This window comes from Bos indicus, chromosome 14 (genome assembly GCF_029378745.1).
Source record: "Bos indicus isolate NIAB-ARS_2022 breed Sahiwal x Tharparkar chromosome 14, NIAB-ARS_B.indTharparkar_mat_pri_1.0, whole genome shotgun sequence".
NCBI lineage: Eukaryota > Metazoa > Chordata > Mammalia > Artiodactyla > Bovidae > Bos > Bos indicus.
In genome coordinates, this window is record NC_091773.1 from 22,559,820 (window position 1) to 22,848,177 (window position 288,358).

Sequence of the window (288,358 nt, forward strand, 5' to 3'; positions counted from 1 at the left end):
ATGTTGTAAATCAACTATACTCCAATAAAAATTAATTTAAAAAAGAAAGAAGTAAGAACGTTTAACTAGTAGGGTTATTTTAAAGATTAAATTGAAGTATGTATATAAAATACTTTTGAAGTAATGTATAAACATTAATTATTATATTTTGTAAGCCAGTGAATCACTTTTCCATATTCATATCCTTTAAGAAACAATATCAACTATTTTTTTAAAGGAACCAACATACCACTGCAAATTTATTATGCAAATCCATTATATCTGAAAATAAATCTACAAAAGAAACAACTTTTCTTTTTGGTGTATTACTCCAGGTTGTGGCAGTTTTTATATTGTCACAATTTTAGGTATTCTCCTTACAGAAAGTTCTTGCTCTAAAAGACTTGAAGATATTTGCAGATGCCTGGTTTAGAGAAAACCTACAGATATATGAAATAGTAAAGTAAGAGAATTTGAAGATCATTTGAATTCAAGAAAGCTATTTATGAAAAAATTTAAAACTGAGGGAATATGACTAGACAATTTGAGCACTTTTGAGAGTCCAGTTAATTGTAATTTAGAATGGAAAGAATCTTAGAAACAGTGTCTGCCTGGATTAACACAAATTCACATCAATTAACGATTTAAAACCCTCTCTCTGAACAAAGGCCTTAGTATGGTGATAATATACAAATGGTACCAAACAAGTCAATATTTTATTATATGTAAATAAGTTCCACAGATGGAAACTTGCAGTCAGCCTTTTGTTGATGGTGATGGGGACAAAAGGAAGATGGAAAAGGAAGGGATTTGTGGCAGCCAGAATTTCAAGGGAACTCATCAAGTTAGAAGTCAGAATGAGTTGGGGGATGGGATGAGCAGAACTTGGCCAAAAAGCCTTATCCCATTAAAAGACAAAGGGTCCCCACAAGTCAGGGAGTTAGCCTGGGCTACCTAGAGGAAGAGCACACTGTGGCTTCTGTGTTGTCACAGCCACAAACACTTCAGGTGATGGACTGCATTCTCTAGCTTTGGCTTCCGGTTCCAGATCCCCTAGACTGATTATGTGAAACTTCAGTTTCCCCACCGCTAAAACAAACACAAATGTGTATATATATATATATATATATATATATACACACACATATATATATACATATACACACACACATTTTATACATTCATACACATTTCTGTTTTTATTATACATACATAATTGTATGCAAGATATACAATAATTGTATATAATAAATTGTGTGCAATATAGTTTCTATATTTTATATATATTTCTATATTTTATATAAAATATAGAAATTATATTGAATCACCAATATTATATCCCATATATTAGATACATGCTGCCTAGGAATAGTTACAGCTAACAATGTAGCTTTAACTATTTGGCAGCAGATGAAAGAATTTACTTCGATGACAGAAGCAGATCACTGAAGGGTTAGTGAACCTGAGCGATCCGTCTGCCGGCTCTCTCCTCTTCGCCCCCACCTCACTGGCCAGGCGCCCCCTCCCGCCCCAACACGAGACCCCCAGCAGCGAAGCTGAATGCGTTCAGGGAGTTCCCACCCCTACCCCACTCAGAGCCACTGCCCAGACCCAGCTGTCAAGGTAAACAACCCCGGTGTTTAACAGTGAATAATGTCAATAAACCGCTTATTGTTGAGTTGATGCTTATCTGTGACAGAAGTTCTCATCTAATATCACTCGTAATATCCATTAGTATATCCTTTTAAAAAATTAAATAAGGAAGTAGGGACCTAAAACTGCAAAGTGAGGAGAGGACTGCAGGTTTAAGGCCAGTCTTCCGTCGAGGGCAGGGGGCTGAGGTCTGACCCACCCGGGTCTGGGGTGGGATTCCGGGATCCGGTTGCGGTGGAAACAGCCCTCGAACTGGGGGGCTGAGGTCTGGGGCGGGATGCGGAAAGCAGCTCGGAGCTTTGGGAGCAATTGAGAGCAGGTTGATGTCTGAGGATCCTCCTAATAAAAAGTGTGAGCTTGTATCAATACTTTGCTTGACTTCGTTATTTTACTTTTCTAGGTGTTTTTCTTTTCTTTTGTATTTTAAAAGTGTCAGTGGGTGACAGATTTGGAATAAAGGGGAAACCTGATCCTTCTGCGCGGCTACTTTCAGAAGGTCCGTTTCGGACCACCCTTCATTCCCATCAGCCTTTCAAGCCCGGAGGAGTCATTTTCCCTCCAGAAATAGTGACCCGGGCGCGGAGGGAGCGGGTGGGGCTGGGCTCGGGTCTTCAGATCTCCAGGCTGTTTGCGGTGGGTGGTGGGATCTCGCTTAGTCAACCCGTAGGTGGTTGGGCCGACATGCCTTCCTCCAGCTCCTGGCTCCAGGTGAGCGCTGCGGTCCCACCTCCTCGGCAAACACCTTCAAAGAGCCCGCTGCAGATACCGAGATGGGCCTTCTCCAAACACGGCGAGATTGTGGAGGGGGACTAGGTGAAAATCATATTCTTGATCACAAACAAACACAATTAACTGGCAACTGGATTAAGATACCTAATCAGTCCAAATTATTTAGAGGCTCTTGTAACCATCACCCTTCTTTTGAAAGTGCTTAGTTACTCTGGGAGATAATACTCTGTTAATGAAATACGTGTCCAGAGTGGGCATTCCTCTTCTTAAAGTGACAGGATGAGGCTTTAGCTAGGAGCAATACAAGCTCTCAGGGAAAAGGGTTTTTTCAAGAAAAATGCATGACTGTGCAAAAGACCAACTAGTAGTCAAAGCCTCTGCAGTTTTGGCAGGGGGAAATCCTCTGATGAGCTGTCTTGGGCTGTGTTTCAACCATTCAGCAAATCTTGTTGATGTATCCCTGGGTTCAGGGATGCGGCAGTGCACAGCACCCATAGTATCTCAGGGAGTTAGCATTTTAATGGGGAAAGAGAGACAATAAACAGATTTAAAAACATGATGACTGCCAGGAACAGGTACTTTAGGAAATTATAAACCAAGTGGGAGAAGAGAGTCTGACAAGTTTGTGGGGGCAGTGGCAGACATTGGCTATTTTAGGTAGGATGGTCTCCTGGAGTTTGTGTCTTTGGAGGAGGGGGCTAACCATAGTAGAATCTGGGGGACCTTGGTTCCACACAGATGGAAGAGATTGTAGGCTTCAAGGAGGAAAGAACTTGGCATGTTGTAGAAGCAGCCAGAGGCCAGTTGGCAGGAATATAGCGAAGGAGGCAGAGAGCAGTAAGAGAGGGGTAGACAGAAAGGAGAGAGCCCCTGAATGTGAGGTGTATGTGGCTGGACAGGCTGTTGTAATGGACAGGGTATCTATGTTATGCACGTGTATAGGAAATGTTCACTAGTAAAATGTACCCAACTCAAAGGCTAAGTGGAGGTGTTGGAAAGTATTTACTAATTTTCTTCATAAATATACTATTATAATTCGTTTGTTGCATACAATAAGTATTGGCAAAATCAAATTAGCAGAGGTCCTTGAACTACTGAAGACTTAACCTGCTGTTAAGAATTAAAGCTTCAGTATGAACGACCACCCTAAAACTGAACTGGTATATTAGATATGTTTGGTAAGTCTCACTACATATAATGCCCAAACCAGTTAATACATACCCATATGATTAAATATTTGTTCAAGCATTCATGCTTCTAGTCTTTGCTTAACTAGAGCCTGCCCTTTCTAGCCCTGGGATGTTTTATCATCATCCTTTCTGTAGAAAGGACCCAGTAACATTTTCCGCCTTTAGCTTTGGAAAAAGAGGAAAGATGCATCAAGGAGAGAGGTGCTTGTTAGGTGTCCATGGCTGTCCATTGCAGCTGCACTTGGACTCACTCACCTTTAGGGTTGTCCTGAGCTCTGCAAGGAGAAACAGCCATGGAAGGGGCGGGGAGGGGGGCTGCTGAGCCTCATCTGAAGGCTCAGGGGATTGGTCTTCATGTTAACATGGTTCCACAGAACTCTCTCTCTGAAGATGAAAATGACTCATGGGAATTCAGTCATGCATAGAAGCAGTATAAATTAGATTGGCCAACCTCTGAACTTGGGACAACTCATGAAATCTGACTTGGTATGCATTATTTTATTCATTTAAGATCATGGAGAGTAATGTATGTGTGGGTGTGGCTGACGAGAGGGGAGAGGCAGCGTATTTACGAAGTATTTCCTCAAAACTGCCACAAATTCTGTGAACGCTTCTGAAAAAAATATTGTTTAATTCTTACTGCCCTTTCTTATCATTTTTAGTAAAAAAAAAGCCTACTAGGTCAAGTCAATTTCTAGTTTTTGTTCTGGCCATGACTGAAAAGAAACATTTTTTTGGTTTTTGAGATTCAATCTTACATTCTCAAAACTGTGACCCCACTCCAAACAGACAAAAATAATTCCTTGTAATTTTGTTTTTAATTGAATCCTGAGGAATTTGCCACCAAGGAAAGGCAGTAAAGAAGGAACTTTTGTTATTATAGTTTATGGTCACATTTTATACTTAAAATAATTGAAAAATGGCTTCCCTAGTGGCTCAGCAGTAAAGAACCTGCCTGCCAATGCAGGAAACTCAGGAGACTTGGGTCAATCCCTGGGTCAGGAAGACCCCCTGAAGGAGGAAATGGCAATCCACTCCAGTGTTCTTGCCTGGGAAATCCCATGGACAGAGGAACCTGGCTGGCTACAGTCCATGGGGTCGCAGAGAGTCAGACATGACTGAGCACACATGCACAATTTAAAGATAAATTTAAACAAGTAATTATTATGTTTTTGCCTTGCTTTTGAACATGGCAACAGTGGAGTGCTGCAGGAGACCTACACAGAGGTGCTGGCCTGGAAGTCAAGAGCAGGCAGGTGGGGTGGCCGGGATTACAGCAGGCAGATAGCAGGTATAAGGGTAGTGGGAGCTAGGTTCTTTACATTCAGAAAAGGCATTTAGAAATACAGAGAGGCAGCAGGCTAGCAAGAACCCTGATATGTTGGACTGGAATTGGAGGAATCTTCAAGTAACTCAGTGTTTTAATAATTTGGGGAGGAAGATAAGAAATAGCTACAGAGATATGCAAGATGCATATATATATATCCGGCTGAGAGTATCTAGAAATGATGATAGCCCAGTACTCATGAGAACCCAGATCCTGGTTTTAAACACCCTATTTCATTAAAAGATGCTCTCAACTCCTTGCAGAAATGACTGAATCAAGGTTAAGGCAGAAAAATACAAGATGAACCTGGAATATCTTTCTTTTTTTTTTTTTTAACTTTTTGGATGCCCCATGTGGCATGTGGGATCTTAGTTCCCAGATCAAGGATCAAACCCACTCCCCTTGCACTGGAAGTATGGCGTCTTAACCACTGGACTGCCAGGGATGTCCAAAGCCTGGAATATTTTGTTATGCTAAAATATAAAGAAATACTCAAAGGATGATTAGGACAAATCGAAAGGATACAGGAGCTAGCTTAACAGGTGCCCCACATGCCAAATCGGTGACAACCTGAGCATCCAAACAAATAATATTAATTAAGGACGATAAAGCACTGAGTGAAGAAGGAATCTATGGCCCATACTAATATAAAGGAAAGGAAAACTTTCTTACAGTAGAAGGAACATATAAATACAGAGGAATGATGGGAATTCAAAACCACCCCTTGTCACCCATCTTAGCAGATGCTAAGGCAGGTGGGTGAAGGCTTGATGAGGATATTGGTATAATATAGGGCACAGTTCCCCCTACAGAAAATAGTTATCCATTGCACTGGGGGGAAATGATCATTTGAAGCTAGAGAAACTGGGCAGACAGCAACTGGTCAGGTGGTCAAGGTTAACTCAGCAGTATGATGAGGCTTCAGGCAGCCTCCCTTGTCTTGCTCTGGGAGGGGCACACCACCGTCTCTAGTTTTCTTGCCAGGAACGCAGGAGCCCAGACCAGACAGACTGCATGTGAGACCCTTATGGAATGAAAGACCCGCACTCTGGAAAACCAGAAAGAACTATTAGAAAAGACGGAAGTCTAAAGAGACATGGTACCTAGGGGCAACGTGTGATCCTGATAGAATGTTGGGCCAAAAGAAAGGGACTGTTTGCAAAATGTGAATTGGGCAAGCAGCTTAGGTAGGAATGCTATTTCCAAATAACCAATTTGTTGGCTATTTGATGGCTGGTTATATGGGAGAATGTTCTCTGGAGTATTTAGACTGAGTGAGACATTATGTCTCAGCCTGCTCTCAGGTGGTTCAGAAAAAAGGCTAACCATACACACATTCAGACATACATACATAGGTATTAACATATAACATGCTATATAGATGTAGTATATATTTAGGTAGTATCTACAATGTATCAGTATATGTCAGTATGCTCTATGATAAATATGACTACATATTTATATTGTTATATCCATTTACTTACTTTTAAAAAAAAAGCACAAGAGAGACAGCAAATGTAGGGAAATTTTTGTTGTTATAAATCGAGATGAAGCCAAAAGAGGTAAAATGCTAAGAAATTAGAGAGTCTTCTTTATACTATTCTTGCAACTTCTCTGTAAGTTTGAGGTTATTTTAAAATAAGTGATTTAAAAAGAATGCTGTGTACCAGCATAGCTGTATGAGTAACAAGTGCATTCATATATTAGCATTTAATATATGTTATTTCCTATGTAAGGCATTCCCTTGTGTCCAGTCTCTCACTGGGGTAATTTTGCTGCTGCTGCTGCTGCTAGGTCACTTCAGTCGGGTCCGACTCTGTGCGACCCCATAGACGGCAGCCCACCAGGCTCCGCCGTCCCTGGGATTCTCCAGGCAAGAACACTGGAGTGGGTTGCCATTTCCTTCTCCAATGCATGAAAGTGAAAAATGAAAGTGAAGTCACTCAGTCGTGTCCGACTCTTAGTGACCCCATGGACTGCAGCCCACCAGGCTCCTCCATCCATGGGATTTTCCAGGCAAGAGTACTGGAGTGGGGTGCCATTGCCTTCTCTGGGGGTAATTTTACAGAACCTGAAAAGCAAGGGTGGGTTATGCAGTTCTCTTCAGCCCTAGGACTCCCTGTATTACGTCAGATGAGTTCCAAGGAAGTGTTACATATTAATAATAAGAAAGTGTAAAAAAAGAACCAGTTGTCTGTTTGTCTCCAAATTTCAGTTTTAAATTAGCCACTGGGGAGAAAGAAGAAAAAAACAACAACAAAGTAACCACTGAAATAATAGATATTTACTAAAATAATGGCTGTTCAGTAAATCCAGAGCCTTAGTTCACAAAAACAGAACCTGGTTTGTCCTGGACCAAAGGTGGGACCTGTTGTGCAGTAACTTTTAAAACATTTTTGCTTTCAAAACAGCAGCATTCCATTATTACCCAAAGCAGTACAGTCTTCTTTACAATCTCTATTTCCATTTTATCTCAATTTGCTACTTTTTTTTAATGTACAGAGAACCCTCTCTGAATGTCCATAGACGCATATATCTGCAGACACACGAGCCCTGTCTCACTGAGCACTCTTATTCTGCAAAACTGGGTGATTATTTGTTCTCTTTTTTACCTGGAACAGTGGGCAAGAGATTGGATATTTTCTCCTTTCTTATCTCAGAACGCTGAAAACGAGGCAGTTTGAAGTGACTCGCAATTACCTGGCAGAAAGTTACTGAACAATAAAGACAAGAATTTGGGATATTTTCACACTGAAAGAGCTAGGCAGGGTATGTACATTCATGGGTCTTTTTTCCTTTAAACACATGAGTCCCAGGCATAGTTCTCAAAATTGAACTTTTCTCTGTGCCTTTAAGGAAAGGAATTTAACCCAGGTTAAATGCTCACTGCAAGGTGTCTTTGCATTTCAAAGATCTTTTAGTGGAGTACTGAATGTTTTACAATTCTGTGTATTTTTTTTTTCCTGGCCAGTCTTTACAGAGTTTTAGAAGGCTGACGTGCATAAAACAAAGACTCTTTACCACCAAAGTAAAAATGTTGTCATTTCAACTGTAATTAGAAAATGCACAATAGTTAATAGACCTCTAGAAAAGCTTTTGCCAGCATAACAAATACTTTTGATTAAAACATGATAATGTTAGTTATTACTCGTTATCAGAGATACAATATTTTTTCCTTGAAAACATTTGTTTTAGCTGTTACAGTGTACATACATTCAGTATCATGGTCACCTTTTCTTATTTATTCTCCCAATATGTCTTCATGTGCACACATTCATTAATTTACATTTTATTTTATTATGAAATACCTGTGTAACACTATGTGTCAGGTTGTAGGCTAAGCAGTTAGTGAACAATTAGCTCATTTAATCCACATAAAATTCTCTGAGACCATTACTATAATTCTTCATTTTACAGAAAGATTCAGCAATATGTCCAAGGATGCACAGCTGGTGAGCTGCAGAACTAGGGTTCAATCTCAAGGAGTTTGACTCCCAAACCTGTGGTCGTAACCAATATACCATGCTGTACTGAGCCTTAGATTTACAGGTACTGGGGGAATTATTGGTTGATTAAATGAACAGATGATTCTCTCGTCTCTTAGACTGGTTTGAAAACAAGGAAATCACCCAATTGCTCCGTGCCTTAATTTCCCACATCATAAAATAGAATTGATAATATTTGCCATCCATTTCTCTCCCAAACAAAAGTATACATGAAGGGAATTTACTTAGCTGCTACATGTATGTTTTTATGCTCTAAAGGTTTGGTCAGCTACAGGTGTAGAGGAGACCAGCAGCTTAGACTTTAAACATGAGACAATGCCACACAACTCGGTATAGTTAACTATGTCTCTTTCAGTCTGAATGAAGTACAAGAGCAGAGCTTCAGAGAGCTCAACTTCTTTATATCTGAACTTTATCCCCATATAACTTTGAACTGTTTTCATTTTTCCAGCTGAATTAGAATTTGTTTGTATAAAATGATACTCAAATGAGATGTCATCTCGGGCTTTGATTATATAATCTAATAAAATACCTAATTATAAATCTTCTAAATGAAAATGTTTTCTTTACAGCTCTGCAGCTATGATATTTAAACAAAACAAAACAAAACAAAATGATCGTGTGATCGTGACCTGATTAGGAACCACACTGGAAGTTTCTGTGCCAAAGTCCTTAACCCATGCCTTCCTACTTTCTGGTTTTATTGAGTTTCTACAAATCCCATCAGGTCTTTCACTGGCACAGACAGGGCATGGAAAGAAACTCAAAACAAGACCCACCACTGTTAACAGCAAGGGCAAATAGCTGGTCCGAGAATCCTTGTCATGGGACCTCGAACAGGTCCCCAGGCCTCAGTCCCAGTCTCCTTCTCTGTTGCCCTGCCTCCCTCCAAGGCTCTCCTGACACTCAGATGAGTTAACCTACAAGAAACTGCTTTGTAAACTGTAATCTATGACTACAAAGAAATTAACATGAAAGGTTTGGGTTTTGAAAAGTCCCCAAAAGACTGAAATTTATGTATGCATATATCCACATGCAAAATTTTCCAAGTACACTCAGCCTGGACTTACATGCTGAGTGGGTTCAGAAAAGCCAGAGGACTTGAGTTAAACCTCAGAAAAGGTGAGATTTCAGGTGTTTAATGCCTGCAGATTGAGCCTCTGGCGAAGAAGAGGGTGAGAGAGGATGTTGCAGGCCTTAAGTCTGACTGTGTCTACACAGATGTGTCTCAGATGAAAACAGAGGTTTACAGAGGTAATTCTTAGTGCCTTGCCTCCAAAGAAGATGACTCCAGGATCTAATCAAGAACAACTGTGGCAGTCTGGATGGCAGGGGATTTTGGGGGAGAATGGATACATGTATGTTTGGCTGAGTCCCTTTGCTGTCCACCTGAGACTATCATAATATTGTTAATTGGTTGTACTCCAATACAAAATAAAAAGTTTTTTTAAAAAAACAATTGTTACAGTATCCCTGAGCATTTATTACACACCAATGGACTGGGTATACTCGAGGGATATAAACAGGCTGTTGAGGGAAGGGATAAACTGGGAGACGGGGATTGACGTAAGCATACACTATATATGAAATAGATAGCTAAGGACCTATGGTTTAGCACAGGGAACTCTACTCAATGCTCTGTAATGACCTATATGGGTAGGGAATCTTTTAAGAAAATGGATATATGTATAACTGATTCACTTTGCAGTACACCTGAAACTAGCACAGCATTGTAAATCAACTATGTTCCAGTAAAAAAAAAAAAAAAAAGAGGCCGTTAAAGAGTGCTGATAAAGCTGTTGGCAGGGTCTAGAAACGGGCAGAGAAGAAAATTCATGTAACCAAGGTCAACCAAACACTGACTGCAGAGGAATCCAAAGGATTCAGGTTCTCTGCTATTTAGAAACACTGGAGCCGACTCTGGCTCCATTTCCAAATCTGATAGGCTTGTGGTTGTGGTTCAAGTTGCACGGGAGGGTGGGTAATGAGTGTGTCAGGAGTGGCCTGTCCTGTAGCCTATTCACTTTGATCACTCCCATGATCACAGGATGCACACCTTGCCCTAACCAACCACCTGGCAAAATCCAGCCCTGCTGACTACGGAAGGTTGGCAAGCCAGTTTGCAGGGCAGAAAGGCCACCAATTGCAGGACCTCTACTAGAGGAAAAAAAAAAAAAAAAAATTCAGAGCGCTTGGCCTAGAGATGTCAGCATCACCTTTCCATGCCAGGAACAAGTGATTGAGGTAGAGAGGGCCTAGATTCTACCTGGGCTGCACGCGAATCAATCAGAGGGGAAGACTAATGGTACCACACTGGGCATTTCTAAGATGCAGGGGCCTTGTCTGCTCCCCCGCTGTGGGAAGAGCCGGGAGGGGGGTGTGGGGCGGGGGGGGGGGGGGGGGCCGATGTGCAGGTGTCTGCTGCTGCTGCTAAGCCTGTCTGCGCAGCTGACGACACAGCTCCACCAGGAAAGCCCGGACCTTTGCTGGGTGCGAGGAAGGTGGGCCTGGGGAGTCGGCAGAAGTGGGCGCACAGGAACCGCTACTGAGATTGCAGTTAGAGCTCAGAGAGGCCAAAGATGAAGCGGGTGGTGAGCAGACTAGCGTGTGGCCGCAATCCGCCCTGGGTATGAGCTGGTGCCTTGCCTTCACCCCTGATGCCGTCTCCCTGCGGAGTCTGAGGTTCTCCAAGCCGGGGAGTAAGGGGAAGATGTCAGCACTCCCACCAGAGGACCCGAGCTGGGGCGGGAGGCGGAGTGGGGAATACAAGGAACACCCCCCGCGGACCAGTTTCTGAGCAGGGAAACGGACCGGGAACAGCGCATTTCCTGCTTCTCCTGTGCAAACCCCGGGCGCGGCCGAGCGGGAACTGGGTGACGGTCGGGGAGTCGCCGGCTGCTGGGGCGGGGTTCGTGGAGGCCTCGAGGGGTCCGCGGACCAGGCGGGATGCTGGGGAGGGATGCTGGCGGAGGGCGTGGGGGAGGGTGTAGGAGCAGAACGCACGTCTCCTGTCCTGGTGCGGAGCGAGAGTCCCCAGAGCCCTCTCGGCCCCGTGGGAGAGGCGGGCGCCCCAAAGGCAGGGTAGGGCGCCAGGTGAGAGGCAGCGGGGCTCTGACCCTCGGGAGCCTCGGGGTGGGAGCTGGTGGCCGTGATCTCCCGGGCCCTCCTTCTTCCCCACCCCTCCCATCTCACCCGCGACTTTGAACCGCGCTTCGCGGACCCGCTGGGCACCCGCCGGAGGACCGGGAATAGACGCGAGAGGTACGCAGAGCCGGCGCGCGGCCCTACCTGGGCAGTGCGGAGCCCCGGGCGCGCTCCGTTCGGCGCGCCGCCTTCCGCTCGGCTCCCGGAGGCCGCCGCGGGCATGCGACTTATAAACGCGAAGACCTGATTGTTGTTCTTTGTTCCGGGGATACCATTGTCTGTCGGTTCCCGGTGCCCGCGGTGCGCCCCCCCTTTCCCTCCGCCCTCGAGCCTAGCGGGACTGTCCCGGTGCCCACGGCCTTCCTCGGAGGCCGAAGCGTCCTTCGTCCGGCTCCTGCTTCCCAAGCATCGAAACACAAAAGCCTGCAGGAAACCCACGGCCGGTGCCTGGTCACGCAGGGCTCCGAACCGCGGCTCACCACCTACCCGGATTCAACGCTGCGCCCGCCGGCCACGGGCCCGGCGGGGTACCGGGCAGGGCTTCGCGCCGCGCTAGTCGCGTCCTTGCCCAGACTTTCCAGCCTTGGGCCCAGCCTGGGGACTGGGCATGGATTAGCAGCCAGAAGTCAGAGGTCCCAGTCCCCGCGCGCTCCGGCAACGCGGGCGGGTGGACAGGGCTCCTCCTCGCCAATTTGTCTGGCCCCCTCCCCCCGCGTAAATCTCTCGTGATGAGAAAAGCAAGGCTCGCAGGAAGCCACTCCGGATGTTTGCTGCTTTTCATGTGGCATTTGTGGCTGGCTCTGATAACATCCAGAGCTCGACTTCCAACGCCGCGTTTAGTTAAGAGACTGAAATAGAAGAGTCCACACAAACCTCGTGGACGTCTGCGGCGCCGCCACCCCCCACCCCAACACGGTCCCCTCAAATCTATGATAAAAGCAGGATCAGAAGCCTGGATGAGCACAGGTAACCGCCTGCTGGAGGGACTCGTCTTGGAAAGGCACCACAATTCCTTTAAGTAAATAACATAAGTAAATCGTTATGTTATAACTCCTAGGGAGAGTGTTAAAATAAGTAGGGGGTGGAGAGACACCAAAATCTGAAGCTACATCTCCATCCTATGCATCCTGTGCTCTCACCTAATTTCTCAATATCTTAAAAAAAAAAAAAAGAAAAAGCAGTAGTTAGACTCCAAGAACAAGTGCAGATAATAAAAAGAACCCCCCATCAGTTTCTCGACTTTCTTGGCACCTCTTCCTGTAATGAGGTGGCAAAGAGGCACCTAAGGATGAATAAAATGTACAGGGTAAACCTGTGCATATATATATTTTGAACTTACACCTGGATTGCATTTCCTGTACCCTATGTTATTTTTTTTATGAAATTCATCAAATAGATTCATCTAGAGAGATAAATGTAGTCTGGAACAGGCATTATTTTTGTTTGGTTTTTCAATCGCTATTTTAAGAAAACTATTAGTTCACAAAACTTTTGCCCTAACAGAAATCCTGCTTTGAGATCTTTGGAAAATATTTATTACTTTGCAATAAAGAAACGATCGCCAAGAAAACATCAAGGAACAAGGCCCTACAGGATTAATTTGTTCTCTCTTTACTCCTATAGTTTCCTTACTTAGATAACCAGTTGCAAAGCAATCATGCTTAATTTTCAAGCCCATATTTTTCTCTTACAGAAAAATAAGCTCTTAAAGGAGAAGTGCATAATCAGTTAAATGTGTTTAAGATTATCAGTTGTTTCAAAACCATCTATTAAAAATAACACTTCTCCATTATTTCCTTAAGCAGATTAACTTTTTTTCTTCTCTGAATCTCAGAGACCCAGGAACTACAACCACTTTTTGGCCACTGAAGGTGGGGGTGGGGGGCAGCCTATGTCACAGATACTCAAGGAATTAAGTTGGCTTAAAACAAGTGCAGAAGTTCTTTGGAGAAATAGCAAACTCAGAGAAACTGAAGGCCAATTGCTTTCAAAGGCTGTTTCTTTGTTTTTATGAATGCCCCCAGTAAGCAGTCTTGATAGACTACTTGTCAAGCAATGGCACACTGCAAGCTTCAGGCCTTACCTCCCAGATCCCGGTAAGCCCTAGTTTTCATGTCTCTTCACAGTAAACAAAGCAAATCTGTTGTGGGGATTGATAAAAGTTGTCTATTTATGCAGGAGCGGCTGTGTTCACTGCTTTAGCAAACAACACAACACATAAACAAATACACAAATGCAACAGCTTGGGTTAGTAGTTAATAGTGCCAAGTCTGAGGGCAGACTTCTGGAGGTGATTCCACTCCCCAGTGCTGTGCTAGTGGGCAAGGTCCTTAACGTCTCTGGGCCTCAGCTTCCTCTCCTGTAAGACAGAATGGGCTCTACCTCACAGGGTTATAAGGATAAACTTGTTGGCTGATGTTTGGTGTGCTGTATGTAAGTTTGACAGAAGGGTTTGTTTACAAACCCACAAAAAAGGCCTCTCGAATTTAAACATAAGTTTAAATCTTAAAAGTTTTCATTCCAGTCTTGAGAAACACTGAAGAACCCCCCAATACCATAAACTGACCCCAAGGGGTACAGGTATTTTGTTCCTCAAAGGTTGCTTTATTTTCTCCATTCGACAGGCGTTTAGATGAATATCGCTATCTTTACCACATTTAAGAAATCAAAACTAAATCTTGCTTTTTTTCCTGAACACATAGGAGGACATTTTGTTAAGTTTATTAAACATTTCCTGTACACATTTTCAAGGGTGGGTTAGTCTCTTTGGATAAAGCTTAAAAAAAAAAAAAATTCTTCAGGATGACATTTGTAATCTTGTTTCGAAAGTAGAATTTACCTCGGACATAGCATTTTGAATATAATACAGGTACGTCGAGTCCTTGGGGAGAGAAAGTGTTTTCCAGTTCGGAGACATGTCCGTGGGACTCTGGGAAGGCGAGCCCCCCACCGCTGAAAGCTCCTCAGCTCCAGGTTGAGTGGGTGCTTCCTGCTTCGATCCAGACTGCAGTGGCCAAGTACTTCTAGGCAGCAGGGCGATCAGCACCCTAGAAGGTTGATCAGGGGTCCCTCTTGGAGGGTGGGAGCCGACGCGGCGCCAAAGCCCGGCTCCAACCCGTTTTCTCAGGGGCAGGTGTCGCCCTGGGCGCGGGGCCGGGGAGGGGGGAAGGGCGGGCGTGGGGTTGAGCTGAAACTTGGGACCTGGGCGGCGGGCTGGGCGTGGGCCTAACGTAGCCGGCCGGCCCGCCCCCGCCGCTCCATTGGCCGGGTCTGTGCAGAAAAGGCCCGGCGGCCGGGGGGCGCCCGCAGTGGCACTGGGCTGGTGGGGGCGCGGGTAGCGCCAGTTACTGCGATCGATCTGCCAGGAACGCGGGCGGCGGGGTCCGGTCGGGGGACGCGACCGGCCCGCCGGGCATCTCCTCTCTCGCTCCCCACCCCCTCCCCCCGGCAGGGGGAGGCGGCGTGTCCGGCGGAGGGTTCGGGGCGCAGGGCCGGGCTGGAGCGCCATGAGCAGCCCGGATGCGGGGTACGCCAGTGACGAGCAGAGCCAGCCCCGGAGCGCGCTGCCCGCCGTGATGGCCGGCCTGGGCCCCTGTCCCTGGGCCGAGTCGCTGAGTCCCCTCGGGGACATGAAGATGAAGGGCGAGGCGGCGGCGAGCGCCGGTGCGCCGGCCGGGCCGGCGGGCCGAGCGAAGGGCGAGTCTCGCATCCGGCGGCCGATGAACGCCTTCATGGTGTGGGCGAAGGACGAGCGCAAGCGCCTGGCGCAGCAGAACCCAGATCTGCACAACGCCGAGTTGAGCAAGATGCTGGGTGAGTCCGCGCCGGGGCCCAGGCCCGGCGAACCTTGAGGGTCAGACGGTGAGGACCTTGCGACCGAGGCTGCGGGTGCGCGGCCCCCACGTCCTTCCCTGGGGTCCCTCTTCCTTCCCGCTGTCCTATCTCCTACTCTCCAAGCGGCTTTGGGCCTCGGTCCCCGGGTTCACCGTCGGCCGGGACTCCGGGGAGGCGGCTTCCCGCGCATCCGAACGGCGGCGAGGGCACCCTGGCGCGGGGCTGGGTGGGTCGCCCGTTCCCCCGACTCCTGGCCAGTTCCTCGAACGAGCGCGGGTGGTGAGCGGGAAGCCGCTTCCAGGAGCGACAGAAAGGCGGCGGGGGGATGGGGGGAATGTCTTGGAGGGCCCGAGATCTCGCGTCTTCCCCCAGTGCCCAGCCTGCTCTCGGCCTCCACAGCCCCAGCCTTCAACCTTTCCCTTAATCCCTTCCCCCGCCCCGGGAGTGGCACCAGCCGAGGTCGCAGGGGGGCGGTAGGGCCTGGTTGGGCCTGGGAGCGGGGGCGCAAATGCTAAACCCGCGGCCCGGTCCATCCCACGCCCCGCAGGCAAGTCGTGGAAGGCACTGACGCTGGCAGAGAAGCGGCCGTTCGTGGAGGAGGCCGAGCGGCTGCGCGTCCAGCACATGCAGGACCATCCCAACTACAAGTACCGGCCGCGGCGGCGCAAGCAGGTGAAGCGGCTAAAGCGGGTGGAGGGCGGCTTCCTGCATGGCCTGGCCGAGCCGCCGGCGGCCGCGCTGGGCCCCGAGGGCGGCCGCGTGGCCATGGACGGCCTGGGCCTGCCCTTCCCGGAGCAGGGCTTCCCCGCGGGCCCGCCGCTGCTGCCCCCGCACCTGGGCGGCCACTACCGCGACTGCCCGGGCCTGGGCGCACCCCAGCTCGACGGCTACCCTCTGCCCACGCCCGACACGTCCCCGCTGGACGGCGTGGAACCCGACCCGGCCTTCTTCGCCGCGCCGCTGCCAGCGGACTGTCCGGCCCCTGGGCCTTACAGCTACGCCCCGGCCGCGGACTACGCTGGGCCCCCGGAGCCGCCCGGCGCGGGGCCCCTGCACCCGCGGCTGGGCCCGGAGCCTGCGGGCCCCGCGATGCCGGGCCTCCTCGCGCCCCCCAGCGCCCTGCACATGTACTACGGCCCCGTGGGCTCACAGGCGGCGGCGGCGGGGGGCGGGGGACGCGGCTTCCAGATGCCGCCGCAGCCGCCCCCGCACGGCCCGGGGCAGCCGTCGCCCCCGCCAGAGGCGCTGCACTGCCGGGACAGCGCAGAACCGGGCGCCCCGGCCGAGCTACTCGGGGAGGTGGAGCGCACGGAGTTCGAACAGTACCTGCACTTCGTGTGCAAGCCGGAGATGGGGCTCCCCTACCCGGGACACGACGCCGGCGTGACCCTGCCCGACGGCCACGGGGCCCTGTCCTCGGTGGTGTCCGACGCCAGCTCCGCGGTGTATTACTGCAACTATCCCGACGTGTGAGCCGTCCCAGCCCGCCGGGCCTGCGGCCAGAAGCGCGCACAGTGTTACACACCTCCCCAAGGATCGAGGGACACAGCCTCGCGTCGCATTGTGTTGTTTTTAAGTTGCCTTGGCGTATAATTTATGGTAATTTATTTTGTCTGCCACTTGAACACTTGGGGGTGGGGTGGGGAGTAAAACGGGGGGAGGTGATGTCTGAAGATTGGTTCAGACCCTTGTTTCCCACAGTGGCCCTTGTCAAAACCCCATTTCCAAGTTCAAGTTCACCAGTGGGTCAGGGAACAACTCGCTCCGTTTCTCAAAGCTTTATTGATCAACGAAATTTTTATCCCGGGTGTGTTTTTTTTTCAATCTTTAAAAATAAAATAAAATCTGGAATTCCACTTTTCTCACTCTGCTAGCTCCTCTGTCACAAAAGCAAGTTTTTGAGATCCCTGTTAAGTATTTAATAGAATTAGAAATGCTTTAACTATAACACTAAACATACAGTCACAGTGAATTTCTCATTCTCTTGTAATAGTAAACCTGAATGACTTGAAGGGGAAGCCCTCAAATAAACATTTGGGCATCCCTAGTTGGTTTTGCCTAGGGGAAAGGAAACTCACAGAATGAGCCTAACTTATGCATTTCAGGTGACCCTAGTCTCTACATAGTACAGGTTAATCATAATTCTCTAAATATTTTTCAGTTTTGGTATATCACTTTCAAACTCAGGAGAATATCCAGGTAACTTTGGTTGAATCTTGAGACCTGCATAAAGAGGCTTTTGGATATATTTTTTCTTTTCTAAATTTCACCATGAGTCGTTAAAACTCCCTCTCAATACTGAAATCGCCAGTCATCACAGGTCTACACCTTGGAAAGCAGTGTTCCTGGGTTAAAAATAATTGGAAAAAGTCATAGGAACTAATCAAAATAAAATGTGCATTGTGACCTCAACTGTTAGTGAAACTTAGCACCTATCATTTCAGTGGGATATTTTGCTATAAGTTGCATATGGGGCCTGCTGCAGTTCCTGATAACCTGCAGTTCTTAGCTTGGGAGGGATCCAAGGAGGATATGTACGCAACATGCTTTGCAAATGCAACCACAGCTGCAGTCCTGGGGCATCACTGTCCTGCCCTGTCAGGGAAGAAACTGAGTCACAGGTTGTGAAGCTGATCAGCCTTTCTCTGTTTGTGTTTGTGGCCCTTCCCATCACACTTAGCAGATGGGACATAAATGGATGGATACAGGTGATTTACAATGGGCATTTCCTGTACCAGGTGTTTCGTCAATGCTGTCTTGCACTGATTTTGAGCCTGATGAAGCCTGGGAGTTTAGGTGCAATTCTCCCCGTTTTGCAAGTGACATGTGGAGGCACAGATCCCTTACTTGCTGTGTACATGGTGAAAGCCTGGTGTTGCAAGTTCTGACAACGTATTTGTTCACTTTTGTTTTTCCTTTGTGCACAGTATATCCTTGGGCACTGGGAGAACTTGCATTCTGGTTGTGAGAAGCTACCATTCTGTATACTGATAAATGCTATAGAGAAAAGGAAGGAGTAGGAAGGCGGCTTAAAGCATTTATCTTGAGGGTTGTCTGAACTGAGGTGGTTGGCTGGATTCTCTGGAGAAATAGGGCATGTCTTTTTTAATATAAAGAGTTCCTATTTTTTTTTAATATAAAAGAGTTCCTGGGTGTTAGGAGTGTTCAAGATAGGAATTTCAGTGAGGAAAATAAGTCTATTTTGTTAGGCATAACAGTTTACCTTAAACATTTGATGTGCAAACCTTCACTTCAGTGTTCTAGCTATCGTCCAATCCACTTATTTGCCTCTAGTACCCTACACTATCGGAGAAGGCAATGGCACCCCACTCCAGTACTCTTGCATGGAAAATCCCACAGACGGAGGAGCCTGGTAGGCTGCAGTCCATGGGGTCGCTGAGAGTCGGACATGACTGAGCGACTTCACTTTCACTTTTCACTTTCATGCATTGGAGAAGGAAATGGCAACCCACTCTAGTGTTCTTGCCTGGAGAATCCCAGGGACGGGGGAGCCTGGTGGGCTGCTGTCTATGGGGTCGCAGGGAGTCGGACATGACTGAAGTGACTTAGCAGTAGCAGCAGCAGTACCCTACACTATTCTTTCTTCCTCTGACCCCAGACAGGTTCTGTTTCCTGCATTCCTGGTGGATGAAGTGAGCAGAGGTACCTCACCTGCTGAGGGTCAAGGCCGGGTCACCAGTTCAGATCCCACCAAGCATTTTTAGGGCACAAGGAGAGTCAGTTGTACCCTTTGCTGCTGCCTCAAAAAAAATTAAGAAGATGTGGCCTTCTCTGGTGGTCCAGTGGTTAAGATTCTGCTTCCACTGCAGGGGGCACAGGTACCATCCCTGGTAGGAGAGTTCTGCATGCTGTTGCCATATGGCCAAAAAAATAAGTAAATAAATAAATAGGGAAAGGAGAAACGAAAATGTTTCAAAGAACCAAAAGTCCATGAAGTCACATTCTTAACTACTCACCAGGGAAAGGTCAAATAATGAGAGGGAAAATAAGAACCAAAACGGTTCAGCATTTCTAATGCCTTTAACTCCAAATGGAAGGAAATTAGTTCTCACAATAACTCTTAGGGGCAGAAGCTCTTGCCTATTCCTTGTCTGTCCTCAAGTGGACTCAGAGGGAGTGACCTCAAGTGCCAGCTAGTGACTGCTTTTTGTTTTACTTTGAAAAATACCTAAATGATCTAAGTATTCCCCACCCCACCCCCATCTGTACTTCTGAGATACTTTAGAAGTTGGTCAGGAGTTAGAAATCAAAATTGGTGTCCTGAGCTCCAGGCACCCTGGGTCATGCTTATTTGCATTCGTCTAAGATTATAGTCTACGAAAGCGAGGAATGGCCTCCCCGGATGCAGGCACACATGCACCTGTGGAATATTTTGGACATAGTTTTAGGCACGACTTCTCATAACTCCTCCAGAGGTTGTAGGGATGTGAAAACCTCAGATTTAGAAGCCCTGATGATCAAGGTTCGTTGGGAAGCATAGGGCCCAAGCATTGAACCAAAAAGGTAGTTTCCTTTTATTTGAGAAGACAGGGACATCTCAATAACTCTCCTATAACTGAGTTTTGAATCAAGAAGCAGGAGAGCAGTACATCTCTCAAAGCAAAAAGCGATGCCCTACCCCGGTGAAGATGTGGGTCTTTTCCTTTGTGCGGTGTTGTGGGCGATAGCTTTGCTCCCTACCTTGGGTGCTTACATCCTTGTATCAACCCCTCCCACCTGTAATCTGGGTTGGACTTGCTACTCTAACCCAATAGAATGCAGCGCAGGCAAGGCTGTGCCAGCCCTCGGCCAAGGCTTGGCAGTCATTCTTGTGCTCCTGAGTGACTGTGTAGGAAAGCTGGTTATCAAGGTGGTGAGACCACGTGCAGAGGCTGTGTGGAGAGGAGAGGCTGCGTGGCTGACTCCCATCTCTGGCCACCATCCTTCCAACTGGAATGCAAGAGAGGTAGAAGAACAACGTCAGAATGAGCTCGATCAATTCACAGGTAGGAGAGATTTAAAAGAAAGAAAAAAGATGGTGGTTGTAAACTATGAAGTATTGGGGAGCTTGGTTACTTAGCAACAGATTATCCAGCAGTCTTTTTTCCTTAAATGACCCTTTCTTATTTTGAAGTGTAAGAATGTGGGTCCTCATGGAAAAATCAGGAAAAGAGTTTTGGGTCCTGTCAAAGACACCAATGCAATTTTAAAGTGAAGGGCAGAATGTAGAACTTGACTCGAGTTAGAGGTCTTTGGTGTCACCACATGTTCAGAGTCCTCTTTCCTTAAACAGACTCAGATGAAGTGACTATAAGGACCAGCTCATGACTGTTTTGTTTTTTTATTTTTTAATTGGAGCATAATTGCTTTATAATGTTGTGCTAATTTCTGCTGTACAATGAAGTGAATCAACTATATGTATGCATATATCACCTCCCTCTTAAGCCTCCCTGCCACTCCCCCCATCCCACCCCTCTAGGTCATCACAGAGCACGGAGCTGAACTCCCTGTGCTTTACATCGGCTTCCCACTAGTTATGTTTTACACATGGTAATGTATATATATATATATATGTCATGACTTTTTTCAAATATTAAATTTGTCTCAATTTTAATGGTTTTATTTGGGAACAAATACATAAAGGACACACTGCTTCACCTGCTCCTTCTTGCCTCGTCTTTACCTTGGAAGTATTTTAGAATTATGTCAGGAGGTAGGAATCCAACCATTTCATGGGCTGAGGTACCCAGACTGGAAGCCAGCAGAGTCTACACACCTTTGAAGGACTCAGAAAAGAAGAGAATATTTTTTTTTCCCACTGAGACACTGCCTTCATCTGTATTAAAGCTGCAAGGGCAGGCCTGATAAATTACAAATAAATGTGTAAGCTCCTTATACAAGCAACTATGAGACAATATCCCAATGAAGCTATTTCTTTCACTTACTGTTCTTATGTCAGAAGATGATTGTACCTTTAATCTGAATTATACTGCAGAAGAGTTCAGATTTTTATATAAATTTCTGCTGATGTCAAGAAAAGCACATATAAACAAAAGAATTTAAGAGAAAATGGAATAGGTGCTACGAACCAAAATATATCATTGTGGTCTAACTTTCTTAAGTGTCCCATTTCATTTTGTTTTTATTTTTTTATTAATTTTGTTTTGTTTTGTTTTCTTACTTGTTACTCCCCGCCCCGCCCCCCCTGCTTTGGGCACACATCATGCGGGATCTTTCATTGCAGGGAGCCTTCGCTCCATTCCATGTGGGATCTTATTTCCCCACTCAGGGATCAAACTTGCCTCCCCTGCATTATAAGGCAGATTCTTAACCATTGGATCATGAGGGAAGTACCCATTTTGTTTTTAATACTCAGAACTGCCTGGTCACAAAATAGATGTTCAACACTGCCTTCCTCCTCCTATTCTCCTTTGATTATTTTTGACAGCACTGGCTTGGGGAGAGAGATATCACATTTATTATTTCAGCATTGATTTATTCTTCCTGCTTACAAGGTGCTTCCTTCTGAATCCTGAGTATTCATCTGAGAAAAAGTGGTTTTAGTGTCCCTGTTCATCCTTGTCTGGAATAGGATGAGGCATGTCTTGCTCTTTCTTCAACATGATCAACCTGAGACTCACAGAACATTCCTTGAGGTTCCCTGATCTGGGATCAGCTGCATCCCCTTAATTTTTCACTGTAACACCTTCCTCAACCTTCCCTCCAGCGAGGAAGCTCTGTGCTTTCTCTTGAATCGTTAGGCAGCTTCCTGTAAGTCAGTTTGCACCATGCGCCTCACATGAACACCAAACCTCACCACTGGCAATTCTCCCAGCTTTATTCAAAATTCTGGATATTAAAAATTCTCAGTGTGGTACAAAATAGTATTTATATCATAAAACAGTACTTAGCAAAATATAAAATTTCTTAGCACTGACAGCAAGCGTTAAATAAGTTGTTGCTACAATAATAATAATGTTCTTTAAACATTCTCTGCAGCTTAGGCCCAAACAGTTTGATTAAATAAAAGAAAAAACTTTTCATCGTATTCTTACAGAAGACAATTAGCTTCGAGGGTCTTCTTTCCACTTGAGCCAAAGTCTCAAACACTTTGTCAGAGTCAAATCCATAAATCCCCAAACTGATGTTGCTCAGAAGGATGGTTTGTGAAATTCCACTCTGTGTGGTGATTCGGATGAGGATCAACATGCTGCAGCAGCCATGCGGTGGACCCAGATTCCTCCAGGGTCATGGTCAGCGCCCTCTCACATACTTGATCTCTTGTAAGGCAAGGAAAAGAATGGTTAGCAATATTCTGGTTTGTCTGATTCCTGGGGGGTTTCAAGGAGCACTGGGGCACAACGACTGTGCGTTCACTTTGTGTCTCCTAACCGGGCACCTTCTAAGTGCTCAGAAATGGACTGAGTGACTGGCTTGTACTTGGTACCTCCCTCAGTTTTCCATTGGACATTCCTGAAGGAATGGGGAGTTCCTGTTTGGCCTCTCTTCTATTTGAGACAGTCGCCAGTGGCTAGAACTCCTTTCTGCTGAATACGTGTCAGGACTGCAAACCTAGCAACACAAAGCCTAAGCTTTTGGAGCAGAGCAGAGAATGGCTGAATAAGCGGAAGTGTTTGGAAAGGAGAAAACTCTTAGGCTTTGAGTCAGAAGTCCTCTCTGGCTTAGCATCGTAGCTTTGTAAGTTTGGTAAAGGCACTAACCTTTCCTGGTCTCTGCTCATCTGTAAAAAAGTAGGGAGGACAATACAAGCCATATCTGTCTCCCTTACTGGCTTGTTGTAGGGACGAATTAGATGGTGTTTAAAGGATTGTTTCTGCACCACAGGAATCTCTTCCTCTTCTCTCTCCCCTTCTCAACCTTTTGATTCCACGTGTCTCCATCTTTCCCAGTAGACTCGAGGGATTTGATTTTGTTATTCCAATGGGAAAGAGAAACAGCAGTAACTCCCCTCCCCTGGTGCTTTGTCTGGTGGATTGAGAATTTCCCAGCCTCGAAAGCTTGCCGGTGTGAGCTGGGAATCCAGATTGTGTGTTTCAGTCTGTGCTTTGGGCAGCTTAGCCTCTCTGGTTTTAAAATGGAAATGATTGTCATTTGAAGAAGAACTTCACATAGAATGCCTCAATTCATATCAACTCATTTTGTATGAAAATCTCAAGGTCTTTATAAAAGGGACAGTTCACCTAGACACACTGCTCAGTGTCAAGACTGCTAGTATTCACCTTTTAGTCAGCACTTTCCCCCACCAGTCGTAGTTTCTCAAGTCCTGAACTACATGGCCAAGCCATTTATTTTTTTAAGGGCATAAAAGAGTTGAAATTCTTGAGGATGAGTAAATAGAGTGAAATGAAGAAAGAAAGTGCATGAAGAAAAAAGTCTGGCTTCCAGGAATTCCAAGCAACTCCAGCAGGTTTAAGTTATGTTGGAACTACATAGAAGGGATTCTGAACCACCAAAGTCCTTGGAAGTTATTTCTTCAAGGGTAGTAGTTGGTGCGGTGAAGACAAGAAAACTCTGACCCAACCATGAAACAAAGGGACAATTTTAGAGTTGTTCCCTACATATTGGGTTCTGCTAAGTTTTGTATGTGCACGTTTTCTACTAAATATATTCTTAAAAATTTTTAATTTTTAATTGGAGGATAATTACAATATTGTGTTGGTTTCTACCATACATCAGCATGAATCAGCCACAGGAATACATATGTCTGACTCTTGCAATTCCAGGGACTGTAGCCCTCCAGGCCTCTCTCTCCGTGGGATTTTCCAGGCAAGAATACTGGAGCAGGTTGCCATTTCCTTCTGCAGTACATAGGTCTGGATTCTGCTTATTTTAACAAATCTGTTTGGGTGTCTGAAAAAAAGACTTCAGATTGTAGATGCACACAGACACACATACCAAAAATATTAAACTGAAATGGGAGATTACAGAAGGGAGAAATAAAATAGAAATTCAAGTTTGCAATTTCAGTAAAGAGGTTGTGGGTACGGAAAGTGTATAGCTTTTTAAATTCATTAAATATGATTTAAAATTTTTTCCTATTTAATTCATCTTTTTTACTTTATGTATTGGTTATAAGAAATGATTCTTGCCTGACAACCATTATTTCATGTCAGCTTTCAGAAAAATTAAGGCATCCAAAATCTAGTCAGTTCCCCTGTCTCCCCTTTTGGTCCTATGGGTCTTTACCTACATTAGTAACTGTTCCTCTGGCGATTAATTTATTAATGTGCCGGAGAGGCTAGTTCCAGTCCATCAGTTTAGACACTGACTTCCAAGCTGGTCGTCCCGGGCTTCCATTCACCGAACAGCCGTATTTCCATTTGTTCTATTGATTATCTTTGCTTCTGGGTAAACCCCTCCCTCCAAGTTGTTGTTGTTATTGTTGTTGTTTGTTTCATTCCAAAGGCAGGAAGTCCTCTCTCCCCTCTGCGAAGTAAGATTATCAGTGCCCCCTATTTTCCCCTGCGGCTCTCCTCTGTCCGGCGAAAGGGGATGTTTTGGGATAAATTTTCTGTGTCTGAGGTGAGGGGAGGAAGCAGACGGGATAGTGATGGTGATGCATGTGTTATAAGCAAAGGCATCTGTGTTCACAGCGTTTCAATCAATCCCAGACCGTCGGGACTGCTTCCCACCGAGGTTGTGATTTTAGATCCAGTCCCTTCTTCCTCCCAGTAGGAAGGAGTAGTGTCGCTGAAGTTTTGCACAAAGAAAATGAAAATCATGTTCAGGGGCGAAGCCTGCGCACGACAGTCAGTTTCCACGCCCACCCCCACCCTCCGCCACGCGCGGGCCCAGGTCCCGGGAGGCGGCGGAGAGTCCCTCCCGCGCGGTAGTCTCCGGGCGCAGAAGGCATTGGAAGCCCAGGGCGCCGCGCTCCGCTTGCGCGGAACCGCGCTCCGGCTGCTCCTAATTCAGAGGGCATTTCAACCAGACCCCGAAGTGACTCAACCTAGAAGGTAAAAGCTCTTAGGTTTGGTGAAGGTCGAGGAAGAGTACAGCCCCCTGGTGACCCGGACGGAACGACCGCAACGTCGTACTCTCGCTTCAAGGCGTTTCGCTCGCTCCGGTGGCTCTGCGCCCTCGGGAGGGCTGGTCGGAGCCGGTGTGCGCGGTCCGGAGCGAATCGGCCTTGAAGGGTTTCCCTTACGAATCTTTCAGGAGGGGGTCTGCCACGCGGGGACCTCAGAGGTCCCAACGGGACATCCGGGTCTGACTCTCCCCCGAGGAGGGGAGGGGATTGGGGTCTCGGCCTGTGACTTTCTGCCGAACAAGAAGATAAACCCAGACTGTACGCCGCGCCGTAGGGAGCGGGTGGCCGTGTTCGCGGTGCTCGGGCCCGGGTTCTCGGCCGCTCGGGTGCGGCCAGCGCCGGGAGCAGGGCTCTCGAAGGGTCAGGAGGTCTGTGCAGGAACGACCCCAGGGCCGGGAGGCGCCCGCAGCGTCCCTGAGCCGGCGGGGTCGCCGACTGAGCCTTGGGCTGGAACTGGGGCCGGTGCCGGGCCGGGGGCGCGGGCATCTCCCCCTCTTGTTCCCCACCCCTTTCCTCCGGACGGGCGAGGCGGCAGGTCCCGCGAGGGGTTGCGGGGCGCGGGGCCGAGCTGGATGGCCGAGAGCAGCCCGAAGGCGGGGTACGCCAGTGACCTCCGAGCCAGCCCCGGAGCGCGCGGCGTGCCGGCACCGCCGGGCTGGGCCCCCTGGGGATGCGAAACTGAAGACAAGGCGGCAGCGAGCGGCGGGGCACCGGCCGGGACCGCGGGCCGACTGAGGGCGAGTCTCCACCTTGCGCCTTCGAGGAGCAGCGCCGGCGTCCCACAGGACGCCCGGGCCGGCAGGACACGGTGCTGCGCCGGACTCCCTCCCGGAGAACGCAGGAGGGAGAAAGGGGTGGGGGCGTCTGCAGGGCTGGATGCGGTGGGGTGGAGGGGACGCTGGCTTGGGGAAGTGTGCATGCGTTTACCCCTGAGAACTCGCTCCTACCTGGAGCTTTACCAGCAGGAAAGCGGTGATCAGGCAGGTGCAGAATCGTCTTGGGAGCAGGGGATGAAATCAGGTTCACCCTCTCTAGGGGTAAATGGTAAAGAATATATTTTTGCGGTCTTCGGAATGGTTCTAAAGGTGACCTCTAATCCGGCAAGTTTCTGTAAAAAAGAAAACTCGAGTGCTTTTTTTTTTTTAAGTTTTTTTTAAAAAGACCTGATTCCTTCTTTATTTATCAGGTAGAAATTGAGAGATTTACGGCAGACAAAACTGCTGGTCGTTAATAAAGCTGGAAATGAATTAAGGGCACCTTTCGGAAAACGGGCGGAGCTTTAGAATTTCGAGTAATATAAGCTGCTCATCTTGAGCTCTGTTTTTTTGATGCTGAAGTTGGTGTTAGAAAGGCGGGCGCCATGGCCTCTGGTTGTGAGGAGTTCAAGCTCCTTTTACTTTCGGTCTTTCCGACTTGGGGGAGAGTTAGCGCTTTTTTTTTTTTAAAGGAAAAAAAATGACCAGGCTTTATTTTCATCTTACCAATGCAAAATCATTTGTGTTCTGCATAAATAGCTTCATTAACACGTATAACTTTTCCTATTTTTTCGATAGTCATATAAGCAGAACATCAAGGGAAAAACTAGCGGTCTCTACCTGTCCTGTAGGATTCTCCCCTCTTCCTGCCCTCACAAATGGGATGTATTCTCCCTATTATTCTGCAGCTTGCCTTTTCAGTTAAATATATATATTTTATAGATACATATATAATATGAGCATATATATATAAATCCATATATAATATATACTTTGTTGCTGTTCAGTCATCCAGTCGTGTCTGACTCTTTGAAACCTCATGGACTGCAGAACACCAGGCCTCTATGTCTCTTACCATCTCCTGAAGTTTGCCCAAGTTCATGTCCATTACATCGGTGATGCCATCCAGCCATCTCTTCTTCTGATGCTCTCTTCTCCTGGCTTCAATCTTTTCCAGCAGGAAACTTATCCAGTGAGTCAGCTGTTCGCATCAGATGACCAAAATACTGGAGTTTCAGCCTCAGCATCAGTCCTTCCAACGAGTATTCAGGGTTCATCTCCCTTAAGACTGAGTGGTTTGAACATGTATGGTACATAAATACATATATAATATAGAAATACTTATATACATAAAATATATAAACATATATAAATGCATATATACTATATGAAATATATAAATATATATGCAATATATAAACACACACACACACACACACGTGTGTGTGTGAGATTTGGCGTTCCTGTATTCCTATAGGCTGAATCTCTGTTTGCCTGGTTGGTGGTCTTCCCCACTCTCCCCTGGGGTCAGACTCACTTTTCCCATCTCCAGTCCCACGTAAGTTTGTATACTAATCCTTTCGTGCACAATTACAGTCCTAAGACTGTCTCCCACTCATGCAAAGACAGCCTGTGCACATGAATGGAGAGGCCCTGCATTTAAGCAGTATGGGACCCCTGGGGGAGCGCCTTTCACCGAGAGGAAGAGGCTGGGACTGTGCGTGTCCTCTTCGGTCTCGGTCTGGGTCTCAAGGATGCTGGCAGCCCGGCGGTGGGCCTGGGTCCTGGTCACCGTTCCCCATCGGTCTGCCTCACTGGGGCCGGGGTCGGGCTGCGGGGGAGTGGGGCTTCGTGGGCACTTCTAGGACCCTAGTAACTCAGGACTGAGCGGCCACCCGAGTGACTCTTTCGGTCGCGGTGGGTGAAAACGGCCGGAGTACCCCTCGGGGGACCGAGTTCTGGTCTGACAGATGGCTCATATTAATCTCCGCGCCGTCTTCACTCTCATGGGGAAGATGTGGGGCACCCCTCTGCGGGCCACCCCTCTGCGGGCCTCCCTCCAGTGGGACTCAGGCCGGCGCTGCGAGATCCGATCTGGGAGCGACTCGGTCTACAGGGAGGCGGGGTGGGCGGTGCGGTGGGCTTCCTGGAGGAGGTGGCGCTGCGCTGGGGCTTTGCTGAACCCACGGGACAACCGGACCGACTCCCCCCCGCTCCTGCCAGGGCCTGGGCGCGCCCCCCGCTCTACGGATCCCCTCTGCCCACGGCGAAAGAGACCCCCTCCCCCGGGACCGCGTGGAGCCAGACCCGACCTTCTTCACCGTGCGGATGCCCAGACACTGTGGGCCGTCGGGTCCCGGCATCCCCGGCTGGGCCTGGAGCCCCCAGCGCACGGAACTCACCCCTCACTCCTTCGCGGAGGCGCCGTCCGGGGACCGCGACATCCCCCACCTGCCTGCTCGCCGTCACGATGCTGGCTTAGACCCGGCGCTCTGTCCTCGGAGGTCGGCTGAATTACAACCGCCGGCCTATGAAACTTTGCTGTTTGTCCCCGAATGAAGGTTATAATAAGAACAACGTTGAACACTGTTACCATCTCAGAGGAGGCGATGCAAAGCGTCCACGGCTTCAGTGAAAAATTGATGAACCGCGGTAGAAAGCGCTTTTTTTCCCCCTGGAAAGCTCTCTTACCCCAGTTGGTTTTAAACTTTTAACATTGACTGTGTATCTTTTGCATTTCAAGCCACTGTTTCTAGACTTCTTGATTATGGACACCTGTAAATTTGTAAATAAAGCTTTCAAAAAGTATCTGCATGTGGAGATTTTATATTCTTTGGCAAAATTATTTAGTAAGTTGTGTCTGTGTCAGTCAGGGTCTTAATTAAAATGGTGAAAGAAGGAAGAGTAAGGGGCAAAGAGAGTGTTTATATAGGGGGCTCTTCGGAGGGACCATTGGCTTCCTGAGCCTGGCAGTGGCTCAGAGCGTCACCCATCACTGGTGTGTGGAAGAGGGAGAGGCCTTACCGGAGCCCAAGGTAGTGGTAGGCATAGGGATCCCGCTAGCCAGGCAGGACCTCTGGCCAGGGGAGGAGGAGTGAAACTGTGTCATTCAGAGCCCACCAGGATGGGGCCAGAAAATAGACCCTGGAAGAAACTCCTGTCACTCTCCTGACTTTCTGAGACTGCTCCTCCTTGGCCAGACCTACCTACAGACCTAGAGGACAGCGGGGCGTGGATGCTGCCCCAGGGAGGGGGTGGGGACCCCGTCTCCTGTGGTAGAAAAAGTCCAGGCTTTCCTGGAATCGGCTGGATGGGAGGGAGCTCAGCACAGAACTCCAGACCAAAGTAGCTGCTGGGCTCTGTGTCTGACCTGTAAGGGATACCAGGAAGGACCCTCAGCTAGTTGCTGCTCTTCTCAGCCTCGGGATCCTTGGGTGGAGCAGGAGTGAAGCCATTTCTGCAGAGGTAGACTGGGCCACCACAGAACCTGCATTCCAGGTGACAATACTGAGCTGGCAAATCCAGGCTCCTGGGAGGAAGGAGGTCCAGACTTCTGAACTCTTCAGGTGTGCGTGTACAGTTTAAAAGCCTCAGTGTTGGTGTTCTTGTTTAAAAGACAGGGATTCCTAACAGATGCCCAGGGAGCAAGCAGGCTGTAGATTTAATGACAAATTCCTCCAGTTGTCAGGTGTGGGGGTCCCGGGGCAGCAGCGTTTACCCCGCCTGAGAGATGGTTAGCAGTGCCGAGTTCCAGGCCAGGGCAGCATTTCTGTGTCCAATCCTGAGTTAAAACAGTGCTTCTCAGACTCAGATTGTGTCTTGTTCAGTCGCGGAGTCCTGTCCAACTCTTTGCGACCCCATGGACTGCAGCACGCTAAGCTTCCCTGTCCTTCACTATCAGAGTGTCTGCCTCTTGCTTAATACAACGCAAATTCTGACTGAATAGGGCCCAGATGCTACATTTCCAACAAATTCCCAGACGAGGCTGACAGCCCACTCTTGCAGTGTCAGACCCTAGATCCCTTAGCCACACTGACTTCTTAGGGACCATTCATGACCTAACACATGCCGTGTTCAGGAACAAACACAAAGTCATTTCAGAAGAGCCACTGGACAGTTCTGGGTCATTTTTGCCCACTGGCCATGTGTGCCCTGCCCTTCCCTGCTCCCCCACCCTCCCAGCCCTCCCTTCCACCTTGCTATGGTGATCTCGCTTTCATCCAAAGTCCTGTGAATGACCAGCTCAAGTTGGTCAGGTCCCCTCTTCATGGCCCTGGCGCAGCTCTGCTGTTGGTGTCACGCCCACACCCAGTGCGCATTTCCATTGGTCTCACCCCAAATTAGCTATTGTTTAACACTTCACGAATCTCTTTTGTATTTGCTTGTTTTTTCCTAGGTTACATCCAGGCATTTCCGGTAGTATGACATCGGAGAATTCACAGCCTTCTAAATCTTTTGAGTCCCTCAACCTTCCATAAGCCAGTAATTATCAAAGCAAGGTGCACAGTACATTCAGTCTTTGAGAAAGAAGATCTCCCTCTAAGAGATTCTCACCAAATGGTTTGGCCTAAAAATTCCCACTGAATAAAGTATAACTCTCAACTTTGAGGTTGTGACTATTTTTTAAATTGACAGCTTGTTTCGTACTATATTACAGCCAGGTATTTCTGGTAGCACAACATCTGAGAATTTAGTACCTTCTAAATCTTCTGAGTGATTATCAAAGCAAGCTGCACAGTGTGATCTATCCTTTAGAAAGAAGACTGAGGCTCAATCTCCTTCTAAGAGATTTTGACCAAATGGCTTTGGCCTACACGTGGACAGAGGAGTCCTGCCGGCTACAGTCCATAAGGTCACACGGAGTCAGACATGACTTAAGTAACTCAGCTCGTGCACATACACACCATCAGGGTGTTTCAAATTTTAAAAATCTCATGAGGTGATTGTGATTGTGGCTGTTAAATAGATGAAAATATTGATATCAGAACTACTCAAGAAGTCAGCTGTTTGAATATTTATTTCATCAAATGTTTATTGAGCATCTATTAAATGCGAGGCACTATATTGTTTCCAAAGATAAACAAAGGCATATTCTGTGTTCTCAAGGAACTTAAGGTTTTTTTACATGCAGGAAAGGCATGTAGACAAACAATGGTTAATGGTGGTCAGGGCAGTAAAGAGTTGTTCTGACAGAAAGCAGAGTGATGGATTCTGTGTGAAGGGGCCTGGATTAAAAATAATAATAGCTGACCTGGACTTCCCTGGTGGCTCAGACAGTTAAAGAATCTGCCTGCAATGCAGGAGACCCTGGTTCAATCCCTGGGTCAGGAAGATCCCCTGGAGAAGGGAATGGCAACCCACTCTAGTATTCTTTCCTGGAGAATTCCATGGACAGAGGAGCCTGGTGGGCTTGCAGAGAGTTACGACTGAGCAAGAGTCAGACATGACTGAGGGCTATTTCTTTCTTTCTGTTCTGAGCACTTCCTCTGGATGGGGACGCCCCAAGGAAGCACTGTGCTCACCTGAGGCCTTGAAGGAGGACAGAGCCAAGTGGGGAAGGAATTTCTGAGCTGAGGCTGGGAGGACGGTGAGAGGGTGAGGAAACTAGGGGAGGTTACTCCTATTCGTAAAATCAGGGTGAAGCCTCTCAGCTCCAGGTGTACTCTGTGTACAACGAAGGCCCAGAGGAGACAGTTTCGCAGACTGCATTCCCTCTTCAGGGCGATGTGCTCAGAGCTCCAGATTAACATCTAAGAAGTGGGACTGGAGGAGGCTTTTGAAGTTGGGGTTTTAGAATCACCTCGAGATTTTAAAATTTGAAACATTCTGACTGCAGGCCAAAGTGATTTGATCAGAATCTCTTAGGGAGAGGTCTTCTTTCTAAAAGATAGATCGCACTGTGCAGCTTGCTTTGATAATCACTGGCTTATGGATAGTCCCTCAGAAGATTTAGAAGGTACAAGAGGGTCAAGGGAGTGTTGGTCAGATTTCAGCTCAAGGGTTTAATGAAGTTGGGTATGGAGGGAAGTTGGTTATGGAGAGAGCTGTTAGGCTGGAGGCAGAAAAAAAGGAAAGAAAATTTTTTTAAAGGGGGGAAAAAAAAACCCCGAGGGAGAAGCCAGAATGCTAAGAGAATGCATCAGAGGGGACTTCCGTGATGACCTGGGTCAGGATGCTGATAGTGAGCCAGGTGGGGCTGGGGTGGGGCTGCTGGGGGTGGGGGAGGTGAAGGGTGCAGCCAGGGGACATGGACCCCGTGTGGTCCCTGGAGCCCCGCAGGGGCAGTAGAGGAGCGGGGGGTGCGGACTGTAATTCTCTCCGTGCAGATTTCAAGAACCTCTTGCCAGGGGGAGCGGATTTAATCAAGTCATCCAGGATATGAGGAGGGAAGTTAGAACAGAAGGCCAGGAGCTGGCCATTGAAATGCAAAATGGAGCGATGGTGAAACAGGAAAATCCACTCACACTGGATCACAGGGAGGAAGAAGTAGCAGAAACTCTTAGTGATAAAGGAAGTTTTCCACATGTCTCTGGAAACCAGGAGATGGATGTTTTTAACTCAGGGGCATGAGATCTAGAGTTGGGACTGTTGCTGATAGACGTGCTGCTGACAGCAGCAGCAGCTCAAGGCTAAGCAAGCCCACGGCTCTTATCACCTTTGTAATCAGTGGTGGGGTTTACAGATAAGTGTGATTAGCAATGCCCTTCTAAGAATTTCCTGTTTGAAATAATTGTTCTTGATCACTAAGGTGCTAAACTTGAAAAATCATTATTAACAAAACCATTTTTTTTCCCCTTCCAACCAGCTCAATATTGATTCCTGAGCCAAAGCCTCAGGCTTTGGTTAGGGTTCTGCTCAGCCCGGATGGCCTGACTTCCCACACTTGGCCTCCAGGGAGACCCTCTCATTCCTAATATTGAGCAGCCCTGACCAGGCTCCCTCACTGTCCGACAGGCACAGGGACGATGCCCTGTGTTAAGATGGGCCCTGCTGCCCTGAGGCCTGACTGCAGGTACAGAAGCTGGTGGCTTCTGCAGAGTTGCCCAGGAGGGAGGAGAGCACACAGGGACATGGAACCCTGGGTTCTCCCCAGTGTCTCCAAAAAGGCCACTCTGGAGACCCTAAGAGGCGCACCCCTAGGGAGAGAGACAGCTGCCCAAGGACCTTCAAATTCAAAACCAGAGACAAGCTCCACTCATATCCTAACAGAAGCATCACCCGACCCCTGACCCCTGGCGGCCAGTACCAGGCCTCACCAGGGCTGCTCATGCCTTTCGGGAGAAAGGTTCAGGAGGTGAGTTCTCGGGTGTCCCCAGGCGTTTTCTGGGCTCGACCCCTGCGGAGTGGCCAGCCTCTCCAGCCCAAAACCCAGTGAGGTGTGAGGGAGCCTCAGGCTGCCAGCCTCTGGCGTTACTCATCCCGCTTGGCCCGGCTTGAAAGCATGAACAATCCCTTCCAGGCAGTCTCCGTTCTCACTTCCCTCTTCCCAGAGGGCCCCTCCTCGGTCTGGTCTGACCCTTGGGGGTCAACATCCTCTCCAGTGGACCACCCCTCCTCCCCCCGCCCACTTCCTCCCTGGAGCTGTGCTCCAGCCTGTTTTTCTTTTTTGGTTCAGGAGCGCCCAGAGAAGGGATTCCTCTGCTTGACTGGTGATCCTGTCTAACATTCTGGGTTCAGGGTCTTGGGTTACTGGGGATTTAAAAGCAGAAAGACTGGGGAGCCGTGGAAAGAGACATTCTTGGAGGATAGACAAGTCCACCTGGGAGGCAGGCAGAGGGTCCCCCAGGGGAGGAAACAGCCAGAGGAGCTGCGGGGGCTGGGGGGGTGCCTTGTGAGGGGCTCTGAGGACAGTCACTGGCAGGTCAGGGCACAGGCACAGAGAGAGGGCCACATTGCAGCCGGGTTGCTGTCGCCTGACCACTCAGAACTCTGTTTCTTCTTCTACACAGTGTGGGTCATAGCAACTACCTGCGGAGTCACTGAAAGGGCTAGAGACGTGTGTGGTGTGCTGAACAGAGGGACGCGGCCAGTAGGACCTCTGCATTCTCATGACCAGGTGTATCCTTGCAGGTTGGGCGGGGGGAGTGGGTGGCATCTGCACCTCACCCTGCCTGAGCCTGTAGTGACCAGGTAACTGACCAATCTCAATTCACCGGGATATAAACACAGGATGGTTTTGTTTCTTTCCGAGTATGGCTTCTGTGCTGCTCTCCTAATTCTCCCTGACTTGCTTTTTAGTGAATTCTTGGGAAGAATTTATTACTTTCTAGTTACTTTTAGTTGTTAAAATCTAACCCATTTTATTTATTTGGAAAACGAAGAATGTGAAAGGTCAGTTCACTGTCAAGCCTCAGTCTTAGTTGAAATCTTATCCTTTCCATTCTCCTCCAGAGGGCGTAAGCAGGGACCTATCTCTCGGTCCTGGAGGAGGGTCTTGCTTGTCTCACAGATACGACCTCCCCAAGGCCAGCACCTGCTGTGTGTGCTGGTGGTGGAGTGTGGGGCAAGGAGGGGAGGAGGACAAATGCCTTTTTACTTACCTGGCCACTGCCGTAGTTCTCTTTCTAATGCGCCTGTGGAAATCATTCACCAGTTTTAAAGCCCCACCGTGACAGGGCTTACAGGGCTTGGCTCTCTCGTGGCCACAGTGAGAGCCCTGAGGGGCCTCCACCCTGCCCCCTTCTCTGATGGGAGATGGATTGTGGCTGGACGCATCCACATCCACTCTCCTCTCAACCCCTGCCCTGGGCAGTGAGCCCACAGCTTCCTGGGAAGGTTGCTTCTTTGTGGTGCACCAACAAGAGGGCTGACGCCTGGCCACTTTGCATGGTGCCCTCCATCATGACTCAGATGGTAAAGAATCTGCCTGCAATGCAGGAGGTTCCATCCCTGGATCAGGAAGATTCCCTGGAGAAGGAAATGGCAACTCACTCCAGTATTCTTGCCTGGACCCATGGACAGAGGACACTGGCAGGCTAAACAGTCCGTGGGGTCACAGAGTCAGACACAACTGAATGACTAACACACAGACACACCTGGCCCCAGGGAGATGCGTGTGTCTATGGAGGTCATGAGATTACCTGGGGTCACCCCTGCTGTCCCCTGTCCCTGCCACTTCCTGCCACTTCACCTCTGTTCAGGCAAGATCTCAAGTCTGATTCTAAGCTCACAATAAAATAGAGCAATTATAACAATATACTGTAATAAAAGTTACGTGAATGTAGTCTCTCTCAAAATATCTTACTGTCTTACAGTCACCGTTCTTGTGATGATAAAATGTCTATATGATGGGATAAGGGAAGGGAATGAGGTAGGTTTTGTGACACCATGTTGGCCACCACTGACCTTCTGACAATGTGTGAAGAGGAGGATCCTTGCTCCAGCTGATGTTGGATCTTCGATTGCGATGATGTCGATGATTGGATGTCAGGAGCAGATGATGCTCATGGTTGGGCATCTGGGACAGGATGGAGCTGGATGACTTGCGATTTCATCATGCTGCTCAGAATGGCACACAATTTAAAACTTGGGAATTGCTTATTTCTAGAATTTTCCATTTAATATTTTCAGACCTCAGTTGACCATGGGCAGCACAAACTGCAGAAAGCAAAACTACGAATCAGATCAGATCAGATCAGTCACTCAGTCGTGTCCGACTCTTTGTGACCCCATGAATCGAAGCACGCCAGTCCTCCCTGTCCATCACCAACTCCCGGAGTTCACTCAGACTCACATCCATCGAGTCAGTGATGCCATCCAGCCATCTCATCCTCTGTCGTCCCCTTCTCCTCCTGCCCCCAATCCCTCCCAGCATCAGAGTCTTTTCCGATGAGTCAACTCTTGGAATGAGGTGGCCAAAGTACTGGAGTTTCAGCTTTAGCATCATTCCTTCCAAAGAAATCCCAGGGCTGATCTTCAGAATGGACTGGTCGGATCTCCTTGCAGTCCAAGGGACTCTCAAGAGTCTTCTCCTAGCTAATTTGCATCTTCTGTCTTTCTTTGTCAGTCTTGCTGGAAGTGTGTTAATCTTACCCATCTTTTCAAAGGACCAGCTCTTTGCTTCATTGATGTTCTTTATTGTTTTTCTGATTTCAGTTTTATTGATTTCTTATCCCCCCTCCCCCCCTCCCCTAGTAAGGTATTCTTTTTCTCTGGCTTTAATGCTGCTTTCAAGAATTTTACTTTGTCTTCAATTAATTATGATGTGTCTTTGACCAAATTTCTTTGAGTTTATCCTGTTTGGATTTGCTCAGGTGGCTTTAATCTGTAGATTTATGTTTTTGACAAATTTGAAAGGTTTTGGTTACTATTTCTTCAAGTAATTTTTCAGCTCTGTTGTCTCTCTTTCTGGGACTCTTGATAGCTCTTATGTTAAGAGCCCCAAAGGTCCCTGAAAATCTATCCATTGTATTTTTAAAATCTGTTTTCTCTGTTGTTCAGACTGAGTAATTTCTATTTTTCTCTCTTCCATCACTGATTCTTTCCTGTATCCCTTTTATTCTGTTGTTGACCCTTTTTTGTTTTGTTTTGTTATTTATCCTTGGTAGTGGATGCCCAGGGGATCTCTTTTGGGACTCTGTAAAGCTAGGATGACCCAGATATGGATGAGAGAGACTCCTAAGAGTTGAATTGGACTTCCTGTTACTCACACACACATGGGGCGTCAAATTAGTTTTAATTTAATTGAAGGAAGTGAAATAAATAAACAGTAGTTGAACTCCAAGTGTTTAGCATTTGTTTATGTTGATTACCATGAATTGATAAGAGACATCACTTTGCCGACAAAGGTCCATACAGTTAAAACTATAGTTTTTCCAGCAGTCATGTATGGATGTGAGAATGTGAACATGAACATGAAGTCGCTCAGTCGTGTCCGACTCTTTGCGACCCCATGGACTGTAGCCTACCAGGCTCCTCTGTCCATGGGATTTTCCAGGCAATAGTACTGGAGTGGATTGCCATTTCCTTCTCCAAGGGATCTTGCCAACCCAGGGATGGAACCCAGGTCTCCCGCATTGTAGACAGATGGTTTACCATCTGAGCCACCAGGGAAGTCAATGGATGTGAGAGCTGGACTATAAAGAAGGCTGAGCGCCGAAGAATTGATGCTTTTGAACTGTGGTATTGGAGAAAACTCTTGAGAGTCCCTTGGACTGCAAGGAGATCCAACCAGTCCATCCTAAAGGAAATCAACTCTAAATATTCATTGGAAGGACTGATGCAGAAAATGAAGCTTCAATACTTTGGCCACTTGATGCAAAGAGCGAACTCATTGGAAAAGACCCAGATGCTGGGAAAGATTGGAGGCAGGAGGAGAAGGGGGCAACAGAAGATGAGATAGTTGGATGGCATCACTGACTTAATGGACATGAGCAAACTCCGGGAGATAGTGAGGGACAGGGGGGCCTGGCATGCTGCAGTCCATAGGGTTGCAAAGAGTTGGACACAGCTTAGTGACTGAGCAACAACCACCACCATGAGTTGAGGTCAGACTATAGAAGCTTTTGAAAATCAGGCAGATGTGTTTGAATTTTAATTCTATAGGCAAGCAGAATCATTAGATGTTTGTGAAAGGACATGTGAAATATCCCACGGGCAACTATATGCTAGGGGCATAGTATGCTCACAGGGTACAAAACTTGTAATGTGTGCAGAAGCCTGTGGGGTCAAGCAAACAAGCCAACCAGCCTGTCTGGAGTGGAGGAGAAGTTATAAACCATCAGGCAAGAAAAAGCCCTGAGTGACGCTTCTTAAAAAGGGGTTTCCCACAAGGAGTTAAAAACAATTCCAAGATCTGAACTTATTTCCACTCTCTTTCTTATCAGAGTAAAATGCATTTCAGTGGATATTTCTTGGAGTTATCAAGGGAATAGGTTTATTGTTCATGCAGAGGGTGGCAGCACCATTTACCAGGGAGAACGTATTTAAGAGTCTTGGGCTCTTTCCAAGGCATTGTAAAAGTACTTTACAGTGTCGGATTTACTTTAAAGCTCCTTGTTATTGCAGTTGAGAAACAAAATGTATCCTGCACACATCCTATTCAAAACAGAAATTTTCTCCTCTGTTGAACATAGATAAAGAATGCAAGAATATGCATTTCATAGTGTGAGTTCACCTTGATATTAGATGAAAATGGGACCTGGTGCTTTTCATGACCAGGTTCATGGTAGAAGGGGGCACAAATCAAACATACATTTGGAAATGTGATTTGGTTATGTCTTCAGTAGTTTAATGAGAGTGGCAGTCAGTTCTTAAGAAAGTAAAATGAAGGAAAATCCATGTCTCTTCCTCCACCACTCCTCTCCCTCCTCCATCCCCTTCTTCTTTAGAAATGCTGCCTGTGAAAGTATTTATGTGTAGCATCATGACACTTCTTAGACACGTAGAAACTGTTTTCCCTTAGAAGAAACCTGTTCACTCCCCAGGCTACACTTCCCTGTCTGATAGAGAGACTAGTGCCTGCCTTTGGGAGCAGCTCGGTGCCATGGGGACCCCTGTGGGCAGCACATTTTTTTTTTTTTCTCAGCTTGCAGCAGACTGACCTCAGTAGTTGCAGTGCTTGGGCTTGGTTGCTGCTAGTCATGTGAGATCTTCCCAACCCAGGGATTGAACCTGAGTCTCTTATGTCTCATGCATTGGCAGGTGGGTTCTTTACCACTAGCGCCGCCTGGCAAGCTCATAGAAGAGTACTTGAATGAAAAACATACTAAAAGCTGCTGCTGCTTGCCAAGTTTTATAAACAGTGAGAACCTAGGAGAAAATTTCCAACAAGTTTCTTGTTCAGCCTTTCTGGTTCTGAAGCTTCAGTTCACTCATGAGAAGTGGCCCCTCCTGAGCCCTGCCTGGGGAGGGCAGCTGGGGTAAGAGTGTCAATCAGCAGACCTTTGAGCTTCACTCAACCCTCAGACATTTTGCATCTGGGTCCTTAGAACCACACTGGGCTTTGCATCTGCTGTGTCTAACTAGACTCAGTCACTGAAAGGCAGTGAGATAAAAAGAGAGAAATCTGATAATCTTATTTTGAGAGCAAGAGATTAGGAGATTCTTAGCTGTTTCTAGACTTGGCTGCTTATTCACAATACCTGATGAGCTTGCTAAAGAAAATACAACTTTTTTTGTGTTTTTTAATTTTACTGGAGTGTAACTGATGGACAATGATGAAAATATACAGATGCTGGAGAGGTACCCTCCTCCTGTTCTTTCCACCTCAAATCCCAAGCTCCTACATGGGGTATGTGTACATGTATGTGTGTGCACATGTGTGCATGCATTTGTACTACTGGTGTACAACAATCCTTCATTAATATTACTGTTACTGTCATTACTAGTATCTTTTTACAGTTCTGGGAGCAGACTGAGCCCAGCTTGGCAGGTCCTGCTCTGGGTCTCCTGTGCAGGGCCGTAGGAAGTGGCTGATGCTGGAGCCATCCTGGGGGCTTCCTTTCTCACACCTCTGGACTGTGGCTCACTGGACACCCACACTCAGCTTCTCCAGGTGGCCAGCAAGGAACCTAAAATTTTTACCAGTGCCCCTCTCCACCGCCTTTCCCCCCAGGGTGACTCTTGATGAGCTAGGCGGTGATTTATGAGTACTTTTAGGAGCTACTGGACTCCTCCTGCACTCTCTGTAAAGTCTCTCTGTCCTTTACTCCTGCCAATGCAGGAGACTTGGATTTGATCCCTAGGTCAGGAAGATCCCCTAGAGAAAGAAATGGAGACCCATTCCAGTATTCTTGCCTGGGAAATCTCAGGGATAGAGGAGCCTGGTAGACTGCAGTCTATGGGATTGCAAAGAGTTGGACATGCTAAACTACTGGACAAGCATGCATTTTTTAGTCCCTTGTTGCTCAGTCGACCAGTGGTGTCTGACTCCTTACAACTCCACAGACTGCAGCACGCCAGGCCTCCTGTCCCTCACCATCTCCCTGAGTTTGCCCAAGTTCACGTTCATTGCATCGGTGATGCCATCCAGCCATCTCATCCTCTGACGCCCTCTTCTTCTGTTCTCAATCTTTTCCAGCATCAGGGAATTTTCCAATGAGTCGTCTGTTCACATCAGATGACCAAAATACTGGAGCTTCAGCTTTAGGATCAGCCTTTCCAGTGAATATTCAGGGTTGATCTCCCTTAAGATTGACTGGTTTGATCTCCTTGTTTTCCAGGGGACTTCCAGGAATCTTCTCCAGGACCGCAGTTCGAAGATATCATCAATTTTTTGGCATTCTACCTTCTTTACAGTCCAACCCTCACAACCGTACATGACCACTGGGAAGACCATAGCCTTCACTATATGGACCTTTGTTGGCAGAGTAATGTCTCTGCTTTTCAACACACTGTCTAGATTTGTCAGTGCTTTCCTGCCAAGAAGCAATCGTCTTCTGATTTTATGGCTACAGTCACCATCCACGGTGATTTTGGAGCCCAAGAAGAGGAAATATGTCACTACTTCCACCTTTTCCCCTTCTATTTGCCATGATCTTAATTTTTAAAATATTTAGTCTTAAACTGGCTCTTTTACTCTCCTCCTTCACCCTCATCAAGAGGCTCTTTAGTTCCTCTTTGCTTTTAGTCCCTTAAAATTGTAAAATTCTAGAATTAAGCCATCACTTTCCTTTTGGCCTAAAGATCATCTTCTAAGAGAAGACAGGTGTTTCTCAAAGCAAACTGTCTTGTTAAGACAAAATTTCCAAATATAGGATTATCAGAAATCCTAATAAAAAGCTGAGAATGCTGCCCACTGGAATCCTGTTTACTCAGTTGGACTCGCCTTTATTGAGTCATCCCCATGACAGACACTCTCCTAGGAAAGGGTGTAGTCTTGTATTCATTTTATGGCTGCTAACAAAGGTTACATGTTATCCAGAGAAGTAGCTGAACAGATGGCTGAAGCTGAAGCTCCAACACTTTGGCCACCTGATTCAAAGAGCTGAATCATTGGAAAAGACCCTGATCCTGGGAAAGACTGAGGGCAAGAGGAGAAGCGGGTGACGGAGGATGAGTTGGTTGGATGGCATCAACAACTCAATGAACATGAATAAGAGCAAACTCTGGGAGATGGTGAAGGACACTGAAGCCTGGTGTGCTGCAGTCTGTGGGGTCACAAAGAGTCAGACACAACCGAGCAGCTGAACAACAACAACAAAGGGTACATGTTATCCAGAGAGGCAGGACATTGCAGCCAGGTCTGTGTTTCCTGGGGACTCACACTCCTCCTGCTGCCTGTGGGATTGTAAATGTGGGCAGGAGAGGAAATGAGAGCCTTTACGGAGAGTAGAATTTCCTGTGAGGCTACCTGCTGGGTCTGGCTCTGGATTGCCTCATATGTTGGGCCAGGACTGGAGGCAGCCATGGGAGCATCAAGTCCCAGGGATGTTTTACTTTCCAGCGTTGTAGAGTGGGGTCCGTATGACCAGTGCATTGGCAAGCTTGGGTCACCCACCTCACAGACATCTCCTCACTGTAACATGATGCTACCTGATTTTAGCCTTTGGGCCCAGTTGATATCTTCACTAGACTTCCCAGGTGGCTTATTGGTAAGCCACCACCTCCTCTTGCCCCCCGGTAATGCAGAAGATGCAGGAGATGAGGGTTTGATCCCTGGGTGGGGAAGATCCCTTGGAGGAGGAAATGGCAACCCACTCCATTATTCTTGCCTGGGAAATCCTATGGACAGAGAAACCTGGTGGGCTACAGTCCATGGGGTTGGAAAGAGTTGGACATGACTGAGCGACTGAGCATGTATGTATGGTATCTTCACTGGGTAGACATTTTGGGACCTTTCTAGAAATCATTGCTAACTAGTCCCTTAGTAACATATACGGCAAAATCTGGTTTTTCTTTGAACCAGATTTTGGTCATTTCTAGCATTAAAAGGAAAATGTAGCTAACACATAGCAGTCAGTTGTTACTTCTCATTCATCTACAAACGTAAGTTGATGGTAGATGTCATCACGTTTTTAAAAAAGATGGACAGCCCCCACATTGATTCTTACTGAAATGAGTTTTTAAAAAGAGAAACTAGAAGCTTCCTCATATTAAATGAAAATGGACCAATTTAATAATTTAAGCAAGACTGAATGATGAATAACAATATTGTAATATTTTGTGTAAATGAGCCACCACTCTGTTTTCTAATGATTCTTATTTTCTAATTTAGAATTGCCACCATATCTACGAATTCTCACTCTCTGGTGTAGAATGAGAACATTTTATGGGTTTCTGTAAGTCTGTTTAAAACAGAAGGAAATGTATAATAGACTTTTTCCTTGAACACTCTCCTTCTGGGCAGGAAGTGGATAATGTCAACCAAGAAAGGGATCCTTGGAGGGAGGAAAACCTGCCAGTGTGACAAACATCTCCCTCCCGCCTTGCTGTGCTTTCTTCTTTAATATTTCTTACTTAAAACTCAACTGAAGATCAGCAGCCCTTTGATATCAGGGAGAAAGGGGTCAGACCACGGCTTAAAGTGATTAGGGGGGACAAGGCAGCCTAAGCCCATCTTACTGTGATAAGAACTTCTGGAGTGTTTTCTTTTCAAAACAAAAGCAAGTCCCGTCTACAGGAGTGAAGGTTAGATAACTAACAGCCAAGCTCTGGGGCTCACTCGTTGGGTGTCTATAGGTCAATTTCATCTGAATTTCTCCATCTTTATAATAACAACATTGAAATCTCTATTGTGCTAACTTGAGATAATTTATTGAAAATTTTCTTAAATTCTCAAAAAGTACTATCCACATCTAAGACAATGGTACTCAAACCATCTTGATAAAAGTGCATTTCTGTTTTATCTGGTAACAATATGCATATTTGCAAAGCATTCTATATAAATTCGGGTCACTGAAAGCAGTGCCATATGGGAGGAGACGTTTGAGTATTTAGTTTGCATTTCTGTGCATTCTTAATTTTCATAAGTTTCTGTTCTTTTGTTGTTAAAAATATAACTCTTCTGGGACTTCCCTGGCTGTCCAGTGGTTAAGACTTTGCCACCCAATGCAGGGAATAGGAGTTCGATACCTGGTCAGGGAACTAAGATCCCACATGCCTTGGGGCAAAAAAAAAACAACCCCAAAACATAAAACAGACTAAGTATTGTAACAAATTCAATAAAGACTTTAAAAATGGTCCACATAAAAAATATTTTAAAAACCCCAACTATTCATTAAATAAATAATTATTGATTACTTATCATGTGGAGGGCTCTGTTATACAATTCATTGTGGGGCACATAAAAGTGATAAAACACTGTTTTTGTCTTCCCAGAACTGTGTACATTATCTGGAACCTTCCAATGTGAATCATTAAACTTATCTGTAGATGGCACAGGTGTCTTTCTTGAAATCATTCCTTGTGTGGTGAACAGAATTGATCATCACTAGGATGTGGACAGATTTGCAATGTAACAGCTTTCATCAGATAATGTGTTTCTTAGAAAGGAAGTTCAAAAGAACCAATTCTGTTAGATTGCTGACCTTGACCTCCTGTGGCCAAAAATCCTGTTTCCCTGTGTTTTGAAAGGAAACACGTTTTGAGCAAAGCTCCCAATCCCAGATTCAGTGGTTTTCCTTAAAGAGAGACAACAATGGAATTCTGGGAGAGACCTGACCGAAGCGGATCCATCTGATCCCTCTCCGGAGAGAGCAGTGTTTGTTTACTCTGCTCAGAGAGCTATATTTCTATGCATGTTCTATTATTAGAGTCCTTTGAAGTAGAAAAGTCATATGTCATGGACCTCCTTGGGATTAAATACGCTAAGGCTGTTTATCTGATGTGTACGTAGAGTACATAGGAAAGGAGAAACACCTGTTTGTTGAAAATGGACTCTGAGGAATTAGGGAGCAAATGTTTGTAAGTTTTGATTCTCTGTATAGTGTCACACTTGTTTATCTTACATCACAGGCTGCTTTGCAGACAGATGGTTTTAAAGGGGAATAAAAACCAAGAAATGTAGATAGAAAGTTATGTGGTATCTAGAAATCGTGTTGGACTGGAAGGTAACCCAGGGGTAATTCCTGCCCTGATTATGTATGTTGTGAACTTCCAATGAGAGAAACCATAAGAAGTTGCTTTTGGAACATAGCTATTAACAAACTAAAACATTTCTTATTTCTTTGTTTTGATCATCACTTATTTATTTTCAAAGCTCTTGTAAAAATTAAAAACAGGAAAGCTTGAAATATTTTCTAATTGTTTTAGTCTTATCACAATATATCTTAAACTTTAAAACAATATTTACTTATTTATTTGGCTGTGCTGGGTCCTTGCGGCTTGCAGGGTTTTCAGTCGTGGCTTGTGTGATCTAGTTCCCTGACCAGGGATTGAACCTGGACCCCCTGCATTGGGAGTGCAGAGTCTTAGCCACTGGACCACCAATGAAGTCCCTGTCTTAAACTTTTTTACACATAAATTTGTATCTCATTTTTAAAGGGCCTATGTACTATTTCCCTGTGTGAAAGTAAAAATCCATGTCCTTTATTGATAGATATTTAAATTATTTGGTTAAACTACAAAAAAGTCAAAGCCACAGTGAGCACTTGTGTTACATATACTTTTATTCATTCACAAACATCTTACTGAAAGGAAAGTGCATGAAAAGAGAGGAAAGATGATATTTGTTCAAAATGATATTCTATTGAAGATTTGGGCTAATATTGTTTATAGTTATGGAATAAAACTTTGTATCAGGTAATGAGAGCCGACTGTACGGGTAAGTGCATTTTGGAACTGGTGAAGACAATCCATCTTGACTTCTGTCTACAGGAAGATGGCGTTGACAGTCTCTTCCCTGTTCCTCTTGCTAACTAAAAGCACTGAACATTTTATATAACATTAATGTTAGAAGACTCTGAAAGATGAAAAACAGAAACTAGACTGGCTAGGGACCTTAGGACCTGGGCTTTATTTTTTTCTCATGTATCCTAGATCAGGCATTAAGGATACTGGCAACCTGGAAATACAAATGGACCCAGACTAAAAAACCCTCAAGAAAAGTCTGCCATCTCTACACAAAGGACCAAGAAAAAGGAACCCTAACAAGAAAACTTTTAGCGAATATCTGCTCTACTGCAGCCAACACCCCAGAAAAAACTGTGGTCTTATCTCTCCCCCTGCAGCCCCCGCATCACCTCCATTGCCTTAACAGCAAAAGCCTGGACTTCCATCCTTGCCCTGCTATAACAAGGTGCCCTCACCCACCAGTGGGGCTTTAATGAGGGCTGAGTGGGGAGTTGGAATGTCTACATGTAATTAGACATCCCCCTGTAATGTCAGTGGAGACAGCATGGAGTGACTGGACTCACACCTCCTCTGCTGTTGGACTGGTGTCAGAGGAAGTTACAGAGAGTCAGGGCTCTCACTGCTGCTAAGTTTAAAGAGGCTGCTCTCCACATGCGAATGCAGACCATGGTGGGAGCAGTCATGAAGAGCCTTCCCCCAGCATCAAAAGAAGACAAATAGAAAACCCTGTATTAATGAGTAGCACTTTCCTTCCTCCACCAGAATGGTTTCAGAAGAGATCTTCCAAAGCATAAGATTTAAATAAGATCCATTCTATAACATAATACCCCATATGTCCAAAGTTCAACTGACTATTGCTCATTATAGCAAGGATCAGGAAAATCTCAACTAGAATTAAAAAAAGGCTGCCAAGGAAAGCCAAAGATGAGATGTTACACATATTAGATTTATCTAACAAAATTTCTAAAGCAGCCATAACATAATACATTTCAGTAAGCAATTACAAAGATACTTGAAATAAGTGGGGAAAAAAGGAGAAAGTCTCAGCAAAGAAATATGAAGTCTCAGAAAAGAAAGAGAAGATATAAAAGAGAACCAAATGTGAATTTTGAAACTGAGAAACATAATAACCAAACAATGAGAAAAACGACCAACCAACCAAATAAACCAAAATCCAACTGAATGGATGGGCTCAACAGCAGAATGGGGAATACAGGTGAAGGAATATATAAATCTGAAGAGGGACTGATAGAAATTATTTCATCTTAATAACAAAATGCTGAAAAATGAGTAGTGCTTCAGTGGCATGTGGATCTGTTATAAAAACCTAATATTCATGTCATCAAAGTCCCAAAGGGAGAGGAGAAACCAGGTGGGGTTGAAACAGTGAAATAATGGCTGAAAAGCCCCCAAATTTGGCAAGGGACATAAACCTACAATTAGAGGGGCTGAGAAATCCGCAAATAGGATAAAGTGAAACATTTCTGTGCCAAGACGGATCGTAGTCAAACTTCTGAAAATTAAAGAAAGAAAACTTGAAAGCAGGCAGACAGAAAACTGTACTACCTATAGGGGAAAAAGCAAGCCAAATGGGTTCCTCATGAGAAATAATGAAGGCCAAAAAGAAGTATCAGCATTCTCAAGAGCTGAGAGAAAAGAACTCCTAACCCAGAATACTACCTCCAGGGAAAATATTCTTCAGGAATGAAGAGAAGAATACAGAAAAAACCACTGTGCCCCAGACTGGAGAGACAGACATATGAATACAGCGTGTTCTGGCTTCTTGGAGCAGAGACTTCAGAGATGGGGAGAGAACTGCTGATTTGTAATTGACAAATTGCAAGAGGCTCTAGCTGATCATTCTGAGGGTCAAAAACTTCAAGGAGACCCGCAATTCTGTGAGATTTACCTTTAGGAGCTTGATTCCTACGGTACCAGAGAAAAATCCTCTCATGCCTCCAGCAAGGAAAGGGGAAGAGGAACTATTCTGAAACAGAGCAAAGCATTCTGATTTCTTTCTTTCTTTCTGTAGATGGTATGGCAATATTATTAAGGATCCGATAAATTCAACAGAAATTGTTAAACTATTGAGAGAATAAGTTGGCTATATGTAAGATAAAATACAGAATAAATATTATTTTCCTTTTTATTTGTGTTGAACAATTAGAAACTGAAATGAGAAAAATCATATTCAAGATACTATCAAAATTAGTCTGTAAAACACCTGAGAAGTATTTAATAAAAGAATTATATATTTTTATTAAAGAAATAAAATAGGACTAAAATAAGTAGACATATCATAATTTCTAAGAGTATGCAGATGCTGTTTCTCCTCAAATCAATGTAAAATTATAACACAAATCGTAATAATCTGAGGAATTATTCTGGGAAATAAATTGATTCTAAAATTTATGTGGAAGAATAAGTTTGAAAAAGAAGAATTGTGAGGAGGAACTTGCTAAGATATTAAAATACACTTGTAATTATTTAAATGAAAAGAGTTAGGCAATCATACAAAAGTGGATAAATATATCACATTCCAGCTAAAGCAGGAACAGACACGTTTGTACAGGTGGGTTTAACACTATGAAAATGAAAGCATTTTGAAGAAAATAAAGTCGCTCCCACACTGCACACTTATAAATGTTTTAGGGACTTCCCTGGTGGTCCAGTGGTTATGACTCTGCACGCTCAGTGGAGGGGGCCCAGTTCGATCCCAGGTCAGGGAACTAGCTGCTGCACACTGCAGCTAAAGACCCCACATGCCACACTTAAGACCTGGTGTAGTGCCTGCCCCCCACCAAAAAAAGGGTGTAGTATGAATTGAGCCTCTAAATGTAGAAGAAAAATTTATACTGTACTGTTACGTTGAGGTAACTGTATTTCGTAGCAAAAATATCTTAGGGTTACAGTAGCCTAATGCTCTACTGTTAATACAGGAGAGCATCTTGATTGTGCAGAGTCTGAGTTTGGGATTCTTCAGGGCACCCCTTCCAGGTGACAATTCAGCTACTGAAGTTGAGGCTGCTCCATCTTCTAAGCAATTTGAAATATGTGGTTTTCAGCTCTGCTACTGGAGGAGAAGAGAGAGCTGGAGGGTCGAACAGAGGTGCCCATGGTCAGGGATCACAATGACAAAGAAATGAGTCGCTTCTGCCCACTTCCTATTGGCTAGAACTAGTCATATACCAAGAACCTAATTCTAAAATGTGCTGAAGCCCATGGAAATGTAGTCAGTATTAAATATGTCCATCCATAAATACAGATACATATATTAATACCTCAGGGCTGGGAGAACATTTCTTTTGACTGTCTGGAAAAGAAAAAGCAATAAAAGAAAAAATCAATTTGACTCCAAACAAGTTTTAAGGCATTAAACAGTGAAAGATGCCAAAAACAAGCTCAAAAGGCAAGCAACAGATTGAGAGAAGATATTTGCCACACATATAAATGACAACATGTTAAAATTCCTGCTGTGCAGTTTCTATGAAGAAAAAATGACAAACCAATTAGAGAAGATAGCAAAGGATATTAAAAATTAAAAAATGCACATGGTCGGACACATATGTACAAAGAAGTACACTGTGGTATTGTTGGAAATGGCATAAAAATGAAAATAATTTAATTTTCAGTTGGAATCTGACTGAACTACATATGGCGTGTCTATATATTAGAATACCATGTGGTCATTAAAAAAGAACAGAGTTGATCTCTATGTTGATATGAACAGCCCTTGATAAATAAGGAGAAAAAAAGAGATCTAGATCACTATGGGAAATATGATTATAATTTGAGGAAAGTTAAATTTAATTGAAATGTTAATAATATAGATGATTGATAAATAATATAGATAAATAGATAATAATGCAATGCGTGTTAGTCACTCAGTCATGTCTAACCTTTGCGATCCCATGACTCTAGCCCACCAGGCTCCTCTGTCCATGGAATTCTCCAGGCAAGAATACTGGAGTGGGTTGCCATCCCCTTCTCCAGGGGATCTTCCTGACTGGATCTCCTCCACTGAAGGCAGATTCTTTACTGTTTGAAGCTCCAGGGAATCCCAATAATATAATATAACAAAAGAATATGATAAAAATAAGCGCCAAACTGTTAACTTTTTTTTCTAAAAAGCAAAGGAGAGGACATTCCCTCTAATTCATATAGTTTTCTAAGTGGTAGCTGATTTTTTGAGTCTTTCTGCATTGTTTAAATAAAAATCCATCAGTAATATTAATTCATTCATTTATTCCTCCACTCATGTACCTGTTCATCCATCTGTCCCTATACCCATCACTCCATTCATTTGTTTTATGGTAGCCAAGCAACAGGTAATAAGGACCAATTCTTAGACGTTGTGTTTGCCATGAGTATTGCAATTAACACTGGGTTGAGCTCAGCCCGGAATGAGGAGGATGCCCAAATGTTGTTTCCTCTTTCTTGATGGTTGATGTAAAAACAATCCAAGAAAACAAGAAGAGTCTGGCCCTGGTCTTCTTGAGCACACCATCTGGAATGGCTTCCCTCCTCTCTAACCTTTGTCTGCCCTGTGGATGACACATTGGTGGGGAACATCCTTTATAGTAGGAAATGGAGGTCAATAAAATTTGCACCAGGCTTTCCAATTTAGTATCATCCCAGTCAGGACATCCCAAAATAAAGTGTGTTTCAAAAATAGATCTAGGAGGAGAAAAAGCCAGGATTGAAAACAAACAATTAATCCTCTTCTGTCACTGATTCTGTGAGAAAACCAGATTCCAAAAAAAAAAAAAAATCAGTTTCTTGTTCAGGTGCAATGATTTTGCTTGTTAGAAAAAAAGCGTAAGAACAAAAATAGTGCAGTGAGTTTAGCGTTGTAAACCATCCTATAGAAGAAAACAGGAAGTTGTTTAACGGAAGAGAGTAACTGACCTCAGAACCTGAGACGTAAATGGCCCCTTTGTATCTGCAAAGTGTACTGATGCTTTATTGATCAAAGTTGAATTGTACACCATATGTTCTTTTGTGGTGACCCGTCAGTTTATCAACAAAGTGAAGAGGTGGAGCATCCACAGCGTGGAATGATAAGGCATTCCAGCTGTTACACAGGAGAGGGAAACTCACCTGTCTCTATTCCAATATGTGTACTTCCACATACACATATTTTTGTGAGTGTATGCATGTGTGCATGAGATTTTGTACTCTATGGATCTTTTTTATAAATTGAAGTATAGTTGATTTATAATGCTGTGTTAGTCTCAGGTGTACAACAAAGTGATTCAGTTATTTATATATATACATTTATATATAATATATTATTTATATATAAGTACATATATTTTATATATTTTTATTATATATAAAAATTATATAGATATGCACATGCTTCCCTGGTAGCTCAGCTGGTAAAGAACCCACTTGCAGTGCAGGATTGATTCCTGGGTCGGGAAGATCCCCTGGAGAAGAGATAGGCTACCCATTCCAGTATTTATGGGCTTCCCTGGTGGATCAGACAGTAAAGAGTCTGCCTGCAATGAGAGAGATCTGGGTTCGATTTCCTGGGTTGGGAAGATCCCCTGGAGGAGGGTATGGCAACCCATTCCAGTATGCTTGCCTGGAGAATCCCCATGGACAGAGGAGCCTGGAGGGCTACTGTCCATGGGGTTGCAAAGAGTTGGACATGACTGAATGACTAAACACAACACAGCACACACACATATATATAACATACACATATATGTGTGTTCAGTTGCTCAGTTGTGTCTGACTCTGTGACCCCATGGACTGTAACCCACAAGTTTCCTCTGTCCCTGTAATTTTTTAGGCAAGAATACTGGAGTGGGTTGCCATTTCCTACTCTAGGGGATCTTCCTGACCCAGGGATTGAACCTGTGTCACTTATGTCTCCTGCACTGGCAGGCAGGTTCTTTACCACCAGCACCACCCGGGAAGCCTGTATACATACATATATATGTAATACACAGATACACTTTTACAGATTCTTTTCCCTTATAGGTTATTACAAAAGAGTGAGTATAGTTTCCTGTGTTGTTAGTGCGAGGACTGTTAGTCCTCGATTTGACATACAGTAGGAGAAGGCAGTGGCAACCCACTCTAGGACTCTTGCCTGGAAAATGCCATGGATGAAGGAGCCTGGTGGGCTGCAGTCCATGGGGTTGCGAAGAGTGGGACACGACTGATTGACTTCACTTTCATTTTTCACTTTCATGCACTGGAGAAGGAAATGGCAACCCACTCCAGTGTTCTTGCCTGGAGAATCCCAGGGACGGGGAAGACTGGTGGGCTGCCTGCCGTCTATGGGGTCACACAGAGTCGGACATGACTGAAGCGACTTAGCAGCAGCAGCAGCAGCAGTAGCAGCAGCAGTGTGTATATATGTTAATCCTAAACTCTTAATTTATCCCTCCTTTCCCTTTCCCTTTTGGTAACCATAAGTTGTTTCCCAGTTTGTGGGTCTATTTTTGTATTGTAAATAAGTTCAATAGTATCTTAAAAAAAAAAAAAAAGATTCCACATATAAGTGGTATCATATGGCTTTTGTCTTTTTCTCTTTGACTTACTTCACTTGGTATAAACATCTCTAGCCCTTCCATATTGTTGCAAATAGCATTATTTCATTCTTTTTTATGGCTGAGTAATATTCTATTGTGTGTATGTGTATATGTATACATATATATACACAAACACACACACACACACGTAGATACCACACCTTCTTTATCCATTCCCCTGTCAGTGGACATTTAGTTTGCTTTCATGTCTTGACTATTGTAAATAGTCCGACTCTTCGCAACCCCATGGACTGCAGCCTATTGTAAATAGTGTGGCAGTGAACATTGGGGTGTATTGTCCTGTAGGGATCTTTAATAGATTTTATATGAAATAGGACAGACATCCCAAACCAACTTGAATTTTTTCCCTTGTTATAATCTTTAAAAGAATAGCTTCATTTTAGAAATAAATGTTTTTTTTTTCTATTTTTCAGACTATTGGGGAATAGTCTGAAAAATAGCCTTGAAAGGGAGAGAAGTATTCCTTCCTAATATTCCATACAGTTGGTTCTTCTTATAGTGCTAATGTGGGAAAATATCCACCTAGAGCAGTTTCCTGTCCAAGAGCTTGTCTCGATGCCAAGAAAAACTGTCACTCTTAAACATTCTCCCCATGTAACAAAGAGAATTGGATTATCTTAAGACCATACCCTGAAAATGCAGGCAAAATTTCTCCTTACATGAAGCAAAGGTGAGTCTCCGGGAAGTAGGTAGGAGAGGTTTTATTTTTACTCATTTTCCAGGAGAAGAAAGGAATACTCCCTGAGATTTTGAAACTCATTCAAGATAGCGCTGGTCAGTAGCAAAGCTGATCTCAAACCAGATAACACCAGTCCTCAAACTCTGGCCAAATGCGCTCTTGATGTATGATCCAAAAAGTTTATTTATAAGATCTGCTGACCTCTGTCCTTTGTGATCTTGGCTGTCTGGAGTAACAGACTCAGCCTGAGCTCACATAGACTGCAGGACAGTGATTCCAGGATTGAGGAGGCAGGATCCTTGGAAGAGAAGAGGCTGTTTTTGTTAGTTGTTGTTTTCCTGGGGTCGACCCCTGTCATCACTTTCAAATACACAGAGGCTATTTCCTCTAAGCTGGTCCCTGAGAAGGACCTTTTTTTCTTTCCACCCTGTTTCTCGGAGGCTGTAGGCAAAGCCTCAGCCGGAGGGGAAAGGGAGCGAGCATCCCAGAGGACCTGCCCTGTCCAAGGAGAGAAAGCCGAGCAGATGGCAGCTGACACGTAGAGGGCACGTTGGAGGAACCCTGGCCCTGAGCAGGCTTCCTGAGCCACGATCTGGGGTCCCTCCCTTGCAGAGCAGCCCAGAGGAGTCTGATGAGTTGGCTGAGAACCAGTGGGCTGGTCGCCAAAGGGCAGTAAATCAAAGTGAAAAAGAGGTGATACTTTAAAAGCAAATAACACTTTTGTTTGTTTGTTTTAAAGAGCAGAGAAATAAGTTTTTCTAATGGTCAAAGGGTAGGAGATATAAAACAACACTGCCGTGGAATAATTCAAAGTGATTTCTTTGTAAAAGTCCTTTTCTGTAATGAGCATGTGCTAGGATTATGAAACAAGATTCTCAACATTTCTCTAGACCAGGATGTGATTTTTACCTGGAAACTGGTGATCCAGTGTTCATGAGGTTTTCCCCACATTAAAATAAACAGAATACTATAGTTCATAATGTCCACACAGGTGTTAAAATCTCTGTGTAAAATTACTAGAGCCAAAAATCTTTCTTTTTTAATCTTCATTCAAGTTCTGTTTCTTCTGTCCTTGATGAGTTTTTTTCACTTGGACACTCAAACTTGGAAAAATGCTTCTAAATTCTCACCTCCTGCCATCAGCTGAGGATGGATTTGCAATCAGAAGAAGACTCTAGGGGAAATTAAAACTGGGTCTCAAGAAATAAGATCTCAGGACTGTGGATCTGGGGGTGTGATTCCACAGAACCTAGGTGACACCTAGGTATTGACTTGTTTATTGTGATCGTTCCTTTAATAGATTTTATTTATAAGTAGAAAATGTTTCCAGAATATAAAAAATATGTATAAAGAATAATATCATGAATACTCAGACACTGGTCACCTTGACTAAGAAATAAGTCAACTCTAATTATAAGGGAACGATTTGCTGTGTTTTTCAGTCGCTAAGTCATGTCTGACTATCTGAGACCTCCTTGTCTCTCACTTTTCCTCCAAGGAGCAAAGGTCTTTTAATTTCATAGCTGCAGTCACCATCTGCAGTGATTCTGGAGCCCAAAACAATAAAGTCTACCACTGTTTCCATTATTTCCCCGTCTATTTGCCATGAAGTGATTGGACCAGATGCATGATCTTCGTTTTCTGAATGTTGAGCTTTAAGCCAACTTTTTCACTCTCCTCTTTCACTTTCATCAAGAGGCTCTTTAGTTCCTCTTCACTTTCTGCCATAAGGGTGGTGTCATCTGCATATCTGAGGTTATTAATATCTCTCCTGGCAATCTTGATTCCAGCTTGTGCTTCATGCAGCCTGGCATTTTGCCTGATTTACTCTGCACATAAGTTAAATAAGCAGGGTGACAATATACAGCCTTGACGTACTCCTTTTTCTATTAGGAACAAGTCTGTTGTTCCATGTCCAGTTTTAACTGTTGCTTCTTGACCTGCATACAGATTTCTCAGGAGTGAGGTAAGGTGGTCTGGTATTCCCATCTCTTGAAGAATTTTCTACAGTTTGTTGTGTCAAAGGCAGAAGTAGATTTTTTTCTGGAATTCTCTTGCTTTTTCAGTGATCCCTCAGATGTTGGCAATTTGATATCTGATTCCTCTGCTTTTTCTAAATCCAGCTTGAACATGTGGAAGTTCACGGTTAATGTACTGTTGAAAACTGGCTTGGAGAATTTTGAGCATTACTTTGCTAGGGTGTGAGATAAGTACAATTGTGCAATAGTTTGAGCATTCTTTGGCATTGCCTTTCTTTGGGATTGGAATGAAAACTGACCTTTTCCAGTCCTTTGATCACTGCTGAGTTTTCCAAATTTGCTGGCATATTGAGTGCAGCACTTTCACAGCATCATCTTTTAGGATCTGAAATAGCTCAGGTGGAATTTCATCACCTCCACTAGCTTTGTTCATAGTGATGCTTCCTAAGGCCCACTTGTCTTCACATTCCAGGATGTCTGGCTGTAGGTGAGTGATCACACCATCGTGGTTATCTGGGTCATGAAGATCTTTTTTGTATAGTTCTTCTGTGTATTCTTGCCACCTCTTCTTAATATCTTTTGCTTCTGTTAGGTCCATATCATTTCTGTCCTTTATTGTGCCCATCTTTGTATGAAATGTTCCCTTGGTATCTCTAATGTTTCTGAAAAGATCTCTAGTCCTTCACATTCTATTCTCATTCTGTTCTTCCAAGAATCCTTGGAAGAAAAATTATGACCAACCTAGACAGCATATTAAAAAGCAGAGACATTACTTTGCCAACAAAGGTCCATCTAGTCAATGCTATGGTTTTTTCCAGTGGTCATGTATGGATGTGAGAGTTGGACTATAAAGAAAGCTGAGTGCCGAAGAATTGATGCTTTTGAACTGGGGTTGGAGAAGACTCTTGAGAGTCCCTTGGACTGCAAGGACATCCAACCAGTCCATCCTAAAGGAAATCAGTCCTGAATATTCACTGGAAGGACTGATGCTGAAGCTGAAACTCCAATACATTGGCCACCTGATATGAAGAACTGACTCATTTGAAAAGACCTTGATGCTAGGAAAGATTGAAGGCAGGAGGAAACAGGGACAAGAGAGGATGAGATGGTTGGATGGCATCACTGACTCAATGGACATGAGTTTGAGTAAGCTCTGGGAGTTGGTGATGGACAGGGAAGCCTGGAGTCCTGCAGTCCATGGGGTCGCAAAGAATTGGACATGACTGAGCAACTGAACTGAACTGTCTCTTGCTATCTACAGGAGTTTGCCCAAATTCATGTCCATTGAGTCAGTGATGATGCCATCCAAGCAAGGGAAAGATGCAAAGTCATCAAAGCATAAATTGAAAACAATATACGATGGAGTGAAAAGAACACTAATTTTACTGTTCTTTAAAATTTACCATGAATCAAGGTAAACTGGAAGTGGCCAAATAGGAGATGGCAAGAATGAACACTTATATTTTAGTAATCAGTGAACTAAAATGAACTGGAATGGGCGAATTTAATTCAGATGACCATTATATCTATTATTGTGGGCAAGAATCCCTTAGAAGAAATGGAGTAGCCCTCAGTCAACAAAAGACTCAGAAATGTAGTACTTGGGCTCAATCTCAAAAACGAAAGAATGATCTCTGTTCATTTCCAAGGCAAACCGTTCAGTATTACAGTAATCCATGTCTATGCCCCAACTACTAATCCTGAAGAAGCTGAAGTTGAATGGTTCTATGAAGACCTACAAGACCTTAAGAACTGACACCAAAAAAAGATGTCCTTTTCATCATAGGGAACTGGAACGCAGAAGTAGGAAGTCAAGAGATACCTGGAGTAACAGGCCAGTTTGGCTTTGGAATACAAAATGAAGCAGGGCAAAGGCTAAGAGAGTTTTGCCAGGAGAACACACTCGTCATAGCAAACACCTTCTTCCAACAACACAAGAGACGACTCTACACATGGACATCACCAGATGGTCAATACTTAAATCAGATTGATTATATTCTTTGCGGCTGAAGATGGAGAAGCCTATGCAGTCAGCAAAAGCAAGACCAGGAGCTGACTGTGGCTCAGATCATGAACTCCTAATTGCAAAATTCAGGCTCAAATTGAATAAAGTAGGGAAAACCACTAGATCATTCAGGTATGACCTAAATCAAATCCCTTATGAATATACAGTGAAAGTGACAAATAGATTCAAGGGATTAGATCTGTAGATAGAATGCCTGAAGAACTATGGATGGAGATTCATAAAATTGTACAGGAGCCAGTGATCAAAACCATCCCCAAGAAGAAGAAATGCATGCAAAAAGGCAAAATGGTTATCTGAGGAGGCCTTACAAATAGCTGAGAAAAGAGGAGAAGCAAAAGGCAGAGGAGAAGCAAAAGGCAAAGGAGAAAAGGAAAGATATATCCATCTGAATGCAAAGTTCCAAAAAATAGCAAGGAGAGATAAGAAAGCCTTCCTCAGCAATCAATGCAAAGAAATAGAGGAAAACAATAGAATGGGAAAGACTAGAGATCTCTTCAGAAACCTTAGAGATACCAAGGGAAAATTTCATGCAAAGATGGGCTCGATAAAGGACAGAATCGGTATGGACCTAACAGAAGCAGAAGATATTAAGAAGAGGTGGCAAGAATACACAGAACTATACAAAAAAGATCTTCATGACCCAGATAACCACGATGGTGTGATCACTCACCTACAGCCAGACATCCTGGAGTGCAAAGTCAAGTGGGCCTTAGGAAGCATCACTATGAACAAAGCTAGTGGAGGTGATGAAATTCCATCTGAGCTATTTCAAATCCTAAAACATGATGGTGTGAAAGTGCTGCACTCAGTATGCCAGCAAATTTGGAAAACTCAGCAGTGGCCAAAGGACTGGAAAAGGTCAGTTTTCATTCCAATCCCAAAGAAAGGCAATGCCAAAGACTGTTCAAACTATCACACAGTTACAACTTATCTCACACCCTAGCAAAGTAATGCTCAAAATTGCAAAGTAATGCTCAAACTAATGCTCAGAATTGCAAAGTAATGCTCAAAGTTCTCCAAGCTAGGCTTCAACAGTATATGAACTGAGAACTTCCAGATTTTCAAGTTGGATTTAGAAAAGGCAGAGGAACCAGAGATCCAATTGCCAACATCCTTTGGATCATAGAAAAAGTAAGAGAATTCCACAAAAATATCTACTTCTGCTTCGCTGACTACGCAGAAGCCTTTGACTGTGCAGATCACAACAAACTGGAAAATTCTTCAAGAGATGGGAATTACCTGCCTCCTGAGAAATCTGTATGCAGGTCAAGAAGCAACAGTTAGAACCAGACATGGAACAGCAACTGGTTCCGTTTTGGGAAAGGAGTATTTTAAGGCTGTATATTGTCACTCTGCTTATTTAACTTCATGCAGAGTACATCATGCAAAATCCTGGCCTGGATGAAACACAAGCTGGAATCGTGATTGCCGGGAGAAATGTCAATAACCTCAGATGTGCAGATGACACCACCCTTATGGCAGAAAGTGAAGAGGGACTAAACAGCTTCTTGATGAAGGTGAAAGAGGAGAGTGAAAAGCTGGCTTAAAACTCAACATTCAGGAAACTAAGATCATGGCATCTGGTCCCATCACTTCATGGCAAATAGATGGGGAAACAATGGAAACAGTGAGAGACTTTATTTTCTTGAATCCCAAAATCACTGCAGTTGGCGACTGCAGCCATAAAATTAAAAGACGCTTGCTCCTTGGAAGAAAAGTTATGACCAACCTAGACAGTATATTAAAAAGCAGAGACATTACTTTGCCAACAAAGGTCCATCTAGACAAAGCTACGGTTTTTCCAGTAGTTACGTGTGGATGTGAGAGTTGGACCATAAAGAAAGCTGAGTACCAAAGAACTGATGCTTTTGAACTGTGGTGTTGGAGAAGATTCTTGAGAGTTGCTTGGACTGCAAGGAGATCCAATCAGAAAATCCTCAAGGAAATTAGTCCTAAATATTCATTGGAAGGACTGATGCTGAAGCTGAAGCTCCAATATCTTGGCCACCTGATGCAAAGACCTGATTCATCGGAAAGACCCTGATACTGGGAAAGACTGAAGGCAGGAGGAGACAGGAGGACAGAAGATGAGATGGTTGGATGGCATCACTGACTTGATGGACGTGAGTTTGAGCAAGCTCTGGGAATTGGTGACAGACAGGGAAACCTGGCATGCTGCAGTCCATGGAGTTGCAAAGAGTTGGACACGACTGAATGAATGAATTGAACTGAACTGACTAAAACTCACTAGCAACATTTATTGAGCTCCTGTTTGTGCCAGACACGGAGGTTTCAGAGATGAAGGATTCCCTTGCTGATCCAGATATGATGGGAGACTCATACGAATGAAAGAAAAATATCACAACATAATAAAGTCCAGGAAGGGCTCTGGCAGGTATGTGCTCTGAGAACTAAGGGACCACAGGGAAAGAGACTTACTGAGAGCAAAGGTGGGGATGGGGCTGAGTGGTCAGTAAAGTTGGCCCAGGAGAGTGATTCTGGAGCTGAGTCTGGATGGGGAGAGTTGAGCCCGTACCCAGGAGGAAAGGTGTGCCTGGCGGGGAAGCAGCACCTGCAGGCTCTGAGGTTCCTGGGAGCACTTGCTGGTATGCAGAGCAACTTCTGGGACCAAAGTGGGCTGGAGTGGGCAGTGCTAAGAGCTGGACTTTTCAGGAGGGGCTTCAGACCATCCCAGCTGCATGCTAGTTCACATCCCCTGTTCAGAGATAAGGTGGGGCTCTTACTTGGGAGTGTCCAAGGAGGGCTTCACAGCTTCTGTGAACCCTTCGAAATTATATGCAATGTGGTTTCCAGGTGGCTCAGATGGTAAAGATTCTGCCTGCAGCACAAGAGACCGGGTTCGATCCCTGGGTCAGGAAAATCCTCTGGAGAAGGGAATGGCTACCCATGCCAGTATTCTTGCCTGAGAAATCCCATGGACAGAGGATCCTCGTGGGCTGCAGTCCCTGTGGTCGCAAAGAGTCGGACATGACTGAGTGGCTAACACTTTCTCCTACTTAGCAGCATCATCAGCCTCTGGCTGCTAGATGACAGTATCACTCCCAGTGGAAAGCTCCAAATACCCCAGCATCACTAAACAGGGGTGGGGGTGGGGTGGGGCACTGTTCCAGTGGTTTGCAGCCCTGATAGGTACATATTAAAATTGTCTGGGGAGCTTCAGAAGCTATCAATGCCTGGTCTCACCCTGAATGATTGCATTCTAATCTCTGGTGGGGCTGGGGAGGATGTCCACAGCTTTTGGAAAAAACCCGATGTTCAACCAGCCCTTAGGTTTGAGGCTGCCACACCTGGCCAGGTGTAGGGCTCTTCCTTGTGTGAAGAGCGAGGAGGTGGAGGGAGGGGTCAAGATAAGATTCCAGATTTAAATGCTGATGAACTTGACATGCCTGGAGGTCATTTAGATGAAGATGTTCACTTCCATTTCTTGGTCACTGACAAACCGTGTGTCCTTGGACCAATTACATATATTTCCCAGTTTTTATTTTCCTTATCCATCAACTCTGATGATATCTACTCTAAAGAGTCTATGAAAGGCAGAATACATTAATGGATGTGGAAGAAAGTAAAAACCATCTCATGCATACACATCCTGTCAGTTTGGGATGTGCTTAGTCGCTCAGTTGTGTCTACTCTTTTTGACCCCGTGTAGCCCGCCAGGCTCCCTTGCCCATGCGATTCTCCAGGTAAGAATACTAGAGTGGGTTGCCATTCCCTTCTCCAGGGGATCTTCACAACCCAAGGATCAAACCTAGGTCTCCCATGTTGCAGGTGAATTCTTTACCATCTGAGCCACCAGGGAAGCCCCCCAGATTGGGATATACCTTCAGAATTCTATTTGGAAAAAATATGGGACATTTTATAAGAGCAAGGAGTGATTTTGGGGGGGGTGCTGAGTGGGAAAAGAACAACAAATACAAAAAGCACAAATTGTAATAGACAAATTCAAGTAAATTAAAATTTAAAATTTCAGGACATCAAAAGGCTTCATCAGCAATGTTAAAAGACAAACTAAAAACTGGAAAAATATTTGCACAAATTGATAGATTAAAAAAATATGCAATAAATTCCTAAAAATCAAAAGGCTTCATCAGCAATGTTAAAAGACAAACTAAAAACTGGAAAAATATTTGTACAAATTGACAGATTAAAAAAATATGCAATAAATTCCTAAAAATCAAAAAAAAAGAAAGACAAAACAACCCAAGAGAAAATAGGCAGCAGATGTAAATAAGAAAGACAAGAAAAAGGAGTTGGAATGGCTAATAAAACCTAATACAAGAGTCTCACCCCCGCCCCCCGCAACACTACCAGTTTTTAGGCAATAAATGCCATTGCAAGTGTAGTGTATACTATTTCTCATCTACCAGATGGGCAAACTGAATTATAAGGCAAAAGAGACTCAGGCTGCTGCTGGGGGTATCAACTGGTACTACTACTTTCTGGGCAACTTGATAATATTTAATAAAATTTAGAATGTCCAATAATCTATAGGTATACTGTTATGAAAATGAACTCTAGCTCTAAGTATTAACATGGGTAGATACCAAAAGTGATGTTAGGCAAGATGGTAAGTCACAGAAACATGCAGTCTCCTGTTTATTTAAAGTGTAGAAAATACAAAACAATTATATTTTACTGCCAATCATCTACATTCTTGCTTTAAAAGAAATGCATGCAGGGGAGTATTTAAAACCAAACTGAGGATATTGGCTCTCTGCAGGGTGGGAGAGGAATGAGATTGGGAGTGACACAGGCTGGAGAAATTGAATAATTTCCTGCAGTGTGGGCCAGCGCATGTGCTCTTAAGCTCTGCATCCCTTTGTGCATCCTATTTTTAAGCTCTGTATCTCTTTGTTGCAGCCTTCTTTTAAGCTCTTATCCCCATATTTGAAAGAAGAACTTTTTCTGAAGGAGCTGTTGTGCTCAATCAGTTTACAAAGATTTAATTGGGGGAAACGATTGGTTTTGCCAAATAATCTTTTCAATTTCCTGACTTAATTTTTAAATATTTAAATATTAAAAATATTTCAGGCACAGCATATCAGTGGGCTTCCCTGATAGTTCAGTTGGTAAAGAATCCACCTACAATGCTGCTGCTGCTGCTGCTAAGTCGCTTCAGTCGTGTCCGACTCTGTGCAACCCCATAGACGGAAGCCCACCAGGCTCCCCCGTCCCTGGGATTCTCCAGGCAAGAACACTGGAGTGGGTTGCCATTTCCTTCTCCAAACCTACAATGCAGGAGACGCCAGTTTGATTCCTGGGTCAGGAAGATCCACTGGAGAAGGGATAGGCTACTCACTGCAGTATTTTTGGGCTTCCCTTGTGGCTCCAAAATCACTACAGATGGTGACTGCAGCCATGAAATTAAAAGACGCTTACTCCTTGGAAGGAAAGTTATGACCAACCTAGATAGCATATTCAAAAGCAGAGACATTACTTTGCCAACAAAGGTTCATCTAGTCAAGGCTATGGTTTTTCCTGTGGTCATGTATGGATGTGAGAGTTGGACTGTGAAGAAGGCTGAGCGCTGAAGAATTGATGCTTTTGAACTGTGGTGTGGGAGAAGACTCTTGAGAGTCCCTTGGACTGCAAGGAGATCCAACCAGTCCACTCTGAAGGAGATCAGCCCTGGGATTTCTTCAGAAGGAATGATGCTAAAGCTGAAACTCCAGTACTTTGGCCACCTCATGTGAAGAGTTGACTCATTGGAAAAGACTCTGATGCTGGGAGGGATTGGGGGCAGGAGGAGAAGGGGATGACAGAGGATGAGATGGCTGGATGGCATTACTGACTCGATGGACGTGACTCTGAGTGAACTCCGGGAGTTGGTGATGGACAGGGAGGCCTGGCGTGCTGGGATTCATGGGGTCACAAAGAGTCAGACACGACTGAGCGACTGATCTGATCTGATCTGTGGCTTAGCTGGTAAAGAATCTGCCAGCAATGCGGCAGACCTGGGTTCGATCCCTGGGTTGGGAAAATCCCCTGGAGAAGGGAAAGGCTACCTACTCCCGTATTCTGGCCTGGAGAATTCCACGGACTGTATGGGGTGGCATACATGGGGTGGTAAAGAGTCGGACACGACTGAGCGACTTTTACTTTCAGCCTATCAGTACCAGCACAGGTTATAACTGTGTAACTACTACATTTTTTAAACCTGTATTTAATGTATAACATATTGACAAAGACATAATTTCTCTGTCATTGAAGATCAAAGAGTTAGTTCAATTATATTTCTTAATTCTTAAAAAATCATCTATTCTTTTTTTATACCCAGTTTTTTCCCTCTATTCTTACAAAACTCTAATTATAGACTGCATTCTGTAAGCTTTGCAAACATTTCTTTATACTGGAGGGAGTATAATCTTCAGTCTGAGCCCATGGTATTTTTTTTTTTTTTTGGTTCCCAAAGTGTTGGAAACAGGAACCAACATTGACGTGGAGCTTCACTATTTTGAAAATCTTCTTACATGTGTTCTAGTCCTGGAGCCCAAAGACTCTTTAGGGTCGACTGGTGCATAGAGTTACTTTCATCAGTTTGCAGAGACCATAATGCAGGGGTTTTAAGCGATTTACTCTGAGACCCATTGATCCTGTCGGTCAGAATTCCATGTTCAAACAGATGCACTGAAATAGCAACTTTAGGACAGATCTCACAGGAGAACCCAGGGAGCTGGGACATAATATTACATTGTTGTGCTCAGCCACTAAATTGGGGGCCCGATAAATTGGGGGTATTCAGTTACAAAGAACAGAAATGGCAAACTGGGGTTTGCTGACCTGAGCAATCTCAGTGGACCAGCTGGGATGGAACAGAATGAGGTGTGGATGCAATGGGTAAGGGAGGAAGCCAGGACTGTGGACCACTCTCTAAAGAGCCAAGGTATGGGGGGAAGAGCTGAAGCTGGACTTGGGGAGAAAGGAGGGGTTTTTATTTCCTTATTAAAGATAGGGAATTCCAGAGCATGTCTGATGTAGTAGAGGAGGAGAGTGGATGATCTAGGTTGTAAATGGAATTCAAATGTGAAAAAGCACAGAGCCTCTGATGGGAGTGTTTCACTGAGAGCAAGAGATGGAGCGCAGGATGGTACCAGAGCAAAGAGCATCGCTCTCTGGTGGATGGAAAGTGGGCACCCCCACGATGGTCCCTGTTTTCTCCCTGACTCAATGTTAGCATCTGATGCGGAAGGGATGTGCATTTTTATAAGGAGTTTGAACCAGGAGGGACAACAAAAGGAAGGAAAACTCTCCCTATTTTGTTTTTATTATATAAGCTGCTCAGACTCCAAAAATATTAGTGGGTATTTAAAATATCAATAAAAGTATTAAAATTTGGATTAGAGCTCAAATATTTTTTTCTGACACTTTCATTAAGCTAGATTTTTCAATTTACTTTCTTGTTAAGACTCAAGCCTTTTCAAAGTTTTATGCTTAATGAGAATTGCAAATCATAGTATTCTGAATTTTTAAAAATGTAGTTAATTAAGAAATTATCACATGGAAGGGCTTGACATTTCTGTCTAGTAACTAGAATCTCAGCCTCTACTAATCTCCATTTTGGGTAGAGAAGTGAAAACTATTTTAATGGGGTTTAGAGTGAGATTTTCATGTGAGCCAGTGTGGTGTTCATACTTGTTTGAAGTGTCTAAAGGAAATATTCATGGATCACAGGATTTTAAAAAATTATGTGTATTGGAATACTACCACCGAGTCAGCGAAGATATCCGAAAGGCCATTAAGTGTGTCTTAGAGTATGGTTCCTCCCTTCCTTTTTCTTTGTGGGATTTGAGATGTACAATTTTGTCGGATCACTTGCTGTCAGAGTATGAACATGTCACGGTAGGTAAGAAAAACTCATGAAACAGAATACACTCACGTCCTTGCAACATTCTTTGAAGATAAGGTGGTTAATAGATATGAGGAACTGAACATGCTTTATCTTGGAAGGAGGAAAAGCAGAACAACTCACTTTTGGTTTGCATTAGTGCTCATGGTGAGGGAGAGGGCTCTGTGTGCAGCTCCACACTTCTGGTCCCCAAATAAGATCCCCAGGGACGGGCTGCTGCAGCAGCTGTGAGTGGAGAGCATCCTGTTGTTTTCATTCTTTCAGGGACATCGGCACGGAGCAGGCGTGGCGCGGAGCGAGCAGGCGTGGCGAACCCAGGCTGGACACAAGGGTTCTGGATGGCTTTTACTGCTACAACGTCTCCGTGTTTTCAAGCTTGTTTTCCTTAGGGTTAATTTTTTTGGGGGAAACTGGGGTAGGGTTCTAGTTTTGACCCTGAATATGACAGTGAAGAAGCTACTTTGTATCTGCGGGGGGCTGGGTCTCTTCCAGTTCTGTGATTCCAGCCCTGTATAAATCAAACTCTATGTATCACCCTGATACTGGAATGAACCGCCAAAAGCATTCTGCATCTGCAAATGTGAGTTTGAATAGAGTCACGCTAAAATATTAGAACCCAAAGGTTATTGAGCACATAAAATATTTGAAATAAATCTTTGGAATGAAAAGAGGGAGAACATGTTGGCTAGTTTCATTAGAGGAGTTCCAGGATTCCATTTTTGAGGGGTATACGTGCGTACTCAGTCACTTCAGTCTTGTTTGTTTGTGACCCCAAGGACTGTAGCTTGCCAGGCTTCTCTGTCCATTGGATTTCTCAGGCAAGAATGCTGGAGTGAGTTGCCACGACCCTTCTTCAGGGGATCGTCCAGACCCAGGGATCAAGCTGAGTCTCTTGCATCTCCTGCATTGCAGGCAGATTCTTTACCATCTGAGCCACCAGGGAAGCCTGTGAAGGGTATAAAAGGGCATAAAGTGATATCTCATTGACACTGTCTCACGTTATCATGAACTAGCAAAGTCAAAGAATGACCCATGTGTCTGCCAGCCTGTGTGCCAACCATGGCATCTAATAAGGCTTCTTTTTGTGATAAGCCAGGGCCATGGAGGCCCAGGTCTCACCAGGCACATGAGCCGCTTGTTCAGAATTTAGACCTTACAGATTCAAAAAGCCGAGAAGACACTGATGCTTTCTTGTCCCTGTCTCAACATCGCAACTAGGAGGATTTCCTAGTATGTTGCTTAATTATGCCTCAGTTTTCTCATCTGAAATAGTATAATGTTTGTAATGTAAATATTGGCTTCCCAGGTGGCGCCACTGGTAAAAAGTCCACCTACCAATGCAGGAGACGCAAGACATGTGTGTTAGATCCCTGGGCTGGGAAGATCCTCTGGAGGAGGAAATGGCAAACAATCCAGTATTCTTGCCTGAAAAATTCCATGCGCAGAGGAGCCTGGTGGGCTACAGTCCGTGGGGTCACAGAGTCAGACACAGCTGAGTGACTAACTGTACATACGATAATATTGAGCAGAGTTCCCTGTGCTGTAGAGGTCCTTCTTGGTTAAAACTTCCTTTCTCATGCTTTTCCGTTTTTGGTATCAAGGTTTGTAAATGGCACAACATGAGTTTAGTTTTCATTCTCTTTCTGTTTTCTTGAGTTGGTTAATGTAAAAATAGTAATTATCTATTCCTCAAAGTTTTGGTAAAATTCACCTTTAAAACTGGTTAGGCCTGGAGATTTTCTGATATTGATGACTGATTCAGTTTCTTTAGAGATTTTCTGATATTGATGACTCATTCAGTTTCTTTAATATTTTATGTCTATTCATATTTTCAGTTTCTTTTCAAGTTAATTTTGGCAGTTCATATTTTTTTTAAGACAACTTTGATTTTCTATTCCTTTTTATTATTAATTTTAAGGATTTTCTTGTTAAAGTTATGAGACTTTCTATTAGTAGTAAGAGGGCTGTCTCAAATACTGAGGATTCTACACAATGTATTTTTGAAAACTAAAGTGGATTTGATTGCCTTCAGCCTCCAGTGAACAGTCCTGCTTATTAGCATTGAATTATGTGGATCTACTCTTAACTTTGCGGAGAAGGCAATGGCAACCCACTCCAGTACTCTTGCCTGGAAAATCCCATGGATGGAGGGGCCTGGTAGGCTGCAGTCCATGGGGTCGCTAAGAGTCAGACACGACTGAGAGACTTCACTTTCACTTTTCACTTTCATGCATTGGAGAAGGAAATGGCAACCCACTCCAGTGTTCTTGCCTGGAGAATCCCAGGGACAGGGAGCCTGGTGGGCTGCCGTCTACGGGGTCGCACAGAGTCGGATATGACTGAAGCGACTTAGCAGCAGCAGCAGGACTCTTAACTTTGAGTGGTAGAAATACATTTACAGTATTCCTTGGGTTGGAGGGGGTGGGGTGGGAACATAGAATAACTAATTCAGATTAAACTTTATAAGAGATGCACCATATGTTACTTGGTCTGAAAATTCATAAAAGGAATAGAATGCACAGCTTTAGCAATAGTATTTTTGTGTAGTCTTAACAAATCATGGAAATATGACCTGCAATAACAGATGTATCTTAGGTAATAAGTCTCAAAATGGGATTTGAAAATTCATATGCTACGCAGTCCACTTTAGTCTTTATTGAATGAAGCTAGGCTGTTTTTTTTTTTTCTTTTAACTATCAAATTCTTTACATCGTTTCCTTTTTTCTGTTTAGAAATTATTTAATATAGGCAATTTAAAAAATGATGAAAAGCATTCATGTTCCCACTAACTTAAGATAATCATTTTTAAATGTTTTTGTTATCTTCCAGTCCTTATCTGTGTGTGTGTGAACAGTTTAAGCCATAGCATAGTGTTTAAGAACTTGGATTCTGTACTGCACACTCTGGTTTGAAATCCTTACCTTGTCATTGCCTAGCTCTTTGATCCTGGACAAGTTATTTATCCTGGTGTATCTGTATAACAGGGTGAACATATTATCTACTGCATGAGGACAGCTTGACAAGCTAATGGAATAATATTTGTAAAGTACTTAAAACAGAGGCAGGCATGTAATACACAGTTAGTGCTGCAATTGTTACAGATATGTGTTTCTATAGACTTTTCATAATGATTTATATTTTTACTGCATTCTAACATCTTTTTTAATAAATTTATTTATTTTAATTGGAGGCTAATTACTTCACAATATTGTATTGGTTTTGCCATACATCAACATGAATCCGCCACGGGTGTACATGTGTTCCCCAACCTGAACCCCTCTCCCACCTCCCTCTGGGTCATCCCAGTGCACCAGCCCCGAGCATCCTGTCTCATGCATCGAACCTGGACTGGCGATTCGTTTCACATATGATATTATACATGTTTCAATGCCATTCTCCCAAATCATCCCCCCCTCCCTCTCCCACAGAGTCCACAAGACTGTTCTATACATTTGTGTCTCTTTTGCTATCTCGCATACAGGGTTATTGTTACCATCTTTCTAAATTCCATATATATGCGTTAGTATACTGTATTGGTGTTTTTCTTTCTGGCTTACTTCACTCCGTATAATAGGCTCCAGTTTCATCCACCTCATTAGAACTGATTCAAATGTATTCTTTTCAAAGGCTGAGTAATACTCCATTGTGTATAGTACCACAGCTTTCTTATCCATTTGTCTGCTGATGGACATCTAGGTTGCTTCCATGTCCTGGCTGTTATAAACAGTGCTGCAATGAACATTGGGGTACACGTGTCTCTTTCAATTCCGGTTTCCTTGGTGTGTATGCCCAGCAGTGGGATTGCTGGGTTGTATGGCAGTTCTGGAGAAGGCAGTGGCACCTCACTCCAGTATTCTTGCCAGGAAAATCCCATGGACGGAGGAGCCTGGAAAGCTGCAGTCCATAGGGTCGCTGAGGGTCGGACACAACTGAGCGACTTCACTTTGACTTTTCACTTTCACACATTGGAGGAGGAAATGGCAACCCACTCCAGTGTTCTTGCCTGGAGAATCCCAGGGATGGGGGAGCCTGGTGGGCTGCCGTCTATGGGGTCGCGCAGAGTCGGACACGACTGAAGCTACTTAGCGGCACACTGTTCTCCACAGTGGCTGTACTAGTTTGCATTCCCACCAACAGTGTAAGAGGGCTCCCTTTTCTCTACACCCTCTTCAACATTTATTGCTTGTAGACTTTTGGATAGCAGCCATTCTGACTGGCGTGAAATGGTACTTCATTGTGGTTTTGATTTGCATTTCTCTGATAATGAGTGATGTTGAGCATCTTTTCATGTGTTTGTTAGCCGTCTGTATGTCTTCTTTGGAGAAATGTCTGTTTAGTTCTTTGGCCCATTTTTTGATTGGGTCATTTATTTTTCTGGAATTGAGCTGCAGGAGTTGCTTCTATATTTTTGAGATTAATTCTTTGTCAGTTGATTTGTTTGCTATTATTTTCTCCCATTCTGAAGGCTGTCTTTTCACCTTGCTTAGAGTTTCCTTTGTTGTGCAGAAGCTTTTAATTTTAATTAGGTCCCATTTGTTTATTTTTGCTTTTATTTTCAATATTCTGGGAGGTGGGTCATAGAGGATCCTGCTGCGATGTATGTCGGATAGTGTTTTGCCTATGTTCTCCTCTAGGAGTTTTATAGTTTCTGGTCTTACGTTTAGATCTTTAATCCATTTTGAGTTTATTTTTGTGTATGGTGTTAGAAAGTGTTCTAGTCTCATTCTTGGCAGTTCATATTTTCCATTCCATTTAAGTTGTCAAGTTTATTAGCATATAGTTGTTTGGGGTATTCTTTTATGATGTCTTAAAGTTTTGCTGTATCTTTTATGACCTATTTTTTTTATGTATTGCTGTTGTTGTGAAGTCACTAAGTCATATTTGACTCTTTGCGACCCCACAGACTGTAACCCACCAGGCTCCTCTGTCCATGGGATTTCCCATGCAAGAATCCTAGAGTGGGTTGCCATTTCCTTCTCCAGGGGAACTTACCATCCCAGGGATATGATCTGAGTCTCCTGCATTGGCAGGCAGATTCTTTACCACCGAGCCACGAGGGAAGCCCCACATGTTTTATTGGTTTGTTTCAAAGATTCAGCCTTTTCCTTTATCTATCCTTCTCTTATTTCTTTAATTTCCTCTTAGTTCATTATTTTCTTCACTTTACTTTCTTTGGGTTAACTGTGTTCTTTTACAAACTCCTAGAGTTGTATGTTTAGCTCTTTAATTTCAATTTGTCCTAGTATTAACACTTAAGCTTATACACATTCTCTCTAAATATTGATTTTGCGGTAGTCCACAGAGAACCACATGTATTTAGCTCTCAAGTATCACCAAGAATTTTAAAGAAGTAATCCCTCCCTACCATCCGCACCATTAATTCACAGTCCACAAGGGGCAAAAAGCTTTTAATTTTTCAGTTTCTTTAGAGTTTTTATCTCTTTATTTCTATTTTTTTCAGAATTCTCCTTGATTAATATAACATGCATACATGTTTGCACCTATATATATATTTTTTGTAATAAAATTTATTTATTTTTAATTGTAGGATAATTGCTTTACAATATTGTGCTGGTTTCTGCCAAACATCAACATGAAGCCATCATAGGTATGTGTATGTCTTTATTTCTAATCACCATGATGTATTCTCATTGGTCAGTGTTTCAGTTTATCTGCTGACTTCCTGCTGCAGAAGATAAGGGGTGCTCCCACATCCGTCTTCTGCCTCCATCCTAGGAGAGCCGGGGTCACCGTTTTACATTAAATCAATACTCAGGCTCTGCACTATTGTATGGATGTATAAGTAGTATTCGCAGAAGAGCTGTACATTACAGCGTGATTACGTTTCCTGTTTCACAATCCTTTCCCTCCCTCAAGTTAATAATAGGCTTTTAGATTTTGTTTTCCTGGTTTTTCTGCTTTCCTGTCCTCTTCGGCTTCCCAAGGTCTCCTCTGTAGGTTTCAACCTCTTCTCACTGTTGGCCACACTCATCAGGTATTTGATTGGTATTCTTTCTTTCTCAGAGACCAGCCTTGGAGAATTCTCTGCTCTTTCTGATCTAGACTTGTGCTCTGGGACTGCTCCAGGAGCCCCTCCAGCGGTTTCTCTTCACTGTTATGCTGGGAATCAGAGGCTTGAACAAGGAAAGGAAAAGGGACTTTCTCCGAAATTCTCCCACTGGTTCATGCATCTGGTTCTCCCCCTGTGTTTATGCCACTGTTCTGGTGGACCACACTCTTCAGGGGCTTCCTGAGAAGAGGTGCATATTGTTCCTGATCATGTCACATAATTCTTATTAGTTGCTGAAATACTTGTGATTACCCTCTGTCTCTCGTACCTGTCTCTCACTCTCTGTCATGTACCTCGGTGTGGGTCATTTTCTTTTATTACCCTAGGAACTTAGTAAGCCCAGTCTGTTTGGGAGCTCATTTGGTTCAGTAGTAGGGAGATTTCTATAATTATTTCTAGAATAAAACTGTCATTTTTTGTGTATGTGTGTCTTTATGGAAAAACTGTTATCAACTGTTAGCACTCTTGAACCTATCCTGTTTTTTCTACATTTCTTATCCTTTGTCTTTTTTCCATCATCCTATTTGTGTACATATATATTTGTACAAATATATATGTATTTACAAGTATGTACATAGGCTTCTCTGGTGCCGCTAGTCATAAAGAACCTGCCTGCCAATGCAAGAGACTAAGAGACGTGAGTTCTACCCCTGAGTTGGGAAGATATCCTGGAGGAGGACAGGGCAAGCCACTCCAATATTCTTGCCTAGAGAATCCCATGGACAGAGGAGCCTGGTGGGCTACTGTCCATAGGGTTGCAAAGAGTCGGACATGACTGAAACGACTTAGCACGCACATGTATATTTACATGGCACACATTTATGTGTGTGTGTATATATACAAATAGGATGATGGAAAAATATGTATCAGTTTTATCTTCACTTAAATTTGAATATTTAGTCATTTTACTTATGATTTCTCCTTTTGTCCATGAATTATTTATAAGTGTGCTTTGTATTTTCTAAAGCGGTGTGTGTGTTGAGGGGAGAATTGGAAATCTTTTTGTCCTTGATTTTTAGTATTACTGAATTTTGATCTGATAATTGGTCAGCATATAACTTTAAAGATATTAATATGTGTTGAATTTCCCTTTGACTTAATGATTGTTTATGTTTAAGTTTCCTACTATCTCACATGTGCTTGAACCGGAGGAATATTTCCTGTTTGCTGGATGTAGTATTTTACATGTACTTCCCTTACATCAAGCCTACCAATGGGAAAACATTTATTCACACTTTATCATCTTATCTGTCGTTTTCCAGGAGATTTATGTTCACTGGTCTCTGAACAGCCCCTGAGTTGTCCCCTCAGTTACTCCCCTCAGTTAATCCTGGAAACCTCTGATTTGACTTCTGTCTTCACTGTTTTGCCAGAAGGTCACATACATGGAAAAAAAGTAAGAAATCTTTTAGCTCTGGCTTCTTTCATTTAGAAAAATTCACTTAAGGCTTATCCTGGTTGTTGTGTGAGTCAACAGGTTGTCCTTTGTTTGGCCAAGTCATGTTCTGCTGTGTGCTTGGACACAGTGTGTATATCCAGATCCCTGTGGAAGCTCATTTGGGTTGTTTCCAGTTTGGGGAATAAAGCTGTTACATTTGCACAGAGGCTTTTAGGGGAACATGTATCTTCAGTTTGCTTAGGAGTAGGGTTTCTTAGTCATGTGGTAAGCCTGTGTCCAACCCTGTTCCCTCCTCCAGGGGATCTTCCTGACTCAGGGATTGAACCTGTATCTCCTGCAGTCCAGGCAGATTTTATTTATTTATTTTTTTTTACCATCTGAGCCACCAGGGAAGCTCCCTTAACCCTGCAGGAAATTGTCAGATGGTTTTGCAAAATGTCCGTGTCATTTGTGTTCCCACTAATGGTGAATGAGCATTCCTGTCGCTCTGTACCTTCACCAGTCTTGCATGGTTAGTTCTTAACTTTTAGCCATCTGAGGCATGTAGTGGTCCCAGTGCGTGGTTTTAATTTAGTTTGCTTTCTTTTTTTCCTCCAGCTATACAGCAAGTAGGATCTTAGTTCCCTGACCAGAGATCGAACCTGAGCCCTTGGCAGTGAGAGCTCAGGGAGTACTAACCACTGGACCACCAGGGAATTCTCTAATTTAGCTTTCTTAATGTTTCATTTCACATGCTTATTTGCCATCTGTTTATTATCTTTGGAGAAGTATCTTTTCATATATTTCACTCATTTTTAAAGAGTAGGATGGTTCAAACATTGTTGCACTCTAAGAGTTCTTTATATATGCCACATAGATATGAGATTTTTTATCAGATATAGGATATATAAATATTTATCTCAAAGTTTGGGGCTTGACTTTTCATCCTCTTAACAGTGTATTTTACAGAGCAAAAGTTTTAAGTTTTTTAAGGGTATGATTTATCAAATTTTCTATTATGACTCATATTTTTAGGCTTATATCTAAACGCTACTCACCATACCCAAGTTCACAGGGATTTTCCTCTCTGTTTCTTCTAGAATTTTTAAAGTTTCAGATTTAGAATTAGGCCAGTGATTTATTCTGAGTTAATTTTTGTACACAGTATGAGGCATGGGTGAAGGTTCTTTTTTTCTTTTTTTTTTTTCCTTTTTTGCACATGGATACTCCACTGTTCCAGAAACATTTGTTGAAAATATAAAATTTCCTTTACTAAGTTGCCTTTGTGAATACTTTTGCCAAAAATGAACTGTGTTTGTGTGTGTCTATTTCCGGGTTTTTTATTTCTGTTTCATTGTTAAATGGACATACCTGTCCATCCAGCATCTTTCCATTCAGCATCTCTGCAGTCCGAGTGCACTGTCACCTGTCTACCACTAGATGGAGCCCTCACAGCAGCTCATTTCCTAGGGCTTCTTCTCCATTCATGTTTCAATGCTTATGTTATATTTATTTTTTTTAATTACTTGCTTTAATTGGAGGCTAATTACTTTAAAATATTGTAGTGATTTTTGCCATACATTGACATGATTCAGCCATGGGTGTACATGTGTCCCCCATCCTGAACCCCCTTCCACCTCCCTCCCCATCCCATCCCTCAGGGTTGTCTCAGTGCACCGGCTATGAGTGCCCTGTTTCATGCATTGAACTTGGACTAGTGATATATTTCCCATATGGCAATATACATGTTTCAATGCTATTCTCTCAAATCATCCCACCCTTGCCTTCTCCCACAGGGTCCAAAAGTCTGTTCTTTATATCTCTTTGTGTATATCTCTGTTCTTTGTGTCTCTTTTGCTGTCTTGCATATAGGGTCATCGTTACCATTTTTAAAATTCCATACATATGCGTTAATGTACTGTATTGGTGTTTTTCTTTCTAATTTACTTCACTCTATAATAGACTCCAGTTTCATCCACTTCACTAGAACTGATTCAAATGCATTCTTTTTAATAGCTGAGTAATATTCCATTGTGTATATGTACCACAGCTTTCTTATCCATTCATCTGCCGATGGGCATCTAGGTTGCTTCCATGTCCTAGCTATAGTAAACAGTGCTGTGATGAACACTGGGGTACACGTGTCTCTTTCAATTCTGGTTTCCTTAGTGTGTATGCCCAACAGTGGGATTGCTGGGTCATATGGCAGTTCTCAGTCATGTCTGACTCTTTGCCACCCCATGGACTAGTCCATGGAATTCTCCAGGCCAGAATACTGGAGTGGGTAGCCTTTCCCTTCTCCAGGGGATCTTCCAAACCCAGGGATTGAACCCAGGTCTTCTGCATTGTGGGCAGATTCTTTACCAACTGAGCTATCAGGGAAGCACCAATCCCAAAGAAAGGCAATGCCAAAGAATGTTCAAACTACTACACAATTTCACTCATCTCATATGCTAGTAAAATAATGCTCAAAATTCTCCAAGCCAGGCTTCAACAATATGTGAACCATGAAATTCTAGATGGTCAAGCTGGTTTAGAAAAGGCAGAGGAATCAGGGATCAAATTGTCAACATCTGCTGGATCACTGAAAAAGCAAGACAGTTCCAGAAAAACATCTATTTCTGCTTTATTGACTATGCCAAAGCCTTTGACTGTGTGGATCACAACAAACTATGGAAAATTCTTCAAGAGATGGGAATACCAGACCACCTGACCTGCCTCTTGAGAAATCTGTATGCAGGTCAAGAAGCAACAGTTAGAACCAGACGTGGAACAACAGACTGGTTCCAAATAGAAAAGGAGTACGTCAGTGCTGTAAATTGTCTCTGCTTATTTAACTTATATGCAGAGTACATAATGAGAAACGCTGGGCTGAAAGAAGCACAAGCTGGAATCAATATTGCTGGGAGAAATATTAATAACCTCAGATATGCAGATGATACCAATCTTATGGCAGAAAGTGGAGATCTAAAGAGCCTCTTGATGAAAGTGAAAGTGGAGAGTGAAAAAGTTGGCTTAAAACTCAACATTCAGGAAACTAAGATCACGGCATCTGGTCCATCACTTCATGGCAAATAGATGGGGAAACAGTGGAAACAGTGGGAAACTTTATTTGGGGGCTCCAAAATCACTGCAGATGGTGACTGCAGCCATGAAATTAAAAGACGCTTACTCCTTGGCAGGAAAGTTATTACCAGCCTAGACAGCATATTAAAAAGCAGAGATATTACTTTGTCAACAAAGGTCTGTCTAGTCAAGGCTATGGTTTTTCCAGTAGTCGTGTATGGATGTGAGAGTTGGACTATAAAGAAAGCTGAGTGCCGAAGAATCGATGCTTTTGAACTGTGGTGTTGGAGAAGACTTTTGAGAGTCCCTTGGACTGCAAGGAGATGGAACCAGTCCATCTTATGGGAGATCAGTCCTAAGTGTTCATTGGAAGGACCAGTGTTGAAGCTGAAACTCCAATACTTTGGCCACCTGATGCAAAGAACTCACTGATTAGAAAAGATCGTGATGCTGGGAAAGATTGAGGAGGAGAAGGGGATGACAGAGGATGAGATGGCTGGATGGCATCACCGACTCGATGGACATGAGTTTGGATAAACTCCGGGAGTAGGTGATGGACAGGGAGGCCTGGTGTGCTGCAGTCCATGGACTCTTTGCCTGGGTCGCAAAGAGTCAGACACAACTGAGTGATTGAACTGAACTGAACTGAATGGCAGTTCTATTTCCAGTTTTTTAAGGAATCTCCACACTGTTCTCCATAGTGGCTGTACTAGTTTGCATCCCCACCAACAATGTAAGAGGGTTCCCTTTTCTCCACACCCTCTCCTCTGTGTTATATTTAAAACAGATAACCAGCAAGGTCCCACTGTATAGCACAGAGAACTCTGCTCAATATTTTGAACAATCTAAATGGGAAAATAATTTGAAAAAGAATAGATACGTGTATATGTAGAGCGATTGCTGTAGACCTGAAACTATCACAACACTGTTAATCAACTATATGCCAATATAAAATAACAAGTTAAAAAAATAAACCACCACAAAAAAAGAAAGTGAAGCAAACCCGGCAGTGCAGAGGCACATGGGCCTTGAGTGGACTAGAGATTGTTCTAGTTGTTGTTCCTGAGAGCAGATCTGTCTTTGGCCTAATCTCCTTCAATGTCATTATCAGCATCTTCCATGAAGATACAGAAGGCAAGGTCAGCAGATGTGTGGGTGACAGAAAGCCAGGGAGGAGCATGGCTGCCATTGTATGCGTCATAAAGATTCCAAGAGCTTTCAGTGGACTGCAAGCAGACAAGTGGATGGATGCACGCATTTCCTGCCTTTGATGGAGCAGCAAAAAGAGCTTTGGACAATGAAAGGGGAGATCCGAGTATGTGTGTCGTGATAGCTGTGATGCAGTAACCATGACATTTCACGCAGTGCTGCTCAGAGCGTAGGCCGTGGACCACCCAGTCAGAAATGGCATGTTGCTCTTCCTGGACGCGGCAGGAGCTCCTGCCAGGTGTCACTGAAATTCATCATGAAGCACATTGCGTAGTGGAGCCAAATAGGCACAACTTCCCAGGCGAAGGAAGCAGGGAGACAACCTGTGGTCCAGAAGCCCCTCTTCATCTCACGGAGAGCCTGCCTTTGAGTATCGCTGAATTGCAAAGGCTCCTTGGTGTCAGGACTAAGTACTTAGTACTAACAGTGCTACATACAGTATTTGTGTCCTCACGTTTGGACAGAGGCACAGTGGACCTGAGGGCTGCCCAGGTGGTTCAGTGGCAAAGAACCCACCTGCCAATGCAGGAGACCCAAGAGACGTGAATTTGACCCCTGGGTTGGGAAGATGCCCTGGAGTAAGAAGTGGCAACCCCCTTCAGTATTCTTGCCTGGAAAATTTCATGGACAGAGGAGTTCTGGTGGGCTACAGTCTATGGGGGTTGCGAAGAGTTGGGTACAGTGGAGCAACTGATCACAGCAGACTGAGGGCCAGTGTCCTGGAAGGAGTAGGTTCACAGGCTGGACCAGACTGCCTCACTTTCCTCATCGGACAGATGGCAGCAGAAATATCTAACACAAAGGGCTGTTTGCTGACGGTCAGAAATATAATGGCAAAATTCACTGCATGTTTCTTGGCACGTGGTAGAAATGTGCTCAGTCCATGGAAGTAAGAATTAGTGTGTTTCTCCTTCATGCCTCTTGGAGGAAAGTACTGTTGTTTTCCCTGTTTCATAGATGAGCAACTGAGCTGAGTTCCGATGCAGTTTAACAGCTTCCCCTGGTCATGCGGTTCCCACATGTCGGGCCCAGGCGTAAAGCCAGGCATTCTCTGACTTTACGTTTTGGACCGGTGCTTATTGATCATAGTGCACTGCCCATCCCCGGCTGGGCCAGACCAGTGACTTTTAATTCTTTTGACCAAAATGCAATTGTCATAACCTAGTACACTCCTTGTCCTTCCACAGGCACATGGACACAGAATCTGATACAGAAGTTTCATGAACTAACTCTTCCCCTTCATAAATACAATGCACTCTGAATTCTTCTCCATTTTTTAAAGAAAAAGCTGGTGATGACCTTTTGAAATTGATTTCATGGCTCACACATGTGCTGGAACCCACAAAATGAAAGCACTGTAATAGCAATTTCTATGAACTCTTCAGTTCTGATTTTCTGATTTTCCTAGAGAAACAAAACAGAAAATCACACACACACACACACACACACCTTCCAACCCAATTCCCTTTGTCCAGAGCAGAAGGCCTGAACTTGGGAGTAGTTTATGTGGAAGAGAATAAGGATTTTAGGCTAGAATGACAGAAGGCTTGCCTTCCAGGCCACCTCAGGAATCCTGTGTTCCCTGTGGGGTGCCAAGTTTAAAAGAAATCAACCACCCAAACACGTTCATCGAAGGACAGTCAAGGTGGAACAGAATCTGAAATTGTTCAAGGAGCTGGACATGTTTAATCTGATTTTAATGGAAAGAGCCTCGAAACATTAAAAAATAAAGTATATTATGATACTAGGTCTGATGCGTTATCTCACATCAAGCTTATTTTTATTGGTTTTTTAGATTTTGGTGTCTAAAGTGAAGATCATGCAAAATGATTGTTACTGCACTTCCATCCTGGGAAAGGCAGACAGGAAACCGCCCCTCCCAGGCTGAGCGGAGGAGCTCTCGAGCTTGCCCTTGGCCAGACGTCTGCCCAACTTCAAAGGGGTTTCAAAGGGCGGTGACCGACTCCAGCCCAGGCCATGCTTTGGAAGTCAGACCTTTGTCCGCCAGGAGCCGGCCCGCCTGGGAAAGCCCCCTGCTCCCCAGGCTCTGGGCTTGTGGGAATCTCTTGCCCGGCTGTTTCCCTCCCTCTGGACTCCCAGTGAATCAGGAAAGGAGGGAGTGAGAGCTGAGTGGTCCCTCCCCAGGTTTCAGTGGCCTCGGGAACGCCTGGGGCTGGAATTCCCCCCCTCCCCACTCCGAAAGGTGGCTCCAACAATAGAGGTTTGCGCTGTGTGGCTGGGCAGAACATTCTATTGGAAGAAGAAGCAGATCTGGTGGTAGTTTATTAAATTCAGGAAGGAAAGGGGAGAGAGGAGTCATGAGTGACTCAAAGGCTACAAGGTTGGGAAATCTTGAAGCCAAATCTGGCCCCTGAACACAGTGGGAAAACTCAAATGGTACCCATGTCGGGGATGGGGGAAGAGGATGGAACTTGTGCGGAACTTCCTTTGTGGCTTAGAGTCGGAGCTGTGTTCATGAAAATCCATGTTCATGAAAGCTGGAATGGTTAAAATATATAGCTCTTGCTGCTTAACTGTTTGCCCACCAGTGTTAAGTCCTGATCCTTTGGATGAAACGTGGTCACAATTAGGAGGAAAGTAGGTCTTAGGGATGTTAGTATTGGTCTGTTGTCTCGGACGACAAACCATTCGTTCGTTCATCCATCCATTCATTCTCTCTCAGTGGGGAGATGGCCTCACCTTCTCCCTCCCCATCCCTGGCAGCTATCCAAGGTCCCAAATGACTGAGTGGAAAAGGGACACCTTTGATGTAACCAACTGGAAAAGGTTTCAGTGGCCTTGGGAATGCCTGGGGCTGGAATTCCACCCCTCCCGCCCCTAAGACAACTTGAGCTTGTCTTCGAGCTCAAGTTAAATTAGTCTGGAAGTGACCCAAGGGGGATTCTTTAAAAAAAAAAAAAAAAAAAAAAAAAAAAAAAAAAAAATTGTGCTAGAATATGTGTGGCATAAACTGCTTCCTTGAAACCACTTTTTAATGTGCAGTACAGTTGTATTAAGTTCATTCACATGGTCATGCCACCATGACCACTGTCCACCCGCAAATTTCATCTTGCAAAACTGAAACACTGCCCAAAGAAGCCTTTGGTATTCCTCTCTCTTAAACTTTTTTTTTTTAAATAACAAACTTCGCTACCTTTTGCTTGCAAATTTCTAACAAGATAGTAAGGTAGCAATAGGAAATGTACCAGTTGTCATAGATACAGTTGCCATCTTTGGAATGAATGTATCTGTTTTAAGCCTGGCCACTTACAGATGGAGTGTGACCTCTAAAAAAGTCTCAAGGACACTCTTAGTAAGAGCCATTCAAAACCAACCTTGGCCTTGTGGGTAAAGGCGATGCGAATACACCTTTTCCTGTGAAAAGAACTGTGATGTAAAAGACAGTTTGTCTGGTCCAGACCTGAGTTTCTGACTGATAGGAGTGCCTTTGCTATGCTAGTGAGGTGGTGCTTCCCAGGCTCCTAGGTGGCCTCAGGTTGGGGGCTGGTTTACCAAGGAGACTTGCCACGTGATTAGAGGGTTGGGACTCTCAGCTTCCTGACCTTGAGGAGGGGGCAGGGGCTGGAGACTGGGTTCGTTCTCTCGGCCAATAAGTTAATCAGTCATGCCAACGTACTGAGACACCAATAAATACTCTGGATGCCGAGCTCGCAGAGTTCCCTGGTTGGTGAATGTGGACAGGCCTGGAGGGTGAGGTGCCCGGACTTACAGGGAGGGGGCAGGGAGGCTGTCTCCCCCTCCCTCACTCACCCTATGGGTCTCTTCCTTTGGCTGTTCCTCTTGATTTGTATCTTTTCATAGTAAAACTGGACTTCCCTGGTGTCTCAGATGGTAAAGAATCTGCCTGCAATGCAGGAGAGCTAGGTGTGATCCCTGGGTTGGGAAGATTTCCTGGAGGAGGAAATAGCAAGCCACTCCAGTATTCTTGCCTGGAGAATCCCAGGGACAGAGGAGTCTGGTGGGCTATAGTCCATGGGGGTCTCAAAGAGTCAGGTATGACTGAGTGTCTAACATTTTCACTTTCATAGTAAAACCACAGCTTCCCTAGGTTCTGTGAGTTTTTCTAGAAAATTATTGAGACCAGTGGGTCATCAGAACCTCTGAGTTTATCACCAGTTGGTCAGAAGTTGGGGGAGGACTTCGGAATCCTTGAAGTGCAGCTGACCCCGGCGTGAGGGCAGCCTTGTTTGGCACTGTTCGCTTTGCAGTGTAGTGTCTGTTCAGACTCCAGCTGGTGAGTGCCAGGATGAACTGCAGGACAAAACAGAATTTGTTGTTGTTGCTCATTCATGTCTGACTCTTTTCAACCCCATTAACTGTAGCACTCCAGGCTTCCCTGTCCTTCACTATCTCCTGGAGTTTTCTCACTCATGTCCGTGAGTCTGTGATGCCATCCAACCATCTCATCCTCTGTCGCTACCTTCTCCTTTTGTCTTTGATCCTTCCCACCATCAGGGTCTTTTCCAGTGAGTCAGCTCTTTGCATCAGGTGGCCAGAGTATTGGAGCTTCAGCTTCAGCATCAGAACAGAATGGACCTCTGCTGGAGAAAGGGCAGAACAGCTCTGAATCCAGCCGTGGCTGTTGGGAGACAGTTCTTTGGAGATCTGCTGGTAACACATCTTGCCATCAAGACACTGGCTGCTGTTTGTTCTCTTTCCGAGGATGTGTGTTTAGCAGACAGCCCAGGAGGACAGAGATGTGTCTTTCTTCAGAGTAAAAGACAGATATGCTTACTGTCCTTTAACAAGAATCGAGTTTCATGAACCCAGGGTTCCTCTTATATGACCCAACACATTGCACATCCAGGTGTCATCTGGCCCTCTTAGCATCACTCCATGGGGTTGGGGCCAAGGGGACTGGCACAAAAATGCTCACTCTTAGGCTACTTCTTTTGCTGTGAAGAGTAACCTGTTCTTTGTGTCCAACTCAAGAGTGTTATGAATTCTAGCAGCGTCTGTGAACGGGGGCAGCTGGCTTGTGACTGGGAGAAGCTCAGACCCTCCGCAGTTCTGGACAGTGCCCCCTATTAGTTTCAGGACCTTGGGAAAGTGAGCATTGTGGACCTGAATTTTAACACCTGTATTGTGCTAGGTCTTCACAAAGGTCCATATAGTCAAAGCCATGGTTTTCCCAGTAGTCAGGTATGAATGTGAGTTGGACCATAAAGACGGCTGAGTGCTGAAGAATTGATGCTTTTGAGCTGTGTTGTTGGAGAAGACTCTTGAGAGTCCCTTGGACAGCAAGAAGATCAAACCAGTCAATCCTAAAGGAAATCAGTCCTGAATATTCATTGGAAGGACTGATGCTGAAGCTGAAGCTCCAATACTTTGGCCACTTGATGCAAAGAACTGACTCATTTGAAAAGACCCGGATGCTTGGAAAGATTGAAGGCAGGAGGAGAAGGGGACGACAGAGGATGAAATGGTTAGCTAGTATCACTGACTCAATGGACATGAGTTTGAGTGAACTCCAGGAGATTGTGAAGGACAGGGAAGCCTGGTGTGGTGCAGTCCTTGGGGTTGCAAAACTGTGGACACGACCTAGGGAATGAACAACGACAAACTCTAAGAGTCAAAGATTCACTGCAGTTTACCAGTTCCTTTAGTCTATGGTGCTTACCAAGGCTCTATATAGAGTTTTCCTTCCTGTGTATGACTCACAGAACTAGGTAGGAGAAGGAAGGAGGAAGGGGGAAGGAGGATGTGAAATGAGAGAGCAGAGGATGGAGGAAGGTGAGAAAACTCACACTCTTTATCCAAGGGTTTGAAGATTGTTTCCAAAGCACTGAGTGCCTGATGTCTGGGAATCTTCTTTCCAGGGTGTTTCTCATGAGAAAAGAGGAGCATCTTACAGACAAAATTTATCTTTAGCAAATAGTTAATCTCTAGATTAATTAGAAATTTTTTCAAGTGATGTAAATTATTTTGACTAATTAAATTTATGTGTAAATTTATAAATTGTTTCTTTTTCCAGATGAAGTTGGTGATCCCACCATCGCCAAGGTAGAAGCCAGGAGGGGTGTCCTGAGACTCTCCCCTTCTCCACCCAGCAGACCTGGTCTATTGATTACATCTCCACCACACCTTCAGTTTCTCCCTCTTTATTCATTCCCACTGCTTTCCTTAGTTCGAGCCTTTCTTACTTCTTTCCCAGAGCTTAGCAAAATGCTTCATTTGTGATAGGTATATTAGTCTGCGTTTTCTAGAGACGCAGAACCAGTACGATGTACTTGCGTCTTTGTATCTATGCATGTGCGCATGAGTGTTAGGTCACTTTAGTTGTGTGCAACTCTCTAAGATGCTATGGACCATAGCCCACCAGTTTCCTCTGTTCATGGGATTCTCCAGGCAAGAACACTGGAGTGGGTTGCCATTCCCTCTTCCAGGGGATCCTCCCAACCCAGGGATGGAACCTGGGTCTCCCGCACTGCAGGCAGATTCTTTACTGACTGAGCCCTCAGGGGAGCCCATCTATATCTATATCTGTATCTTAATCATGTTTGCAAAGTCCCTTTTGCCTGTAACATGACACATTCATAAGTCTCATGTTAGAATGTGGACATCTTTGAGGAGCCATCTTTCTCTCCCTCAGTCAATAAATACTGCAACTAATAAATACTGATGAGTTAATGAACTATTGGTATAGTCACTTAACTGGTTTTTTTAAATCCAGTTTCATTGCCTTCAAGCTTAGCCACATTATGAGAATGGTAATTACGAAGTAAATGTCACGTCTCTCCTCTGAAATTCTTGAGTGGCTTGTCACAGACTGTAGCATAAAATCCAAACTCCCATCACAGGGTACACCACCCACCTTCCCCACAGCTTCTTTCATAGCCTCACTGTTATATAGTAGGTTAAATGATACAAAATTACTGATAATTGACCCATTTTGAATTAGAAAAATTGCAATTTATACAGTTCAACTTAACATCATCATTAACCATACTCATACGCTGTCTCAACATAATGTATGGTTGTCTCAGTGTAGCAAGATTTCTCCCATTTCCCCTGTTCTTGTTGAAGCTCTTCACTTCTGTGTGTAAATATAGCCTGCCAAGTTCCTCTGTCCATTGAATTTCCCAGATAAGAATACTGGAGAATGTTGCCATTTCCTTCTCCAGGACATCTTCCCGATCCAGGGATCGAACCTGTGTCTCCTGATTGCCAGGGGGATTCTTAACCACTGAAGCACTAGGAAAGCCGTTGTACAAATTATGAAGTACTTATTGTGATAAGGTTGTGTGTGTTTTTTATATGAACTTTAGCACAAGATGCAGTCTGAACAGGGATTTATCTCTGCTAACTGTCTCCCTCTAGATGTTATAATTCTGTATCCTACGGTGATCCTTCCCTCTGGCAAAGACTGAGGCCAGGCTGGCATATAATAAGTGTGCAGAGAACAGGGTGAGGCTGACAGTATTTTCAAGCATCTGTAGATCTGCTTAGGGGCTTGCTGAATTTCCTCAAAATGTTTGTTTCCAAATAGGTCCTCAACAAATGCTTGTTGGGTGAAGAAATGAAAATAATTGCCTTTGCTGCACTGTTTTGTTGTTGTTTAGTAGCTAAGTTTTGTCCGACTCTTTGCAACCCCATGGACTATAGCCCACCAGGCTCCTCTGTCCATGGGATTTCCCAGGCAAGAACGCTGGAGTGGGTTGTCATTTCCTCCTCCAAGGGATCTTCCTGACCCAGGAATCGAACCCAAGTATCCTGCATTGCAGGCAGATTCTTTACCACTGAGCCACTGAGTAGATAGGCAATAATATTACTCAATGAAAGAAAAAAATGCTAGTGTGTCAGGTCTATCCAACCAGGTCCTTTCTTTGCAGAGCAGTTAGATGCTCAGCAGAGGTGAGGAGACTTCATGAGGATAAGACCTGCCCTGGCCTCTGATTGTCCACTGCGCCATCCTGCACCCTGCTGCTAGCTCATCCCCCCCAGAAAAAGTTCAGTGTTTCTTGAAGGCACAGGTACCTCTGGACAGAATTTCTCACTCTCTCAAATTGATATTTGGAGTCACATTTGAAGGAACTTGGTTTCTTATGTGTTGCTGCTGCTGCTAAGTCGCTTCAGTCGTGTCCGATTCTGTGTGACCCCATAGATGGCAGCCCACCAGTCTCCCCCGTCCCTGGGATTCTCCAGGCAAGAACACTGGAGTGGGTTGCCATTTCCTCCTCCAATGCATGAAGGTGAAAAGTAAGAGTGAAGTCGCTCAGTTGTGTCTGACTCTTCTCGACCCCATGGACTGCAGCCCACCAGGCTCCTCTGTCCATGGGATTTTCCAGGCAAGAGTACCGGAGTGGTGTGCCATTGCCTTCTCCTATGTGTTACACTCACAAAAATTATATCTTCTGTGTCTAGGAGAAAGGCAAACAGATTGTGCCTTTTTCTGAGTATTAAAACCAATATGAGACCACAACTTAATAGCAAAACACCCCAAATAAGCAAATGATTAAATGGGTAACAGGCTTCCCAAGTGGCTCTAGTGGTAAAGAATCTGCCTGCCAATATAGGGGACATGGGTTCAATACCTGTGTTGGGAAGATCTCCTGGAGAAGGGAATGGCAACCCACTCCAGTATTCTTGCCTGGAAAATGCCATGGACAGAGGAGCCTGGTGGGTTATAGTCCATGGGGTCACAAAGAGTTGGACACGACTGTGTGTGCACTTTAGAATGTGTGCAGAGGACGGGTAAGTATTTTTACCATAAAAACAAACAAGCAAAAACAAAGGGAGGCAAGGAGACTCTGGGAGGTAATGGATCAGTCTATTTCCTTGACTGTGGTGATGGTGTCATGGCTGTTTTGCAGATGTCCAACCTCATAAAAATGTACATATCAAATACATGTAGCTCCTCGTAGTCAATACATCTCAATAAAGTTGTTAAAAAAACATGAAACAATATGAGACCTTCAGCCAGGGGTTCTGGTGACCAAAAGGAAGGTGATATTGATGACAATGATTCATCATCCTCTGGGCCCCCCACTCCCACCCCCCACCTGCCTGGGCTTCTGGCAGTACTCGGAGCTCCTCTCTGCCTGGGCTGAAGAGGTATGCACATGAGTATTGAGAGAGTAAGCGAAGAGTGAAGGTAATACTTGCATGTTGATGGTCTAGTATGAAAGATTGCTGGCTTGTTAATTGCTAGAAGTCAGAGGTTTTTTTTGTTTTTTTTTTAAGCAGGCCTATCTTTTCAATGGAGCAGCACTTAACAAATACAGTTGAACTGAATCAACCTGCCTGTTAATGGGGACTTGACCATCACATCATGGTGTCTTACCAAACGGAAACATACTCTTCAAGATGAATATTCAAAACATCAACTTCAGAATAAGGTAAAAAGCTCACAGGGTCACATGCCACCTTCTATTTGTATGCCAGAGAGGATCCATTAAACAAACAGGTTATTTTATTGGTCGTTTAGTAAAAAGTTTCATTTAAAGTAAATGATTTGGTTGGGTATTATAGGCAACTGGGATGGCAGGGAAAAAGCAGCTGTTGGTGCTCTAGTCTGGACATTTCTGTATTGGAATGAGAGGAGTGCTCTCACTGACACTCACTAGTAGTTGTGAATGTGAGACTAGCTCTGTTCGTGGCCAGCCTGTGGTCTGTGAGTTACCTGCAGTGCTCGCCGTTGCTACAGGTAATCCAGGTGACAACACAAACATTGCCGCTCCCTCTGGCCAGCACAGACAGAAGCCCAGTTCACTCCCAAGCAGTGTCTGGAGCCACAGGCCGCCCAGGTTGCCAGGCCCTGGGCTCTGACTCTTCCTGACTCCAGCCCTTCTGATAAGACATTCTGGAAGCAACTGAGGAATTTCGTCTTGGAAATTACAGGTAAAATATATGCTTTTTTTTTTTCCCTCCTTACCCTTTTTAAAAACAAGAATTGGTAATTAAAATGTTAAGCTTTATAATTAGGTCTTTAAAAGGGAGGACAGCTTAAACTTTTACTGAAACATTGAAGATCGCTCAGTGGTTTTGGAAACTATGCCAACGATGGTAGAGAAAGCAGGAAAGGCTGGAGCGCATTGTTTTTAGTCCTGGTTGCTATGGGGAAGGTGAGGGAACTTATTTTTCTTGTGGGGCATCTTGGCAGATATTTCTAAGGAGGTTTAGCTTTCAGAGGTTGTTTGGACAACTCTTCTCTAGCTCAAGAACCCGTGGGCCGTGCACAGGAGTTAAGACCAATCCCACGCATCACAGCATGGTCCAGGATGCCTGCTCTAGCCCTTACCATGGGGAGCTTATTACTCCCCCTCCTCCTGTTTACACATCTGTCAATGGGGACAACACTGGTAGGGCTGTGTGGGCACCATGTACAGTACATTGTGGGCACCTGGTTCATAAACAGAGATCTTGTTTGTCTGGGTCTGATATGTCTACATCATTTGGTTGGGGAGCCCCACGTGGCCCAGGGGACATTTGGTGTCGTTGCTGGGTAGTGGCATTCAGTGACTTCAGGTGAGCTAACTCGGAACCTCCCTGTGGACACTCAGACTCCATCCCCATCTCTCCAGCATTGGGAACGGGGCCACTCTGCAGCCTCAGGAGGTGTGACACAGGCTCTGGAGGCTGAGCAACCACAGCTGATTGTGGGTGGGGGGTGCCAGGCAGGAAACAGGAAACTGTTAGGGCCCCGTTAGCCTGGGGGCCAGGGATCCTCAGGAGAGGGTTCTGTCAGGCTGGCCCCACCGAACTGAACAGAAGCTCCTACTACTAAACTTGGGAATAAATCCTCAATCTCTTTATTTGTTTTTTTTCTTCTTTAGTTGCTCAGTCATTTCCAACTCTTTGAGACCCCATGGACTGTAGCCTGCCAGGCTCTTCTGTCTATGGATAGGAATACCAGAGCCATTTTCTTTTCCATTATTTCCTTTGGCATGCTTGAAATTAATGGCATAATACTTTCACAAGAGTATACCATGGATGTCTTTCTTCCTTTTGGCCAACTAGAATTTACATATTTACATTGCACCCTGTGTTCTGATAACTTGGATGACTGTTCAGGTTCCTTGCTGGATCAGTATTATAGAAATGGGTGCTCAGTGTCTGCTTACATTTACTGTAGTTAACCTCTTAAACAAATCTAATAGCAACATAACACAGAAGCCAGACAGCACCCTTAGAAACTTCTAAACACAGCGAAGACCTGGGCATTACCAGGGTGAAAGGGCTCCTCAGCACCAGGAAATGCTAGACAAGTTTGGGGAACATGACCTAACTGGACAAGCCATGTAGAAAGGGAACATCGAAGTCAGCTTTTAAAACATATGCTGTGACTTTTCAGGTGGTTAACTGACAAAATGTATAGACTCTGGCCATTGGGTTATCTTACTCCAGGTTAACTTATTAATCACAAAGTAATTTTAGCAATTATAAAACAGAAAAAAAAAATCAGTAAATACCATTGCTAGAACATTCTATGAGGAAATTGCTTTCTATGCATGGCAGGTGAATCCCATTATTTATATATCCTTATTATATATGAATTAGTGCCATGGTATTGTCATAACTATACTCAAATAATGAATACACCCTCAAATATAAATGAAAATAGTTTTTCCTTTGAGAAGATATTTCAAATTTGTGTGGCATTTCTGGGACATTAACATAAATATCACTTATCATGATAAAGTACTAGTGGAGGACAAAGAAACCTGGTGGGCTACTGTCCTTGGAGCTAGAAAGAGACAGACACGATTAGGTGACTGAAAAACAAGCTACAGGAGGCATATGAGATTGGCTGTGGACGAGTAGGGGGGCTTCCCTGGTGGCTCAGCTGGTAAAGAATCTGCCTGCAACGCAGGAGACCTGAGTTCCATCTCTGCCTCAGGAAGAACCCCTGGAGAAGGGAATGGCAATCTACTCTAGTACTTCTTGCCCCTAAGTTACTTAGAGAAATGTGTGATCCTAATGGTAATAAGTAATTTAAAATGAAGTTTTCTAAAATATCAGCAGCTTTTCTATTACTTAAATGGTTTGAAACTCAGAGTCTCAAACTTCATGTCTTAATCATGTTCATCTATGAAACTAGGGAATATAGGTGTAGCATTTTTAGAGCCATTAAGAAAATGAAGACTGACTGACAGTTGCTTTTTATTAAACAATTGTGTTATTCATATCTGAAGCTATGTGACATTTCAGAGAAGGCATCTTTGAATGTTGAAATTATAACATTGGTATATGATATAAAAGCCAGTCTCTGAACTAAAAGAAAGATCTTTAGTAATTAGGGCGGGTGGAGTGTCGTTATACATTAAGAATTGTCATCTAAGACTTCAATATTAATTGATCAGAAAAGCATTTTCATGGCAGGTGCTAGACAAATGGCATCTGTTTTAACATGGAAGAGAAAAGCAGGTTGTGAAAGGTTCTTGAAGGTCCCTGGGGGAGTTCTGTGCAAAGAACACAGAGATAGGCAAACGCTTCCTATTTCTACAGATTTTGCCCCCAATGGTGATATAGGCTCTGGTCAACAGGTAGGCCAGATGGACATCCCCTTTCTTGGAGATTCCTGCAGCTCCAAACCTAACCGTACAACACTAAAGACATCCCAGCCGTGACTGTGAACTATTTCCCTTATGTCTACATCCTGTTATCTGCCCCTTGGTCTCACCACTCTGATAAGGAAGGAAACCAAATGCCAAGAAAGGAAGAGGAAAACCTAACTGGCTTCCCTTTAAGCCCAGAACAGAAGGGTCAGTGCTCGGGTTGGCGCAGGCTGCCGGGGGGAGCTTCCTAAGGAAGATGGGAAGTGGGAACAGGCCGAGAGGGATGCGCACCAGGGCCTCCTGCTCCTTCCCAACACCACGCCCCACTCCCCCCAGTCATCCTGGGGAGCTGCATCCTGAGACAGGCTTGCTTGTTGGGGTCGAACTTTGAGAACCCCTGGGTCGGGGCCTGTCTTTTCCCTCTTTGGTCTCCATTTCCACCTGTGTGATGCAGAAAAAGGACCACTCTTGTAGGCTTGTTTGATATTTAAGAGCACAGCACATTTTCCCCCCAGTCTTTAAACTTTTTATTTTGTATTGGAGTATAGCTGATTATACTACAGGAAATGGCAATTATGGAGTAAGAAATGGCAACCCACTCCAGTACTCTTGCCTGGAGAATCCCATGGCCAGAGGAGCCTGGCAGATTACGGCCATGGGATCACAAAGAGTTGGACATGACTGAGTGACTAAGCATGCATGCATGCATGCATAGCTGATTAACAATATTGTGATAATTTCAGGTGAACCCCGAAGGGATTCAGCCATACATACACATGTATCCATTCTCCTCCCAGCCCCCATTGCATCTAGGCTGCCACATAACATTGAGCAGAGTTCCATGCGCTACACAGTAGGTCCTTGATGTTTATCCATTTTAAATATAGCAGTGGGTACATGTCTATCCCAAACTCCCTAACTATCCCTTTCCCCTGGCAACCGTAAGTTCATTCTCTTAAGTCTGTGAGTCTCTTTCTGTTTTGTAGGTTAGTTTGTTTGTATCACTTCTTTTTAGATTCCACATATAAGGGATGTCATAGGATGTTTCTCCTTAAGAGCCCAGCACATTTTAAATGCTTTATGCATGTTAACTACTGTTATATTTTTTGACACCCCAAGGCCCCTATATTTGTCTAAAGAGTGGAAGTAGCTGGAAAGGGCTGACCTTGAGCAGCAGTGTTGGCTGTTTCTTTAGAAATGTGCATGAGCTCACCCAGGAGATGCTTCCTCGGGTTACTCTGGTGTCAGACCTGGTGGCTCTGACTGTTCCTACGAAGTGATGACTGTTCCTAGAACCTTCCCGTCCCCATCTTCCACTGGTAGGGCCTGAGGCTTCCATCCTGGCCTGTGTTCCTGATGCCAGGACTGTTGGGGCCAAGAGCATGGGGAGCACGCCGTGCTCTGTTTACAGACGTACACCCGTGGTCTTCACCTCTGGAGGCCGCTTTCTGAATGTAGACTTTTTTTACTGGGAGGATTTCTCTCATTTGGTCATTACAGGGTCTGATGACCACCCTCAAATGGCTGCCACCATTCTGGGAGGCCTGGGGGTGCCAAGCACCTGGCCTGTTTCCCAGTAGAGGAGTGGAGTGTCAGGTCTGGAGCCTGGCCTGGCCTGGGGCTGAGACTCCCGACCCGTGACTCCCTAGTTCGGGCTGGGCGAGTGGCTCAGGCTCTCAGAGCTGCAGTCTCCTTTCTGGTACAGCAAGGAGAAGAGCAGACCTGACCTCAGGGGGGCGTGTGAGGGAAAGGGGCCTGGCCAGAGTCAGCCATGGCCATGGTGTCACATAGCCTCTGCGAGACCTTTTCCATTGCAACCCCCTGGGGTCAGGTGCCTGGCACCCCCAGGCCCCCAGAAATGGTGGTGTCCAATTAGTGGCATCTCTAGACTTGTAATGGCAGGGCCCTAGGACTCTAACATGGGGGCTTCCCAGTGACTCAGTGGTAAAGAATCCACCTGCCAATGCAGGAGATGCAGGTACGATCCCTGGGTCAGAAAGATTCCATGGAGTAGTAAAGGGCAACCCACTCCAGTGTTCTTGCCTGGAGAATCCCATGAACAGAGGAGCCTGGTGGGCTACAGTCCACTGAGTTGCAAAGAGTCAGACACGACTGAGCTCACACACACACACACAGTGCTGTCCTGTAGGTCCGTACTAGTTGTCTGTTCTATACACAGTGTTGTGTATGTGTGTGTGTCAATCCCAACCTCCCACTTGTAGCACCTCCTCTTGGTGGCTGCCATTCATTCCTTCCTAAGAGCTGTCTTTGTTCAGTTGGTATTCATTCATGCTTTCTCCCGGTCGGAGCTGTGGCTTTGTTACCTAAGCTGGCCCAGGAGAGCTGCGGTTGGTGGTGGCTGAGCTGTAGAAAGGATCACCGCTGAGCTCAGCGCCCCTACCCCCTCCCCAGACCCCAGGCTCTCACCCCCTGATTCCAGAGTGAAAGGGAAAAGATAAGAGATTAGATGCTGATGAGTTATTTACAGGGGGTCAGCCACAAAGCAATCTGATACAACCAGGGAAGTGCTGACATGGATGAAACTAACAGAGGGAAGGGTTCTTGGGCCTGAGGACCCTGGGGGTGCCTGGCAGAGAAGGTGGTGGGGCTCGGAGGCTCACCTGGTTCCACCCCAGGGTGGGTGGAGCGGGGACAGAGCTGACTGGTCCCCTTGAAAGTCCTAGATGCAGTTCTGAGCCCTTCCTTTGGCCTGGGTGTTCCCTCATTTTCTTAAAGTTGATCTGAACACTTAAAACCTTGTAGTGCAAAAGGCAACCTGACTTCTGCTTCTCCAGAGACAAATCTCAAAGGAAAGCTCTTCAATATAGGCAATTATTCTGTCTCCTTACATTTAAGTGCCTATTTGACATATTTTGTCAAACTTCTCTGTAGTCACAGGATGTACTATTGTTATTCATCAGTTAAGGTCTTAAACAGAGGGAAGCCTACACTTGGCAACAAGAGTAGAGAACTTCCATTATATTCTGGTAAAAGGGCCAATTTGACATGGGCATCGGTATCTGAGCAATTTTTTTTTTTACAGTCTCAGATCCAAATACCTTTCAGGAAACTACAAAGAGAATTATTTCTACAGCTTAATTCAAAGCTTATTAAAGTCATGGGCATTTCACTTATTACCAGGAGGCTTCCTGAGGAAAAGTAGAGTAAAAATGTAAGCACACACAGTCTAGACTGTTACTTTTTAACAGGTGGGATGGAGAAGAAAAAATGTTCCTACTGGTTCAAGGTAATTGTTTTCAGTGTTATGGTCTCTGAACGAAGTAAGAAATGGGAAGCAAAATGACTTCACTTTATAGATTCAGGGGAAAAAAAATCACTCTGTGTAGGAGAAGAATCTATTATAAAGTCATGAACTTGAGAATGTTTCACAAAATTTCAGGGTCCTCTGAAGCGTTTCTGTAAAACCTTTAAGAGTAATGTTTGTGGTTGGTGTGATGTATTTGTGATTGCTGCACTAGATCACGCATTGCCCAGACACTCAAACTATTTATTATACTGTCTGAATGTGGGTCTTGGGGGTGGGGGAAATGGCGGGAATTTGTTTCAAGCTCAAAGCCTGGTACACAGTAATGCTTCTGTTGGATAATTCTTGCAGAGCATAACTGAAACATGAAAAATAGACATATATGTTTTTTCTTAGAAAAATATGAATCCAAAATGCAGGTCTGGTTTGGTGGGGTCTACAGTGTGAGACAGAAGATTCTTCTATCTTTTCTCTCTGCTGTTATTGGCTACCATTCCCAGGGTTACCTTCTAGTCCAAGGTGGCTGCTGGAGCTCCAACAATTGAATCAAATTCCAGGACAGAAAGAAAAAGAAAGAAAACAAAAAGGGAATCCCTCCCTATTTAGGAGTCTTACTTAAAGAACCATACCACACTACTGCTTCCAACTCTGGTTAGACCTGGTAGCAGATGGCCTTGACAGACACTGAGAAATGCGCTTAACTTACAAAAAAAGTCAGAATCCTTTCATTAAAAAGGAGGGAAGAATGGACTTTGACATACAGCTAGCAATCCCTGCTATACAGCTCAGAAAATACTTGTTGCAGGCAGCTGGACCCATTGGCCAGAACTGGTGCACATGAGACCGTTTGTGGATTGATCTTCTCTCCTGAGAAACTGGGCAGCTCCTAAACCTCACAGTGTTAACACCCAGGACTCGGGAAAGACAATACTGGCCCTGCACACATCACAGCTGACCTGACCTCTGTGGTCAAGGACAGGACAGCCCTGGTGGTTGTCTGCCCTTCAGGAAGCTGGGTGTGAGCCTGAAAGTGTGAAACAATTGCTGTCAAGTTCCATCAGCTGGAAATCCAGTGCCCTGACAATAGACGAGGTGGCCTGAGAATGAATTGCTCCAGTTTGCTCCGCACACCCACACATGGGATGAAATCTAGGCTGGACTCCGGTGTCCTCATGAATTAAAAAACCACTGACTTTTAAGTGGCTCTACCACTTAGTTTCTGCGTGTCTGAAGATCAGTTGGTTAACATTGTGAAGCCTCAGTTTCCACCTCTTTAAAATGGAGGAAATCTTGATAAAAGTCTGTTCTTTCATGGACTGGAGTATTAAGAAAGAAAGGGGGGACTTCCCTGGTGGTCCAGGGAGTAAGACTCCATGATGCCAATGCAGGAGATCTGGGTTCGATCTCTGGTCAGGGAACTAGATCCCACATGCCACAACGAATCTTTCACAAACTGAAAGTAAAGATCCTGAGTGCTGTAACTAAGACAGGATGCAGCCAAATAAATAAATTTTAAAAAGAAAAAAAAGAATGTGGGGAGCTCTGCTCAATGCTTGGCACGTACTAAGTACTCAATAATTGTTAATGGTAATTAATAATGCAAACAGCAGAACAAAAATCTTAAAAGTGATGTGGGAAATCCAGCAGCTATTATAGCCTTTATTCCTAGCTTGTCTTGAGGGCAGGAAGAGTGCAACTGTGTCACAGTATTAATCCTTGCAGAGCATGGTCTTCCTTTTCCAGAAACCAGTTTAATTGCATTTAATGGCCAGTGTCTCTTCCCTTTTGTATGTTCGTGCTAAGTCACTTCCCTCGTGTTCTACTCTTTGCGACCCCCCTGGGCTATAGCCTGCCAGGCTCCTCTGTCCATGGGATTCTCCAGGTGAGAATACTAGAGTGGGTTGCTATGGCCTTCTCCATCCTTTTGTATAGTTTACAGTATATGTCAAACTGTTCTTAGCTGTTTTCAAACAAATAAGCAAACACACAGAGCACGCCTTCTTGCAGGAGTCTAATGGCCGAACATGTTGACAAGGAAGGCTGGCTTGTGGTCCAGATGAAATCCTTTGCTCTGTCACCATTCCTGCTCTTGGCCTGCTAGACTCCATGTTTAAATATGAAACAGAAAGGATACTATGAGGCAACAGAGATCCAAATATAACTTGGTTTGGAAGTGACTCACTGCTGCTACAGACACTGCCTCTTCACCCCGAGTGGCCCTGACAGGCTGTGTCACCGGGAGCCCTCTGTCTCCCTCTCTGCCCCGTAGGCTGGCCCCACCCCTGGACTCCCTCCGAGCTGGTCCTGCTGGACATGACCCCACCCTCCCCCACCTGCTTTGCTGGGATGTTGACACCTTCCCCTTACTCCTGTCCCTCCCAAATCTCCCCTGGCCCACAGATCAGCCCAGTTTCTCCAGGTTAGCCTCTGTGTCTCTGCAGCTTGCACCATGCTTGTCTTCACTCGCTTAGAGCTCACCTTGCCTGGGAGGCGTGAATTCCGGCCCTAGGGACCGTGTCTTATTATTCTTGGCTGTATATCATGTCTGGTGTCTCCTCCCATGACAGCAGACAGGATCCAGGGCCAGGCGTGGACTCAGGGCCCCTGTACAGTCCTACACACCCACATGGAACTGGGGCAGTGCGGGGAGGGGAGATGGTTAGGACAGAAGGGCCAGTGAAATCAGTCACTTCAGTCACTGTTTGTCAGATGCGGTAATGGTACCGGTTTGCTGGATCTGCCAAACAGAGTACCATAAGCTGGATGGTTTGGACAAACTATTGTCTCTTAGTTCTGGACCTAGAAGGCCAAGATCAGAGTGTCCGTGGCTCTGGTTCCTAGCCAGGCCATGAGGGGAGGGTCTGTTCCTTGCCTCTCTCCCAGCTTCTGGGATTTGTGGGCAGTCTTTGGCTTGTAGACACATCTCCTGATCTCTGCCTTCATCTTCATGTGGTGCTCTCTATGAGGGCCCAGTACTGTCCAAATTTCCCTCTTATAAGGTCACCAGTCATAATTGGGTTAGGACCCACCCTAGCACAGGTTAGGACCCACCCTAACTTGATCATGTGCAAAGGCCCTGCTCTTACAGAAGGGACCGTCCACAGGTACTAGTGCTTGTGAGGACACCCATCAGTCCACAAGGACGGCTAAGATCATCACCTACTGCCCTCTCTGTTGAAGGGTGATGCTCCTTACACACCATTCTTAGAATCTGGGGCGCTTGCATTATTTTCCTGGGTTTAGCCTTAATTGGTGTCTTTTGTGAGAAAGAATCATAAGTCAGGAAAATTCAGGATATAAACTAGGAGGCTGGTTTGCTTGGATAATGGAGCTTGTTTGGAAAATTGTCTTAACATGGTGCTCTCAACAGACGTTAGACCTTTTGGCTGCATATTTACCAAGAAGGGCAGCCACGGAGCTCCCTTTAGTCTCATGGATCAATAAACAGTTATTTAGAGAAAGTGACCTTGCCCATGATTTAATGAAAGTCACCCAACCTTTGAAATCAGAAGCAATGCAAGTTTTGCCACATCTTTGCTGTGTGGCCCCTGGCAAGTAACTTCATTGTCTGGACATCAGTGAGTCATCTGGAAAGTTCTGGCTTTAAGGACCCCTCTGACTGGAAGCTTCTTTGGAAGATATGATTCTTTTAGAGTGGAAAGCAGAAACGTTCTGTGAGGAATTGGAACTGTGACCTTGATGCTTTTGAACTGTGGTGTTGGGACTCTTGAGAGTCCCTTGGACTACAAGGAGATCAAACCAGTCAATCCTAAAGGAAATCAACCCAAAATATTCATTGGAAGGACTGATGCTGAAGCTGAAGCTCCAATACTTTGACCACCTGATGTGGAGAGCTAACTCACTGGAAAAGACCCTGATACTGGGAAAGATTGAGGGCAGGAGGAGAAGGGGACAACAGAGGATGAGATAGTTGGATGACATCACTGACTCAATAGACATGAGTTTGAGCCAACTCCAAGAGATAGTGAAGGACAGGGGAGCCTGGCGTGCCGCAGTCCATGGGGTCACAAAGAGTTGGACACGACTGAGTGACTGAACATCAACAACAATAAAGTATAAGAAGGGATCAACCAAGCACTTTCCTGTCCATTATCAGCAGTGGACACGAGGTGGTTCTGGCCTCAGCACAGAGGGACGAGACTGGTCCCTGCCTTCGTCTGTTTTAATGTGCTTAGCATCTGCTCCTTGCATGGGACAGCCCAGCACAAAGGACGCATGCCCTTCTCTAGGGCCACTGCCCCCTCACCCATCCCAGGGGTCACTCTCTGCTGGGTCTGTGGTGTCAGAATTCTCAGGGGTTGAATGTGTCATTTTCGTCTTCACAATGACCAGTTTTTCCAAAGAGTTATTTCTGTAAGTATCTGATAACATGATCAACAGCCAGATCCGAGTTTTTACTTGTATTACGGAGCCTTCAGTGTGTCTTGATAATCTTGGCATTAAAAAGTCCTGCTAATAATAGCATCATTACTATAAATAGAGATTTAAGATGCCCTCTCCTTCTATTGTACTGCCTCTTACAATGCTCAATGCATCTTAACCTTTTTTCTTTATTTTGTCATAAAACCGTGACCCTTGATGCTTGGGAGCATACACAATAGACCAGATGTCTTAACCATATTTAGATAAATCAGTCATCACCTTCTTTTTCCAAGAAGAATGAGGCAGAGCAGCTTGAGTGAGGCGTAGACTCTGCTTTCCATTTGGTCTTTCCAAAGCAAACAGAAAAAAGACGTAACCGTCCACTAGCTATGCTGGGTCAGTGGTAGGGAATCTGGGTTAAGGATGCGACCGTCGTTACCATGAAAAGAGAGGGAGGTCAGTGTTTCGTCTCACTTAAAGTTGAGGCTGAAAATAACTAACTCAGGAGAAAGAGGATTGATTAATGGATTGTGTTCTAGTTTAACGTTTGGGGGGAATATAAATTTTATATGAAGCTAGAGAGACAAACTCTCAATACAGTAGCTTTTCCTTCAAATTGAAGAATGCTTAGATTTGCATTTATTTTTATTAAAAATTTTATTTATTTATTCATTTTTGACTGCTCCAGGTCTTCATTGCTGCGTACGGGCTTTCTCTAGTTATGGTGATCAGGGGTTACTCTTTGTTGCAGTTCACGGATTTCTCACTGCAGTGGCTTCTCTTGTGGAACACAGGCTCTAGGGCGTGTGGGCTTGGTACTTGTGTGGTATGGGCTTAGTTGCTCTACAGTGTGTGGGATCTTCCTGGACCAGGGATCAAATCCGTGTCCCCTGCATTGGTAAGCGGATTCTTAACCACTGGACCACCAGGGAAGTCCAGTGTGTGTGTTAGTCGATTAGTCATGTTCAACTCTTTTCGACCCTATGGACTTTAGCCCACCAGGCTCCTCTGTCCATGGGATTCTCCAGGCAAGAATACTGGAGTGGGTTGCCATTCTCTTTCCAGGGGATCTTTCTGGACTGAAGGATGGTTAGGGGTCTGGTAAGAAGAAATTCTGGTGGGAGATGGCTTTCCAAGCAGGGGGAATAAGCAAGAGGCATAAAAATTGAAACCTTTTGGGAATTCCCTAGTAGTCCAGTGGTTAGGCCTCAGTACATTCACTGCTGAGGGCCCAGGTTTGATCTCTGTTTGGGCAAATAGGATCCTACAAACTTTGAGGTGTGGCCAAGTTATAAAAGATGCAGCCCTGAGCTCATAGATTGGGGCCTGGGAGCATTGCCATCCAGGGATTTCAGACTTGGGTGCACAACTCTGAGAAGCCTGGGAATGGGCTTCACTTAGTCTGTGACATTTTGTTGAAATTTTGAGTGTATGTCCATGTTTCAGATATTTACTGCTACATAACTACTCCAACGCTAAGACACTAACTGGCCTAAAACAGCAGCAACTTACTGTTTCCCATGATTCTGCAGTCTGGGATTGATCAGCCAAGGAGTAGAAATTTGCCCTGGATCCCCAGCCTGGGGTTTGGGACCTGGTTGTCCATTTTGGGGCCTCCTTTATGTTTAGTGTCCACCCTTCTGCTGAGAGTTTGAAGCAACATCTACCCCATCAAGGGGTTCCTCATCAAAGGCCACCTCTGGGGATGTTTCCACAATTCACACGTAAGTCCCTGTTGCTGTCAAGCACAGACTTTTTGGAAAAAAGTGATCATCTTGAGCAGTAGTTTGATTCAATATCAGTAAGAACTTTCTTATATATGAAGTGAAAGTCGCTCAGTCGTGTCCAACTCTTTGCGACCTTATGGACTATACAGTCCTTGGAATTCTCCAGGCAAGAATACTGGAGTGGGTAGCCTTTCCCTTCTCCAGGGGAGCTTCCCAACTCAGGGATCGAACCCAGGTCTCCCGCATTGTAGGTGGATTCTTTACTAGCTGAGCCACAGGGGAGCCTTTCTTATATATAGAGCTGTCTAATCACGGGCTTTGTCCTAAGCCAATGCACCTCCACTCTTAGATGAAGTGAAGCAGTGGATGCCCGACCCTGGCTCCTGGATTCCGCAGGATCAGTTCCACCATTCCAGAACTCTATTCCACTGGATGGTGTCTTATGATGACTTGGAATTAGGGGTCCTGAGGTAGTTGTTCCCTAAAGTACCAAAGGGGTTTCCCAGGTGGCACTTGTGGTAAAGAACCTGCCTGCCAATGCAGGAGACATAAGAGACCAGGTTTGATCTGGGTTGGGAAGATCCCCTGGAGGAGGGCATGACAACCCACTCTGGTATTCTTGCCTGGAGAATCCCATGGACAGAGGAGCTTGGCGGGCTACAGTCCATGGGGTGACAAAAAAGTCAGACACGACTATAGCAACTTAACATACAGAACACAGTGTACCAAAACCATGATGATGGAGAAAAGCCGATGAGGGGTCTGGAAAGTGAAGTGCAGTTGACAATTGGAAGCACAGAAAATGTCTGTTTCCATAGCACTGTGATTAACTGGAGGGAGGGGAGTTCTTTCTCACCCGAGGGTGTGAACACACAGAAGGAATACTCCAGTTTTTCAATCGCTCTTTGCTGCATTAGGAAGTTCTCAGCTTATGTGCTGTGTGTGTGTCCTAAGGGGAAAATGAATGATTGAGTGTCAGCCTCTTACCACTGATCAATGCTAGTGATCAACCTGCAATAGCCACTGTCCTGACAACTTCATTAGCAGCCACGGAAGTACGTTCCTGCCTCTCTTACATGACTAAGTGGCAATCTGATTGACACCAGGGCTTCTTCAGTAGCTCAGTGGTAAATAATCAGCCTGCTAATGCAAGAGACGCAGTTTTGATCCCTGGGATAGGAAGATCTCCTGGAGAAAGAAATGGCAACCCACTCCAATATTCTTGGCTGGGAAATCCCATGGACAGAGGAGCCTGGTGGGCTACTGTCCATGAGATCACAAAAGAGTTGGACATGACTCGGTGACTAAACAACAGTAACAACAAATTGACGCTGAACCTCTTCTCATGCTTTAAAAACATTCTTCAAAGGTATATTCGATACCACAAAAGTCATTGTCAGCTATGTTAAAAAAAAATGATGCCACATGGGTGACAGTGACAAGATCCTACAGGCTCCCATTTTTACTTGGGATCAGAGTATAATTGCTCATCTTTGTGATGGATGTGTGACACTTCTGGTCATATCCAAAACTGCAGGGAAAATGTTAGGAGTCTGGAAGTGAAAACATAGGGAAGTGATTTATTCCAGGGCCAGAGTTAATCTCTTTCCACTTTGGGTCCGGAAATTCACAGGCTTTGTTTCCTTGATAAGACTTGGGGCATCATGGGCCAGTTAGGGATGTGGTCATGAGGCAATTGAAGGTGTGTGGACGGTGTTATCAACGGTCCCAGGTTAAATGTGACAGAGATTTCTGAAAACCCGAGTTGATTTAACTGATCAGAATATGTTTTAGATTTATTTGCAATGCTGCTACTTCTAGAAGTTCTATTTACTCCTCTATAATTTTAAGTATGAAATGAAAACTTTTTAAATAAGAGAAAGCTATCTGAGAGGATGGGAAAATACTGCCTATTTTTGGTATAAAAATTGTCCATCATTTACTTGTGATTTCCACGTAAGAGGGAAAATGTTATTGTCATTGTATTGACTAAAATATAAATGCTAGAAATAATGAATCTGCACTCAAAATTTATAGCCTGTGTGATTTTCTTTATATGAAAAAATATATATATATTTTTTTGCTTATGCAATGGTGAGAAAGAAGTATTATTAAATTCACATTCCCTTCTTACTTGGTTCATATGTTACCAAGCAGTCACAAATGTTGTAAGTTGCTTATTAATAATAATTTTGGCTAACATGATTTCTTAGTAGGTATTGTGACCGAGGGTTTCCCAGGTGGCACTAGTGTTAAAGAATCCACCAGCAATGCAGGAACTGCAGGAGACCTGGGTTCGATCCCTGGGTCTGGAAGATCCCCTGGAGGAAGGCATGGTAACCCACTCCAGTATTCTTGCATGGAGAATCTCATGGACAGAGGAGCCTGGTGGGCTACAGTCTATAGGGTCCCAAAGAGTCAGACGTGACTGAGCATGCAAGCTGGTTTATCTCATTTAATCTTAAAATAGTACTGTAAGACATATACCACAATGACCTCCCCAGACTGTGTAATTAGCCAGGTCCCACAGCTGGAAGATGTACAGCGGCAGTAGATCACGTGCAAGTGAGTCCATGTCCGTGTCAGGTGTGTCCAGGGCGTTTAGTCAGTGTCCCCCACCAGCCTGGATGACCTCAGACTTGGATAAATTCCATCAATGAGAAGCTTCTTAGACATTTCCGGAAAGGAGAAGATGGCAGAATTTTCTAATTATAGAGAGAGGATTGGCTCCAAGTAATCGACTAATTTCTTAAAGCATCTTAGCAGCCACAGATTAGTGGGAACTGTACCAAAGCAATTCTGTATTGCATTTCTTTTGACCTCCGACTTTTGCTCTGGAAGCGAACTATTTTAGAATTTCTAACCAGCATCCCAAGATGCTGCTGTACTTTTCAAGTAAAAACACCCCCTATTACAGCTTCACAAAATGAGCTGCTGAGTTCTTGTGTCCTGTTAATCAAAGGAAGGACTCTGGTTTGTTAAGCATAAGACACGGGGTTGTAGGCAAGCTACTTCATTGAAGTCTTGCGTGCACCATGTGAGCTGGTGTGAGTGTCTATATTTTGCTGGGAAAACAGCCTCAGGGTGAGTGGGATTCCAACTCTGCAACATGCTCTTCTTAGAAATAGACTTATTGTCCCTTGAATAGTGAGGGAAAGACAATGATTTCCTCAAATAAGCAGATTCTTAATTAACTTTCCAATTCTGTCTCAGTGCTTCCTCTCAATGGTTGGGTTGTAAGTCCATGTGAGTTCCAACTCAGAATCTGTTGCATCTTGGAAAAGCTGCCTGGTGTGTTGTTTCAGGAACTCTTGATGTAATCAGCATAGCTTTGTCAGGGAGGCTGGAATCTGGGCCCAAATTGTCCAGATTTCCACCTTGTGTTATCTTGGTAGACATGCAGCTGTGAATCAGTAGTTCCAGGCAGGTTCCTTTGATGGTTATTGATGTTTTTAAATGAGGCGGGGCATGATGCAAGCTGCCGATGAATCAAGTTAGCGCATTTCACTCACAAAGATTCCAGAAGCTAAAACGTAGGCTGAAGTCTGCAGGCTAGAGATCCAGGGGGAATCAATTACTCGCCCTCCTCCCAGGCTGGCACCTGCCCTGTCACTGTGGTTAACAGTGGGTTGGGTGTTGGGGAATTCCACCTCCCACGTTGTTAAGTCTGGGGCATTTGGGATTATTGATTCAACTGTAGGAAGGAGTCCTAACATTCCTCTCAGGGCTTCCCAAGTGGCGCTAGTGGTAAAGAACCCGTCAGCCAATGCAAGAGACGCAGATTTGATCCCTGGGTCGGGAAGATCCCTGGAGGAGGAAATGGCAACGCACTCCAGTATCTTTGCCTGGAGAATCCCATGGACAGAAGAGCCTGATAGAGTCTATAGGGTTGCACAGAACTGGACATAACTAAAGCGAGTTGGCATGCAGGCACACAGTGCCCGGGTCAGGGAGAAGTTCTGGGCCAGGTTCTTTAAAACCCCAGTCCATAGTCAGGACCCATGTTTGGTTCCTGATTCAAAGCCCTGGAGGGCCCCAGGGTCCATGAAGCCACCGTGAAGGGGTCGGCAGGCTGCATGTGGTTGCTGAGTATCAAGTACACTGCTTCTTCATTCTGCTTACTCTGCAGTTAGGGCAGCCGGGCTCTCTTTCCCCAGCTTCATACCCCGGTGTCCACTGAGACTGTGTCTGGGTTCCTCATTCCTGTGAGTTAATGCCAGGCACCAATGTCTTCAAAATCGGTCTGCAAGACTGCCTCCTTGAATCCACAGAGCAGCACATCTCCTGGGGAGCGTGGAGCTCTGTTGCCTCCTAACCTCACATTCTGCCTGGTTCCAGAGGCACCTGCTGTTTGGACCAGACCAGGTGCTGACCACTGCTGTCGTGATCACACAGTGCGATAAGGAAAGCCAGGGTCCCAGCCAGATGGACTTGACCGAGATATTGGCTCCAACCTGCCCTGAGCTCCCTGTTGGACCCTAGAGGAGGCTGTTTCCCCAGGGTTGTTTTAAGGTCAGAGTTGAAGTGTACAAAGCCCCTGGTGTGATGTCTGGCTTGTGCTAGCTACTGCTAGCTGATAGTGTTGATTGTGTCTTTCAATGAACTCTGTGCACAGTTACAAATACAACTTAGGCCTTCTTTTTTGTTTCAGGTCTTAGTTGCATCATGCGGCCCTTTGGACTTTCTAATTGCGGTTCAGTAGTTGTGGCACATGGGCTTAGTTGCTCTGCCACATGTGGAATCTTTCCAGACCAGGGATTGAACCTCATCCCCTGCATTGGCAGGCATATTCTCAACCACTGGACCACAAGGGGAGCCCCTAACTTAGACCTTTTAAGCCTCTGGGATGGTTGGTAACATTGGAAACACAGAAGTTGGGACTCACATTCCGTACCAGCCCAGTGATCTTTAGAGAACGCCTATCCTGGTTTTGATGAGGTTCAGGCTTCCCTGGTGGCTCAGATAGTAAAAAATCTGCCAGCAATGTGGGAGATCCAGGTTCAATCCCTGGGTCAGGAAGATCCCCTGGAGAAGAGAACAGCAACCCACTCCAGTCTTCTTCCCTGGAGAATTCCATGGACAGAGGAGCCTGGTGGGTTACAGTCCCTGGGCTGGACATGACTGAGCACACACAGACAAGGGGCTGAAAGGCTTGTCAGCTTGTGAAGGTACATTAGATAACAGAAAGGTTTTACAAGCAAAGGGCCTGGAGTCAAGACTCTTGGATCATTGAAAATGAGACCATCAAACATTCATGAATGAATTCTACTTGCTGCAAAAAGAACACGGAGACTAGAGAATTTTCCCTTTCTAGTTTCTGTGAGTCTGTGGAGAGGTCTCTTTCTTTTTTGTATTTTCTAATGTATGTATATTTTTTCTTTTAGCCTTCTTGGCATTTTTTTTTTCCTTCTTGGCATTTTTTGCCCCTCAGATATATTTATAGATTCTACTTACAAAGCTTAAAATTACAACAGAAGTGCCATTTCATACACCAAGTTTAGTTCGTTTTAAATCCTGTCTTGCAAATTTCTCCTCCTACAAAGCAAAGCTGTCCCCTCCTGTTGCCTTATGTCTGTGTCTATTTTTGAATTACATTTACAGAAGAGCTCGTCCACCTTTGATAAGGAAGTTAATACCATCGACTGGCCAGCTTGTGGCCTTTATCTCATGACTCTAACTGCAAATGATGGAGCATCTTTCCATTTTGGTTATTTCTGGGAACGGAAAGCTGATCCAAAGGCAGAAGAAGTGATTAAAGAAGCAATTTTACAGAAACAAGGTTCACACAGTAGATGGTGCTTTCAGGATGGCATGTTGCAGAAGATTGAGATGGGTCATGACATATGGTTGCTGTTGTTGTTTAATTGCCCAGTTGTCTGACTCTTTTGGCATCCCAGGGACTGTAACCCATCAGGCTCCTCTGTCCAAGGGATTTCCCAGTCAAGAACACTGGAGTGGGTTGCCATTCCTTTCTCCAGGGGATCTTCCCCAGCCAGGAATTGAACTCATGTCTCCTGCATTGGCAGGCAGATTCTTTACCTGTGAGCCACCAGGGGAGCCCCTGTGACATAGTGAGTTGGGCATATTGAGCAAAAGAGAGGCTGGAGAAGCAAAGAGCCAGGGGATTGAGGGGGTTCCAAGGAAGCCAATCGCAGCCCTGAGGTCAGAGTCAGGCTTAGAACCTGGGCTGCTGCAGGAGGCACATTTTGAAGGGAGTTTAGAAGACAAGTTGCAATATTCTGATCTCACCAAGGTAGGAAGCAGGACCAAAGAAGGAGCTGGACAACAGGCTTTGGCAACCAAAACTGCTTTGGCCACGAAACTGACATTTCAGTTTAGCTTTAAGTTTTTTATTGTTATGTATTTTACTGAAATATGGTTGATTTATGATGCTGTGCTCATTTCTGCTGTACAGCAAAGTGATTCAGTTACACATATTCTTTTCACATTCAAACCATTATGGTTTATCATGAGATATCCAGTATGGTTCCCTGTGCTGTAGAGTAGGTCTTTGTTGTTTATCTATTCTATATGGATTAGTTTGCATCTGCTAATCCCAAACTCCCAGTCCACGCCTCCCCAAGCCCCCTACCCATTTAGCCTGAAGTTGTGTACCCACCATGTTAGGTCAGAAGCTGCTGTCAGTAGTGGGAAGGTGCGTTCAGGTAGGTGAGACTGTCGGGGGAGCGTCCTGAAGGGGCATTCACGGGAAGAAAGGCAGTTGCTTATTTTATAGCAGCTGCAGCTGTAGGTCTACCTTGATTTTAGTACCCCTGGGTCTTCAGCTTTTATTCTGGATACCGGGTCTTCTGTCCGGAAAGGAAGGTGAAAGACAGTGAGACCAACCCTCATGAAATGTCTTCCATTTAAAAAGGACTCGGCTCGGCACTTTACACACGCTCCTCATGTGCTGTTGCCCAGCCTATGAGAAGCTTGTCTTTCCCTGTATTTCACAGCAGACAAGTTAGGTAAGTTCACCCTGGGGCACATGAACAGCTAGTGGTGGGCTCTAGACTCACTGTAGGGTTTGCCTGATTCTCATGGCCTCCTCTGTTTGGACAGCAAGGAGATTCAACCAATCCATCTTAGAGGAAATCAGTCCTGAATATTCATTGGAAGGACTGATGCTGAAGCTAAAACTCCAATACTTTGGCCACTGACTCATTTGAAAAGACCCTGATACTGGGAAAGATTAAAGGCAGGAGGATAAGGGGATGACAGAGGATGAAATGGTTAGATAGTATCACTGACTCAATGGACATGAGCTTGAGCAAACTCTGGGAGGAGAAGAGGGTGACAGAGGATGAGATGGTTGGATGGCATCACCGACTCAATGGACATGAGTTTGAGTAAACTCTGGGAGTTGCTGATGGACAGGGAGGCCTGGTGTGCTGGAGTCCATGTGGTTGCAAAGAGTTGGACACGACTGAGTGAACTGAACTGAACTGAACCTTGCTCTGCTGGCTACAAAATAGGTCAATAAATTTGAGACACAGTGTTGAGGCAAGGAAGACGACTTTATCTGGGGAGCCAGCTGCCTGAGAAGATGACAACCTAGCACCTCAAAATAACTCTCTTGTGGGGTCTGAAAGCTGTGTTTTTTGTAGAGTCAGAGGGAAAGAAGCAATGAGGAGCTACAAAGGCAAAAGGCAGAAAGAAAGGAAGAGGCAGTGGGGAAGTAAAGTGAAAGGATCTTCAGTCTTGCAAAATATCTCCAAGGAAGTGGCCAGCCTTTGGAAGAGGTGTGTTAATCTGTTCACAGGTGGGCAGAGTCAGATTCTCTGTCTCTGAGCTGAACAAAGGCACTTTAGTTTATGGTCAGGCAGGGCCCAGGGCCCTCTGAGGCAGGCCATCAGATATGACTGTAATAACAAAAGCAATGAAAAGCAAGTCAAAGAAAACAGTTCCAATATGGAGTCACCATTGGCTTCTCCCTGTAACATGCTTGTCAACTATAGGCTGTTTCCCTGAGTGCCCGGTGGCTCTGGCCATGAGTCTCGCACACAGCACCTCTCAGTATCACTACCTGGCTTCCAGTACCTCTTTCTCCTTCTACCAGTCTCTTAAAATCCTTCCCCCTTCCCCCTACTTTTCTGATATTTTAAAATAGACTTTACTTTTTAGAGGACTTCCCTGGTGGCTCAGATGGTAAAGCATCTGTCTACAATGTGGGAGACCTGGGTTCAATCCCTGGGTTGGGAAGATACCCTGGAGAAGGAAATGGCAATCCACTTCAGTACTATTGCCTGGAAGATCCCATGGACAGAGGAGCCTGGTAGGCTACAGTCCATGGGGTCGCAAAGAGTCAGACATGACTGAGCGACTTCACTTCGCTTTACTTTTTAGAATAGTTTCATGTCCACAGCACTGATGAGCAGAAGGCCCAGAGGTTTCTTATTCCTGCCCAGTATCTGTCAGCCAAGGCCCTGGCTTCTGCTCCTGCAGTTATCAGGGCGGTCTCTCTATGGGGTAACCCTGAGTTCCTCACCAGAATAGCCGCAAGCCCCTCACCACCGCCTGGGGGCCTAAACAGCCTGGGTGCCTCCTCTTCTTCCTCTGATGTTGCCTTCATTCTCCACTTGGCTCGTATCTTTCAGCTTCTCTGTCCCCATTTCTGTCCCAGGGCCTTTGCTCATGCTACCCCTTCTGTTTGGGATACGTTTCTACTACATCTTAAAATAGTTTGTTCTCCTTCAGATTTAGTTTCATCTTAAACATCCCCTTCTCAGAGAGGACTTCCCCAAGAAACTGACTGGCTTTTATCACTTTTCTGCCAAATTACTGTACTTTGTGTGTGTGCTCAGTCATCAGTCATGTCCAACTCTTTTTGACCCCATGGACTATAGTTCGCCAGGCTCCTTTGCTCATGGAATTCTCCAAACCAGAATACTGGAGTAGGTAGTTATTCCCTCTCCAGGGGATCTTCCCAACCCAGGGATGGAACTTGAGTCTCCTGCATCTCCCACATTGATGGGTGGATTCTTTACCATTGCACCACAAGGGAAGCCCTACCCTACGTTATATTTTTCAGATCACTTCTGTACCTGAAACTATTTCATTTACTAATTTTCTTTTTCTTTTCTTTTTTTTTTTTTGTTGTATATAATTCCATCAGTTAGCTTTTACCACATAAAAATGTCCCCCAAACTTAGTGGTTAAAACAAGTGTTTTAATTGAGCTTACAACTCTTGGCTTGGACTAGGCTCAGAGTGCCCCAACCAGTAATGCTGAAGAAGCTGAAGTTGAACGGTTCTATGAAGACCTACAAGACCTTTTAGAACTAACACCCAAAAAAGAGGTCCTCTTCATTATAGGGAACTGGAATGCAAAAGTAGGAAGTCAAGAAACACCTGGAGTAACAGGCAAATTTGGCCTGGGAATATGAAATGAACCATGGCAAAGGCTAATAGAGTTCTGCCAAGAGAATGCACTGGTCATAGCAAATACCCTCTTCCAACAACACAAGAGAAGACTCTACACATGGACATCACCAGATGGTCAACACCAAAATCAGATTGATTATATTCTTTGCAGCAAAAGATGGAGAAGCTCTATACAGTCAGCAAAAACAAGACCGGGAACTGACTGTGGCTCAGATCATGAACTCCTTATTGCCAAATTCAGACTTAAATTGAAGAAAGTAGGGAAAACCACTAGACCATTCAGGTATGACCTAAATCAAATCCCTTATGATTATACAGTGGCAGTGAGAAATAGATTTAAGGGACTAGATCTGATAGATAGAGGGCCTGATGAACTATGGACTGAGGTTCGTGACATTGTACAGGAGACAGGAATCAAGACCATCCCCATGGAAAAGAAATGCAAAAAAGCAAAATGGCTGTCTGGGGAGGCCTTACAAATAGCTGTGAAAAGAAGAGAAGTGAAAAGCAAAGGAGAAAAGGAAAGACATACGCATCTGAATGCAGAGTTCCAAAGAATAGCAAGAAGAGATAAGAAAGCCTTCCTCAGCGATCAATGCAAAGAAATAGAGGAAAACAACAGAATGAGGAAGACTAGAGATCTCTTCAAGAAAATTAGAGATATCAAGGGAATATTTCATGCAAAGATGGGCTTGATAAAGGACAGAAATGGTATGGACCTAACAGAAGCAGAAGATATTAAGAAGAGGTGGCAAGAATACACAGAAGAACTGTACAAAAAAGATCTTCATGACCCAGATAATCATGATGGTGTGATCCCTGACCTACAGCCAGACATCCTGGAATGTGAAGTCAAGTGGGCCTTAGAAAGCATCACTACGAACAAAGCTAGTGGAGGTGATGGAATTCCAGTTGAGCTATTCCAAATCCTGAAAGATGATGCTGTGAAAGTGCTGCACTCAATATGCCAGCAAATTTGGAAAACTCAGCAGTGGCCCCAGGACTGGAAAAGGTCAGTTTTCATTCCAATCCCAAAGAAAGGCAATGCCAAAGAATGTTCAAACTATCGCACAATTGCACTCATCTCACATGCTAGTAAAGTAATGCTCTAAATTCTCCAAGCCAGGCTTCAGCAATATGTGAACCGTGAACTTCCAGATGTTCAAGCTGGCTTTAGAAAAGGCAGAAGAACTAGAGATCAAATTGCCAACATCCACTGGATCACCTAAAAAGCAAGAGAGTTCCAGAAAAACATCTATTTCTGCTTTATTGACTATGTCAAAGCCTTTGACTGTGTGGTTCACAATAAACTGTGGAAAATTCTTCAAGAGATGGGAATATCAGACCACCTGACCTGCCTCTTGAGAAACCTATATGCAGGTCAGGAAGCAACAGTTAGAACTGGACATGGAACAACAGACTGGTTCCAAATAGGAAAAGAAGTACATCAAGGCTGTATATTGTCACCCTGCTTATTTAACTTATATGCAGAGTACATCATGAGAAACGCTGGACTGGAAGAAGCACAAGCTGGAATCAAGATTGCCGGGAGAAATATCAGTAACCTCAGATATGCAGATGACACCACCCTTATGGCAGAAAGTGAAGAGGAACTAAAAAGCCTCTTGATGAAAGTGAAAGAGGAGAGTGAAAAAGCTGGCTTAAAGCTCAACATTCAGAAAACGAAGATCATGGCATCTGGTCCTATCACTTCATGGGAAATAGATGGGGAAACAGTGGAAACAGTGTCAGACTTTTTCTGGGCTCCAAAATCACTGCAGATGGTGACTGCAGCCATGAAATTAAAAGACGTTTACTCCTTGGAAGAAAAGTTATGACTAACCTAGATAGCATATTCAAAAGCAGAGACATTACTTTGCCAACAAAGGTCCGTCTAGTCAAGGCTATGGTTTTTCCAGTGGTCATGTATGGATGTGAGAGTTGGACTGTGAAGAAAGCTGAGCACTGAAGAATTGATGCTTTTGAATTGTGGTGTTGGAGGAGACTCCTGAGAGTCCCTTGGACTGCAAGGAGATCCAACCAGTCCATTCTGAAGGAGATCAGCCCTGGGGTTTCTTTGGAGGGAATGATGCTAAAGCTGAAGCTCCAGTACTTTGGCCACCTCATGTGAAGAGTTGACTCATTGGAAAAGACTCTGATGCTGGGAGGGATTGGGGGCAGGAGGAGAAGGGTACTACAGAGGATGAGATGGCTGGATGGCATCACCGATTCGATAGACGTGAGTTTGAGTGAACTCCGGGAGTTTGTGATGGACAGGGAGGCCTGGCGTGCTGCGATTCATGGGGTCGCAAAGATTCGGACATGACTGAGCAACTGAACTGAACTGAAGCTCAGAGGGGCAGGTCTTCTGGGCTAGGCTAGGTTGCTTCTGTGTCTTTGGTCAGGGAGGTGGCTCCGTTTCTGAGGGTCAGCTGGCTGTTGACTGCAGTGACTGGGCGCCTGGCCTAGGTTTCTCGCATCATGTGTCAGGCCAGCCTGGCTTATTCAAATGAGGTTTCATGGGAGGACTGAGTGTGCCCATTCTCTTGAGGTTCAGTTTTGGTACTGCTGTAATGTCCCGCCACTTCATTCTATCATGCAAAGCTGCTTAGATTCAAGCGGTGAAGAAACAGACACCACCTGCTTTGGGAGGTGCTACAGATGACACATTCCTTACGGAATGTGAACATAGGGAAGGAGTCAATTTACTCATTTTTGTAAACCATCTACCATAACAGTATATATTTGCAATGTATATTTGCAGTGTATATTTGACTTTAGATTATGTGCATCTGAGAGTTCTTTTGAGTTTGGGAGATTACCCACCTTATGAATCTTTGTAGGCCAAAAACAGTATTTCTTCCTGTAGAAGTCAAACAAGCTACTTATTTTCCATTTTTATTATGTGTAATATAATACACTACAGCACCATCATTTTATTTCAGGCTGATTATTAAAGATTTGTTACCATGCTGACCTGTTTCTGTGCTATATTTCTCTTTCTGGTCTTTCCCATCCTTGTGTACATTACCTTCTGCCACTAGAATATCATCTTGAATACCATTTTTGTCTTGTCCTTTTTCCTTCTCAAAAATCTGTATTAGTTCTGTTGTAGTAAACTCAAGCTCCCAGCCTGGGATGCAGCTCCTTGCACTAGCTGTTTGTTACCTCCCCACATCAGCACCTTAACTGGTAATCACTCCCCAATCGGCTAATCTCACGGCCACCTGGTGTCTGCGGCCATATCTGGGGTGTGCAGAGGACAGGCAGCAGGGATCCCTGGGATAAGGGCGGAAGTCTGCACTGGGAAGGGAGTAAGCCAGACCTGATTCAGGGAAGACCCCCAGCTTTAGAATTTCTATCAGGCAGGAAGTCTGGTTGGGCTGCAGCAGGCAAAGGCCATCTTAGTCCAATTAGTGGGGTCCATGGCAGTCTTTTCACCCCAGAGAAGTGGAGCATGAACCAAGGTCAAGAACTGCAGACTGAAATACAGACTGGCCCACAGGGAAGGCTGAAGTTCAGGGCCATGCAGCTGAGTAGGCACTCATCCATACTTAATCCTCTGGAAAGGATGAGGCACTGGGCGGTCAGACCGGGGAGGCTGAGTCTGCACTTTGCAGACTTTGGTGGCCAGACCGTGTCAGGTCAGGCGGGGGACTGGCAGCCCCATCTGCTGGCCTTCTTCTCTCTACTTTGACGCGTGTTCCACTTTTTGCTAGAAACGTATTCTTTGCTGCTGTGTTTAGAGGGAGACTTTGAAAAGCCATGGTGGACAATTCTGATACCTCTCAATTTATTTGATGAAAAATAACTTGAACCATTTTTACAATAAAACATTACAGTTATAATATAAAATTGTCATGCTGTTTTTCAGGCAAAATTAAAATTTCAACTTCATACTGTGATTCCAGTTCCAGTCTGTGATTATATATTCATTTCCCCCTCTCCTTAGAGGTACTAGGATGAAAAGAATTCAGAAACACAGAATTTTAAGGCAAATAAAGGGCCATTAGAGGCACTGCAATTATTGTGAAAGTTAATTAAAGACATAGGTTTTCTGCACCCCAATGTTCACTGAAGCACTGTTTACAGTAGCCTAGACATGGCAGCACTCTAAATGTCCATGGACAGAGGAATGAATGAACAGAAGATATGGTGTGTGTGTGTGTGTATATATATACACACACAATGGAATATTAGCCATAAAAAAGAATGAAATAATAGCCATTTGTAGCAACATGGATGAACCCAGACATTATCATACTAAGTGAAGTAAGTCAGAGAAGGATAAATATCATATGATATCACTTATACCTGGAATCTTAAAAAAAAGATACAAATGAACTTACTTACAAAACAGAAATAGATTCACAGACATAGAAAATAAATCTGTGGTTACCAAAAGGGGAGGGGAAAAAGGATAAGTTAAGAATTTGAGATTCTTTACCATCAGAGCCACCAGGGAAGCCCAATATACACACACTACTATATATAAAATACGTAGCCAACGAGGACCTACTGCATAGCACAGGGGACTATATTCAATGTTTTGAAATAACCTATAAGGGAAAAGAATCTGAAAATGTATGTATATATATATAAAACTTATTCACTTTGCTGTATACCCGAAACTAACACAGCATTGTAAATCAATTATATTTCAATACAAGTTTTATTCTAAATTCATAAAAATTATGTTTTCACTTATATGTGGAATTTTAAAAAAGCAAACATGAATCAACAAATATAATAAAATAAACTCACAGATACAGGGAACATTTTAGTAATTGTCAAAGGAGAGAGGGGTGGAGGGAGGGATGTAAGTGAAGGTGACAAGCTACCAGTTATAAGAGAAATAAGTCACAGGGATGGAATGTACAGAACAGAAAATGGTGGCAGTATTTTATAATAACTTTGCATGGTGTGCAATCCCTGAAATACCAAATCACTATATCGTACATCTGAAACTAGTATAAGATTGTGAGTCAACTATAGTTCAATAAAAAATACATGTGCTAACATTTTTCAGAAATTTCCATTTTTAGAATGAGTTAAAAAGACTATGTTTGTGACTTTTAAAAATATTCTTTAACAGGAAAGGAAAGCTCTTGATGACAGGATTAGTGGTAAGGATTAGAATAAAACTACTATCTGGAGAGAATATCCAAATGTCTCCTTTTTAAAGGCAAAAGTGTCATCAGTCTAAAAGAATTTCAAGGTGTTTTTCTCACTTTAAAAAAATAGCCAACATCTATCTTAAAATAAGTAAATCCTTTTGCATAGTATGATTTTATTCAAGAAAGCTTATTTCCTCTAAGCAAATAAAGATCTTCCAAACATTTTAAAATAATCTGATCACACAGATGAAATGAAATTTTCCACTGTCATCTCTTCATAGAAAGTTGGAACCTTTGAGCAGCTAAATATTTCCCCATGGCAGCGTGCTAAGAACATACCATGGGAGACTTAACCCCAAATCACTTTTTAGATTGGCTAAAAAATTATTGGCTGTTTCCAATAATTGATGTAAAATCCAAGAGCTGCTTATGAATGGAGAGAGAAAAGTATAAACTGAGAGTCTACTTTCCTGATTTTTCTAAGCAGAAATATTGTTTTATTTTGTTAAGAAGTTTAGGAATACTTTTTTTGGATTGACTTGTTTCTGACCTTAGCATGTGAAGTGAAAGTCGCTCAGTAGTGTCTGACTCTTTTCGACCCCATGGACTATACAGCCCATGGAATTCTCCCAGCCAGAATACTGGAGTGGGCAGCCTTTCCCTTCTCCAGGGGATCTTCCCAACCCAGGGATTGAACCTAGGTCTCCCTCATTGCAGGTGAATTCTTTTCCAGCTGAGCCACAGGGAAGCCCAAGAATACTGGAGTGGGTAGCCTATCCCTTCTTCAGTGAATCTTCCCAACTCGGGAAGCAAGCCAGGGTCTTCTGCATTGCAGGCGGATTCTTTACCAGCTGGGCTACCAGGGAAGCAACCTTAGCATGATTATGCATATTTTGAAGATAGCTGCATTTTCTTTGACTAATAGTGAAGTTATTTCTTTTTTGGTAGAGTAAAACATATCTCTTTATAGTGTTTTGCACTCTTTAAGACATTATACAAAAGATGATTTATCCCTGACAGATACATTTTTTAGGGCAACTCATTTTTTTTCCAGTTTTTCATTTAGTAAATAGTATTTATCAGATTCTGACCAAGTGATTATAACTAATTAATTTGTCCTGAATTAAAAACTATTAGTCACAGAAATGATGAATTTCATCTTGGTATAGTTTAAGAAATTCTTGGAACATATAGCCTTCTGTTTTAGTAATACTATTTCTCTATAAGGCTATAATAGACTTGAAGATATTTTAATCTGGATCATTTTGGATTTTAATTTTTGATATATCTAGGTCAGTTTCATCTGATCAGCCAATGATGGAAACGTGAAATTCCGTTGTGAATTTGGGGATTGTGAATTTTTGTGAATTTCTGTTATTTCACCATAATTCTGACTATCATGTTGATTATAGAGATCTGTTCACATCACAACTGTAAATACTACATAACTTCCAGAGTCTGCCCATTTCATAATGTGAATAATAATATTCACTGCTTTCACAATTCTTTCTCTTGGTGATCCCAACACAAAAATTATAGCCCCTCCTTGAATGCCTCTAAAATCTCTCTTTTATTCTGACCTCTCTCCCAATGTTCAGTGTTATATTAATAACTGCTTTTTGCACACCACTACCTGGACGTCCTTCTATGACCTCAAACTAAGTATTTAAAAATGGAATGGATTAGGACAATTCCTGACTTCACAGTCTCTCCTCTTATGTAGCTTGAAAAACTCAAGTTATTCATTTAAATGAGGACACAGCAAGTATAGTTGATAAAAGCCAATTCCTGTTGTCATCTTTGTTCAGCTGCTTCATGCAATTTTGCTGAACTATGCTCTGCACTGGCTTCTTTAGTTATAGTAGATTATTCGTTTAAAGGATTAAATAAATTACCTACCTCCTTGCCTTCCACAGTCGACCTATTGTTGTGTTATTTCGGGTTTACCTCTGAAACTTTTGGAAATAATTTCCTTCCTTTCTATTTCTATTCTCATTACTCTAAGTCAGGCCCTCAGGAGCTCTTGATTTAACTATTTTTAGGGCCACCTCCCCAGTTTCTGTCACCACAGTCTCCTCCCCGCAAGTCATCTGACATACAAAGTCAGTGAAAAGTTCAGTTCTGATGTCATTTCTGCTCAAAAATTTTCAGTGCATTTCCATGTTCTACAGAATAGAATCAGAACTCCCTAGCCAGGCATTTAAAAAATTCTTTTATTCAAGTATAGTTGATTTACAATGTTGTGTTAATTTCTGTTATACAGCAAAGTAACTCAGTCATATATATATATATATATGACTTGTCTGTCACTACTCTGAAAATATACATTTCTTTATTGCTTCAGTTGCCATGTCTGTGTGGATGGTGATGTTATAAATGGAGGTTTATAACTATCATTTCTCATATCTACCCTCCCTCCTTTCTTTCCTCCCTCCCTTTCTTACTCCTTTTTACATTTTTAAAAATTTTAATTGGAGGATAATTACTTTACAATATTGTGTTGGTTTCTGCCATACATCAACATGAATCAGCCATAAGTATACCTAGGCCCTCTCCCTTGCACATCCCACTCCATTCCACCCCTCTAGGTGGTCACAGAGCACAGGACTGGAGTTCCCTGTGTCTTACAGCAAGTTCCGACTTGCTATCTATTTTATGTATGGTAATGTGTTTCAACGCTGCTCTCTCAATTCCTTCCACTCTCTCCTTCCCTCACTGTGTCCACACTCTGTTCTCTGTGGCTGCCTCTCCTTTGCTTCCCTTGCAGTATAGGTTCATCAGTACCGTCTTTCTAGATCTCATATATATGTATTAATACGTGATATTTGTTTTTTCCTTTTTCCTTTTTAATCGGTCACTTGTTATAAAGTCAGTATTTACTAGGCAAACTGTGCCATGTCATCACCTTGTTCCTTTAGTGATGTGTTTGGAGGCGACACTCGGGAGCACAGGTTTGAACCAGGTCCTTCTTTCCCAGAGCACCCCTCCCGTTGTTTTTGAGGTTCAAAGCTGAGGTGAGAAGCCCGGTAAATCTGATTAGGTGGGAGGCATCTTCAAATCAGATTAGACTGCAGGTAGCTGTTGGAGGCAGTATGTGTCATTTGGGGACTGCGTGTGTGACACAGTCCTGAAACACATTCAAACCCCCGATGATTAAGCAGAGCGGTGGGAGGCAGGGTGTGTGGAGGCGCAACACCCCTTCTGCGGGGCGCCTCTAGCACTTGTCCTATGCTGAGGAGCTGGACTGTTACACTTACAGCCCTTTTTATAGAACTACATCGATGCCACAATACTCAGGAGCGCTTGCATGAAAAACAAAGGGCTTAGGTCCTTTTCTTTTTAATGACTACCATGAGTAAATACTGGCTCAGAACTACTTATCAAAAAATGACAAAAATGTCATTTTTAGCAGCATAACAACTTTTTCTCTTTAATACGAATAAGTGAGGACTTGAGGCTGTCTGGGAGGAAAATGCTCATGAATTGGGGAAGTACTTTCCCCTGACAATGATACTAGGGAAGCAGAAAGTAACACAAGAGACACTAATTAGGAAGACTCAGGATTCTGGAGCATGATGGGAACTGGCTTGTCTCTGGCTGTGGTTCCCCTAAGGTGCAGTCTGCCCGGTGATTAGCATTGCCTCGGATTAAATTAATTGGCTGCCCTCAATCTCTGAGCAGCCCCCACTCAGAATACACCCAAGGACACTAGTTTCTTTGCACGAAATGAACAGGTTACATATCCAGTGACATTTGTGAGGATTATTGAACTTGAGCCATCTTTTTAAGGGAAGTTTCAAGTTCTGGTAAGTACAAACCTATTTAAAAAATCTTTATTGTGAAAATAATCTATTTTAGCCAGCTGTACTTTATTTTATATTTTATATCTAGACTACATATTTGTGTTCTATCTATAACCATTACAAAAACAATAACTATTGCTAATATTATTTTTACCCAGATAAGCATGAAACCTCAATATGCTGATATTGAAGTAGGAGGGAATTTTAATATCAGGAAATCAAGAAATTCAAGTGTATTCAAATATGAGGAAAGGTTTTTTCCTGATTTAAAAGGTCTATTTACTCATTAGAGATATCTGTGCAATACATTCTCCCAGCTTCGGAAGAGCTGGGACTGCCACCAGGAGTGTGCATGTGTGCTAAGCCCTGTAGTCATGTCTGACTCTTTGCGACCCCATGGACTATAGCCCACCAGGCTCCTCTGTCCATGGGGTTCTCCAGGCAAGAATACTGGAGTGGGTTGCCATTTCCTCCTCTGGGGATCTTCCCCACCTAGGGATTGAACCTGTGTCTCTTACACCTCCTACATTGGTAGGCAGGTTCTTTACCATTAGCGCCTTCTGGGAAGCCATAAAGAATAAGTCCCATATTTCCTTTCTGAACCCTAACCCCTAGTCCCATAGAGTTATGACCTGTGGAATGAAATATTTTTTCTTGCAGCATCAGATCTCTGAATCACTACAGAACATAATGAATATACCAGCTTTATATTTTGTTTTTGACTTCATGTTTCTTTCTGAATTGCTTGCATTCTTAATATGTGCCAGAAAATTAAATTAAAATATAATTAAGAAATGACGTGCCTGCACCTTATAAACCTGTCATCTGTTGTCAAGTGAGTGGGGGAGAGAAGGAAGGTACAGCCCTCTTGGGAAAGGCAACTATTTAGCTCTGAGCTGCACACATGACTCAGACCAGTGACAGCACAGAGCAGTGTAACAATAGTCGCACCTAAGGAAACCAAGGGTGCTAAATCGAGTTAATCTTAAAAAGCTATGCAAGTATTCACAGCTTCATGGTCTGATTCAGCTATGAAGAGCATTCAAAGAAGAGGGGATGATATTGGTAGCAAGCTGTCATTAGAAGCAGATTTCAATATAATTTGGGGTTGGAGGCAAGAGATTTTGTGTACTGGATGCTTTGCTACCTCTAGGGCAGTCAGTGGTGAGGACAGTGGAGGCCCTCAAGATCCTAGCTTCCTTGCGACCCCATGGACTGTAGTTCGCCAGGCTCTTCTGTCCTTGGAGTTCTCCAGGCAAGAATTCTGGAGTGGGTAGCCATTCCCTTCTCCAGGGGATCTTCCTGACCCAGGGATTGAACCGAGGTCTTCCACATTGTTGGCAGATTCTTTACTGTCTGAGCCACCAGGGAAGTCCCACTGTATGCACAGAGATCCTTTTATTTGATAATAGTGGAATCTTCATTACACTCTGCTGTGCTTGCCCACCTCACCATGGGCTCTTAAATCCCAGCCACATGTATGCAAAATATCAACACTCTCTCCAAAACTTCCTCCAGTTACTTCCAGGAGTTCTCAGAGATCCTGTAACAGCAGTGAGGACCAGAGGAACTTGTATATATATATATATATATTTTTTTTTGCCGTGGCCTCCTCTTTAAGGTGCCTGGCAACTACTCTGCTGCAGGTAATTGCTCTGCAGATGGTCCTCCTCTGCTGGGCATATGGCTTTTTCCCAGGACATGGTAACTCCAGTTTCTTCCTTCATGCATTAGATTCAAAACCAATGATCAAGACTGGGCAGCAGTCAGAGTGGGACCATGGGGGCCATGTCTTCCCTCCCATGGACCCTATTTTCCATGGTCTCCTTTCTGATCCCAGCACAAAATCTTCTTTCTCTTTTTTCAGCATAAAAACTGAGACACCTCCCCCCATCCCCCACCACCAAACAAAACCCAAAGTGTATCAGCTCACATAACTGTGTTCCCAACATGACCAGCAGGTGAGTGGCTCTCCAAATAGTGAGATCCAGGCAGGGTGCTACTGGAATTAAAAGCCTCACCAGGAACTTGGTGGCTTAAGTGGTAAAGAATCTGTGTGCCAATGCAAGAGCCCCATGTTCGATCCCTGGGTCAAGAAGATCCCTTGGAGAAGGGAGTGGCAATCCCCTCCAGTATTCTTGCCTGGGAAATTCCACGGACAGAGGAGCCTGGCAGGCTACAGTCCATGGGGTCTCAAAGAGTCGGAAATGACTGAGCACGCACACATGAACTTACGTATAGATGAATAAGCTATTCAAATTTAGGTGAAAAATGTGTCTTAAACACTATTCATGTAAAATAACTTCAAATAAATATTAAGTGCTACTGCTAAGTCACTTCAGTCGTGTCCGACTCTGTGCGATCTCATAGATGGCAGCCCACCAGGCTCCCCCGTCCCTGGGATTCTCCAGGCAAGAACACTGGAGTGGGTTGCCATTGCCTTCTCCAGTGCACGAAAGCAAAAAGTCAAAGTGAAGTCGCTCAGTGGAGCCCTACCAGGCTCCTCCGTCCATGGGATTTTCCAGGCAAGAGTACTAAACAAGCCTAAAAAGTGGTTGGAGGCAAAGACTTCTGAAGTCTTTTGTTCAGATAATGAAGGAATTCTTCCTCCATCACAGCACAGTTTGTCAGGTCAGACCAGAGTTTATCAGCCGAGGATGAGCAGAGATTGAGGTTTTGCTGACACCGCAAAGCTGGATTCCCCAGCTCCTGCTACACTGCCTTTCGTGTCTTAAGTATTATAATTACTGTAAACTGCTTGAGAAGAGAGAAGGGGAGACACATCTCATTTCTCAGTTGATCTTTGAACGCATTAAATTACGTTACATATAAATAATATTGACAAGCCATATTGGAGATAAATGAAGAGTCTTAGATAACAGCTTGCAAACATTTAAGTGATTTGGCCCAGATTTATAACTGATTTACAGTGCTGGACATGCCTTATTCATCTGTATGATACTGATCATATTTATTTAGTTTGTTCAATTTGTCTTCAAGGCTGCAGGGCATTCTTACTCTGTCAAAAGACACTAATAATTACATTGATTTAGAACAACAGAAAGTAGCCGCAGTGTGCTACCAATGAAAAACAAGCCAAGCCTCAGATAAACCCTCCCACAAGCTGCTCACTTGTCAGTCAGACTCTTGGAATGTGGACAAGGAAAACCTCAGTGATTGGCTGAAACGGCTCTTAAATTACGACCGAAAGTTTCACTTTCCAGGCTCTACTGGGACCAGTAACCAGACTGCATCATTTGTAGCAGCCCATAGTAATGCCATCATTCATTCTAAAAATATTTGTTTAGTGCAGCATTTTCCAACGTACAATTAGTTGTGTGTAATTTAACTGCATTTTCTACAATCTGTAATGAAAACATCTTAGACTACCTTAATATGGCCCTTTTTTAAAGGGTCTTCCAGAATTTAATGTCAGGAAACAACTTCCTCCAAATGAGTTCATTTGATTCCATCTAATAGACAATTTGAACTTTATAAACTTTTCCTGTGTTCTCCCTTTTCCTTGACTGCCGGGACATGAAGAACTAAACTGATCAGTTGCAAAGCTCTTCTCATTGGATGGTTTCTGATTTGTGTTTCTTTTATTTTTAAAATTGTTCAATAATACTTGCTAATTTTAAAGAGTCACAAAATTTGGCAATGTATAAAAAACACAAATATTATCCACAGCTCTGCCATCAGAGATAACCACCATCAGCACTAGGCTGTATATACATTTTCGTCTTCTAGTATAATAAATGTTATACACATTGGCAATGGCCTAGCGTGTGTATTCTACAAGCTGCTTTTTCACTTAGTAATAAATGTCATGATCATTTCTCTGTGCCAATAAATACAGGCCAATAAAGCCCTCTTTAATGATTGTGCAGTTTTCCATGGATGTATACCTCATGATTTATCTGCTGCTGCTAAGTCACTTCAGTCGTGTCCGATTCTGTGCGACCCCATAGATAGCAGCCCACCAGGCTCCCCCATCCCTGGGATTCTCCAGACAAGAACACTGGAGTGGGTTGCCATTTCCTTCTCCAATGCATGAAAGTGAAAAGTGAAAGTGAAGTCGCTTAGTCGTGTCCGACCCTCATTGACCCCATGGACTGCAGCCTTCCAGGCTCCTCCGTCCATGGGATTTTCCAGGCAAGAGTACTGGAGTGGGGTGCCATTGCCTTCTCCACCTGTGCCCAATTCATTGGTGTCTTTAGGTTTTTTTACTTTTTATTTATTTAGCTATGCCGGGTCTCAGTTGCAGCATGTCGGATTTCTAATTGTGGCATGTGGGATCTAGTTCCCCCAAGAGGGATGGAACCCAGGCTCCCTGCATGGGGAGAGCAGAGTCTTAAGTCACTAGAGGACCATAGATGTTCCTTTAGGCTGCTTTTAATCTTTCAATTATAAACACCCTTACTTAACTGCTGCTTTTATATCTTCTTATTTTAAGCCCTGAAAGTTATCTTTCAAAACAGGAAGGTATAAGAAAGAATAAGTGAATGAATGAAATCCTAGGAACAGCTATCAGTAACTGTGTTAGCATCAGCATGTATTCCTCTTGGTGCTGTTACCACGAGATGAATAATTTCCTTCCCTCCCCAGGTCTCAACCAAAATGAGCGAAACTCCTTCCACCAGTTTCTCCATGGTTCGCCGGATCTCCTCTGAAGGTCAGCTTCCTTCTCCTCGCCAGTTGGGCATCACCCAGCCTGTCGTGGCCAAAAGGATCAGTTTCTACAAGAGCGGAGACCCTCAGTTCGGCGGGGTCCGGGTGGTGCTGAACCCTCGTTCCTTCAAAACATTCGATGCTCTGCTGGACAACCTGTCGGGCAAGGTCCCCCTGCCCTTTGGGGTGCGGAACATCAGCACCCCCCGGGGGAGGCACAGCATCACGCGCCTGGAGGAGCTGGAGGACGGTCAGTCGTACCTGTGCTCCCACGGCAGGAAGGTGCAGCCAGTGGATCTGGACAAGGCCCGGCGTCGCCCGCGGCCCTGGCTCAGCAGCCGAGCTCTCAGCACCCATGTGCAGCGAGGCCCCGCCCCTGCTGCTCCTGGCATGCTGCGCGCGCCGCGACGGCTCGTGGTCTTCAGGAATGGCGACCCCAAAACGAGGCGTGCAATCGTGCTCAACAGGAGGGTCACGCAGAGCTTTGAGGTCTTCCTGCAGTACCTGACACAGGTCATGCAGCGCCCGGTAACCAAGCTGTACGCCACAGACGGAAGGAAGGTGAGCGTTTGAGGGGATGGGGGCTCTTCACATCTGAGCTCGAGTAGTGAGTGATGTGATGGTGTTCCCCTCCCGCAAGAAGGTTTTTCCCACGTGCGCGCATGCATGTGTGAAAGCATGCGTGCAGGCTCACAGTTGCATGCTAACATGCTTCAGTGTGCATGGGAGGGCACTGGCTCATCTGGGTGGATGTTCTTCCTTTTGAGGTCAGATTCGGATGAGGCATGGTCCAGGAGGACCTCTTTTTTCTCCTCCACTCTTTCCCCTGAGCCTTGACTTATAGAAGGTGTTGGCACATAATCTGTTACTGTAGGATAGGCCAATAAATTGTGAGATGAGGTGTTGAGGCAAGGAATAGGACTTGATTCAAAAGCTAGCAGACTGAGAGGATGGAAGACTAGTGTCCCCCTAAACCATCTTTTTGGAATCTGTACGCCAGTTTTTTTTTATAGAACAGAGAAGGGGAGGAGGTGAGGAAATAAAGTAAAATAGCCATTATTTTTGCAAAATATTTCCAGCCTGGGCCAGCCTGGGGTGGGGACGTGTTAATTTCTTCTTTTTTGCAGCCATCCACAGGTGGGCAAGGTCAGATTGTCTCCCCATGAGCTGAACAAAGGCACTTTAGGTGAGCATTCAGGCAGACCAGCTGGGTTCCCTGAGGCCAACCATTATGTAATAACGGCTGATAATGTGATGATAATAACAAAAGCAACTGGAAAGCAAAGGTTAAAATCAAGGAAACGGATCCAAAATAGAGTCAGATTTTCTGTTCCCTGTTACATAATCTCAATGATATTTCTTAAAAAAGAGTGGCCTAGAGTGCTATTCTGTTGGGGACAGAAAGCATTTTTCTGGGACCTGCGTATCCACAATCACTCAATGTCGTGGTCCTGGAGTGACTGTCAGGCTCTTTCCCAGGTGGGTGCTTGGGTGGGTAGGACAGGGGCGGTACTGCATACCTTTTGAAGATTTGTTTAGTTATGAGGGCAGAACTCTGATCTGTTCCAGGCAGCTGTGGGCTGAATAAGGATTCTAACACCCCCTTCTCCCCCCATCCCCGTTTGGTACTCCATTAGTTTGTATACATCATTGGTGCCCAACAGATGGTTGGTGAGTATCTCTTTCAAACCGTGGAGGTTGTTAAATTAATTCAATCTGTCATAAACTCAGTGTATGGAAAGAACAGAACTTCATGTTGCTCATGTCAGGACCACAAATCTTTGATTTTTTCCCTAGGTTCCCAGTCTGCAGGCTGTGATCCTGAGCTCTGGAGCTGTGGTGGCAGCAGGAAGGGAACCGTTTAAACCAGGAAATTATGACATCCAAAAGTACTTGCTTCCTGCTAGATTACCAGGCATCTCTCGTCGTGTGTACCCCAAGGGAAATGCTAGGTCAGAAAGCAGAAAAAGTAAGTCACTTAAATATATAGCCCTTATTTTTAGCCCTAAGTTTTTTTTTTTTTTTTTTAACCTCAAAAACAACAACAACAGCAATTCATCTTAAATGACCAATTTCCTTCATCACAGAAAAAGAGAGGATCAAAACATTTTAAACTGAAATTGGTTCTAGTTATAGCTGCAAAGAGTCAGAGAGATTAATAATTTTAAAAAGATTGTTTTTCAGATCAATCAACGATATATCTATTTAAATTGATGAGTTTCTTTTTCTTTCTTTGTTTTGCACCTAATACCTAGATAAAAGATCAAAGTGCCATCATTTCTTGATTTAGAGAGGAATTCTAAATTCTATGGGATATGAGTAAGTGACGCACCAGTAGTTTGGGAGTTTTCTATAGATAATAAATACCATGTAGCACAGCTGAGCTCAGATTAATTGATTGACTTTAAAAAATTCTCTTAACTACATATATGCTCCACTTTCTGAAGTTATTCCAGTAAAAGCCATAGGCCCTTAGATTCACTTTTTATTATAATGAGTGAAACATTTTCATTTATAATTTTGGTAAATGTGTTCTCAAAATAAGAGAAAGTATCTCTAGCCTTATACCCTGAATTGATGGTAAGTATATGCAAAGGGCTTCCCAAGTGACTCAGTGGTAAAGAATCCACCTGCCAGTACAGGAGACGACAGAGACCTGGCTTCAATCCCTGAGTCAAGAAGATTCCCTGGAGGAGTGCTTGGCAACCCACTCCAGTATTCTTGCCTGGAGAATCTCATGGACAGAGGAGCCTGGTGGACTACAGTCCATGGGGTCACATAGAGTCAGACACGACTGAGCGACTGAGCATAGCACAGCACAAGCATGTGCACATCTATACAAGCTACAGGTAGTAATCTGACTGAGTTGAGGAAGCATGAGTGCCAAGGTCATCGCTAGAGATGCATGTTAAAAAAATATCTAGATATCTGGGTTTGTGATACGCGCTCTTCTGTTTTGTGACTGACATTAAATTAAATGTACTGTTTATAGAAGATAATGTTAGATTAATAATTATTACTAAGTTAATTTTGCCTTTAAAATAAACTATAAAACTGTTTTCAGTTTGGTAATGCTATAGATACCTCTCTCTGATACATACTGAAAGGAAGATGAATACAACCAAAAATCTATCCCTTGCTTGTATGGATAGGTAAGCAGCACTGGATTACACCCCAAGTCCAGTACTGTGAAACAGAATAATACAGCAAAACCAAACCTCACAGAAACCTCTTTATTTTTGCTAGAATCCTTAGCAGTTTCTACTTTATACTTTCTGTATTAAAATTACTTATTAAACTCATTAAGACTTAAGTACAATTCTGTGAATTTCCTCTCTGAAGTAGAATTTAAGTTCTTTTTAAAAGAGTATGTTGTAGAAATGTACCAGATATTACCATGAATTAAAGTGACCAAATGAATACATAGTGGTGAGAAACTTAACAACATCTTACTATGACATTTAGAAAATAGGGTATTTTTCATACTAATCGTTCATTTTCTTCTTTTCTTTCTTTGCTGCGTCCTCTATTGGATATTTATGACTTCTTTGTCTTCCACGTTGTGTTTTACTTTTAAAATCTTGAAAGTGAGCACACATGTATCTTCAAGCCCAACGTCTCAGATTTATTCTCTTTCTTCTGAGAAAATGCAGAATAATGATTGCTACTCAGATCATTCTTTTGCTTCTGAAAATTACTTGGCATTAGAAAAAAATGATTCTCAGAATTTATTGATATATCCTTCTGAAGATGATGTTGAGAAATCAATTATTTTTAATCAGGATGGTACTATGACAGTTGAGATGAAAATTCGATTCAAGATAAAAGAGGAGGAAACCATAAAATGGACAACCACTCTCTGTAGAGCTGATCTGTCCAATAATGGTGAAAAAAGTGAAATAAACAGTCTCCCAGGGAGAACGGATGATCGATCATCTGGTGTAAAGATTACTGCGTGTTCATTGTCCGCAGACGTCTCACCTCTGGAGAAAGGTGGTAGTCAGGTGGACAGTCTAGCGGAGGAGGCGAACACTCAAGTGAAAGATCAAGATGTTGAAACTGGTAGTTCTACCAGCTGGGAGAACCCTGCTCTGGACACAGATGCCACCCAGGGAACTCAGGATCGAGTGAAGCATCGTTTCTACAGGCCCCCTACACCTGGACCAAGGAGAGTGAGGCAGAAGAAGTCTGTGATAGGGAGTGTGACCTTAGTATCTGAAACTGAGGTTCAAGAGAAAATGATTGGGCAGTTTTCCTACAATGAAGAAAGGAAAGATTGGGAAAACAAGTCTGAGTATCACATGGTCACACATTCTTGCAGTAAAATGTCATCTGTGTCCAACAGACCCATACTTGTTCAAGTTGATAACGATGAGCAGGTAGCGTCATCTTTAGAAAGAAAAAAGCAAAGCAGATTGCTCAAATCAAGTGCAGTAAGTGCTGGTGTTGTAGAAATTACAAGTCAGAAGACGTTAGAGATGTCCCATAATGGTGGCTTGCCGCAGACTACATCAGAAAAGTCAATTGTGGAGGAAGGTATAGTTGATAATGTCATAGCAGACAACAAAGCTAGGGTCAGGAATTTAAGAACTTACGGTAACACCGATGATAGATCCAGCCCTTTCTTAGGAGATGCAGCTCACTCTTCAAGTAACAACCCTGGAACTGACAAAACTATTTCCAAGACCCCAGCTTCAGTAGGAAACTCTACTGTCACTACAAGAATCGACCAACTGATTCATGAATTTTCTCATTGTGGTTTAACAAAACTTCCAGAAAATGAAAAGCAGATTTCATCCTCTGTTGCTAGCAAAAAAAAGATGAAATCTCAGCAGCATGTGATAAATTCTCAGCATCAGGCTGGAGAGATGGCAACTAAAAGAATCCCTAGGAAGAATAAGAGAATGAACACAAGAGGTAGAATTGCACAGGAAACCATATTGCAAGATTCACATAGTTCCCTCAAAGGGGCCATACTTTGTGAGAAAGACCTCCATGCAAGTGATACGGTAATTGAATCAAATTATTTTTCTTCGAAAGGTAATAATCCTGTGAATTCCAGAAATTTCCCTAGAAATAAATTAAATACTATTCATAAACCTAAGATTCAAGGACTTTTAGCCAGAAGAAAATCCAGACCACTAAACAAAGTAAACTTGGGGGGACCTACAAAAAGAGAAATTGGTCAAGGAGAGAAAGTGTTTTCCCATCATGAGACTGGATATTGCAAAAATACTTTTGAAAATCAAAATTTATTTCATCTGTTTAACTTCCTTGAGCAAAAACCCAATGCTTTTTGTGGGCCAGAGTCTCAGGCAGAAACAGCCTCTTGGTATTTGAGAGGAACGTCAAAGAGGAGTTTAGTTTCAAAAGTTAATAATTCACACATAACTTTAAGGAGCCAGAAAAAACAAAAAAGGGATAAGTTGAAATCAGATACTACTGTAAGTAAGGAGCATGTCACAACTAGGGCAAATTCCTTGGCTTCTTTGGAAAAAGCTGTTTTTCCTGAGAATGTTACCCATCATTCAGTTCAAAGTTATGTACAAAGATGGTTGCAGAACTTAAGTCCACAAGCAGCTTTGCAGCTTGGCAAGTCAGCTCCAGTATACAAAAAGGAAAGGGGTGTGGCGAGTTATAATAACGGTTTTCTTCCAGGAAACAGTTCCCACACTAGTTCTGGAAAAAGAAATGATTCTATTCTGCAAAGTAATAGACACACAACTAAAAGTGCCAGTTTGACAGGAGACAATCTAGGTAAGAGAGTAGGTATGTCTTTTGACAAAAATAGCAGTGAAGAACTCATCCAAGATCACTGTGAGAGCCAGACTGACTCTCTGAACGATACTTACTTGCTTTCTGTTCATGAATTCTGTACTTTGTCGCAGTCAGCTACGGATGATCCTAATGCTAAAAGTCAGGTATCTGCTGCAAAGTCAGGGCAAGAGATGAGCCTTGTTTACAAAGACATAAACCTTGCTGCAAAAGGGCCAAGCGTAGAGACTGCCGTACAAGTAGATCTGGAAGGGGACACCCCACAGCACTTGTCACCAGTTCAGCTGCTTCACCAGCTGCAAGCTTTGGTTCCTAGTAGTCCCAAGGTTCAAAATGGAGTTGTTCAGATGCCAGGTCCACTTTCAGAAGTTCCCTTCCCTTCTTTGATACGTAATTCCTCCACTAATGTACTTCTAGCTTGGCTCTTGGTGCTAATCCTAAAGGGAGGTGTGAGTAGCTTCTGTCCAGGTGACGCTCTCAAGGCGACCAGTGGAAGTTCAGAAGCACTTGCATTGTTGGAGGTGCTGAAGCACATTGCCGTCACAGAGGAAGCTGATGACTTGAAGGCTGCTGTGGCCAGCTTAGTGGAATCAACCACGAATCACTCTGGACTCACTGAGAAAGAACAGGATGTGGGTCCAATAGGTCTTTCTGCAAATTGCTCTACACCCAACATTCAGATAATTCCTCAGTGCGCTGAAAATGAAAAAACACAGAAAATCTCTTTAGATGGAAGCCATACTGCCGGTGAGGAAGTCTCTGAAGTCTGTGTTACAGCAGTGACTCGATCTCCACGTAAAATGGGCACGGTAGTTAAGACTTACCCTCCAGAAGAGACTTGTCACCTCAGTGAAGATTCTTTCCCCAGTGACGACTGTACCATGGATCAGACTTCCATGAACAAGGCTTGTTTCTTAGGAGACATCTCTTCACTTACTGAAGCTGTGTCTTCTCATGAGGGTTGCGCTTATGAACAAAACCATATCTATGAGAGAGCTGATAATTTGGAATTGACTAAAGAGTTAGAAAGAGTTGATGAAGTTCAGAAAGACAGAAATATTTTGGCAGACTCTGAGTGTAAACACGGCTCTAATATGTTGGTGTCACACCAAAGTATCAGTAATTTAAGCCACTGTGGCTCTTTCCAAAATACAACTGAATCAGAACTTGATGGAGAACATAGTTTTTTAGGTAAATCTGAAAGTTGTTCATTAAAGAAATTTCAGGATAAAAGTGTATATACATCTTTTGATAAGGAGGATTCAAAGACTTCTGAAGAACCAGGCTCAACAACCAACAGCATGACATCAAGTGAAAGAAACGTCTCAGAAATGGAATCTTTTGAGGAATTAGAAAACCAGAACACTGATATCTTTAATATAAAGGTAAATTCAGGGGAGCAAGTGACTGAAGAATTGATCCGAAAGGAGTTAGAGGCTGGTAAAAGTTTGGAATTGATCGAAGTGTCCAGCAGAAATGGTGCAGAAGAAGGAAAGGATGGTGTAATCTGTGAGACAATCAGTAGGAAACTGGTGACACCACCATCTTTAGTATTTTGCTATGATTCTAAGCAAAATATGGAAAAAGAGCCCAGTGAAGGAGAAACTGAAACAAAAGTCAGAAAGATGGTGGAAAGCTTGGAAGCTGGAAGTTCTGCAGAGTCCCCTCTCAATTTTAAAAGTGGCCTAAGAAGGTCAGGAACTTCTGATTGGTCAGATTATAGACAAAACAGCGAGAATGAACCGTCATACAAAGCATCCAGCAATGGCCCCAGTGACAGTGATGAGGAGATGACCCCTGAGAAAGAATGCAACAAAGGATTTGTTAAAAGGACAATAGAGAAACTTTATGGTAAAGCAGAGATGATGAGACCATCTTTTTTCGCTGGATCTACACACACATCTCAGGTTTATCCCTGTGATTCTGTGGAATTTCAGGGCACTGGGAAAGTAGGCCTTTATGATCCTGAAGGTCAGTCACTTGGCTCTTTGGAACGGGTGTCTAGTAATTCAACTGTGTTGCAGAAATTTCCGGAGCAAAAACGAGATAAATGTGATGTTAATAACGTAAGGGCCAGTTATCCCAGGGAAGACATTGCAGAACATGGTACAAAACAGAATGATCATAAAAGAATCCTCAGGGACAGGGAAGAGGGAGTACTGATTGACAAGGGCAAGTGGCTCCTGAAAGAAAATCATTTGCTAAGAGTGTCATCGCCTGAATGTTCTGGCCCGTGTGGCCATGCAGACACCACATCAGTGGATACTCTACTGGATAATAGCAGCACCGAGGTTCCGTATTCACATTTTGGAAACTTGGCTCCAGGCCCAAACATGGCTGAACTATCCTCCTCAGAGCTAGAGGAACTGACTCAGCCTCCTGAGCTGAGATGCAATTATTTTAACGTGCCTCATTGTAGTGACTCGGAGCCCTTCCATGACGATGAGCTAGATACTCAAGATGAAGCTTGTGCTCAGGAGAGAGAACCCAGTCACCCAGCAGAGGAGAAGGGTAACCTTAGATCAGAGAGAGTGTGTACGTCTGCCACTCATGTCTTCGCGTCTGCTGGTAACAAAGTCCATCCTGTCTCTGATGGTGCTCTTAGGAACCAACCGTTGGCTGGTAGTAATGTAATTCATGGTGCCCTTCAGGAAGGCGACTCTTTGGATAAACTCTATAATATCTGTGGTCAACATTGCCCAATACTGACTGTGATTAACCAGCCTGTAAATGAGGAACACCGAGGATTTGCATATTGCAAAGATTCTGATGTTGAAAATTCTTTGAGTCTCCAGTTATGGATGAAGATACACCCATGTTTACGACAGTCAAGCAAAACCATGTTCAGAGACAAGAACAATAAAACAATAAGTAGAAGAGCACTTACTGATAATGCCGTTGGCAATACACACGATTGGCCTCATTTTAATAACACATTTGACTTGATGGACAGAAGGAGAAAATTAAAACAAAGTAACTGTTTGGGCTTAGAGGAAGAAAATAATTTCAATAAATTTCAGTCATATTTAAAGAATTTCTTGCATACGTTGTTGTTAGTTGTGGGTCAGGTAAATTCAAATCCACAAGACCCCAGCAGTCAGACAAAGGAAATCTTTGAAGTAGTTGATGAGAACAACAACTTATTAAACAGCAGATTCCAGAACTCAGGAACGAATCTCAACCAAGTAGTCAGAGAACACAGCTATCATTTGTCCTTTGAAATGCTTGGCCAAGCCTGCCTGTTTTGCCAAGTTGAGACATTCTTAGGTATTAGCAACAGAAATATCTTAGAAATGTTTTATATTTTTGAAGATGAAAATCTTTTCATTTGGGAAGAGGAAAACTAATTACATTGGACTGATCTTGAAAGCCGTGATGAACAAGCAGATTTCCGATTTCAGTATTAGCGCAGCCTTTCATCAGCGTTTTCTCCTTAGGAAAAGATGAAGCACATGGGCTGGACGTGGATTAGATACCTCTAAGAATTTCCCACTTCTTCAGAACGACCTTACCCTAGAAATCTTGCCACTGGATAATCCAGTTTGACTTTCATCACTCCTGTATTTTTCCATTTTTCCAGCAGTTACAGACTCGGTTTTTATTCTTTTTGAATTTTCTATGCGTTTTTCTCTTGAACATGTGTAATTTCTTATTTCTCTTATTTTCCTCCTAAGATATCATAAATGCCCTGAGGACAGGAATTACATCTCTCCCGCCCTTTTTTTAATGTCAACTTAGTGCAAAATGTGTATTGAAGGTATTAGTGAGTTATTGGAATAGACATAGATTACTTCATTTATTAATTTTAATTGCTGATTTGATGAAAGTATGATTATAAGAGTGTCACAACAATCTTGTAGTGTGTGTGTGTGTGTGTGTGTGCCAAATGTATTGAATCTACTTTCCTTATAACATCTGTCTAATGAACTTGCAAGTATTTCCTTAGGACAGGACTCACCATTTTTCCTCATGAGTAGAAAATGATGCTGTGCCACTCAGCTGGCTCTCCAGTACTTTGCCTAGAAATTATAATCTCTTTAACATTAGAAAAATGTCAAGAAATTTAAATAGGTCAGAGAAAATGAAAAAGTTTAAGGCATGCTTTGTGAAGAAAAATGAGAGGAACTGGAATGATTTAAGTTGGAAAAGAAAAGAGAAAGGTGACTTCAGAGTTCTCAAATTTGGAAAAAAGAACTGCTGTGAAGAACTTTACAGATTTCTTTCCATGTCCACCTGTGTTAATAAAACATTTAATTAGATATAAATAAAAACATGTTGCTTAGAAGGAGAAATAAATTTGATTAGGCTGAGAACCATAAATTGTCTCTTGAATACTTGTGGTATTTTTGCCTCCGTCTTGACCAGGGAATCTTTTTAGGTTCTTGTTTTTCATTGTTTGATGGTATAGAAACAAGTCTTATAAAATGTGGAAATCTATGTCTCTTGTCTGGAATTGACTCAAAATAGAAAAATTAATGGTTTTGGAGCTACATATGGAGGTGCTAATATAACATAAATTTGGCATTGGGGAGCTAAAAGTAATTACTTACATAAAGAATACCTTGATTTTTTATTTCAGTTCAGCTTGAATTGTAAATTCATAAAAAATTATGGGTTGCTATTTATTTAACCAGAGGAATACCACCTCTACATGGAGTATGATTTTTCCGCATTGAGTGATGCACTCTTCTAATTGAAATATGGAAATTGTAATGTTATGTAAGCTTCTGTAATGAACAATGAGAAATTTTGGTGAAATAAAAGGACTAAAATTGTGGAGACATACCTGCATTTAGCTTTATTGCATTTTGCAGATACCACATGTTTGTTTGTTTTTGACAAATTGAAGATTTGTGGCAATGTTTCAGAGCAGAGACACAGGGAAATTATTTTTGCTTTTAATTTGGAAGGAGTGATATTTGGGGTTTCCTTGGTGGCTTAGCAGGTAAAGAATCCGCCTGCAAGAGATGCAAGAGACTAGGGTTCGATCCCTGGGTCGGGGAAGATCCCCCGGGTTGCATGGCAACCCACTCCAGTATTCTTGCCTGGGAAATCCCATGGATGGAAGAGCCTGGTGGGGTATAGTCCATGGGGTCGCAAAGAGTGGAACATGACCAAAGGGTCTTAGCATGCACACACCCATGTTATTTAGGCATACCAAGGAAATGGGGGAAATCACTCATAACAACCAGGAGGTCTTAGAAAAATGTGGCATGTAGCATACAGTTTTTAGTAATATGTCATCAAATGTTGTCCTGGGAGGCCCAGATGATACTGGGAAAGATAAATTGGGAGTGACGAACATGAATGAGAGATGCTGTGCTGTGTAATGCACTTGTTTAAAACGAACGGGTTCTGATGCACTGAAGTCTGAGACTGGGAGCCGAGTCTTTCTCACATTTATATCCCAGATCTAGCATTTTACTTGATCTGGGGCATGGTGGGTGCCTCATAAAGGTGTGCTGGGCAAATACAAAGTGCTTGTCATGCTCTTGCTTTATTAACTCTGTATCCATACATTTGGGAAGATATACAAAGATGCTGAGGGATAGAACTAAGTTTCTTGTATTTTATGAAGCCATGTCTGTGAATATAATTTTTTTTTCTTTTAAACATTCAAAGGATTTAAAAATTTTTCACAAGGCTTACATTAAAAAAAATCTTGACTCATTGGGAAATCTAGATTAAATGACATTAGAGGAAGTTTTAAGACTAGCACACAGACCTGACTTGCTTTAGAGATGAAGTGCTTGAGGACTGAGAAAGGGGTCTAGCCTGTTGTGTTCAGGGGAATACACAACCAGGTGGGCTGGTGCAGTTACCACCCATGGCCACCAGATGGCAGCTGTGCCACATGTGGCCAGGCGCTCAGGCCCCCCGAAGGGAGGCTGGTGGGCTTGCTGGAGCAGCTAAGGTTCAAGCCAGGCCTGGGCTGCATGCCTCTGCTCCAGAGAGCTGAGGACCGAGTTGTGCAGGCAGCCCCAAGTCTCAAACCCAGGAGGGATTAGCAGTGTTCAGAATTAGAGGAAATACACTGTTCTCAAGGAGTGTAAGTTCATAAGTCGTGGGGATATGAAGGGAAATGCTGGCTATCAGGAACCATCAGAGTTGATCCCCAGGAAAGATGAGGAGATTGGAGCAACCAAAACTCTTAACTCAGGTTGAAGCTGAGTTAATGAGTTATGGGCTGGGTGGATAGGAGTGGTTTTCACATGAAGCTAGCAGGTGTTTTCCAGGGGATGGTGAAGCACAGGGAAGCCTGGTGTGCTGCAGTCCATGGGGTCGCAAAGAGTCAGACACAACTTAGCGACTGAGCAACAGTCAGGTGTTCTGGGCTTCCCAGGGGGCGCAAGTGGTAAAGAACCCACCTGCCAATGCAGGAGACATGAAACACGGGTTCGATCCCTGGGTCAGGAAGATCCTTTGGAGAAAGGCATGGTAACCCACTCTAGTATTCTTGTCTGGAGACTCCCGTGGACAGAGGAATCTGGCAGGCAACAGTCCATGGGGTCATAAAGAGTCAGATACGACTGAAGTGACTTAGCGTGCACACACACACACACCATGTGTTCTCCCTCTTCACCTTTAGGGACATACACATGCCCCATTTTCAAGGGGTAAACAGATGCTGAAGCCATGTTCCATGCAGTCAGCGCTCATTCTCCTGGTTTTCTCATCCATCAAATGGGGCCCCTGTGAGGAGCTGCCTCTGAAGAAGGTTGAGAGATGAGCTGGAGAGGATGTGAGGCCCGCAGCACAGAGTTTGCCCATCGCACTGGACGCACACTGCCTGCCCCTGAAGGCGGCTCTCCACCCCTGCCCCCAGCACGCACCTTCAGTTACCTCTAGTTGGTGAAGCTCCTCATGTGACCCGGCGCTTGTCAAGCTGCCACCTCTGCTGGGGCGTAGATTGAGTCAGTTTGTGCACAAGATCTTCAAGAGCAGTCTCGGTTTCTCCTGTATGTCAGCTCTGCGGTTTATTGTTTTTTAAAGTCAGACCTTGTGAGAACTTGTTTCCTGGTGCAGTTTCCCTGGACTGGGGTGCTGGACATGGGGCTTGAACCTTTTGCTCCTCAGAGGGGAGACCTCCATGGCCATGATATCCTGCACACTTGTGGGTCACCGCACGTGGGCTGGGGGTGTGGGATCTGACAAGACCACAAGTACAGGTACAAGTCTTTTTACAGGGCATACATTTTTATTTCTCCTAGGTAAACATCTAGCAGTGAAATTGGTAGGTTGCATGGTAATCGTATATTTAACTCTTATCAGAAATTGCAAGTTGCTTCTGCAAGTAGCTATGCCATTTTACATCCCAGCAGCAGCTTATGAGAATTCCAGTGGCTCTGTATTCTTGCTTGCACTTGGTGTTATCATCTTTTAAATTTTAGCCATTCTGGTGTGTGTTTAGTGATAGCTCTTTGTGGTTTTAATTGGCATTTCCCTAGTAACTATTGGTGTTTGTCATTCCTGTGTCTTTTATGGCACAGTGTCTTTTCACATCTTTTCTGTTGGGTCTTTGCAGTCTTAGAGTAGTAAGAGTTCTTTATATGTTGTGAATATAGAGTATTCAGATATATGTTTTACATGTTTTCTCCCAGTCTGTTGTTGTTCAGTTGCTAAGTTGTGCCTGACTCTTTGCAACCCCACGGGCTGCAGCACACCAGGCTTTCCTGTCCTTCACTATCTACCAGAGTTTGCTCAAATTCATGTCCTTTTGAGTTGGTGATACCATCCAACTATCTCATCCTCTGTTGCCCCCTTCTCCTCCTGCTCTCAGTCTTTCCCAGCATCTCTTTTTCCAATGAGTCAGCTCTACACAGTGGGTGGCCAAAGTATTGGAGCTTCAGCTTCAGAACAGTTCAGTTCAGTTCAGTCGCTCAGTCATGTCCGACTCTTTGCGACCCCATGAATCGCAGCACGCCAGGCCTCCCTGTCCATCACAAACTCCCGGAGTTCACTCAAACTCAAGTCCATTGAGTCAGTGATGCCATCCAGCCATCTCATCCTCTGTTGTCCCCTTCTCCTCCTGCCCCCAATCCCTCCCAGCATCAGAGTCTTTTCCAATGAGTCAGCTCTTCGCATGAGGTGGCCAAAGTACTGTGGTTTCAGCTTCAGCATCATTCCCTCCAAAGAAATCCCAGGGCTGATCTCCTTCAGAATGGACTGGTTGGATCTCTTTGCAGTCCAAGGGACTCTCAAGAGTCTTCTCCAACACCACAGCTCAAAAGCATCAATTCTTAGGTGCTCAGCTTTCTTCACAGTCCAACTCTCAGATCCATACATGATCACTGGAAAAACCGTAGCCTTGACTAGACGGACGTTTGTTGGCAAAGTAATGTCTCTGCTTTTGAATATGCTATCTAGGCTGGTCATAACTTTCCTTCCAAGGAGTAAATGTCTTTTAATTTCATGGCTGCAGTCACCATCTGCAGTGATTTTGGAGCCCCCAAAAATAAAGCCTGACACTGTTTCCACTGTTTCCCCATCTATTTCCCATGAAGTGATGGGACCGGATGCCATGATCTTCATTTTCTGAATGTTGAGCTTTAAGCCAACTTTTTCACTCTCTTTCACTTTCATCAAGAGGCTTTTTAGTTCCTCTTCACTTTCTGCCATAAGGGTGGTGTCATCTGCATATCTGAGGTTATTGATATTTCTCCTGGCAATCTTGATTCCAGCTTGTGTTTCTTCCAGTCCAGCATTTCTCATGATCTACTCTGCATATAAGTTAAGTAAGCAGGGTGACAATATACAACCTTGACGTACTCCTTTTCCTATTTGGAACCAGTTTGTTGTTCCATGTCCAGTTCTAACTGCTGCTTCCTGACCTGCATACAGATTTCTCAAGAGGCTGATCAGGTGGTCTGGTATTCCCATCTCTTTCAGAATTTTCCACAGTTTATTGTAATCCACACAGTCAAAGGCTTTGGCATAGTCAATAAAGCAGAAATAGATGTTTTTCTGGAACTCTCTTGCTTTTTCCATGATCCAGCGGATGTTGGCAATTTGAGCTCTGTTTCCTCTGCCTTTTATAAAACCAGCTTGAACATCAGGAAGTTCACGGGTCACGTATTGCTGAAGCCTGGCTTGGAGAATTTTTTTTTTTTTTTGAGTTACTGGAGACAAGATTTTTTTTTTTAAATTTTTAATTTAATTTTATTTTTAAACTTTACATAATTGTATTAGTTTTGCCAAATATCAAAATGAATCCACCACAGGTATACATGTGTTCCCCATCCTGAACCCTCCTCCCTCCTCCCTCCCCATACCATCCCTCTGGGTCGTCCCAGTGCACCAGCCCCATGGCTTGGAGAATTTTGAGCATTACTTTACTAGCATGTGAGATGAGTGCAATTGTGCAGTAGTTTGAGCATTCTTTGGCATTGCCTTTCTTTGGGACTGGAATGAAAACTGACCTTTTCCAGTCCTGGGGCCACTGCTGAGTTTTCCAAATTTGCTGGCATATTGAGTGCAGCACTTTCACAGCATCATCTTTCAGGATTTGAAAGAGCTCAACTGGAATTCCATCACCTCCACTAGCTTTGTTCGTAGTGATGCTTTCTAAGGCCCACTTGACTTCACATTCCAGGATGTCTGGCTCTAGGTGAGTGATCACACCATTGTGATTATCTGGGTCATGAAGATTTTTTTGTATAATTCTTCTGTATATTCTTGCCACCTCTTCTTAATATTTTCTGTTTCTGTTAGGTCCATACCATTTCTGTCCTTTATCGAGCCCATCTTTGCATGAAATGTTCCCTTGGTATCTCTAATTTTCTTGAAGAGATCTCTAGTCTTTCCCATTCTGTTGTTTTCCTCTATTTCTTTGCATTGATTGCTGAAGAATGCTTTTTTATCTCTTCTTGCTATTCTTTGGAACTCTGCATTCAGATGCTTATGTCTTTCCTTTTCTCCTTTGCTTTTCGCTTCTCTTCTTTTCACAGCTATTTGTAAGGCCTATTCAGACAGCCATTTTGCTTTTTTGCATTCTTTTCCATGGGGATGTTCTTGATCCCTGTCTCTTGTACAATGTCACGAACCTCATTCCATAGTTCATCAGGCACTCTATCTATCAGATCTAGGCCCTTAAATCTATTTCTCACTTCCACTGTATAATCATAAGGGATTTGATTTAGGTCATACCTGAATGGTCTAGTGATTTTCCCTACTTTCTTCAATTTAAGTCTGAATTTTGTAATAAGGAGTTCATGATCTGAGCCACAGTCAGCTCCCGGTCTTGTTTTTGTTGACTGGATAGAGCTTCTCCATCTTTGGCTGCAAAGAACATAATCAATCTGATTTCAGTGTTGACCATCTGGTGATGTCCATGTGTAGAGTCTTCTCTTGTGTTGTTGAAAGAGGGTGTTTGCTATGACCAGTGCATTTTCTTGGCAAAACTCTATTAGTCTTTGCTCTGCTTCATTCCGTATTCCAAGGCCAAATTTGCCTGTTACTCCAGTTGTTTCTTCACTTCCTACTTTTGCATTCCAGCCCCCTATAATGAAAAGGACATCTTTTTTGGGTGTTAGTTCTAAAAGGTCTTGTAGGTCTTCATAGAACCATTCAACTTCAGCTTCTTCAGCATTACTGGTTGGGGCATAGACTTGGATTACTGTGATATTGAATGGTTTGCCTTGGAAATGAACAGAGATCATTCTGTCGTTTTTGAGATTGCATCCAAGTACTGCATTTCGGACTCTTTTGTTGACCATGATGGCTACTCCATTTCTTCTGAGGGATTCCTGCCCGCAGTAGTAGATATAATGGTCATCTGAGTTAAATTCACCCATTCCAGTCCATTTGAGTTCGCTGATTCCTAGAATGTCGACATTCACTCTTGCCATCTCCTGTTTGACCACTTCCAATTTGCCTTGACGGAGAAGGCAGTGGCACCCCACTCCAGTACTCTTGCCTGGAAAATCCCATGGACGAAGGAGCCTGGTGTGCTGCAGTCCATGCAGTCGCTAGGAGTTGCACATGACTCTGAGCGACATCACTTTCACTTTTCACTTTCCTGCATTGGAGAAGGAAATGGCAACTCACTCCAGTGTTCTTGCCTGGAGAATCCCAGGGACAGGGGAGCCTGGTGGGCTGCTGTCTATGGGGTCGCACAGAGTCGGACACGACTGAAGTGACTTAGTAGTAGTAATTTGCCTTGATTCATGGACCTGACATTCCAGGTTCCTATGCAATATTGCTCTTTACAGCATCGGATCTTGCTTCTATCACCAGTCACACCCACAGCTGGGTATTCTTTTTGCTTTGGCTCCATCCCTTCATTCTTTCTGGAGTTATTTCTCCACTGATCTCCAGTAGCATATTGGGCACCTACTGACCTGGGGAGTTCCTCTTTCAGTATCCTATCATTTTGCCTTTTCATACTGTTCATGGGGTTCTCAAGGCAAGAATACTGAAGCGGTTTGCCATTCCCTTCTCCAGTGGACCACGTTCTGTCAGATCTCTCCACCATGACCCACCCGTCTTGGGTTGCCCCACGGGCATGGCTTAATTTCATTGAGTTAGAAAAGGCTGTGGTCCTGGTGTGATTAGATTGACTAGTATTCTGTGAGTATGGTTTCAGTGTGTCTGCCCTCTGATTCCCTCTTGCAACACCTACCATCTTACTTGGGTTTCTCTTACCTTGGACGTGGGGTATTTCTTCACGGCTGCTCCAGCAAAGCGCAGCCGCTGCTCCTTACCTTGGACAAGGGGTATCTCCTCACTGCCGCCCTTCCTGACCTTCAACGTGGGATAGCACCTCTAGGCCCTCCTGTGCCTGCACAGCCACCGCTCCTTGGACGTGGGGTTGGTCCTTCCAATAAATATTCAGGATTGATTTCCTTTGGAATTGACTGGTTTGATCTCCTTGCAGTCCAAGGGACTCTTAAGAGTCTTCTCTAGCACCACAGTTTGAAAGTATCAGTTCTTCAGTCCTCAGCCTTCTTTATGGTCCAACTCTCACATCTGTACATACCTTGCTTTTTAATTTTCTTATTGATGAGACTTTCAATTAGCAAAAGTTTAAAATACAATAAAATTCTATTTTTACATCTTTTGTAAGATATAAGGTTTATATCTTTCAAGTCCCATCTAAGAAATCTCTGCCTAGCTCAATAACAGGACTTTCTATGTATTCTTGTAGGAGTTTTATAGTTATAGTGCTTACCTTGGATGTATTTGACTCATTTGAGGTTATTTTTTGTATATGATCGTAGGTAAGGGCCAAGGCTCATTTTATTTCAGGTGGATGTACAATTATTCCATCACCCTTTGTTGAAAAGACTATTCTTTTCCCATTGAAATGCTCTCAATTGAAAAGGCTAGACTTTTGTTAAAAATCATTCAGCCATATATGTGTGGGAGTATTTCTGTTCTCTCTATTTTATTTCATTGATCGGTGTGTCTATTTGTATGCCAAAATACACCATCTTGATTACTGTAGCCTCATAATAAGTCTTAAAAGCACATACTGCAAAATTTTCCAACTCCGTTCTCTTTCAAAATTGCTGTTATTGTATCTCCTCTTGTTTCTGTCTTCTTCAAATATTGCTCAACCAGCTGGAGACCAAAGCCCTGAATGCCTTGCTGGGAGTTTTCAAGCACTGCTAGGTACTTTATGCTCCTTGGTGTAGATAGAAGCCAGGACAAGATGTGTGAGTCCAGTCAGCTTGGTGCTTAGAGGCCTTGTGCAGAGGAGTGCCACAGAGAAGCAAACACAACAGCCCATCTGTAAAGCCGTCCATCATTGTCTTGGACTCTCAGCGTTGACATTTTGCTACTTCGGGGTGGAAAGTGAAAAGAAAGGCTTCTCTGGCAGGATTAGAGAAGCAGTTCTCTTCCATTAGTTCTATGTTTCCTGCTACTCAGAAGTTATTTATTTTACGACTACTTTTGATTTCACACAATCAGTCTTCAAACAGTGGTAGCTGCAATGCAACACTTTTTTTTTTTTTTGCCTTGCTTGGAATACAGTGGCCAGTGGTTTCATCCCAGGTATTCATGGTTTCCCCGATGATGGCTCAGCAGATAAAAAACCCACCTACCAACGCAGGAGATGCAGGTTCGATACTTGGGTTGGGAAGATCCCCTGGAGGAGGGCATGGCGACACACTCTGGTATTCTTGCCTGGGAAATCCCATGGACAGAAGAGCCTGGTGGGTTATAGTCCATGGGGTCGCAAAGAGTCAGACACTTTGTGGCTGAGCTCATTAGTGGTTTATATTTGGCCAGCACCCACCAATTTAAGAAAAGAAAAAAATGGAATTGATTCTGCCTTGTTGCTACAAGTCTGAATTCTTTGGCTTGCAGCTGCATATTTCCAGTCTCTGTTGACAGTCTTCCTTCTGTCTCTGTCTCTTCTCTTTTTAAAGGACACCAACGCCACTCAAGTGTGACTTTACCTTAGCTAATCACATCCACAGCAATAGTGTCCCCACGTAAGGTCACATGCACAGGGCTCAGGAGTGAGAGCTTGAACATGGCTTTCTGGGGACTTAACTCAAATAGTTTTCCTGTCCTAGAAAATTCATGCGAAATGTATTTACCATATCCCAGCATTCCCCAAAGTCTTAATCATTCCAGCATCAACTTTAAGTCCAAAATATCCTTTGTCATATAATATCATATCAGTTCAGTTGAGTAGCTCAGTCATGTCTGACTCTTTGCGACCCCATGAATTGCAGCATGCCGGGCCTCCCTGTCCATCACCAACTCCCGGAGTCTACCCAAACTCATGTCCATTGAGTCGGTGATGCCATCCAGCCATCTCATCCTCTATCGTCCCCTTCTCCTCCTGCCCCCAATCCCTCCCAGCATCAGAGTCTTTTCCAATGAGTCAACTCTTCCCATGAGATGGCCAAAGTATTGGAGTTTCAGCTTCAGCATCAGTCCTTCCAAAGACCACCCAGGGCTGATCTCCTTTAGAATGGACTGGTTGGATCTCCTTGCAGTCCAAGGGACTCTCAGGAGTCTTCTCCAACACCATAGTTCAAAAGCATCAATTCTTAGGTGCTCAGCTTTCTTCACAGTCCAACTCTCAGATCCATACATGACTGCTGGAAAAACCATAGCCTTGACTAGACGGACCTTTGTTGGCAAAGTAATGTCTCTGCTTTTGAATATGCTAACTAGGTTGGTCACAACTTTCCTTCCAAGGAGTAAGTGTCTTTAATTTCATGGCTGCGATCACCATCTGCAGTGATTTTGGAGCCCCCCAAAATAAAGTCTTCCACTGTTTCTACTGTTTCCCCGTCTATTTCCCATGAAGTGATAGGACCAGATGCCATGATCTTAGTTTTCTGAATGTTGAGGTTTAAGCCAACTTTTTCACTCTCTTTCACTTTCATCAAGAGGTTTTTTAGTTCCTCTTCACTTTCTGCCATAAGGGTGGTGTCACCTGCATATCTGAGGTTATTGATATTTCTCCTGGCAATCTTGATTTCAGCTTGTGTTTCTTCCAGCCCAGCGTTTCTCATGATGTACTCTGCATATAAGTTAAGTAAGCAGGGTGACAATATACAACCTTGACATACTCCTTTTCCTATTTGGAACCAGGCATCTCAAAAAGTGTGGAAGCCCATCTTTTATAGCATGTAAGTCACGTATGGGTGAGACACTGGCTGTGATCTCCCTTGGGTCCAAAGTCCTGTGAAACCAAACACGGGCTTGATGTGTGCTCAGTCGCTCAGTCATATTTGACTCTTCTCAACCCCATGGACTGCAGCCCGCCAGGCTCCTCTGTCCATGGGATTCTCTAGGCAAGAATACTGGAGTGGGTTGCCATTTCTTCCTCCAGGGGATCTTCCTCACCCAAGGATGGAACCCACGTCTTCTGCATCTCCTACACTGGCAGGCAGGTTCTTAACCACTCTGGTCCCTGGGAAGCCCAATGAATTACACTGATTAATTTTTAAATGTTAAAAATCTTTGCATTTTTGAGATCAACCTGAAGTATGTGGTTAATTTCACTTCCAAATATTTTTGTTGAGAATATTTCAATCATGTTCATGAGGGTTATTGCTCTGTAGTTTTCTAATTGTACCTTAGTCTGGTTTTGGTATCAAGAGTAATGCTCATCTCACATGCTGAGCTGGGAGCTGTTTCAAAGGATTTGTGTAGGATTGGCATTATTTGTTTCTTAAAGTTTTGGTAGAAAATTCACCATCTGGGGCCTGTAGTTCTTTGTTAAAATGACTTAACTACCAATTTTAATTATTATTTTTTAAAAGATAAAGGGCTTTTGAAAATTTCTAGTTATTTTGTGTATGTTTTGGTAATTTGAATCTTTTATCAAACTATTTGTCCATTTGTCTGTTCTCTGCATCCCATTTCTATCCAGCCCATCTACTCACCTTTCAACCTGCTGTTTCAAACTAGGGCCTAATAGGGTATGAATGGGCTTCCTTGGTGGCCCAGTGGTAAAGAATCTTTCTGCCAAAGCAGGAGACGTGGGTTTGATCTCTGTGTCAGGAAGATCCCTCGAGAAAGAAATGGCAGCCCACTCCAGTATTCTTGCCTGGGAAATCCCATGTACAGGAAATCCCTTGTAGCCTCATGGGCTATAGTCCTTGGGGTAACAAAGAGTTGAAAACAACTGAGTGACTTAACAACAACAGTAACAACCAGGATATGAAGATTAAGGTTTTTAGAATTTTATCTACTCACCTTCTTCCTCCCATAATGTTGCTGAGCAAGCCAGGTTAGCTGCCTATAAATTCCTGAAATCATGTCTCACTCTTTTCTTGGGTTCTGTTTTACAAAGATTATAGCACAAGGTTTTATACCATCTTTGTTTAATTTCTGTTGATTTTTGGAGCCAGTTATTTTTTTTTTAATTAAAAAATTTTTATTTTGCTAGCTTTTCTGTAACATTACCTCACTTCATCAACATCCTACCTTAAGAATGTTCTGTTCTGGTATTTTTTCCTCTTTGGTGTTTTGGCCTTCCTGCTTCATCTAGATTATAGACTAGAAGAGGACCGAGACGTCTTTCTATGATTTCCATCTACTCCTCCCTCTGACCCTGGAGGTCCAGTAGTACTCAGTGACTTGTAGGGTGTTGATTGATTGAAGTTATAAACTAAAAGATGAATCCAGTTCATGATCTTTAGATTCTACTATGGTTTTTACAACACTCCCTTCCAAGGTTAAGGTTTTAGTGATTTAAAGAGGTGCAAAAACATATGGTAAACAGACTTCATATTTCATTATTTTCAGTTTTATTTCTGTTCCTATACCTTTCATCTTTTCACATCGTAGTTGTTGGAAAAGGCAATTTCTTTCCCTATTGATTTGGTCCTTGTACATTTAGCGAGTATTGATCTCCTTGAACTCTTTGCTGCATTTCTAAGGCAGCAAAAGCTGAAGAGCTTTCTTTCATTTTATTCAAACAAGCGCTAACATACAGTTACTCTACAGAAAACAGCTAGGGTTTTCCCAGCTCTGTAGTTTGTAATTACAATTTAGTTGCTTCTGCCATTGTTAAAGACAGCCTGTCCATCTTTCAGTTCTTTAAAACAGCATTTTTATTTACTAACTGATTGTCTACCAAGATGATTTGGTAGCCTAACATGCCTTTTTACTGTTGGAAAACTTAAGTAGAATTTCTTGTTTTAAAGTAGATTTTAAAAAATAGACATTCATTTAACATATATGTATTGTACCAGATAAGTAAAATTTAAATCTAAATTTGATTGTTATTTGAATGATCAAGATAGGAAATATACTTTGGTTCAAATATGGGTGAGAGTAATTCACACTCTAGAGTATAATATTACTAAAGTTCACAGTTCTGAATTTTACTGCCTCATTTTCTCTTTTTTGATATGAGGTTGAGTGTGTTTCCCTGATTTTTTATTACTTTAGTTTTCTTGTTAATCAATTCTTGATGTTTACTCCAAGGAAACCTGGCAAAATTAGACTGAATATCATACTACTTTAAATATATTTAGTTTATCTCAGTTATGTTCACCAGGAACTGTGTATAGTCTAGCACTGTTTTTATTTGTTGCTGGGTGGTACAAAATTTACTTAACATCTGTGGAACTTAGTTACTTTAATTGCTGCTGCTGCTAAGTCACTTCAGTTGTGTCCAACTCTGTGGGACCCCATAGACGGCAGCCCACCAGGCTCCCCCATCCCTGGGATTCTCCAGGCAAGAACACTGGAGTGGGTTGCCATTTCCTTCTCCAATGCATGAAAGTGAAAAGTGAAAGTGAAGTTGCTTAGTTGTGTCCGACTCTTAGCGACCTCATGGACTGCTGCCTACCAGGCTCCTCCATCCACGGGATTTTCCAGGCAAGAGTACTGGACTGGGGGTGCCATTGCCTTCTCCCAGTTACTTTAATTAGGAATACTTAATAAGTGAAGACATTGTATCAGGTGACTTGAAATTCCTTTAAATTATCTGATTCCAATTTTTATGTTTATGTAAATTATTACATAATTTTAATTTTGGAAAATAAACATCTGAACTCAAAAGATCTTAAAAGATATAATTATGAGTGTATATATCATATGTCAGAGCTAAGACTATTGGAGATGTTTTGTTAAAATTCTGGAAACTTCAGTTCAGTTCAGTTCAGTCGCTCAGTCATGTCTGACTCTCTGTGACCCCGTGAATCGCAGCACACCAGGCCTCCCTGTCCACCAACTCCCGGAGTCTACCCAAACCTATGTCCATCGAGTTGGTGATGCCATCCAGCCATCTCATCTCTGTCGTCCCCTTCTCCTCCTGCCCCCAATCCTTCCCAGCATTAGGGTCTTTTCCAATGAGTCAACTCTTTGCATGAGGTGGCCAAAGTATTGGAGTTTCAGCTTCAACATCAGTCCTTCCAATGAACACCCAGGATTGATCTCCTTTAGAATGGACTGGTTGGATCTTCTTGCAGTCCAAGGGACTCTCAAGAGTCTTCTCCAACACCACAGTTCAAAAGCATCAATTCTTCGGCACTCAACTTTCTTCACCATCCAACTCTCACATCCATACATGACTGCTGGAAAAACCATAGCCTTGACTAGACGGACCTTTGTTGGCAAAGTAATGTCTCTGCTTTTAAATATGTTATCTAGGTTGGTCATAACTTTCCTTCCAAGGAGTAAGCATCTTTTAATTTCATGGCTGCAATCACCATCTTCTGGGAACTTAGGAGAACTTAAATAGTGACTCTTGGAGTCCAGACATGATCAACCATGACAACCTTATTAAAGATCTTCTAGGAAATATTCTCCCAGTTACACCATTGGAGGCAATCATTTTACTGAGTATTTAAAAAATCAGCTCTAAATCCTGTGTGATAGCACTTTTCTGGAGGAGATGGAAAAAGTAAGTTATGTCCATCTTGAACTCTTTCAGCTTCATGGTGACCTGCCCTTCCTAGTCTTCCGTTATATAAATTGTTGTAAGTCTCTGTGTTGTTTGTGCATTTATAGGTGGTAACTGGAAAGTTTCCATAATCACCAGTGACTTGCCAAATGCCGGGACCAGCTCACAGATTTATATTATATTGTATGGACAACATAGAAGTTCAGCTGCCATATATCTTTATGGAACGGATGGAGCCCGATTTCAGGATGGCCATGAAGACACATTTACTGTGAGTAGCAAAACTGAGTAAAACCTGATAACATAGGGATGCATCTAGTAGGTATTAATACTTTGGAATGAATGCAGTCTGTCGAATTGGGTGCCTCTTTTCATAATAACACGTGTCTTGCAGAAGCTCAGTCAAAAGTCATTTGTGGCAATTTTTTTGCTCCAGTGGATTGCACGTAAGTAAAACTACGATATGGTAAGAGACAATAGAGAGAAATACTGGATGACCAGCATTTGTTGTTTCTATACTCATGGCCATCAGGAGCAAGGGCTGTGCCTTTCTGTGTGAGGATTTAACAGATAAGCCTAAAAGTCAAGGTCACAAGGGAAAAATGATCAAATAAAGGAAAGCACAGAAGTTGTTATCAAGTGATTAGGTTTTGGCTAGACCCACTGAGATCAAGATATAGGGAGAAACAGAGGTAGCAAAGATGAAGCAGGGGAGACAGCAGTGGAACTGTTTTCGTTTCAGCGCTCATGTGGGCTCAGTAGTTTTGGCATGTGGGCTTAGTTGCCAAGCAGCACATGGCATCTTAGTTCCTGCACCGGAATCAAACCCACGTTTCCTGTATTGAAAGGCAGATTCTTAACCACTAAACCTCCAGGGATGTCCCCTCCACTATGTTTTTTGTATGTTATTTTCATCCATCTCAAAATATTTTTAAATTTCCCTTGGAATTTCTTTGACTCATTCATTGCTGGAGTACATGTGGGGATTTTCCAGTTTTCTTTCTTGTATTTATTTCTAGTTTCATTACATTACAGTTTAAAAAGGTACTCAATTGTCAAAGCCTACTTTGTGACATAACATATAATCTATATTGGAGAATATTCTATGTGCATTTGAGAAAACTCTATGTTACTATTTTTTTAATTACTTATTTTTAATTGAAGGAGAATTGCTTTACAGTATTGCATTGATTCTACCAAACATCAGTATGAATCAGCCACAGGAGAACTCTGTATTCTTGCTTGTTGGAGGGGAACCTTCTGTCTGTTAGATCTGGTTGGTGTATAATGTTGTTCAAGTCCTCTGTTTTCTTACTGATCTTCTGTTTAGTTGTTCTATAGTTATTCAAAGAAGAGAGTTATTCAAATTGTCTCTGACAATTTTTGTAGACTATTTCTTCATTCAGTTCTGTCCATTTTTGCTTCATATATTTTGGCAGTCTGTTGTTAGGTGTGTAAATTTTTATAATTCTAAGATCTTATTGATTGATTATTCTATCAGTATATAATATTGTAATATAAGGTTTTAAAAATGGATTTTATGAAATTATGTAGAAAGAAATTCTTGTGGTTCCTTTACAGATCACAGTTGGAGACATTGGGATGCTCTTTAAGATTCGTGTTGGTCACACCAACTCTGGGCTCTCCCCTTCCTGGCACTGTAAAGAGGTAAAGAGGTACCCACACTTCCATCCTTTGCCAGATCCTTGTAAATCCTGCTTGGGAATCAGGCTTTGTACTGTGAGCTGATGAAGTCAAATCTGGGCTTTTTAGTTGGTGTATTCCTCAAGGGAGCAGTATCATGTGCCATGAATAATTTAACATCTAATTAATTGAGAGAAGCACCTCAACCAAACAGTCCTCTCACCTCTTTGCAAAGAAAACACTTGGGACTCTGTAAAAACTCACATTGCTTCTTGATACGGTTGTGCACTAAGTTGCCTCTGTCATGTCCAACTCTGCGACCCTGTGGTCTGTAGCCTGCCAGACTCCTTTGTCCAGGGTGTTTTCCAGGCAAGAATGCTGGAGCAGGCTGCCATGCCCTCCTCCAGGGGATCTTCCCCACCTGGGATTGAACCCACATCTCTTACATCTCCTGCATTGGCGGGTGGGTTCTTTACCACTAGCACCATCTGGTTGTAATAGTGATGGAAACATGACTTGGTGGATGTTATCTGCTTCAGAAGAGTTGTAAAAATAGTTCATTTCCCTTGGTGAAATAATAATCTACTAGACTGGAATGCCACCCCTCTAATTTAGTCTACTCATGCTAATTGACATAATGTTCCCTGAGTACTTTCAGGAGCAAAATAAGGCTTAAATTTTCTACATTGTTCAGAATTAAAAATTTTACTTATTCCAGTGACTGCAGAAATGCACCTCTTTAACACTGGAAGTCACACAACTTGTCATCCATTTTTATATATGTTGTATCTACATCTTTTGTCATTTGAGAATAAATAATCTTTAAGCAAGTTCTCAAGAGGCAAAGAACACCCAGCCAAACCCCTGATATTCTTGGCAAACTTCTTCTACAGTTTTATAATATATGAGAAAGTTAATGAAAAATTCATGGAAGATGAGTAAATATCTTTTATTTCATTAGCATAAGTATATATTTATTAATAATGCCATTCTTTTACATTAAAGACACAAAAGATCCTGAAGAACAATGCAAAAATGAAATTTACTTTATGAAAACACAGAGTGTAGAAGTCAGATTTCAAAATTCAGGATTACTGCCTGGCTTCTATATAAGATACTTTTCTCTTTTATGCTATTTAGAGCTTTTGAAGTATGGTATTCACATTAATATGTAAATGGTTATATATGATAATAATACTACTATCTTTTATTTTTCTCTCCTAGTGAGCTAAACTAATTTATGAAAGTGATCACTAACTCATTTGGTTAATAACCAATAAGCAATATTATGTGGATTATGAAGCTGGGATGCTTAGACAGTGGTTAGGTGATCTGAAAAAGTTATTTAATATTGCCAACGAAAAACAAAAGCGTCAGGCTGAAAGTTTTTAGTGTCTTTCTGTCTAGGGCGATTCCTCTCTCATTGCAAGGCCACATGTTTGCCTGAGGTTTACCTCACCCGTCCTTTAGCACCAGTGACGAGGAGATGTTCTTGATCCAAGGTCTTATCCTGAGTATATAACACCCTTACATAACTAGCAAATCAAGATGTTAGATAATAGGTTAGAGGATTTTCTGTTGAATTTTTATAGTATGGTTTAGAAGTTTGAAATTTGAATTTTTAAGTAAGCTAACTTGTGCCTATAACTTGAAGGGATTTGAATGAAAACACATAGCCCTTATAGCAATAATGATACATGTCCACAGCCCATAAAATAATCATGTTGCTTTTCTGAACTTCCATCTTGTTTCTTACAGTTTATTTAAGGAAGGTTACAAAATAAAGCATTTCAAATTGTAATTGATTTTGTATTTCTCAAATGGTCTTCCTTGGACTGTTAATTAAAAACCTGACCAAATAGTGGTGGCAGAAGGGAATGGATTCTGTTTTTGGGGAGCCTTGCTCAAAGTGTGATGGGATTTTATGAATGCAGGTTTCTGGGGTTTACCAGGGCCCACGGAGACAGTAGGTTTAGGAATCAACAATCTACCTTTATTACAACGTGATTTTCTCAGCACATTAAAGTTGAAAATCTCTGATTTAAGGCATTTTAAAGATGGTAAGATTAATTTAACAGATAAAATAAGAGCTCATTGAGGCTTTTAAAAGAATAATAGTACCGTACTTATCAAAGGCTAGATTTTAGAATCAGAAAACATATTTCTACTTTCAATGATTTGGGGCATTCATCTGATCCTACCAGAATTTATTAACATCTTTGTTTAAGTCCAAGATGAATAGATTAGATAAAATATGGTATGCTGCTGTTGCTGCTAAGTCACTTCAGTCGTGTCCGACTCTGTGAGACCCCATAGATGGCAGCCCATGATGCTCCCCTGTCCCTGGGATTCTCCGGGCAAGAACACTGGAGTGGGTTGCCATTTCCTTCTCCAATGCATGAAAGTGAAAGTGATGTCACTCAGGCGTGTCCGACTCCTAGCGACCACATGGACTGCAACCTACTAGGCTCCTCTGTCCATGGGATTTGCCAGGCAAGAGTACTGGAGTGGTGTGCCATTGCCTTCTCTAAAATATGGTATAGAAAGTGTTAGTCTCTCATTTGTGTCTGACTGTTTACTACCTCATGGACTGTAGCTTGCCAGGCTCCTCTGTCCTTGGAATTTTCCAGGCAAGAATACTGGCATGAATAGTCATTCCCTTCTCCAGGGGATCTTCCTGACCCAGGGGCTCGACCTGGGTCTCTTGTATTGCAGGCAGAGTCTTTACCATCTGAGCCACCAGGGAAGCCCTAACATGGTATAATAGGTACCCAAATAAAGAATGATACTTTGAATATCTGTAATTGCTAGGAACCCAAAGAAGGAACTATTTCGGTCTGAATCTGTAGTGCATGAAATCTAAGCTCATGCTAGTGTTTTAGAAAATCTTTAAAATTAAACTTTAAAAAACTTTAAAATTAAAAAAAAAGTCATTACTAAGAGGTTGGAACAAGGAAGTAATAGATTTTTTAAAATTATAATTATCTTTCCAAATAGGAAAATATGGATGACGCTTAGAAAATTTAGGAGGAAATTGGCATGTTTGGCATTTCAATATAGAGAAATTAGAAATTGAAAAATTTCAAATTAGAGAAAAGAAATGCCATTGTACTTGAGATAGCAATAGAAGAAATTAACACTTTTCTTGTCAACTGTTCAACAGCTTTTACTAAAAGAAAGTTGAAAGCCTTCTTCAGTGTCAGGCTTGGACACAAAATTGTATTTAACTCTTTGATAATGTATTATGTTCTTTAGAAGTCATGCTATTTCTGTTATAGATAAAACTGTGGGACCTGAATGCTGGAAGACAGTTTCACATACCTGTTCAACGATGGTTGGCACGAGATCAAGAGGATGGGGAAGTCTGTCGAGAATTTCCTGTTTTCAACAAGGGGTGGCCCATCCTTCCAGGTAGGGCAGATCCACTCCAGGTAGCACGAATAACACTTGCTTGTCTAAATGTTGAAGGACAAGGAAGTTCAACACGTGTTGAGTAAATAAATAAGTGAATGATTAAGAAACTGCTTACTTCTCACAAATTGCCTCTGCAGGAATGACAGCTGCATCTAAATATTTTTTAGTTGTTTAATGTACTGGCATTCAGGAATATGCTCTTGTCAACAGTTAAGCCTGTAGGAAGGTCAGCTGAAATGCCTCTTAATCAAAAAAAGAATATTTATTCTTAGAAGGTCATGAGAGAATTGAGTGTCCAATGAAGTTATTCCTGGGCTGAAAACTACAAGTCAATGTATGTTTTGCTTATCAGGCTCAGCCTTATTTTTGAAAATTTATTTATTTGATTTGGAAATAAAAACAGGATGGCTCAATGACTTTCTGAGCATTTGGCCAAAAGCAGGGGTGTGATCAGGACTTGTGTAAATGTGGATGAGAAATAGGATGTGTTTAGAGTTTGACAGTCACTGCTCATGGCCACATGAATTCAGGGTGATTCTGTCCATAATATATGTTTGCTGTTGTGTCTGCTGGCTTCTGCTTTGAAGGAGAACAGGAAAAGGGTTTAAGAGAATTATTAGATGGGCAATTGATAAAAACAGATTTTTCTCCAGTTCAGAACATTTTCTATTAAAAATATGATATCTTAATTTTCTAAAGAAATAAATGATAATAAGTATTATGTGAAGTTGAAGAAGAGCTCCACAATGTCATAGAAGCTAATATTAGGTTTAGGTATATAATAACTTGAATTTCCCTGGTGGTCAGACAGTGAAGAATCTGTCTGCAATGTGGGAGACCTGGGTTTGATCCCTGGGTCAGAAAGATCCCCTGGAGAAGGAAATGGCAACTCACTCCAGTATTCTTGCCAGGAAAATTCTATGGACAGAGATGTTTGGTGGGTTCCAGCCCACGGGGTTGCAAAGAGTTGGACATGACTGAGTAACATTTTTCACATAATAACTTGTGTAACTTAATAGGGAGCATGAGTCGCTGAAAAATTTGCAGAGACCGATAATTCCTTTGTGGTTTTTAAATATGGTGTAATAAACTCTTTAAGTTTCTGAAGTTAAAATATTTTTGAAAATATATGAATAGTTCTGTTTGCTGAAAAGTGAAAGCTCATGTGAGCCTTGTTCTCACCGTTCATAAGCCTTTCCCTCAACACTTTTGAGTATTCTTCTCAACACTCTTCCTCATCAGCCCACGCTTCACCTGGCAGGGGAGACATTTGCCAGGTGCCCTGTCCTACCCACTGTTAGTAATGATGCAGAGGTCACGTCTGCTTCTTCATCTCTCATTTTAATTGTAAAATTGCTCAAAGGAGGCATATTCTGCAAATACATACTGGTTTCCCTTGCCTTCCCTACAGTAATTGTTGTGTGTGTGCTAAGTTGCTTCAGTTGTGTCTTACTCTGCGTGAACTTATGGACTATAGCCTGCTAAGCTCCTCTTTCCATGGGATTCTTCAAGCAAGAATACTGGATTGCCATTTACTTCTCTAGGGGATCTTCCTGACCCAGGGATTGATATATATACATACATATGTATCAATATAATATGCATATACCTTTTTTATTGTGGTAACAAATGTATAACATTAAATTTACTGTCTTAAACATTTGAAAATGTATATTTTGGTAAGTATATTCACATTGTGCAACAGATCTCTAGAACTCTTTCATCTTACAAAGCTGAAATTCTGTTTCTCCTTGTGAGAGTTTGGGCAGATTGTGTTTTTCAAGGAATTGTTTCACTTCATCTAGGTTATCAAATTTGTGGAAATAGAATTTTCCATGATGTTCTTTTATTATCATTTAAAAGTTCCACAGGATCTGTAGTGGTTCTCCCTGTTTCATTTCTAATATTTGTAACTTGTGTCCTCTCTCTTTTTTTGCTTAGTTAGCCTGGATTGAGGCTTATCAATTTTATCGATCTTTTCAAAGAACCAGCTTTTGGTTTCATTGATTTTTTTTCTATTGATTTACTGCTTTCAGTTTCATTGATTTCTGCTCCAAGTCTTATTTCTTTTCTTCTTGCTTCCTTTGGATTTAATTTGTTCTTCTTTTTCTAGTTTCCAAAACTTATATGATTAATTTTAGATTTTTTTCCTAATGTATGCATTTAATGCTATAATTTTCTGTAAGCATTGGTTTTTTCTGCATCCCACAAATTTTGATAAGTTGTATTTTCATTTTCACTTAGTTCAGAACATTTAAAAATTTCTCCTGAGAGTTCTTCTTACCCATGTGTTATTTAGAAGTGTGTTATTTAGTCTCCATATGTTATGGGATATTCTAGTTATCTTTCTGTTATTGATTTCTAGTTTTAATTCCACTGTGGTCTGAGAGCAGACAATGTATGATTTCTAAGTTTGTTAGGTGTGTTTTATGGCCCAGACTGAGGTCTATCCTGGTGACTCTCCTGTGTGAGCTCGGGAAGAATGTATATTCTGCTGTTGTTGTATGAAATAATCTATTGATGTGTATTATAAACTATTGATCAGTAGTGTTATTGGGTTCACCTATGTCCTTACTCATTTTCTGCCCATGGGATCTGTCCATTTCTGAGAGAGAAGTGTTGAAGGCTCCAGTATGGTAGTGGACATATCTCTTTCTCCCTGCAGTTCTATCAGTTTTACCTTATATAGCTTGATGCTCTGTTAGGATTATCACTATCTATTGTAACATTAAGGATTATCATGTCTTCTTGGGGAATTGACCCTTTTATTATTATGAAATGCTCTATTCCTGATAGTCTTTCCTGTTTGACATGTGCTCTATTTGAAATTAATACAACTACTCCTGTTTTCTTTAGATTAGTGTTAGCAGGCTATATTTTCTCCATCAATTTACTTTTAATTTACGTGTATATTTACTTTTAAACTGGTTTTCTTGTAGACAACATATGTGTGTGTATACTAAGTTGCTTCAGTCATGTCCATCTCTGTGTGACCTCATGGACTGTAGCCTACCAGGCTCCTCTGTCCTTGGGATTCTCTAGGCAAGAATACTGGAGTGGGTTCCCATGTCCTCCTACAGGGGATCTTCCTGACCCAGGATCAAACCCACATCTCTTACATCTCCTACATTGACAGGTGGGTCCTTTACCACTAGCGCTACCTGGGAAGCCCAAACAACATATAGTTGAGTCTTATTTTTGGATCCACTCTGACAATCTCTGTTGTTTAACTGGTTTTTTAAAATCATGATGTTCAAAGTGGTTATTGATATAATCAGATTAATATCTACTGTATTTGCTACTGTTTTTGTTACTCTTATTCTTTATTCCTATTTTTATCTTTTACTCTTTTTCTGTCTTTTGTGACTTCAAGTGAACATTCAATTGAGAAGCTCATTCTATTTCTGTTTTTTTTTTTTTTAGCATATCTGTGACACTTTAAAAAAAACTTTATTTAGTGGTTGCCCTAGAGCTTACAAATATACATTTACAGCTAATCCAAGACCACTTCAAATCACATTACATGTTTTCATGAGTAGTATGAATCAGGACCGGGAGCTGACTATGAATTGGTCTACCAGGAGCTGACTATGGCTCAGATCATGAACTCCTTATTGCAAAATTCAGACTTAAATTGAAGAAAGTAGGGAAAACCTCTAGACCATTCAGGTATGACCTAAATAAAATCCCTTAGGATTATGCAGTGCAAGTGACAAATAAATTCAAGGGATTAGATCTGATAGACAGAGTGCCTGAAGAACTATGGATGGAGGTTCGTTACATTGTACAGGAGACAGAGATCAAGACCATCCCCAAGAAAAAGAACTGGCAAAAGGCAAAATGATTGTCTGAGGAGCCTGAGGAGGCCTTACAAATAGCTGAGAAAAGAAGAAAAGCTAAAGGCAAAGAAGAAAAGGAAAAATATACCTTTTGAACTTTGAATGCAGAGTTCCAAAGAATAGCAAGGAGAGATAAGAAAGCCTTCCTCAGTGGGCAATGCAAAGAAATAGAGGAAAACAATAGAATGGGAAAGACTAGAGATCTCTTCAAGAAAATTAGAGATACCAAGGGAATATTTCATGCACAGATGGTTACGATAAAGGAGAGAAATGGTATGGACCTAAAAGAAGCAAAATATATTAAGAGGTGGCAAGAATACACAGAAGAACTATACAAAAAAGATCTTCATGATCCAGATAATCACATTGGTGTGATCACTTGCCTAGAGCCAGACACCTTGGAATGCAAAGTCAAGTGGGCCTTAGGAAGCATTACTACAAACAAAGTTAGTGGAGGTGATGGGATTCTAGTTGAGCTATTTCAGATCTTAAAGATGATGCTGTGAAAGTGCTGCACTCAATATGCCAGCAAATTTGGAATACTCAGCAGTGGCATCAGGACTGGAAAAGTTCAATTTTCATTCCAATCCCAAAGAAGAGCAATGTCAAAGAGTGTTTAAACTACTGCACAATTGCACTCACCTCACATGCTAGCAAAGTAATGCTAAAATCCTCCAAGCCAGGCTTCAACAGTAGGTGAACTGTGAACTTCCAGATACAAGCTGGATTTGGAAAAGACAGAGGAACCAGAGATCAAATTGCCAACATCCATTGGATCACTGAAAAAGTAAGAGAGTTCCAGAAAAACACCTGCTTTATGACTACACCAAAGCCTTTGACTGTGTGACTCACAAGAAACTGTGGAACATCTTAAAGAGATGGGAATACCAGACCACCTTACCTGCCTCCTGAGAAATCTGTATGCAGGTCAAGAAGCAATAGTTAAAACCAGATATAGAAAAACAGACTGATTCCAAATTAAGAAAGGAGTACATCAAGACTGTATATTGTCACCCTGTTTATTTAACTTATATGCAGAGTACATCATGCGAAATGCCAGGCTGGATGAAGCACAGGTTGGAATCAAGATTGCTGGGAGAAATATCAATAACCTCAGATATGCAGATGACACCACCCTTATGGCAGAAAGCAAAGAAGAACTAAAGAGCCTCTTGATGAAAGTGAAAGAGGAGAGTGAAAAAGTTGTTTTAAAACTCACCATTGGGGGTGGTCCTAAGATGGTGGAGGAATAGGATGGGCAGACCACTTTCTCCCCCACAAATTCATCAAAAGAACGTTTGAACGCTGAGTAAATTCCACAAAACAACTTCTGAATGCTGGCAGACATCAGGCACCGAGAAAAGCAGCCCATTGTTTTCAAAAGGAGGTAGGAAAAAATATAAAAGATAAAGATATAAAGATAAAAGATAAAGATAGAGAGGCAAAAGAGGTAGGGATGGAGCTCCATCCTGGGAAGGGAGTCTTAAAAAAGAGAGAAGTTTCCAAATACCAGGAAACACTCTCACTGCCAAGTCTGTGGCGAGCCTTGGAACCTCAGAGGGCAACATAACTGGGAGGAAAAATAAATAAGTAATTAAACCCCACAGATTACATGCCCAACGGTAACTCCCAGTGGAGAAGCAGTGCAGACGCCTGTACCCGCCACTAGCAAGTGGGGGCTGGGCAGAGAGGTGCAGGCTGCATTGCTTAGAGTAAGGACCAGGCCTGAATGCCCCCGAGGGCAATCTGAGGGAACTTACTTGAGATAGCAAACCAGACTGTGGGATAGCTACCTTGCGAAAAGCCCTAACCTAAGACACCACCAGGCCTGCTCACAGAACAAAAGTACTGAGCAGAGCTAGCTGGCTGCAGACCGGCCCATCCCCTGCCAGACACAGGCAGGAAGGGCAGCCAGAGCCGGAAGGGGGCAATTGCAGCCCCAGAGAGGCAGCATCTAACAAACTGCAAGCAGGCTTTGTTGCGAACCAAGACTTCTTGGGATTCTGGACGGTCAACATCCACCTGAGAAGGTGTGCTGGTTTTACACCCAGAAAACCAAGTGGCAGGGATGGGGGAGGCGATAAATTGCAGCGACCGTGCTCGCCAAACACCTGGTCACCTGAGCTGTTCGGACCTGGGAAGGGCACAAAATGCAGGCCCAACCAGTCTGCGCCTTTGAGGACTACCCGAGTGCCTGAACCCGAGTTGCTTAGACCTGGGAAGTGCATACAACTCAGGGCTCAGACAGTTCCCGGCAGAGCAACCTAGAGCCTAAGCAGTGTAGACAGGGAAAGCACACACGCCGTGAGTGGGGGCAAACCCAGTGTGGCTGAGACACTGTGAGGACTCCCCACAGACACCAGTGATATTTGTTTGCAGTGAACCTCCCTCCCCACAGCAAGACTGAACAAGGGAGCCTAAAAAAGTGTCTACCACTGCCCCCTTGTGTCAGGGCAGAAATTAGACACTGAAGAGACCGGCAAACATAGGAAGCTAAAACAAACAGGAAACCGCCTTGGAAGTGACAGGTGCAATAGATTAAAACCCTGTAGTTAGCACTGACTACATAGGAAGGGGCCTGTAGATCTTGAGAAGTATAAGCCGGATCAAGGAACTATCTGAAAGTGAAGTATAGATGGAGAAGTCTTGAGGCTACTGTAAGAATAAGACTGAAAACCAGAGGCAGGAGGTTTAAGTCCAAATCCTGAGAACACCAGAGAACTCCTGACTCCAGGGAACATTAATTGATAGGAGCTCATCAAATGCCTCCATATCTACACTGAAACCAAGCACCACCCAAGGGCCAACAAGTTCCAGAGCAAGACATACCACACAAATTCTCCAGCAACACAGGAACATAGCCCTGAGCTTCAATATAGAGGCTGCCCAAAGTCACTCCAAACCCACTGACATCTCGTAACTCATTACTGGACACTTCATTGCACTCCAGAGAGAAGAAATCCAGCTCCACCCACCAGAATACCAACACAAGCTTCCCTAACCAGGAAACCTTGACAAGCCACCTGTCCAACCCCACCCACTGAGGAAACTCCACAATAAAGAGAACTTGACAAACTGCCAGAATACGGAAAGGCCACCCCAAACACAGCAATATAAATAAGATGAAGAGGCAGAGAAATACAGAGCAGGTAAAGGAACAGGATAAATGCCCACCAAACCAAACAAAAGAGGTAGAGATAGGGAATCTATCTGATAAAGAATTCCGAATAATGATAGTGAAAATGATCCAAAATCTTGAAAACAAAATGGAGCTATAGATAAAGGATTGAGAAGATGCAAGAAAGTTTTAACAAGGACCTAGAAGAAATAAAAAAGAGTCAATATATAATGAACAATGCAATAAATGAGATAAAAAACACTCTGGAGGGAACCAATAGTAGAATAGTGGAGGCAGAAGATAGGATACATGAGGTAGAAAATAGAATGGTAGAAATAAATGAAACAGAGAGGAAAAAAGAAAAATGAATTAAAAGAAATGAGGACAGTCTCAGAGACCTCTGGGACAATGTTAAACGCCCCAACATTCGAATCATAGGAGTCCCAGAAGAAGAAGACAAAAAGAAAGAGCATGAGAAAATATTTGAGGCAATAATAGTTGAAAACTTCCCTAAAATGGGGAAGGAAATAATCACCCAAGTTCAAGAAACCCAGAGAGTCCCAAACAGGATGAACCCAAGGCGAAACACCTCAAGACACATATTAATCAAATTAACAAAGATCAAACACAAAGAACAAATATTAAAAGCAGCAAGGGAAAAACAACAAATAACACACAAGGGGATTCCCATAAGGATAACAGCTGATCTTTCAATAGAAACTCTTCAGGCCAGGAGGGAATGGCAAGACATACTTAAAGTGATGAAAGAAAATAACCTACAGCCCAGATTACTGTACCCAGCAAGGATCTCATTCAAATATGAAGGAGAAATCAAAAGCTTTACAGACAAGCAAAACCTGAGAGAATTCAGTACCACCAAACCAGCTCTCCAACAAATGCTAAAGGATCTTCTCTAGATAGGAAACACAGAAAGAGTGTATAAACTTGAACCCAAAACAACAAAGTAAATGGCAACGGGATCATACTTATCAATAATTACCTTAAATGTAAATGGGTTGAATGCCCCAACCAAAAGACAGACTGGCTGAATGGATACAAAAACAAGACCCCTATATATGTTGTCTACAAGAGACCCACCTCAAAACAAGGGACACATACAGACTGAAAGTGAAGGGCTGGAAAAAGATATTCCATACAAATAGAGACCAAAAGAAAGCAGGAGTAGCAATACTCATATCAGATAAAATAGACTTTAATACAAAGGCTGTGAAAAGAGACAAAGAAGGACACTACATAATGATCAAAGGATCAATCCAAGAAGAAGATATAACAATTATAAATATATATGCACCCAACATAGGAGCACCGCAATGTGTAAGACAAATGCTAACAAGTATGAAGGGGAAATTAACAATAACACAATAATAGTGGGAGACTTTAATACCCCACTTATACCTATAGATAGATCAACTAAACAGAAAGTTAACAGGGAAACACAAACTTTAAATGATACAATAGACCAGTTAGACCTAATTGCTATCTATAGCACATTTCATCCCAAAACAATGAATTTCACCTTTTTCTCAAGTGTACACGGAACTTTCTCCAGGATATATCACATCTTGGGCCATAAATCTAGCCTTGGTAAATTAAAAAAAAAATTGAAATCATTCCAAGCATCTTTTCTGACCACAATGTAGTAAGATTAGATCTTAATTACAGGAGAAAAACTATTAAAAATTCCAACATATAGAGGCTGAACAACACGCTGCTGAATAACCAATAAATCACAGAAGAAATCAAGAAAGAAATCAAAATATGCATAGAAACAAATGAAAATGAAAACAACAACCCAAAACCTGTGGGACACTGTAAAAGCAGTGCTAAGGGGAAGGTTCATAGCAATACAGGCATACCTCAAGAAACAAGAAAAAAGTCAAATAAATAACCTAACTCTACACATAATGCAAGTAGAAAAGGAAGAAATGAAGAACCCCAGGTTAGTAGAAGGAAAGAAATCTTTAAAATTAGGGCAGAAATAAATGCAAAAGAAACAAAAGAGACCATAGCAAAAATCAACAAAGCCAAAAGCTGGTTCTTTGAGAGAATAAATAAAATTGACAAACCATTAGCCAGACTCATCAAGAAACAAAGGGAGAAAAATCAAATCAATAAAATTAGAAATGAAAATGGAGAGATCACAACAGACAACACAGAAATACAAAGGATCATAAGAGACTACTATCAGCAATTATATGCCAATAAAATGGACAATCTTGGAAGAAATGGGCAAACTCTTAGAAAAGTACAACTTTCCAACACTGAACCAGGAAGAAATAGAAAATCTTAACAGACCCATCACAAGCACAGAAATTGAAACTGTAATCAGAAATCTTCCAGCAAACAAAAGCCCAGGTCCAGACGGCTTCACAGCTGAATTCTACTAAAAATTTAGAGAAGAGCTAACACCTATCCTACTCAAACTCTTCCAGAAAATTGCAGAGGAAGGTAAACTTCCAAACTCATTCTATGAGGCCACCATCACCCTAATACCAAAACCTGACAAAGATGCCACAAAAAAAGAAAACTACAGGCCAATATCACTGATGAACATAGATGCGAAAATCCTTAACAAAATTCTAGCAATCAGAATACAACAACACATTAAAAAGATCATACATCATGACCAAGTAGGTTTTATCCCAGGGATGCAAGGATTCTTCAATATCCGCAAATCAATCAATGTAATACACCACATTAACAAATTGAAAAATAAAAGCCATATGATTATCTCAATAGATGCAGAGAAAGCCTTTGACAAAATTCAACATCCATTTATGATAAAAACCCTCCAGAAAGCAGGAATAGAAGGAACATACCTCAATATAATAAAAGCTATATATGACAAACGCACAGCAAACATTATCCTCAATGGTGAAAAATTGAAAGCATTTCCCCTAAAGTCAGGAACAAGACAAGGGTGCCCACTCTCACCACTACTATTCAATATAGTTTTGGAAGTTTTAGCCACAGCAATCAGAGCACAAAAAGAAATAAAAGGAATCCAAATTGAAAAAGAAGTAGTAAAACTCTCACTGTTTGCGATGACATGATCGTCTACATAGAAAACTCTAAAGACTCCACCAGAAAATTACTAGAGCTAATCAATGAATATAGTAAAGTTGCAGGATATAAAATCAACACACAGAAATCCCTTGCATACCTATACACTAATAATGAAAAAATAGAGAAATTAAGGAAACAATTTCATTCACCATTGCAACAAAAAGAATAAAATACTGAGGAATATATCTACCTAAAAAACTAAAGACCTATATATAGAAAACTATAAAACACTGGTGAAAGAAATCAAAGAGGACACTAATAGATGGAGAAATATACCATGTTCATGGATCAGAAGAATCAATATAGTGAAAATGAGTATACTACCCAAAGCAATCTATAGATTCAATGCAATCCCTATCAAGCTACCAACGGTATTCTTCACAGAGCCTGAACAAATAATTTTACAATTTGTATTGAAATGCAAAAAACCTCGAAGAGCCAAAGCAATCTTGAGAAAAAAGAATGGAACGAGAGGAATCAACCTGCCTGACTTCAGGCTCTACTACAAAGCCACAGTCATCAAGACAGTAGGGTACTGGCACAAAGACAGAAATATAGATCAATGGAACAAAATAGAAAGCCCAAAGATAAATCCACGCACCTGTGGACACCTTATCTTTGACAAAGGAGACAAGAATATACAATGGAGAAAAGACAATCTCTTTAACAAGTGGTGCTGGGAAAACTGGTCAACCACTTGTAAAAAAAATGAAACTAGAACACTTTCTAACACCATACACAAAAATAAACTCAAAATGGATTAAAGATCTAAACATAAGACCAGAAACAATAAAACTGTTAGAGGATAACATAGGCAAAACACTCTTTGACATAAATCACAGCAGGATCCTCTATGACCCACCTCCCAGAATATTGGAAATAAAAGCAAAAATAAACAAATGAGACCTAATTAAACTTAAAAGCTTTTGCACAATGAAGGAAGCTCTAAGCAAGGTGAAAAGACAGCCTTCAGAATGGGAGAAAATAATAACAAATGAAGCAACTGGCAAAGAATTAATCTCAAAAATATACAAGCAACTCCTGCAGCTCAATTCCAGAAAAATAAATGACCCAATCGAAAAATGGGCCAAAGAACTAAACAGACATTTCTCCAGAGAAGACATACAGATGGCTAACAAACACATGAAAAGATGCTCAACGTCACTCATTATCAGATCAGATCAGTCGCTCAGTTGTGTCCGACTCTTTTCAACCCCATGAATTGCAGCACACCAGGCCTCCCTGTCCATCACCAACTCCCAGAGTTCACCCAGACTCACGTCCATCGAGTCAGTGATCCCATTCAGCCATCTCATCCTCTGTCATCCCCTTCTCCTTCTGCCCCCAATCCCTCCCAACATCAGAGTCTTTTCCAATGAGTCAACTCTTTGCATGAGGTGGCCAAAGTACTGGAGTTTCAGCTTTAGCATCATTCCTTCCAAAGAAATCCCAGGGCTGATCTCCTTCAGAATGGACTGGTTGGATCTCCTTGCAGTCCAAGGAACTCTCAAGAGTCTTCTCCAACACTACAGTTCAAAAGCATCAATTCTTTGGCACTCAGCCTTCTTCACAGTCCTACTCTCACATTCATACATGACCACAGGAAAAACCATAGCCTTGCAAATCAAAACCACAGTGAGGTACCATCTCATGCCAGTCAGAATGGCTGCGATCCAAAAGTCTACAAACAATAAATGCTGGAGAGGGCGTGGAGAAAAGGGAATCCTCTTACACTGTTGGTGGGAATGCAAACTAGTACAGCCACTATGGAGAACAGTGTGGAGACTCCTTAAAAAACTCGAAATAGAACTGCCTTATGACCCAGCAATCCCACTACTGGACATACACACTGAGGAAACCACAATTGAAAGAGACACGTGTACCCCAATGTTCATCCCAGCACTGTTTATAATAGCCAGACCTGGAAGCAACCAAGATGTCCATCAGCAGACGAATGGATAAGAAAGCTGTGGTACATATACACAATGGAGTATTACTCAGCCATTAAAAAAATACATTTGAATCAGTTCTAATGAGGTGGATGAAATTGGAGCCTCTTATAGAGTTAAGTAAGCCAGAAAGAAAAACACCAATACAGTATACTAACATATGTATATGAAATTTAGAAAGATTGTAACAATAACCCTGTATGCAAGACAGCAAAAGAGACACAGATGTATAGAACAGTCTTTTGGACTCTGTGGGAGTGGGCGAGGGTGGGATGATTTGGGAGAATGGCATTGAAACATGTATATTATCATATGTGAAATGAATCCCCAGTCCAGGTTTGATGCATGATACAGGATGCTTGGGGCTGGTGCACTAGGATGACCCAGAGGGATGGTATGGGGAGGGAGGTGGGAGGGGTGTTCAGGATGGGGAACACATGTACACCCATGGCGGATTCATGTCAATGTATGGCGAAACCAATACAATATTGTAAAGTAATTAGCCTCCAATTAAAATAAATAAATAAAACCCTCACCATTCAGAAAACTAAGATCATGGCATCTGGTCCCATCACTTCATGGCAAATAGATGGGGATACAGTGGAAACAGTGGCTGACTTTATTTTTGGGGGCTCCAAAATCACTGCAGATGGTGACTGCAGCCATGAAATGAAAAGACGCTTGCTCCTTGGAAGAAAAGCCATGACCAACCTAGATAATGCATTAAAAAGCAGAGACATTACTTTGCCAACAAAGGTCTCTAGTCAAAGATACGGTTTTTCCAGTAGTCATGTATGGATGTGAGAGTTGGACTATAAAGAAAGCTGAGTGCCAAAGAATTGATGCTTTTGAACTGTGGTGTTGGAGAAGACTCTTGAGAGTCCCTTGGACAGCAAGGAGATCCCGCCAGTCCATCCTAAAGGAAATCAGTCCTGAATGTTCATTGGAAGGACTGATGTTGAAGCTGAAACTCCAATACTTTGGCCACCTGATTGAAAAACTGACTCACTGGAAAAGACCCTGATGCTGAGAAAGATTGAAGGCAGGAGGAGAGGGGGATGACAGAGGATGAAATGGTTGGATGGCATCACTGACTCGATGGACATGAGTTTGAGCAAGGTCTGGGAGTTGGTAATGGACAGGGAAGCATGGTGTGCTGCAGTCTGTGGGGTTACAAAGAGTTGGATATGACTGAGTGACTGAACTGAACTGAGTCCAAGACCACTTCAAATCACACTATATGTATTCATGAGTAGTATGAATACCTTTAAAAATTTTAATTAATTTATTTTAATTGGAGGCTAATTACTTTACAATATTGTAGTATTTTTCTATACATTGACATGAATCAGCCACGGGTGTACATGTGTCCACTATCCTGAACCTCACCTCCTACCTCCATTCCCATCCCATTCCTTAGGGTCATCCCAGTGCACCAGCCCCGAGCTCCCTGTCTCATGCACTGAACCTGAACTGGCGTCTATTTCATATATGGTAATATACATGTTTTAATGTTATTCTCTCAAATCATCCCACCCTCACCTTCTCCCACAGAGTCCAAAAGTCTGTTCTTTATCTCTGTGTCTCTTTTGCTGTCTTGCATAGATGGTCATCATAACCATCTTTCTAAACTCCATATATATGTGTTAATATACTGTGTTGGTGTTTTTCCTTTGACTTATTTCACTCTGTATAATAGGCTCCAGTTTCATCCACCTCATTAGAACTGATTCAAATGCATTCTTTTTAATAGCTGAGTAATATTCCATTGTGTATATGTACCACAGCTTTATTTTTTTTAAGTTTTATTTTACTTTTAAACTTTACAATATTGTATAGGTTTTGCCAAACATCGAAATGAATCCACCACAGGTATACATGTGTTCCCCATCCTGAACCCTCCACCCTCATCCCTCCCCATACCATCCCTCTGGGTCGTCCCAGTGCACCAGCCCCAAGCATCCAGTATCGTGCATCGAACCTGGACTGGCGACTCGTTTCATACATGATAGTATACATGTTTCAATGCCATTCTCCCAAATCTTCCAACGCTCTCCCTCTCCCACGGAGTCCATAAGAATGTTCTATACATCAGTGTCTCCTTTGCTGTCTCGTATACAGGGTTATTGTTACCATCTTTCTAAATTCCATATATATGTGTTAGTATACTGTATTGGTGTTTTTCTTTCTGGCTTACTTCACTCTGTATAATAGGCTCTAGTTTCATCCATCTCATTAGAACTGATTCAAATGAATTCTTTTTAATGGCTGAGTAATACTCCATTGTGTATATGTACCACAGCTTTCTTATCCATTCCTCTGCTGATGGACATCTAGGTTGCTTCCATGTCCTGGCTATTATAAACAGTGCTGCGATGAACATGGGGTACATGTGTCTCTTTCAATTCTGGTTTCCTCAGCATGTATGCCCAGTAGTGGGATTGCTGGGTCATATGGCAGTTCTATTTCCAGTTTTTTAAGGAGTCTCCACACTGTTCTCCATAGTGGCTGTACTAGTTTGCATTCCCACCAACAGTATAAGAGGGTTCCCTTTTCTCCACGCCCTCTCCAGCATTTATTGTTTGTAGACTTTTGAATCGCAGCAATTCTGACTGGCTTGGAATGGTACCACATAGTGGTTTTGATTTGCATTTCTGTGATAATGAGTGATGTTGAGCATCTTTTCATGTGTTTGTTAGCCATCTGTATGTCTTCTTTGGAGAAATGTCTATTTAGTTCTTTGGCCCATTTTTTGATTGGGTCATTTATTTTTCTGGAATTGAGCTGTAGGAATTGCTTGTATATTTTTGAGATTAGTTGTTTGTCAGTTGCTTCATTTGCTATTATTTTCTCCCATTCTGAAGGCTGTCTTTTCACCTTGCTTATAGTTTCCTTTGTTGTGCAGAAGCTTTTAAGTTTAATTAGGTCTCATTTGTTTATTTTTGCTTTTATTTCCAATATTCTGGGAGGTGGGTCATTGAGGATCCTGCTGTGATGTATGTCGGAGAGTGTTTTGCCTATGTTCTCCTCTAGGAGTTTTATAGTTTCTGGTCTTAGGTTTAGATCTTTAATCCATTTTGAGTTTATTTTTGTGTATGGTGTTAGAAAGTGTTCTAGTTTCATTCTTTTACAAGTAGTTGACCAGTTTTCCTAGCACCACTTGTTAAAGAGATTGTCTTTTCTCCATTGTATATTCTTGCCTCCTTTGTCAAAGATAAGGTGTCCACAGGTGCATGGATTTATCTTTGGGCTTTCTATTTTGTTCCATTGATCTATATTTCTGTCTTTGTGCCAGTACCCTACTGTCTTGATGACTGTGGCTTTGTAGTAGAGCCTGAAGTCAGGCAGGTTGATTCCTCCAGTTCCATTCTTCTTTCTCAAGATTACTTTGGCTGTTTGAGGTTTTTTGTATTTCCATACAAATTGTGAGATTATTTGTTCAGGCTCTGTGAAGAATACCATTGGTAGCTTGATAGGGATTGCATTGAATCTATAAATTGCTTTGGGTAGTATACTCATTTTCACTATATTGATTCTTCCAATCCATGAACATGGTATATTTCTCCATCTATTAGTGTCCTCTTTGATTTCTTTCACCAGTGTTTTATAGTTTTCTATATATAGGTCTTTAGTTTTTTAGGTAGATATATTCCTCAGTATTTTATTCTTTTTGTTGCAATGGTGAATGGAATTGTTTCATTAATTTCTCTTTCTATTTTCTCATTATTAGTGTACAGGAATGCAAGGCATTTCTGTGTGTTGATTTTATATCCTGCAACTTTACTATATTCATTGATTAGTTCTAGTAATTTTCTGGTGGAGTTTTTAGGGTTTTCTATGTAGATGATCATGTCATCTGCAAACAGTGAGAGTTTTACTTCTTCTTTTCCAGTTTGAATTCCTTTTATTTCTGTTTCTGCTCTGATTGCTGTGGCCAGAACTTCCAAAACTATGTTGAATAGTAATGGTGAAAGTGGGCACCCTTGTCTTGTTCCTGACTTTAGGGGAAATGCTTTCAGTTTTTCACCATTGAGGATAATGTTTGCTGTGGGTTTGTCATATATAGCTTCTATTATGTTGAGGTATGTTCCTTCTATTCCTGCTTTCTGGAGGGTTTTTATCATAAATGGATGTTGCATTTTGTCAAAGGCTTTCTCTGCATCTATTGAGATAATCATATGGCTTTTATTTTTCAATTTGTTAATGTGGTGTATTACATTGATTGATTTGTGGATATTGAAGAATCCTTGCATCCCTGGGATAAAGCCCACTTGGTCATGATGTATGATCTTTTTAATGTGTTGTTGTATTCTGATTGCTAGAATTCTGTTAAGGATTTTTGCATCTATGTTCATCAGTGATATTGGCCTGTAGTTTTCTTCTTTTGCGTGGCATCTTTGTCAGGTTTTGGTATTAGGGTGATGGTGGCCTCATAGAATGAGTTTGGAAGTTTACCTTCCTCTGCAATTTTCTGGAAGAGTTTGAGTAGGATAGGTGTTAGCTCTTCTCTAAATTTTTAGTAGAATTCAGCTGTGAAGCCATTTGGTCCTGGGCTTTTGTTTATTGGAAGATTTTTGATTTGTTTCTGTGCTTGTGATGGGTCTGTTAAGATTTTCTATTTCTTCCTTGTTCAGTTTTGGAAGGTTATACTTTTCTAAGAATTAGTCCATTTCTTCCAAGAGTCCATTTTATTGTCATATAGTTGCTGATTGTAGTCTCTTATGATCCTTTGCATTTCTCTGTTGTCTGTTGTGATTTCTTCATTTTCATTTCTAATTTTGTTGATTTGATTTTTCTCCCTTTGTTTCTTGATGAGTCTGGCTAATGGTTTGCCTATTTTATCTATCTTCTCAAAGAACCAGATTTTAGTTTTGTTGCTTTTTGCTATACTCTCCTTTGTTACTTTTTCATTTATTTCTGCCCTAATTTTTATGATTTCTTTCCTTCTACTAACCCTGGGGTGTTTCATTTCTTCTTTCTCTAGTTGCTTTAGGTGTAAAGTTAGGTTATTTATTTGATTTCTGTCTTGTTCCTTGAGATAAGCTTGTGTTTCACTGCTTTTACTGAATCCCATAGGTTTTGGGTTGTTGCTTTTTCATTTTCATTTGTTTCTATGACATGGAAGAACAGATTGGTTCCAAATAGGAAAAGGAGTACGTCAAGGCTGTATATTGTCACCCTGCTTATTTAACTTATATGCAGAGTACATCATGAGAAACGCTGGGCTGGAAGAAGCACAAGCTGAAATCAAGATTGCCGGGAGAAATATCAATAACCTCAGATATGCAGATGATACCACCCTTATGGCAGAAAGTGAAGAGGAACTAAAAAGCCTATTGATGAAAGTGAAAGTGGAGACTGAAAAAGTTGGCTTAAAGCTCAACATTCAGAAAACGAAGATCATGGCATCTGGTCCCATCACTTTATGGGAAATAGATAGGGCAACAGTGGAAACAGTGTCAGACTTTATTTTTCTGGGCTCCAAAGTCACTGCAGAGGGTGACTGCAGCCATGAAATGAGATGTATGGATTTCACATCCATGTATGGATGTGAGAGTTGGACTGTGAAGAAGGCTGAGCGCCGAACAATTGATGTTTTTGAACTGTGGTGTTGGAGAAGACTCTTGAGAGTCCCTTGGACTGCAAGGAGATCCAACCAGTCCATTCTGAAGGAGATCAGCCCCAGGATTTCTTTGGAAGGAATGATGCTAAAGCTGAAACTCCAGTACTTTGGCCACCTCATGCGAAGAGTTGACTCATTGGAAAAGACTCTGATGCTGGGAGGGATTGGGGGTGGGAGGAGAAGGGGACGACAGAGGATGAGATGGCTGGATGGCATCACTGACTCGATGGATGTGAGTCTGGGTGAACTCCAGGAGTTGGTGATGGACAGGGAGGCCTGGTGTGCTGCAAATCATGGGGTTGCAAAGAGTCGGACATGACTGAGCGACTGAACTGAACTAATGATTCCATTGCCATTTTCTTTGTTGTTTTGTGTTTGAGTTTATAAACCTTTTCTGTGTTTCCATTCTAGAGAAGATTCTTTAGCATTTGTTGAAGAGCTGGTTTGGTGGTGCTGAATTCTCTCAGCTTTTGCTTGTCTGTAAAGCTTTTGATTTCTCCTTCATATTTGAATGAGATCCTTGCTGGGTATAGTAATCTGGGTTGTAGGTTTTCCTCTTTCATCACTTTAAGTATGTCCTGCCATTCCCTCCTGGCCTGAAGAGTTTCTATTGAAAAATCAGCTGTTATCCTTATGAGAATCCCCTTGTGTGTTATTGTTTTTCCCTGGCTGCTTTTAATATTTGCTCTTTGTATTTGATCTTCATTAATTTGACTAATATGTGTCTTGGGGTGTTTCACCTTGGGTTTATCCTGTTTGGAACTCTCTGGGTTTCTTGGACTCGGGAGACTATTTCCTTCCCCATTTTAGGGAAATTTTCAACTATTATCTCCTGAAGTATTTTCTCATGCCCTTTCTTTTTGTCTTCTTCTGGGACTCCTATGATTTGAATGTTGGGGTGTTTAACATTGTCCCAGAGGTCTCTGTGATTGTCCTTATTTCTTTTATTTCTTTTTTCTTTTTTCGTCTCTGCTTCATTTATTTCAACCATTCTGTCTTCCACTTCACTTATCATATCTTCTGCCTCAGTTATTCTGCTGTTGCTTCCTTCCAGAGTGCTTTTCATCTCAGGTATTGCATTATTTATTATTGATTGACTCTTTTTTATTTCTTCTAGGTCCTTGTGAAACATTTCTTGCATCTTCTCAATCCTTGTCTCTAGTCTATTTATCTGTAGCTCCATTTTGTTTTCAAGATTTTGGATCATCTTTACTATCATTCTGAATTCTTTTTCAGGTAGACTCCCTATCTCATCCTCTTTTGTTTGGTTTGGTGGGCATTTATCATATTCCTTTACCTGCTGAATATTTCTCTGACTTTTCATTTTGTTTAGATTGCTGTGTTTGGCGTGGCCTTTCTGCAGGCTGAAAATTTGTGGTTACTCTGTATTGTGGATGTTGCTCCCATCCTGTCAAGGTTTTCTGGTTAGAGAAACTTGCGTCTGTATTCTGGTGGGTGGAGCTGGATCTCTTCTCTCTGGAGTGCAATGAAGTGGCCAGTAGTGAGTTTTGGGGTGTTATGGGTCTTATGGCAGAAAATGAAGAGGAACTAAAAAGCCTCTTGATGAAAGTGAAAGTGGAGACTGAAAAAGTTGGCTTAAAGCTCAACATTCAGAAAATGAAGATCATGGCATCCGGTCCCATCACTTCATGGGAAATAGGTGGGGAAACAGTGGAAACAGTGTCAGACTTTATTTCTCTGGGCTCCAAAATCACTGCAGATGGTGACTGCAGCCATGAAATTAAAAAACGCTTACTCCTTGGAAGGAAAGTTATGACCAACCTAGATAGAATATTGAAAAGCAGAGACATTACTTTGCCAACAAAGGTTTGTCTAGTCAAGGCTATGGTTTTTCCTGTGGTCATGTATGGATGTGAGAGTTGGACTGTGAAGAAGGCTGAGCGCCAAAGAATTGATGCTTTTGAACTGTGGTGTTGGAGAAGACTCCTGAGAGTCCCTTGGACTGCAAGGAGATCCAACCAGTCCATTCTGAAGGAGATCAGCCCTGGGATTTCTTTGGAAGGAATGATGCTAAAGCTGAAACTCCAGTACTTTGGCCACCTCATGCGAAGAGTTGACTCATTGGAAAAGACTCTGATGCTGGGAGGGATTGGGGGCAGGAGGAGAAGGGGACGACAGAGGATGAGATGGCTGAATGGCATCACTGACTCGATGGATGTGAGTCTGAGTGAACTCCAGGAGTTGGTGATGGACAGGGAGGCCTGGCATGCTGCGATTCATGGGGTCGCAAAGATTCGGACACGACTGAGTGACTGATCTGATCTGATCTGGGTTTGATGTGACTTTGAGCAGTCTGTATTTTAATGTTTGGGCTGTGTTCCTGTATTGCTAGAGAATTAGCGTGGTATGTCTTGCTCTGGAACTTGCTGGCTCTTGAGTGGAGCTTGGTTTCAGTGTAGGTACAGAGGCTTTTGGATGAGCTCTTGTCGAGTAATGGTCCCTGGAGTCAGGAGTTTTCTGGTGTTCTCAAGTTTTGGATGTAATCCTCCTACGTCTGGCTTTCAGTCTTACTCTTACAGTAGCCTCAATACTTCTCCATCCATACAGTGCAGATAATAAAATATCTAGGTTAATGGTGAAAAGATTCTCCACAGAGAGGGACACCCAGAGAGGTTCACAGAGTTACATGGAGAAGAGAAGAGGGAGGAGGGAGATAAAGGTGACCAAGAGGAGAAGAAGGGGAGTCAAAAGGGGAGAGACCAATCCAGCCAGTAATCAGTTCCCTAAGGTTCTCCACAGCCCGGACACCCAGAGAGATTCACAAAGTTAAGTAGAGAAGAGAAGAGGGAGGGAGGAGATAGAGGTGATCTGGGGGAGAAAAGGGAGAGTCAAAAGGGGAGACAGCAGTCAAGCCAGTAATCAAAGTTCAGTTCAGTTCAGTCACTCAGTCATGTCTGACTCTTTGTAACTCATGGACTGCAGCATACCAGGCCTCCCTGTCCATCACCAACTCCTGGAGTTCACTCAAACTCATGCCCATTGAGTCGGTGATGCCATCCAACCATCTCATCCTCTGTCGTCCCCTTCTCCTCCCGCTGTCAATCTTTCCCAGCATCAGGGTCTTTTCAAATGAGTCAGTTTTTCACATCAGGTGGCCAAAGTATTGGAGTTTCAGCTACAACATCAGTCCTTCCAATGAATATTCAGGACAGATTTCCTTTAGGATGGACTGGTAGGACCTCCTTGCAGTCCAAGAGACTCTTGAGAGTCTACTCCAAAACCAAAATTCAAAAGCATCAATTCTTCAGCACTAGTTTTCTTTGTAGTCCAACTCTCACATCCATACATGACCACTGGAAAAACCATGGCTTTGACTAGAAGGACCTTTATTGGCAAAGTAATATTTCTGCTTTTTAAAATGCTGTCTAGGTTGGTCATGACTTTTCTTCCAAGGAGTAAGCGTCTTTTCATTTCATGGCTGCAGTCACCATGTGCAGTGATTTTGGAGCACCCAAAAATAAAGTCTGCTACTGTTTCCACTGTTTCTCCATCTATTTGCCATGAAGTAATGGGACTGGATGCCATGATATTTGTTTTCTGAATGTTGAGCTTTAAGCCAACTTTTTCACTCTCTCATTCACTTTCATCAAGAGACTCTTTGGTTCTTCTTCACTTTCTGCTGTAAGGGTGGTGTCCTCTGCATATCTGAGGTTATTGATATTTCTCCCAGCAATCTTGATTCCAGTCTGTGCTTCATGCAGCCCAGTGTTTCTCATGATGTACTCTGCATATAAGTTAAATAAGCAAGGTGATAATATACAGCCTTGACGTACTCCTTTTCCTATTTGGAACCAGTCTGTTGTTCCATGTCCAGTTCTAACTGTTGCTTTTTGACCTGCATACAGATTTCTCAAGAGGCAGGTCAGGTGGTCTGGTATTCCCATCTCTTTCAGAATTTTCCACAGTTTATTGTGATTCACAGAGTCAAATGCTTTGGCATAGTCAATAAAGGAGAAAATAGATGTTCTTCTGGAACTCTCTTACTTTTTTGATGATCCAGAAGATGTTGGCAATTTGATCTCTGCCTTCTCTAAAACTAGCTTGAACATCTAGAAGTTCATGGTTCATGTATTGTTGAAGCCTGGCTTGGAGAATTTTGAGCATTACTTTACTACCGTGTGAGATGAGTGCAGTTGTGCAGTAGTTTGAGCATTCTTTGGCATTGCCTTTCTTTGGGATTGGAATGAAAACTGACCATTTCCAGTCCCTTGGCCACTGCTCAGTTTTCCAAATTTTCTGGTATATTGAGGGCAGCACTTTCACAGCATCACGTTTTAGGATTTGAAATAACTCAACTGGAATTCCATCACCTCCACTTAGCTTTGTTTGTAGTGATGCTTCCTAAGGCTCACTTGACTTCATATTCTAGGATGTGTGGTTCTAGGTGCGTGATCACCCCATCATGATTATCTGGGTCGTGATGATCTTTTTTGTACAGTTCTTCTGTGTATTCTTGCCACCTCTTCTTAATATCTTCTGCTTCTGTTAGGTCCGTACCATTTCTGTCCTTTATCGAGCCCATCTTTGCATGAAATGTTCCTTTGGTATCTCTAATTTTCTTGAAGAGATCTCTAGTCTTTCCCATTGTGTTGTTTTCCTCTGTTTTTTTGCATTGATCGCTTAGGAAGGCTTTGTTATCTCTTCTTGCTATTCTTTGGAACTCTGCATTCAGATGCTTATATCTTTCCTTTTCTCCTTTGCTTTTCACTTCTCTTCTTTTCACAGTATTTGTAAGGCCTATTGAGACGGCCATTTTGCTTTTTTGCATTTCTTTTTCTTGAGGATGGTTTTGATCCCTGCCTCTTGTACAATGTCATGAACCTCCGTCCATGGTTCATCAGGCAGTCTGTCTATCAGATCTAGTCCCTTATATCTATTTCTCACTTCCTCTGTATAATCATTGGGGATTTGAGTTAGGTCATACCTGATGGTCTAGTGGTTTCCCCTACTTTCTTCAATTTAAGTCTGAATTTTGCAATAAGGAGTTCATGATCTGAGCCACAGTGAGGTCCAGGTAATCACATCCCTAAGCAAAAATGGGTACTGAAGATTAGATTCTTAAAGGTACAAAATTGAAACAAATACCAAAAAGCAAAGATTAAAAATCTGGAGTAGAGGTTAGACTCTCAAACATGTAATATTAAAAGTACAAAAGAAAATCACAAAAATTATAAAAAATATATATGAAATTTGCTTTAAAAATCGGGTTTTTTTGGCAAGGTAATACTAGGTTATAAAAATGAAAATTAAAGGAGTAATAAAGAACTTAAAAAAATTTAAAAATAATAATAGTAAAAATATATCTAGGAATTTCTCTGGAGCTGTTGAGGACAGTGTGGGGTCAGTTCAGTTTCAGATAGTTCCTTGTTTCAGCTCACATTTCTTCTTAAGGTCTATAGGCCCCTTCCAATGCTTAGTCAATGCTAACTACTGGGTTTTAATCTGTTGCATCTGTCACTACCAAAGCGTTTCCCTCTTCTTTGTTTATTTTGTCTTCCTCTGTTTTCAAGTGTCTTCAGTGTCTAATTTCTGCCCTGACACAAGGGGGCGAAGGTGGTCACTTATTTAGGCTCACTTGTTCAGTTGTGTTGTGGGGAGGGGAGGAATGCTGCAAGCAAATATCACTGGCTTGTGTGGGGAGTGCTCGCAGTATAGGGACCACACTGGGTTTGCCCCAGCTCACAGAGGCATGTGCTTTCCTGATCTACACTGCTCAGGCTCCAAGTTGCTCTGCTGGGTGTACTGTCCAAAGCAGGCCCTGCCTTTCATGCACTTCCCAGGTATAAGCTGCTCAGGTTCAGGTTCTTGGGCACTCCACAAAGGCACAGACTCAGTTGGGCGTGTGTTTGATGCCCTTCCCAGGTCCGAGCAGCTCAGGTGACCAGGTGCTTGGCCAGCTCACTGTCCCAGGTGGGCCAGGCATCTTAATCATCTCCCTGGTCCTGGCTGCTTGGTTTCCTGGGTGCGCCATGAGAGCGCTGTCTCAGGTATTCTGGGTATCTCCTCTGGGGAGCTGATCTCAGGCTGCAACCCTCCTGGCAGATGTCAACTGCCCAGGATCCAGGAAGATGTGGTTAGCAACTGGGAGCCTGCTCGCAGTTTGGTGGAGGATTCCATCTTTGGGGCTGAGATTGCCTCTTGCCTTCTGGCTCTGGCTGTTGCCCACCTGCCTCTCTGCCTCCAGTGGGTGGTGATGGGCCAGTCTGCAGCCCGCTAGCTTTCTTTGGGTATTTGCTCAATCCTTTGTTCTGTGAGCAGGCCAGATGGCGCCTTAGGTTAGAGCTTTTTGCGGGAAAGTTCTCTGTCCTTTTTTTTTTTTTTCTCTCTCTGGCTATCCCACAGTTTGGGTTGTTATCTCACATTTGCTTCCTCAGATTGTCCTTGGGGCATTCAGGCCTGGTCCTTACCCTAAGCATGCAGCCCACGCCTCCCTGTCCAGCCCCCGCTTGCTAGTGGCGGATGGGAGTGTGTGGGCTACTTCTCCTCTGGGAGTTGTGGTTAGGCACATATACTGTGATGGTTTTTTTTTTTTTTTTTTTTTTGCTCCTGGTTATGTTGCCCTCTGAGATTCCAAAACTCCCTACAGACCCACCATGAGAGGGTTTCCTGCTGTTTGGAAACTTCTCCTCCTTCACAACTCGCTCCCCAGGACAGGTCTCAGTCCCTAAGTCTTTTGTCTCTCTTTTTGTCTTTTATATTTTTTTCCTACCTCCTTTTGAGGAGAATGGGCTGCCTTTCTGGGTGCCTGGTGTCCTCCGCCAGCATTCAGAAGTTGTTTTGTGGAAGTTGTTCAGCATTCAGATGATCTTCTGATGAATTTGTGGGGGAGAAAGTGGTCTCCCCATCCTATTCCTCCACCATCTTCTGAATACCTTTTGATAAAATAAATGTTTTTCCCTTCTTACCCACTGTATCATTGCTATAATTAATTTCTTTTATACATAAGCAAATGTTATATATACATAAATACATAATTCTGCTAAATCCCCATTCTCCTGCTACTGTTTACTATTCAGAGCCTTCATATAGCTGCTGCATGCATTCTGTCAAGATTTTGTAGCTGTATTCAGTGAGAGAGACTGAGAGGGGTGTGTTGCTCCATCTTACCTGGACCTGGAGCTCTTGATTAGAAATGTGTAATTTTTCTATCATGTTGTTGTTTAGTCACTCAGTTGTATCTGACTCTTTGTGACCCCACAGACTGTAGCCCTCCAGGCTTCTCTGCCCATGGGATTTCCCAGGCACCACTACTGGAGCAGGTTGCCATTTCATTCTCCAGGGGATCTTCCGGTGCTGGGCAGTAAGGCTTGTTTTTTTGTTGTTGTTGTCAGTGACAGTGTATGAAGTGCATGTGGCAACAGGTGAGCTTTGGAATGCTGGAACAGTAGCAAACGTCTACATTGCTGTCTATGGGGAAAAGGGAGATACAGGATCCAGACAACTATTTCGATCAAAGAGCACTTTGAATTTTTTAAGAGGACAAGTAAGTAACAAAAAGTCTTTTGTTCTTCTTTCCTGGTGTTCAGGGTTGTCCCAGAAGTATTCTAGTCCACATGCTGTCATTAAAATGGTGCCTCCATGGGGAACAAGGGCTTGGTTCTCCCTGTCCACCATCATGCTGAAGTCACTACCAATTGTCTGATTTTCAACACCTGTATATTGTTAAATAAGGATTACTATGTACAGTTGACCCATGAACAACACAGGAGGCTAGGAGCTCTGGCCCCATATAGTTGAAAATGTGCATATAGCTTTACAGTTGACCTTCCACATCCATTGTTCTGCATCCTAGGATTCAACCAACCTTGCTGATTGTATATGCTGTAGTACATGTTTATTGGAAAAAATCCACATAGAAGTGGACCTGTGTAAGTTCAAACCTGTGTTGTTCACTGACCGACTATAGCATCTTTCATTGTCAAATATAGAAACTGATTGTATTACATTATATTTACTATTACTGATACTAATATTTAAGTAATACTTAATTTCTTAAAACGTCTTAAAACTGAGAAGTTTATAGACAACGCATTAACTGTTTTTTGAGGATGCAAATAGCCTTTGAGTATGTCAACATACATTCATTGTTTCCCCTTTTTTCTTAGAGTTCTCTATGTCAGTCATCGTAAATACAATAACACATGATTTTCTTTGCTAGTATTTCTGTCATTGCATAGAAAATCTTCCTTTTTCAGCAGATTTCATTCATGAATAAAGAAATGGCAGTATTACTCATTTACCATTACCAGGCATTGACTGTATTTTTGTAAATAAATGCTAATGGCTTTATCTGTTATTTATATTTTTATTGTCCATTTATGTAGAGGTAGAGTGATGGCAAAGGAGGGTATCAACAGTATTAATAAATACCAGAGAATCTGAGCTCTAACACTGGTTCTACGCCTCCCTGTAGAGAGGGATATGTTTTTTATCTGTAGAGAGGATATGTTTTTTTTGCACCTAGTGACTTTTAAGGATAAAATATATGTGAAAATATTTCAAAATGTATAAGACATGTATCTTTTGTTATCGAATTATTTTTCAACTGATACACTAAATTGTGTATTTTTCTTGCTCTTTAATCTGTATCCTTAGCCTAGGTTTTAGTGAAAGAACTCTGGGCTCCTCACTTTTACCTGTATTCTGAATACACAAACCACTGGAGCACAAACATGCATAGTTTTGATGGTAGCAGTGCACTGAGACTTCAGGCAACATGTTTTAAATGTTCAATAATTTTTGCATCAATATTCTAAAATTACTTTAGAAACATTTTTGTGAATGGTCCCTAATCATTGCTAAAACATTTCATTCAGGACAGATGGGAGTTTGTTATAGTCAAATAAATGGAGACTTACAGTGTGTTTTATAACTATTACATTTATATTATTATTATTTGAAAACATTGTAGAGAGCCCACAAATTTATGCCTTTGTAATGAAATTGGCAAGAAGGAAAAATTAGAGAACTTGTTATTATGTCCTATAAATTAATATTTCTGTTTTATCTTTACTTTTTTTTTGCAGGAATAAACACTTTTTAATAATCAATGAAGGCTGAAAATAATGTATTCAATACTTATCTTTCTTAGGAAAACAACTAAATGTTTATCTCTAAATAGTAAGACAGTGGTAAAATACAGCATCACTTTTTAAAATAGTAGCTCCTCATTGGTTATATATTTTAAATATATTAATAGTAATGTGTGCACACCTTTACTTTCTTAATGTAGAGGTGTGTATTTATTGAATGAACCTAATTCTTTCACAGTGAATTTTTACTGTATCTTAATTTGTACTCTTATTAACAATCAGCTTATGGTCTAGATCTAACTGTACTTTTTTGGTCTGTTACAGGTTGACAGCTTCCTCCTGGAAGCTGTTCACCTGGGGAATTTGTACAAGATTGTCATAGCCCATGATGGGCTTGGACCAGGTAAGAGTCTTCCACAGGTAGATATTCAAAGTGCAGTTCTGCTCTGTTCTTGTGACGCCTCATACAAATCTAGAAAAAACTGTGGAAAACTCATAATGATGTGGTTTCTAAGTATTGATTCTCTGAGGCGAGTGGCAGTGTTCCAGGCATGCTCCTGTTGGATACCATGTCTGCGTCCAGTGACAGGGACTGTCTATGAAGTGCTAACAATCATGCCAACAGCAGTACCTTAAGGAAGCTGTCCTGGCAGCCTTGCTGTGTTTCCTGTTGTGTCCTGTCTCAGCTGTGTTCTCTGCTGCCATTTTTGTTCTCACTTCTTCCCCAGGTTTCCCATCACTTTTGTGACTTGACCCACATCTTCATTTTCTGCTACTGCATAAGGTGTCCATAAGATAAAATCCTTTAACAAAAGACACGAGTAAAGTGCACATACCACAAAAAGGATAAAAAAATCCCAAAGCATCAAAGAAGATGATAAACTCTTTTACTTAAAAATGTCAACTTTCAAAACGTTAAGAACAGAGTTGTCATATCAATATGTAGTGGATATGTGTTTAAATAATTAATGAGGGACCCAGCCAAGTGACAAAGCTAGTTCAAAAGAAGTTACACAAAAATAAAAAAATATACATTTGTGATCAGTGAAAACAGAAAGAATGATAGATTTGACTAACAAATTAAAAGTATGGCTAATGTCCTAAGATAATAAAAACATACCTTTGAGATTATCTTCCCTCTTGGACAAAATTCACTTATATTTTTATCAGATCCAAGGCTATTGCATCTTATTTTTCTGCCAGTTGACAACTGATTTTACAGAGTCTGGGCTCTGATCTATGGTCAGTACTAAGTCAGGTAATATTCCATTTCTGCAGGGAGTCAGATGACTACTCAGCAGGCTTGTCAGATGGTGAATGCTCTGGTAGGACTCTGAAAGGACATGTTAATATGCCCAAGTAACATACACAGCAAATTCAATTCGGGAAATATATGTGGTAGACCTGCTATATACAAAGTGCTGTGCTGAGTATTTTCTATGGTAAATATGAAAATATTCTTCTGTTGTTTAAAAGCTTCCCCAACTGTGGTATTTCCTTACAGCAGCCCAAGCAGAAAAAGACAATATTTTAATTTGACAGTTAAATTTCCCATTTTGTCCTACTCCAAATACCCAAATAAAATGGGATTTGTGTTACTTCTGAGGATTTTCATGGTTGCTGGCACAATGTGAATATCCCATGGAGCCTGCATTCTCCAGAAGAACTTTCGTAGGTCAGCAACACAGATGCACATGTGTGCAATTATTTGAAGGTAAATGTGTACAAAAAGAATCGAGAAATACAATAAGGGATAATTTATGACAACTAAGTATGGCTCATGCTGGGAAACTGAAGGATCGTTCAGTAATAGGAAATCTATTAATAAAATACATCACCTCAGAAAGTTGAAGCAAAAAAATTATCTTTCAGCAGTTAACTAATATTATTATTAAAAATTCTTTCAAAATTTGGAACAGAAAAAATATTTTAAAATTATTTAACTCAAGATGACCACTTAATAAACAATGAAATCCATGAAAGTTAGGAATATGATAAGGATTTTTCTTCTTATGAGAATAGTCATTCTTTGGAAAGTAGAAGGTAAATTTATTGTCTACAGGTGATTTAAATGTCTATTAAAATGCAAGGAGGATCAACTGAAAAATGGATGAAAGAAGAGAATATATAAAGTGATTAGAATTTAAATCAATATACAATAACCTGAGGCTGTTTTTTTCTATTGAAAATATGAGATATAAAAGCTCTTCAGAGTAGCAGCAAAAATATATAAAATATATAAAAATTAACATCAACAATGAGAAATACATGTCCCTCTGAATTATTAAACTGGCCTGGTCTGAAAGCCGTATTGAGAAGTAATAGGAAACTCTAGCCAGGACAGTTTGATTTACAGGTTCTATCTGTCCTGAGGATTAAGTGAACCTATTTGTTCCTTAACGATTTATTTACCAACGATCTCAGCTGGCACTGTGTTCTTGTTTTGATTTGTTCTGTGTTTTGGTGAGAGAGGTGAAGGCTGTGTGTGCATGCATTTACATATTTCCTTTAGGCCCCAGCTGCCTGTGTTTGTGGTGCCTTGGCTGTTAATACGTGTTAAGAATTTTGTTTAACCAAATTGCGCCCAGGTCTCTCCATTTTTTGGGGCAAAAACAATCTGTGGCAAGATTTATTTTTATATAAGATAAGATCTCAGACTATGATGGAGAAAAACTGCTGCAGTGGTTTCTTTACAGAAAGACTGTTGGTTACTCCACAACCCAGTGGAGCATCACAAGTGAGAAAACGGTGGAGAACTGGAAAGAGGTGGGGGTGCAGTGCCTGGACATATCTACTGGTGTTGATCAAGATCAGCTCAGGAGAGAAAACATGAAAGACAGGGTCGTACAGGGAATGATGAGCAGTGTGGCTCGGCTCAGGGATGGGAACGTGGTGAGGGACAAAGTCCAAGACTAAACAAAGACCAGTCTGTGACCATGTGCTGTGTTAGAGTCTACAGCTGATGAGTATTACCTCGGTAAGTCAAGCAGTTTTAATTAAAGGAGGATACATGTTGAGCTGGCCCTTTGTATAAATAAAACCATGATGGCTAGTTAAAATAGTCCATTTTATCTATAAATAAAATTAAATTGTATTTTAACCAACTTGAGTTTGCAAGTTAGTATAAAACTACACATTTAAGAAGAGGCCGTTATCTTCATTAAACTAGCTCATGCGGTGTGCTTGGACAGACTTTCTGAATGAATATGTATTTAATATATACATTAAAGTTTAAATTTGGACTTTAGTAGCTTTTAATGTGTATGCATTTTAGAAATTGACAGTAGTGCTAACTCATCAGATACATATTCTTTGAAAGATGTTAGGTTCAGGGTTATAAATGCAGTTTATGAAATCAAGAGCAATTGCAGAGTTGTTCTGTTTTCAACCATTTGGAAAGTCACACTGAAGTAGATGTCATAACATACAAATCTTTGTGACTTCCCTGGCGGTCCAGTGGCTACGACTCTGTGCTCCCAATGCAAGGGGCCCAGGTTTGATCCCTGGTCAGGGAGCTAGATCCCACATGCTGTAATTAAATAAATAAACATGAAAACAAAAGAGCTTCCCTGGTGGCTCAGGTGGTTAAGAATCTGCCTGTGAGTGCAGGAGATGCAGGTTTGATCCCTGGGTTGGGAATATTCCCTGGAGAAGGGAATGACAACCCACTCCAGTATTCTTTCTTGCCTGGAGAATTCCATGGACAGAGGAGCCTGGTGAGCCTTGAAGTAGGCTATGCAGGTAGAAGAAATATTTTTAAATGCTTCAGAGTCCATGTCCCAAGTATGTTGTGTTATCTGAAGTATTAAACCTTATAGGTGCACGAGGGCTTTACTTCTCAAAAGCTAGAGCTTCTTTCTCAAAACCTCAAGTAATAGCCAGTCTGTAACCTATACACACCACAGTTTTCTTTCTTTAATTTGTGTTTAGGAAATGGTTGGTTTCTTGATGATGTTGTGATCAAGGATCCCACAACGAACCGTGAATACACCTTTTTCTGCCACAGGTTGGTAGGCATGCTTTACCTTGAACAAACTGATTTCATATTAGTCATGCCAGGCTCATATATTTTGGGCAAATGGAGAGTTTATTCAATCACTCCTGGTCACTGAAGCTTTGTTGGGTAACATTTTTGAACATTAATTTTAGGGGCTGTTTCTTCTACTTGCAAAGATATCCATTGTGTTTATCATCATTCCTGATGATACAGATTTAGGTCTTTGTTCAGATTTAAAAATATGATTTCTCTTTATACATCAATAAGGAGAATGAGGGCTTCCCAGATGACACAGTGGTAAAAAATGTGCTTACCAGTGCAGGAGATGTAAGATACCCGAGTTCAATTCCTGGTAGGGAAGATCCCCTGGAGAAGGAAATGGCAACCCACTCTAATATTCTTGCTTGGGAAATCCTATGGACAGAGGAACCTGGTGGGCTACAGTCCACGGGGTTGCAAAGAGTTGGATATGACTGAAGCAACTTAGCGTGCCCACTAGCTGTTATTTCTGACCTGGCTAGATAATTACTAGTGGTTAGTGTAAATATAAATTCAGGATATACTTGATTCACTTTTCTTTGTATAGATGGCTGGATCAAGGTGAAGATGATGGTAAAATCGTCAGAGAACTGTATGCCAGGAATAACAGTATCCTCTCTGCAAGTGAGTGTTTCTCGGAAAGCTCTGTTTTATAATGATTGAGGAAAGAAAGCTTGACTCTGCTGAAATTAATGGTCCTTTCTCTCCTTTACATCCTCAGGGCAAAAGCTGGAAGTTATTAGAAAAGAAACAGTAAGATTTTACTTTTGGCCCTAAATTACTTGGTACAAAACAGTGTTCAAATAGCTATTTGATGTGTTAAGTCAGTATATAATGTTTAGTAAGCGGTGTTTCCTAGTAACTTCTTCTGTCTGTCTTCTCATATTGGTGTTGTTTGTTTCATTTTTCTACTTAGTGGGCTGCAGAAAGCTGGAAATTTAGGAAAGGAAATACTCTTCAGTTCTACAACAGGCTTACTGGAGGGTTTGTCCGTCTGCATCCAGACAGCACAGTGGACGCGGTTGGAGAGAAGACAGACAAATACGGTAAAGTCATGGGCCTAGTGTGTGATGCCATGGCAGTTTTGGGAGCTGGAGGAAAGCAAGTTTCTAGACCCAGTTTAAGTTGTGCTTCTTACTTTTCAGATGATTTTATACCAGTATTAAACCATTTAAATAATTTACTACCTACATTAACACAAATGGTCAATAGACGAGAGGCTCTAAATCTTGGCAGACGATGCAATTATGCAGACAGTACACCATGAAAACACTTATATTTGGTAATTCTTACTTGAAGAATAATACGTAGGCAATTAACATACAGTGTTTATAAAAAGTAGCATTTGTAGTTCTTGAAAGGGTACGGCCATTTAAGCAGTTAAGTAAGTTCTGCTAAACACTGAGAGCCTGTTACTTCAAAGCACTATGTTAAATAATGTGAGGGCCACAAAAATAACCGAGACATTTTTCTGAACTCCAGAGATTCATCATCTGATACAGTAGACAAACACATACAACAATTCTAATAATGCTTGTTTGTTGTGTCAGAATGATAGTACAGAGGAAAAACTAAGCAAAGGGAAATTGGGTTGGTTGTTTAATGTCAGCACGTCACGAAGCCACAGCCACAAACATTCATGAAGAAGGAGTAATCCAATAATGGTAGACTGGACCATGAACCCAAACCTCCAGCTCCTCTTGAAATTTTGTTGTTGTTGAGTCAGGAAGTCATGTCTGACTATTTGTGACCCCATGGTCTGCAGCAGACCAAGTTTTCCTGTCCTTCACTATCTCCTGGAGTTTGCTTATGTTCATTGAGGCAGTGATGTGATCCAGCCATCTCATCCTCTGTCGCCTTGAAATTTAGACCATCGCTATTTAAGCAAAATCCACCTTCTGCATCTGTGGATGTAACTTTGCTGAACCTTGTTAGAAACTGTGCCTTCAAATAACCTTGAGGATGCTCAGGAGATATTAACCTCCAGCATCTCCTAAGAAGGTAACTTCCACCTCCTATTAGAGACCCCAGGGAATAATCCAACTTCCCCTTCTATGAAAATGTGTGAGAATCTGAGAATGCATCTTAGTAGCCTCTCTTTTCAAAACTAGTCTATTTCTCAGATATTTTTCTTGCCTGTTGGTTCCCATTTGGGATCACTTATCTACTTAGATCCCTCAGAACGGTCCTTCATGTCATGCTCCCCAAGGCCCCTGCTGCCAGTGCTGACACTCTTTTCCCTTACTGAAGAGAGTGGCTTGTATTTCCAAATGTAAAAATGTCTCCCACTTTGAAATCAGAAACCGTAAAGGATCTAAGTTTAACTTTACTTGCAAAAAACACAAGAGCACTGAGTCAAAAACCAAGACCGTTATTTCTCGGAACAAATGCAGCAGGTAGAGCAGCATCTTATGTTGGGTCCTCAAGTCCCCACCCCTCAGTATCATCAAGTGAAGGTCTGATGTTACTTACATACACGGGTGGGTACGTTAAAGCAGAGAAATACCCAAGGTAAGAAATTCCGATCTTTTTCAGGGTTGCCCAGTTTTCCTTCCAGAGAAGGAGAAACAGTGTGAGAGACAGAGACAGAAAAAGAAAAGACGAGAATGTAAGCAAATATTCTCCAGGGAAGGGGAGGAAAGTCTTTTTCTTTACTCCCCTGGGATGCTGAAAGAGAGGGAGAGAAATAGTGATATCAAAGTGTTACTATGCTGGAACATTTCCCTGTATGTTTTGTAAAAGGAAATGGCAATCCACTCCAGTGTTCTTGCTTGCAGAATCCCATGGGCAGAGGGAGACTGGCAGGCTACAGTCCTGAATCACAGAAACAGACACGACTGAGCACACACTCACACATACATTTGTAAATCCCTTTATTCAGAGGGACTGGTCCATGCAGGAAAATGACACATGTATACTTGTCTTCTAACACCCAACCCCCACAAGCTGGTTTATAGAGGGAACACAACACTCCCACATCAAGAAGTGGAGCGTCTGCCTCATCCCTCTCTGGGTCAGCCCTGTCTCCGTATTTTGACTAGAGCGAGCACGCTGTAACTCCTAAAGTCCTCGTCTTCTGCCTCCACTTCTTGGATTAATCTGTCTTGGAAGCCAGGCCTCATGATATGGATGAACCCAGAGAATTGTGCAGAGAGGATCCCCAGTAAAGAACTGGTGTCCTGCAGCTGCACAGACGGCAGGCATGTGAATGTGTGTGTAGAACTAACTAACCGGTAGATGATGAAAACAGAGAAATTTTACCCTTAAATGTTCCCAGCATCTAAATACTCTAGTCCTGCAATAAATAGAGTAGAATGAGCAGTCCTAAGAAAGGCAGGTGCAGGATGGTATGAGTCATTTTCCTTGGCGTAACTGACATTTTTGCAACAGGAGGTGTTTTATGTATGATAATTACTGCAGCATTATTTCCTGATGTTATATGCCTTGTCCTGTAAATTCACATTCATGAATCAGTTTTCGCTTGCCTGGAAATGGTTGTGATGAAAAATGCTGACCCATGAACATCTTTTCAAGAAAATATTTTAAGAATATGTCTCAGATATGTTGGCTTTGATGTTCACTCCACACACACAAAATGTATTATCATGCGCCAGGCCTTCTATTTAGTTATCAAGCTGGTTGTGAATTTAGCTATTTCCATGCCCAGAGTTAGAGTGCTCATTTCTCTGAGAGCTGCTGAACCATTTCTTGGCAACACTAGACTGAAGAGGAGATACACAGCATGAGAAGATCATTGAAATACCACAGGGGGGCTTCATTTTTATGATCATAAGCTCTTAAGAATTAAAAAAAATAATACTATGCCTGCTCTGACAATGACCATCAAAAACATGTCTTCCTGTTGCTAGTGTGGGATCTCAGAGCTGAAAGGAAGGCCCGGATGACAATACAAATAAGTGTTTAGTTCTAAACCACTGATGGCTACCTTATATCAGGGCCAGTTCATGAACTTCCCATCCCCTGAAATTTCAAAAGATTTACCATAAAATACAGACTCACATAGTTCTCTCATTATATAGGTGTATTTTTCAAGGAAAAAAACATAACCTAAATTCATACTCATTCAACTGATATTCCTAAAAGGATTAAGCATGTAATTTTATTTATTTATTTTTAAATTTATTTATTTTAAGCATGTAATTTTAAATATACAATGTATTACCACACTGGAAGTTTCTAATGTGTCTTTATTGTTCTCTGCAGTGTCTCTATGGACCTATGTGAATAGTTGTACCTGCTGTTGCTAAGTAGGTACTTAGTAGCCAAGTCTGACTCTGTGTGACCTCATGGACTGTAGCCCACCAGGCTCCTCTGTCTGTGGATTTTCTCAGGAAAGAATAATGGGATGGGTTGCCATTTCTTCCTCCATAATGAGATTGCTCAAAATTCTCTAAGCGAGGCTTCAACAGTACGTGAACCGAGAATGTTCAGTTGTTCAAACTGGATGTAGAAAAGGCAGAGGAACCTGAGATCAAATTGCCAACATCCACTGGATCATAGAAAAAGCAAGAGAGTTCCAGAAAAGCATCTACTTCTGCTTTATTGACGCTAAAGCCTTTGACTGTGTGGATCACAACAAACTGTGAAAAATTCTTAAAGAGATGGGAATACCAAACCACCATAAAGAAAGCTGCTGCTGCTGCTAAGTTGCTTCAGTCGTGTCTGACTCTGTGCAACCCCATAGACAGCAGCCTACCAGGCTCCTCTGTCCCTGGGATTCTCCAGGGAAGAACACTGGAGTGGGTTGCCATTTCCTTCTCCAGTGCGTGAAAGTGAAAAGTGAAAGTGAAGTTGCTCAGTCATGTCTGACTCTTCGAGACCCCATGGACTGCAGCCCACCAGGCTCCTCCATCCATGGGATTTTCCAGGCAAGAGTACTGGAGTGGGTTGCCATTGCCTTCTCCAAAGAAAGCTGAGCGACAAAGAATTGATGCTTTTGAACTGTGGTGTTGCAGAAGACTCTTATGAGTCCCTTGGACAGCAAGGAGATCAAACCAGTCCATCCTAAAGGAAATCAGTCCTGAATATTCATTGAAAGGACTGATGCTGAAGCTGAAGCTCCAAAACTTTGGCCACCTGATTCGAAGAACTGACTCATCACTAGAAAAGACCCTGATGCTGGGAAAGATTTAAGGCAGGAGGAAGAGGAGATGAAAGAGGATGAGATGGTTGGATGGCATCACAGACTTGAAGGAAGTGAGTTTGAGCAAGCTCCAGGAGTTGGTGATGGATAGGGGAGACTGGTGTGCTACAGTCCATGGAGTCGCAAAGAGTCGGACATGACTGAGTAACTGAACTGAACTGAACTGAACTGACGACCTTACCTGCCTCCTGAGAAATCTGTATGCAGGTCAAGAAGCAACAGTTCAAAACGGACATGGACCAACAGACTGGCTCCAAACTGGGAAAGGAACACATCAAGGCTGTATATTGTCATCCTGCTGCTTGTTTAACTTATATGCAGAATACATCATGTGAAATGCTGGGATGGATGAAGCACAAGCTGGAATCAAGACTGCAGGGAGAAATATCAATAACCTCAGATATGCAGAGGACACCACCCTTATGGTAGAAAGTAAAGGGGAACTAAAGAACCTCTTGATGAAAGTTAAAGAGGAGAGTGAAAAAGCTGGCTTAAAACTCAGCATTCAAAAAACGAAGATCATGGCATCAAGTCCCATCACTTAATGGCGAATAGATGGGGAAACAGTGGAAACAGTTACAGACTTTATTTTCTTGGGCTCCCAAATCACTGCAGATGGTGACTGCAGCCATGAAATTAAAAGGCTTGGAAGAAAGGCTATGAGAAACCTAGATAGCATTGCAGAGACATCATTTTGCCAACAAATGTCCATCTAGTTAAAGCTATGGTTTTTCCAGTAGTCTTGTATGGATGTGAGAGTTGGACTATAAAGAAGGCTGAATGGTGAAGAAGAATTGATGCTTTTGAACTGTGGTGTTGGAGAAGACTCTTGAGAGTTCCTTGGACAGCAAGGAGATCAAACCAGTCCATCCCATAGGAAATCAGTCCTGAATATTCATTGGAAGGACTGATGCTGAAGCTGAAACTCCCATACTTTGGCCACCTGATTGAAAAACTGACTCATTTGAAAAGACCCTGATACTGGGAAAGATTGAAGGCAGGAAGAGAAGGGGATGACAGAGGATGGGATGGTTGGATGGCATTGCCAGCTTGATGGACATGAGCTTGAGCAGGCTCTGGGAGTTGGTGATGTACAGGGAAGCCTGGCATGCTATGGTCCATGGAGTAGCAAAGAGTCAGACATGCCTGAGTGACTGAACTGAACTGAATAAGGCTGGGTATTTCTAAAGCTCAGGGTCCTCAGCTGTAACCAGAGTCCCTCCATGCCCCATTCACCTGGTCCTGCTCTGCATTAATCCCAGGGGAATCAGAGGATGGGGATCTGTAGGAATCTGCAGCTCCTGATGCCTCCTGTGCCAGGTCTAATAAACTGTTACTCTAGCAGGCATGCTGTGTCTTTCCTGACTGAGTTTATGAAAGTCTGACCAGCTGACGTCACTGCTGCTCAGGGACTGTGTGCCCGTGGGTTTCACTGGTGTCTTCTTTGAGACCAGCTGTGATTTGGAAGGCAAGAGGAGAGTGGACCTTAGATCATCGGGAGAGAATCTAGGAGGGCACAGCAGGGTAGAGGTGGTCAGAGGTTGACGTGGGCCTCTCAGGTCTGTTGAATGTGAGGCCTGGACTCCTGGGTTTCTGGCAAGTTTAGAACAAGCACAGATAGAACATGTGAGCAGGTGCCATCCAGCCCCCCTAACAGCATCCAGTGCAAGAGGGCCTTGTCTTGCTAGGGCTCCCCAGCTCCAGGAGGTGGTTGAGGGTGTTGCTGCTGCTGCTAAGTCACTTCAGTTGTGTCCGACTCTGTGCGACCCCATAGATGGAAGCCCACCAGGCTCCCCTGTCTCTGGGATTTTCCAGGCAAGAACACTGGAGTGGGTTGCCATTTCCTTCTCCAATGCATGAAAATGAAAAGTGAAAGTGAAGTCACTCAGTTGTGTCTGACTCTTCGAGACCCCATGGACTGCAGCCCACCAGGCTCCTCTGTCCATGGGATTTTCCAGGCAAGAGTTCTGGAGTGGGGTGCCATTGCCTTCTCCAGTTGAGGGTATTAGAAGGATGCAAACCCAGTGTGACATACAGGTCACCATGGGACCCTTGGCTTATGGGTTGGAGAAATGGGCCATGACCAGCCATGGGGACCTCCAGCACTGACTCCACTAGACTCACGTGAGCAGCAAGTCACCTCCAGCCTCACCGCGTAGACAGAGGTGGGAGAGACAGGGAAACAGAGAGACAGAAGGAGGCCTGGCCCAGATTTTGCAGGGGATTTCTAGCCTTGCACCTGAGCTGAGGTGAGAAGCACTTTGAAATGTTAGACAGGGACTTGAGATTCCAACACACAAACTACAGCACAAAGCACTGATCAGAGAGTTAATGCTTATGTTTTTTTTTTTTTTTTTTACATATTGACTTTAAATTATTTCATCATTCCCAAGAAATTCTGAGGGAAATTTTGCCACAATTACACTAAATCTAAATATTAACTTGGAAGAAATTGAGGTTTTCACAGTATTCAGTTTTTTTCTTTAGTTTTCCCTCTATTAATTTAAGACTGTGTGTGTGTGTGTGTATGACTGTGCATGTGTGTGTATATATGTACATGTATCCCGAGAGAAGGAAATGGCTACCCACTCCAATATTCTTGCCTGGGAAATCCCTTGGACAGAGGAGCCTTGCGGGCTATAGTCCATGGGGTCTTAAGAGTCAGACACAACTTAGCGACTAAACCTCCACCGTGTATATATTTCCTCTCTTCACACAGGCACTATAATATCTTGTTAGTGTTGTTCCAAGGCTGTGGTTAACATTGTAAATAAACCCCTCCCCATTATAAAGCTAACATATTAACATATACAAATATGTAGAAATCTGTAGTTTTTATGTTTCATTCGTTCAGTATTTGTTAAGTGCCTATAGTATGTCAGGTCCAGATACATACTTATCTTGAATCATACCACTTTACTCCACTCTAATTAAAGAGTTTTTAGGTTTTACAAATATGATAAATTTATCTACTACCTTCCAATAGTTATATGTATTGATTTGGTTTCAAGCACTGTTCCATTGGCAAGAACATCCTTTAGAAAGTGAATAGTGTTGGTAATATTGGCATTCTCATTCTGTAATTAATTTTAATGGGATGTTTTTATTGTCTTTTAAGAGTTGGGTATTTGAAAAGGCATCGATAAATAATACCATTTTCTTCCACTCCTGTGTACAAAATCAATTAAGAAATAAGAAACAGAACACAGACAAATGGAAGTCGGAACCTCAGCTTTAATACTGATGAAACCAAGTTGGGGTACTGGCTCTATGTAGGCGCTCACAGAGCTCACTAACTCCTCCTAGAAGGAAGTGAGATTCGGGGCACCCACTGTCTCCCCTACGGGGGCTGTGCCCATCAGTGACAGAGAACCTGAGAGGAAGCACCTTCTGTGATGCAGCTCCTCTGGGAGTAGAAAGGGCCAGAGCTGGAGCACCTGCTTCCTTTGTCACCAGATGAAGGGCTGTTGCCTGTTCTCTGGTTGCAGTGGGAGGGAGTGTGGGTGTTGGCATGGGGGAAAGAGTTCCCCCTCTAGTTATGTGTGATTTGTAAAAACTTCCTTTAGCATGAAAGGAAAGTCATTTCTAATTTTACTAAGAACCCTATTAGGAGGATTTAAAAATGAATGCTAGAAACATTAAAATGTTTCTCTTTGGCATCTATTGGATTCAATACGTTTTTTCATGTTGAACTTAAGAGTTATGTAACTTGAAAAAATTTATTTGTTAAAACTAAATAACATTTCCATTCTTGTATGAACTGCTTACTCATGGTGGAGAGCTCATTAACTCTATAAATGAGATTTCTAACTTTTTTGTTTTTCAACAAGTTTTGAACATTTGCTTTTGTTATTTTTTTAATGGAAGTATAGTTGGCATACAGTGTTTTGTTGTTTCAAGTGTACTGTGGAATGATTTGACAATTGCAAATGTTATGAAATGATCACCATTATAAGTTTAGTGATCATCTGTCCTCACACAAAATTAGTACAGTGTTCTCCTTATTGCCAAATTCAAACTTAAATTGAAGAAAGTAGGAAAAACCACTAGACCATCAGGTATGACCTAAATCAAATCCCTTATGATTATACAGTGGAAGGGAGAAATAGATTTAAGGGACTAGATTTGATAGACAGACTGCCTGATGAGCTATGGACACAGGTTCGTGACATTGTACAAGAGACAGGGATCAAGACCTTCCCCATGGAAAAGAAATGCAAAAAAGCAAAATGGCTGTCTGAGGAGGCCTTACAAATAGCTGTGAAGAGAAGAGAAGCGAAAAGCAAAGGAGAAAAGGAAAGATATAAGCATCTGAATGCAGAGTTCCAAAGAATAGCAAGAAGAGATAAGAAACCCTTCCTCAGTGATCAGTGCAAGGAAATAGAGGAAAACAACAGAATGGGAAAGACTAGTGATCTCTTCAAGAAAATTAGAGATACCAAAGGAATATTTCATGCAAAGATGGGCTCGATAAAGGACAGAAATGGTACGGACCTAAAAGAAGCAGAAGATATTAAGAAGAGGTGGCAAGAATACACAGAAGAACTGTACAAAAAAGATCTTCACGACCCAGATAATCATGATGGTGTGATCACTCATCTACAGCCAGACATCCTGGAATGTGAAGTCAAGTGGGCCTTAAAAAGCATCACTACGAACAAAGCTAGTTGGGGTGATGGAATTTCAGTTGAGCTCTTTCAAATCCTGAAAGATGATGCTGTGAAAGTGCTGCACTCAATATGCCAGCAAATTTGGAAAACAGCAGTGGCCACAGCACTGGAAAAGGTCAGTTTTCATTCCATTCCCAAAGAAAGGCAATGCCAAAGAATGCTCAAACTACTGCACAATTGCACTCATCTCACATGCTAGTAAAGTAATACTCAAATTTCTCCAAGCCAGGCTTCAGCAATATGTGAACTGTGAACTTCCAGATGTTCGAGCTGGTTTTAGAAAAGGCAGAGGAAACAGAGACCAAATTGCCAACATCTGCTGGATCATCAAAAAAGCAAGAGAGTTCCAGAAAAACATCTATTTCTGCTTTATTGACTATGCCAGAGCCTTTGACTATGTGGATCACAAGGAACTGTGGAAAATTCTGAAAGAGATGGGAATATCAGACCACCTGACCTGCCTCTTGAGAAACCTATATGAGGTCAGGAAGCAACAGTTAGAACTGGACATGGAACAACAGACTGGTTCCAAATAGGAAAAGGAGTACATCAAGGCTGTATATTGTCACCCTGCTTATTTAACTTATATGCAGAGTACATCATGAGAAATGCTGGGCTGGAAGAGGCACAAGCTGGAATCAAAAGATTGCCGGGAGAAATATCAATAACCTCAGATATGCAGATGATACCACCCTTATGGCAGAAAGTGAAGAGGAACTAAAAAGCCTCTCGATGAGAGTTAAAGAGGAGAGTGAAAATGTTTGCTTAAAGTTCAACATTCAGAAAACTAAGATCATGTCATCTGGTCCCATCACTTTATGGGAAATAGATGGGGAAACAATGGAAACAGTGTCAGACTTTATTTTTTTGGGCTCCAAAATCACTACAGATGGTGACTGCAGCCATGAAATTAAAAGACGTTTACTCCTTGGAAGGAAAGTTATGACCAACCTAGATAGCATATTCAAAAGCAGAGACATTACTTTGCCAACAAAGGTCCGTCTAGTCAAGGCTATGGTTTTTCCTGTGGTCATGTATGGATGTGAGAGTTGGACTGTGAAGAAGGCTGAGTGCCGAAGAATTGATGCTTTTGAACTGTGGTGTTGAAGAAGACTCTTGAGAGTCCCTTGGACTGCAAGGAGATCCAACCAGTCCATTCTGAAGGAGATCAGCCCTGGGATTTCTTTGGAGGGAATAATGCTAAAGCTGAAACTCCAGTACTTTGGCCACCTCATGCGAAGAGTTGACTCATTGGAAAAGACTCTGATGCTGGGAGGGATTGGGGGCAGGAGGAGAAGGGGACAACAGAGGATGAGATGGCTGGATGGCATCACTGACTTGATGGATTTGAGTCTGAGTGAACTCTGGGAGTTGGTGATGGACAGGGAGGCCTGGCGCACTGCAATTCATGGGGTCGCAAAGAGTCAGACATGACTGAGCAATTGAACTGAGCTGAACTGAACTGAACTATTGACCATATTCCTTATGCTTTACATTACATCCTTGTAACTTAATTTCATAAGACTGGAGGTTTGTACCTCTTAATTCCCTCACCTGTTTTGCCCACGCTCTACCCCCTCCCTCCAACAGCCACCCATTTGTTCTCAGTATCTATGAGTTTGTTTTGGTTTTTAGATTTCATATGTAAGTGGTATGCAGCATTTGTATTTATTTTGGAGGATCTAATTAGGGGTCTTATCTAAAGAATGTTTCTTGAGGGCCTGCTGTGGTCTAGGCACTCTGTGTTGGTGTTTAGCTGTACAGAGTGGTGAAAAAATTCATGACCTTAAGAAAAGCTTTGTTTCAAGATAAAATGGCATGTAAAAGTATACGGAGAGCTAAAAGCAATCAAATATATGATGACATAACCTTTATACCATAATCATACAAACCAGTCACCAATGCCCTAATAGTATGTATTTAATTTTAGAATGCATCAGTTCATTTTATCTCAAGTCTCTGGGACTTGAGAATGGAAATGGGTTTTCACACTAGGATAATTTGTCTTCCTGGCAACAGTTCCATTGAGTGTTTTTTGGTTTTTGCTTTTTTGCTTTATTTTGGATTGTCCCAGGAGTTTACTGTTTATTTTGGGAAGGCATTAGATATTTTCCTTGGAAATGCCACCAGATGCCAAGCAACATGTAGATTATTAAAGGTTACCAGCATTCTTCTACCTTTTGACTAATTAAAAACATTTAACTGAGAGATGTCATAAAATGTATTTTTAGGAGGTTTCAATATATAATTGAGTAAGAAAAAAAGCTTTAAAAGCACGAATTACTTGCTAATACTTAAAATGTTTTATAGGTCTCTTTGACGTTATTTTCAACAAAGGAAATGTATGCATTTTCCAAAGTCATGAATTGAGGCACCTTTCTCTGGCTCTTGACAACGGCTTTGTCACTGGAATGGTATGTGGTAATCTCTGTTTTCACCGTATGTCAAATGTATTGTATCCATATATATATATATATATATATATATATATAATATATTCTTGCACAAGACACTTTCATAAGATTATGAATTTGTATTTTCCTTTGGCTTTTGCTTCCACTTTTTTCATGTTGTTTTGTCTCACTGATTTTTGAGATTTTGATATGTAAATGGCCTTAAATTTCAGCAGTTAGAATTTAGACAAGAAAAAGTAGAACACGTCTCTGAGAACATTCAAACTTTCAGTTAGCCTCAAAATGGGAAATCTGACCTCCCAAAGGCCCTTTCAGGGATCACATTATTGGGGGAAAACCAATAGTTTCACATAATTATGCCTTGTATTACTTAGTTGGGCTTCCCTGGTGGCTCAGTTGGTAAAGAATCTGCCTGCCATGCACGAGACCCAGGTTTGATCCCTGGATTGGGAAGATCCCCTGGAGAAGGAAATGGCTACCCACTCCAGTAGTCTTGCCTGGGAAATCTCATGGACAGAGGAGCCTGGTGGGCTACAGTCCATAGGGTCGCGAAGAATTGGACACGACTTGAGCAGCTAAACACAGCACAGTGTGCTTTGTGAATGAGTGTAAAAGATTACTTAGTTTAGGTTTGAAAGGAACCCAAAGCTGGTGCTCTGTGACAACCTAGAGGGGTGGGATGGGAAAGGAGGTGGGAGGAAGGTTTAAGAGGGAAGGGACATAGGTATATCTATGGCTGATTCATGTTGATACACGGCAGAAACAATCACAGTAGTGTAAAGTAATTATCCTACAATTAAAAATAAAATAAAAATTTTAAAATGGATAAAACTTCTAAAAATGTCTTTTTTTTAAGATCCATGTATGATTATTTGTTTTGAAGCTGAGAAAGCATAGGATGACATGCACTGTTTTAAGTGCTAACTGTGTGTTATAACATTTAGCCTTTTTATTGTCCTATGAGAGAGTACATTAGCATCCCTTTCTGACAGAAGAGGAGCCTGACGAGTGGGAAGACTGTGTTGTCCAAAGTCTCAGAGCTGGTCAGTATGAAAGCAGGCATGGAGCACAGAAGCTGGGACTCCACCCCTCATTCTACAGCTTTCTCATATAATCTTACATAATTTTATGCAATGACTTTTTTTTTTTACTTATATCTTGTTTTAAAACTTAAGGATAGCAATAAATTTTGAAGAAAAAACATGATCTGTAGGACTGAAATTCAGGCTAAGGAACTAATCAGTCACCTTTTTTTTTTGACAACATTGACCATATTTATTTTGTTTACAAATCTGCAGTTGGGCGGGACCCAGAGAAGGTAGCACATCTCTCTTCCTCTCAGCATCAAGTGAAGTGGCTGAAATGTTAGAGCCTGGAGTCATCCAAGGGCTTGTTGAGTCAAAGGTCTGATAGTCGACGCCAGCTCTCAGTGGAACAGCTGTGTGGCCCTTCCTTCAGTGTAGCTGCTTGACTCTCACAGCGTGGGAGCTAGGTTCCAGGACAAAAGTGCCCAGAGGGGAAATAGTCAGGAGGAAGCTGTATTGCTTTTTTAAAACAAATTATTAATTAATTTACTTACTTGCTTCACTGGTGGCTCAGATGATAAATAATCTACCTGCAGCATGGAAGACCCAGTTCAATCTCTGAGTCGGGAAGATCCCCTGGAGAAGAACTGGCAACCCACTCCAGTATTCTTGCCTGGAGAATCCCATGGACAGAGGAGTCGGGCAGGCTAGAGTCCATGGGGCTGCAAAGATTCGGACATGAATCAGTCACATTTCTTTTATGGTGTCTTTTTTTTGAACTTGGCATGTTACCCCATGCTGTTTTTTATGCTTATTTTTATTTATATTTTGGCTGCACTGGATTTCAGTGGTGGCATATGGGATCTAGTTTCCTGATCAGGGATCAAACTGGGGCACTCTGTGTTGTGAGCTTTGAGTCTTAGTCATTGGACCACCAGGGAAGTCCCTCATGCTGTATTTTGTAGTGCATTCTGCTTCATAAAGGTCCTAGTCAGTAGAAGTTTAATAAATATGAATGTTGAGGGTATGGAGTCACTCAAATTAAGAGTTCAAGAAATGTTCTATTTATTTTTCTAAAATCAAATTAAGTCTCTCTGTAAACCCCTCTCCCTCTAAGTTGGAGAAAAATCCCACCTTGGTTATTATGAAGGTCACCTTGTTGTATACACATTTCAAGCTGGTGACAACTCTCTTAACTTCAGTCCACACTGCTCACTGCCCAGTTCTCATCAAACATCAGGTGGTTTCTTTGTGAACGGCTCCATGGCTTACCTGCCATCCTCACACAAGAAACTTCACTGAGGTTGGCAGCTTTAGTGTCACGGATCAAGCCTTTCCAGCGGCATCAGTAAGTCCTTACTTTCAGGCCCAGATGCCTCCTTGAGACAGTGAGAGGTCAGACCTCAAACAGTGCCCTAAACTAGAAATGTCTCACTATAGTTTATCTTCCTTGATTTGTTCAGTTTTTCACAAGCAAAACCTAGTAATACACATCTGTTAATTTTATCTTTTGATCCTATGTGGTCTTTAATTAGGAAGACACAAAAAAAGAAGTGAAAAATAATGATAAAATGCACATTAACATCTCATTAAGTTACCCTGCCACTGGAATTATTTTTGCTGTTATTTAGCGCTCCACATGGTTTCTGAAAAGTCAAGAGAAGGTCCTTGGAGCAAGACCCTGGAAATCAGGGCGGGAGATCAAAAGAATTGAATCAGAAAACATGTCGCAGTTGTACAGCTAGTTCAAGGGTTCCATGCAGTGCACTGGATCTGTGCAGACATAGAGTGTCAACACCTTTTCTATTGCTTATGCAGAGCTTTCATTTTGTTTTGTTTTCCCTTTTTCTTTTAGGCTAGTGGTGGGGCGTCCACTGAGATGCGGGTGCTGTCCCAGCCCAACCGCTGCGCACTCCTTGAGTCAGCGCGGGTTCCCGGCCACTTGGTTATTTTTGATCGCCATGGCAAAATAACTAACGAATCATCGGCAGGCTATGCAGACCTTTCAAAAGAGTTTGTGGTTTTTGTCAAGGTAAACTGGAGGAAGATCATTAAAGCTGATACTCTTAAACTTGTATTTTCTTTTGCCCTGTTGAGGAAAACTCTTGAATGAAGTCACAGTGGAGAAATCAGATCTCTTTCCACTCGGGGCATTGATGCCTGTGGTCATTTTGTCCACCCAGAATGTGATCGTAGGGACGGCAGCCTTAGCAACACTAAAATGATGGGAGTAACAGCCAATGTCAATTGAATTTGCAGGTTAAAACTATGGCTGTGGGAATTTCAAATAAAAAGTTAGAGAATCTTATATTTGGGAGTGAAACAAATCTATATTTAACTTTTCTAACTGTTAGAATATTTACATATTTATACTCTTTGAGTGTTGTATGTGTGTGATCATTTCATATTGCTTATGTTTTTTTTCTTTGTAATACATGTTTGTGAATTTATCTTTTTATCTTTAAATGATATTATTAATGCAATAGGTATCATTTGTGAGATTGCCTGTTTTATTACAGACACTTTACTGAGAGCTTCACCATACACAATACTAAATCTAACCACCATGACATTTCTGACAGATATTGTTATCTACATTTTAAAAATAAAGAGAATGTTTTCTGAAAAGTTACAACTTTTAATGAGTATAACATATCTAGTCTGGTGAATTATGAATCCAATCAGTCAATTTGTCTTCAAAACTTTTTAGACCTACTATGATGATGCTGTGAAAGTGCTGCACTCAATATGCCAGCAAATTTGGAAAACTCAGCAGTGGCCACAGGACTGGAAAAGGTCAGTTTTCATCCCAATCCCAAAGAAAGGCAATGCCAAAGAATGCTCAAACTACCGCACAATTGCACTCCTCTCACACGCTAGTAAAGTAATGCTCAAAATTCTCCAAGCCAGGCTTCAGCAATACGTGAACCGTGAACTTCCAGATGTTCAAGCTGGTTTTAGAAAAGGCAGAGGAACCAGAGATCAAATTGCCAACATCTGCTGGATCATAGAAAAAGCAAGAGAGTTCCAGAAAAACATCTATTTCTGCTTTATTGACTATGCCAAAGCCTTTGACTGTGTGGATCACAATAAACTGTGGAAAATTCTTCAAGAGATGGGAATACCAGACCACCTGATCTGCCTCTTGAGAAATTTGTATGCAGGTCAGGAAGCAACAGTTAGAACTGGACATGGAACAACAGACTGGTTCCAAATAGGGAAAGGAGTTCGTCAAGGCTGTATATTACAGACTGGTTCCAAATAGGAAAAGGAGTTTGTCAAGGCTGTATATTGTCACCCTGTTTATTTAACTTATATGCAGAGTACATCATGAGAAACACTGGACTGGAAGAAACACAAGCTGGAATCAAGATTGCCAAGAGAAATATCAATAACCTCAGATATGCAGATGACACCACCTTTATGGCAGAAAGTGAAGAGGAACTAAAAAGCCTCTTGATGAAAGTGAAAGTGGAGAGTGAAAAAGTTGGCTTAAAGCTCAACATTCAGAAAACGAAGATCATGGCATCCAGTCCCACCACTTCATGGGAAATAGATGGGGAAACAGTGGAAACAGTGTCAGACTTTATTTTTCTGGGCTCCAAAATCACTACAGATGGTGACTGCAGCCATGAAATTAAAAGATGCTTACTCCTTGGAAGGAAAGTTATGACCAACCTAGATAGCATATTCAAAGCAGAGACATTACTTTGCCAACAAAGGTTCATCTAGTCAAGGCTATGGTTTTTCCTGTGGTCATGTATGGATGTGAGAGTTGGACTGTGAAGAAGGCTGAGCGCCAAAGAATTGATGCTTTCGAACTGTGGTGTTGGAGAAGACTCTTGAGAGTCCCTTGGACTGCAAGGAGATCCAACCAGTCCATTCTGAAGGAGATCAGCCCTGGGATTTCTTTGGAAGAAATGATGCTAAAGCTGAAACTCCTGTACTTTGGTCACCTAATGTGAAGAGTTGATTCATTGGAAAAGACCCTGATGCTGGGAGGGATTGGGGGCAGGAGGAGAAGGGGACAACAGAGGGTGAGATGGCTGGATGGCATCGCTGACTCGATGGACGTGAGTCTCAGTGAACTCCGGGAGTTGGTGATGGACAGGGAGGCCTGGCATGCTGTGATTCGTGGGGTCGCAAAGATTCGGACATGACTGAGCGACTGATCTGATGTAATAAACACTTCATTATGTTATTGTTTTCCCCAGACAACATGGGGAAAATATGGTTACATTATATTCAAACATTAGGAAAATATGAATTTGTCATTGGATATTTAATCTTAATTTCTTTATTTTATTATCTTTAATGTATTACTGGAAAATGTACTTGGACTTATGTCTCTGACAACATATTTTATTATTTTCTTAGCCTAGATCATTCAAAATTGAATTGAAAGGTCAGAATATGAGCCCTTTAAGACTCTTGGCAACATATTGACAAATCTCTCTCCAGAAATGTACCAGTACTTAATCCTGGGAAAGTCAAATCATGAGGTTAGAGGGGACAGTTGACATGACCACCCTCGCTTCTGACAGGGACTTCAGAGTGAAGGATTCTTGAGGTCACTATCAAGTTTTGATAATTCATGAGAATGACCCAGAACTAAATCATTGCTCTCACATTCATGGTATTACAGAGAAAGGATGCAGATTTAACATTCACTAAGGGAAGAGATGCAGAGGGCAGAGTTCAGGAAAAGCACCAAATGTGGAAATTGTGGTTGTCCTCTTCCTGGAATCAGGATGATGTGACTTTCTCTGCACTGATGTGTGATGATATTCATGGAGCCAGGGAGGCTTACCTGAGACTTGGGCCCAGAGGCTTTCCTGGGGTCCCTCACATAGGGAGTCCATATGGCCAGTCTCAGTCTCTAACATTCATTAAGGAAAGAGATGCAGAGGGAAGAGACCTCTTGGGAGGTCAGCTGACACCTCGTTACGCAAAGTTCCCACCCTAAGTCGCATCTTTACTATCTGGCTGACCCAAGGCTGCCAGGCAAGCAAAGACACTCCTGTTAGGCACAGCACCATTAGGGGTTGGTGATTACTTCTCAGAAACCTAGGACAAAGGCCAGACCTTTCCAGGTAAAATGATGCTCGTTACTACCAAGTTCCCTTTGACAGAGCAGGATATTATTTATATTGATATCATGGACCTTGGTGTTGAGTATAGCAGTCCTTGAAAGAAACTTTGACAATCTTCTAGAGAAATAAACATTTAATTTTCACTTTATTATTATTTTTATTACTCGTATAGATTATTTTTCCTTTTGCATATTCATCATTTGTATTTTGTGACTTGTGTATTTGTGTCTTTTATTCATTTCTCTACTGTGTTAGTACATTTCTAACTAATTTTCAAGAACTTTTAATATCTTCCTCTTAAGCTATTGCTTATATGCAGAATATATCATGTGAAACACTGGGCTGGATGAAGCACAAGCTGGAATCAAGATTGCAGGGAGAAATATCAATAACCTCAGATATGCAGATAACACCACCCTTATGGTAGAAAGTGAAGAGGAACTAAAGAGCTTCTTGATGAAAGTGAAAGAAGAGAGTGAAAAAGCTGGCTTAAAACTCAACATTCAGAAAACTAAGATCATGACATCCAGTCCTATCACTTCATGGCAAATAGATAAGGAAACAATGGAAACAGTGGCAGACTTCATTTTCTTGGGCTCCAAAATCACTGCAGATGGTGACTGTAGTTTTGGAATGAAAAGATACTTGCTCCTTGGAAGAAAAGCTATGAGCAATCTAGACAGCATATTAAAAAGCAGAGGCATCAATCACTTTGTTGACAAATGTCCATCTAGTCAAAGCTATGGTTTTCCCAATAGTCATGTATGGATGTGAGAGTTGAATCATAAAGAAAGCTAAGCACTGAAGAATTGATGCTTTTGAACTGTGGTGTTGGAGCAGACTCTTGAGAGTCCCTTGGACTGCAAGGAGATCCAACCAGTCCATCCTAAAGGAAGTCAACCCTGAATATTCATTGGAAGGACTGATGCTGAAGCTGAAGCTCTTTGGCCACCTGATCAAAGAACTGACTCATTGGAAAAGCCCTTGATGCTGGGAAAGATTGAAGGCAGGAGGAGAAGGGGACGACAGAGGATGAGATGGCATGACCAACTTGGTGGACATGAGTTTGAGCAAGCTCTGGGAGTTGGTGATGGACAGGGAGGCTTGGTGTGCTGCAGTCCATGGGGTTGCAAAGAGTTGGATACAACTGAGCAACTGAACTGACTGAAGCTATTGATTAGAGAAGATTTACTTAATTTGGCTTTAGTTATATTCAATACTTCTTTTCATTCATTCATTTATTCCTCCATGCATGTGTGTGTGAGTGCTAAGTCACTTCAATTATGTCTGACTCTTCGAGACCCTATGGACTATAGCTCATCAGGCTCCTCTGTCCATGGCATTCTCCAGGCAAGAATACTGGAGTAGGTTGCCATGCCCTCCTCCAGGGGATCTTCCTGACCCAGGGATCAAGCCTGCATCTCTTACATCCCCTGCATTGGCAGGCGTGTTCTTTACCACTAGCACCACCTGGGAAGCCCCTCCTACATGCATACATTTAACTAATATCCATAGATTACTTGTCAAAATTCAAGCACTCTTATAGAACACTATTTTTATTCTTCTCTGTATTAGTATTCAAACTATTTGCTTAGAGTGATTGGAAACTTCTTAAGAGAAGTGTTTGTGGGTTTTGCATGTTCTTAAAATCTCTGTAGCATCTGATGCTGATTCTTACAGTCTCAATAAGTAATGATTAATGTAAATCATAATGAGTCAACCAGACCACCTTCTTTAGTTTTGTTTAGCTTTACATAGCAGTTAAATTTTTTATTTCCTTTTTTTTTTTTGCTCATTCTTTCCCACCAAGCTTCTGGTAAGATCCCGATAACTGCAGTTTTTGTAAGAAAATGGGCTCTATTGCCATATTTCTCTAGCAAGACACAGGCGTGTCACTTACTGCCTTTCTGTGCTGTTGGTTGCTCTGCAGGGTGTGTTGCTCAACAGCGCAGTGGTTCTGCTTGGCACCAGCCTGTGCCAGGCCCTCTGCCTCCAGCCGGATGGGAGCTGCACGGGCGTAGGAAAGCCGTCTGAAAAGTCCTACTGGAGAGTGCATAAAATCAGCTCTAGGATATGCATGTTTGAAAGTGTGAAGAATGCACGGATGTTTCTGAGGATTAAGGATGGACGGTGTGATGGAGCTGTAAGCATCTGCTCGTGTTTTTCTCAGCGAATGTCTAAGACACTTGCCAAGAATTGCTACAAGTGTTGCTTGCTTGAGTGTTTTGCTTTTTAGTTTTAACCTATGAAAACTCTGGAAAATTGGATGTGCTACGTGGTAGCCCCCCTTGACTGGTATTGTTAATACATGGCTGGGGGTGGGTGCCCTCTTGGTGTGACCAGAAGGGGTCCTTGACCCTTAGACACTGCTTCTGAAATGAAAGGTGCATGCAGATCACCTGGAAATAGTGTTAGAAAATGGGTTCTGACTCAGATAGACGGCTCCAGGACCTATGTGTCTGTGTTTCTAACGAGCATCAAGCTGCTGTTGTTGAGTCAGGCCCCAAACCACACTTTGAGAACCAAGGCCCTGGGAAGTCCCAGCTCAGTCATGTTTCCTGAACTGCTTCCTTGGAACCTGAGTTCCCACCAGTGGAAAGCCTGCTCTGTGAGTAAGGAGGTAATTTTTTTTTTGTCTGCACCCTGTGATATGTGGGATCCTTGTTCTCTGACCAGACATTGAACTGGGGCCCCCTGCTCTGGAAACACTGAATCTTAACCACCGGACCATCGGGGAAGTCCCAGAAAGTAATTTTATGCTCTAAATATTAGAAGTTTTTCCTTAACATCTTGTAACTCTGGAGGGGTGACTTGTAACCAATATCACAACTTTTATATTTTCATACATCTCTGACAGGTTGAGGGGCACAGTTACCATTTAGCAAGACTATTAATGCTCTGCTCATCCATTTTCATTTGAAAGAGTTTGGTTTAAACTGTGCCTTTTGGATAAACTTGGAGATGCTCCCTGTCCCCCGTCTCCTTACCAGGGGGGCATCTCTCTGGGAGAATTTGCGTGAGCTTCTGGTTGGAGAGGAGGGAAGATTTAGACCATTCATGGTTCCGTGCCCCTGACTTCACTGTGCACAGTGCAAAAGCGAAAAGCACATGTACACACACATTTAAGTAGCATCCTGGATGGGCTCATAAGAGCATTGGGAAGTGGGCGTGTCCCACGTCACAGAAGAGACAGAGTCCTGCTTATAGCTTTTAAACTGGCAAGTGGACGAACTGAGATGAAAATGGTTACCAGCTCTGCTGTGGCCAGACTATGGAAGGTGAGATTTCATCACGCCTGGTCACCTCCAGGAAGCCGCCTTCCTTGCCATCACCTACATCCACAGAATGGACAAACCTGTTTCTTCTGGGGCTCCTGGGACTGCTCAGAACCAGGAGACAGAAGGTGTGTTCCTACGTGACACATGTCTTTATGTGCATGTGTTTCAGGTTGCCGGAGGCAGTTTATGGGGGCACAGATAACTGTCACCCCAAACTGGGGATGGGCCAGCCCTGAACTCTGTCTTCCTGTGACAACAACCAAAGGGCCAGCTTGGTGCTCAGTCACCTTACGTGTGGCTGCCTCATCCTCTGGTTGGATGGGGCTTCTCTTGGTTCTTCCGTTTCTCCCTTTCCAGTTTGCCGGGGCCTCTCTATTGCTTCCATTTTTTCCTCTGCATGGTGTTTCTCTTGTCCCTCCAAGCGAGGACGCTTCCTCTGCAAGTGTGGAGCAGAATCTTGGCTCTGTCCGTGCTCCTCTGAACACGAAGGCTTCCTTCTTTTTCCTTCCGCCTGCCAGGTGGGTGACTCAGTGCTCTGACCAGCTGAGGGAATGGAAGGAGTCCTGGCGGAAGGCTTTACTGAGCATAGGAAGATGAGCAGAAATGAACAGATTAACGCAGGGGAGTGTTATCCTAACACAGAGGAACTGGCTGAGTGATTGTCCACAGCCGCATTGGTGTCAGTGCTCAGTCACACCAGGTCTGCCCACCTGTTGTGGAGGATTCATGGTATCAGCCTGGAGAAACTGGGTTGATCGCCAAGAGGAAACTGGAGTCAGGAAACCCCGCAGGGAGGTGCTTCCAAAAGACAAAGTGGTTTTCTTTTTTATTTTTATTTTTTAATTTTTCTAGAACCAGCCTTGCTGACAGCTTTTCAGGTGAAGAATTGGGTTTGAAATTGTTTCCGCTCAGGCTGTTTTGTGCTCTAGCACAAAGACCAAACCCCCGGCCCTGCCCCACCATGGACTTCTCAGGATGAAAAGCTAAGTTCAGAATTTCCTGTGCACTGTGGAACTGAGGCCAGCAATCATGTATTGGAGTTTTTTAAACTCAAGTAGCATCTCTTAAAGATTTTTGATAACTTGAAGAAAACAGTGGTTCCGTTTGCTTTTGGACAGTAGTGTTAGTCACTAAAGTCCTGCCTGACTCTAAGACTCCAAGGACCATAGCCCACCTGGTTCCTCTGTCCATGGGATTCTCCAGGCAAGAATAGTAGAGTGGGTTGCCATTTCCATCTCCAGGGAATCTTCCCAACCCGGGGATTGAACCCACATCTCCCAAATTTCAGGCATATTCTTTACCATCTGAACCACCAGGGAATTGTTATTATGATTATTTTGGAGAAGGCAGTGGCAACCCACTCCAGTACTCTTGCCTGGAAAATCCCATGGACGGAGGAACCTGGTAGGCTGCAGTCCCTGGGGTCGCGAAGAGTCAGACACGACTGAGCGACTTCACTTTTACTTTTCACTTTCATGCATTGGAGAAGGTAATGGCAACCCACTCCAGTGTTCTTGCCTGGAGAATCCCAGGTTCGGCAGAGCCTGGTGGGCTGCCACCTATGCGGTCACACAGAGTCGGACACTACTGAAGTGACTTAGCATTATGATTATTTTAATAATAAAATAAAAAATTTGAACTTTATTTTATTGTCTTCATTTCAAATTTGCTTTTACTTTTCCCTGGCAATTCAGGAAGCTTTTTCAAAAAATATTTGTGAATGTTCTTTTTCTTTTTTTTTTGGCCATGCAGCATGTGGGATATTAGTTCTGCAACCAGGGATCAAACCCATGCCCCTTAGATTGGAAGCACAGAGTCTTAGCCTCTGGACTGCCAGGAAAATCCTTATTTTGGTATTATTAAAAAGAAGAGCATGGGCCCAAGAGTCACTTACGCTGGGCATGTCACTGAACCTGGACTTAATATCTAGCCTGATTGAAGTTTTGTTGTTTAGTCGCTAAATTGTGTCCAACTCTTTGCGGTCCCATGGACTGTAGCCTGCCAAGTGCCTCCCCATGGATCCATGGGATTCTTCAGGCAAGAATACTGGAATGGGTTGCCATTTCCTTCTCCATGGGATCTTCCTGACCAAGGGATTGAACCCGTGTATCTTACATTGGCAGGTGGATTCTTTACCACTGAGCCACCAGGGAAGCCCAACTGAAGTTTTACCCTCCCCCAGAAATGGAGTCCTAGCTGGTCAGTTAGGGATTTTCTGGAGTTACCTCAGCTCCAGTGAGGTAAGCTATCATGTGGGCCCTTTCCAGCCCCCAAAGGAAGATGAGGTAACCCATCTAATAAGACCCTTCTGTGCGCGAAGGGAGATGACTTAATCTGAAATAACCTTTTTTGTTTATGACTCTCCTGTCTTGCCTTTAGAACCCTCTTCACTTGGCAGCCCCCCACCCCCCAGTCTCCCTCCACATGCTGTGTGGGCACCACCTGACTCATGACTCATTGAAAAAGCCAATTAGATCTTCAGGATCTACTCAGTAGACTTATGTGATTGTCAGTACTTTTGCAGACAGGTGCCTGCACAGAACTCTCATCATATGTATGTTACTTCTACCGCTTTCATCGTAGTGTTTTCTTTACATCATAACTTGTCTAGTGACCCTTCAATATGGTTGTCCAACTAAACCTCTCCCCCTGAGATTTTGGTAGTGATGTTGACTAGGTTTGTGGCCTCCTTAACAGATATTGACTAGATGCCAGAGAAGAAATTCAGGCAAGGCTTTATTTGGGTTCCCGCTTCAGCAGGTGGAGAAGGAAATGCAACCCACTCCAGTATTTCTCGCCTGGAGCATTCCATAGACAGAAGAGCCTGGCGGGCTACAGTGCACAGGGTCCCTCAGAGTCGGGCATGGCTGAGCACACTGCCGCAGGAGGGTGTGAGGACAAGTGAGAGGCGCCCTTGCTCCCTGCCTGCGGTGGGTGAGCTGGTTCCTTCTAGGGTGAGGGGCTGTGTCCACAGGTCAGGCAGGAGGGGTGGCTTAGGTGGTTTGCCCACCCTTAGGTGGTGGTGTGTGCAGGGGCATGTGCAGTCCCCTGCTTTTGCTCCAGGCTGTTTAGAAATGGCAGTTGGGGTCTCTCGGTCTCTCTGTATCTTTTGTCCAGGATTTGCCCTGCCCTGTGCATGCGTTCAGTTATTTTTAATCTTGTATAGTTTGTTTCTATTCTGTTGTTTGAGGAGGTGTTTGTCCAGGTGCAGGCAGTTCAGCACTGCCACAAAGGGTCCAGGATCCAGCCTGTCTCCATGGTGGGTCTTTTGAGTCAGAAAGCATGTGCTTTTTTTGCTCTTAGGAGCTATTATTGATACATAACAATCAGGCACATTATTGTTCACTTTCACTGTATCTGATCAGAAATCCCTGGGCTAGAATGACTTCACTTTTGAAAAGAGAATGGTAGCAATTATCTTAATTGTCCTGATTTGCGTAGAGGCTGGCGTAAGGCATGCTTATGATTTCCAAAGGAATTGAAGATGCAGTGGACATTCCTGTGCCTTAAATACCCGACAGTGCCTCAGTCCTGGGAGCTCCTCTGCAGATGCTGATGGTAGAAATTGAATAAAAGCATTAATGTTTGCAATGTGTCTGCCATTGTATATTTGAAAACATTTCTTATAGGCAAACACACATGTTTAAACCAAGCGATGCTGATCCTGTAACAAATGTTTCTATTTCTGTTACCATAAAATTGTTATACCGTAGGAGTAAATCACTTTAATAGATTTGGGTGTAGAAGGGATTCAAGGTAGCATGAATGCAAACTGCTTGCCTTTTCTAGGAACAATTGTATGGTTGTTAATATAAAGAAGAAAAACAGGCCTCACAACAACATAGGTGGAACTTGTCACTAAACATGAATATGAAGGGAAAAAAGGTGTAGGATTTGTAGGAAAGACAAGCTGAAGAGTAATCAGGAAACCAAAGACAGTGTACACACAAACACACCCCACACCAGTAGGATCCTTGTTTGTTGGCAAGAGTTTAGTTTGTAGAAAGTAGGCATGATTCTCTCATCTCAGTTTTATCTAATGTTGCCTCTTCACTCAAAATATATTTCTACACATGCAAGTAGCTAGAAAGTTAAAGACTATTCAGATTTTGATGAAGTTGCTTATGAAACATAGAGCTGGGCCAGGTATACTTAGTGCTAGATCAGTGGGTTAATTCAGTGAAAAACTTCGTTTTATGTAAATAATGATGTCATGTTTTTAGTGGATCTGTCTTTGTCAATGAAAAATTTAACCAATAGTAAATCTAAGAAAGAAATAGAAAATTTTATTCGAGCCAAGCTGCGGAGAAGGCAATGGCAACCCACTCTAGTACTCTTGCCTGGAAAATCCCATGGACGGAGAAGCCTGGTGGGCTGCAGTCCATGGGGTCTCGAAGAGTTGGACATGACTGAGCGACTTCACTTTCACTTTTCACTTTCATGCACTGGAGAAGGAAATGACAACCCACTCCAGTGTTCTTGCCTGGAGAGTCCCAGGGATGGGGGAGCCTGATGGGCTGCTGTCTATGGGGTTGCACGGAGTCAGACACGACTGAAGTGACTTAGCAGCAGAAGCAGCAAGCTGAGGCTGTAGTCTGGGAGATGGCCTCTTGGAGAGCTCTGAGAACTGTTCCAAAGAGGCAAGTGGGAGGTCAATGTATGTGTGATTATGGAGAAGGGGTACGTGAAATCAAGGACAAACCCCAGCAGAAGCTTGCTGCTGGTCATGAGGAGCGGACATCTTAGTTATGGTGTTAGTGCTATTCTAAGTATGCGTGTGTGCGTGCTTCATTGTTTCAGTCGTGTCTGACTATTTGTGACCCTGAGTACTGTAGGCTGCCAGCTCCTCTGTCCATGGGATTCTCCAGGCAAGAACACTGGAGTGGGTTGCCATGCCCTCCTGCAGGAAATCTTCCTGACCCAGGGCTTGAACCTGAATCTCCTGCGTCTCCTGGATTTCAGGCAGATTCTTTATCCACTGAGTCTCCTGGGAAGCCCCATTCTAAGAATGGGAAGATGCAAAAATCCAGATTCATAAAAAATTTCTCCTGAAAATATCTAGGCATCTGAAGAGCTCTTCAGTTTTCCCAGAGCACAAGTGCTTCATCCTGATCTTTGTCCCGAGTTCCTTTTAGGATGTACTATATGTCAGAGATTGCAGTGCTAATGGCATGTAGAACTGGATGGTGGGCAACGTTATTTTACAATCCCCTCCCTTTCAGTCTTAATTTTGGCAATGTCTTGGGAGGCATTTTATGGGACCAGCTTTGTCCCGTAGCACTAGGAATTCTCATTTCCAAGTCAGGAAAGGATTTCATGGATGGCCAATCAGTGCTGTTACTTAACTAGACCCTGTTATCAGTAACCAAAAGCCTCTGGACCACCTGTCTCACTAATTTGTTGTGGTTTAGAAAGTGGTTCCCTCTTGTTGCTTTTTTTTCTTTTTTGATTGTGTTTTTTTTTTAATTTTATTTTATTTTTAAACTTTACATAATAGTATTAGTTTTGCCAAATATCAAAATGAATCCACCACAGGTATACATGTGTTCCCCATCCTGAACCCTCCTCCCTCCCCATACCATCCCTCTGGGTCGTCCCAGTGCACTAGCCCCAAGCGTCCAGTATCGTGCATCGAACCTGGACTGGCCTCTCATTTCATACATGATATTTTACATGTTTCAATGCCATTCTCCCAAATCTTCCAACCCTCTCCTTCTCCCACAGAATCCATGAGACTGCTCTATACATCAGTGTTCTCTTTTGCTGTCTCGTACACAGGGTTATTGTTACCATCTTTCTAAATTCCATATATATGCATTATTATACTGTATTGGTGTTTTGCCTTCTGGCTTACTTCACTCTGTATAATAGGCTCCAGTTTCATCCACCTCATTAGAACTGATTCAAATGTATTCTTTTTAATGGCTGAGTAATACTCCATTGTGTATATGTACCATAGCTTTTTAATCATTGATCTTATAAAACTATATATTGGTTAATTATTTCAAATTGCCTAGTCATCATTAATTTTATCTGAGGTTTAGTCACACATTTGGTAATTCAAAAAACAATGATGTGTATGTGCTCAGTCACGTTCAACTCTTTGCGACCCCATAGATGGTAGCCTGCCAGGCTCCTCTGTCCATGGGATTCTCCAGGTAAGAATACTGGAGTGGGTTGCCATTTTCTCCTGTAGGGATCTTCCCAACCCAGGGGTTGAAGCTGTTTCTTTTGTCTCCCGCGATGGCAGCAGATTGATTCTTTATTACTGTGCCACCTGGAAAGCCCACTTAAAAGATAGGCAGAATGCAAATAATTCAGCTAGTAACATTAATAAGGTCATGAGTAAATATTTAAGCTGAGAACTTCCATTAGGCGCAGCCCAGTATCTCCCCAAGTCCTCTGACCAGTCGGTTCTTCACTAATCGCTATCTTTACGGGAAATTATATATCAGCATTTTACACAAATTTCACCAAAGATAATCTGCATATACAAGGTGAGTGTGGGTCATCATCCTCCCTTATGGGACTTGAGAAAGAAACATTATTTTCTGAAGAGTTACGAGGCTAGTGCCAGATGTAGAAACATTGATCTTTATGGTTGAGCAGGTATTTCTGCCATTGGGGAGATCTGATTAATGCACCATGTAGATAAACAATGCACAGTGGAGGGGAGGGAGGAGGCCAAAGGGCAGAGAAAAAGTTTTATGTTTGAATTTTTCTTAAGATGTGAATTTTTATTTCATCACCTCTGGACTGTGAACTGTAAAAGTGCGTCTCAGTCCTAGGGTGGCCAGAGGGGGCTGGAGCTGGATAATTCCCGCCCTCTGGCTCAGTTAGGCTTCTGATAAAACCTAAAAATGCAAATCCCTGATGGCTCAGATGGTAAAGAATCCACTTGCAATGCAGGGGACCAGGGTTCAATCCCTGGGTCAGGAAGATCCCCTGGAGAAGGGGATGGCAACCCACTCCAGTATTCTTGCTTGGGAAATCCCATGGACAGAGGAGCCTGGTGGGCTACAGTTCATGGGGTCTCAAAGAGTCAGACATAATTGAAAACCTAAAGAGATTAGGCTCTGGTTAACTACTTTTTCCCATGGGCAGCCCTTGTTAAGAACAGAGTGAAGAAGCTGGGTGTTCTTACACTGAGTGTGATGAAGAATGGAGATTCGTGGAAAGACGTTAGATGATGAAGAAGGGTATGAGTGAAGCCTGGTGGACTGGGGGAAGGGCAAGACATATTCCTATTCATCAAAACCTTTCTGTCTTGGAGATAAGGACGCCCTGGGAGGACACCTCTCCCACATGAGGGTCTTATTACTGGCTTTGGGGAAGGTCAGAAAATCCTTCCTTCACCCCAACTTGAAACATTCAGTAGACCAAGGTGCCGCATTGTGGGTGAAAGTGAAAGCGTTTGTTGCTCAGTCATGTCCAACTCTCTCTGACCCCATGGAGTATAGCCCGTCTATGGAATTCTCCAGGCAAGAATACTGGAGTGGATTGGCATTTCCTCCTTCAGGGATTCCTCCCAACCCAGGGACTGAACCTAGGTCTCCTGCATTGCAGGCAGACTCTTTACTGTCTTAGCCACCATGCTGCTGCTGCTGCTGCATCGCTTTAGTCGTGTCCGACTCTGTGTGACCCCACAGACGGCAGCCAACCAGGCTTCCTGTCCTTGGGATTCTCCAGGCAAGAACACTGGAGTGGGTTGCCATTTCCTTCTCCAATGCATGAAAGTGAAAAGTGAAAGTGAAGTCGCTCAGTGCCTATCACTTGGAATGGTGAATTTTAGAGGGAATAATCCCATTTTTCATTATCAAAAAGAGAGGGAAAGACATTGCATGAAGAAATTATGAGATTAGAAACGATCAAAACGGATAACTATTTTTAGAGCTAACAAACGTTTATTGAGTTTCTTCCTTATTCTCCAGAGTTTAGTGACTTTTCTCTCCTCAAACTGGAGGAATTCATCTCTATTTTGTTGTTCTTACATATTGTGTTTTTATTTGTATATGTCGTTGTGTCCTCTAATTGGCCATACAAATCAAAGCCAGAGTTTTATTGTATCCAAAACAAGAACAGACTATAGAGGTTGCTTAATTCATATTTGCATTATGGGAGAGAACAGACAACAGACATTTGTTCTTACCTAAAAGAAACTCACTTTGCAGGGCAGAGACCTGAATGCAGTTATCTTTTACAAATAATAGATGCTATTGGAAATTTCAGTCCAGTCTCACAAAACCTATTTTTCAGAACTCCTAAATCTTATAAGAAAACTTTTTTTTTTTAAGAAAACTTTTTAAAGCAACAAAAAGTGAAATGTTTTCTAATCTTAGATTTTTAAATGCCATAAAAAGAGGTGATTTTGATGATCTGAAGGGTGTGTAGATTACTCCTTTGGCATCTGGTTCTTGAATGTTTTGCTCTACAACCCTTGAGTCATTTATGTGAACTCTACTGGTGAAAATTGGTTTATGTTTATTTTTGCTTTATTTAAAAATTTATTTTATTTATGTATTTATTTTTAGCTGTGCTGGGTCTTCATTACTGCACGTGGGCTTTCTCTAGTTGCGGCAAGCAGGGGCTACCCTTCATTGTGGTGTGCTGGCTTCTCATTTCAGTGGCTTCTCTTGTTGCAGAGTGTGGGCTCTAGAGCATGAGCTCAGTAGTTGTGGCACGCAGGCTTAGCTGCTCAGGGGCTTGTGGGGTCCCCCAGGACCAGGGATGGAACCTGTGTCTCCTGGATTGGAAGGCAGATTCTTAACCACTGGACCACCAGGGAAGCCCCTGGTTTCTGTTTAAATGTAAATAGACTTGTAAGAATTGCCCTCTTTTCCAACACCACTTTAGAGTGTTTCCAAAGCACTCATGTGTCAGCTTTCCATCCTCACTTACAGGGGCAGGCAGCTCTGGAGGTAATGAGCACACACTGACCTCTACTCATGTGAAAGCCCTCTGAGATGCAGAGTCCTGTGTCCACTCGCTCAGCCAATCACTGGCCTCTGTTTCCGGATCTTATGGAGCAGGGTGAAGCACATAGTGGGCTTTGTGCAAACAGCTTCTAAATTTGTCAAGAGGACTTGCAGCAAAATTATATTCTTGTGAAATGACTGGTTTTAAGTTCTATCCTTCAGTGTTGCTCATATTTATGAAATAATGTTCTCTTGATTATAGGGTATAGGAGACAGTGACTGTCATTTTAAAATTAAGAAGAACTTGAGAAATGCATGTATAAGCCTGGAATCGGTGAAGAGCCCAGGGTTGTTTGTTGGACTTCGGTCAGATGGAAAGGCAAAGCCAGTTGTTTATACTGAGAACGGGAGTGTTTTCTTCTATCCACAAGTCATCAAATGTACGTTTACCCTGAAATGTTTCCATTTTGATTTGTTTTGTCATGGTGTGTGTACAATGACTGATAATTTCACTGTATTTACATTTTTGTTATTCTAGAAGCAGTGAAAAAGGCATAATAAAAACACATCTCAAATTCTCAGATGTTTAATGTTAGGTATAAAGTTTTTTGCTACATTAAGCTCTTTTGTAGTTGTTTAAATTGGGTGTGTGTATGTGTGTATGTGTATGCATGCTTGTATTTTGTTATTTACGGATATCTCGTATACAGAGCGGAGAAGGCAGTGGCACCCCACTCCAGTACTCTTGCCTGGAAAATCCCATGGACGGAGGAGCCTGGTGGGCTGCAGTCCACGGGGTCGCTAACAGTCGGACACGACTTCACTTTCACTTTTCACTTTCATGCATTGGAGAAGGAAATGGCAACCCACTCCAGTGTTCTTGCCTGGAGAATCCCAGGGACAGGGGAGCCTGGTGGACCGCAGTCTATGGGGTCGCAGAGTCGGACATGACTAATGTGACTTAGCAGTAGCAGCATATACAGAGAGGGGATGGAGCTGTTAGAAACATTCTCAGCTTCATTGTGATTAATTTTTAATGTTCACAGTGTAAAAGGAGATAAAAAGATCAGCACTAATGGGATTTGAATTAAAATAGGATTTGGGATAAAAATTCTAAGAATGGGATAGAAGTGTGAATATTTTGAAACTGGTTTCCCTCATATTTAAGTTCAGGTTTTCTAGCAAAGTGAAGTAAGGTTTTAAGAGCTTTGTTTAAACAACTGAAGCTTAGAACATATTTGCCTAAGCAAAGGTTAATTGGGGAAACTCTAATGTGTTCTTAAATTATCTCAAAATTCACTTTGTGATATAATTTTTACCCTGTTTAGTCCCATGGATTTTGGCTTAATCAAAATCTAGATGATTTTCTTTGTCCGTCTGTCTCTTACTTAACTTCTCTTTTCTTAACAAGGTCTACCTATACTTTATATGGAGATAGATATAAAATTCTCATCATTTTTAAAATGTATATCCTATCAGATGAGTGATACATAAATATAATATGTATCTTGGGGGTAGTATATATAATATCTGTATTTTTATCTATTGTTGTTGTTGATCAGTCACTCAGTTGTGTCTTTGACTATATGGACCTTTGTTGGCAAAGTGATGTCTCTGCTTTTTAATACACTGTCTATGTTTGCCATAACAAGCAGCAAGCATCTTTTAATTTCATAGCTAGGTTGGGGATATCTATTTCTGAACAAGATGACAAAACAACTTGCTTCTAAATAAAAGGCAGAAAACTAGCTAATGTTTTCTTCATTTGTAGGTGTGTGTGTATATATATATATATATATATATATACTTTTTTGATTCTTAAATTTCCATTAAATTCACATAAAGCATTTTTGAACAACGTTTAGTCAGGTTTACCTTTTGATGTAGGCAATGTACCCATTTAGAAGCTATAAGAAAAACATCTTGAATAAGTCATTCAATTCATATTATGGCATTAAACTATTGCTTAGACTTAAAAGGAATGCACAGATTTAATAGGGATACCACTCATGTGCAGCCCACTGCTATAAAAAAATCATTTTTCTGGTTACTATGTAGTGCAGAGTAAAGAGCTCTGACGGCATCAAAGTGGACACAATAGCAAAGCTTAAACTTGCATAGATGAGCAGATGGTGGGTTTTCTGAGAAGAAACAAGTGGTTTGAGAGGATAAAACTTTTCCAAATCTTAATTTCAGTTGGCAGAGAAAACCCAAGTGGTATGTCTGTAACACCCAGCCAAGAAGAGGAGAAGATCCTTGAGTCAAGAAACCAGCAAGAAATGCCGTCAGAACCAGAGGCCAGAGGAGCCCCATCTCCTTCAACTGCACGTAAGAAACAGCTGTTCTCTCTTCTCTTGGTTTCTTTGTCTGCACTGCTTTTTCTGTGTCTACCTCAGGAAGAGCCCCACATTATTTTTATACTATAGGTCACATTATACCACGTGAACTTGCTTTTCGCCTGTTATCTTGCTTTTTCATGCTTCGGTTTTATATTGCAGAGAATTATGTATATTTTAAAATGTTTCTTTCTTTCTCTTGAATTCAGTGTTCACTCTAGAACAATACTTGAAAGGAAAGTGGTATTAAATGATGTTACCTACAAAATATTTTATGAATAACAGCAAATTCTCACCAAAGACTAAGCAACGACAAAAATAACTTCCCCCACTTTCCTGATACAGAAATTAAGGCACGAATAAAGTACTCTGGGCCTCAGAAGTTTGGAGTTTTAGTTTCCGTCTCTCAGTGTGTTTAATTATTTTCCTCGCTCTTAAATGTATTATGTTCTGTGTGACTGACAAGCAAGATGAATGATATCTGACAAATTCTGTGCATCAGAATGTAGTCATCTTTGGGCAAAATGAAATGATGACCACTGTCTGTGAACCATTTTTATTAAATCCATCTTGAGAGACAGGTATAATGTTATCTTTAAAAAAGCTGCTTTCCGAAAATGAGTTATTGCATGTGCTCTCTGTTCTTTAGAAAGTGACAGAACATAGATGTTTCTTGCTGAAAACCCCATGGTCAACCAGAGGGGAGGGGAGTTAGCCTTTCGGTTTTCATTGCATTGGACCAGGCCCAGTTTTGTATTTCATGTCATGTTGTGAATTCTTGGAGCCATGTGACAAATCACACTGCATGAAAAACATATATTTAGTTCCATTTTTTTCACAGATGGGGAATTTAATCTTGTGTCAGGAAGTAAGGGCCCCTAAATCTGGAATGGCCACATTAAGTAAAATTTTCCTTGGTTGAAAATAGCATGCTTAAAAAAAAACAGAAAGAAAAGAAAATAGCATGCTAGTTGAAATTTCTAGGAATAGTTTTTTTTTTTTTTTGTGAGTAGCAAAATACTTAAGAGAAAAATCTTCTACATATTTTATGCAAATTTGTTCTGGCAGAAACATTTAAAAATGTTACCATTGTTAATTTTTTTAAGGTGTACAGCTTATTGTTTTGATACATTTATGTACTGCAATACTACTCCCATTGTAACATTAGCTAACACCTCTATCATTATATGTTTATTTCTTTGTGATGAGAGTAATTAGGATCTAGTCTCTCAATAAATTTGATGTTTATCATACAATCTTGTTGTCTGTAATCACTACAAGGTGCATGAGTTCTCTAGGTCTTATTTGCAAGTTTGTACCTTAAATATCTCTCCTAATTCTCCCCCTACTCCTGTCCTTGGTAACCACCATTTTACTTTCTATTTTCATGAGCTGAGCTCTTTTAAGATTCCATGTAACAGTGATATCATATTTGTCTCTTTCTGACTTGTCTTACTCAGCACAGGGTCTTCAGGGTCCATCTGTGTTGCTGCAATGGCAGCATTTCCTTTTTTCTCATGGCTGAATAATAATTTCTATGTATTATTATTATTTGTGTGTTATATACATTTCCATTCTCCACACATCTGTTTGGGGGCACTTAGGTTGTTTCCACATCTTGGTTATTATGAATAAGGCTGCAATAAACATGTGAATACACATATATCTTTGATACCATTTTCATTTTCTTTGGGTAAATAACCAGAAGTAGAATTACTGGATTGTATGGCAGTTTTGTTTTTAACTTCTTGAGAAACCTCCATACTGTTTTCGGTAGTAGCTGTACCAATTTACATTCTCCCAAACAGTGCACAACTGTTCTCTTTTCTCTATATCCTCACCAGCACTTGTTATTTCTAGTCTTTTTGATAATAGCCATTCTAACAGGTGTGAGGTAATACCTCATTGCGGTTTTATTTTGTAGTTCCCTGCTGATGAGTGATGTTGAACATCTTTTCATGTACTTGTTGACCATTTGGATGTATTCTTAGGAAAATGTCTCTTTAGTTCCTGTCCTTTTAAAAATTGAATTCTTTGGGTTTTGCTATTGAGTTATTTTTTAAATAGTTTGGATGTTAATCCCTTATCAATGCTACTGTTAAGTTTTTAAGGATTGAAAATAAGTTTTACAGTGAGGCAGAGCAGGCCAAGTTATTTTCAAAAGTGATAAAATTAGGCTTCATGATAAGTATAGACCTTTAAAAATCATTCTTTCATTTAATAAATCATCAAATATGTGTTGTGTGCCAACTAAACAGATGTAAGGTCATACAGTGATAGTCAAAACATCTGACTTCTTGAAACAAAACATCTGACCTTTTATCTAGTGAGTCAGATAAGCATGGAGCAGTTACTCAAAAACATGGGGTTAAAATGGATAAATAAGATGAAGACAATATCTAGGGCATGCCAGACACAGAATTAAGATTAAATCATTAATTCATTGTACAAAGAGTTACAAGTTCTTTATTGTGGTTGATAGTAATGCAGTAGAAATGGAGAGTGAGCCAAAATGGATAGAGAAGACTGAGTGTTATTTTTCTTGTGAAGGAGGGCATGAAAACCCACTCCAGTATTCTTACCTGGGAAATCCCATGGAGAGAGCAACCTGGTGGCCTACAGTCCATGGGGTCGCCAAAAGTTGGACACGACTGAGTGAGTGAGCATGATGAGTGTAATGTATGAAGCCATTCTAAATGCTGACATGGCACAAGTTTTGGATTTAGACATTGAATCCTGGAAATCCAGATGATAAAGCTCTCCTACTACACATGCCATCTACAAAGTGCCCACTTGTTTAAACTTTGTCTTCTCTGGTTGCACTGGAAATGATTTTTTAAGTATCTATGGCTTAGCTGGGAAAAAAATCTCTTCCTCCATGAGTATTACCTGAAAGACTCCCATTCATTTCTGAGTAATTAGATCATGACTCTCTCTAGGGGTCTTCTTTCTACTTCCATCAGACAGTAGTTAAAAGTTGTTTGATAGGGATTGCATTGAATCTATAAATTGCTTTGGGTAGTATACTCATTTTCACTATATTGATTCTTCTAATCCATGAATATGGTATATTTCTCCATCTATTAGTGTCCTCTTTGATTTCTTTCACCAGTGTTTTATAGTTTTCTATATATAGGTCTTTAGTTTCTTTAGGTAGATATATCAAGCTACCAATGGTATCCTTCACAGAGCTAGAACAAATAATTTCATAATTTGTATGGAAATACAAAAAAACCTCAAATAGTCAAAGCAATCTTGAGAAAGAAGAATGGAACTGGAGGAATCAACCTGCCTGACTTCAGGCTCTACTACAAAGCCACAGTCATCAAGACAGTAGGGTACTGGCACAAAGACAGAAATATAGATCAATGGAACAAAATAGAAAGCCCAGAGATAAATCCATGCACCTATGGACACCGTATCTTTGACAAAGGAGGCAAGAATATACAATGGATTAAAGACAATCTCTTTAACAAGTGGTGCTGGGAAAACTGGTCAACCACTTGTAAAAGAATGAAACTAGAACACTTTCTAACACCATACACAAAAATAAACTCAAAATGGATTAAAGATCTAAACGTAAGACCAGAAACTATAAAACTCCTAGAGGAGAACATAGGCAAAACACTCTCCGACATATATCACAGCAGGATCCTCTATGACCCACCTCCCAGAATATTGAAAATAAAAGCAAAAATAAAGAAATGGGACCTAATTAAACTTAAAAGCTTCTGCACAACAAAGGAAACTCTAAGCAAGGTGAAAAGACAGCCTTCAGAATGGGAGAAAATAATAGCAAATGAAGCAGCTGACAAACAACTAATCTCAAAAATATACAAGCAACTCCTGCAGCTCAATTCCAGAAAAATAAATGACCCAATCAAAAAATGGGCCAAAGAACTAAACAGACATTTCTCCAAAGAAGACATACAGATGGCTAACAAACACATGAAAAGATGCTCAACATCACTCATTATCAGAGAAATGCAAATCAAAACCACTATGAGGTACCATTTCACGCCAGTCAGAATGGCTGTGATCCAAAAGTCTACAAGCAATAAATGCTGGAGAGGGTGTGGAGAAAAGGGAACCCTCTTACACTGTTGGTGGGAATGCAAACTAGTACAGCCACTATGGAGAACAGTGTGGAGACTCCTTAAAAAACTGGAAATAGAACTGCCTTTTGACCCAGCAATCCCACTGCTGGGCATACACACTAAGGAAACCAGAAAGGAAAGAGACACATGTACCCCGATGTCCATCGCAGCACTGTTTATAATAGCCAGGACATGGAAGCAACCTAGATATCCATCAACAGATTAATGGATAAGAAAGCTGTGGTACGTATACACAATGGAGTATTACTCAGCTATTAAAAAGAATACATTTGAATCAGTTCTAATGAAGTGGATGAAAATGGAGCCTATTATACAGAGTGAAGTAAGCCAGAAAGAAAAACACCAATACAGTATACTAACGCATATATATGGAATTTAGAAAGATGGTAACGATAACCCTGTATACGAGACAGCAAAAGAGACACTGATGTATAGAACAGTCTTTTGGACTCTGTGGGAGAGGGAGAGGGTGGGATGATTTGGGAGAATGGCATTGAAACATATGTAATATCATATATGAAACGAGTCGCCAGTCCAGGTTCGATGCACGATACTAGATGCTTGGGGCTGGTGCACTGGGACAACCCAGAGGGATGGTACGGGGAGGGAGGAGGGAGGTGGGTTCAGGATGGGGAACACGTGTATACCTGTGGCGGATTCATGTTGATATATGGGAAAACCAATACAATATTATAAAGTTAAAAAAAAAAGTTGTTTGGCACAAGAAATATCTTCCTCCTAGTTTTGCAATTTAGCTGTCATGCTATATAGATTTGGGTCACATTAGCCACTGATATTAAAATCATGTTAGTTGAAAAACACTTCAGAAAACTTATTTCATACTTTGAAAGACATCAGAAACAACTAACGGCTGAGATTAAGAATGAGATTATGTTTGTCAGTGAGCGTCCAGAATGGGGCCAGATTTTCATAGTTTGGGAAATTAGGTATTACAGGTAAAATAAGACTATCCTCTGTATTTTAAATGCTCATCTATTAAAAAAGAAAAATAGAGCTACTTTTATCTACATGGAAGGAAGACAGAGATTTAGAACTTATAATACCACACATATACAATAAATGATACTTTTGTAGTGGTAAACAGAGGCGCAGTGCTATTAAATTTGCAGCTTTTTCCTTCAGGGCTAAGTTGAATTTTTGTGTTCATTTTATTAGGGTAAGTAGAGTTCAAGGAAGAAGTACTGTTTTTAAAAGGATATTTTTCATTATGGAAAATTTCAAACATGTAAAAGTAGAGGGGATCAAGTAATGAATACTCATATATGCATTACTCAGTTTCAAATAATGCCAATATCTGCCTAATTTTGTTTGTTTAGGACTATAGATTTTATTCAGAAACACCTTGAAGGAGCCTGCCAGCTAATCCAGAGACCCCATCAAATGTTCTTCCAGCTTAGAATATTTTAAACTTCTAGTCAACAAAAGCGAGTGCTTTTATATTTCTCAAATGGATAAATTTATGGTCTGAGACTAATGGACTTTGGTTCATTTCCAAAAGATCAGGGCATTAGATTGAATTCATATTTAATTGATAACAGCAGAAACTTTGATACATTGTTCTGTATTATAGATTATACCATATTAAGTCATCAGTTTTTGTAATATGAGTGCACTCTGACAATATGTTATGTTTGTGCAAATACTTCATGTTTGTGAAAATGTGAGAGCAGGAAGAAGAGGATTTGAAGATTTGCAACTCGTTTGCAGATTAAGTCAAACAAACAAGCTCAACATAGACACACAGAAGCACATGTACATAATTGTGTGTTCATACCCCAAAATCTGAAACCAAGTAACCATAATGTCTTGACCCTGCTCCAAGGTTTGTTCATCTGTTTACTGTTTTCTGCTCACTGGCCTTCCCACCCAAATCTCTCCCTGCTCCGTATGGCTCACCCCTTTCAGACTGATGTTTTTAGTGTGCCAACCATCTTGCCCCCAGACTTTAGCAAACGGTGCCTGCACAGTGCTGTGCCCACTCCTTCTCCACCTACCCAGTGCCCTCCACCATCTCACTGTCTCCGTCTCCCTTCATCTCACGTGACACCTCTGTGACGTCATGGTCAACACATCACCACATGTGGTCCTTCCATTGTGCCCGCTGCTTCAAGCCTTGCGTGTTTGGTTGAGCTATTCCCTTCACCGGGAAAGATCGTCCCTTCTTCTTTCTGCAAAATTCTAACTCCTCCTTGTAAACCCAGCATGCGGTTCCCTCTGTGACACCTCCCTGCCTCCCCTCCATAGTCAAACACTCCCTCCTTTCTGCTACTTTGCCACTTCATAGTTTTTCTTTTGTTTTCCATTAGTGTGTCTGCTTGTTTGAAATTAAATACCTCTATATCTGCCCTTCTCAATAGTCAGTGTGTATCTCCAAGGTCAGATTCTTATTATTTTTCAGATTTTTCTTCTCCTCTGTTAATACTTAGAGAGCCATGAACCTAACACTGTGCCCAGAAAAATAGTAGGAACTACATAACATTTTCTTGAATTGAGTAAAGACAATCCTTTTCAATGGCTAAAGTGAAAGTGAAGTTGCTCAGTCATGTCCGACTCTTTGCGACCTCATGGACTGTAGCTTACCAGGCTCCTCTGACAATGGGGTTTTTCAGGGAAGAGTTCTGGAGTGGTTTGCAATTTCCTTCTACAGGGGATCTTCCCATCCCAGGGATCGAACCCAGGTCTCCCGCATTGTAGGCTGACGCTTTACCGTCTGAGCCACCAGGGAAGATCTTAGGTACTGAGTAAATGATTAGCCTCTTAAAGCATCTTCTACTGACCTAGATCATGGGTTGTTCTAGGGCTCACATACATGCTGTGGGGTTTTCCTCACTAGAGATCTGATTGCACTGCTGTCTCAGGTCTGAAGAAGTTCCAAGTGGGTTTCTGAGGTTCTGGATGGTTTGAGAAGAACAGTCCTTTTCTCATCTCCAGCATTTGGGTGTTGAAGGTCAGGTTGTAAATTATGTTTGACTGACTGGTGATCTTTCCTGGGTCAGTAGCCTTTGACAGTCCATCCAGTGGACTGCATAGGGTGCATGCTTGCCTGCCTGAGTTTCAAGTTTAGTTCTTGGTTGCTGCCTGTGGACTCCGGGTCGATGCCTTAAACTCTGAGTTCCAGTCTGTCCACCCATTTAATTGGGCTCAGTGCCTTTTAGGATGGTGTTAGGGGTGAGCAAGGTGATGTGATGATGCAGGTTCAGTGTTTAGGACAGTGCTTGGCACAGAGTGAAAGGCCTTGTGTCTGGGGAACTGTGTATAGAGGCACCCAGTGCCTTTCTGGTGTGTTCAAGCTCCAGGGCTTCAGAGTGTGACATACACGGTTTCCTTATTGCATGATCTGGGCATGTTAGTTAACCTCTGCCTCTTTTTCTTATCTTAAAACAGACATCATAATTTGATTTAGTTTATGGGGTGAGAAATAAATATGAAGCACTCAACACAGAACCTACTGTATAGTAGGAGCTAATAAATGGTGATTATTATTATAATTGAAGGGAAAAAAATGCCTACTGTTATAATGACAGAGATTACCCAGGATGGTAAAGAAGAAGCAACTTTTAAAAATGAATGCCTAACTAGTCAATCCTAAAGGAAATCAATCTTGAGTATTCATTGGAAGGACTGATGCTGAAGCCAAAGCTCTAATACTTTGGCCACCTGATGTGAAGAGCTGACTCATTGGAAAAGACCCTGATGCTGGGAAAGATTGAGGGCAGGAGGAGAAGGGAGCGACAGAGGATGAGATGGTTAGATAGCATCACTGACTGGATGGACAAGAGTTTGAGCAAACTCCAGGAGATAGTGAAGGACAGGGAAGCCAGGCATGCTACAGTCCATGGGGTTGCAGAGTTGGACACAACTGAGTGACTGAACAACAGCAACCGTGCAGACAGCTGTTAGGACGACCTGTGCCACAAGGACCTACAGCAATGCTGGATCTGCCCTTTACACCAAGCAGCTGAACCGTAGTTAATAGGCAACTGTCAGTTCTGGGAATGTCCCAGAAGTAAGTAAATTCCTGACCCTCCCTCAGATGATCTTCAGGTGGTTGTTCTCAGCAGGAACGTGAGAGGAAGTGACAAGTAGGAACGTTTCTCTGTTCCTTTTTAGCACCTACTTCAAGTCCTGCGTCTCTGGAAACCTCAGTGAGATTCTGACATGAAAAAGTGGTTCTGTTTAGGGATGAAGGTTCCAAGATGCTTATCCACAGCAAACACAGGAATGTGCTTCACATGGTTTACAGAAGAAGCCGCAGGAGAGGGTGTACAGGAGAGAGAGAATGAGGGGCGGGGGTGCAGAAGAGGGATTGGTCCCTTGTGCCTCAAGGAAAGTCAGCGTTCACGGAAAGTAAACGTGCTATCAGGCCACCAACCTGACCACCTAACAGGCTGCTCCCGGGGCAGGAATGTAAGAAGAGCCACAGGTTGGAGGCCTTCGTGTCAAGGTTTGTGTATTTGTTACCCTGGACATGACTCCAGTGGATAAAATAAAACTCCAGGAGAGAAAGAAGCAGAACCACAAATACGTTTTTAATGGATCAAAAAGTAATTTGCTTGTCTTGCTCTCCTCATTACCCCCTTCTGATGCTAACTGCAGCAGCCTTATCTCTGAGGCAGTGCCCAGCTGCTGGGCCACCCTCGGACTATTGTCATTGCCCTCAGGGTCTCGTGCTGGACTCAGGAGCTCCCTGTGGGGTCTTCTCTATCTCCGCCCCAGATCCATACATTTCTCATGGAAGCAGTGTTGCTGGGGAAACTGCAGAAGGTGCTGTTACTCTGTGAGGCCGGTGACAAGTCTCAGTGCTGGTTCTGCAAAAAGGTGGTGTCAGGGAGCTGGGGTGGCATCCTCATGCACCTTCCCCGGCGAAAGGTAGCTGCCCTGCAGACCTGGGGGTTGGGCGTGGCCATTCTGGGCTGCTGGTGCTCATGGTGGGCACGGGTGCTGGGGTGCACACAGCAGAGGCGCTCAGAGTGCACATCAGAGGGCAAAGGGAAGAAATCCCATGCTTCTTGATGCTTCCTCGTGGAAAAGAATATACAGCAAGGCTGAACCAGGGCAGAGAGAAAGCTCACCAGGTGTTGGTTCCTTTCATGAGTTAAGTGGGAAGAGGCGTGGCTGAAACACAAAACCCAGCGATGGGGAGGACACAGACACCTCCTGCGGGAATGTGCATCTTCTCAGTTGAACACCCACATCCTTATGGCTGTATTTTATTTCTATACCTGAACACTTCATTTTTCTGCCTTTTGTGCATAAATATAGAGTGTGTTCTCAGTCACTCAGTCGTGTCTGACTCTTTGTGACCCCATGGACTGTAGCCCGCCAGGCTCCTCTGTCCATGGGATTTCCCAGGCAAGAATACTGGAGTGGCTTGCCATTTCCTTCTCCAGGGGATCTTCCTGACCCAGGGATCGAACCCACATCTTCTGCATCACAGGTGGATTCTTTACCACTGAGCCACCTGGGAAGCCCATAGATAGAGTATACGGCACTGAATTTCTACTGTTCACACATAAGAGTTGGCTGCTTGAGGTTTGGAGCAAGCAAAATTTGCATCTGCATCAGGTAAACATTCAACTGATTATGAATTGAAGTAAATATTCTTCTTTACTATAGTGATAGGTGACTCAGTGGTAAAGACTCCACCTGCCAATGCTGGAGATGCAGGAGACACAAGTTCGACCCCTGAGTTGGGAAGATCCCTGGAGGAGGAAATGACAACCCACTGTAGTATTCTTGCCTGGAGAGTCTCATGGACAGAGGACCCTGGCCAGACTACAGTCCATAGATTCGCAAAGAGTTGGACATTACTGAGTACACACACGTGGTAGGTAGAGTTTTCTTCACTATTTGTATTAGTTTCCAGTGAATGCTGTAACAAATTATAGACTTGGTATTTTGCAGACTTGGTGGCTTGAAGCAGCAGAACTGTATTCTCTCATATGTCTGGAGGCTGTAAGTCTGAAATGCAGGTCATCAGAGCCCTGACATCTCGGGGTCGCTCTTTCTCGTCTCTTCTAGTGTCTTGGCTGGTCAGATGCTGCTCAAAGCCTGTGGTGCCCCCAGGTTTGAGTAGCTCCAGTCTCTGCCTCTGTCATCACAGGCTGTTTCCTGTTTATCTCTGTGTCTCTGTGTCGCTCCTTCTCTTCTGATGAGGACCCTAGAGCAGAGGGCTGGCTGGCCTTGCTCCAGTCTGACCTCATCTTAATCAGTTACATCTGCCGAGTGCCTCTTTCCGTGCGATGTGGTCACATCCTGAGGTTCTATGTGGACGTGAACTTGGGAGGCACCTTTAGTTCATATACTATTTGAGTGGAGTACTATCCACTGCAAATTTATTAGCATTAAATTTGGGATCTCTAGACTTTTCTGTTTATCATCAAACTTGTAGTGTTTTTGGACATGTGCCTGTGCATGTGTGTAGACTTTTAATAATGAAATAATTTTTAAAAAACCAGCAGTTACTTCTTAATAGAAATGATGTCTTTTATGAATATTTGCATGAACCCACTTTACCGCGGAGGGTCTAGGTCCGCAGACAGTTAGCAGCAGCAAAGTTTTTCAGCCTCCAATCGAGGAAGCTCTCAGTGTCACCTTCCATTCCTCCTGGCGGGTTTGGGAAGTGGCCTTGACAAGAGCTCGTGCAAACAGGTTATTGGAAATAAAGGTCTACCCTGGGCGATTCTAAATAGGAAGGGATTTATGGATGCAGAAACTGAAAAGTTAAATACAAATAAATGACATTTTAAAACAACTACCTAACTGGACTTGTCAGGGCAGAGCAGCACAACTAGCTCTGTCCTCATAAAACCAAATCATGGGGCGGTGGAGGGAGGAGACCCTGAGGCATTTTACCCTAAGGACTGAGGACAGGCAGCCCCAGCGGGCTTTCCAGGCTGAGGCTGCAGCCAACGCTTGTAAGTGTTCCAGCCTCATTTCTAGCAGGAGGCCTTTTTTTTTTTTTTGAGAACGGTTGAGATCATTTCCTTTGTGTAAAAGTGGAAGGAAAGCAGACTCCGGAAGGTGTCCACTCTGGACAGCACAGTGTCAGCAGGTCCTGGGTGCTGTCCGCAGCTGGAATGCCAGCACTGCTCCAGCCCAGGCTGCCGGTTTCCTGACGCTCAAGGCCATCTTGCTGACTGTGCGATAGGGGGTCTGCTGTTCCATGAAGGTAGCTCACCTCCCTGCAGGCCCATGAGGCTAGCGTGTGGACAGAGCGGAAAGGAAGGCCCCACCCCACCTTCAGGACTGTCTCTAGTCAACTCTCTGTCCTGCAGCAGGAGCTGCTGGGGCCACAGATTGGGGCGGCTGACAGGTCAGGAGGCTGCAGACTCGGCTTCTCTCTGCTCCCTGGCCGCCCCATGCCCTTCTCAGCTCCGAAGCACTGCCTGGAGCCTCTCGGGCTCTCACCAGTGTCTTTACTGTGAGCTAAGAAGAGGGCTGTCCCCTCTGCCTGGAACCTGCCCTCCAGCCTGCGGCTGGGTTCAGTAAACCTTTACCAAAGCACATGACACTAACCCGCTACTTCTGGGTCACGTTTCTGTGTTTACATCTAGCCTACCTCTTCCAGCTCTCAGAAGACTTTTCTCAAGTTCAGATCCATTGTTTTTCTGTTTTTCTGTTCAGCATCCTCCATGTTTCCGGAAATAGAATAAGTTAGAATTGTGTGTGTGTTCACCTGAGCCTAAGGGCATGTGCTCATCAAGACACCCTAAGTATTGTGGGAAATCACATGAAAGAAGGGGCTGGAGATTAGAGCACAGGACCTAAAAGGTTTAACTATGTCTTGACTTTCCTGGTAGCTTAGTGGTAGAGGGTCTGCCTGCAGTGCCGGAGAGGCAGAAGACACAGGGTTCAATCCCTGGGTCAGGAATATCCCCTGGAGAAGGAAATAGCAATCCATTCCAGTATGCTTGCCTGGGAAATCCCACAGGCAGAGAAGCCTGGTGGGCAACAGTCCATGGGGTTGCGAGGAGAGTCAGATATGCCTGAGTGTGCACATGAACACACACACACACACACACACATACACACACACTGCTTATTGAAATACCCTTCGACACCCAGGGTGAAGTGCTGCCCATGCCACAAAGCTTTCTCCCCTTGTCCAATCAGAGGGGAGCTCATCTCTGGAAAGTTCTCCAGCCTTTACTCAGACTTCCACATGGTGCTGACACCTGCCAGTGGCCACCATCCTTGTGAACCGTTTGCCTCACATGCTAGATGATAACCATCCTAAGAGCGGGGTCACACGCATTTGTTTTTATTCTTCAACATGGATTCTTACACCAAGTAGGGACTCAGCCAGTTGTAAAAGTGGAAGGAAGGAGGGAGTAGCAGGAAGAGAGGGAGGAACTAATGGAAATCACAGTGGAATCCCAGGTTGGAAGAAACCTCACAGGTCACCTAATGAGTCCTCAGACGTGTCATTAAAAATTGTTTATGTATTCTTTGCTTTCAAACTAGTTCAGCCCATGTTGTTGTTGTTCAGTCACTCAGCCAGTGTCCAACTCTACAACCTCATGGAATGCAGAACCCCAGGTTTCTCTGTGCTTCACTACCTCCCAGAGTTTGCTCAGATTCATGTCCATTGAGTTGGTGATGGCATTCAGCCATCTCATGCTCTTTGGCCCCCTTCTCCTCCTGCCCTCAATCTTTCCCAGCATCAGGGTCTTTTCCAATGAGTTGGCTCTTTGCATCAGGTGACCAAAGTATTGGAGCTTCAACTTCAGCATCAGTCTTTCCAATGAGTATTCAGGATTGATTTCCTTTAGGATTGACTGGTTTGATTTCCTTGCAGAAGGGACTCTCAAGAGTCTTCTCCAGCACCACAGTTCAAAAGCATCAATTCTTCAGTGCTCAGCCCATGTACAAATGATTTCATTTTCCCTTTCTGGAAAAGAGGGGGGGAATAATGAATAACATGGATAAGAAAGGAGGTTAAAATTTTGATAAGGTACAGAAATATAAAATACTATTTTGTAGGGGAGAGAAAATAATAAAAATTATCATGAGACAGTGAGCAATCATTTAACTCTACTGATTTTTTTTTTCCCCAAACGAGGCCACTGTTAATCATATCTTGCTATTCTGAGCATGTATTTGTGCTGCTGCTGGCTCCCGGGCTCTCTTTGTCAGTTTGAGCCAGTTCTTGGTACGAAAGTGACAAGTGGCGATGGTGGAAACTGACAGAATGAGGCACAGGCAGAAGTTCTGCTCATCTCTCGGATTGGCGTGGAGACAGCCTTCTTACAAGCATTTATGTTCCTTCTGCCATTTCCCGTGTGAATGAGTGGTTGCCATATCCAAAATGTATCTCAGACACTATCTAATCTCTACCATTTTCTCACGCTCCTGCCCTACCCAAAACAGCCCACGTGTCTTAGGGCACACAGATTTCCATGGCTTGTTGACTTGAATCATAAAAGGCGAGAAAAATTTTGTTTGTGTCTCCTAGTTGTCCCAGTGAAAGGGAGTTCCCTGGTGATGGGAGCAGTGTTGAAGTGAGCTTCTGCTGTGGCTGCGTAATGGGTATGGTGTGCTTGGGCAAGCAAGCGCCTGCTGTTTGCTTTTAGTTCCACGCCTTTGACATCACGGTTCTCCCCTCCAGGCTCACTGCTCCAATACTCCCGTCTGTTCACTGACTTCGGGGGGATGTTCGAGTCCTGATGTGAAACGTGGTTCTCGGTTCTCAACAACTGGCCTTGGCTAATTGCTCAGCTCCTTCTGCAGGAGTTGATGGGGTAGAAACTGAAGGATGGGCTAGAAAGGTGCCCAGGCAGGAAGATAGAAGCACATGCAGAAGGGAACACTCATGTCCTGCAAACAGTTCTCATCTAGTGACTAAAATCTGTCCTGTCCTGTTCACTAGAAATGATACATGAGGAAAGAGCTGATGGCTCTTTGTAAAAATACAACTATCTTTTTAAAAAATTCATAGAAATGATAGCCACTGAAGGGAATTAAGAGTTAACACTTTTGGGCTTCCTTGGTGGCTCAGTGATGAAGAATCTGCCTGCCAATGGAGGCATGGGTTCCCCACATGCCACGGAGCATCTAAGTCTGGGCGCCGCAACTACTGAGCCTGTGGTCTGGAGCCCGCGAGCTAGAACTATTGAAGCCCATGCACCCGAGACTCCATGCTCCACAATAAAATAAGCCACCGCAGTGAGAAGCTTGTGCACTGCAATTAGAGAGTAGCCCCTGCTTGCCACAACTAGAGAAAAGCCAGCAATGAAGACCCAGAACAGCCAAAAATAAACTCTAAAAAAAAAAAAAAAAAATCACTAAAAAAAACCGAATAGTTTTGGTGATTTCAAGCCTTTAAGAATCTAAACCTGGAGCTGGCTAAGGGAGTTATTTTTAGTAGGCATCTAATGCTCAGAGGTCTCTGTGGCTTTCAGAGTCAGAGTTTGTTTTCCATCCAAGTACTAACCAGGCCCAACTCTGCTTAGCTTCAGAGCTTGTTTTAGTCCAGCAGTTTCTGAAGAAAAAAAAAAAAATCACAGTAGAAACTTCCCGTAAGTGGACTACACAAGACTAGAGTATGATTTTTTAAAATATTAATTGGTCAGTCAGTAAACTCAGGTTTGGTTGCAAGGATGAGAAATTCATTAAAGCTCATTTTAGAAATGGCAATTTTGAAGGTACCTCTCATGGAACCCAGCTTCAGGAAATAAAGCTGGACTTGGTAAGCTGGAAAGCCAGCAGACAGCCAGTCATGCTCTCTGGATTGTCAAGGTGTCACTTCACTGAAAGCCTGCTGTCTTGTCTCTGGATGAGCTGCTTCTGGAATGTTCTTCTCACCCATCTCTTTGGGTTGCAGTCACCTTGGGTTCCGGAACACCAATCAGCCTTAACAGTATGGGCACTGTGATGCCTCCTGGGGCGGCATTCTCAGATCACCGTTTCTGTAACTGAGGTCAAAATATTTAGAGAGAACACCTGATGAACTAATCTGTCCTCCAATTGGCTAGGATGAGAGGCAGGTCATTTGGTATAAACCTTGCTCTCCAAGGGTTGTTTCTTCTGAAAAGAGGGGCCTGGGTGGGAGAGGGCCATCGCCTGAATTACTGTATTTGGCAATGAGAGAGTATAATAGTGTAATATACTTTAATAGCATATATATAGTATAAGTATATATATTTATAATATAATGTATAATATATATAATATATATGTAATATGTATATATGTAAAATATAATATATATAATGTATAATATAATATATACAGTGCATACTTATATAGGGCTTCTCAGGTGGCGCTAGTGGTAAAGATCCCACCTGCCAATGCTGGAGACACAAGAGATGGTGGGTTTGATTCCTGGGTTGGGGAGATCCCCTGGAGGAGGGCATGGCAACCCATTCCAGTATTCTTGCCTGGAGAATTCCATGGGCAGAGGAGCCTGGCGGGCTACAGTCCTTGGGGTCACAAAGAGTTGGACACCACTGAAGTTACTGAGCGAGTGAGTGAGCTTATATAGTGTATATAATATATACTCTAGTATATATTATAGTATAGCATATATAGTATAAGAATATAACAGCAACTCATATTTGCTGACCATTTATCACATGTTGGCACACATCAGATGATATACTTGAATATGTGTGTTTAATCCTGCATCCTTAATGGTGTAGGTACGATCATTATCTATAATTTACAAATGGGGAAACTGAGGCTTAGAGGTCAAGAATGTGGTTCACATGTCAGTGTGGGAGCCAGGCGGTCTGACTCCAGGTGGAATTCCAATGCACATGAAGCTGGCCTGGTCCTGGCCTATGAAGGAAGCTGTGGAGACAGTCATTTGGCTGCAAAGATGGATTCTCTCTGATGCCACGTGTGCATGCTCGGTCATGTCCAACACTTTGCAACCCCCTAGACTGTAGCCCCCACCCCGCCCCAGGCTCCTTTGTCCGTGGGATTCTCCAAGCAAGAATACTGGATGGATACCTAAGCCAAAACAAGAAAGATAGGATAACTAAAGCCTCAATAAATGCATAAAGTAAATGATATGTTGTTAGACTCTAGAGGAGGAAGAGAAAGAATACCGTGAGCTGAGGGTCAGAAGGAAAGCGGCCTCTCCCCGCCTTTGAAGGTGCAGAGAGGAGCGGTGCTGACAGCTGGGCAGCAGGTGTGTGTCCACAGGTCCCCTTCAGCCCCACCTGTTAGCATCCTCCAGTGATTTCAAGGCCACTGTGGTCAAGTCAGTCCCACAGCTTGGCCTCTGAATTCCTAAGCATTCTCAGATTGAAGGACTCCCTGACCCCAACTTAGTGACCCCCGGACAGAGCACCCCGCCATCCACCCTGCCGTGTGTTTCCCAGCAGCGCCTTGTGCCCCAGCCCTGTGGCATCTGCTCTGTATGTCTCGGCCACTACCACTCTCTCTCCCCATGGTGCCGTCCCAACCTCTTGCTGCCCATCAGGCGTCTGCTCACTGACCAACTGTCAGCCCAGTCAGCACTTCTTTGCTGAAAGGTTTTTGTTCTTCATTCTTTGTACTTGCCAGTTCTGGCCACTCAGAGTCAGTCAGTCTCCCCTCCGGCTCCGGTAACACCTGTAAGCATCTCTCGCATCACCTGTGACTTTGCACAGTTACGTCTTTGCACATTGGTTTCTTCTTTGACACTGAGAACTCCTTCAGCTCAGGTGCCCCATCTCTCCTGTCCTTCTGCAGCACTCAGCAAGGAGCCTGGCACACAGAAGACTCTTTCTGAGTGTCTACTGCCTGGGAGGATGGATGGAAGAAGCGTGGCATAACTGTAACAGTGGTTCTTACGGGATAATAGTAATGTTTATGTACCGCTTAGTAAGACATCAGTGTGTCCGCCTCCCCACACCTTGAGGCAGGTGATCTCGTCAAGGAAACTGAGCTCACAAGGCCAGAAAGTGGTGGAACTGGGTCTCTGAGCCTAGCCTTCTTCTGCACAAGCTGTTTCTAACTCGGAGGCTGGGCTGGTTTAGAGGGATGTGGCCAGGACCAGCTCCTACTCCCCACAGGCACATTTCCCAAGGGGGGATATTAGCCCTGAATTTTAAGGTAATGTGATTCTTTTTGGAGACGCTGAGGGAAAGCTACTAAAGGAAGCTATGTGAAAGCAAGACAGAGGCCCACCCTCAGGATGTACTGAAATGGTGGCACCTACCTTTCTGTGCCAGATACCCTTGGACCACAGGGCAGCCACCCTCTGGCCCCGCCAGGCATCAGGCTCAGGGTTTTTGGCTGCTTTTGGCCCCGTCACAGCCCATCCTGAGCAGTGACCGTGGTGGGCGGTGGGCAGGACCGAGCCGCAGGTCTGCTGCTGCTACTGCTAAGTCGCTTCAGTCGTGTCCGACTCTGTGCGACCCCAGAGACAGCAGCCCACCAGGCTCCCCTGTCCCTGGGATTCTCCAGGCAAGAACACTGGAATGGGTTGCCATTTCCTTCTCCAATGCATGAAAGTGAAAAGTGAAAGTGAAGTCGCTCAGTCGTGTCCGACTCTTAGCGACCCCATGGACTGCAGCTTACCAGGCTCCTCCGTCCATGGGATTTTCCAGGCAAGAGTACTGGAGTGGGCTGCCTTTGCCTTCTCTGGAGCCACAGGTCTAGCGGTGCTTTATTCTTCAAGCCACAGTGATGGTGTCATTTCCCACAGGTATGAGTAAATGGTAGATTGAACTGTGCTTGACTTTATAAAAAGCTCTTTCTATAGTTACCTTTTAACTTTCAACATCAATGCAGAATCAAACTCATTGTAAACATAGAGAAAAAATAATAATTTTATCTCCTTTCTGCTCTCTCTTTTTTCTTTCCCTCAGATGGCTTCCATTTATGTCTCAGGGCATAATCCATGCAGAGATTGACTTGGTCTTCAAGGTGAGGATCAATGACAGCTGCAGTAGAAGAAAGTACAAGCTGACTTTGGTACAACGGACATCAAGGACACTCCCAGGTGTCCCCAGAGCATTCCCTTCCACAGCTTATGTTTCACATCAAATTATACACAGAAGAGTGTGTAAGGTGTGTCTGGGCAATGCACAGGCACTCCTGTGAGTTAACAATCAACCCAAGGATTTGCTTCCATTTAAGAGTTAAAGTCACACTTTTTTTTCCTATCACTTATAATGTCATTAAACAGATCTATTATTAACTGCACTTCACTTTTATTTTTGCAGAAATACAAATAAATCATCAACCTGAAATACAAGAAGCAAATGGCAAATGCTGTTGCCACTTTTTGTCTATTTAATCATCTGGAAATAATTTATTTCTGTTCCAAGATTACCTACCTCAAACAATTTTTAGTATATTCTGAGTTTAAACTATTGACTAAAAAACACTTAAAATGATTGTAGAAACAGGTATTAAGTCATGGTCTGATTTATAAACTAACAAAAGCCACATTAGCCACAGATGCTTTTTCCCTTCAATAATTTAAATATATGGGAAAATAATTATTTTTCAAAGGGTTAATTTCTATTAATTATACTCTTTTTTTTACCACTAACTTTGCATACTGATTTCTCAGTTTTATTTTTAAGTCTTTTGAGTTTAGCTTTTTCTATTAGATCTTCTTCAAATCAACCTGTGATTGTTATTAACATGTTTACATTTTAAAGGTGATCCAAGTGGGGTCGGTAAATACATATTCCTTAATATGCATGTCAAGTCATCAAACCTCTATGTTTTCAAAAGTGTTTGTACTGTGTATGATAATTTGAAACTAGGCAGGGTTTAATGCTGACATTGTTGTATTCATGAAATCCTATATTGACCAGGATGGCCACTGAGATGAAGACATGACATTCAAGCTGATAATTATCTTTATTAATATTAGAAACTTCATTTTGGCTTATATTTTACTTTTTGTTTTTTAGTTATTTACAGAGGAAAGGCTTTATGTGTATTAATATAAACAGAATTTTACTAATGTACTGAAATCTTTTAGTAATTTTAAGGAGTCTTAAAAGGTTTGTGTCTTACAATAAACCTTTAAGCAATAAAGCTTGGAATGACATTCTAAGTGAAAAATTATCCATTAATTCCAGAACTTGGCAAGGCATATAAGAATAATAAAAGCTAATAGTTTTAAAGCTGAAGACCTCAATTAAGGATGAAAATGTTGGAATTCTTTTGTTAATAATATTAGCCATGTAACCAATATTGTTTTTATTGTTCAGTTGCTAAATCATGTCTGACTCTTTGCGACCCCGTGGACTGCAGCATGCCAGACTCCTCTGTCCTCCACCATCTCCTGGAGTGAGCTCAAACTCATGTCCATTGAATTGGTGATGCAATCTAACCATCTCATCCTCTGCTGCCTGCTTTTCCTCTTGCCCTCAGTCTTTCCCAACATCAGTATCTTTTCCAATGCGCTGACTCCTCCCATCAGGTGTCCAAAGTATCAATATAAGTGATACCAAATATAGTGAAGTTACATTATATAGTAATGGTGGTTACCTAGGAGTTTGGTAGATAGAGTTTATCAGTGTAATTTTGATTAAAATAAACTATTGTAAGATTTTTTTTTGGTTATTATTTCAGTGGTTTCCGTTTATTCTTCTGGCCTCATTAAAATGTCTTTGTTTTTTTATAACACAAATGTGGATTAATAACAGACCTTAGTTTGTGAGACACCTTAATTATTTGTGAACGATCTTCTTTTATTTTATTTCATTTTTAAATTCTGAAGAATATTAAAGAATTTGATCTTTAATATGCCTTGGGTTACCAAAAGTGGGGTCTCTGCTCCATTTCAATATAATTCTTAGAAATTCATTAATAGACTTAGAGTTATATGAATAAGCTAATTTATGGTATGAAAAGACCTTGAGAAGTTAAGTAGCCTAATCTGACGAGGCAGGGCTACGTTGTGGTTAAGTGTTGAGGAGCAAACTCAACAATGAGTCTTGGATTTTGAAAGCATATGAGGCACATTTATGTAATTCATGCCTTTTTATGCTGCTGCAGTAGGAAGAAAGTAGACCAAGAAGCTATTTCAGTGTGATAGTAGCAGGAAAGTAAAACGAGGGATCAGCTGAGTTAAGCTCGTTTTGGGGTGATTAATAATAAATATGATGATGTACCATCACTAACTCTGTGCCACATTTAGTAAACTCCCACAATTACCTAAAGACATGTCTCCCAAGCCTAGACAGCTTATAAATGCAAATATTTATAATTCTATAGGTGAAATCATTGCCATGGCAAAATTGCGTTTCTGAGTTAGATTGGACTAGGTCATGAGATCAGAGAAGGCAATGGCAACCCACTCCAGTACTCTTGCCTGGAAAATCCCATGGACAGAGGAGCCTGGTAGGCTGCAGTCCATGGGGTCGCTAAGAGTCGGATATGACTGAACGACTTCACTTTCACTTTTCACTTTCCTGCATTGGAGAAGGAAATGGCAACCCACTCCGCTGTTCTTGCCTGGAGAATCCCAGGGATGGGGAGCCTGGTGGGCTGCCGTCTCTGGGGTCGCACAGAGTCGGACACGACTGAAGCGACTTAGCAGCAGCAGCAGGTCATGAGATAATATCTTTAATGTACTTTGCTGGATTGACTTTTCTAACTTGTCAATGCCTTCTGGGTACCTCTTATAGCTAACCACTATACTAAACCCTCTTGTTAATGCCAATAAATTTATATCTATTCTGCAATAATAAATACATTTGGTGGTGATGGTCTAGTCACTAAATTGTGTCTGACTCTTTGTGAACCCATGAACTGTAGCCTGCTAGGCTCCTCTATCCAGGGGATTCTCCAGGCAAGAATACTGGAGTGGGTTGCCATTCCCTCTTCCAGGGAATCTTCCCAACCCAGGGATCAAACCTGTGTCTCCTGCATTGCAGGCAGTGTCTTTACCAACTAAACCACCAGGGAAGCTCATCAGTTCAGTTCATTCAGTCGCCCAGTCACGTCTGACTCTTTGTGACCCCATGAATTGCAGCATGCCAGGCCTCCCTGTCCATCACAAACTCCCAGAGTTCACTCAAACTCATGTCCATTGAGTCAGTGATGCCATCCAGCCATCTCATCCTCTGTCATCCCCTTCTCCTCCTGCCCCCAATCCCTCCTAGCATCAGGGTCTTTTCCAATGAGGTGGCCAAAGTATTGGAGTTTCAGCTTCAGCATCAGTCCTTCCAATGAACACCCAGGATTGATCTCCTTTAGGATGGACTGGTTGGATCTCCTTGCAGTCCGAGGGACTCTCAAGAGTCTTCTCCAACACCACAGTTCAAAAGCATCAATTCTTCGGTGCTCAGCTTTCTTCACAGTCCAACTCTCATATCCATACATGACCACTGGAAAAACCATAGCCTTGACTAGACGGACCTTTGTTGGCAAAGTAATGTCTCTGCTTTTTAATATGTTATCTAGGTTGGTCATAACTTTCCTTCCAAGGAGTAAGCGTCAAGATTGCCGGGAGAAATATCAATAACCTCAAATATGCAGATGACACGACCCTTATGGCAGAAAGTGAAGAGGAACTAAAAAGTGATGAAAGTGAAAGAGGAGAGTGAAAAAGTTGGCTTAAAGCTCAACATTTAGAAAACGAAGATCATGGCATCTGGTCCCATCACTTTATGGCAAATAGATGGGGAAACAGTGGAAACAGTGTCAGACTTTATTTTTTAGGGCTCCAGAATCACTGCAGATAGTGATTGCAGCCATGAAGTTAAAAGTCTCTTACTCCTTGGAAGGGAAGCTCATAAATATATTTAAATTATTAATAATTCCATTTCTAATAAGTCTTCTCAAGATACTATTGAATGTTCTGAAGAAACAGTCATATCACGTGTGAATAGTCATCACCTTTTCTTGCCCTAACATGCTGTCTAGGTCTCTGGTACAATGTGGAGAAGCAGTAAAGGTAGCATTAGTAGTGAACACGTGTAGGATGTGCTGTGCTGGGGCTTTGTGATTCAATCTACATTTATGTAATCCTTACAATAACGCATGGGATCCATGGTATCACTGTTCCATTTTACAGGTGATGAAGCTAAAGAACAGAGAAGTGGTTTTTTTTTTTTGCTTTTAACTTGCCTAAAGTCACACATGGAGAAGGCAATGGCACCCACTCCAGTACTCTTGCCTGGAAAATCCCATGGACGGAGGAGCCTGGTGGGCTGCAGTCCATGGGGTTGCTGAGGGTCAGACACGACTGAGCGACTTCACTTTCACTTTTCACTTTCATGCATTGGAGAAGGTAATGGCAACCCACTCCAGTGTTCTTGTCTGGAGAATCCCAGGGATGGGGGAGCCTGGTGGGCTGCCGTCTCTGGGGTCACACAGAGTCGGACACGACTGAAGTGACTCAGCTTAGCTTAGCTTAAAGTCACACAGATGGCAAGTAGCAAATTTAGGATTTGAATCCAAATGATTCGACTCCATAGTCTGTACTGTTCTTATTTAATGAAACTTTTTCTGACATCCCCTAGACACTAAGAATGTGTGTGTTTATGTGTGTATATATCATCTGTATCTTTGGATTTATTTTGTTGTATTATTTTTCTAACTTATTAGGCCATATTTTTGGATCTTTAGCTTTCAACCTTATTTCAGACCTAAGTGAAAGGATGTTTTTAACTGTCAGATAAGATTATTATTTTTGCTGTTATTATCTATAGTAATCTCTTTCCACCTAGAACTTTCATGGACATAAATCATGTTTCTGCTGAGCTTCCTTTGCTGACAGTTATTTGCTGGCCAACATTTCACTGAGGGTGCAGCACCTTTGCCCTCATTTCCAAAAGTCTCAAGCCCGGCTCCCACCCCTTGGGAGCCCAACACTTGGCCCAGTGTTGGGGGTGTTCGCAACACTTGGGGGTGTTGGCACCCCCACAACAACTCAGCTGTCTTGAGCGTGACTGCTCATCACTCAGTTTCTGCTGATGACTCCTTTTATTGTTACTATTATCTGGCATTAGGGGATTTTTTTTCTTAACTTTCTTGGGAATGAAATAATGTACTAAAAAGTTTGGGGCTTTGAGCTTTTTGTGTATTCATTTTTGTCTTTGCAATTTATTTGGAATATAGTGGTGTTATGGTTCCCAGGTGGCTCAGTTATAAAGAACCCACCTGCCATCACAGGAGAGCAGGTTTGATCCCTGTATTGGGAAGATCCCCTAGAGAAGGGCATGGCAACCCACTCCAGTATTCTTGCCTGGGAAATCCCATGGACAGAAGAGCCTGTTCTGATGAGGCAGAAATGCCACTGATGAGAAGCTGGAATCCGGGCAGAGGTTGGTCACAAGAAACCTGGGCACCTGACAGGAGCATGCATTTACCTGTGATGCCATCTTACCTGCCAGCGACCCAGGTGTGAGGTGGAGCTGAATACACTCAGAGAGGAGCAGGGGACTCATGCTCAGCTGCACCAGAGAACAGTTGTCCTGCCTGAACAGGGACCTGTAACAGGTTCTGGCATACAGAGGAGCTGCTGAGCATCTTGGTTAATCGTGCAGATTCTACACCTTGATGACACCACTTACCTGCTGCATGGCTTGGGGAAATTAGTGTATTTCTCTGTGCCTGGTTCTTATAAAATGGAGATGATAATAGAAACGATGGGGTCTCGTGAGGATTACGTCAAATCATATCCATAAAGCACCTACATAGACCCTGCTGCATCTTATATACCCAGTAGATGCTCTTTTTTTTTTTAATCATTCTTTTTTTTTAATGGCCTTTATTTATTTGTGGCTGTGCTGGGTGTTTGTTTCTGTATGTGGGCTTTCTCTAGTTGCAGTGAGCAGGGGCTACTCCTTTCTTGCAGAGCTTGGGCTCTAGAGCATCAGCTCAGTAGTTGTGGCCCCTGAGCTTTGTTGCCCCATGGCATGTGGAATCTTCCCAGACCAGGAATCAAAACTATGTCCCTTGCATTGGCAGGTGGACTATTAACCACTGGACCACCAGGCAAGTCCTAGATGCTCATTTTCAAACTCTTCTTTCCCTGGTGATGAGATGCAGCATGGGTCTAGAGCATCTGGCAGCAGCCCCGCTGGACCAGCAGTGGGGCTCGAGCTGAAGTGGGCTGCACAGCGGTCCCCTGCCTCCAGGGCTGTGTGAACCAGGGTGCCCTTCACCACAGCAATACACAGCGAGCAGAAGCAGACAAATGACAAAAGGTACACACCAAACCAATATCAGGATGAAATCCATAATAGATTCCTTGCTGATGGTGTTCTATGGTTGTTTTCCGGACTTAAAGTGGAGAAAACAAAGCATTGTTTGAAACCATTTTATTCTAGGAAGCATCACTGTTTCTAATTCAGAATCAAATTTATCTGAACTCCTGTGCTAGTCAGCACGGAATTTCTCTATTGCTCTACGTGTATAATAGGATTAATGATATTTGTCTCTTGAAAGAATAAAAATATTTGTAAAGTACTTAAAAATTTCAAAAAAATCCTCATGATCCTCTTATGAGGTTGTATTTTGAAGGACTTGTTAGCTTGTATGCATAGAATTATTTGGAGATAAAATTAATCAAAATTAGAATAAAGTAATAATTTGTCTTGTTTACAGTATCTCTGCCAATCTCATTGAACTATATTTACACACCCTTCAAAATTTGGGTCATACAAGGTCAGAATTGTTTCTATTATCTTTGTGCTAACAACAAGACCAATTATGAGGTAAATAACAATGTCCTTGTCCTTTGTACAAAAAAATGACACTAATGACATATCATCAGAAAGACTTGTTCTTTGTTAATTGAGAAATATTATTATATTGTGCTGAAGCATTCTTAATAATACCTTGAATGTCCTTCCTCATCTATGAGTTCTTTACTTTTCAAAATACTTCTTAATGGATCCCCAAATGTTGTATGAATCTTTCACTCTTTTTTTTTTTTTTCCTGAGAGGCTGACCTGTGCCGTGTGTTGTACTAAACTTTGGGTACACAGGGTCATTTAAGATAGAACTGTGCCCTTCAGGGGTCGGGAGGCCCAGAGAGGTGGCTTTATTTAGTCTAAGGGCTGAAGTGTGCCCCGAGTCCAGGAGAGGCAGAGGGAGAAGGTTCATTCTCGTGACAGGCAAGGGCGTCTGGAAATGCCCATTAGAGGGGGCGACCTCTGTGCTGAGCCCGGAGTCAAAGATGTTCACCAGGTGGGGGAGGAGAAAAGGTGAAGGAGGGACATCGTGCCCGAGCCTGGAGGTGGAAAGTGCCCTATGGACAGCTGCGGGGTGGAGCAAAGAGCAGCGGTCCTGTGAGAGGGGCCCTGGACTTCTGGAGTGCTTTGTGCAGCTGCCGCAGGCTTGGGTGTCAGTGTCATGAACAGAGTTGAGTTAAGCATCTGACAGACTGCCGATCTATGACAGTAAGGTTAAAACACCGCTGTGGAAGCAAAGATGGAGAGAATCTGGTTTATTCTTGCTTCTCTGAAGGAGCCAAGGGATTGTGGGTGGAAGGAATTCTTGGATTCACCAACTCGAGTCTGGGGGACCCTCCTGTGGGGGCTTTGGGAGAGGGTAGATTTGGTCAACTTTAGGGCCCGCAGTTCCCTGTATCCCTCCTACTTGACACTCGCCCTCCACCAGGTAGCTCTGCACACGTCTCTTGCGTGGTAGCACTTGTCTTCGTAGACTGACCCGCCTTCCGCGGACCGTAACCAGGCCTGGTGGAGGTGCATCCGCGCAAGCGCACTGGGTTTTGTTCTGCTCACCGCATTTCCTGTGGTTCTCGGGGACCAGTCAGAGGCATGTGCTGCTGTGTGTGTGTCATCAGGCCTAGCGTGCAGGTCCCACAGTTTCTACTGTGCTTTGTGTGACTCCACGGCAGGCAGCTTGAAGAGTTTTTCTCTCAATATGTGAACAAACAAGTACTTGCTAAGAGCTTAATTTACATGCATCCTCCCCACCTTTCTCTGAGTATTCATTCAGTGAATAGTTGCCAAGTAACTGCTAACGTGTCTAGACAAAAATGTTTCTATATTCCACCACAGGGGCAATTTTCTGAGCCGCAAAGTCAAGTGCATGAACCCCTGTAACAGAATGCACAGAAGAAGGTAAAAAGATGAAAGGCTCAGATCTAAGGAGGGGCCTTGAACTCCACCAGCTCCAGGCACTTTGTTCATCAAAATAACTCACTCATGCCTTCCTGAAAATACATCTCCAAATAGTAAGAAAATTTGGAAAGGAAAAGTTAACAGCAGGCCTGCAATCTACTTTTTTTCCCCTTAACCTGGAAAATGAAAGAGATGCCCCAGTTAAACCCCTGCCTCCATGCTAACAATTAGACCTCCTGGAAAAAAAAAAAAAAAAACCCACAAATAGTGTTTATAAGTAGAAGCAGATAATCGAGAGCTGCTGTCTGTGAAATGCTCTCAATAGCTCTTCCAGGTTTCTGTGTGCAAGAAACCACCCCGAAGCTTAGTGGCTCAAAACAGAGATTTACTGTTACTTTTTACCTTTCAGTAGGTTCATATGGCTCAGCCAGATGAACTTCTGAACCTCTCCTGAGATTGTAGTCCAAAAGTTCTGCAGGGCGTGTGTCTGAGGGGGCAACAAGCTGATTTCCCCGGTGACTCACCCATGCTGCCAACTCCTGGGACTGCGTGTTTACCTGGGGTTACATACCTACCTGTGACCTTACTGTGTACCTCCTGGGGGCCCCGAAGGAGTGTTCTAATAGACCCAGGCTGTCTTAGACTCGGAAGTCCTAGAATGTCACTCTTGCTGCACTATATTGACCAAGGGCAACCCAGCCTCAAGTCTTCCCTGGTGGCTCAGTAGTAAAGAACCTGCCTGCCCATGCAGGAGATGCAGTTTCCATCCCTGGGTAGGGAAGATCCCCTGGAGAAGGGAATGGCAACCCACTCCAGTATTCTTGGCTGGGGAATCCCATGGACAGAGGATTCCCATGGACAGACTCTAGCAGGCTACAGTCCATGGGGTCCAAAGAGTCGGACACAACTTAGCGAATAAACAACAACCCAGACCCAAGGGGAGGGGGAGATAGACTTCACCTTTTTATAGAGCAGTACACAGTCACACAGCAAAAGAGCAAGTGTCAGGAGTCATCAGCGAGGACTTCTCTAAGTAATGCAGCCTGATGCAGCAGCACAGTCTGGTTTGTCCAGGCTGCCTATGGTAAGTCACCTGGGATTTTGGATCAGGGCATAATTGAAACTATTACTCGAGCTGGGAAATCAGTGGGGTGTAATAGCTCTGCATGCCTTGTTTATAACTGGCCTGTTCAATCTGAACCAGCATACATCCTAATGCAGTTGGAGAGGACATTTTTGGGTTGTATTGGTCACTTGGGCAGGGGCCAGCAAACTTCTATGATAAAAGGCCAAATAATGTGCATCTTGGGTTTTGTAAACTGTGTGGTCTCCGTGGCAACAACTCTACCATTGCAATACAAGAGTACCCAATGGACAATCCATAGAGAAATGAGGTGCTGTGTTCCAGGGGCATGTTAATTACAAAAACAGGTGGCAGGCTGGACCATAATTAGCAAACCCTGGTCTATGATCTTTCCAAAGGAAGAACACTTGACTTGTGGTTTGCTGGTGAATCACGAGTACTCTGGTATTAGGTGAGATCTATAGAGGATGAGATGGTTGGATGGCATCATTGACTCAATGGATATGAGTTTGAACAAATTCCAAGAGATGCTGAAGGACAAGGAAGCCTGATGTACTGCAGTCCATGGGGTCAATAAGAGTCAGATGTGACTGAACAACAACAAAATAAATTCTGTTGAGTATAACTTATTAATTTGATTCACATAGTCTCTTAGGGCCTTTTGAGCATCCATCACAAGGCTTGTACATAATATGGAGACAATATCCGTAGCTGGTTAGCAAGTATTCAGTTCAGTTCAGTTGCTCAGTCATGTCCTGCTCTGTGTGACCCTATGGACTGCAGCATACCAGGCTTTCCTGTCCATCACCAACTCCCAGAGCTTGCTCAAACTCATGTCCATCAAGTCAATGATGCCATCCAGCCATCTCATCCTCTGTCATCCCCTTCTCCTCCTGCCTTCAATTTTCCGAGCATCAGAGTCTTTTCAAATGAGTCAGCTCTTCGCATCAGGTGGCTGAAGTATTGGAGGTTCAGCTTCAACATCAGTCCTTCCAATGAATATTCATGGCTGATTTCCTTTAAGATTGACTCATTTGATCTCTTTGAAGTTCAAGGGACTCTCAAGAGTTTTCTCCAACACCACAATTCAAAAGCATCAATTCTTCAGTGCTCAGTTTTCTTTATGGTCCAACGCTCGTCCATACATGACTACTAGAAAAACCATAGCTTTGATTAGGTGGACTTTTGTTGGCAAAGTAATGTCTCTGCTTTTTAATATGCTGTCTAGGTTGGTCATAGCTTGTCTTCCAAGGAGCAAACATCTTTTTATTTCATGGCTGCAGTCACCATCAGCAGTGATTTTGGAGGCCCCCCAAAATAAAGTCTGTCACTGTTTCCATTGTTTCCCCATCTATTTGCCATGAAGTGATGGGACCAGATGCCATGATGCCTTAGTCTCTTGAATGTTGAATTTTAAGCCAGCTTTTTCAATCTCCTCTTTCATGTCATTGAGAGGCTCTTCAATTCCTCTTCTCTTTCTGCCATAAGGGTGGTGTCATGTGCATATCTGAGGTTACTGATATTTCTCCCTGTAATCTTGATTCCAGCTTGTGCTTCATCCAGCCTGGTATTTCACATGATGTACTCTGCATATAAGTTAAATAAGCACGATGACAATATACAGCCTTGATGTACTCCTTTCCCAATTTGGAACCAGTCTGTTGTTTCAGCCTTGTCTAACTCAATGAAACTATGAGCCATGCCATGTAGGGCCACCAAAGACGGATGAGTCATGGTGGAGAGTTCTGACAAAATGTGGTCCACTGGAGAAGGGAATGGCAAACCACTTCAGTATTCTTGCCTTGAGAACCCCAAGAAAAGGCAAAAAGATAGGACACTGAAAGATGAACTCCCCAGGTTAGTAGGTGCCCAATATACTACTGAAGAAGAGTGGAGAAGTAACTCCAGAAAGAATGAAGAGACGGAGCCAAAGCAAAAACAGTGCCCAGCTGTGGATGTGACTAGTGATGGAGTAAAGCCCAATGTTGTAAAGAACAATACTGAATAGGAACCTGAAATGCTAGGTCCATGAATCAAGGTAAATTGAAAGTAGCAAGTATTACTTAATTCCAATTGTTGACATAGCTTCCTATCCTGAGGTTCAAGTTCTTCTAGTTCAGTCATATCTCTACTTATTGCCTTTAGCTGCATAAAAATGTCAAACAACAGAGCATCTACTTCTCATTGTTAAAGTAAAAGATCCTGTTAAACTTTACATTCTTATTGACAACAAATCTAAGTTTATTGTGGGTGACTGAGAGATCCTAGAGTATATCTAGACCACTTAAAATTTTATTTTTAAGATTTTATTTAATTGTTTATTTTTGGTTATGCTGAGGCTTCGTTGCTGCACAAGGGGTTTCTCTACTTGCGGGGAGCTACTCTCCAGTTGTGGGTACGTGGGCTTCTCATCATGGTGACTTCTCCTGTTGCTAAACATTTTTAACATGAAAGAAAAATAAGCCTCCTAGGATGTAGACTCCAAGAAAATTTTCTTTTTTTCTGTAGTAGGATTTTGTACCCTCCCAAAGACGTGGGTTTGGGTGAACTCCAGGAGTTGGTGATGGACAGGGAGGCCTGGCATGCTGCAGTTCATGGGGTCACAAAGAGTCGGACACGACTGAGTGACTGAATTGAACTGAACTGAAATTTAAGGTTGAAAGCTAAGGGGAGAAAATAAAATGGGACAGTCTGAGGCAGTTTATTGGCAATTGCATTTTTTAAAGCCTCTCATAACACTAGTAAATATAAGATAAATATTTAGATTTCAATTACATGAAAGTCTCTTTCTTCCTCTGAGTTAACAGAAATGATTTCTAAAGGGGTTAATGGATGATAGTATTTTATTGGTGTGATTCCTTGGTTGAATAAATAGCAGCAATAAGGGAAAAAAAAGAAAAGAGAAACTTGTATAGATAGAATATCTGAACTCATGTTATTTTGATTATTTTTATTTTTTTTTGGTGAAAAAAGTTACACAAATTACAGAAAAAAAACTTGTAACTGTGACACATATAAGCAACACAAAAACTATAAACATTTTTTTAGATCTGATAAAAATAAACTGTTTCTCAGGACAGTGGAACTTTTCAATATAGACTTAAAGTGTTCCTCTAAGTTATTTTCTATGAAATTTCCAATTTTGTATTTTAGCTGCTGAGACATTGTTAGAGAAGTTAAACAATCATAGTTTAGAAGTATACTATGGAAATATTGGAAAATACTTTTGTCCAGTGGTAGAAAAGAAAATCAAGCCCAGGAAAACTTTGAAACCAATGAAAATCACCGTATTAGACATTTCATTAGTAACTATCCCTTTAAAGCTCCCATCCTGGTGACAGGCTAATTCCAAAAGGGGAGAGCACAAGAGAATTATATAAATCTGTGGCTCCTTGTTCTTTATCTCTATTTTAGTAAACAAGATGTGCCAGCCAATGTGCATACCCATCCCTGACCTTATCCTGTGAAAGCAGGATGCTAAGACACAGGGCAGGTCCAGGAGGCAGGGAAGGAGATAAGAATGAGGTGGTTAAGATACAAATTCAAGGAAGGGGTTCTTTAACTTCTTGAACTATTCATCAAAGCTCAGGTGGAAACCTTTCTATAACAATTGATATCAAGACTTCCTGGTGGTCCAGTGCTTAAGACTCTGCCTTCCAATGCACAAGGTGTGGGTTCGATCCCTGATCAGAAAGCTAGGATCCCAATGCCTCGGGGCCAAAAAAGCAAAACATAAAACAGAAGCAATATAGTGACAAGTTTAATAAAGACTTTAAAAATAGCCCACATTAAAAAAATTAGAAAGAATTAATATCGTGATAGGATCCTCAATGGAATTACAGTTTGAAATGTACATGTTTTCTGTTTTCCGCATGAAGTGCAGCTCCTCAGAGCCTACTTGCCACAGGAGAAATGGGCCCGAGGGCTCCTCTCTCACTTCTGCACTCCTTGGCATTTTGGCACCAAAGCTTAAACTCTATCTTTGTCATCAAAGATAACAACAAAGACGTTGCTAATAACTCAGGTGTCCAGAGTGGTGATGGCTCTTAATTCCATCTTGAAAATGTGAAAAATACCCACAAGGCAGGGTGTGTTTATGGAGCTTTTGGAAATAGCAGCAAAAACATCTTTAAATTGCCCCTGAGATGATGGGATGGTTGTTGATGAGTTACAGACTCCCAGCCGACAGGACTTCATCCTCTGTTACGCTTGACCGCCTGGTGTGGGCTCGGCATCAGAGAGCTTCACTGCTGCAGGGTTGATGGTGCAGTTGTCAACAGTGCACAAAATGATCCCATAAACCATTTTGGTTTGTCTTTCCAACTAAGCAATCCCAGAACAAGCTGTAGATCTTTTAAAAAGATGTTCTCTGTCATGCTCTGCTCCCTCAGCTCTCCTGTGCTCCCAGCATGAGGGCGGGGAGCTCACTCACCCACTATTGCAAATGCACCTTCTTGTCATCCCCCTCTCCCAAGCCCAGCTTCCTTTACTAGGTCCTACAAATAACATTCCAACCCTTAGGGGACTCCAGGATTCTTTCTTGAAAACATTTTAGCTCTTTTGACTTTGTTTTTCATCTTCTGCATTCTCACTATGATTCTGCTAGGGTCTCCAAACTCTGTCACTAGTTCTGGCTTGAAAGGGTGACTCCTAGTGCAGAAAAGGCTTCGCACTGAGTTGTGAGTATGTCTGTCATCCATCCCCACCCAAAGATTTGATAGTGATGCCTAACTATTTAGGCACTCCTCAGTCTTCCAGCCAAGCACCTAGTATTAAATCCCTTCAAAATGTCTCTAGGCTTGAAAAGCACACTGCATATTTGCCTTGTCATTAAAATGCTGTGCTGTGCTGTGCATGCTTGCTGTCGTGTCTGACTCTTTGCAACCCCATGGACTGTAGCCTGCCAGGCTCCTCTGTCCATGGCATTCTCCAGGCAAGAATACTGGAGTGGGTTGCCATTTCCTGCTCCAGGGAATCTTCACTACCCAGGGATTGAAGCTACATCTCTTGCATCTCCCACATTGGCAGGTAGATTCTTTACTGCTGAGCCACCTAGGAAGCCACCGAGGAAGCTCATTAAAATGCTATAATTGTGCCAAAACTTTTCCATGGGCTACCTTCTAAAAGGGAGTCCATGATCAGCAATGATTTAACACTTGATTTCACAAATGATTCATTTCAGAACTATTATGTAGAATTCCTCATTTCCTAACATCAGTATGGCCTTCCTCCATAATTTCATATGATTTCCTTTTTCCTTTGCAGAAGGAGATTTGAAGGTGACTGTTGTCACTAGGGATCTTGAGAATGCCGGTGCCAAGGCAACAGTATCCCTTTATGTTTTTGGAGAAACAAGATGCTCAGGCCTTATTATTTTGGGATCTGGGAAATACCAGCTGTTTAACCCCAACAGTGCAGATAAAGTCAAGGTAAAATTGGTATAACTTTCTTACTAAGACACATTACAATATGCGTTCTCTAAGATGGAATAGAGAAGATTTTTGTTTGTTTTGGTATTGCATTTGCATTTTATTTACTTGGTAAACATGAAATCTTTTATCTTGAGGGAGCTGTGAAGCAAGAATAATGACAGGAATACAAGATTTTTGTTTTTACCCAATTTTTATTTGTATAAAGCCAAAAAATATAGCCTGCCAGGCTCCTTTATGCATGGAATTCTCCAGGCAAGAATATTGGAGTGGGTAGCCATTCCCTTCTCCAGGGGATCTTCCCAACCCAGGGATTCAACCTGGGTCTCCTGCATTTCAGGCAGATTCTTTACTGTCTGAGCCACCAGGGAAGCCCATATGAACCTTCACTTCAGTTCAGTCACTCAGTCGTGTCTGACTCTTTGCGACCCCACGGACTGCAGCATACCAGGCTTCCCTGTCCATAACCAGCTCAAACTCATGTCCATCGAGTCGATGATGCCAACCAACCATCTCATCCTTTTTCATCCCCTTCTTCTGCCTTCAATCTTTCCCAGCATCAGGGTCTTTTCTAATGGGTTAGTTCTTTGCATCAGGTGGCCAAAGTATTGGAGGTTCAGCTTCAGCATCAGTCCTTCCAATGAATATTCAGAACTGATTTTTTTTTAGTATTGACTGGTTTAATCTAAGATATGAACCTTAGAAAGTTTAAAAATTAGAGTGAAAAAATTTATTCCTTATCCTGCCATCAAGTTAGGTATTTCCTCTTGGAATATCTTTTCCAGTCCTTGTCTGTATCCATGGAGATGATACTGTGCCGGAAAGGTGGTCCACCCACATAGCTAGGACATGGTCTGAGGTGTTCTATGGCCAAGATTCAAATGTTGATATTCCTCTTACTAACATGGTGATGTCTACAAGTTACTTAACTGCTATGTGTGTGAATATCCATTACCTCAAAAGATTACCATGAGGATTAAATGAATTAATCTATGGAAAGTGTTTAATGCAATACCAGAAATACTGAATAAATGTTTGCTATTAATAGTGTAACACACTAGTAATTTTGTAGCCCCTTATTTAAACAAGAGGCTAGCTTTCTGAATTACAATTTTTATTGATTAAATATTATGTATGTAGAATTTACCACTGCATTTACCATAGATAGATGAAGCATTTCACTATTGTTAGACATTTAAATAGCTTCTAAGCTTTTACTATTATAAGAAATGCTGTAACAAACACATTTTTACCTTTGTTTCTTCTTTTTTCCAACCAAAGCTATCATACATCCTTATGAGAAATTCTGAGAAATGGGATTCTCTTGATCCATGCTGACAAAGGACTTTTAAAACTGTCTAATTTATAGCTCAGTGCCCAGCAGGACATAGTAATCAGTAAATTTCAGTTGTTATCAAATCATTATTACACACCCCAAATCACAGATATCTATGTCTGCCATGTAGTGTTTAATATCTTTTAATTAAAATTTCTTAGCATCTTGTTGCAAGCTATTGTAGAGACTGTGGATCTATGTAAATTATCTTCACTTTTTGCCTTTTTGTTAAAAGAGCTTTTTGAAGATGAATTCACAGTCTGTACAATTCATTTGTTGTAAGTATACAATTTGTGGTGTTCAGTGTATTCTCAGAGATGTACAACCATCCCCACACTCTGATTTGAGAACAGTTTCATAACCCCAAGAGAAAACCCATAAGCAACCGCAGTCACTCACCAGATCACTATTCTCTGGCCTCTGAAATCGAAAGCAATTGACTTTATACCTCCACAGATTTTCCTGTTCTAGAGAATTCATAGAAATGCAATCATACAACATGAAGTCTTCTCATACAGATGGCTAACAAACACACGAAAAGATGCTCAACATCACTCATTATCAGAGAAATGCAAATGCAAAATCAAATGTGAGGTACCATCTCACGCCAGTCAGAATGGCTGCTATCAAAAAGTCTACAAACAATAAATGCTGGACAGGGTGCAGAGAAAAAGGAACCCTCTTACACTGTTGGTGGAAATGCAAACTAGTACAGCCACTACGGAGATTCCTTAAAAAACTGGAAATAGAACTGCCTTATGATCCAGCAATCCCACTGCTGGGCATACACACCAAGGAAACCAGAATCGAAAGAGACACGTGTACCCCAATGTTCATCACAGCACTGTTTACAATAGCCAGGACATGGAAGCAACCTAGATGTCCATCGGCAGAGGAATGGATAAGAAAGCTGTGGTACATATACACAATGAAGTATTACTTAGCCATTAAAAAGAATACATTTGAATCAGTTCTAATGAGGTGGATGAAACGGCAGCCTACTATACAGAGCGAAGTAAGTCAGAAAGAAAAACACCAATACAGTGTATTAACGCATATATATGGAATTTAGAAAGATGGTAATGATGACCCTATATAAGAGGCAGCAAAAGACACATAGATATACAGAACAGATTTTTGTACTCTGTGGGAGAAGACAAGGGTGAGATGATTTGAGAGAATAGCATTGAAACATGTATATTGGGGAGGAGCTAAGATGGTGGAGGAGTAGGACGGGGAGAACACTTTCTCTCCCACAAATTCATTAAAAGAACATTTAAACGCCAAGTAAATTCCACAAAACAACTTCTGAATGCCAGCAGAGGACATCAGGCACCCAGAAAAGCAACCCAAGTCTTCGAAAGGAGGTAGGAAAAAATATAAAAGACAAAAAAATAGACAAAAGAGGGAGGGACGGAGTTCCGTCCTGGGAAGGGAGTCTTAAAAAGAGAGAAGTTTCCAAACACCAGGAAACCTTCTCACTGCCTAATCTGTGCCGAGCCTTGGAAGCACAGAGGGCAACATAACAGGGAGGAAAAATAAATAAACAATTAAAACCCGCAGATTACGAGCCCTATGGTAACTCCCCCAGCGAAGAAGCAGCACAGACGCCTGCACACGCCACTAGCAAGCGGGGGCTGGGCAGGGAGGTGTGGCGCGGGCTGCATTGCTTAGAGTAAGGATCTGGCCTGAATACCCCGAGCGCTATCTGAGCGAAATAATTTGGGCTAGCAAACCAGAATGTGGGATATCTACCACGTGAAAAGCCAGCCCTAACCTAGGACACCGCCAGGCCCACGCATGGAACAAAGGACTGAACAGAGATAGCCGGCTGCAGACCATCCCCCTCTGGTGACAGGCAGCCAGAGCTGGAAGGGGACAATCGCAGCCCCAGAGAGACATTATCTATAAAACTGTAAGCAGGCTTCTTTGCTAACTAAGACTTCTTGGGGGTCTGGACGGTCAACATCCGCCTGAGAAGGTGTGCCGGCTGTACACCTAGATAACTGATCGGCGGAGAGGTGATAAGTCGCAGCAATTGCGCTCGCCAAACACCTCATCACCTGAGCTGCTCGGACCTGGGAAGGGCACAAAACGCAGGCCCAACCGAGTCTGCGCCTCTGAGGACTACCCGAGTGCCTGAACCTGAGTGGCTTGGACCTGAGAGGTGCAAGCAGCCCAGGGCCGGCCACGGATGGTTCCCGGCAGAGCAACCTAGAGCCTGAGTAGTGTGGGCAGGGAGGCTACGCGTGCCGTGAGTGGGGGCAGACCCAGTGTGGCTGAGGCACTGAGAGCACACGCCAGTGTTACTTGTTTGCAGCGTCCCTCCCTCCCCACAGCGTGACTGAACAAGTGAGCCTAAAAAAAAAAAAAAAAAAAGTGTCCTCCACCGTCCCCTTTGTGTCAGGGTGGAAACCAGACACTGAAGAAACCAGCAAACAGAAGCTATAACAGAGGGAACCGCCTTGGAAGCTACAGGCAATAGATTAAAATCCTGTGGTTAGTACCGTCTACATAGGAAGGGGCCTATAGATCTTGAGAAGTATAAGTAGGACCAAGGAACTAGCCGAAAATGAACTGAACCCACAATACCCACAACAAAACCAGAGAAACTCCTAGATATATTTTTACTATTTTTACGATCATTCTTTCTTTCTTCTTTTTTTTAAATTTAAAAAAAAATTTTAAGTCTATTATTCCTTTAATTTTCACTTTTATAACCTACTATTACTTTGCAAAAAAAAAAAGACCCTATTTTTTTAAAGTAAACTTCATATATATATATTTTTTATAATTTTTTGACCTTTTTTTTTTCTTCTTTTCTTTAACATTGTATTTTTGAAATTCCTACTCTACTCTAGATTTTTAATTTTAGCTTTTTGGTATTTGTTATCAATTTTGTACCTTTTTTAAAAAAAATAATTTTTGTGACTTTTTTTTTTTCTCTCTTTCTTTCTCTTCTTCTTTTGTATAACATTGTATAACTGAAATTCCAAACTCTACTCTAGATTTTTTATTTTTGTTTTTTGGTATTTCTTATCAATTTTGTACCTATATTTTCTTTATAATTTTTGTGACTTTGTTTTTGTTTGTTTTTTCTTTTTTCTCTCTTTCTTTTTCTTCTTCTTTTTTTTAACATTGTATTTTTGAAATTCCAAACTCTACTCTAGATTTTTAACTTTTGCTTTTTGGTATTTGTTATCAATTTTATACCTATATTTTCTTTATAATTTTTGCGACTTTGTTTGTTTGTTTTTTTTTCTCTCTTTCTTTTCCTTCTTCTTTTCTTTAACATTGTATTTTTGAAATTCCAAACTCTACTCTAGATTTTTAATTTTTACTTTTATGTATTTGTTACCAGTTTTGTACCTTTAAGAACCCAATCTTCAGTACCCATTTTTCACTAGGGAGCGAGATTACTGGCTTGACTGCTCTTCTCCCTTTGGACTCTCCTTTTTCTCCACCAGGTCGCCTGTGTCTCCTCCCTAACCCCTCTCTACTCTACCCAACTCTGTGAATTTCTGTGTGTTCCAGATGGTGGAGAACACTTAGGGAACTGATTACTGGCTGGATCTGTCTCCCTCCTTTTCATTCCCCCCTTTTGTCCTCCTGGCCACCTCTGTCTCCTTCCTCCTTCTCTTCTCTGTATAACTCCATGAACATCTCTGAGTGGTCAGTTGTGGAGTGCACATAAGGAAGTGATTACTGGCTAGCCCACTGTCTCCTCTGCTGATTCCACCTCATATAATTCGGGTCACCTCTAACTCCCTCCTCCCTCTTCTCTTCTCCGTGTAACGCTGTGAACCTCTCTGGGTGACCCTCAAGGTGGAGAAACTTTTCATCTTTAACGTAGATGTTTTATCAATGGTGCTGTATAGAAGGAGAAGTTTTGAAACTACTGTAAAAATAAGACTGATAACTGGAAGCAGGAGGCTTAAGTCCAAACCCTGACTCCAGGGAACTCCTGACTCCAGGGAACATTAATTGACAGGAGCTCATCAAATGCCTCCATACCTACACTGAAACCAAGCACCACACAAGGGCCAACAAGTTCCAGGGCAAGACATACCAAACAAATTCTCCAGCAACACAGGAACACAGCCCTGAGCTCCAAGATACAGGCTGCCCAAAGTCACCCCAAAACCATAGACATCTCATAACTCATTACTGGACATTTCATTGCTCTCCAGAGAGAAGAAATACAGCTCCACCCACCAGAACACCAACACAAGCTTCCCTAACCAAGAAACCTTGACAAGCCACCTGTACAAACCCACACACAGTGAGGAAACACCACAATAAAGAGAACTCCACAAACTGCTAGAATACAGAAAGGACACCCCAAACTCAGCAATTTAAACAAGATGAAGAGACAGAGGAATACCCAGCAGATAAAGGAACAGGATAAATGCCCACCAAACCAAACAAAAGAGGAAGAGATAGGGAATCTACCTGATAAAGAATTCCAAATAATGTTAGTGAAATTGATCCAAAATCTTGAAATCAAAATGGAATCACAGATAAATAGCCTGGAGACAAGGATTGAGAAGATGCAAGAAAGGTTTAACAAGGACCTAGAAGAAATAAAAAAGGGTCAATATATAATGAATAATGCAATAAATGAAATTAAAAACACTCTGGAGGCAACAAATAGTAGAATAACAGAGGCAGAAGATAGGATTAGTGAATTAGAAGATAGAATGGTAGAAATAAATGAATCAGAGAGGAAAAAAGAAAAACGAATTAAAAGAAATGAGGACAATCTCAGAGACCTCCAGGACAATATTAAACACTACAACATTCGAATCATAGGAGTCCCAGAAGAAGAAGACAAAAAGAAAGACCATGAGAAAATACTTGAGGAGATAATAGTTGAAAACTTCCCTAAAATGGGGAAGGAAATAATCACCCAAGTTCAAGAAACCCAGAGAGTCCCAAACAGGATAAACCCAAGGCAAAACACCCCAAGACACATATTAATCAAATTAACAAAGATCAAACACAAAGAACAAATATTAAAAGCAGCAAGGGAAAAACAACAAATAACACACAAGGGGATTCCCATAAGGATAACAGCTGATCTTTCAATAGAAACTCTTCAAGCCAGGAGGGAATGGCAAGACATACTTAAAGTGATGAAAGAAAATAACCTACAGCCCAGATTATTGTACCCAGCAAGGATCTCATTCAAATATGAAGGAGAAATCAAAAGCTTTACAGAAAAGCAAAACCTGAGAGAATTCAGTACCACCAAACCAGCTCTCCAACAAATACTAAAGGATATTCTCTAGACAGGAAACACAAAAACGGTGTATAAATTCGAACCCAAAACAATAAAGTAAATGGCAATGGGATCATACTTATCAGTAATTACCTTAAATGTAAATGGGTTGAATGCCCCAACCAAAAGACAAAGATTGGCTGAATGGATACGAAAACAAGACCCCTACATGTTGTCTACAAGAGACCCACCTCAAAACAGGGGACACATACAGACTGAAAGTGAAGGGCTGGAAAAAGACTTTCCATGCAAACAGGGACCAAAAGAAAGCAGGAGTAGCAATACTCATATCAGACAAAATAGACTTTAAAACAAAGGCTGTGAAAAGAGACAAAGACGGTCACTACATAATGATCAAAGGATCAATCCAAGAAGAAGATATAACAATTATAAATATATATGCACCCAACACGGGAGCACCGCAATATGTAAGACAAATGCTAACAAGCATGAAAGGGGAAATTAACAATAACACAATAATAGTGGAGACTTTAATACCCCACTCACACCTATGGATAGATCAAGTAAACAGAAAATTAACAAGGAAACACAAACTTTAAACGATACAATAGACCAGTTAGACCTAATTGATATCTATAGGACATTTCATCCCAAAACAATGAATTTCACCTTTTTCTCAAGCGCACATGGAACCTTCTCCAGGATAGATCACATCCTGGGCCATAAAGCTAGCCTTGGTAAATTCAAAAAAATAGAAATCATTCCAAGCATCTTTTCTGACCACAATGCAGTAAGATTAGATCTCAATTACAGAAGAAAAACTATAAAAAATTCCAACATATGGAGGCTGAACAACATGCTGCCGAATAACCAACAAATCACAGAAGAAATCAAAAAAGAAATCAAAATTTGCATAGAAACGAATGAAAATGAAAACACAACAACCCAAAACCTGTGGGACACTGTAAAAGCAGTCCTAGGGGAAAGTTCATAGCAATACAGGCATACCTCAAGAAACAAGAAAAAAGTCAAATAAATAACCTAACTCTACACCTAAAGCAACTAGAAAAGGAAGAAATGAAGAACCCCAGGGTTAGTAGAAGGAAAGAAATCTTAAAAATTAGGGCAGAAATAAATGCAAAAGAAACAAAAGAGACCATAGCAAAAATCAACAAAGCCAAAACCTGGTTCTTTGAAAGGATAAATAAAATTGATAAACCATTAGCCAGACTCATCAAGAAACAAAGGGAGAAAAATCAAATCAATAAAATTAGAAATGAAAATGGAGAGATCACAACAGACAACACAGAAATACAAAGGATCATAAGAGACTACTATCAGCAATTATATGCCAATAAAATGGACAACGTGGAAGAAATGGGCAAATTCTTAGAAAAGTACAACTTTCCAAAACTGAACCAGGAAGAAATAGAAAATCTTAACAGACCCATCACAAGCACGGAAATTGAAACTGTAATCAAAAATCTTCCAGCAAACAAAAGCCCAGGTCCAGACGGCTTCACAGCTGAATTCTACTAAAAATTTAGAGAAGAGCTAACACCTATCCTACTCAAACTCTTCCAGAAAATTGCAGAGGAAGGTAAACTTCCGAACTCATTCTATGAGGCCACCATCACCCTAATACCAAAACCTGACAAAGATGCCACAAAAAAAGAAAACTACAGGCCAATATCACTGATGAACATAGATGCAAAAATCCTTAACAAAATTCTAGCAATCAGAATCCAACAACACATTAAAAAGATAATACACCATGACCAAATGGGCTTTATCCCAGGGATGCAAGGATTCTTCAATATCCACAAATCAATCAATGTAATACACCACATTAACAAATTGAAAAATAAAAACCATATGATTATCTCAATAGATGCAGAGAAAGCCTTTGACAAAATCCAACATCCATTTATGATCAAGACTCTCCAGAAAGCAGGAATAGAAGGAACATACCTCAACATAATAGAAGCTATATATGACAAACCCACAGCAAACATTATCCTCAATGGTGAGAAATTGAAAGCATTTCCTCAAAAGTCAGGAACAAGACAAGGGTGCCCACTTTTACCATTACTATTCAACATAGTTTTGGAAGTTTTGGCCACAGCAATCAGAGCAGAAAAAGAAATAAAAGGAATCCAAATTGGAAAAGAAGAAGTAAAACTCACTATTTGCAGATGACATGATCCTCTACATAGAAAACCCTAAAGACTCCACCAGAAAATTACTAGAACTAATCAATTATTATAGTAAAGTTGCAGGATATAAAATCAACACACAGAAATCCCTTGTATTCCTATACACTAATAATGAGAAAACAGAAAGAGAAATTAAGGAAACAATTCCATTCACCATTACAACGGAAAGAATAAAATACTTAGGAATATATTTACCTAAAGAAACTAAAGACCTATATATAGAAAACTATAAAACACTGGTGAAAGAAATCAAAGAGGACACTAATAGATGGAGAAATATACCATGTTCATGGATTGGAAGAATCAATATAGTGAAAATGAGTATACTACCCAAAGCAATCTATATATTCAATGCAATCCCTATCAAGCTACCAATGGTATTCTTCACAGAGCCTGAACAAATAATCTCACAATTTGTATGGAAATACAAAAAACCTCAAATAGCCAAAGCAATCTTGAGAAAGAAGAATGGAACTGGAGGAATCAACCTGCCTGACTTCAGGCTCTACTACAAAGCCACAGTTATCAAGACAGTATGGTACTGGCACAAAGACAGAAATATAGATCAATGGAACAAAATAGAAAGCCCAGAGATAAATCCACGCACCTATGGACACCTTATCTTTGACAAATGAGGCAAGAATATACAATGGATTAAAGACAATCTCTTTAACAAGTGGTGCTAGGAAAACTGGTCAACCACTTGTAAAAGAATGAAACTAGAACACTTTCCAACATCATACACAAAAATAAACTCAAAATGGATTAAAGATCTAAACATTAGACCAGAAACTATAAAACTCCTAGAGGAGAACATAGGCAAAACACTCTCTGACATACATCACAGCAGGATCCTCTATGACCACCCCCCAGAATACTGGAAATAAAAGCAAAAATAAAGAAATGGGACCTAATTAAACTTAAAAGCTTCTGCACAACAAAGGAAACTATTAGCAAGGTGAAAAGACAGCCTTCAGAATGGGAGAAAATAATAGCAAATGAAGCAACTGACAAACAACTAATCTCAAATATATACAAGCAACTCCTACAGCTCAACTCCAGAAAAATAAATGACCCAATCAAAAAATGGGCCAAAGAACTGAATAGACATTTCTCCAAAGAAGACATACAGATGGCTAACAAACACATGAATAGATGCTCAACATCACTCATTATTAGAGAAATACAAATCAAAACCACTATGAGGTACCATTTCACGCCAGTCAGAATGGCTGCGATCCAAAAGTCTACAAACAATAAATGCTGGAGAGGGTGTGGAGAAAAGGGAACCCTCTTACACTGTTGGTGGGAATGCAGACTAGTACAGCCACTATGGAGAACAGTGTGGAGATTCCTTAAAAAACTGGAAATAGAACTGCCTTATGATCCAGCAATCCCACTGCTGGGCATACACACTGAGGAAACCAGAAGGGAAAGAGACACATGTACCCCGGTGTTCATCGCAGCACTGTTTATAATAGCCAGGACCTGGAAGCAACCTAGATGTCCATTGGCAGATGAATGGATAAGAAAGCTGTGGTACATATACACAATGGAGTATTACTCAGCCATTAAAAAGAATACATTTGAATCAGTTCTAATGAGATGGATGAAACTGGAGCCTATTATACAGAGTGAAGTAAGCCAGAAAGAAAAACACCAATACAGTATACTATCACATATATATGGAATTTAGAAAGATGGTAACAATAACCCTGTATACGGACAGCGAAAGAGACACTGATGTATAGAACAGTCTTATGGACTCTGTGGGAGAGGGAGAGGGTGGAAGATTTGGGAGAATGGCATTGAAACATGTATAATATCATGTATGAAACGAGTCGCCAGTCCAGGTTCAATACTGGATTCTTGGGGCTGGTGCACTGGGACGACCCAGAGGGATGGTATGGAGAGGGATGAGGGAGGAGGGTTCAGGATGGGGAACATATATATACCTGTGGCGGATTCATTTTGATATTTGGCAAAACCAATACAATATTGTAAAGTTAAAAAAAAAATGTATATTATCATGTGTGAAATAGATCGCCAGTCCAGGTTAGATGCATGAGACAGGGTGCTCAGGGCTGGTGCACTGGAATGACCCTGAGGGATGGGATGGGGAGGGAGGTGGGAGGGAGGGTCAGGATGGGGAACACAGGTATACCCGTGGCTGATTCATGTCAATGTATGGCAAAAACCACCACAATATTGTAAAGTAATTAGCTTCCAGTTAAAAAAAAAAAAATGAAGTCTTCTGTGTAAGGCATTTAAAAATATGGCATAATATTTTCAAGTTGATCTATATTGTAACAGGTATCATATTTTATGATTAATATTTAATTGTATGGATAGACCACATTTTGTTTAGCCATTCTTCAATTTTGGGCATTTGGGTTGTTTCTGTTTTCAGCTATGAATAAGAATAATTATTATGATTAATGCTGCTACGAACATCCATGCCTTTGTGTGTTACCATTTCTCTTGGGTAGATTTCTAGGAGTAGAATTACCATGTCTAACTCTGTGTTTAACATTTTGAGGAACTGCCAACTGTTTTCCAGGTGGTAAAGCATTTTTTTAACATTTTTACCAACTATGTCTGAGGGCTCCTATCTCTCTGCCTTCTCACAGAAATGTGTTATTGTCTGCCTTTAGATCCTCGTCATCCTAGCAGGTATGGAGTGATGTCTCACTGTGGTTTTGATATGCAGCTCTTTAATGACTAATGACGTTAAGCATCTTTTCATGTGCTGGTTGGACATTTGTATATCTTCAGTGGGGAAATATCTATTCAAATTCTTCGCTCCTTTTTTAATTGGATGATTTATCTTTTTACAAACAAATTTAAGAGTTCCTTACATATTCTAGGTATGACTTATCAATGTTTTCTCCCATTTTGTGGGTTGTCTTTAAAGTTTCTCAGTGGAATAAGTTTGAATCTAATGTCTTTTCAGTTCCCGCTAAAGGAGTCCCTTTAGTTTCTATTGTAAGGCTGTTTTGCTGGTGATGAATTCTCTCAGCTTTTCTTTATTTGAGAATGTCTCAATTTGCATATAGAATCCTTGGTTGACAATTTTTCTTTTGGCTTTTGAAATGTCATTTTACTGCTTTCTGATGATTTCTGATGGAAGGTCAGCTGCCAAGTTTACTGAGGACCTCTTGTATGTGATGAGCTGTTTTCTTTCGCTGCTTTCAATGTTCTATCATTATTTTTGGTTTTCAGTAGTTTGACAGTGTTGTGTCTGGATGTGCACTGCCTTCCTGTTTGTTTTCGTAGCTTCTGTAGTTGCAGGGTTGCTAGTTTTTAAGTATATTGTGGAACTTGCGAGGAAGAAGTAGGTCAACTTACAGAGGCTTCATTGGTAGATGAATGGATAAAAAAGATGAGGTATGTATATACAATGGAGTATTACTCATCCACAAAAAAGAACAAATCTGAGTCAGTTCTAGTGAGGTGATGAACTTAGAGCCTGTTGTACAGAGTGGAGTAAGTCAGAGAGAGAAACATATTGGGTATTAATGCATATATATGGAATCTAGAAAAATGGTACTGGTGGAACTATTTGCAGGGAAGGAATGGAGACACAGACATAGAGAACAAACTTGTGGACCCAGTGGGGGAAGGAGAGAGTAGGACGACTGGAGAAAGTAGCATTGACGTAGATACACCACTACGTGTAAAACAGATAGCTAGTGGGAAGGTGCTGTGTAACACAGGGAGCCCAGCCTGGTGCTTGTGATGACCTCGAGGAGTGGAATGGGGGCAGGGGAAGGAGGCTCAAGAGGAAGGTGATCGATCTATGTATAATTATGGCTGATTTACATGTTTCCCAAGTGGCTCAGCAGTAAAAAATCCTCCTGCAATGCAGGAGATATGGGTTCGATCCCTGGGTCAGGAAGATCTCCTGGAGAAGTGAATGGATATCCACTCCAGTATTCTTGCCTAGGAAATCCCATGGACAGAGGAGCCTGGTGGGCTACAGTCCATGTGGTCATAAGAGTCAGACACAACTTAGCAACTAAACTATCCCCAAGGTAGAAATCAACACAACATTGAAAATAATTATTCTCCCTTAAAAAGTTTTAAAAAATTACAGTGGACAAACCTTCTGTTCTTACTGAGGTTTAGAGTTTTAATTGAATAAGTGCTCTTTATTCAAGATTGTTGAATCTTGGAATCAATAAGATTGTTGCAATCCTTTTGTTAGTTTCCACAGTTCTTGAAATTTTTATTTCCAATCATTTTTGCTCTTGATTTATGGAGGAATGAATTTATGGAGGGCTTCAGGATGTCATTCCAGAAGTCATGCTCTTCCCTTTTAACCTTGATCATATTTTGTTCTATTTTATTGAAACTTCTGTTCCTCTCTGAAATCTTCTATTTACAGCTGTGATTTCTATAATCTGCTGAAGATCAGTAAGAATTGGCCCAATGTAAATGTGACTCTGTGCTTATAGTATGTCATGTGACCAAATCTGTGAAATTCAAAAGCTACAAGCCACGTGGTGTTGAAACACTATGTCATTATTGTCAGGAGAGTGAGAAATTTCCTCGACTGTAATGTTCTGACCCAATCAGACATCTTGAAGGGGAACTAGATTGTAAGGATGGTATAGAGAGTAGAGAAAGATTCTTCTTTCGAAAAAAGGCTTGCAAAATCAGCAGGGATGGATTTGGAGATTGTCGTACTGTGTAAAGTAATTCAGACAGAGAAGGAGAAATATCGTATGACATCCCTTATATGTGGAATCTGAAAAGACATGATACAAATGAACTTACAAAACAGAAAGAGACTCACAGACTTAAAGAACAAATTTATGGCTGCTGGGGGAAGGGACAGTTAGGGAGTTTGGGATGGACATGTATACTCTGCTATACTTAAAATGGATAACCAACAAGGTCCTGCTGTACAGCACATGGAACTCTGATTAGTGTTATGTGGCAGTCTGGGTGGGAGGGGAGTTTGGGGAAGAATGGATACATGAATATGTATGGCTGAGTCTCTCTGCTGTTCACCTGAAATTATCACAACATTGTTAATAGCCTATACTCCTATAAAATAAAATGTTTTTTAAAAAGGCTTGCAAAATAACTAACATCAGGCTTTGCAGCAGTCTGGACAGCTACCCTCTCTAGACTACAGAGTCAGTCCTATAGGAACACCTGAAATGTTGGAGAGCCAGGCGGGAAAAAATGAGACATCTTCAGAAAAATGACGAAGACATAGTCAGAGCAAATTGTCCGTGAGGGCAGAAAGTTGAAAGGGAGCAGGCAGAGAGGTGTTCATAGGCCATAGGGACTGGACCTCATTTAGTTGCTACATCCTGCTTGCTATCAGACACAGACAAGACCCTCATGAATATCTGTTGAAAGCATGAAAGTTTAATGAAAAGGACTTGGCTGAAATTTGTTTAATATTTGCTAGCTTCTCTTGGGGCATTCATTGTTAAATTTCTCTTGTGATCATTCTTACCTTGAGGGCATCATAAAGGAATCCCATGTATCTTAAATGCTTATTATTTACTTATAAACCTGTTCAGAGATTTAGCAGAGCTTTTTATTGCATTTTTGCAAATTGAAACACTAAATAGTATTCTCTGTTGTTTGGAAAAAGTTAGTGGCTCAGTCATTCACTCCTAGAAAGCTGTTTCCTGCTCTGGTTTACTACTGTGTCAGCACAATTAATTTTGTAGATGAATAGGTTTAATATTTATTATGAGCTCATGGGGCACTTGCACAATCATTTGAATATCCCTTATGTTCCTAGAATAGAGTGCATAATACATTTTTGCCTTTTAAAAAACAATTTGTTGTTGCTTAGTCGCTAAGTTGTGTCCACCTCTTACGACCCCATGGACTATAGCCCTCCAGGCTCTCTTGTCCATGGGATCTTCCAGGCAAGAATACTGGAGTGGGTTGCCATTTCCTTCTCCAGGGTATCTTCCCGACCAAGGGATCGAACTTGCATCTCCTGCCTTGGCAGGCAGATTCTTTCCCACTGAGCTACCTAGAAAGCCTCAAAACAATTTAAACCAGCAAAAATTAGAAGGCCTGTATTTGAGTTCCAACTTTGATCTCTACTATCTAGGCAATGTGGACAAATAATGTTTCTAAGTTTTAATTTCCTCCTTTGTAAAAATAGGTACAATAATACCTTATAATGCTATTGTACAGATTGTGAGAGTTTGAAATTAAAGCTCTTCATATAAAGTATAAAACATTCTTGTCTTTATATTCCTGAGACCGATTCTTAAAATCCTGCCCACAAATTGGGGTAGTCTTCCTGATGGAGTGGGATTGAAGATACTTTTTCAGATGAATGAGGGCAGGAAGGCAGCCTGGCAGATGGCTGGTAGGTGGCTCTGCTGGCATGGGGGTCTGTGCAGAAACACGAGTGGGGGCTGGAGTGGGAGGAAGCAGCAGAGGGAGCCAAGACTCAGCTGGCTGGGCTGGCACGAGACCGTGAGTGTGCAGTAGAGCAGGAATGTTTATCTTGGGCCTTTTCAGTGTTTACAGGTTGGATGTCTATGTGGACCTACAAATTATCAGCCATCAGCTAAATGGATGCCAGTGTGTCATTTTGATTTCAGGACAAGTTTGTATGACTTTTTTCTTTGTATTTTTATCTTCTCTCTTCTTCCCCTGCATCCTTCTTTATCTTCTTCTCCTCCTTGTATTTATGTATTTGTTTGTTGACTTATCTTTTGGTGGACTTGAAACCTGGAGTCTGGTGATATTTCACACTGACTCTGTCAGGCATATGCAGGAATTGCAGTGCTAAGTGGCACCTGGGCTGACACACCTGACCCTCCAGGGGGTGGCGGATCCTAGGGACCATTTAACTTGATCTTCTTTGTCAGTCACAAAACTTGAAGACTTTTTGAATGATATCCACATTTCAACTGCCAAATTTTCTTTTTTTATGATAAAAGTACATTTTATTTTTAAACTTAAATTGAAGTTTAACTGGCATACAAAATTATATTTAGATGTACAATGTAGTGATTAAATTTTTGTATACCTTGCGGAATGGTCACCAAAATAAGTCTAGTTACCATCTATCACCTTACAAAGTTAATACAGTACCCCTGACTGTATTTCCTGTGCTGTACATTACATACCCATGGCTTATTTATTTTCTGCCATTTTGTGCCCTTTGACTAACACACTAACATCACTACATTTCTCCCACTCCCTTGCCTCTAATAACCATGAATCCATGTCCTTGGCAGTGAAAGTACCAACCACCGAATTTTCACATGTGAATTCTCACGAGAAAATCCGGCAGTGTCGCTCTGCTTAAGTACAGATTTAAGTTCAGAAAACAAAATCCAGTACAGAATAAATTACAGAAAGGAGTTAATCACTTTTCATAGGGAATACATTTTCTCAGAATGGCTACTTATTCAGCAAAAAGATTATTGGCTGCAGGTAGTAATCAATTTTTACATATCGGAGGAATGCCAGAAAAGAATGATGTGGCCCTCTCCTTAAGAAGTCAGAAACCCTTCTGGGGAGAAAAGAAACAAGGTGTTTGCTGAGGTCTGCTCTTAGACAGACATATGTTTGGTACAGTTGAGACACAAGAGGACAAAACCTTTCTGTAGCCTTTCTCTGTGACCTGGTAAAATGATATCTTTTCAAAACCAGCACCTCCATTTGCAGTCCTCATCACGTTCTCCTCTGTCTTTTTTTTTTAATTTAAATTTATTTATTTTAATTGGAGGCTAATTACTTCACAATATTGTATTGGTTTTGCCATACATCAACATGAATCCGCCACGGGTGTACATGTGTTCCCCATCCTGAATCCCCCTCGCACCTCCCTCCCCGTACCATCCCTCTGGGTCATCCCAGTGCACCAGCCCCAAGCATCCTGTATCCTGCCTTGAACCTGGACTGGTGATTCATTTATTATATGATATTATACATGTTTCAATGCCATTCTCCCAAATCATCCCACCCTTCCCTCTCCCACAGAGTCCAAAAGACTGTTCTATATATCTGTGTCTTTTTTGCTGTCTCACACACAGAGTTATCATTACCATCTTTCTAACTTCCATATATATGCGTTAGTATACTGTATTGGTGTTTTTCTTTCTGGCGTGTCTCATCAGCTGTCCTTATCTTCTTTCTTGCCTTTCCTGTTCCCTTGTCCTACTCTTCAGTGACAGACCTTTCCCCTCCTCCTCTTGGCAAAACCTTTTGAAATGCTAACTTACCTTTGTTGCTTTAAATCTCTGTCCTAACTCTGCAGTTTGAGATTTTCTCTTATCACTTTATTGCAGCCATGTTTTCTAGGATCAGCAGTGTATGTCTCCAGGACTTGTGATCCTGAGTTGCTGGTCAAAGAATTATGATAGATGTGGGTCCTGAGATCAGATCTCTTAGATTCAGATTCAAGCTGCGTGACTAGCTGTGTATTTGTGAGCAGTTATTTAATACTTTATGCTGTAAAATGGGCAAAAATAATTGCAACTAAGTGAGTTATGAATATTATGTGGAATATATAAATTGATGTAAAATGCATAGGGGAGGGCTGAGTAAGCACACAGAAATTTAAAAGTATTTTTATTGCATTTGGAAAGCAAATGAATGAGAGAGTTTCAAGAAAGAATAGGTGACTGTTATGGGAAAATCCCCTCAAAGATGTTGACAACTTGACCCTTGGTATCTGTGAATGTGACCTCATTGAGAAATAGAGCCTTTACAGATGTCATAAAGATGAAAATTAACAAGAGGTCACACTTGTTAGAACCTGTAGAACAGGTGCTTGATCCAGTATGCCTGGTATCCTGATGAGCAGACGAGAGACACATGGGGAGATGCCTGTGGTGACAGAAACTGGGGGGAGGCTGTGAGCCAAGGACACAGAGAGTAGTGGCTGTGACCAGAGCTGGAAAGAGGCAAGAGGACTCTATCCAGAGTGTCAGAGGGAGCACGCCCCTGCCAACACCTGGATTCAGGCTTCCAGCCTCCACGACGGCACGTGAATGTGTTTCTGCAGTTTTCAGCCTCCCAGTCGGTGGTGCTATGCAGTGGGAGCCCCGGGAAAATGAAACAGCCATCAGCAATCAGAGGCTTTACAGAAATGGGGGATGAACGTGGAAAGACAGTGGATGGATCTGCCAACACTGAGTCTGTTGCCAAGAGAGCTGATGGGGAATTAAAGAGTCTGTCAGGGTGTGAAGAGAAATGGTGGCTCTAGACACGGAGCCTTCATCTTATGTTTACGAGTTGAAAGGAGAAACTGGAGATTAGACACAGAACACAGCGGGGTAAAGAGTATAATATCATATATGAAACGAGTTGCCAGTCCAGGTTCGATGCATGATACTGGATGCTTGGGGCTGGTGCACTGGGACGACCCAGAGGGATGGTATGGGGAGGGAGGAGAGAGGAGGGTTCAGGATGGGAAACACATGTATACCTGTGGTGGATTCATTTTGATATATGGCAAAACCAATACAATATTGTAAAGTTAAAAAATAAAATAAAATTAAAAAAAAAAAAGAGTGGGACTTCGACAGAAAAAGAAAAATTGTCCATTTTTGAGCAGAAGGAGAAACTGAGAGGATAGGAGAGACAATTTTTTCCCATCCAGTTGCTGAAGAGAGCAGGCGTAAGTGTTGAAGTCAGACCCCTTGAAAGACAGGGACCCACTGGCTTAACTACCATGAAAACACAGTTGGAAGAATAAGTTCCATGTAGGAGGAGGGCACTTCTTTTGCAGCATTAAGACTCAAAATTGGGAGAAGAAATAGATGTAATGACAAATGTTAAGATGGGAATAAAGTATAATTAGTTTGGCTACAACACTTGTTTTGAAAATGTGAATTTGTTCCAACATGATTGATATATTAGGGAACAATTTGAGCATAACTGGAATTTTCCATGTGCTTATTATGCACCAGACATTCAGAGAAAACACTAGATGAACACAGAAAAGTCCACCCAGCTGGCCCGGGTCACACACAAACACACGCACTCATACACATGCATCTTGAACATCTACCACTGTATCAGTTCACTAGTGTTTTAAGTCACATCTGTCTGTGTCTGGTGTTAAAAATTTCCTTCCCATTTCTGATAACCCTCCTTCCACCACTTGACTGTAAATCACAAGCTGCAGTTCTTTCCACACAAGTAAATCTCATGTCTTCACAATATAAAATGAAATATTTATTGTAGTACTTATGCATTTCTTAAGCATTAACATGTATAACACTTACTAAAATTTTGATTAGGTTCTTATCCTTTCTTTTTTTTTTTGAAAAGGAAATGGCAACCCTCTCCAATATTCTTGCCTGAGAAATCCCATGGACAGAGGAGCCTGGCAGGCTACGGTCCATGGGGTCACAAAAGAGTCAGACACGATTGAGCAACTAAACAACAACATATTTTGGGCTTCCCGGGTTACTTAGTGGTAAAGAATCCTCCCACCAATGCAGGAGATGTGGGTTCTATCCCTGGGTCGGGAAGATCCCCTGGAGGAAGAAATGGCAATCCACTCCAGTGGGTCCTGGAGAATCCCCTGGACAGTGGAGCCTGGTGGGCTACAGTCCATGGAGTTGCAAAGTCAGACACGATTGAGCATACACACATGCATGCTTCTTCTCTGACAATATTAAACAGGAGCTGGGGCATTTTTCAGTTCAGTTCATTTCAGTTCAGTCACTCAGTCACGTCTGTCTCTTTGTGACCCCATGAATTGCAGCACGCCAGTCCTCTCTGTCCATCACCAACTCCCGGAATTCACCCAGACTCACATCCATCGAGTCAGTGATGCCATCCAGCCATCTCATCCTCTGTCATCCCCTTCTCCTCCTGCCCCCAATCCCTCCCAGCATCAGAGTCTTTTCCAATGAGTCAACTCTTCACATGAGGTGGCCAAAGTATTGGAGTTTCAGCTTTAGCATCATTCCTTCCAAAGAATACCCAGGACTGATCTCCTTTAGAATGGACTGGTTGGATCTCCATTTCTACTATGACTTAATTTAGATGAAACCAACCTTTAAGTATAAGACAATTTACTTTTAAACTTATAAGCAGACCATTTAATCATAATGTCCCATGGGAAGTATTAGACATTTTAGAATATAGGCTTTTAAATGAGAAAAAATAAACAAAATGAGAAATACCTTCACATACCAATTTGGAGTTGGGAGAGGAGAAAAATCCCTTTCAAACTTAGGAAATATAGGACAAAACCCAAATAAAACATTTCACACAGTTTCTCAAAAAGCATTTTAGGAAGACCAAATTGTTTCTTCTTTCTAAAGACAGGGTCTTCAAAGGATATTATATATGTAAATGGTTCAGCAAGTACTTATAGAGTTGCTATATATACATACATACACTGTGTATGGAGCTTCCCAGGTGGCTAGTGGTAAAGAACCCACTTGTCAATGCAGGAGACCTAAGAGACACGGTTTGATCCCTGGGTTGAGAAGATCTCCTGGAGGAGAAAATGGCAACCCATTCCAGTATTTTGCCTGGGAAATCCCATGGACAGAGGAGCCTGGTGGGCTATAGTCCACAGGGTCACAAAGAGTCAGACATGGCTGATCGACTAAGCACACACATACACACCATGTACATAACATAGACAATTATATATACACAATCTTGTATTATATACATGATATTTTTGATACTGTGCTAAGGAACAGAACAGAACCTCTGAAAGGAACAGAACTATAAGTAAGAAACATTCCACTGAAGAGAAAGGACATTTACACATGAAGCAGGTAAGAAGCCAAAAATGTCATGAGTTAGTGCCACATTAAGCGGTATAGATAAAATGTGCTTTAGGTGCTCTCTGCAAGGCTTCACAGCTCTCTCCTGGGACTGGCTAAAGCAAAATCTCTTACAGCTGCTGATGCGTGGACCTTTCTGCAGGGATCAGGGTGGCTGGAAGTGTCTTCCTACAAGAGCAGGGAGCTTCCTAACCTTGGGGGATAAAAGAACTCCGCTTCTCTTTAGATTCACAGCTCAGTTTTCTCTGTGCTTCTCTGTGCTTCCAAAACATAAAGTTATCAACATCAGACTCAGCCACAGTTATCCTTATGCTGAGCAGACCCTACATTTCCTGTAACATTCCAGACAGCCTGAACTACAAAACATTATTTTTAAAAAATCTCACTGAAAACTTTGATTTATTTTTTATTTTTTGACTAATTTTTAGTATAATCAGAGTTCAGTTTTTAAATTAATTTTCATAGACCTTGAAGGTCTATTTAATACATGGATTAGACTTTACCTATTACGCTTCTATCTGTCTTGTGAAGAGGATCAGAGAGACATGTGGACAAAATTTTGAAACTATTGTTAAGATGATGAGATATGGGTGGACACAGGAGAAGTGATGTGTGTGTGTTGTGTGTGCTCAGTCGGTTCAGTTGTTGCCTGACTCTTTGTGGCCCCATGGACCCTAGCCCACCAGGCCTCTCTGTCCATGGGATTCCCCAGGTCAGAATACTGAAGCAGGTTGCCTTTTTCTACTCCAGGGCATCTTCCTGACCCAAGGATTGAAACTGCGTTTCCTATTAGGCAGGTGTGTTCTTTACCACTAATGCCACCTGGGAAGCCCAAGATGATGAATACTACCCAGCAATGCTGGGGTTTATGAGGGGTCTCCTAAAGACTGTGAATATTATTTCTGGCTCTAGTAACAGCTGATGGATATTATATGACTATGAGGACTTGCCTAAGAAAACTAAGGTCTCAGAAAAAATGTGTGACAAATAATGGAATTACACAGTCTCATCCCCAAATGCTATTCAGGAAAGAATGTTGTTGAATACGTTTTTAAAGAGATTTGCTTATTTTATTAAGGACAAAGGTATGTTTCCATACAACATTGTGAAGTGATTTCCAGAATATATCATATGGTGAAAAAAGTGTAAAAAACATGCATTTTGCCATTTATTTAAGAAAAAGAATGTGTGTGAATATATATATATATAGTGAAACTTTCACTATATATATATACTGAAGGTTGCTCAGTCATGTCTGACTCTTTGTGACACCATGGACTGTAGCCTGCCAGGCTCTTCTCTCCATGGAATTCTCCAGGCAGGAATACTGGAGTGGGTTGCCATGCCCTGCTCAGGGGATCTTCCCAAGCCAGGGATTGAACCCAGGTCTCCTGTATTGCAAGCGATTCTTTACCGTCTGAGCCACCAGGGAAGCCTGCATATATATATACACACACACATATATTCCTGGAGTAGGAAATAGCAACCAACTCCAGTATTCTTGCCTGAAAAATCCTAAAAACAAAGGAGCCCAGCTGGCTACAGTCTAAAGCATTGCAAAGAGTGGGACATGACTGAGTGACTATGCATGCACAGACATATATGCACACATGTACATATTCTTAAGTTAAAAGTAATCCTTTGAAGAATTCTCTGGTGGCTTAGTCGTAAAGACCCTGCCTGCCAATGCAGGAGATGCAAGTTCCAACCCTGGGTTTGGAAGATCCCCTGGAGAAGGAAATAGCAACCTACTCCAGTATTCTTGCCCGGAAAATCCCATGGACAGAGGAACATAGTGGGCTACCGTCCACTGGGTTGCAAAGAGTCAGACATGACTTAGCGACTAAACAGCAACAACAACAATCCTTTGAAAGAGAAATTATAAGATAATGACTACACATGTGGGATGGAGGCCATAGGTCAGAGGAGTCTAGAAAAGAAACTATACTTATATTTTATGTATTGACAATTAAAAGCATTTAATTAAAAAATAATTCCTAAAAGTAAAAAAAAAAAGAATGAACCTCTGTGTCTACATGGGTTTCCCAGGTGACTCTAGTGGCAAAGAACTCACCTGCCAATGCAGGTAGACATAAGAGATGCAGGTTCAATCCCTGGGTAAGGAAGATACCATGGAGGAAGGCATGGCAACCCACTCCAGTGTTCTTGCCTGGAGAATCCCATGGACAGAGGAGCCTGGCAGGCTACAGTCCATGGGCTTGCAAAGAGTTAGACACAAGTGAAGCAACTTAACACGCACATGTGTCTACACAGTGTAACCGCACAGTGAGCGACCATCCCCAGTGACTTTAAAACCTAGAGGGGTATGAAATACTCCTTTAGTAGATGGTGGTTTCGATGCTGATCATCTGAATCTGTGGCATGTGTCACATGGAGAGCCTGTACGTGATTGTGCGGGAGGTTCTGTGCGTCACATGGGGAGGTTGTATGTGATCGTGGGGGAGGTTCTGTGTGTCACATGGAGAGGCTGTATGTGATTGTGGGGGAGGTTCTGTGTGTCACATGGGGAGGTTGTATGTGATCGTGGGGGAGGTTCTGCATGTGTGTGGTGCAGCAGGAGTATGGGAAACCTATGTTCTACCCTTCAATTTCTGTGAACCTTAAAATGCTCTGAAAAAAATGCAGTCTTAAAAGAAAAAAAGGAAAACCAAGGAAAGAAAAAAAAACCCAGTGACACCTTTCATGCTCATGAGTTGAGTCATCTGATGCTGGATGGCTTTACCTGTGAATCTCTGTCAAGTAAACCGAACTTGTTTTAAAAGTCACTGCGTTTATACAACTGGAAACCACAAGCAACCTGGTCGGACCCTCAGTGCAGTGTTAGTACATTAGTTTTGACGTCGCTGGCGATGATACCAGGTGCGTGCTCATGTACTGGAAATGGTTTTCATTTCCCTAGATTTTTTTTCATGTCTGCAGGTGCCACAGAAAGCAGATGAATACTGTCAGTGATTTCTAGACTGTTAGAAGACCAGCCGTTACATCGGGCACCTGCGACTTTGTGTAAGATGGATCCTACGTTCCCTCAAAAAGTGTTTCTCGAAAGCTCCAGGATACACAAGTGCTAAAAGGCAAACACAAAGTATTCCGAGTGGAGACCACTCTGTTCTTGTATAAATGGTTGTGTTTAATATTAAGATTGAAGAAAGTAGTGAATGTATTTTGTTTTATTTTTCTTAACATTGCTTCAACTGGAGAGTTTAAAGATGGACATCTTCTTGATGTGAAATCATAGACATTTATGTCAGGTGTGGCTGGTTAAAAACTACTAAAACCCATCTCTCTTTACAAGATTTTCTTGGCTGATATGTGGAACTGGAAATGGAACTGCTTTTTTGGCAAGCAGCATGGCTCTGGCTTTTAGGTTTAAAATTTCAAACACGGTTCTCATTTGTCACCCCCGTTGTTTGTTTCATGAACACAATTCCTAAATTTCTACATCTTGTGATATGTGAACATATGTGCTCTAAGAGCTCATGGCTTATATAATCAGGCTGACACTTGATTGGCTAATAGTTTCGAGGATGTAGTTAGAATATGAGCCATCATAGACAGATAAGGATGGGCTCATATGGTCTCCTTCCATTTCCTTCCCTGTATTTATACTAAAAATATTCCTTGTTTTAAAAAAGTGTTGCCAGTTATTGGTGACGAAGAGTATTTAGTTTCTCAAGGGGAGATGGAGAGTTCTCCCTCTCACACTGTTTTAAGGCTACCGAATGCTGGTTATATGGACCCCTCCAAAAAACTGGGATGCATCTTTATGTTACCTTTGTCTTTGAAGTCTGCTTTGCCACAAAGTTAGGTTTGTGAGAGAAAACTGAACCAAAGAAGCAGGTTCTCAATGGCAGAGATGTCTCATTCTTGTTTGCATGATAGAGTCTCAAAATGAATACTTATTGACTACCTGAAAAGGGCCAGGTTTGTGTGACATATTCTACACGTGACATTTAAATTTTCTCCACCAGATAGGATGCAGGCTAAAAAATAACAGGTAGCTTGGAGAGAGCAATCAACTCACCCCACAGTGAGTCTAGGTCTGCAAACTCTATCAGCCTCTCACTGTTTCACATTGCCCGTAAGGTTAGAGACTGAAGTATTCCAACAGGTCTCCAAGAACAGGGCAGGGGGTATCACTCATCCTTCAAAGAGAAAATGCTTCTAAAACGGGAATAATATTTTCCTCCTTTTATTTGGAGGTAATCATGGTAGTTACTGGTTAGAGATGTCCCTTGTTAAAATGTGCCACAACCTAGAGCATCCATTCACTCCTTCCACTGCAGGAGTATAAACCATAATGTACTGAATGTGCTTTAAGTCATGGAGATGTAGTATGCGCTGTGGTGACCGTTCGTGATAATATATTGTGTATTTCAAAGTTGCTAAGGGAATAAATTTTACACATTTTCAGCACAGGTGGAAGGATGAGGGGAAGGGATAGTTAGGGAGCTTGGGATGGACATGTACACACTGCTCTTTTAAAAATGGATAACCAACAAGGACCTACTGTATAGCACAGGGAACTCTGCTTAATGTTTTGTGGCAGCTTGAATGAGACAGGGGTATGGAGGAGGATGGATACAGAGTCCCTTCACTCTTCACCTGAAGTTCTCACAACATTGTTAACTGGCTATACCCCAATACAAAATAAAAAGTTTAAAAATATAAAAATGCAATAAAATAATCATCATGGTGCAACTTTGTAAGGGCCTTGTTATGAGTTAGAATAAAGGAAATCCATTTTATCTAAAAAAAAAAAATATTGTTCTCTCTGCTCAGTGTTATGTGGCAGCCAGATGGGAGGGGAGTTTGGGAGAGAATGGATACATGTGTAGGTATGACTCAGTCCCTTTGCTGTCCACTCGAAATTATCCCAACATTGTTAATCAGCTCTACCCCAATACAAAATGAAAAAAATTTTTAAATATTTTCAAAACAAGAAGAAAATCTGTAATTATGTATGGTGATAAATACTAGACTTATTATGTTGATCATTTTGCAATATATGCAAATATGAAATCATTATGTTGTACACCTGAAACATGTTATATGTTAATTATACCTCAGTTAAAAAAAAATTAACCATCACAGCCCTGAAACTTCTTCATCAACCAAATGAAGAGGAGGTTATAGAATATGAAATTCACTGAGATATAATAAAACTCTCTTCTCCCAGAATCAGGAATAGCCAAAATTTGGCCACTTGGTGATTCCTCAGTAAACTGAGGCCTACTGCATGGAGATTATGCTGTCCCACTAACTAGACTGACCACCTCCCACTCCACAGCTGTCCACAAGGTGGTCTTAGGATGCTTGGTGTGAATGGTCGGAGATGGTCTTGCTTCTAGGTCTTTCCCAGGATCCCTCAGCTGCGTCCTCCACATTCTGCCCAGATTTGACATCAGCCTAACTTTTGGCTGGTTTCAATTTAATACTGAAATCCATAACTTGAGGGAGGGTCAGAAACCTAATCTTCTGAGATCACTTGGTTATGTCATGGATTAAGATGCCTGGTTGGCCATTATAGATCCTGTTTCCAGCTTTAATAACTCTTCTTAATAAATCTATGAGATATGAGCAGGTCTCTCTTTTCTATTCTGTATCTTACTGGGATTCACTCTTTTACCATTTCTTTCTTAAAACTCTTTCTCCTGCATGGGTGTACCCCATGGGACTTGGGAGGGTCTGGTGCACACACTCTGACATACATTTACTCATCTCTCTGAAACTCCATCCTATGTTGCTTGGAGCCCACGTTGGCCACACTGCGTTCATCTAGATCAACTTCACAGAGTCCACCAAAGCTTCCAGTCCTTTCTGTGCCAGTATTATCTGTCCCATCACATAAATAATTAATACATTTCATTTTATAATGCTAATGAAGATGAGCTCTCCAGGAAGCCAAAGGCTCGAGTTCCAGCAAATGTTTGGATAGTTTTTAATTTATCCAAGGGATTTCACTTGGCCCTTCAACCTTCTTTACTTAAGATCTTACCCATATCTTCCTGTCTTTGTTTCTGAACTCTGGGCAATAACATTTGCTTCCTTCATGGCCTTTCCTAGGAAAGAACATGGGTCTATATAAGGTCTAATTTGTTGTTGTTAACTTGGAGAACTTTCTGAAGTTTTGACCTAAGTACGACTGGTTAATAGGTTTCCCAGGTGGCACTAGTGGTAAAGAACCCGCCTGACAATGCAGGAGACATAAGAGATGTGGGTTTGATCCCTGGGTGGGGAAGATCCCCTGGAGGAGGGCATGGCAAACCCACTTCGGTATTCTTGCCTGGAAAATCCCATAGACAGAGGATCCTGGAAGGCTATGGTCTATATGGTTGCAAAGAGTTGAACACGACTGATGCAACTTAGAGTGTGTGCACACACACACACAGACACACACACACATGGCTTGCTAATACCTTATGCGATCATAAATAAACAACACCTCTTCTTATGCATACATTCTCATTCTTCATTCTGCAATGCAAAACTTTGATCACAATCAGTGGGAGTTATATAGATTCTTCCAAAGAGGACTAATTCTCACAGGACATCAACATAACCCGCTGAGATAGTTCCAGCAACAGGGGTTCGGGGAAAGAGATGAAGTCTGGGGCTGCATTTGAATGATGTCAAAGACAGATTCATGCAGTCTGTAAGTAGTTGCTGACTGTGTTGTTCATAAAGACCTTAAATTCAAGCATACTCTCTGTGTTTATTTCAACCTTATGCCAGAAAGACATGCTGTATAAAAGATGACTGTTTCTTTCACAGCCATTGTGCTGTAAAAGAAATAAAAATCTATTTTGTTTGTTGGCTATGCTGGGGGAAAAACAGCCCTCTCTCCTAGAGCAAATTGTGCAACCTGCTTTGATGCTGAGAACTGCATGCCTGACATTTGCAGTGACATTTGCGGTGGTTAGGTGGATGTTGGAATTAAGTAGCAGCTTCAGCTCGATTACTTCAGGTGGGAATAAGACAGTCACTCGTGATATGTGGTGAGAGTGAGAGCATTTCCCCCTTCTTGAAGTGTGAAAGGGAACAATGAACCGCGCTTGACAGTGTTTCAAGTTGGCAAACGCTTGCATTTTAATAAGTCCACACTGCTGAGAGCTTGATGTAAGAGCTCATCTGAAAATGAAATCAGCTAGTGAAAACTGAGACCAGTGGCCACTATTGCCATCCTTAGCAGAGTGTGCACGCGAATTTGAAGCACACGTATATGAGTGACCTCTCAAAAGAATGCACATGTCTGGCCATATGCTCTAGTGAATGCCATGGAAATCCCTGCCACGGTTTTCAGAAAGAAATAAACATAATTTATATTTGGCACCAGCATGAACTTGTAATTATCCTGGGATAATGAATTGCCAGTCCAAGTTCAACGCACGATACTGGATGCTTGGGGCTAGTGCACTGGGATGACCCAGAGGGATGGTATGGGGAGGGAGGAGGGAGCAGGGTTCAGGATGGGGAACACGTGTATACCTGTGGTAGATTCATGTTGATATATGGCAAAACCAATACAATATTGTAAAGTTAAAAATAAAATAAAATATATATATAAAAAATATTCAGCCATATTTTAAAATTGCTTGCATGCTGGGGGATGCTGTTTTCCATAAAGCAGTCAGTGAGAGGAGATGGGAACTGAAGTGACTAGGGCTCAGTGGGAGAAGAAGAGGGTGGGATAATTTGAGAGAGTAGCATTGAAACGTGTACATTACCATATGTAAAATAGATAGCCAGTGGGAGTTTGATGTGTGATGCATGGCACGCAAAGCCAGTGCTCTATCTATGACAACCTGAAGGGATGAGTTGGGGAGGGAGGTAGGAGTGGGGGTTCAGGAGGGAAAGGACATATATATGTCTATTCTGATTCATGTTGCTGTATGGCAGAAACCATCACAATATTGTAGAGTACTTATCCTCCTGTTAAAAATGTTAAAAAGAAAAAAATTTTTCTTTTTTTTTAAAATTTTATTTTATTTTTAAACTTTACATAATTGTATTAGTTTTGCCAAATATCAAAATGAATCCACCAAGAGGAGTGTTTTCTGAACATTTGTGTTACTGAATCCTATTTGCTTATTTGAGGACAGTTTTGCCCTTAAATCTACTGATCTACTAATCTACTAAGGGTTTTAAGTGCCCTTAAAGCCACTGATCACTTTTTAAATAGATTTCTAAAAGTTCCACCATTCTATCTTTTGCCTTTTGCCATTATTTATTCATATTATTAGGGCTTTCCAGGTATCTCAGTGGTTAAGAATCTGCCAATGTAGGAGACACTAGTTCAATGGCTGGGTTGGGAAGATTCCCTGGAGGAGGAAATGGCAACCCATTCCAAGTATTCTTGCCTGGGAAATCCCATGGACAGAGGAGCCTGGTGGTCTACAGTCCATGAAGTCTCAAAGAGTCAGACATGACTGAGCAGCTGAGCACAATATTATTATTAAATTTGATTGTCCAAGTGTTGTTTCTGAGAAAACTCAAACCCCCTTCAAAGTTATGAAGCCTCTTAAAGCTAACCATATATTGAATTATTTTTTTCCCTGTTGGAAAACAATTGGAAATAAATTGCCTGTTAACTATTGTTCCCAAGTAAATCCCACCAAGATCCCTGTGTTCCTTTCTCAGAAAGATAAATTTTGCATTATTGCAACAAATGACACGTGTAATGCCTGCACTGTTGCTGTGGAAATCCCTGTGCAGACACTGAGCTGGTTACTGCTTAATGTTGCTCCGGGAGAGAGGAGAGGGACCCGTCCAATGTGATGTGGAAGATTCACACTGCGTGTCAGCACTGCCAGTCTCAGAGAAGGATCTGGAAGGTGCTCCCGACCCAGCTTTAAAGCAGGGCCTGTTATCCACTTGCAGTGGTCAGTGTATTAAAAAGTAGGTCCATATAGTCAAAGCTATACTTTTTTTCCAGTAGTCATGTATGGATGTGAGCAATGAACTATAAAGAAGGCTGAGTGCCAAAGCATTGATTCTTTCGTACTGTGGTGCTGGAGAAGACTCTTGAGAGTTCCTTGGACAACAAGAAGACCAAACCAGTCAATCCTAAAGGATATCAACCCTGAATATTCATTAGGACTGATGCTGCAGCTGAAGCACCAGTACTTTGGCCACCTGATGCAAAGAGCTGACTCATTGGAAAAGATCCTGACGCTGGGAAAGATTGAGGGCAGGAGAAGGCGACAACGGAGGATGAGATGGTTGGATGTCATCATAGACTCAATGGACATGAGTTTGAGCAAACTTTGGGAAATGGTGAAGGACAGGAAAGCCTGACATGTTGCAGTCCATGGGGTCCCAAAGAGTCAGACATGACTGAGTGACTGAACAACAACAACCCAGTGGTAAGGGGTTCATATTTGTGCGGAAGCATGGAAAAAGGATAAAAACGCACATGTGAAAGGACAAACCCAGATGGTGGTCTGTCCACGTGGACTGTTATAGCAAAGTTCCCCAGACTCAGACTGGGCGGCTTATGAACCACAGCAGTTAACATCTCATGGTTCTGAAGGTAGGAAGCCTGAGACAAGGAAGAGACAAGGGCACAAGTGTGACCAGAATTTGCAGAGTCCTCTTCCAGGTTGCTGGCTGCCAGCTTCCCACTGTATCCTTGTGATCCCAAAGAGGACGAGAAAGCTCTGTGGGTTGTCGTCTATAAGAGTACTAATCCTGCTCATGGTCCTCTACACTCATGACCCTGTGACCTCCCACTGTCTCCTCAGTGACCTCACACTGGAGGGGTAGGGTTACAACACGCAAACTGGGGGATGTACAGTGCTCGTCCTTGAATGCTCCAAAGTGTGATTTTGTGTGGAGGCTGAAGGAAGAGTAGAATAAACCCTGCAGAATGGTCTCTAGGTCCCTTGCTACCATGAGATGCCCTCCTCCTTGCTTATTTATGTGTTTAAAAATTATTTTTGGCTATGCCAGTCTTTGTTGCAGCAAGTGCTCTTTCTCTGGTTGTGACATGTCGGGTCTTAGTTCCCCAACCAGGCATGGAACCTGTGTCCCCGGTATCACAAGGCAGATTCTTAACCGCTGGACTACCAGGGAAGTCCCCTCTTTGCTTATTTTAAAAGAGCCACAGTGAGGCCAGACCAAGAGTGAGAGAAGTCCCTGACTGTAACGGCCTGTCCTGTGAGGGTCAGTGCATTTTGCTTTGTGTGATGTGGAGCTTTTCTTATAACTCCTGCTTCTTCCACCTAAGCCAGCCTTGTCCTTATTATAGCGCTCCCTGCACCCCGCTGCCAGCATCATTTCCAAACCCACCTTCAGCATAGTCTCATTAACACTATCTGTAATTTTAATAATAAAACATGACATTCCTTAAACCCTAGATGTGCTTAAGTCAACACGTTGTTTCTCTCCACAGCTCCCTGAGTTGTGCGTTCCTTCGGAGACGGGGTGGCCTATCTCACACGTACTGTTGCTTCCTCAGTCCTCAGCTCTTGCCAGATTCAAGTCCTCAAATATCTGTGATGCGGGTACATTTGAGAGTGATAGTGAGTGTAAACACACTGTTCAAACTTTAGATTTATTTTTATTGGTAGAATCCACAGATTCAAAAGTTTGGGGTGGGGAACACTGAGGTTTCCGTTTTCATTGATTCCAGTTTATGGCTTGATCTTGCTGCCTATGAAGGAGCCCAGGATTGTATGTGCTTAGTGGTTCAGTCATGTCTGTCTCTTTGCAATGCCATGGACTTAGCCCACCAGGCTCCTCTGTCCCTGGGATTCTCCAGGCAAGAATACTGGAGTGGGTTGCCATGCCCTCTTCCAGGGAATCTTTCTGACCCAAGGATCAAACCCAGGTCTCCTGCATTGCAGGTGGATTCTTTACAGTCTGCTGCTGCTGCTGCTGCTGCTAAGTTGCTTCAGTCATGTCCAACTCTGTGCAACCCCATAGAGCCACCGGGAAAGTCCAAAAGGGATACCCACTGACAATCTTCTTCCTTTCATCATGGTATCCAGTGAGGTTCTGCTTCTGCTATTTCTCACCAAAGATCTGACCTGGAGCCTTGGGGAAGGAGCTCAGTTATAATTGAATCAAAGCATTTTATATGAAAACATTACTTGCAGAGTCAGTTTCAGAAACAGTTTTTATCCTTTTTATCCTATTCTCTAAAACTGGTCTGTAAATTACAGAGTGAGCACAATTATGTGAGAGAAAGACCAAGAAACTTACAGACCTCATCAACCACAAGAAACTTGGGAATTTACCAGATTCTTATTTCCTTATGAAATGCACATATTGGCTCCAGTCATATGATAACACACAGATTAATGTTCAAAACATCTCAGGCCTGGCTTCTCAGTAAACACCTACAAGGTTATTTAAGTCTTTACTTCCATTTGTTTTCCTTTGTTTCATAAATACATGTTAATTTTATGCTTTAAGCATAAGAGTAGATTGTAGAATATTTTACATAAGTCCAATTCTTTATCTCTCCTTCCCTCCCTCCTTCCCTCTGTCCCTTTATTTTTTATATCTATCTACCTATTTAAATCCCCTGGAAGGGGAAATGACAACCCACTCCAGTATTCTTGCCTGGAGAATTCCATGGAGAGAGGAGCCTGGTGGACTACAGTCCATAGGGTTGCAAAATGTTGGACACGGCTGAGTGACTGGGCATGCCCACACGTTTCTATCTGAAGCTCCAATACTTTGGCCACCTGATGCAAAGAGCTGACTCATTAGAAAAGACCCTGATGCTGGGAAAGGTTGAAGGCGGGAGGAGAAGGGGACGACAGAAGACAAGGTGGTTGGATGGCCTTGAGTGTGAGCAAGTTCTGGGAGATGGTGAAGGACAGGGAAGCCTGGTGTGCTGCAGTCCATGGGGTTGCCAAGAGTCGGACTTGACTGAGCGACTGAACAACATCAACAATCAATCATCATCCATCTATCTATTTAAGTTTATCTTGAATTAGAAGGTCATAGGCGTAGGGATGATATTCTCAGTAATCCTCCAAACAGTCAGGCTATAGTTATTTCAGTTTCTTAAATGCCTGTGGTAACTCGTTCTTACTAATCCATCTGGTCAACAGATTTTATTGGTATCAACACTTCTGTGCCACAAGTCAAAATTTAGTTTTAGCTTGCATTTTCCATGAGAATCATTTTGTGGGTAATGGTGAGGAGGTGTTGAGGGAAACCCAGTCCAATTTGATAGCTCAAAGGCCAGGAAAATGAGTCACATTTCAAGCATTAAAGTGGAGCCTCAGGCCCTGAACTCTAATTACTTCTAAACTGTCTCTAGCGGTGCCCCAAGTCTATGAACAGTGGGCATCAAACAAATATCTCATGGTTCCTGTGGAATATTCTTCATTCTCCTTTAACCAGACTCAGATGTGGAGTTCACTGCCAGCAACCTGTACCTCTCAGGTTTGTCTCTCTGTGGGAGGGACTGAATTTCGTGAACAGCCCTCCCAGACACCCTGGTCTGGATCCACCAAGAGCATCCCCAGGCCCTTTACCTTGTAGACTTCTCTGCTGTCAGCTCCCCCAAAAGCTGGTGCTCTGGCCAACAGACTTTCTGCTTCCTTGGTTCATCTGTTCTGGGCTTAGCTATTTAACTGTGCCTCAGGGTAGTGTCAGCGTTTAGAACAATGGTTAACCTTTGCCCTGAATGCAAACAGAAATAAACCAGCCCTGCACTTTCGGAGCACAGGAGAGGTGGACAGCCAGTTTCTACTTCGAGCAAAATGGAAACCTTCTCCACTTGGCAGATACAAAGGCATTTTAACTGAATCGGCTTTAACAGTGTTTAAGCATTTGCTCTTGCAAACGAGTTAGCTATTTCTTAATCTCCTGGAGAATACCATGGAACATGGGGAGCTGGTTGTCACCATGCAGTCATGCACACATACTTCATGGCACAGCTGCTGTCAACACAGGGGTGACTGTGTAGATGTGAAGGGTTGGGAAGGGAGAAGCATTTGATTTTAGGCATGAAACCTGAATTGAGATGGCTGTGACAGTTTTATTATATTCCTCCTTGGATGGTTCACCTCTTGGGTTGGAATCTTCCTACTGTGTCTGTGTGCCCTGGAGTGGAAAGGCCTCGCACTGTGACATCCAGTCACTTTGAATTAAACCCCTGCTATGAAACTGAGGGGCCTGGGGCTTTGGGAAAATGACACAACTTCTCTGAAGCTCCATTTTTTTCTTCTGCAAAATGGAGAGAATTTGTACCTTGAAGTTGCTGAAGGATTTAAAATAACACGTGAGTGTTTGGCAGCGAATTCCCTTCTCTCAGCAAAACACAGTCCTTGTCCTCTTCACTGTTGTTCCTACACCAAAGAAACATCTAGGATCTTGATTTAACTTTTGATGTGAGACTGGGTTAGTTCTCAGTGAAAAACCCCAAATTCTTACTGTAATCCTGAAAATGAATGGACTTATGAAAGTCACCAAGATGCTCTTAGAATACAGGAGAGCCTTCAAGGGGTATTGGCTTGGAAGGAATGAGCCCACAAAGGAACTCAAGAGTGAAAACAAAACAGAACTTAAGTAACAAAACTCAATTTCACTCAGAATCACAGCTCTGCCCCTGGAGTTGCTTCAGGGAGCATGAGGTGGACACGTTTTTTCCTGCCTATCAAGAGCAAGGTGTATGACTGGTGATCATTATAACCTACGAAACCTGGTGTATGTTCTCAGCGTTCACCCAGCAGGTTCTGTAGCAAACAGAACCTGCAGTGGGCCTCTGCATCTCGGTAGGAGGCACAGGACATGGAGTTTCATTTCCCAATTTGCCCCATGAAGCAAGGGCCCCTCTGGGTGTCTTCTCTCTCTCTCAGGTGTGCTGGTTCCTGAACACTGTCTCATTTGGTAAAATTTTGACTTTGTTAAGCTGACATTTGATGTTGCTCAAAGTGCTTCAGCTATTTTGTTTCTCTCTTTAGAGAGGGTTGGCCATTGGTCATTGATAATGCCCATGACCTCTTGGAAAACTGGAAATTCTGCCTTAAAAAATAACCTTGGAATACAGTCTAGCATTTTTTTTAGTTTGAGCAATTTAACTGACACACACAGCTCTCCTCTCCTCTGGGCACTACCATAGAATTCTGTTCTGTGTGATGGAATTGTTCTTCTAAAAGTCAGGAAGGGTGGTTTGTGGAAGAGCTATTTTAAAAATATTTAATAACATGTTTGTTGAATGACCCTAAGGCTTAGAAAACTTGTCTAATTCTCCAGTTAAAACCAAGCATTAAAACTCTTTTCTTCAAGATGTGGTACATACATACAATGGAATACTACTCAGTTATATAAAAGAAAGAACTAATACCATTTTCAGTAACTTGGATGAACCTAGAGATGATCATACTAAGTGCAGTAAGCCAGACAAAGACAAATATCCTATGATATCACTTATATGTGGAATCTAAAAAATGATACAAATGAACTTATTTACAAAAACAAAAACAGACTCATAAACATAAAAAAATAATTTATAGTTACCAAAGGGGAAATGACATGGGGGAGGGATAAATTACGAGTTTGAAATTAGCAGATACAAACAACTGTATGTAACATGGATACACGACAAGGTCCTACTGTATAAAACAAGGAACTATAGTCATTGTCTTGTAATACACCATAGTGGAAAAAAAATTTGTATCTACAATATATATAAAATATATTTATTTATACGTATATAACTGACTCATTTTGCTGTACCCAAGAAACCAAAACAACATTGTAAATCAACTATACTTCAATAAAAGAAATTGAAAGAACCTCTCTTCTTCAAAGGGGAGCAAAGATACTTTTGGAGGTGATAGGTTTATTGCCTTGATTTTGGTGATAGTTTCATGGGTATATGTGTGTGTCACTCACTGAATTGTATACATTAACTATGTACAGTTTTTGTGTATCAATTACCTCTCAATAAAGCTGTCAAAAATAAATTAATTTGAAACTCTCTTTTTAAATTTCTATTATGTGAAATAAAGTAATAACCTGGTAACCATGACTTACTATTTTCCCCAACTCGAGGAAAAAGTTCAATTTTAATAGTCTAGCCTATGAGCATGTCCATTATTGATTTTTTTATACTCCAGACAATGTAGTTTGATAACAATATTCCTAACATGAGGTGTGAATATTGAGGTAGATTACCAAGGAAGTCTAGAATTTTCTTCATAGTCCAAGATGGTTCATTTGTGGCCCAGAGAGGGGGATTCAATAGCATTGTAAACTACTTCCAGTCCTTCAATTCTTGGAGCACTTTTACAACAACAAAAACATGTGTGTCTGTGTGTATGTGAGAGAGAGAGAGAGAAGAGGACCAGGTCTAATATTTTAAACTTAAAAAACAGATGCCTGCCTTGAAGTTCTGTTTGCTAATGTTAACATTTTTCAGGGAGATAGTGCATATTGTGTGCAGTTATAGCTGATTATGAAAGTAGAATGAACTTATGTCTAGACATGAACATTTTGCCTTTGCCTTTGCTTCTAGTGGTGCTATTTCTTCCGAAATTTTAATATAACGTGAATATAAACCTACAGCTTACTCGTGTATCCCAGTTTGACCATAACACTGTCTGGCTGCTATCGTGTCTTGTCTCCTAGCTCTGTGATGACTGCTGGCTTTCAATTCTGTCTTTAACGGGTGTAAATGTGACTCTTTGGGGGGTTTGGCTTGTAAGGAAAGGTAGAGTCTGAAAGATAAAAACCAATCTGCCTGACAATGAGGGGGCACAGGAGCTGCTGGTCCAATCCCTGGTCAGGAAGATCCCCTGGAGTAGGAAAGGGCAACCCACTCCAGTATTCTTGCCTGAAGAATTCCGTGGACAGAGGAGCTTGGTGGGCTACAGTCCATGGGGTCACAAACAGTCGGATATGACTGAGCACTGCTTTCATTCCATTTAGATCACCATAGAGCTCTGAATGGAGTTCCCTGAGCTACACAGTAGGTTCTCATTAGTTATCTATTTTATACATACTAACAATAGTATAGATGTTTCAATCCCAATCTCCCAATTCATCCCATCCCCCCACATCCCGCTTGGTGTCCATACATTTGTTCTTTACGTCTGTGTCTCTATTTCTGCTTTACAAGTAAGATCATCTATATTATCTTTTAAAAATATAAACCAGATCCTGTTACCTTCTGCTGACCATCCCATCCTGGATAGACACTACCCCTCTGCTTCTCTGTCCTTCCATCCTGGCTTCTCCAAGTCAAACAGCCCAGGGTCTTCTTTCTGCTCTACACTTGAACCAACCAATCTCATTCAAAGATTATGGTAGCTGTTGCCTCTGCTGGCAGGGCTTTCTCCATGCATATCCTCCAGCTCAATATCTCTTTCTCGTTAAGATCTTGGCCTGAACATCACTTCCTCTGGGACCCCCTTCCTGGACATCCCCTTTAGGATGGCAGCCTCAGTAGAGAGTTGAGCCTGTCATTGCATCTATCCTGTGTGTTTATCAGATGGTTGGATGACATCACTGACTCAATGGACATGAGTTTGAGTAAACTCTGGGAGTTGGTGATGGACAGGGAGGCCTGGTGTGTTGCAGTCTATGGGGTCGCAAAAAGTCGGACACAACTGAGAGACAGAACTGAACTGAACTGAACTTACCCCATTAGGAACTTGTGCTTCATCCAGACAGGCATTTCAAATGATGTACTCTGCATATAAATTAAATAGCAGGGCGACAATATACAGCCTTGACATACTCCTTTTCCAATTTGGAACCAGTCTGTGGTTCCATGTCCAGTTTAACTATTGCTTCTTGACCAGCATAAAGATTTCTCAGGAGGCAGGTAAGGTGGTCTGGTATTCCCATCTCCTGAAGAATTTTCCACAGTGTGTTGTGATCTACACAGTCAAAGGTTTTGGCATAATCAATAAAGCAGAAGTAGATGTTTTTCTGAAACTCTCTTGCTTTTTTGATGATCCAACAGATGTTTGCAATTTGATTTCTGGCTCCTCTGCCTCTTCTAAATCCAGCTTGAACATCTGTAAGTTCTCAGTTCACATACTGGCTTGGGAATTTTGAGCATTACTTTGCTAGTGTGTGAGACGAGTACAATTGTGTGTTAGTTTGAACATTCTTTGGCATTGCCTTTCTTTGGGATTGGAATGAAAATTGACCATTTCCAGTCCTGTGGCCACTGCTCAGTTTTCCAAATTTGCTGGCATATTGATTGCAGCACTTTAACAGCATCATCTTTTAGGATTTGAAATAGCTCAACTGGAATTCCGTCACCTCCACTAGCTTTGTTTGTAGTGATGTTTCCTAAGACTCACTTGACTTTGCATTCCAACATGTTTGGCTCTAGGTGAGTGACCACACCATCGTGGTTATCTGGGTCATTAAGATCTTTTTTGTAGAGTTCTTCTGTGAATTCTTTCCACCTCCTCTTAATATTTTCTGCTTCTGTTAGGTCCTATTTCTATCCTTTATCAAGCCCATCTTGGCATGAAATCTTTCCTTGGTATCTCTTATTTTCTTGAAGAGATCTCTAGTCTTTCCCATTCTATGTTTTTTCCTCTTTTTCTTTGTATTGATCATTTAGGAAGACTTTCTTATCTCTGTTTGCTATTCTTTGGAACTCTGCATTCAGATGGGTTTATCTTTCTTTTTCTCCTTTGCCTTTAGCTTCTTTTCTTTTCTCAGCTATTTGTAAGGCCTCCTCAGACAACCATTTTGCCTTTTTGCATTTCTTCTTTTTGGGGATGGCTTTGATCACTGCCTCTTGTACAATGTCACAAACCTCTGTCCTTCTTGAGGCACTCTATCAGATCTAATCCCTTAAATCTGTCACTTCCACTGTATAACTGTAAGGGATTTGATTTAAGTCATACCTGAATGGTCTAGTGGTTTTCTTTACTTTCTTCAATATAAGTCTGAATTTGTCAATAAGGAGTTCATGATCTGAGCTACAGTCAGCTCCTGGTCTTGTTTTTGCTGACTGAATAGAGCTTCTCCATCTTCAGCTGCAAAGAATATAAAAAATCTGATTTCAGTATTGACCATCTGTGATGTCCATGTGTAGAGTCTTCTCTTGTGTTGCTGGAAGAGGGTGTTTATTATGACCAGTGCATTCTTTTGGCGAAACTCTTGTTAGCCTTTGCCCTGCTTCATTTTGTACTCCAAGGTCAAACTTACCTGCTACTCCAGGTATCTCTTGACTTCCTACTTTTGCATTCCAGTTCCCTATGATGAAAAAGACATTTTTTTTGGTGTTAGTTCTAAAAGATCTTGTAGGTCATCATAGAACTGTTCAACTCAGCTTCTTCAGCATTAGTGGTTGGGGCATAGACTTGGATTACTGTGATATTGAATTGTTTGCCTTCAAAATGAACAAAGATTATTCTTTTTTTGTTGTTAGATAACTCTAAAAAACACTTAATTATTCCATCAGTTAATTCTACTGATGTTCACACAGATACAAAATAAAACCTTTTTCTTTAAAAATAATATATTCTCTTCATTTTAATTTATTAGACTTGGGTTGTAGCATTCCAAAATCCCACTTACAGAGAAAGCCATAATTAATATGTGGCCTATTTCATTTTATTTTCACAGAAGAATAGTGCAAGCCTTTTCATAATTGGGATATGTGACATTTCCTTATAGAGCTTGTTTTTCCTATTTTGAAGCTTGACTAACTTAAATGCTCATAACCACAGTTTGTCTGTAAAATAAGAAGAAACCAAAAATCTACAAACAAACCTCTCAATCCTTTGTAACACTGCAAAGATGGGCTGTTAACAGCTACAGTTTAGCGCATGTTCTCACACCAAGGTCGTCTTCAGCTGCCTTGGTTAAGAATAAACTTGATTGACAGTTCTGAACCAAATGCGCTGGAGGCCCGTGTTCTGAATTTGCATGCTTGCTATACAGCCTTGGACTAGCTGCTCTAGCTCAATTTCCTCAACTGTGAAATGGATTCAATAAACAGTATCTTCGAAAAGATAAAACTGTGACTGAAATAAGCCTTATGCTAATGATGGCCTGTCCTGACAGATTTCCTGTCCTCTAACTTCTACCAGCCCTAAGAAATGCTATTTTGTGGGGGGGAAAAAAAATCCATCAGATTTATTTTCGTTCAGTTCAATTCAGTCACTCAGTCGTGTCCGACTCTTTGCGACCCCATGAACCACAGCACGCCAGGCCTCCCTGTCCAACACCAACCCCCGGAGTTTATTCAAACTCATGTCCATTGAGTCAGTGATGCCATCCAACCAGCTCATCCTCTGTTATCCCCTTCTCCTCGCACCTTTGATCTTTCCCAGCATCAGGGTCTTTTCAAATGAGTCAGCTCTTTGCATTAGGTGGCCAAAGTATTGGAGTTTCAGCTTCAACATCAGTCCTTCCTATGAATATTCAGGACTGATTTCCTTTAGGATGGACTGGTTGGATCTCCTGGCAGTCCAAAGGACTCTCAAGAGTCTTCTCCAACACCACAGTTCAAATTTATTTAGATTGAAACTTTTTGTTCAGAATAGCATCGATCCCAGTGAACACATGAAGATGCAGTAATGGTGAAAAATCTCAACATGGAAAACCTAAGAGCTGCAGAAGGACATCTAAGCAGTGCTGAGGCAAAACCTGGGGCTCAGTTTTATGTAAGGAGGGCGCCTGCCTCAGGAAAGGTGGTGATGGACTTCCCTGGTGCTCCAGTAGGTAAGACTCCATGATTCCAATGCAGGAGGCACCAATTCGATCCCTGGTTGGGGAAGATCCCACATGCTGATTGGTGCAGCCAAAATGTGAAGGAAAAAAAAAAGAAAGAACAGAAGGAAGAAAGAAAACGAAAAGTGGTGAGATGTGTGGGTAACATCCTCGCCTGTTCGTCTGAGCTCCTCAGGGTCTGTGCCTGCTGGAAAAGCCGGCCTCCTGCTCTCACCCCTGTAATCACCTCCAACTGTTGGTGGATTACCATTTGCTTTGCTTTTTCTTCAAGCAGAAGGACCTTTACTGCCAAGACCTCAGAACAAGGCAGATACTGCAAATCTCAGAAACCAGTGACCCCAAAGTGGGAGGAAATAGGAGATGACAAAGTACATTTGTGAAGTGGTATCTTTGTGAGTGAAGCACCAGAGATGGGGAAGAGGGAGCAGTGATACTGAAGTGTATTACAGAGATGGCGCAGGGCAGGGATGCAAGGATGGGCCAGGTGGGCCACACCACTGCGGGGCCCAGACACATTCAGGACAGTGGCATCCTCACAGGAAGGGGCTGTCCCCTTCCTGTCCCCAGGACTCCACGAAGAAGACCTGTAAGGAGAGGTCCTGAGACAACAGTGAGCTGAGGGATGAAGCTGGAGGTGGCTTGGATACAACAAGTCAACAGCATAATGAAAACTCATGTTTAAATCTGGGAGTGAGAAATAGTATGACCAAGATTGAATTAGGATGTCGGACATGCCAGAAGTGATCTCCCCGGGGGTGGAGGGAAAAAGAGAAAAATAGAGAAAGTAAGTAGTGCTTCCCAGGTAGCTCAGTGGAAAAGAACCCATCTGCCAATACAGGAGACACAAGAGACGCAGATTTGATCCTGGGGTCAGGAAGATCGAGGGAATGGCAATCCACTCCAGTATTCTTGCCTGGAGAATCCTGTGAACAGAGGAGCCTGGTGGGCTGTGGTCCATAGGGTTGCAAAGAGTCAGACACGACTGAAGTGACTGAGCATGCAACACGCAAGGCAGGAGTAGAGGATCAGAACAAAAAGTAAACCAAGGTGTTTTGGAAAGAGAAACAAGAGAATATAATAATAGACTTAAAAAATAAAGTGGAACAAAATTTTTAGAGTTATGGAAACACACACACAGAAGTTGCTCAGTCGTGTCCGACTCTTTGTGACCCCATGGATTGTAGCCCACCAGGCTCCTCAGTCCATGGGATTTTCCAGGCATCAATACTGGAGTGGGTTGCCGTTTAAGACCATCACATATAAACAAAAGGGTCCACTATGTTCTACACAAAACCAGTGGAAGGAGATACAGTGGTAGCTTTGGGGAATGCCAAGGGTAATCCTCTAGGTGCTTGTTAAAAAAAAAACAAGGTCTTGCTAAACCACATGAATAATTTATGTAAACACATTTACACCAATTTTAATAGGCTTAAATTTTCATAAAGAAATTATCATATTTATGGGTTTGATTCTACTTTCCGCTTTTCTAACAACAATGGCTAATTTTATACTTTTTAAAACTCTGCCTTCTGACCTGTAGTTGTTCAGTTGCGTCTCTTTGTGAAACAATGGACTGTAGCCCGCCAGGCTCCTCTGTCCATGGGATTTCCCAGACACGAATACTGGAGTGGGTTCCCATGCCCTCCTCCAGGGAATCGTCCCTTCCAACCCAGGGATCAAAGCCTCATCTCTTGTACTGTCCAGCAGATTCTTTACCTTTGAGCTATCAGGGAAGCCCTCAGTCTGTAGAAAGAAGTATGAATATTTGCCTCTTGTGTTGGTTGTGAGCATCCAACTGTCAGCATAGGTGGCTTCAGTGGTTGATGAAATCTCATACATTAGGAAAAGTATAAAAAGCAACTTAATGTCTTAAACTGGAAAAATTAGCATGAACTCATGACGTTAAAAAGATGAAGTTTTTTTTTTTTAATCTGTCACCTCTAATTGTCCCGACAGTGGTAACACTGTCTCCCACCCATTCTCAGGCCCCTAGTGCCCATGTTTCGTACCTGATATTGCAGACGATGAAAAAGAACCAGGATGCCTGGGTAGGAAACTGCTTCCGTATCAGTGGGAAAAACCAGAATTGGTCTGAAAT

At 42.5% G+C, this 288,358-nt stretch overlaps 3 protein-coding genes and 1 non-coding gene across 9 annotated transcripts; 3 read left to right on the plus strand and 1 right to left on the minus strand.

Annotated features, from left to right (window-relative positions):
* Positions 1–14,741: 14,741 nt before the first annotated feature.
* Positions 14,742–17,218, plus strand: SOX17 (SRY-box transcription factor 17). The gene is made up of 2 exons (XM_019973880.2): positions 14,742–15,341; positions 15,910–17,218. Exons 1-2 carry the CDS (start codon positions 15,035–15,037, stop codon positions 16,833–16,835), a joined length of 1,233 nt encoding a protein of 410 aa, XP_019829439.2. The 5' UTR covers positions 14,742–15,034; the 3' UTR covers positions 16,836–17,218.
* Positions 17,219–21,592: 4,374 nt separating this feature from the next.
* On the plus strand, positions 21,593–233,029 carry LOC109568646 (RP1 axonemal microtubule associated). 6 transcript variants are annotated; one of them, XM_070802545.1, is made up of 22 exons: positions 21,691–25,339; positions 69,569–69,628; positions 84,951–85,102; positions 85,411–85,604; positions 120,548–121,171; positions 122,408–122,579; positions 144,818–144,981; positions 146,292–146,378; positions 149,633–149,765; positions 174,737–174,888; positions 176,762–176,840; positions 180,368–180,443; positions 181,021–181,097; positions 181,195–181,226; positions 181,390–181,519; positions 192,618–192,721; positions 195,602–195,778; positions 200,770–200,982; positions 211,295–211,472; positions 213,229–213,360; positions 223,124–223,334; positions 231,310–233,029. In XM_070802545.1, coding segments are annotated over exons 5-22 (2,730 nt in total). In that variant the 5' UTR covers positions 21,691–25,339; positions 69,569–69,628; positions 84,951–85,102; positions 85,411–85,604; positions 120,548–120,559; the 3' UTR covers positions 231,311–233,029. The 6 variants fall into 6 exon arrangements, with proteins under 6 accessions (XP_070658648.1, XP_070658651.1, XP_070658646.1 ...); XM_070802549.1 differs by lacking the exon at positions 223,124–223,334 and having other exon boundaries at positions 21,701–25,339; positions 231,310–231,367; positions 232,672–233,029; XM_070802550.1 differs by lacking the exon at positions 200,770–200,982 and having other exon boundaries at positions 21,625–25,339.
* On the minus strand, positions 44,468–44,540 carry TRNAG-CCC (transfer RNA glycine (anticodon CCC)). Its single transcript has one exon. It is a non-coding gene; the product is annotated as a tRNA-Gly (tRNA).
* Positions 124,018–131,142, plus strand: LOC139186890 (oxygen-regulated protein 1-like). The gene is given in 3 exon segments (XM_070802544.1): positions 124,018–128,257; positions 128,260–128,300; positions 128,302–131,142. Coding segments are annotated over 3 exon segments (5,580 nt in total). The 5' UTR covers positions 124,018–124,149; the 3' UTR covers positions 129,733–131,142.
* Positions 233,030–288,358: the final 55,329 nt, after the last annotated feature.

What these genes read in the sequence shown, in the direction of transcription:
- SOX17 (XM_019973880.2), top strand. Translation starts at nt 15,035, where the DNA reads ATGAGCAGCCCGGATGCGGGGTACGCCAGTGACGAGCAGAGCCAGCCC. An exon ending in CGAGTTGAGCAAGATGCTGG is followed by an intron (nt 15,342 to 15,909) that starts GTGAGTCCGCGC and finishes CACGCCCCGCAG; the next exon opens with GCAAGTCGTGGAAGGCACTG.
- LOC109568646 (XM_070802545.1), top strand. Translation starts at nt 120,560, where the DNA reads ATGAGCGAAACTCCTTCCACCAGTTTCTCCATGGTTCGCCGGATCTCC. An exon ending in TACACCTTTTTCTGCCACAG is followed by an intron (nt 180,444 to 181,020) that starts GTTGGTAGGCAT and finishes TTCTTTGTATAG; the next exon opens with ATGGCTGGATCAAGGTGAAG. An exon ending in AGTTTGTGGTTTTTGTCAAG is followed by an intron (nt 195,779 to 200,769) that starts GTAAACTGGAGG and finishes GTTGCTCTGCAG; the next exon opens with GGTGTGTTGCTCAACAGCGC.